Source organism: Cylas formicarius, unplaced genomic scaffold (genome assembly GCF_029955315.1).
Source record: "Cylas formicarius isolate icCylForm1 unplaced genomic scaffold, icCylForm1.1 PGA_scaffold_8__14_contigs__length_24414737, whole genome shotgun sequence".
Classification (NCBI taxonomy): Eukaryota; Metazoa; Arthropoda; class Insecta; order Coleoptera; family Brentidae; genus Cylas; species Cylas formicarius.
In genome coordinates, this window is record NW_026844361.1 from 3,977,695 (window position 1) to 4,237,285 (window position 259,591).

Consider the following 259,591-nt stretch of genomic DNA (forward strand, 5'->3'; position numbering starts at 1 on the left):
CTCCTGAATTGAATAATAATGAAGTCCACGAGATGCGGTTTCAACAAGACGGCGCAACATGTCACACAGCTTGTGCCACAATCGATTTATTGAAAGACACGTTTGGTGACCGCCTAATTTCACGTTTTGGATCTGTGAATTGGCCTCCAAGATCTTGTGATTTAACACTGCTAGACTACTTTCTGTGGGGCTAAGCCAGCGGATAAGCCACAAACGCTTGACCATTTGGAAGACAACATTCGAAGTGTTATATATATATACGGCCACAAATGTTGGAAAAAGTCATCGAAAATTGGACGTCCAGATTGGACTACATCCGCGCCAGCCGTGGCGGTCATGTGCCAGAAATCATATTTAAAATGTAATGCCACAAGATTATCTTTCGGATAAATAAAATTCATGTCAATCGAATAGTCCATCGTTGTTTTATTGCAACTTAAGGTTCTATACATCTAAAAAAAACACCCCTTATTATTAATTAATCAAAATGAAAAACGTCATTGACGCAACCAAGGACTTTTTTGGGCTTTGGTGATTACAAATTTCCCCAGAAGTTTTTTACTTTTTGAGCACACATGGAAAACAATAATATTTTTATTTTATGTATTCTGTCCGCTCTAAATTGGATTACAATCCTCACAGTTTAAAGAATATAATCTTAACCTAGAAAAGTAATCTGTTGGACCTTCAACTTTTATTCTAAATTGTTTTAAACGCTATATATGAATTCCTGCTCTTGAACAATTTAATTAGGTGTAACAAAATATTTTACAGAAATAAGGATTGGGTTTTTGTCTATTACTTTTTTTAAGTGCAATCAAGGTCAAGCGGCTTTTCACTAACAGATCTTGTTTGCCACCAGCCATGTTTAAACAAAAGAAAATGATTAGTATGTTTTGTTTAGACAACTTTTTACCCATACATCTGCGTTGACACATCCTCTAGCATAGATTCTAGTTTCTACAAAAATTGTTCAACATCAACTTAATTTACTGCAACAGCTTCACCAGATATACATTTAAAACTGATATTATGTTACGCCACTAGCGATCCTAATATCGGAATGTTCCGACTTCTAGCTTGCCCAAACCATTCGAAACATTTTTGGGTATATTAAAGCATAGCTTTTTCAAAAAATTGCCAGATTGCCATTTACTTCTTGATATCTTCCTTATTTTTAGCTCTTTCGGCTGCTTGCGTTTTCCCAATATTAAACATCTTTGCTAAACCACGAACTGAAACTCCGCCTTTACTAATAAATTAATTTTTTCATAGTCATCATCATCTTTCCCTTTAAAGTAAGCATTCTTTTTTTTTGTGCTATTTTACGTTTACATTCACACAAACTAACTCCGATAATGCTGTCTGAACTAAAGACAAAATATAAACACTAGAAAAGCTAATATAAAAGGGAAATTACCGAATTTAATGTACCTCAGTTATTTTCAAAGATAGAGTCGCGGTTTTCGCGACACTGCTACGTTTTTGTAAAATTAAAGATGCCATCAGCAAAATTATCATCGCGTTCTTAGTTTTTGAGATAGAGGGTGAAATCCAAAACTACCGATTTTGGGACTTGTATATTATTTTTTACATGAACTGAAAATCATTTAAGATTTTCAGAAATTGGTGTTAGTATCGAGTTGTTTTGAAAAATAAGCTCAAAATTCTTATTTTTTTTTTACTTTATTTTTAGCAGTAAGGGGGAGCCGGTCCTGGTCAGGAACGATAAAGTTGGTTTCATTGTGGCTCCGTGATTAACTCCAAATTTTGGGAGAATTACGAGCAAATAAATTGACTAAGTGATTACAGTACAAGCAAATGGTGTACGACAAAGCATAGTGAAGACAATCCATGTAAGATTAGCTTTTTAAGTATATAATTGAGCAAGCAATAAGGTTAAATCTGTAAAATCCGGATTCACCGATAAAGGTCACGGTTCGACGGGTAGACCGGCTGACGACTTTTTGCGCGGTGAATACTGATAAGGCAATTCCAAAAAACATTCCGATAGTACGTACGTACGAAGAACAGAGTGGGCTTACAAATAATTGCGTAAAACATAGAAAGATAATAATTACTAAGTAAATATAGACATATGGAAATACAACGGATGAGGGAAAAAGAAAAAGAGATGAACCTAATATCTTTGAGAGGAGTAAAAAAACCAATAGAACCCCGAGCAAGACGCCCGAAACCAACGCTTCTGCGAGAATTGAGAGGAATTAAAGGAGAAATGCAGCAGATAAGAGATATAAAACAGGAAGTGAAGCAGATAAGAAGAGAAGAACGCTTGGAAATCAAAAAAATGCTTGAAAGACTGGAAAAGGCAAAAAGAGAGAATAACATTGTTCTGAATGGATTACCAATCGATACCAGAGATGCAAATTTACTTAAACAAACTATGGGAAACTTTCTGAAACAGTATCTAAAACAAGAGGTTAACGTCAAAAAGGCACATAGGTTAGGAGAAAAAATATGTCTAATAGAACTAGCAAACGCACACGAAAAGGAAGTCATTATGATCAATAAATATAAGCTTAAACAGAATCAGGATAGCCGCCCCATATTTATTAACAATGATCTTACTAAGACAGAAATGGATGTACAACAAGGGTGAGAGCAGGGGAAGAAAGCAGAAGGGAAAAATCGTTAAAATGGGATATAATAAATTGACTGTGGGTGGTGAAGAATGGAGGTAGAACAAAAGAACTGAAAATTTCGAAAAATCAAAAAACTAGCAAATACAAAAAAAGTTGCTACACTTACTAGATATGACCCGGCAATTAACAAGCAATTGATGTTTAAAAACAAGCAAGAAACCAACAAAAAGAAAATAACTAGAATGGGAACATGGAACGTTAGAGGGATAAATGGAAAAGAGGTAGAGCTGGTAAATAAATTCGAGAATGCAAATTCGGAGTTGCTAGTGGTATCAGAAACAAAGAAAAAAGGAAAAGGAACGACAATATTGGAAAATGGACATTTATTACTGTGGAGTGGGGTAAACGAAAAAGAACGGGCGCAGGCTGGGATAGGATGCATTTTACACAATGATGTACAAACCACACTGAATAAATGGGAGGCAATATCAGAAAGAATTTTGAGTGTAGAACTAAAGAACAACACGCAATTAAAAACAATAATTGCTTGCTATGGGCCAGACGAAAACGATAGAGCAGAGACTAACGATAAATTTTGGGAGTATTTAAATATAGCTGTGGAAACTGCTAAAGGATGTATATTTTTGGCAAGAGATTTTAATGGAAGAGTTGGCAAAACGGACCACATATACAAAACGCAAATTGGAAAACACAGAAAAGACACAAGAAACAACAACGGAAAAAGATTATTGGATTTTTGCACATTGCATAATTTAATTATAGCAAACGGCTTTTATAAGCATAAAGATATCCATAAGTTTACAAGAGAACAGCCTAGCAGAAACGAGCGGTCAATTATAGATTACATACTAGTGGGAAGAGAAAACAGAGGTAAAATAAATGATGTTGTTGCAAAAATGGGAACTCAAACAGATGCAAGCCGTTATCAAGAAAGTAAAGCAAAAACGCCAAATATAGTAATTAAGTCTTACAGACTGAAGCACGAAATAATAGCACAAAAATATAGGGAAATAATAAACGATAAATTAGAAAATCTCAAAGAGACCCTAGTAAATAAGGACTTCGAGGAAATATGGCAACTTTACAAAAGTACGATACTTAATTCAGCCAGAGACGCTTGTGAAATAAACCAACAAAATAGTAATAAAAAACAGACAGTATGGTGGACAGAGGCAATAAAAACCCAAGTAAAAATAAAGAAGGAAAAATGGAAAGCATATTAGGGGAAAAAACGCAGCGAAGTTATGAACTTTACAAAGAACAAAGAACGAAAGTAAAAAATATGGGAATACAGTCTAAGAAAGGAAAATGGAAAAAATTTGGAGATAAATTAGAGTCAGACAGCAAAACCAATCAAAAGCTTTTCTACAGAGTACTGAAAGTTCTTCGAGCCAATAAAAAATTAGAGAGTGCGGCAGGTGAAATACTAACAACGGAAGCAGATATAATGGAGCGCTGGAGAGAATATTTTGCAAAACTGCTCAATTCCGAAAATAAAACAAATAGCAAAAAGACAGAATACGAAGGTAAACAAAGAAGGTAGACCAAGAAGAGACAGAACCAAATGAACAACTTATAACGAGAGAAGAATTAATTACCGTAATAAAACAGCTAAAAAACGGCAAGTCACCAGGTGAGGATAAGATTACAGCTGAGATGGTAAAAAACATGGGAGAAAAAGCGACCACATTATTGCTAAAAATTTTCAATATGGTACGGGTAGAAGAAAAAATACCTGAAGATTGGAAAATGGGTTTAATACTACCACTGCACAATCAAGGAGATAACAAGAACTGCAAAAATTATAAAGGAATATCACTGCTATGTACACCATTGAAACTGTTCGACTACGATCAAAAGTAGAACCAACCCTAACAGAAACGCAAAGTTGGTTCCAGAAAGGCAGAAGTACCCAAGATCACGTGTTCACTTTAAAACAAATAATTTCGAGCAAATTGGCAAGATCTAAAGCAGTATACGTGGGATTCTTAGATATGGAAAAAGCGTTTGATAAAGTACAGCGAATAAAAATCTGGAAAAGTCTACAAGCCAGAAACGTTGACAATAAAACTATTAAGAGTTATCAAATGTTTATACAACGAAACAAGAAATTTATACTCAAGAAGGAGTGAGACAGGGGGGGTAGTTTGAGCCCTTTATTATTCATAACTTATATGGACGATCTAAGTAGAATCGCAGAACAGCGACCAAAAAACCTTTACGTTGGATACCGACAACTAGAACGTATCAACATATCGGGATGTGTCTTCGCCGATGATATAACGATCATCGCAGGAACCTCGAAGGATCTGGAGGAAAATCTAAATAATTGGAATCAGATACTAACAAAAAGCGGATTGAAAATGAACATAAATAAAACCAAAGTTATGGCAGTGTCAAACGAAAAAGAGAAATTAGAGGTGAGAATACGTGGAACACTAATAGAACAAGTTAGTAGCTTCCAGTACTTGGGAATTATGTTCGACGAAACAGGAGGACAGGACACAGAATTAAATAATGGAATAGAAAAGGCAAATAAGGTATACTATGCATTGAGTAAGGGACTCAGATATAAAAAGGAAATTTCTAAGGAAACTAAAATGAAAGTTTACAAAACAATTTACAGACCAATTATTTCATATGGTTCCGAATCTTGGATATTGTCAGATAGGGAAAAGAGCAAAATTGGAGCAGCAGAGATGAAATACTTGATGAGAGTGACAGGAATAACCAGAAGGGACAAAATTAGAAATGCACTTATAAGAGAAGAGTTAAAGGTGGAATCCACAGAAGAATTCATGGAAAAGAAACAACTTGACTGGTGGGGCCGTTTACAGAGATTGGGCAGCACTCTACCGGTTAAAAGAGTTTGGCAGAATAAAATGCAGGGAAAACGGAATAGAGGAAGACCCAGTAAAACGTGGGACAGCACATTGGAAAGATTTTGCAAAAGAGAGGACAAACATGGATAGAAGCTAAAAACTTGGCACTAAATAGAAAAGACTGGAAACCTTTAATCGATAGATAAATTGCATGCAGAAATGTCACCCTTACACCCTACAGGTAGAAAGGGACTAGATTATATATATTTTTAGCAGTAGGCCCTAGTAAATCAACTATAGCAACTAAAAAGATGATACATCTAAGCGGTTATACAAGAGACTATTTATTTAATTTTGAACAAACAAGATGAAAATATATATTTTTATTAAATAATAATGTCTTATTAATATAATAAACATTATGCTATTATAATGTTAAGCAGGTAGTTGACCATGATTCATTTATTCAAAATAAAAAACAAATGTGTCAAAATTATGATAAATATTATATATTGATACGTTATTTTGCAAGTCAATGAAAATTCCCGAGAAGCTTCGGAATTATATTACCACAGGTAAGGTTTTTAAAGAAATATAGTCAGAGAGACGACAACCGTTTCCAGATTTGCTCGTGTGAAAATTAATCTATTTAGGCACGGACCGTTTGTTCAATCTACGTCCTAAAAATTACTTGAAGGAGAATAGGAAACAAAGAGACACATATATAGAACATACATTGAAGCAACGCTCTCATCATATTGAAAACACATAGGACAAGCAGTAGGGGCACCAAAATCGGCTACCCAAATAATTTTAAAAAAATACCATACATACACATTTAAAAGGGTCCAAGAGTTTTGCCACTGGTATCTCCAACAAATAGGAATCAACGATTCTTCGGGACACGGACGCTTTAGACTTGGGATATCGTGTTTAATTTTGAGACAACGAATAGCCGATCAAATTTATGGCGTAGGTCTTTCGACACATGGATTTTGGAGACATCCTTGGGGAAGTAATTCCAAGAATTACTAGAAGATATTCCATTAGTATGTAATAATGATATATACCTTCAGCAAGATGGTGCCCCAAGTCATAACTCTGGACTTTTAAGACCATTTTTAAATGACAACTTCTCTCAAAAATGGATAGGTAAGAACGGAGGTGTAAGATGGCCGGGTCTTTCAGTTTAACATTTAGATTTAGATTTCTTTTTGTGGGGATAAAGTATATAAAACGCAATACGAGTCTATAGTCTATCCAATTTGAACAACAGTTTTAGGTATAATATTATGTTAATATTCTTTAGATGGAATGTTATTTCGTATTAATTAATGTAATAGTGTTGAAAATCATTACAAATAATACTTATTTCATAACGTAAAAAATGAATTGAAATAATATTTATAAATTAAATAAAAAATAATATAACTGGTTTCTTGTATGTTAATAATTGTTTACTTGGATATTGTTTTTAACAGATTATTAATGCTACAATAAAATAAAATATAAAAAAATAAATTTTGAGCTTACTTTTCAAAACAACTTTATAATAATACATATTTCTGATAATATTAAATGATTTCAAATTAATGTTAGAAAAAATATACAGGTTGATGTATTTAAATATATAGCTATAAAATAATATAGTGGCCCTACTACGGTAAAAATTGATGCGACGCATGTGGGGATGATATTTTCATAAAGAAGTTATGGATCTTTTACGCATAGGTCACCCCCCAACTGACTGACAATTTTTATAAGAACGATTATCAAAGCCGAGCTAAGTAATTATTATTGTCGCGGAATAGTCTGTACCCTGTGACATTGTTGTTTTCATTTTTGGTGTCAATAACTCCGTACCGTACTCACAAACTTGTATAATAATGTGTGAATGTACTAAAACGGATTAACTACATTTTTAGGTACACTTAAATAACTACGAAGAATGTTTGGGTAATATGTTTTGGTGTACAAGAATTACAGAAAATATAAAAATCAATTAAGCTACAAGTTGAATGTTTACTAGAACTATCATAAGAAACATCCCTTGTTAATTACTGTCTATAAGAGGTGCTTCTTGAATATTTTTTCACTTAGATGTTTCAAAGTTGTTTTCAACGAAGGTTAAACCTAGGAGTTTATGAAAAAATAAATAGCTTAAATAAAAAAATACCTATAGAAATTGCATCGTATCTACTGGGCTTCAAGAACAAAAACGCCAAACTAATTACAGAATTATATTGCTTTCCCAGACCTAAACTCCTTTTTTCCTGAAAATTTAATAGCATATCGACATATTTTGAAAAAATACTGCCGTAAAAATGCAGCATGCAAACATCGACGATTTGTGGGTCGTACGTCAGAATTTGTCATTAGAGCTGCCATTGGTTAAAAAATTTCAAATCTCGCTCGAGCGTTGAATGGACCTTCTCAAAAAAAAATTACATAGTTGCTTCATGAGTTCCTGTACTGTCAGTATAGGCAGAGCTTCTATATGTCTAGTAGCTATATGTTTATAACTAATAAACCGTTAGAGAAAGTAAAAAACTACGTCACTGGATTCTACGGAAATAAATCCTATAAGAACGTTTTTTAAACACTTCAATAACTGATAAGACAACGGAGATACGAGGGTCGTCCCAAAATCGGTAGCTTTGGATTTCACTTCGTATCTCAAAAACCAAGAGGGCCATGATAATTTTGTGGACTGCATCTTTAATTTCACAAAAAAGTAGCAGTGTCGAGAAAACAGCAACATTTCATCTTAAGAAAAAAACGAGATACCCCATAAAAGTAAGTACATGTACATTCTAATAAGTGGACCAAGAATATCAACCATCTATTTGAGTTTCGCATCTACCCATGGCAGAGTTTGACTCTGATCGGGTTATCGAAAAGCGTTTTACATTGGAAATGATATGCCGAAATTATGTTCCAGGAATTTTGTCCGGTTACGGGAGATGTCAGTTTATTAGAGTTGCCGACAAGGGAAATTTGGTTCAATTTGGTCCACCCTGTGCAGCATTATTGCCACAACTACCACCGCTAACCGTTTCTTCTCCGTTGATTGGTGACGCTCGAAGGCGGCAATGCCGTTTTTTGTCGAAAATGCTCTCAGAAGGCTATGGATCGCGGCAAAGGTAATTTTTCCAGATTTTTTCCGATTGACGATTTACGTAGGCGGTCTTTTTGGTGTACCTATTTGCTGCGCGGGAAAATTCCGTTCCAAATGGATTTCCTATCGTGCAAAACAAGCTGCTAACAACGTAGTTTATCAACTAGTACGACTATGTATTTTAACGAGGTAAGTCAAGCGCCGGTAAATTTGCTAATTGGTTATTTATCCTATCGGTGGCGATACGCCCCCTAAACAAGTTCTAAAATGGCTAACTGCATCTCCATTTTTACATAGACGCAGCTCCAGTATCACGATAATACTTTGTCTTCTTTTAAATATATATCTTAGTGGGCTGCATTTTAAACAAGACGTGTCCGAAAAAATATCGCAAATAACGCAAATTGAGTATTGTGCAGTTATAAAGTTTTTGACAAAAGAAGGGTTAGCACATAAAATTATTAAAGAAAGGCTGGATGATGTGTACGGCCAAAGTTCTCTTTCGAATTCTGTAGTGAACGAATGGGCAAAATTTTTTCGAATGGGGCAGGAGTCCCTTGAAAATGAAGAACTGGTCGACCAGTGGAGGTGATAACGGAAGATATTGTTGCGATTGTGGAAGAGGTGGTATTGAGTGATGTTTAAAGGTCAAGGAAATCTCAGAAATTACTAAGCTTTCTCATACAAGTGTTCGTCGAATCCTGCTTGATCATTTAGGTGTGCATGAGGTTAGTGCAAAATGGGTTCCTAAAAACCTTTCGGCTATTCGAAAACAACGCCGTGTCGAGCTTGCGCGGTCTTTTTTGGAACTCTGTGGGTCGGAACCGATGCCTGTTATAGAAACTATTGTGACGGGAGATGAAACTATGGTTCTCTATTATGTGGCGTCCTAAGGGTGAAGCACCTCCAAGAAAATTCAGAGTCTGCCAGTCAACAAAAAAGGTGATGGCCACGATCTTTTGGGATGGTGAAGGAATTCTTTTGATAGATTTAAAAAAAACTAATAAGACTGTTAACGGTAAATATTACGCAACATTATGACATAAACTGCCAGACTGCATACGTGTAAAACGTGGAGGAAAACTGAATAGAGGCGTGCGTCTTTTGCACGATAATGCACCTGCCCATACTGATGGTATTGCACAAGCTGCCATTTTAAATAGATCATCCTCCCTATAGTCCAGATATGGCCCCCAGCGACTATTATTTGTTTGGATATTTGAAAAAGGAATTACGTGGACGACCGTTTAACGAAGAAGTTGAGTTAAGAGAGGACAAACATCAAACGGGAAATAAAAAGATTGAACTGAAAGAATAGGAAACGAATTTTTTTTATTACATGGAAGGGAAAATATATCCTTCAATTTGCAGAACAAAATGTAAGTAGGTCTACAGTGCGTAAAAGTGTAGTAATTTATAAGTAATTTAAATAGCTGTCAAATAATTTATTCTAATATTCGTGATAAGGATATAATTTTTAAAGTTCTAACTTTAATGTGATGAAACCAGGAATCTTACTACACCAGAACTTCAACGTTTAGTTCTTTTGGAACAGTTGTCTTCAGGTTTGCAAAAGAATAATAATAATAATAATAATAATAGCACGAAAAGGAAAACAATACCAGGATAAGCGGCTGTCCAACTCTAATATTCGAAAAGATGTGACACATGCAGCAGTAGATAACTTCTCGGAACAAATATTTCGCATTTTTATGAATTTTGATGAATTTGATCATATTATTTATAGTTCAACAAAAGATAGGGCCTCTAAAAAATCTGTTATTTAAAAACATAGAGGCAATAAGTATTTCATTGAAATAACGTTGGGAAAAAACATAGTTTCTACCAGAATATTTGTCAACACACCACTGAAACACTGGGCCGCCAAATGTTTTATCTGTTAATGATTTACTTTACCAAAATTTACATTTCTCATTTCACGTGTTTTGATGATTTTTTAAATAGAACTTAGTAGTGTCCTTTTGGAATGTTTGAAAAAAAGCCAAACATTGTTTTCTGGATCTACCTTTGGTGAAAATTGGCCACTTCCATTCAAAAGAGCGGTGAAAATTTCCCCCTTCCTACTGGACTATATTTCAATAAATTGTTGTGTAATTCTGGGGAAGAGGGATTACGGACTGAAACTGGTAAGATTACTCTGCACACTGAACTTTTTGTTACGTTGTAGAGACCATAATGTCATCCCCAATTTTCTTAAAATATACCATCATGTCAAAACCTCGTCCGCTTATAAAATTCTTCGAAAATCTAGTTTCGCTCTACTTCGAGAAAGAATTCATCATACCCGTAAGGAAACAGACCTAATCAATAAGACTCTTCTGTCTCTGCATCTTGAAATTGCTTCCATCTTGTCTCCATCCCAGTTCGATACCCTTTCAAACACGATTCATGACAAAGCTTTAAATCTCTGTTTATCTTCTACCCAGAATCACATTCAGAAATTTGAAAAACTAACGTCAACATTAGGGATACCATCAAACTCTTCTCAACTACCAAACACTGTAATAAATGTATCATCGCACCAACTTTCGGAAACGGAAAAATCAGTTCATTCAAAACGTTCCAACCTTGTCCTTGCCCCACGTATTTTCTCATTTCAAATGTCAAGTCTACCCTAAACAAACTTCCATCTCAAACAGCTAATGAAATTCGATTTGAAACAGCAAAAATCCTTAAAAAATCAAAACCTCCTAAATCCCATAATGCAAAGTCTGAACGCATCGTCCTAAAATCTCTAAAATCCAATCCATCGTAATCCTAAAAGCAGATAAAGGAAATCCTACGGTGGTCACGAACACAAATGAATATCAACTTAAATAAGATCCTACGTCATCTATGAACGCATCCTCCTTATATTCAAAACATCACTGACCACATATCAAAAGTTCTAAAGAAATATAACGTCATTTACCACTTGTCTAAAAACCTTTCAACATCTTCAATCCGTCAAAGACAAAATTTCATTTGAGATGTCAGGAGTGTACAGCATTCCATGCATATGCGGCAAATAATACATTGGAGAGACCGGACTAAAAATATCAAAACTAAAATTCTTGCATGTAATCAATTCTTCTACAAACGAAAAATACGAGAGTCTATAGAAATCGCGACTCAGGTCTCTACCTAACACCAACTCCTCAAACAATATAAAAGCAGGTACAGAAAAGAATATAAGCAGGTTTCAGTCAAGCTCTGAAGAAGCCAACAGGATGATTAGCGAAACGTTAGCTAGTTCGAGTCAACAAAAACCGACGCAGGAGGAATCCAGAAGTTTTATAATGAGCATTACATTTTGATTCACTTAATTAGTACTGCCTTAAACCAAAACACGTCTTTTCTTAGCTGTCCTCTCTGGCGCAAAATTGCCTCACTACAATATACAATCTGTAACGCCTCATCACCATTTTCCAAAATAAGGAAATCTTCGCCGTTGAGTTGTTGTGCAAAATCATGCATAATAAAGCAGCTCAATACAAAAGATGCCACTTTTTCTGTTTTTACTTCGATTTTGTGTTGAAGTACAGGAAAACTCTGCTTCAGTTGATCAAAATGCATTTCTATTATAACACGGAAACTTTATCTATACATTTGATTTTCTTATTATAGCGTCCCTTACTTTTGCAACTGTTGACGAAACTGTTGTTTGGTGCACTCCTATATCCCGATCCACACTACATTAGCGTGTCCGGAGTCACCAATATAACAGAGAAAAATTCTCATTCTTCAGTAGCACTTATAGCAACACCTCTACTTTCAAACTGGCCTCTTAAAAAATTTCTTTCTTCTTTCTTGTTAAATCTATACAAAACTCATACATAATCAACATCTCGGCAGTCTTTCCGAACTCTATAGTATTTTCGTGCAGGAGTAATAAATTCGGTCATTACTTATGAAATCCAATTTACAACTGATTTGAGCATCCTAAGGAGGTAAATTAAAATTATTATTAAAAGGTACTCCTAAAAATAGTAGGTGCTCTGTGTTAAGTATATCTTTCAGTTTTTTGTTTATACCAAATTAACCGGCAAAACTAGCTCTCAACCCGAGTCACTGAACCCAGGATTAAAACACCCTACGTCTGATCTCCTCTCTGATAATTTCTACATGAGTCCGTAAGCAATCCCACACTTGCTACTGCTTACATTCAAAACATGACTATCATGTCAAAAGAAATATAACGTTAAAACCAGTTTACCACTTGTTCAAACATCCTCAACATCTCCGATACGTCAAAAATAAAATTCTGAATACCATATTGAAAAACCGACTATCAGCTATCATCATTGCAGATTTCTAACCAAAGAATTCGGAATTAGTTTCGCTATTCGCCCACAGGTCGCGGCACAAAGGAAATTAAATATTCATAACAAAACCCCGAATTTTCAGCAATCGTGTACAGAAGGCGCCATTGATTCGCAACCAAAGAAGTTTCGCTGCCCACGGATGGAAAAATGTGATGACACTATATTCCGGGATATCATCCGTTCGCTCGTTGAACTCCGACTGGAATCCTGCATCCGACTGGAATCCTGCAAATCTTGCATCCGACTGGAATCCTGCAGACGTTTCGCCAAAATCTCACTTGGCATCTTCAATGCTCGCGCTCCCAGTGTTCGAAGTGTTTTCGGAGCGCGAGCATTGAAGATGCCAAGTGAGATTTTGGCGAAACGTCTGCAGGATTCCAGTCGGATGCAAGATTTGCAGGATTCCAGTCGGATGCAGGATTCCAGTCGGAGTTCAACGAGCGAACGGATGATATCCCGGAATATAGTGTCATCATATATATATATATATATATATATATATATATATATATATATATATATATATATATATATATATATATATATATATATATATATATATATATACATAAACATGGTGTTTTCTTCTTCTTCTTCTTCATGTACCGTGTCCGTCATCGAATGTTGGTTATCTTTTGGCTCTAAATAAGGCTATACTTGACGTAAATTTCGAAGCCATGATATTTTTCTGTGATCTGGTCTTCTTCTTCCTTCTATCTTGCCCTGCATAATTAAGTGGAGATCATTACAGCGGATTCTGTCAACTCAGGTTACACGTAGCAATCTGCGGTAGGACTTGTAGCTTTTCAGCAGTATTTCCATAGAGCAAAGTCGAGAATATGTAGCATCTTGTAAACCTCAACCTAAGTTCGATGTGGAGGTTTCTGCTGCATAGTACTTTCTTCATACGGAAAAAAGCAGCTCTAGCTTTTTCTATACGAATTTTAATTTCTTGGCTATTGGCTTGTTGTTGTTAGAACCTAGGTAATAGATATAAGAAAGTGACTAACTGATACGAATTAAGGAAAAACCCGGGCAAGCTCTAAGAATGAAATATGGCCGAACAGGTCCGTACTTTGCTTAGAATTTAATTATTTGGGGTTTTGTTAGGAATGATACTAAACAATATTTATTTATTTATGTATGTATTTATGTTTAAATCTAAAATAAAATTACAAATTATTTTTATTACCTTCTTAAATTACTTAAAATTATTCACTATCACTATCAGTATCACTATCGCTATCATCGCCTGTTCTAATTATTATTTGTTCATTTGCAATATGGATATACGTTTGTTCTGCTTTTTCTACATGTTTAACAGAATTGGACTAACTTTGTGGAGTGATGTTAAAAACTTCGGTTTCTATAAGTTTGGGGACATTGGAGTTAACACGGGGAAAAACATTGTTACGACAAATGGTAGAGTTCAGTTGGTGCCAAACATGTTCAATGGGATTGAAAATACATTTTTTGCATAATTATCGCAGACGTATTCCTTTTGTAGGTTCAAGCTTTGTAGAACCTCAATTAATTGGTTTTTAGTATAATCTTCATGAAAATAAATGTCGTTATTATACATGTAGTTTTGGATTTTTGCTTTGGTGTCACATGAGGAAGGGATTTTAATCAACTGTCTACTATGATAACAATTACGCTATTAGGAGGTATGTTTGGAACTAGTTTGTTTTTAAACCAACTTTCAAATAAATCAGCGGTGGCGTCTTCATGGTAATCCAGAGAAGAATCTTTAATATTTTTCCCAGACAGAGAAACTCCATTTGGAATCCAACCATCTTTAGAGTTAGCATGCAAAATAGTTATCCTTTAACCTCTTTTTGATGGCGCGTTTGTTTTACACTTATCAGTTGAGTCAACCCCACCCGGGGTATCATCAGTGTCGAAGCAAGTTTCATCCAAGTAAATAATTGGCCATTGTTGTTCTCTGTAAATTCTAATATTTTCTAGATATTCCAGTCGCCATTTCCGAATTCTAAAAGATTCCATTAAAACTTTTCTTTTGTCAATTTTTGAAATCTAAAACCCACGTGTTGAATACACTTGCATAAGGTAGTTCTGCGACATTTAACACCGGTTTCATCTTTTTCAAGCCTCCTCATTAAGTTATCTAATGTAGGAACGCTTTGTTTCTCGTATAACTGGTAAATTTTGCGCCGTATTATATATTGATCACTTTCATCTACACTCGAGAGAATGTCAGCATCGCTTCTTTTTTTCCTTACAGTTGATGTTGGAATTTTCGTCAATGTGGCCGTTTCTTCTAAAGATGCTTGCTTGCTGGCACCACGTTCAATGAGAGTCAAATAAACATTGTTTATAACTTCCGTAGTCCCAACAGAATAGTGTTTTCTACATTTGGGCAGGAGCGCCTCCTGAGGTACACTAGACTCGCACATATTTCGCATAATTTACACGCGCTGTATTACACACGAAATAAGAATGATTACTAATAAACTTAAACTAAGTAGAATACCAAACCAAATAATATTAAACACAGGTAGGTATAAAATTATTTTCAGTTACGGACCACAATTTTACCTGAATTTAAATTTCGAAACTTTAGGTAATAATCTCGTTGGATCTCTGAACTAGAACTTGGATACAAAACAGTGCTTCTCTAGTTCCAAGGTTATTACAGAACCCTTGGATAATCCCATTCAAAAGCAATTGGTTACTTTCTTATGTCTATGAACAGACCATACGTAATATTGTCTACCTGCTCAAGCGGGACCCCATACGCTGTAATCACATACACGTCTACCGGTTATGTACTTACAATCATACATTTCGTCTTTGAGGTGTTCAGTTTTAGTCCATATTCGTTACTTACATTGGTGAGTCTAGCGCAAAGCATTTGTAGTTCTTCCGGAATATTGGCTAACAGAACAGTCAGCATATCTTAAATTATTGATGCTAACAACATTTATTTTAATCCCTCCATCGAATTCATCGAAAGCTTCCCTGAAGATGTACTCAGAGTACAGGTTTAAAAGCAATGGCGACATAATGCATCCCTGTCTTACATACCGCCGAATTGCCACGGAGTCCGAGATGTTTTGGTCAATACTAATGTTTGCTCGTTGATGCTCGTTAATTATTCGCATGTTCCTGTCACCAACACCTGCTTGCTGGAGGATTTCCATCAGTTTGTCGTGTCTGACCTTGTCGAAAGTCAATAAAGCACATATAAATGGGGTGGTTGACATCTTTGCATCTCTGAACTAGAACTTGGATACAAAACAGTACTTCTCTGGTTCCAAGGTTATTACAGAACCCAAATTGCGTTCTGCTAATTTGTTCCTCAATTTTGGTGTAGATTCCGTGATTAATTATTCGAAGCAAAATTTTCAGGACGTGACTCATTAAGCTAATTGTTCGGTGGTCAGAGCATTTCCCCGAGTTACCTTTTTTGGGAAGTGTCACAAAAGTTGATTGTAACCAATCAGTTGGTATGAATCCGGTTTCATATATTTTATTGAAGACACATAAAAGGGACTGTTTTCCTTTATTATCAAGAAGTTTCAGTATTTCTGAAAGTATTCCATCCGGTCCCATTGCTTTTTTATTTTTTGGCGATTTTATAGCCTTATTTAATTCGTCTAATGATATCGTAGGACCCGTTATACAATGTTGCATTTCATTTTCTGACCGGTCGTCACCAAACAGTTCTTCTATGTATTCCTCCCATGTTCTTAGTTTGTCTGTTATATTTATATTAGGATTGCCATTGTTGTCAACTAGTCTATGCGGTCTCTTAGTGTTTGTGCCTTTTACTTCTTTAATTTTCTTATGCAGATTGAATGCATCATGTTTCAACTGCAATTCCTCAATCTCCCTGCATCAGTTTTCGTACCATATTTTGCAGCTCGAATATTTATTCTGATTTCTTTATTGATGAGGTTGTATTTTTGTTGGTCTTGATTTTTATTGTGTAGAATAACAATAATAATAACAATTACAATACAAGGATGAAATTTCAAAACAGGTCCAAAAATTTGTTCTTGTCATAGTCATCGACTTCAAAAAGTCCATATATTTTGAAACAATTTACATCTGAACTACCAACACTGGATAGTAAAAAGGTCTGAGAAGACTGTAGATAAACACTAAAAATATACAGGGTCCAATATGTCACTGGGCGATTTTTGAACTATTCTTCAAAATAAATAGGGATGTTATTTTTTTTTATTTGAGGTGGACATTTCCAACAATGTAAATATGTCGAGATGTATTGTATGAATACTATGATAAATAAAAACATTAGAAAACATTACTAAATGTTAAAATACGTCACCAATAATATTAATAGACATTTTTGTGAAGAAAATTAAATATATATATTATCTTAGAAGAAAAAAAAGAAAAATTAAGCAATGAACTAAAACTTTACTGGAAGTTTTTTCTAGTTTTTATTTGTAATCGCCGACAATAGAACGTTGCTTTTTCCTCTCTTAAAATAATGTTTTGATTGATTAATTAGGCAAAGGATTAAGATCTTCCCATCTAGGAATTGCTTCGTTTCTTCAGTTTGATTTATTGACACATGAAAGTCCTTCATTATTGGATGTGAGGAAACCGTAGCAATCTATAGCAGTAACTTGTAGCAGAGACTGGTCAGGTTAAAATTGTCGCTTTTCACTGTGCACGGAGTATGAAGAGTAAATCTATTTTTAGAAAGTGAAGTAAAGTAAAATCATAGGTCAGAGCAGAAAATGTCACTCTTATTTTGAAGTCCGAGTATTATGAATTTGATAAAAAATGTAATTAATAACATACCAATTGAATGCTGGAAAAATTTCATTACAGCACATTATAAACATCGAGGACTCTTACATTTCTAAACAAAACAACGTAAATCCTATTATAATTAATCTCAATGACGACTCTGAGGGTGAAACAGAATTAGATTTAGACATTTTTGAATAAAAATGTAATTATGTAAACATATTCCTAGCTATGAATTAATAATAATAATAATAATAATAATAATAATAATATTGCCAAAAATTCCTTTTACATAAAAAATAATTTTATAGTAAAGAACCTATAGGGTCAAAATACTGCCCGTACATAGGTTGGCCATAACATAACTTACAACTATAACTTACAACTACTTAATATTGGTTGTGAATTGCACCTCGCCAATTATACACAAATATATTTTAAAAAATTAACTAAGGTGGTTTTTACTTGATGAAAATCCATTTATCAAAATAAATAAGAACTAAAAGTTCAAATTTGACATTTCACATTTGAAAAAGACACGGTGTTGTCGAAACACACGAATTGTCATGTCAAAATGTATAATTTCGTGAAAATTTGAACTTTTAGTTCTCATTTATTTTTTTAAATACATTTTACTTTTTATCATTTTACAAATTGAGAAAAACTTTTAGATATTTTCAATTTTATTGTTACATTTTATTTATTAGATTGTAACACTTCTAACGTTTTCCTTAACTTTTTTTTAAGTACTTTTTTGTCAACATTGAGATTTTTCAGTTCATTAGGTAATTCATTAAAATATTTTACTGCATAATACACATAGCTTCTTTGTCCAATAGTCAGTTGGTGTCGGGGCAAAATAATACTTTTATTACGAGTGTTCATTTGATTTTGTATATATTCATTTTTTAATTCACTATATTGATACACCACTGAATTTACCACAAAAGCTTATTTGATACAAAAAAAATGTTATTACCAGAACCTTTCACCGTCCGTCTTCTGTCCCACTTACTCCCAAGTAATACACTCGTGATCGTTAGTGACGGCTGTCTTGCATTGATCAGATAGACATTTAGTGCGGAACGACATCTGCAAGATGAACAATCTGTTTTATTCTGTCTGGCATTTTCGTACCGAGTATAATAATAAATTTATAAAAAAAAAAAAAACAAACACATAATGAAATAGAGAAACGCATGTATTAATTCCCGCCAGTGCGCAAAAATGACGTCGATTTTGCGGATTAAATCCGGTACACAGCAACCTGTAGAACAACCTACAGATAACGAAAGATTTGGGACATCCATTTTACGACCGCGAGATTATTGCCACACAAAAGCGACATCAACTATTTCAAACCGCGTTATTCCGTCCGTGAAAACGTTTCAAACGAGCCGGTCTTGAATGAACCGCTGCCATGTAATTGAAAACAATTATCGTTAATGGCAAATTTTGTAAAGGTAAGTTCTCGATATCTTTTGTAAAAATTAATTCCTTATCTATAATGAGCCTAACCGAACCGGTCGTCAAATTATTTTAAACATCCACTCGAAAATCCGCGCTCGAGCGGCATCGCTGCGACGTACACGGCATCGTCAAAAAACTAGTAACGCGTCATTCGTCTCAACGTCTCAATCTCATTCATTCTTGATTGTTTGTTTTCGACGCAGAAAAATTACGTTTTCTATAAAATTCCGTGGTTGCCTTGTTCGCAAATGCATTTTAAAGTTCATTCCCACAACACCACATTCTACAACATCTCGACGGTTTGCCAAAATTTCTCAGCTCTAGCCTCTAGGCTCAATCATACCGAACTTTCCACTGTATGTAATCTCCAAGAAAATGAAACTATTCCATGTTTACATGTTTTCTTTATAATCAGGTTAGAACTGACTTGTTTCATGCTATGAAGGTTTACTCTTTTCGTCCTTGAAGTTAATGTTCAGCCCACAAAATGAGCTCTTAACTTCACTGGAATTTCATCGAAACCTACTAGAAAAAGTGTAATTATATTTATTTATCCAAGAATCCTCCTTGGAGCTACCGTTCAATCCAAAACGTGAAATTTTAGGTTGATCTCTGCAGGTTCGATGAAGTTTCCGTAACATTAAGTGGTGAAAACGCTGACAGTTCCTCGAAATCTACTGATGAAGTTTCACTCCTTTCGCCCTTGGATTTACTGTTCAGCCCACAAAATGAGCGGTTATCTTCGCTGAAATTTCATCCACTTGTTTAGAGATGTGGAGTTCAAATAAGTGGTCATCTTCACTGGAATGCACTGGTAAAGTTTCACTCTTTTCGTCCTTGGAGTTGGGCCCACAAAATGAGCGGTTAACTTCACCGCAATTTCATCGAAACCTACTAGAAAAAGCGGAATTTTAATCATTTAGGCGCAATCCAAAACGTGAAGCCTTAGGTTGATCTCTGCAGGCTCGATGAATTTTCTGTAACAATAAGGGATGAAAATGCAATTGCAAATGCAAAATGCAATTTTATCTATTTGTTTAAAGATGTGGAGTTCAAATTAATAGTCATCTTCAAGAGAACATTATCGAAATCTACTGGTGAAGATTCACTATTTTCGTCGAACGAAACCCTGTAGAAAAAGCAGAATTTTACTTATTTGCCCAAGATTTGTCCTTGGAGCTACCATTCAATCCAAAAATTGAGATCTTAGGTTGATCTCTGCAGGTTCGATGCAGTTTCCGTTACATTAAGTGGTGAAAAAGCTGAAAGTTCCTCGAAATCTACTCGTGAAGATTCACTCTTTTCGTCCTTGAATTTGCTGTTCAGCCCACAAAATGAACGGTTATCTTTACTGAAACTTCATCCACTTGTTTAGAGATATGGAGTTCAAATAAGGGACCATCTTCACTGGAATGTTAACAAAAACTACTGGCGAATTTTCACTCTTTTCGTCCTTGGCGTTACTATTGAACCCACAAAATGAGCGGTTAACTTCATTGCAATTTCATCGAAATATACTAGCAAAAGCGGAATTTTAATCATTTACCTAAGAAGCCTCCTTGGAACTAATGTGCAATCCAAAACGTGAAGTCTTAGGTTGATCTCTGCAGGTTAGATGAAGTTTCTATAACAATAAGTGATGGAAAAGCTTTAATTTTATCGCAATCTACTTGGAAGAGTGAAGGTTCACGTTTTTCGTCTTTGGAGCCCACAAAATGAGCGGTTATCTTCATTACAATGTCATCTTTTTGTTTAAAGATGTGGAGTTCAAGTAAATAGTCATCTTCACTGAAATGTTATCAAAATCTACTTGTCAAGTTTCACTTTTTCCATCTTTGGAGTTACTGTTGGATCCACAAAATGAACGGTTATCTGCCCTGCAACTCCAACGGAACATACTAGAAGGAGCAGAATTTTACCCATTTGCCCAAGATTCGTCCTTGGAGCTACCGTTCAATCCAAAAATTGAGATCTTGGGTTGATCTCTACAGGTTGGATGCAATTTCCGTAACATTAAGTGGTGAAAAAGTTGTAATTTCACTGGTGAAGCTTCACTCTTTCCGTGCTTGGAGTTACTGATCAGTCCACAAAAACCTACTAGAAAAAGCAAAACATTACTCATTTACCCAAGAAGCCTCCTTGAAGCTTCCGTTTAATCCAAAATGTCGGGTCATAGGTTGATCTCTGCAGATTCAATGAAGTTTCCATAATATTAAGTTGTAAAAAAGCTCGAAATCTACTGGTGAAGTTTCACTCTTTTCGTCCTTGGATTTACTGTTCAGACCACAAAATGCGCGGTTATCTCCGCTGAAATTTCATCCACTTGTTCAAATATATGGAGTTCAAATAATGGGTCATCTTCACTGGAATGTTATCAAAATCTACTGGCGAAGTTTTACTCTGTTCGTCCTTGGAGTTACTGTTGACCCCACAAAATGAGCGGTTAACTTCACTGCAATTTCATCGAAACCTATTAGAAAAAGCGGAATTTTGGTCATTTACCAAGAATCCTAATAGGAGCTTCTGTTTAATCCAAAATGTTAGGTCTTAGGTTGGTCTCTGCAGTTTCAATGAAGTTTCCGTAAAGAAAAAGTGGTGAAAAAACAAAAATTTCATCGAAATCTACTAGGAAGAGTCGATTTTCACGCTATCTTCTTTATTTTCTAAAACTTAGATCTTTTCTCATTAATGAATAATTTTGTTTTGCCTTCCCAACGGTTTTCGGGAAAATTAGCAGTGACTTTGATTTTCTTATAAACGATCAACAACAAATAAAAATAAAAATAAAACATTTTTAAATCAATACCTGATAAGTAGAAAATGTACGTAAAATCATTAATATTGTAATAAAGATAGTTTTGTTTCTTTTAAACGAACCTTATCAATTTAACCACTCGACACACTAACATAAATCGTCATTTGGGTTTAATACGAGGACACAGAAAGCATTTTATAATTTAAAGTAAACTTTAAGTACTTGAAAATGTTCAAAAATAATAATGATAAATATTTATTACACGTAAAACAATAAATAACGCAATTTATCATAATATTTGTTTGGAAAATGGATAATTGTTAAAAATCGGCGTCAAACTTGCGTCACAATTAGCAACAATGGTGCAAAAGAGATCCCAGGATATTTTCCGCAATATTCTCCGTCTCAACTAACGCTTGGAATTAAAATTCTTACAAATGATCGCTGTAGCAAAACAATGAATTCCCGTAATTATAGGCTATTTCAGAAAAGTGGAGAGTGATAAAATGTGGAAATTCCATCCGCTCAATGTCGGTATCGATCATAGGCGTAGGTTATGGGTTTTGGATGGGAAAAGCATAACCGTAAGGAACTTTTACGATGAAATTGTTTTCGGCGAAGATACTCGAACAGTATAAAGAAGCATTGAAGGCAGCAGGAGAAAATCTTTCGAATCTAAATTTCGAGAAATAAAAATAATTTTAGTCTCCTGTTGTACTCCCGTGGCATTGTTTAGATGTTGTTGAGGTCTATTTTGGTGCAATGGTAGAAATCTAGCATGGAAAAGAATTAACTTTTACATATAGCAAATTTACACAAACATCGTTTTGTGAAATACGTCTTGTAGCAAAACACAACACGAAATTCGAAAGACCCTACGTTGCTGTTTGATCAAGTCATTAAGGAAGTGAATCCATAATATAATCAAAGACCATAAAATGTGAGATGTTCACTACCGATGAGTGGTTAAATATTTTTTGCAAAAATTGAAAACTAATTATAGTAGCTTCAAAAACAAATGTCAAATGTTCGAAATTAATTAATTAAAAATTAAATATTACCAAAATTTGAGTTTTTTTATTTTAATCTCATCAATCACTGGACCATGCGATGCGCACTATTTGCACAGGGCTTTTGAGTTATTTACTTAGGCCGAACAAGTAATAACAGGTCTATAACATATTCAAAAACTCTTGTTAGAGAATTTAGGTTTAAAACAATATTGAATAAACATTATTTAATTATGAAGGAGTTATAATGAGTTACTGTTTTTATTGTGTCCGTGTTATGAAGTTCTTATCAAATGGGAAAGTTTTTAATTATTAGCTTTACGAAAAAAAGTGCCTCTTCCTAAAAAGTCCTGCTTGGAAAAAAGATCAATGCGGGTATAAAAAATATCTCCCATATTTTAGCTTAGGAAAGAGATACCGAGATATAGTTTTCAGTGGTGTATTAGGCCCTCACTTGGCCATCTTCTGTTATAAGGAAGAGTGATATCGTTACAAATTTGTGTTTAAAGGAAACAACACGTATTTGCAATTATGTAGAAAAACGACCTCTAGTGGCCGCATTTACAATCGCCACATTTACAAAATCATTGAATTTTTTTTTAACCACACCAATTATTGACAAAATTGTTCGTATAACCGCCAACCACTTCCCGTAAAGAGATAAAGCAAAAAGTTTTTTACAAAAGCGACTCTACTTTGCCTCTGTCTTAAAATGGAAACTTTGAAATATTTTCGTCTTTTAAACCCGATACTTTTTGAAGAAAACATTCAAACTTACTTGGGCAAATTTATTTTCTCACCAAGAGGCCCTTTGTTTCGTTAATAATTAAAAATAGCTGATAATCCTTCATAATGGTTTTTGAAATTGAATACTATTTCTGTAAATCCCTGTCAGCCTAAAAATTTTTTTTTGCAGAATTTCACCTTAGCCCAAATATGATATAAGAAATATTGCCCAACGCTCAACAAAATTATATTTTATGCTTTAGTTTCTGTAATAATTCTATTCGATAATAACTAATTCAACCTCTTTTCGTATCCTTCCGGGACGCCTTTTTCAATGTTGGCAAACAGCCAAAACAAATCAGTGCCAAACAATGAAAGTGGTTCAAGTAATCGCTAGGTCACTCTGTACTCCCTGTGCATACCCAATGAGGTTTTCCTCTACACTTTTCGGAAATATACTTTCTTTTTCAATTCCAACCATCCAAACCAAATAATAAAACAGTAATAACCATTTCTGTTGAGTAACAAAAATTTGATAACAATTACCATTTCCAATTTTAAACAACTTAATTTATTTTTTTAAATCCTCAAGCTACTGTAATACCATTTACAAATCCTCTGGATTTTTGATGAGGCGAACTTGCAGACGTTTCGCCAATCATCCTTTTGCCTTCTTCAGAACTTCATCAACAACCGACGTAATTATATTTTGGTAACTATCCCCAACCGTTGAAAAGAGAATAATAAAGCAAGTAAATATATAATGTTTAAAATAATATAAATTACACTTTTTATTTTTAACAAAGAAGCACACCGAATTCCAATATAAGGAAAGATATATAGGCAACGTAAACGAAACAAAACATGGAATGATTTTTATTTATCTAAATTACATTTTTAACATTTACAAAGATTCACATGTTATTATTTGAGATTACTTTAGGTATTATTAAGTCGCAATTAAGATTATTAGGTCTGATTTTCTGTTGGTAAGAATATCTAAGACTGAGATATTATTATCAGTTTCTAATTCAACTGTAAAACGTATGTTAGGGTAAATAGGGTTTAAGTGGCAGAAAATATCGGGATTCTTGACAATGAGGCCAAATAACAGATGTTTCATCAATATAGCGTTTCCGTAATTTTGGTTCTTCTTAAGGCTAGGACAAATAAACTCATCTGCAATTGCTGAACATAATTACGAAACCGGACAACGAAAAATTCCAGAATCTATAAAAATCTATAAGTAACGAAACAATCTTAACCCCAACTGAAGTCGTTACCTTTCACCAATATGGAAATCAGTAATCCGAGACAATATTCATGTCCCTCCTTTAGCTTCGCCTCCATCAAACCATATATAAGCACGTACAGACTAGAATGCGAGCCAAGTTCAGTTAATGTCTGAAAAAGACTACAGGATGATTGGCGAAACATCAGTTAAGTTTGTTTTATAAACAACCAAGACTGGAGGAATCCAAAAGATTTGGAAGACTTTCTATGAAAAATTAAGGCAAATATTTGTATTTAGCTTTAATCCTAAATTTAAAATGTGTTCAATGTATTAATTTTTTGAACTAAATATCTAATTCACTACTCATTGACATTTTTGTGCAGAATTTGTTGACAAAGCTTGCGGATTCCGTTTCTCGTAATTTCTTTTGTGAGGTGTTCAATAATGCTCTATTTGGTATTTTTTTGAATTTGAGACCTACAAATCAATTGTTTTGTGGGTATGGTAGTTACTAAGCCCTATATCAATTAAATAGTTATTTTATAAAAAAATAATAAAATATAATATTTTTAAAGGTTACAAAAAACTGTAAATTTTACATCTTATTTTTAAACTTTAAACGGTTGAAATGTTTATTTTTTGAGAAGTGGTTTTGAAGCGAATCCTTGGAGTACTTTGCCCATACATTACACGTGGTTAAATTTTGCCATTCATTATTCAAGGAAAGTTCCGGACAGGGTCGAATAAGCGTCGATATTCGGAACACATTTCGAACTCCAACATTCAAACTTTTTCAAAAATGTGAACGTCAAAGGGCTTTTTTCTACTTCCTTGTGTAAAATACCTAATTATACACGGATCTAGAGTACGGAAAACGCCACGTCTCACGGATCCGAGCTCTTTCGGACATTTCCGGGATATTACCGCACGGGTTTGGAAGCAATCGGATGTTTTCGGAGATTTTACCTCGCGGCTTGAATTTTGATTTTGTCAATTCTGATGGTCATGTCAGTGAATGTATTCGTGTTGTTTTGTAAAAATGTACCCAAAAACGGTAGTAGAAAAAGTATAGTTCGGTAAATTTTTTAAGTCATTCGTTTATTAAACACTCGCTCCGCTCTTGCCAAATCAACTCGTGACTCAAATGCCGTTTACCACACTTGCATACAGATTTAACGGTTCGGAAAAAAAACGGAAAATTTGGAAAAAAACGGAAAATTTGACTTTTTTTAAATTAAATGCCAGACAGCTAAACGAGTTAATATATTATGATATAAATGTATATTGGTTCGTATAAGTTGCTTCAATAAAAAAAAACAAAAATTAAGATGCCTACTTTATTTAAAAAAAATAAATAAATAAAATAAGAACTCTTTTTGGTTAACAAGACATAAACTCTTAAATACATAATAAACAAAATAAATGTATACAAAAAAAAGAATAACTGACAACGCAAGCAAAATGCAAGTAAAAAAACGTCATTTCTGCAAAGCCAGTACACTTAAAGGGGTTTCATTGTCAAGGTCCGAGTCTTCGGAGAAAGAATCTGATTCTGATTCCGCAGCATCGCCGTCCTGGATATTCCCAATTAATTCGATATCCATTTCAGCCCGCTGCAAAAGCGGAACTGGCCTAGAATCGTAGGCAAATTTGTCATTTTCTTCTAAATTTAAGGTAATGAATTAAACAAGTTGAAGCAACAAGTTTTTGTACCTTATCTTGTGTCAGTCTATTTCTTTTTTTAGTATGAATAACACCATGCCAAGACCAGTTTCTTTCTGACGAAGCGGACGATGGAGGTCCATTTAAAATTCTGGAAGCAATTGGCATAAGTGGCTGCTTAGATTATAAAATGCATGCGTTGCTGTGAAAAAGCAATATCGAATGGCTTGCCTGCAGGGGTGGGGTGCAAGTGCTGTTGCCGTTTATTTTTTACTTATGTTTCGCGGAAATGTGTAGGGGATTCACCGGTAAGCAAGTTGTCAGTGTTGTTACACTGCACTTATTTTTTAAAATATGTTTGAAAATAATTGTATTGAATAATATTTAACACGTAACCCTCCCTGGATATTAAAATGCTTTTGGATTCAAAAATTCAATTTTTCCCAAATTTTCCGTTGTTTTCCAATTTTTCCGGGAAAAAACCCGGTTTTTTTCCGACAACCAATTTTTCCGGAAATTTAGAATCACTACACTTGCATAATATACCATTGAAAACAGGAAGAGCTTCTTTCATTCCCTATCCCATCTTGAAAATGCTGCAGATAAACATACCAGGTCATATTCTGCTTATGAAACAAAAATTTTAAATTTCATATCTTTATGACATCAATTAAAAAAAAAAATAGTGAAAACAATTTTATGGAAACACAAATTTAATTTTAAACCAAAATAATATACCAAAACTATTCATAAAAAAAGATTTCTATTCGGCAAGAAATGTTCAAAATGACTTCTCTTCATTGTCATAGATTTATAGACACGTTTTTTGAAAGACTGCCTGATTTTAAATAATAATTCTTCGTTTCTAAATGACTCAGCGGCATTTTCAACCCTGTACCATAACTCATCGCTAGTGCTAACTACTTTTTCATACACCCCCAAACACAAAAATCAATAGGATTGAAATCTGGACTTCTAGGTAACCAATCCACGACCAACGATATGGAAATTTTTAGGTAGTGTCCAATAAAAAGTGCGCCGGAGCGCCATCTTGCATGAAGATCATTGTTCTTCTTAACTTTGATCATGCAGACAATCGGCCAAATGAGTTTGCAAAAAATTGAGGTACGGCTCGTCGTTTAAATTAGTTGCTAGTAAGGGCGAAGTTTGAAAGGTATATCTTTTTTGTGTAAAAAAGGTCGAAGACGTGATATCTCTATTAAAAATCTGCATACACTAACGCGCAAAAATTATTCACGAAAATCGATTTCTCATGTCAAAAAACCATAATATACCATTGAAAACAGGAAGAACTTCTTTTATTCCCTATCCCAACCTGAAAATGCTGCAGATAAACATACCAGGTCATATTCTGCTTATGAAAGGTATTAGGACCGGCAGATAATGGGACTAGTGAGTTTTAGGAAAACTTGAAGGTTTCAGCTTCTGATTGTTAAGTGATACCCTGAATCTGATGCAAATATAAAAAATATATCTACGTTAAGTTAGGGCTCGGTGCTGTAGGATAATTCCTCGTCCTTGTGTGTTATCTATAAATTGCAAAAACGAGCCAAAAGAACTGTTGCTAACGTAATTATTGACAGCCATGGTTTATAAGCCTACGCATTATGCCATTGCCATGTGTTTGGTTGGATCAACAGCTGCTTCATATTCATAAAAATTCCGATAATCATAATAATTATCATAGTAGATTTGGCCATAATTTATTAAAACGTTCTAATTTATTTATGGTGTCTATCGACAATAGTCTTCATTTTGACTTGTATAATCTTCTGAGTGTCAATATAAGATCCTTAGATGAGATATGTTTTTTTAAAAAAGATTAATATTACCTACTATTTCACTGTTTCTTTACGGTTGAATTTAAAGATAAACTAAATACTACCAGAGATCAATACTTAGTTAAGTTTAATACTTTAATGTTCACAGCCAAATTTGTTTTAATTATGATCGATTGTTTGTCGGCGCGATATTTTCGTTGTGAATTTTCGGCTTTCTAGAATTACTCTTTGCAAAACGTAGTCAATAAAAAATTGCTGAAAATACTAGAATAAAACACAATAAAATCGAAAATCTAAAAATGACTAAAATATGCAAGAATGTAAGAAACTACAAGGGTAATACGAAAACTAAATTCATTAGCTTATTTTTATTTATTAGACTAGATCGGATTCTGGCAAAAAATAAAACTGAAAATCTGAAAGCAATTCGGCGATCTCGTATAATTTTTTTTGACGAGACCCCGTATAAACGCGGACGACCTTACCGCCATGCAACGCGATAGCTTTTCATTTTTTTTCCGCCACCAAAAATGCAATTCTAATATAATGCAATGTCAGATCCGAATAGGGACCAGGAGGCTCGCAATAATGGCGTGTCTAACAGTCGGACTTTTGAGCTTCGCGGGGTTAATATTCGCCGTCACAGTGTCCACCCGCGCCAAGGAACTGAAGATGGTCCACATCGTGAGTACGAAATTTTGGTATTTTTAGCTATGTTCCGTGTGCTAAAACCCCACAAAACTATCCAGGATGTACCTTAACCAATGGTACATAGCAAAATAGGAGATTTTTTAAGTAAACTTATTAAACGAAACTTACTTTAGGTCAAAAATATATATTTGTCAAGATACAGGGTGTCTAAATTTTGATTTTTTTAGTAATTCCTGAAATAATCGAGCTTTTTGCACAAAATTTGTCAAATCGGAGATTTTTGACATTGAGAAATCTATTTTCGTGAATAATTTTGGGGAAAATTGTAAAATTGTAACTTTTTTGCGCCTTAACATATGCAGATTTTTCATAAAGATATCACTTCTTACTAATTTTTTACACAAAAAATTTTAAATTTCATATCTTCATGACATCAATTAAAAAAAATAAAATAGTGAAAACAATTTTATGGAAACACAAATTTAATTTTAAACCAAAATTATTCATAAAAAAAGATTTCTATTCGGCAAGAAATGTTCAAAATGACTTCTCTTCATTGTCATGGATTTATAGACACGTTTTTTGAAAGACTGCCTGATTTTAAATAATAATTCTTCGTTTCTAAATGACTCAGCGGCATTTTCAACCCTGTACCATAACTCATCGCTAGTGCTAACTTCTTTTTCATACACCCCCAAACACAAAAATCAATATGATTGAAATCTGGACTTCTAGGTAACTAATCCACGACCAATGATATGGAACTTTTTAGGTAGTGTCCAATAAAAAGTGCGCCGGAGCGCCATCTTGCATGAAGATCATTGTTCTTCTTAACTCTGATCATGCAGACAATCGGCCAAATGAGTTTGCAAAAAATTGAGGCACGGCTCGTCGTTTAAATTAGTTGGTAGTAGGGGCGAAATTTGAAAGGTATATCTTTTTTGTGTAAAAAAGGTGGAAGACGTGATATCTCTATTAAAAATCTGCATACACTAACGCGCAAAAATTATTCACGAAAATCGATTTCTCATGTCAAAAAACCCCGGTTTTCCAAATTTTGTGCAAAAAGCTCGATAATTTCACGAATTAATAAAAATCAAAAATTAAATTACAACTTTGACACCTTCCATTTCGATGAATATCAACTTCTAGACTAAGGTAAGTTTCGTTAAATGGTAATATTTTTACCTAAAGGATCTCGTATTTTGCCATCTACCATTACTTATGGGACAGCATATTTATGTTCGAACAAGCAGCATTCTAATGATATATGGAATTATTTTCAAGGTTTAATTATATATTTTATCATAATAATCGGAAAATGCTGTACTAAATATGTTTTGAAATGAAATATGAGTAGAATGCTGTCAACCAGAATTGTCACGCGTCATTTGAGTATTAATAATTAACTACCGTTAGCTTGATTACGAGTAACATACAATAAATGATACGTAGAAATTATTATTTTTAAATAGCATTGAGGTAAACTGATGCCTGAATCTTTCAGTGAATTGACTACAGCAACAACTACTGTGTTTAATATAATTAAGAAATATGGCAAAACTGCCAGTATTGATGGTCTCGGTAGAATCTCAGTATGTTCAAAACTGATTCTCATTTAGTTAGAATAGCCAAGTTGAGAATAAGAAATACACTATTTACTGATGAAAGACAATTCTATTTTTAATCGCAGTCTCAACAATGATGCAAACACACTAGTAATACTATTAAGACAATAGTTATCTACAACCAAACTTAAATATTAAATTTATTCTATTAATTTTTAATTCATGTGGAGAAACACCGCTAGGCCTCGTTGACTACCTCAGCTAACATGACTACAAGATTTTCTCTAAGACTAAATACGTTTTTTTTAATCCCAATAATAGATTTTATAATTTCTTGTTCATTGCAAGGATCCAAAAATATTGAATATTATAATAAATGTCATTAAATTGACAGTTATTACAGTCAGTTTGTAATAGATTATCTATTTGCCGAAACTGCTGTCATAGACCAACAAATAACTGTAAAAATCTGAACATGTTTTGTTCTAATTTAATTGTGTTACATGGATTTTCATCAAGTAAAAGCCAACTCAGTTAATTTGCTAATTAGATAATCAATTTTCCTATTGTTCACAATTATATTCTATATTCTATACTATCTAAGTTATTTTAATTTTTCATTTACATCATGGTTACATCATTTTTTTCTAAGGTATTGATTTTTGAAAGTGTCTTTTGTATTTTTATTGACTTTATCTTTTCTGCGATGTTAAATACTAGTTTGTTATGGGCAAACAAAATATTGTCTTCAATCACTATGGGGAACAACATTTGAAGCTTGCTTTTTCGACTATTACGTTGTCTATAATAGTTCAACAGTTGGGGGTTACTCGGGTTGTATGATCAGGTTCTATAATATTTTTCTTCGTATCACACAACTTTGACTATCTAATATATTTATATTGAAGTCACCTACTGTGAGGTGTTTTTTATAACCTGGTAAACATATTCTCTAAAATATCCATAAACTGGTTGTAGTTGTAAGATAGCGGCTTGTATACGGTGCTAATTGTTAAATTGCCCACATATCCAACTTACTATGTCCTCAGGTTTTTATTTACAAAGCGCTTTAAGTTGTATAACTTTTTTAATATTAAGTTCCTAATCCTTCTTGTTTTATCCTGCATAAATGTAAGGTACGATATCCTTCAATTTAATAATAGAGCCATGAAAATCATTATTTACTACTAAGCATTGACTTTTATTCGCCATTTTATTTTTTATGCTTCATAAAGGTAACCAAAACTATCCAATTTGGTTTCACATTGAGTTTTATTTATTAAGTATGGTTTTAGAGGTTTCATTTTTTCTGAGAAAAATGTCTCCACTTTTATACTACAGATATTTATATTCTTTTTCTTTGTTGATCATTCTTGTCGCAGTATACAGGTTCTGGTTTGCATTTGTTAAATCGTGTTCAACATAAATTTTATGTTTTATTTATTTATTTTCTTTCGTACTTTTTTGCAATTATTAGCCGTTTTATCTTGATCTCCTTGTCTTGCAAAACGCAAGATTTTTCGATTTGTTTTGACCGATTTTATACACTGTACACTTTCCAGCAAGTATTTCTAGGAACTTCTAAACGTTATCCATCACTTCCTCCGCATTTTCATTTTCTTTATATGGGATACCCTGAATCATCAAATGTTTATCCAAGTCATTTTGCTATTTTTTGGTTAGTTGTTTTTGTATTTATTTCGTAATCAGTGAGTTGTTTTTTTGTTCCATGGAATCTAACTTCGCCATAATATCATCATTTGCACTTTATTTGTTTTGGGATTTTTTCCATTAATGCTATTCACACAATATTGACAGATTGGCTGAATTTACTATGGTTAGTACTCACAAGGGATGCTATAATAGAACTGTTTCAACTGTTTCATGTAGTCTAGCTTCGGCATAATATCATCATTTGCACTTTTTTTTGGGATTTTTTCCATTAATGCTATTTACACAATCTTGACAGATTGGCTAGATTTACTAACCCTATGGTTAACCCATAAGGGATGTTTAATAGAACTGTTTCAACAGGATATGGGGTTGTATGTCGGCAAAAGGACTGGCAAATTTACACTTTATTCAAGGCAAAGTAAACGCACGGAAATATTAAGAAATTCTTGAACATTCGTTTTTACCAAATTCAGCAAATTTATGTCCGTATCCTTCAACACGACGGAGCCTCATGACATAAATTTACCAAAAAATGGATGGAAGGAAATGACATTTAACCCTTGTCACATCCCCCTAGCCGGCTGGATCTTAATCCAAAGACAAAATGTGAGATAGTTTTACCCCTGAATTTTATGAAGCCCTAATTTGTACAATGCTGTTAGTCGAGCCAATGGCGACATTGCGCCTTATTAATTTTTATTTTAATTCGTTAAAAACCACTTGTTCGAATATTTAGTTGTTGGCATTTTTCGATTATCAAACAATTAACTAAATTGTAAACAACATAAAATATATATAAATAAGCTGTAAAGTAATTTTAAAAAATATGTCTTTTTACATTAAAACCCTATTCATGGATAGGACTTTTAGCAAACTTTTATGTATGTAAATTATAAATTAAAATAATATCTATAAATAAGTACCAGCTTTTATCTCGGATAAGCATAATATCAAGTCCCCACATAAAATAACTTATTGGTTGGTTAATAAACTAAATTACATTTGTTATTAGGGCTAGGTGTATCGTTGTTACATTGAGTTGTAAAACTTATCGGGTAATAACATTCATAAAAGTTACTTCAGAAATAGGTACTTAAGTACCTATACTCACACAACATTGGTTTGATCTTATATTAATTATTATTATTTTTTAAAAACATTTCCCTTTCTCAGATAATGAGGCACGGAATAAGAACTCCGGCGGATACCTACCCCAACGATCCGCACATTAACGACACCTTGTACCCCATCGGTTGGGGTCAAATTACAAACGTGAGTGTTTTATTTCTATATAACATGTTTTAGTTTATTTTATTTGCAGGTGATATAAATAGTAGTAAAAAGAAAAACCCGAAATTTATACTTATCAATATATAAACCTATACTGGGAAGTCAATATAACTCATTACGTTATTTCTGTATCAAGTCCTACATTATCCAATTGAAAATTATCATAAAAGCTCAAGAAAACTCAAGAATGCTTCAATAAATTGTTAAAAGTTTAAGAAAGTTGAAGTGGTGGTCAATAGACGGACGTTTACAGCTCAAAAGCTTTAGATATTAATCATAAGCAATCAACAGCAATGTAGGTCCAACTGATTTAAAATATCAAATATTTTAAAAAGCTTTTACTAGTACTTAATATATGAAACCATAACTAAACTAAGTTTACATATTTTCGTCGTTCTTTATCCTGAAAATCTTTCATCAGACATAATGTAAAGAAAATTGTTAGAAAAAAACATTTCTCTTTCAAGAATTTATTACAAAGTTAACACGACACAACATTTCTTTATTTTTCTAAATAAATACAGTAATATAAAACAACAAATTTTCTAACCAGTGTTTAATAGTTCTTTCGTTAATAAGACATAATTATTTTTAGTCATATCAATTTTCATATTTTAATTTGTTAAAAAAAAAATAGATTTTCAATATTTTTTAAGATTTCTGGAACCTTATGGTATATCTTCATGGCTTGCAGAAAGAGGTTATTTTGCACAGGAATAAACTGATATAGATACAGCTTTTCTTAGATTTATTTTTCTTTAATATTTTGTTTTAATTCCAATCCAATATTAAGCCTACCAAGATTAAGTTCATCATACCATCTGTCCTTGTTTGTTAATCCAACATAAATAGTTTCAAATTTTCTGAAGCACATAACCAATGTTAAAATTCGTTTTACTACATGCTTCCCCCAAAGGCAATAAATATCTGAAATATGAGAGCAAAAAGAAACTACATCATTATATTACATTATATATATATATTGAATATACTCGGATCAGATTAATTTATTAACGAATTCGAGTTCCAGGTACTTTATATGCCCAATCTCTTAAAATTTTTAATAATAAATTTGAATATTTAAATTTTGGATTTGTTTATTTCATGTTTAAATGCCATAAATTTTGGGTTTATTACAGTATAGTCAAATTAAGTACGTAAGATATTGTTACTCGAAAGGCGAACCAAAATATATTTTGTTTTAGTCAAAATTATTTAATTTAATCCCGATTCTTAACTCTATAGTTAAGCTGATAATGTTCCAAAGCTCGTCAAAAATTCCACACGGGTTTATTTAAATTATGCAATTTTCTCTTCTGGCGGCTTTTTGATACAAAGGAATGCATTTCAACACGAGTCATGTGAAGTGACACGATACATAAACACTGTTGCAAGCGTAAATAATATTTTTCGCTAGATATCCGGACGACCTTGTCAGGGGCTTCAAGGCCGCCTTAAGGTCGTAATAGGGCGAGGCATCATGCCTATTCTATGAATACTCGAGATTCAAGACAAAGTCCTTCCTATCGCGAGGCTAAGTAATAAAGATGACCGACCAAACTCAACTTTAATAATTTTGGACGCTTTTACATTGTATCTCAATTATTTTTAAAGACTGTGCTACTTTTTTGTGAAATTAAGGATGACGTCAACAAAATTATCATGACCCTCTTGGTTTTTGAGATGCAGGGTGAAATCCAAAACTATTGAAGAGTTTAAAAAATGTTCATATAGGATTTTTCCGTAGAAGCCAGTGGCGTAGTTTGTTTTTTAATTACTCTAACCGTTTTATAGTTGTGAAGAAAACATTTTTTTTTTAAATAAAACACAATGTACATTATTTTTGACATTAATTGGAGAACATTTAAGCTTTTCAGAAATATATATTAGTATAAAGTAGCTTTGACAATTAAGATCAAAATGATTTTTTTTTAGTTTTTACTTTATTTGTAGCTGTAGACCATAGAAAATCAATTAAATCAACTAAAAATCTAAGCAGTTATACTATACAAGAGACACCTTACTTAATTTCGAAAAAACAAGATGGAAATATATTTTTTTAAATAATAATGTTTCATTATTATGATAAGTGTTATGTTTTTATAATGCAAAGTAGATAGTTAGCTATGACTCGTCTATTAAAAACAAAAAAGCAAATTTGTCAAAAACTCAGAAGTCTGTCAGTTTTTAATTATATTTTTATTACCTATCCATTTGTTATTTCTGTGTTTATTTCATTTTAATTAAATTTCTATAATAATGACAGTGTATGAAAAATCTGAAAAATATGATATGTTGGTATGTTTCATACAATGCATTGAAAATGCCCAAGAGGCTTCGGAATTATATTACCTCTGGTAAGGTGTCCAAAGGCAGATAGTCAGTATAATTTTTATATAATAAAAATGCGTTTTGTTTATATTAGATATCTAGGGAGACGACAATCCTTTCCAGATAGTTTTGCTTGTCTGAAAATAAATTTAGTTAGGCACGGATCTTTTATTCTACCTCGTCCTAAAGGAAGTCTTACAGCACATAGGTACCTAGACATTCTTGAGGAATTCATTCGAGAATTACTCCAAGATATTCCCAGCAAGATGGTGCCTGAAGTCATCACTCTGGACTTAAGACCATTTTAGATAAATGGATAGGTACCAACGAACCTGTAAGATGGCCTCCACGATCTCCGAATCCTTCAATTTTAGATTTCTTTTTATGGGGATATATGCAAAATAAAGTACATAAAACACTGCTGTAGCAGAAGTTCGAGGGGCAAATTCTACGAAGGAGAACAATAATTCTTTTAAATGCTTTTAAAAAAATGTGCGAGTTTTGCATTCGAGAAAATGTTCTCCAATTTGAACGACAGTTTTAGGTATAACATTATGATAATATTGTTTATATATAATGTTATTTCGTATTAATTAAAGTAAACATATTTAAATAATTGAGTTTTAAACTATTGAGTTTCTTGTATGTCAATAATTGTTTACTAGGATATAGTTTTTAATGGATTAATCATGGCCTACCGCTAGAAGTATAGGAAAATATTAAAAATAAATAAATTTTGAACTTAATTTTCAAAACAACTTTATATTAATATATGTTTTTCAAAAGCTTAAATGATTTTCAATTAATGTAAAAATAATATGCAGGCTGTTCCATTAAAAACATGGGCTCTATAGATAAAATGCTATAAGAATGTTTTTAAAATTCTTTATTCTCAATTTAGTTGAAGGCATCTTTAATTTCTATCTTAAAACATAACCGAAACACCCCATAAAAGCGCCAAAAATGGGATACCCAACACAAAACAAAATTTCTGAGAAAAAAAGCAAATAGTTTCAGCATCACAAGATGGGTCCTGCTAGTAAAGGTTCTAAATGAATTGGCCTGTGACGTCATCAAAGATTTAGTAACTTTAACTAAAAGAAGACTTTTGTCGGTGCTTCTTGGTTAAATAATTATTATGTTTATGTTTTTAGAACCTCACTTTGTTAAATATCAGTATTTATATGGGGTTTTTGTTTTTTTTTCATTTTTAAAGCTTACCACTTATGGTTAAAAAAAACGCACTAAACGAAGGTTCGAAATTGTATCTATTTATGGCCAAAATTCAGGAAGGAAAAGAGCAACTCTACGAGATCGGTCGGTACTACAGGAGGCGGTACGATGACTTTTTGGGCACTCATTATTATCCCGACGAATATTACACCCAGACGACCGATGTGGACCGCACCAAAACCAGTATGCAGATAGTTAACGCGGGTCTGTGGCCGCCCAAAGCTGACCAGCAGTGGGGCCCATTAGATTGGCAACCCATACCCACCCATTCGGAACCATTATCCTTGGACAGCGTAAGTTTCTTCCAAATTTTGTACCTTAGTTTTTGTGGGCAGTAAATAGTCAGCAACCGAAACAATACTATTCATTGCACACGATCGAACCATCGAAAAGTTTTGGCGATATTTAAATGAATTAGTCATCAGATCATTTTTTGAAAAAAGATCCTATAGCTTTAGATTCGGAAATCTTAAATTCATTCAAATATGCAAGGTGTCCCACAACATGACTGCCAGAGCTTGGGAGTGTCTTGCTGGAGGTAATTTCAAGTTAAAAATGTCTAATGAACATATACCCGGAACGCTATTCTAACTGCGCTACGAGCATTTCAAACTTTAAAGACCATTTATTTTTCATTTTATTGAATTAGTTGTTCAAAATGTCCACCCAGTTGCTGTATACATAGTCTAACTCTTCTCAGAATTGAAGTGGTAGTTCTGCTAACAGTCTCAGGATCAGCACGAAGAGTTTCTGCATCATCCATGTTTCTATCTACCTGTTGTCTCAGTTTTCAATACTTTCTTCATAAATTAAAGTTTTCAGTCTTCCCCATAAAAAGTAATCTAAAGAATTAAGGTGAAATGATCTTGCTGACCAAGGAACTGCTGAAAATTTTCCATTTCACCGGTTTGTATAATTTTGATTAAGAAATTGTGTTACTTGTCGACCAAAGTGGGAAGGTGCGCAATCGTGCTTCATCATCCAGTAATATAGGAAGATCGTTTTCAATGAAACGTCAATAACGAATGGCTGTGAGACGTTCTTCAATTATAAGCGGACTAATGAGCCGGTCATCAATAATGCCACACCAAATGTTCACCGAAAATCTATCTTGAAAATGGAATCCCTGAGTTTATTGTTGATTTTCAAGTGCCCAACAATAGGGCTTTCAATTCTCGGTTTTGTCATAATTGAATACAACATTCTTATTTTATATGGCAATCATAGTTGGGTATGGTCTTTTAGTCATATAGATTTGTTCGTGTCTGTGTTGAAAATGGAATGGAAATATAGGGCATTTTTTGTTTATGTATTAGTAGGCCATGCATATAGCTGTCAATGTCAGTTAAGGACATAACTTTTATTCTTTATTCAATTTTGTGTTCTGCCACACATAAGTTTAGTGGCCAAAGTTAAACTTTTAATAATAATAATAGTAATAATAGTAATAATAATAACAATAATAATAGTAATAATTGTTTATTGTCTAACAGACAGATTCCGTCTAATTACAAGACAATGTTTTCGACACACCAGTTTTGCATAAAACTAAACCAAAATTACTCTCAAACTCATTGCAATTCCCCGTCGCCTGAGAAAGTGAGCCCTCCTTCCAGCATTGGTAGAAGTAGTTGGTTGAAAGTAGCGAATATTATGTCGTGCATTGAAAGAAGGCACGCGAAAATTGAGTTGCTGCAGGGACTCTGGACAATCGATGACGCCAATGCGTAGTTTATATACAAATACTACCGAAACGCCCACCCTCCCAGACTCCAAGGACAAAAAGTTATATCGCTTGAGCAGTTCTTTACGGTCTCAGCCCTGGAGTGGAAACCGACCATCCAACTTGAATACTAGGTACTTTAGGAATTTTCGCTGGGGACCAAATTCTGGAAGCATAACCAAATTTAAACTTAATTAAGCAATCATATAACCTCTTGAGCCACTGAACTCTTGGGTGGTGAGGAAAATGAAACCGAGGTTCCTGATTGCTGACTCGGCTATGGTCTCAATGTGCATGCTAAAATTTAGATCCCTATCAACATGCACTCCGAGGTTCTCAACCATCCCACTGTCTAACAGAGAAGTACCACCATTACAGTACAAGCAGGAAATTGGATTTAGTTTTCTCGAAAAACTAATCTTATGACATTTTTGAATATTTAGCAGGTCATTTTCCACGCACCATGGTGACAGTGCAGTTACGTCATTCTGCAGAGCCTTGCAGTCCTCCAGTGTACTTATTACCGCTGGAGGCGAAATTTAAAAAACTTGAAGCCATTATGCTCAACGAATAGTGAACGCTATGCTAAGTATTACCTGAAAACCCCAATCAGGTAATCATCAAGATCAATTGAAGACATCTTACTGAACAAAATTCCGTGATCTATTCTGTCAAAGGCCTTGGAGAAATCCGCGTAGACTGTATGGATTTGGCAATAATTTAAAATCTGTGTTTCAGATGTCAGTTTCTTTTACATGGCGATATAGCCTTATAGACAGCTAAAACTTTTGTATATAAGTTTTTAACTACAATACAGGGCGTTCGCAATTTTCCATGCAATATTAATAAAATGTGCCCCAAATTGGCAGCTACCGACTTGGCAGAGAAGTAGAAGTCCGGACCTATATTTATACTATTTAAATTGGGAGCAATAAAATAACGCTAAGTATTTTTTAAATATTTTTTATTAATTATTTTGGTTTCCAGAAAAACATCTTTTCCTCCAAAACCATTCATCCCATCAGAAAAATTTTACAACAGTGATAAATGGGAGATCCGCCGCCATAACTTTTATTTCAAGTATTTATAAACCAGGTGTTTTTTTATTATGGACAAAAATCTAGAAGACCCTGAAAATTGTTCTTTTAGGGAGTAAATTATTAGCCGTAAATTAAAATTCATACAAAAAATAGCTAATCCGCTCAAACAATGTTATAGACCTCATCAAGGGCTACAATTTTTGTATTTACGATTTCCGTCTGTCACGTAGGCTGCTCGAGATATTTGAAAAAATCCAAATGAAAATCGCAATATCTCGCACTCAATCTAGACATGATGACGTCATTTATTATTACGGTGTACTGCATGGTTTCAGAAGAGACGTGGGAGATCTATGATCTATGATCTTGCATTATGTACAGGGCGTGTCGATTATTTGTAAAAAAAAAAAACAAAGTGACCCTGAAAATTGCCATTATCAAGGGTAAATTATTAGCTGTAAATGAAAAACTATAAAACATGAGATAATTTGGTTTAAACAGTGTCGAAAGAGAGTTTCAGGTTTCGTCTATCCTATAGGGTGCGCCAGATATTTGAAAAAGTATCATTTTAAATCGCTATTAGTGGTATAAATTTTAAAATTTACCAAGGTTTTGAAGTTCGGCATTACGTGGAAGACACTTTATGCATGCACAATCATCGATTTTGCGAAAATAGTTAGCAGGAACACGATAGAAAAAACAATGCGTCCCTCTAGGACAAGAAGCCCCGAAGCGACTTCTTTAAAATAAAACGCTGCTTCTCTCTACGCTCTACGAACTTGCCCCGCCCAGCTACGATTTTTTGAAAGCAAACTTGTTAATTCTATAGAGTCAGGCGAGTGTGCTGTTGGGATCTTCCGTGACCTTAATAGGCTAGTCCCTTTGCATACCTAATGTGGTTTTATCCATCTTTATGAAATAGACTATAACACCATAAATATTAACGTCGCAATTTGATTTTTAGTTACTTCTGGTCAGAAGACCGTGTCCCGTGTATCATCAGGAAAGGGACAAGGTGATCCGGACGCCAGAAATCCAACAGAAGTTCGATGAGTATCGACCTCTATTCGAAGATCTCACCAATTATACCGGAAAAGTTGTCGGAGATTTCGACGACGTACAGGACATCTTCAGCACGCTGCAAGCGGAGGTAAGACCACAAGTACTGATGGATATTGGGATGGGTTTACGAAAAATCAAAATCTTGCGTGGTCGATATTTCAGCAATTTTGCTGTATTTTTCAGGACTCTAATATAATTGATAGAATCTCGTAGATTAGTTATACAGTTGGACAAGTTCATTATTCTGACAACTGTCGAAGACATACGAATTGACTTCGAAATCACAAGCAAAGAGTATAAGATAGAGGGGAAGGCTCCTATGGCAATTTTAAAAAGCGTACACGAGTTTCAAGGCCACTAGTGATTGTGTCCAGTCATGAAAAGGGAAAACGCGCGGGACGTACGGTTCAATTCAATTTCAATTTTAAAAAGTAAAATCTGAAAAAAAATATTTATGTCAAAATAGTGGAAAATTGATAAACATCTGAAAATACATAGTAATAAAAAAAATATTAATGATAATCTTAACATAATGAAAATATTATTATAACAATAATTATATTGTAAAAATCAGCTAAAAGCACGCTTTTTTTGCAGAAAATCATTTGATATTCGATAAAATTTATTCTATTTTTAAACATAATATAAAACTTGATGTAAATCAAGTTCTCTCATAATAACAAAAGTTTTCTTAAAAGACACCTATTAGTTATAATAATAAATTTTTTGAAAAAACATATTCCTCGATTAATCACTACTGAAACAGCTAAAAATCTATCATTGCACTTATATGAAAAAAAATATTTTAATAAAAGAAATGTAGATACGAAAATATGCTTTCACGTATATAAGAGTTTAACAATTAAATAGTACATATAAAAAAAAATTTGCTTACGTGACTACAGCAGATATTTAACTAAAATATATTTCTTTATATATTACTCAATCTTTTCCTTCATTTCTTTTTTATTGGTCCTCATTTTGGCTTGATTATTTTAATGGTACTTCATCCTCTATTACTCCTCTTTGGTCGTCACTTTGCGAATTTAGAGAATTTCTTGTTGTTTTTTTTTATGTTACAGTATCAGTCTTTTTGAGATCACGTCTGATGAACCAACCAATCTCCAATCGTTTGCTTCATTGGTTTATTAATCCAAGTTATCATTACTACTAATGCACAATGGGCTATTTCATTGGTACGCTCTTCTCCATCATCAACATAACCGTGAAATATGTCTTTGGCCGCATTATACTGAACTTCAGTAGCTAAACTTTTTTCGTCGAATGAAATGCTAACAAGACGATCCTTAGGAGTGCTTTTTATAAACGTATCTTTCAGGTGATTTAATACAGTCCAATTTAATCCTGGAGTAGTAGGAAAATCTTTCTGGTATTCATTCAAAGTCCTTATAGCTGGTATATGTAGAAATTTCGCCAGCAATTTATAAGTTTTGGGGGAATGATATTTTATTGACAATGCAATATCTTTTACCTCATTATTGTAGCTTTTAGCATATTTGTTCTTCACAGATAAGTGTAATTGGGTTGCAAATAATATTAAAGCCTTTTTACCCAAATAATTTGACGATGATTGTATTATTGATTCAACGTTTTGCTTCATTTTTTATTTTACAACAAATTTCTTCTCCATCCTCTTAATTCAACTTCGCAATTGACCTATCGTTCTAACTCCTTTGTGCAGAAATAAATAAATAAATAAAGTGCTGTTATCCGTTAGAAATTACTGTAGTATTTTCAGTGTCAGGCATTGATATTAGATGGCATTCGTAACAGTAAACACGACCTTCCCCTCTATCTTATACTCTTGGATCACAAGCATGAATGATGTACAAATATTTACCCCTAGGTGGCACTTAGTAGATCGGATATCTTATCGTTTGCGGTTCATACTCTGCGTTGGTGGCGTGACTACAAATCTATTGCTGTCTTTCTTCAATATCCCTGTTCCAGTAGCAAGTTTAAGTACAAGCTTTGTAAAAGTAAATCTGCCGATAAATATTATTATTATTAACCATTTTTTACTTCCATTCAGTTAGAACTGTCAGAATGGGTGACATGTGATCTAATTAATTACTGTGGGCATCGTTTTTTGTTAGCTGTATTTAACACTTGTTAGTTTTAATTGTTGTTTGTCGCTTGTATTTTTTTTTCATTATTTCTCTAATGTTAACCCAGATCACAAACGAGCAGCAATTTTTTTTTAAGTAAACAGGGTGTACAAATAACCGGGTTAAAGTAATATATCTGATTTATTATTTGTTTTAGAAAAAATGTATAATACAAAAGTTATAGAGAAGACAAGAAAGAAACAACACAAGAAAGAAACAAAACTTATATATGTTCTAATGGAACACGCTGTGGCATTATTAGATACTCCCTCTTGTACTCAATCACCCAATGTAGGGTTGTTATGGTCTATACCGAGTGTTTTCGGAATCGTTTATACAAGGCGAGTCTAAATGAAAAACATATTTTTTAAATAAATGGAAAACCCTGTACATTATACTTCCATTAATTACTTCTTCTAATGCTCCTTGAATTTTATTGAGGATTCCCTATATCTAAACTTAGTATTTGTCAAATTATAACAAAATATCGCAATAAGCCAAGAAAAATGAAAAATAAAAATAAGTAAATTTTAAATTTTTAGAATAGAAAGGTCCAAAATATTATTGAACTATAAAATAATGTTTCCAGATCGCGTCTTTTAGGGCAAATTTAAATTGGTCATACAAGTCTAACTTTAAAACTTTTTAAAAACTATCAATTTTGTATTAGTTTTCTCAATTAATTTGTTGTTTTAGTATTGGAATCTAGCGAGAAAAAAATTTACAAGTAACAGTATTCCGATAGAAGGTTGTACTCTAAAAGAACTCCTAAGAAATTGATGAATTGTTTTACTCGAACTGGAAGTGTTGCTCACGAAAGGAACGAAAAAGCCAAGACTGCAGTGAACGAGGAAAATAAAAGCATTACTCAGTGTCACAGAAAACTGACAAATGTAACAAGACTTAATAAATTCTAAGGGTTTTGTGAATAATATTTTTCCAAAAAATAACTTCATTTTGTAAATACGCATAAGAGTTTTTGAGCAAAATATTTTTTTCGGATATGTGTTACTTACGGAAGAAACCGAAACCGAAACAAACTTCACGATTATGCTAACAATATACCCCGTTTTATGAAGACACACAGTCAGGAAAAATGTTCTCTTAGAGTTTGGGGTGGTATAATGGAAAATAACATTATGGCGCCTCATTTTTTGGAAAATACAGTGAATGGGCAAGTATACTTAGATCTTTTAGATCAGATGCCGCAAAATATGTTAAGAACTATTCCAAACGAAGTGATGCAGAGAATGTGGTTACGAACTACTTAAATACTTTATTTCCCCAACGGTGGATTAGATGCCCACATAGATCTCTTGATCTATCAAAAATGGAGTATTTCCTGAAATTTGTTATAAACCAGGTGTATAAAACTGTCCACAACAAAAGAGGACGTGAAACAGAGAATAAGGATAAAATTCCTTTTTTTTGGCAGGTTTGTTCTTAATTTTTAAGTGTCTTTTCTGGAACTATTGCCAATATTAATATTACATTTTCAATATTATCACTAGGGTAAAATTACTGTTTAAGGAATACCACTATCTGTAATAATTATACTTAATTCGTCTCCGTTCAGGTAATATGTATTTTGTTCTCAATATTTTGTAACATTTAAGTATAATATATAGGGTGGACCATTTTATTTTCGCGAAAGTTACTCTTTTGTACTTTGACTCACCCTGTATAAACGATTCTAACTAACTTCAATACAAGTATAGGCTAAATGACTGTAACGCCTTATAAAATTGTGTGCATAATAAAATTACAGCTGTTAAATACGACGTCAAAAATATTATTAATATTATATTATTATATTATTTTTTTATATATATTATATTATTTTTGACTAAAAATATGGCCCTAAGTTCGAATATACTTAGTATAGACCATAACAACCTTACAATGGGTGATAGAGTATAAAATGGAGTATCTATTAATGTCATGACATATAAAATATAACATATTTATGAATCATCCTGAATATTTGAAAAAAATCTTAAATTGGTTGTTTTAATCCCAGCTATAATTTACCTATTTAACCAGCAAGATAAATTCGTCGTAACGTCGACCACATAAAAATTTGATTTTTGAAAAACCCAGTACAAAACAAATCAATTAATTACTTCATACTAGGAAAACTATTTCCTCTCTAGGAAAGCTTTAACTTGACCTTACCGGACTGGACCGAGGAGTACTACCCGAAAAAGATGTTCGAGCCTACCATATTCAGTTACATCCTAAACGCGTACAACGACAAAATGAACAGACTCAAGGGAGGTCGGTTTAAATCGATTTAGGGATCCAAACTGCCATATACGACTATTTTTAGGAGTACTGCTGAAACGGATACTTCAGCATTGGGAGGCCAAAGCGGCGGGCAACGAAAAACTCAAAGCTGTTTTATACGGAGGTCACGATTCGACCATAGTCAACCTGATGAGGACGCTGAAAGTGTGGGATCCCCAGTTCCCGAACTATTCCATCACCATACTCTTAGAACTATCCGTCGACGAAACCGGGACATACCATGTAGAGGTTAGGTTGTAAACTAACTCTTGTTTAGCCTTGGTTTAGAGTCCTTTAAGTTATTTTTTGATAGTTCTCCAAAAATAAGAAAAAGACAGGGTGTTATGGAATTCATTCGAGACCATTTAGTGAGTGAATTTGAACTCATGCTGAACTCCCTTACGTATCTTATTTTTTGATAATTCTCGAAAAATACGGGGTGCTATGGACGATATCCATAGCACTTTTAGTAAGTGAATCTGGACCCCACGTTTGACTTTTTTATGTTAATAATTTCCTGATAATGTTATGGAATTTATCGGAGAGATTTTATTAAGTCAATCTAGACCTCATGCTTAACTCCCTCATGTGAATTATTTTCTGGTGAATCTCTAAAAACAAGAAAAATACAGGGTGTTGTGGAATTTATCGGAGAGATTTTAGTGAGTGAATCTGGACCTCACGCTTGATTTTAGTAGTAGTCAATCTAGACCTCACGCTTGACTCTCTTACATGAAGTATTTTCTAATTAATCTCCAAAAACAAAAAAAATACAGGGTGTCATGGAATTCACTCGAAACCATTTAGTGAGTCTGGACCTCATGCTTAACTCCCTTCTGTGACTTATTTTTAATAATACTCGAAAAATAAGAAAATACGGGGTGTTATGAAATGTATCCGAGAACGTTTAAAAAGTGAATCCGGACCTCACGTTTGACTTTTTTATGTGAATTACTTCCTGATTAATCTCTAGAAACAAGAAAAATACAGGGTGTTATGATGTTCACTCCCGACCATTTAGTAAGTGAGTCTAAATTTTATGCTTGACTCCCTTAGGTGACTTATTTTTTGAAAATTCTCGAAAAATAAGAAAAATACAGGGTGAGTCAATCTAGACCTCACGTTTGATTTTCATGGGAGTTTTTTTCGGGTGAATCTCTAAAAATGAGAAAAATACAGGGTGTGATGGAATTCACTCGAAACCAGTAAGTGAGTCTAAACCTTATGCTTGACTCCCTTACATGACTTACTTTTTGATAATTCTGGAAAAATAAGAAAAATACAGGGTGTTATGGAATTCACTGGAGACTATTTATTAAGTGAGTCCGGACCTCACGCTTGACTCCCTTACTTGATTTATGTTTTTATTAATCTAGAAATATAAGCAAAAAATACAGGGTGTTATTGAATTTACTCAAGATTATCTGGTAAGCGAGTCTAAACTGATTTTGTAGGTGTATAGAAATAGACGTCCGTTTTTAGACACTGACCAGTTAAAAAGAATATATCTGAATATCAACCCTCGTGACATAAACTTTAATAATAAAATTTTCTTTTCTAACCAGAGATAAAAAGTAGCTACTTAGTTTGGTTAGTTTTTCATACCGTACGAACAAAATTTTTAACGGCGGACGTGTTAGGTGTTCCTTCGCAACTCCACGGTCGCCGAGCCTTACAAACTGACCGTGCCAGGCTGTGACGTCTCCTGCCCCCTGACGGAGCTAAAAAAACTAACGGAGGCGGTCGTCCCCGAGAACTGGGACGAAGAATGCAAAGGAGACGACGAGAATTACACGGTACCGCCCCCGGGAGGACCTTGACCGTGATTTTAACCACGAAACGAAAGAAGAAACGAGAACATAACCTACATGGCCGAATGATCTTGGCAGTCCCGAGCGATTCCATTTAATAAAAAAAATTATACGTAGAAAGTATTAAAAAATGTTTGTTTAAGAATTGATTATTTATTAATTTACAGTAGAACAGCGGCAAAATACAAAACATTAAAACTGAAATTCCAATAAATTATCTTAAAGTAAAATATATTTACACTTAAAAATACAAAGTTATGCAGGTATAAAATTTCCGGTTCAGTGCACCAAAATTCCCGAAATATTCCCGGATTTCATCCTACTAGCGATTAAGGAAATGGAGCTGACGTGGGTCGGTGACGTGCGGTGGAATGGGGAAGCGCCTTCGTTACCCTCAAACCGGACTAAAGCAAAATTTGATTTAAATATAATAAATAATAAAAAGCGCAATTAGCAACTGTTTAACGCGGTTTTATCATACTACGAGATGAGTCTGTGATTCGCTTTAATATATCGCGTCTCACTGCCGAACAGCGATACGAACATCTCCGAAGATAGCCGAGTCGATATTGGCGGACGCGGAGCTCATTTAATTTAAAAAAAAAACACTTAGTCTCAGTTGAGCTCTGAACAACCCAACAGGATGATTGGCGAAACGTCAGTAAGTTCGAAATATCATAATTTAATTCAGTCTTTTTTATAAAACTTATATAAGTGGCTGAACTAGTCGTAATCTTATTATAATGAACCAATTTTTAAAAAAATAATCCGAATAAAAGTTGATTTTTTTTTTTGAGACGAAAGAACGATTGGCCATTTTTTGTGTGCAGCGTTTAGAAACCAAACAAGGTGAGCGCAAAAAAGCAATTTTGTTAATAATTAAGAATAATAAATAATAGTAATACTATTAAAATAATTGATTAATAACTTTAGCTAAAATACAATGATTCATTTCAACTTTCAATAAATTTTAAAATTTCATTATTTGGTTCAAAAACTTACTTAACTTACTACTGAAAGGTCTTCGAGACAATAAAAAAGTAGAGAGTGCGGCAATTAAAAAAGAAGCAGGTAAAATGCTAACAACGGAAGCAAGATATAATGGAGCGCTGGAGAGGATATTTTGAAAAACTGCTCAATTCCGAAAATAAAACAAATGGCAAAAAGACAGAATACGAAGGTAAGCAAATGGTAGAGCAAGAAGAGACAGAACCAAATGAACAACTTATAACGAGAGAATTATTCATTACCACAATAAAACAGCTAAAAAACGGCAAGCCACATGGTGAGGATAAGATTACATCTGCGATGGTAAAAAACATGGGAGAAAAAGCGACCACACTATTGTTAGAAATATGGCATGGGTAGAAGAAAAAATACCGGAAGATTGGAAAACAGGTTAAATATTACCACTGCACAAAAAAGGAGATAACAAGAACTGCAACAATTATAGAGGAATCTATGCTATCTACATCATTGAAACTGTCTGAGAAATTAGTTGAAAAGAAACTACGATCAAAAGTAGAACCAACCCTAACAGAAATGCAAAGTGGGCTCCGGAAAGGTAGAAGTACCCAAGATCACGTGTTCACTTTAAAAGAAGTAATTTCGAGAAAATTGGCAAGATCTAAAGCAGTATACGTAGCATTCTTAGATATGGAAAAAGCGTTTGATAAAATACCGCGAATAAAAATCTGGAAAAGCCTACAAGCCAGAAACGTTGACAACAAACTATTAAGAGAAGTAATTTCGAGAAAATTGGCAAGATATAAAGCCGTATACGTGGCATTCTTAGATATGGAAAAAGCGTTTGATAAAGTACTGCGAATAAAAATCTGGAAAAGCTTACAAGCCAGAAACGTTGATAATAAACTATTAAGAGTTATCAAATGTTTATACAACGAAACAAGAAAGTGCGTAATAAGTAAGAACATGAGATCAAATGCATTAATAACACAAGGAGCGAGACAGGGGGGTAGTTTGAGCCCTTTATTATTCATAACTTTTATGGAAGATCTAAGTAGAATAGCAGAACAGCGATCAAAAAACCTTTACGTTGGATACCGACAACTAGAGCGTATCAACACATCGAAATGTGCCTTCGCCGATGATATAACGATCATAGCAGAAACCTCGAAGGATCTAGACGAAAATCTAAATAATTGGGATCAGATACTAACAAAAAACGGAATGAAAATGAACATAAATAAAACCAAAATTATGGCAGTGTCAAACGAAAATGAGAAATTAGAGGTGAGAATACGTGGGACACTAATAGAACAAGTTAATAGTTTCCAGTACTTGGGAATTATGTTCGAACAAACAGGAGAACAGGACACAGAATTAAATAATGGAATAGAAAAGGAAAATAAGGTATACTATGCATTGAGTAAGGGACTCATAAATAAAAAGGAAATTTCTAAGGAAACTGAAATGAAAGTTTACAAAACAATTTACAGACCAATCCTTACATATGGTTCCGAATCTTGGATATTGTCAGATAGGGACAAGAGCAAAATTGGAGCAGCAGAGATGAAATATTTGAGGAGAGTGAAAGGAATAACCAGAAGGGACAAAATTAGAAATGCACTTATAAGAGAAGAGTTAAAGGTGGAATCCACAGAAGAATTCATGGAAAAGAAACAACTTGACTGGTGGGGCCGTTTACAGAGATTGGGCAGCACTCTACCGGTTAAAAGAGAGAAAACGGAAAAGAAGAAGACCAAGAGAAACGTGGGAAGATTTTGACAAAGAGGGGACGAACATGGGTTGAAGCTAAAAACTTGGCACTAAATAGAAAAGACTAGAAATTTTTGATCGATAGCTAAATTGCATACAGAAATGTCACCCTTACACCCTACGGGTAGAAAGGGACTAGGTTACATACATATCAAAAGTTATTTTATTCTAACTGAAGCAACTATTTTTGACCATAATATTTTTATAAGCTTCTGACGAAACCGGCATTTTTCAACACTATAGTGACCTAAAAATTGTTAAAACTTATTTAATTACTTGTTTTGGTAAAATTAACGCGTCTGTACGAAAAATAAAATTATTGGTCACAATGTTGAACGTTAAAGCGTAACAGTAAGATTGTTTAACCCAAACAATTACGGGATTTTGTCTATTTTTAGAAAAAAACAATAAAAAAATGTTTCAAAACAACATCCATACAGGGTAAAAATTCGTGCCTTAAAAAATAGAAACGAAAAACGACCACATTCTACTTGCGACGCTTTAATAGCACCGATGAAAAGTCAAAAAGGTTATAATTTTTTGACTGCACCTCGTATACAAAGTACAAGGATCTCGATAGCGACAGCCGGTTATTGAATATCTAATGTAATTTCTTAATAGAAAATCATCTGCACTTTATTTCACATTGCTTAACATAAAAAAAAATAACTTGTACCAAAACACACCAAAATTTCTGACTGACGTCCAAAATTCTTCCCAGTTTTGACTGGTTCATGAATACTATCCCTTTTGGTTCATTTAGTTATTGAAAACGTTTGGTAATAACAGGTTTTATTATTACTATTATTCAAATTATGTCCTCAACGATACCTTAATTTTGTCAATTTATTTTTGAAGGCCATCAAAATAGGATTTTAAAAATATTTCGCGGCAGTAGCGTCAGCGTTTCAGGTAACAAAAGTTCCGACATAGATGGATTTTGGAACTTGGTGTACGCTAGTGGAAATAAAGTGCAAAATATCGCTCCTATAACATTTCGAATCACAAGAATACTGATTCCTACGAAAAAATTATACGAATCATTCTTGTGGGTAATTCTATGATGATGATAAAAAAATAGACGAGTTTGAACTAATATAAAAACTCAAATATGGACAGTCGACGGTGTCTAATTATGACATATACCATAAAGTACAAACAGGCGAAATTTCTGCCAACAGGTTTTAAAGTCACTGGATTATGGCCTGACGTGGACTTTATTGATGCGCTATAAGAGATGGTTGTATAACCAATATCACTGCACTGGAATCCAGATCTGAAACTGGTCAAGTTCTGATAGAAATACCGGTACCAGAAAAAACTGCTGGTTAATCGCCACAGTTTGGTTCTCCGCATGCCATACGTTCAGCGCCAGAGAATCGAAGAGTATCTAACAGAGGAAGAAAAGCTGGTGTAGCAACAGTCATAACATCTTCACCATACAAAAATGATTTAGCGAATAAAAATATGAAGAGACAAGAAAAAGAATGTAAGAAACAAACTGCGAAGAGAAACAAAGAAACGAAGAAAAATAAGAAAGATTGTGAAGAAGAAGACTCTGAGGAACAGGAAGTTATGAAGACATGATGAGTTGATGAACCAAATATCTCCTGACTCTGCTGACGCCCATTGTACGTTCGGTTCAAGCCTTGTTTCAATGGATAAAAATGAGCACATTATGATTGTGCTGATCCAGAGTTTGATACTTGTATCTGTGACTTTTGCAAGTGAATTAAGCAACTTCTTTCATTTATCACAATAGGTTATTTTCATTTATTTAATGTCGTAGATATTCATGTCCATTTTTGTTATTGATGTTTCTATTTTGTTGTTTGGTTAGTTGTGTTAGATTTTAATTTGACAACTAATATATTGGAATAATTACTACACATAAATGTATGACATTAATAATAACATTAAACTGTTTTTATTTCCATGATTTTTTTATATTCCTTTTTTCGTTCCTATTCTCTACGTTACAAGACCATAATGTTATCACCTGCTTATAAAAATTTCCGTATACTTCGAGAATAGTAGCCTGCCAAATTTTCTTTGCAAAAAAAATTTGGAATTTTATTTCTATATGTCTAATTTCACCGAATCAGTTCAGCCTATTTAAACACGTTAATGTTAATTATGTTTTATGTATACAATTTTCATATTGCGACAAAAATACATGGTCGAATAGAAAAAACACGTTTGAATGATGAAATAAAAAAAAAAGAAGAGAAATTGGGCGGAACTGGAATCGCAGAACGGCCGCTTGGTAAGTTATACCGCTTACCGGGACATTTGAACTACCGTTAACAGTCGGCGGGCGCTTCCGCGGGCAGCGACGGAGCGAACAACACGCGCGACCTCGTCTTGACGAAGTACACGAGGACGAACGATAATATCAAGGTCATCGATCCGACCGCTATCGTCATGTTTTCGTGCGCGGAAGACGGTTTCAGGAACATGCGCACGCTCATCTCCTGCCACGTGGACTCCGACCACGAGCTGTATTTGTTCGACGACCAGTCGTAGTCTGAAAGGAGAGTGACGAGTCAATATTTTATGAGAGTTATGCTATAATGTGCATTTGTCCAAATCACCCGAGGCACCGGCGACGAACACCCGAAAGCGGCCGAAACATTTATCCAAATATAGAGAGGTTAAAATACAAGTGTAAACACGGCTCAGATAGCAAATTAACTTATAACATGCGGTTAAATTATTTTACTTTGGTTAATAATCTATACAGTGTTGTTACAAATAAAATAAAATTAACAGATTACAAAATAAAGTAGAGGTTATTGGACATGATACAAAGAACAACAATTTACGCTATTGTTTAAGCTAAAAAAATACAACTTCTATTAAATATACTACAATGAAGGTAATTTTTTTTTACAATTTGACCTTTTAAAATAGGTATTTTTAAATAATGGGCGCTGTTCTTTTCTAAAATTTTAATGCAATTGCAATTTTTTCATACTTGTTATCCTGATAACTACTTAGGTAACTTTTACTTTTTGATTCTGGGGTATGCTAGGTAGCTAGTTAATTTTTTTCATAATACAAAGTGTTTTAATTGACAACCATATCCTCAAAATAGACGCAGCTGAAGTATTGGATAAAGATATTGATAAATCATATTGCTTATTGAATAAACTTAAAATCATCAATAAATTCAGCTATGAGAACAATTGCTCACACGTTTTTATTAACCTTTCATGATTCGTGATAATAGCCGTATGCAATTTTCCGAGTAAAAGGTATCTAAATACAATTTTACTAAAATAATTGAGAACCTTTAAACAAACACATTTATTTAAGTTTGGCTCTTTGATTAATTAAAATGCATTGAACTGAGGAGGCTTTTACTTGATGAACATTCATTTATCACAATAAATAAGAACAAAAAGTTCAGATTTTTTATCAAATGTTTTGATAAAGATGAAGTTGTCGAAACAATTGTCATGTCAAAATATATAATTTCGTGAAAATCTGAACTTTTAGTTCTTATTTATTTTAATTAAAATGCAACTGAATCTTTTAAGTTCAGTCACTGTAAATATTATCAGATGTATTTTAAAAACATTGTAATGTAAACAAATCATAATTATTCTCTATCGAGGAAAATTCTTCTCCGCGGAAACGCTTTGCAGGCCTCCCTCCCGCGCTGCCCCGAGCGATGCCCGAACGCCCAGATACGATTTGGACAAATGAACACTTGGACAAATACGGCCATCTCGTTATCGCCGTTTACGGAAAGTCATATCGCTCGGTTGTTCTCGACTAACAAAAGGTCACAAAATAATACAAAATCACAAGTGATCGATTTTAACAGCGAGAAATGGCAATATAAACAAACAAAAACAGTAACACCTAACAAAAATGTATGGACGATGTAAATAAATAAACCAAAAATAATATATACAGGGTGGTTTGTAATGAATGTCAATCATTACGAGAGCGATACATTTTTTTTAATATCTTTAATACCACTTTAGATATGAGTAAGATCACGTCAAGTGGACCCCCTATTTACCACTTTATCATAAAAATTTAATCTATATATATTTTTTACAAATACTTATGATGGAAAATTGATCCCCCAAACGAATTTTTATAATTTTGATTTTAACGTTTTTTTCATAATGAAAATTTTAAGCACTTTTAATTAAAAAATGGATTAAAACACCCTATATGCAAAACTTTTAAAGATTTTCACAACTATCTCACCAGGTATAACAATAATCTCGTGATGGACCTCGGTCGAATTGAGAGATCCAGAAATGGAATTTTACAACCGCATTTCAGCTAATATTCAATTCAATTCAGTACAAAACATTAAATAATTCGAAATCTAACTCAAAATGAGAGATTAAGTTATCTTCAAAATTTTCTTTCTATTTGAAATGCAAAAATGCGCTATGTTTTTCTCTATATCTATTTGCTATGCTATTGCTATCTCTATATCTATTTCCTGCGCTAAACTGAAAGTACTTATACAGAGTGTCCCGAAATTAGACGTCAATATTTTAACCTCGTATTCTGCGACCCAAAATAAGGATAAAAGTTCATATAAACTAGGGTCCAAACATTTTTCCCACGCCTCCCCTGTGTTACCGACCCCTGAAGACAATCCAATACTAAGTTTTAGTTCGTTAAATAAAGCTTAAAAAATTTTGTAACTGTACCAAATTTTATTTAAAAATATTTACGTGTTTCGAAAATATTTACAAAGAATCGCCATCACTTCTTCAAATTTAACACCCTGTATTTTAAAAACTAAGACGAATTGCACCCTAGTTTATATGAACTTTTATAAAGACTGGGAATAGACTCAAATTGGTTGGATATGCGGACGTTGTATACTGGCCGGCTTTAAAATGGAAAGGGTAGTACAGCTTACAAAAATTGATTAATGTCTGCCTGAGGTACACTTACTTGCATAAAAAACTGATACGGCTTGAAAATACCACTTTATGACTTGAGCACTATACCAGGTGCTGTCATATCACATTTTGACAAAACAAAGTTGGTTTTAACTTCCAATGTAGAATCTAAAAGCATGATTATGAAAATCATTTTGAATAATAAAAATTAATACTCATATTTTTAAGAGTTGAATATTTTTGCCTTGTAGATATCGAATGGTTCATTTTAGCTCTTTCGTCAATAGCAGATGCAGCTATGGTTTGTGTAAATTTGATGTTATAACATCGGCACTCAAGGGTTCTCAGTGGTTAAATCTATCTGAAAGGTTATTTTGTACTTCTCTATGATAGCCTGTAGCCTTGTCAGGGGTAGTGATATACATAACGCCGTAGTCAGTTCTATGTTCTCAAGCACAACTGTGTTTCAGAGCTCTTTCACATATAACGCTATTAAAACTCACTTCCACTGGATGTTATTGCTTATTCATCAACTTCTACTATAAAAAATAAATTAAGAGTTCGCGGGATTAAGGAGAGGCTGGACCGCTAAATTTCTTTAAATTCTATTATTGTTTTTCTTTTAATTGTTTCTGAATATTATCCTTGCTTTTCCCAGTTTCTATTATTTTTACCTTTTTCTTCTTTTTTTAGGAATATAAGATTTTTATTCAATAAGAACTACAAAGTGAAGGTAAGCGAAATCATTTCAAGCAAGAACTCCTAATGACGATGTTTTTGTTAACACACTTTACAAACTATGGTACTATTCCCATAATGAACCTTCGTCTGGATTTAAAGTAGTAAAGGCATGATCAACACAATTCAATAATCGATTTTTATTTCCTACAGACCCAGAAAGAATACATCAGTTCTTACATACAACCGCGGAGCGGAAAATCCAACGGCTACAAGACAGTTCCTCAACTCTTTTCAAGTAAATAAATCCCAAGAACATGCCAAACTTTTGGGTATCATTGACTTATCCTAGAAAACACTAAAACGGATACCGTGAAAGCCATGATCAATTGAATTAGATCACACCATACTATAATACACGTGTTGTCGTAATTGAAAAAAAAAAAGTTTTACATCTTTGAAAATGACGTAATTGTTTAATAGATTTTGGACAAACGGCAAGCAACAAATCAATTTTTGCTTGTGTTCCTGTTTACCATACCATACCAATTAATCAATACGTCCAAGATACTATTGGGAGTAAGCACAGGGAAACCCGAAGCAAGTTGCGACATTTGCGACATTTTCTCAAAAATGCAAAATTAAAATAATGTACAGTGTACGATAGCAACCATTTTCATCGCGGCACATTGAAACAAACAACTTTTTTATTAATATTTTTGCGAAAAGATACTCCCTTAAACTCTTACTTAAACTCCGAGCTACTTTTTAAAAACAAGATTTATTTAAATTTTATTACATTGCTATGGCAAATGTTTATTACTAGATGTAGTAATTATTAGAAGTGTGCATAGTTTACTATAAATATCTAGATAAAGTTAAGAATGTAACCAACTCTTTGACGGTCGTTCCAAGAAAGTGGGAATCCTGGTTTCATAGAAGCTGTGGAATACTTATTAGGAGGTTTAAGATTTATAGTCGGTACGATTTGCGATTTCGTAATTGGCCACAAAACATAGTATTTTACCTGCTTGCACTAGTATACTAAAAATGGTAAAACCCATTTACCTGCATGTGGTCTACTTATAATTGCCTGCTTACCATTCTAACGCCATATAATTGGCTTGGGCTAAGTGCAAAATATTATTTAATAAAAATTATGTAAGCGAGGCACGGCACAATGATACTGCTGTAGTATTTCTTTGGACGGCAGCTCTTCAGACAGTTAGCAAAGAAAATTAGATCAGTTGTATAACACATACAGAAAATATATTAAAAGAATACTGGGAAAAAGAGAATACATTTGATATAACTGTACCACTACTTGGTATTAATGTAGACGAAGGATCATTTTTTGGTAGTAGTAGTTCCAATTTTGACTCTGATTATGGACAGAGTTTTCACACAATTTATTCAACAAATTATCATAATTTTTTCATGTAGATTCGTCTACTTAAATATTCGCATATCATTAAGGAACACCCTGATATAGTACTAATAAAAATTATAATCTAAAATACATGAATTCATGTCCCAAGTAATATAATCGTGATCGTTAGTGACGGCTGTCCTGCATTGATCAGATAGACATTTAGGGCGGAACAATATCTGTTTAAGTATAAGTGGAAGTAAAAATGAACAATCTATTTTATTGCCGACTATGGCATCACAAATCGTACCGGCTAAATAAGAGTTTTACAGAGTAAGTCATAAAACCCCACGAATAAGTGTTTTTTTTTTTTTTGAAACGCTATAAACTCTCTTTAAACAAATCCGAAGTAACCATCACCAAAGGTTTTATGCATAGAGTAAAACAGAAACATTTGTAACAAAAATGGTTTTCATATAAATCTAGAAAAACTAATAATAAAAAAACATAAATATCCGTTACCTGATACTAAAACCTTAAACTGCGAAAAATGCTAGTTCGACCTTCTATCAAAAACAATTCCAAGATTTCCATTCGGTCACCAAAACTAACCAACTCACCATCAATGATAAACGCCGGACTCACGGCTTCGGTTGTGTTGACTGAAGCCTTGTAGCACAACGGGGTGGCGTTGTTGATGCTTTCGGCCATACTGTAGTAGCGGAAAGCCTGAAATTAGCGACGATGCACAGAGTTAATTGGGAACAGATATACAGGGTGTCTCAAAACGCATGTTCATTGTTTCAAAATATTTCCATCTGTTAAATGAACCTATGTCCAACAGAAATCCAGAGTGCTAAAAGTAATTTTATTTTTTCGTTTTTTATTCGTGGAAATGAGAACACATTTCACCTCTGATAAGGATGGGCTATATTCTGGTATTGAAAAAGAAAGAGACGTTTAAGAACAAAAAAACCTATTGTGAGATAATTGTCCCAATCAAGCCAAATTTTAATTAATTAATTATTAATCAATTAATTTTATTAATTGATTTTATTTATTTATTTAATTTGATTTAATAAATTTATTTATTTAATTTAATTAATTAATAATTATTACAAAAGAAAAAAACTTACAATATATTGGCATGTATTGACTTTGAAATATAGGTTTAAACGACAAGTCGAAATATTTTCATACAAAAAATATGCTGTATTCTATAGCCCATTCGTTCTGAAACACCCTGTATAATAGAGACGACATTGTTTACAATTTAAAGTGATGGAAATATCTTTACGGGTAGTGTTACAGACGTACGAGGGTCACTTTCAAAGTTTCCGACCTCACCCTGAAGATGAAGGCACCAATTACTAAAAGCTAGTGATGGTAGTTGTGTACCTCTTGATAGTTACTTACGAAAGTTGTAGCTATTTTGGGCGAGTGGTTTTTAGTTGAGAGTCGTTTGAGTGAGCATATATTGAAAAACAATAGGCCTAGGCAAATTAAAGCTGAGTTGGAATTTAAACGTGGCAGTAAGGGCCGAAAAAAGCAAATATTGTTTTTCCAGCTGGGAAAGTGTTGGAGATTGTGCATGCAATCATCTCAATCGATTACCTTCAAAACGGAAAATCCTTTACAGGATCATACTACGCATCATTATTTGACAAGTTGAGGGTAGAAATTGAAGAAAAACGGCCATTTTTGCAAAAAAAAACTTGTTTCACTAAGACATAACTCAGAGATTGTTATGGTGAAAATCCGCGAATTACGGTTTCACCTGACCATCCGCCTTACTCGCCAGATCTAGCATCAAGCGGCTTCTTTTTGTTCCCTCATCTAAAAACTGCTCTCGGAGGACAAAGATTGTAGTCAAATGAGTTCACCTTTGTGAACGGGGTTAAAGCTATGAGAGAATCTCTAGAAGTGTATTGAGTTACAAAGAGACTAGGTAGAAAATTGTTAGGTCGGAAACTTTTCAAGTGACCCTCGTATAGAAATACCAATGCAACTTACACAGAATAATATTTTCATGTAACAAAATGATTCGTTAATATTTTGTTAAACATTACCCATAAAATAGCAAATAGTTCCTTGTCTAAGAATAGCAACATGGTTCGTAAGAAATGCCTTTTTTTATGTGACGATACTACAACGAGCTTACACCAATGTACTCGAGTTTTTGTGTGCTTTTGATTATTTTTTGTGAAAAAAGTGACTTTTTGAAATTGAAAATGTTGTGTTGGATATTGCTATCACAAACACTGATACCGGGGAGATTGGAATAAACTTGGAGGGGTTTGAATTCCTTAGCATCATTTCATGTGAATATAAACAAATCAAGGACAAGGACGAGAAATTCGAATCCGATATTATTTTTTTAAATGCCGAGAAACTATCGACATTTTATCGAGATAACCCGTTTTTTACATACATTCTTTTTTTTTGCCCCCCCCCCCCCCCCAAGGGACTTCGAAACTTGTAATTAAACAACCGACAAATTTTTTTTAATAAAAAAGTGACTTTTTAAAATTGAAAACGTTGTGTTGGATATTGGACAACTTGGAGGGGTCTGAATTCCTTAGTGTCATTTCATGTAAGTATAAACAAAACAACGACAAGGACGAGAAATTCGAATCCGATATTTTTTTTTGTAAATGGCGATAAACTATCGACATTTTATCGAGATAACCCGTTTTTTATCTACATTGTTTTGTATATAATTTTTTTACCCCCCCACCCCCCTCCGGACCATCATCATGCCAAAATTATCATGAGTTCATTTATGTTTTTATTGAGGATGGTCTATCTGCAGATGATAAAAAGTCCCCCAACCCCATCCATTTAATTGCAATTGGTTATTTTTTAATTATTTCTCAACCTCTCACAAAAACCGATAAGATTGTGTGATTTTTTTTTGTTTTGTATATTGTAGATGTCCAAAGAACGCTCAAATACATCGGATGTAGTTCGCGTTCCTTGTAAAAGTATGTCACTTTGTTTAATTTAACTATTTATAATATAATTTAGAAAATTTTAACTAACAAACGACTCAATATGCAAAAAAGAAAGAAATTTATTTTTAAAGTTACAAAAAAAATCTCTTAATATTTTTGTATAAAATTATTTTTTAAAATGTTTTTCACGATAGTTATATACCCCGAACGGCAGATTTCGCGTAGAAAGCATTATATATTCGCTTGTTGTGTTGTAAAAATGTTGATTATTTCAGCCTCTAAATAAAACTTTCTTTCGGTCTCTGGGTAAATAAATGTTTTTAAAAGCGCTCTCCGAAATTCGGAACATTTAAGTAGATTGAACTTGAAAAAAAAGAAATCTTTGTTTTTTTTTTAGTTTTTTTTTTTCACTCAACGGATCAAATTCGTATTCTACATCAACGAAAATTTCTATATCATCAATACAATGTTTAACTTGACCGATTGAATCGAAAAATTGGGTAAAAAAAACAAGAATTTCATATTTTTTTAAAAATAACTTTATAAAAAAGTATTAACAGAACTCTTTTGTACGGCGTGAGTAAACCTTAACTCACATTGTCAATTTGGTTTAATTCAACTATTACTAATATAATTTTCAAAATTTTAATATTGTTATAATTTAGCACCTGTCTATGGAATTACGTCGTTACCATAGCAACCGATCATATTCAGGCCCGCTACTCCACCCCAGTTGCGATCTGGACTTACGTAATGTTTAGTCCGGTTGGTGCAGTCCGGGCCTCCGGCTCCAACGACGTCGCCCGTGAACCACGCCAACGTCAACGCGACCAAGCTGGTGACCAAATTGGAGGAGACGTCTACACCCACGTAAAGGCTGTACACTTGTTTACCTTTTGGAACCTTCTGAATCAACAGGGGGTCAATCAACACTCAGCAAATGACATTAGACAGCAGAATACCCCGTAATTATCGAATTCCTCGAAAAATTCAAACGAAACACCACGGCAAATTGCTGGAAAAATTTTAAAACCCATTTTCTGGAAAATTTTCTTATATCAATGCTACTTACAGTGAGACACCTCTGAGAAAAATTCAAATCTTTTTTGTTAGATGCTTTTTATTTTCCGGAAATAATTGTCGATTATTAACTATAAACTAACCAAAATAGTTTGCTTAATCGATTTTAATAAGCTTGGAGTCATTAATGGCTATGAAACGTGCTATGAACCAGATGATTGTGATTGAGTACCCTGCCACCAGATGGCGTCTTCTGACTTAATGTCAACCAAAAATTCTGAACACAAATTAAATGCAACGATAAAAGTTTTTTTACGTCATTAGATAATCAAATATGAGCCCAAAAACCTAGTAAAAACCGCATCTCAATATCTTTATCCTAACCTCTCCGAATATTATGGAAACTAAACACTGATAACGATAAAACAAAATTGATTGAGAGGAAAATCAAAGGTCGTTATAAATGTTCTTTTTTTTTTCTCAAACATCTCACTCACAGCATGTTTGATAGCCTAGAAAACACTTCTTGAGGATCTGAAGCCATTTCAGATCCTCAAAAATAATTTCCAGAATTTTCTCTTGGTCGATTTAGTTCTTTCTGTTAACGTTCCCGTACTTCGGGAAAAAAAAACTTTTTTTTGCAGAAAAATACTGCACTTACTTAAAGCTTCATGTCTTTTTGCCTAACAGACCTAGCTACATAAAAATTTTACGGAGGTTAGCTCATAGATTTATTCGAATGACAATACGCGACTTTGATGGTAAGACAGGTAAAAACATTTCTCTCATAAATGACAAAACAGTTTTAAATAAAGCACAAACAACTAAAAAAAAAGAAGAATTCAAAGGAATCTTCAACCCTGGATATTTTAAACTGGTTTCATAATTTTTATTTCAAAAACGACATGCTTATTTATAAACGTCGTTTTTCACAATATTTTTGAAACTTCGCGTTATTACAAAAACAAGAAATTATAATTATTACATGTGATATACAGAGCGTTTCATAACAACATGCTTGTTCTCAAGGATGTGATCACTTGGATTATTTTTAAGAAACACAGGTTTATATCAATGATCAATTGATGTAAGGAGTGATGAAATTAAAAAAAGTTTTTCCTCGTTTTCATTGAAACTGTTTTAAATTTCTCAATTTATACTGTCCCTAACGAAAGATGACAGAAAAATCTGATTTCTTTTCCAGAAATTCGGACTTATTTTTTACAAGTTTTGATTTCTTCTTCAAAAATTTGCCTTCTTAAACTACAACCGGACTTACATGGATATAAACGTTTCTGTCTTATTACAAACGCCCTGTAGATTTAATAAATTTTCCTCGACGACTTAACCCCATGTAGCATTGAAAGGTTATAAATTAATAATTGTTGGACTGGCATTATTTTTTTGCCACGTGGTATTTACGTCGGATTATTGAAATTATAGACTTTGTTAGACATTATCAAAGTGTTTTTGTGTTCCTACTTTCCTTCAATTAAAAATTCTGATTTAATTTAAATTTAATTTAATTTAATTAATTTAAATTTAATACCACAGTAAATGTAACAAACATACCTTTTGCACGGCCTTGTGCACCTTGCAGCTAGCGTTTTCCAAATAGCAATAGAACAGTTCGTCCACCTAAAATCACAGTTATATTTAGATTAGCATTATACTGAACTAAATTAAAATTAAATTAAAAAAAAATATCCTGTTAATATGGAACACCTTGACATTTTCATAAGTCTCCAGTGTGCTTTATACATCGCTATCCCAACATCAAATGTTTTACACAGTTGAAGAATATTGCCTGCTTTGATTGAAATTTTAGCATTTTTAATCACAGGTTTTAGTAAAATAGGTTAGCTTTGTGAAAAAGTATATATTTAACCTTATAAAAATTAAACTTTTTAATTTTATTAGATGACACTTTTGGGTCTGCTTATGAACCATATTTGGACCACGCAATTTAAAATTTTTCCTATTCAGTTGAAATATCTGGAATAAAACCACAAAATTTAAGAAAGGCTCGGGATAGCATGATGTGCGTGATTGACGCAATAAGAAAAAAACAGTCACCTCTTCCAAGTACAAGAAGTAGAAGAAAACTGATGAATTAGAAGAGCAAGATGATGAGGACAATGATGTGGAAGAAATTGCTTGCCGTTCTGCGATGATTACTTCAAGAAGTTATTTTGATTAAGCTAGACAACAGGCTTCTACTCGGTGGTATTTTTCCACCTAAATTAAAAATTAATAAAATAAGTTCTATATTTAAGTCTGGTTGTTGAAAATGTATGGACAATTATCTCTCTATTAGTGTTACTAGTGTATTTACAAAAATTGTTGAGACTGCGATTAAGAAGAGAATGATGTATTTCATTAGTAAATACATAGATGTCGCTTAAGAGCGCGTATTTCTAATGCATTATCATTGCGTGAAGAAAGAATAAAAGAAAAAAAATCTACTTTTATTACTAAAAACTCTTGCGTTAATCCTGGTTGATCCTTATCAGCAGGAGCACAACATTTTAACATACACATGACAAGAAAAGAAACACTTGGAATGAATTTAATATCTTGTGCAATCTCCATCCGCATCAATCATAGCTTGAACACTTCGGCTCATGGTCATGAAACGAATTATGAAGTTTTCTTCAAGCAATAATTCTTCCCTTACTTCCTGAACACCTTACCATAGCTCCTCGCTGTTTTGAGGTCAGGACTGTTACTTGGCCATGGCAAGGTTTCTATGTTGGCATTTTAGAGCCACTGTGAAACGAATTTTGCAGTGTGGACAGGACAGTTGTCCTATTGGAAAATATAATTATTTTTGGGGTAAAGCTACTGCACGCTGGGCGCCATAACATTCTGCAATATTTCGCCATAAATTTGACGAACAAATCTTTCCTCAATCCATCATACCACTCCCATTACTCTAGATGAAATCTGTCCCCATATATTTACATTGAAGTTGTCTTTACCTGTTCAAAAATCGAGAATTGAAACGCCTGTTGTCTGGTCTGTACCCTTTGATTTTACACTTTTTTGAATAATGAAAGATTTTTCCACCAGAAAATATGACTCTATCCCATGCTCTGTTGAGATGCGATGCCTTAATTCTTAATTCCGACAGAATTCTTGCATTCTACGCTCTTTGAACTATCCAAAGGAGCGCCTGACCTTCTTGAACTGAACAAACATTTTGTCTGCCAGATCCACTTTGCCTTTCAAATGTTTCTTCTTGCCTCCAACTTTAATTAATGGAAAAAGCGGTTGTTCTGCTCACATTAAAATATCAATCTACCGCTGATAACGACCAACCATCTTCTAACTTGGTCACAATTCTTGCTTTTAACTCTCTGCTCGTACGTGGAGCCATTTTAGGCTTCCTTACATTTTGTGTTTTTTTTACTTGACAGTTACAGTATTAGGAATATTAGTATTAAAAATCTTACCAAAGTATAGTCGACCGCCGCGTCTCCCGTGTAGTTCCGATCGGTGACCTCCTCGTAGATGCTCTTCGCCACGGTCCAGGCCACATCCCCGACATACCTCTGAATGCTATCTTCGAGGATTTCGCTACCATTTTGATACTCGTACAAGATATTCGAAGCGTTGTCGTACAGAGAGTTGTAATAGTGATTTCGATATTCTTTTTGGTGGTTCGTGACCAAGAGTCCTGATTTGATAGCGTCGTTAGTAAGGAAAGTGTGGAGGGATGACGGAGGCAGGCTATCGGGCACCGAGACCACGGGAACGCTCGCCATATTATTAGAACCTAACGAGTTTATAAATTTGGTCACCTGAAAACGTAACTCTATTAGACTGGGCCCAAAAAATCGAGTATTTAAAAAATATCGTCAAAGTTTCCCTTATCATTAATAAATGATTTTTTTGATTCTTTCATCACGATATCATTATGGCCTCAACACAACCAAACGATCGAGTTAAAAATATTTATCTGAATATTTATTTTCAAGAAATCAAGCCTATATTTTTTGAAAAACATTTAATGCTCTACAAAAAAGGTATCGTAACATTTTTTCAAAAAGTTTTTTTTTTAATTATTCGCGATTTAAATTGAAAGAAAAATTAAATCTATGATTTTTTTAGTTTTTTTCCACTCAACGGATCAAATTCATATTCTACTTCATTGAAAATTATCAGCATCATCAATAGATTGTTTACAATGTCTATTGCATTGATGATATTTCAACAAAACAAGGATTTTATAATAACTATATAATAGACTATTAAGAAACTCACCTATTTGCTGCATCTCCGAAACCACAAATTGGTAGAGTTTTGCGGTAAAAATAATTATAACTAAAGTGACCAAAAGAAAATACTGAAAATAATTTTAAAGTTTATATTTATGCCGCTAGGGGACGTTATAGCTTTGGCCCGGGTAGAGAAAAATATTACCACTGACCATCTTTTTGACTCATTGTAAAGCATCAAATAAGGGCGGAAGGGAAGGCAAATGTTTGACTTTTTGAAATGTCTATAACATTAGTTCAATTCAACAAATTAGGTCTCGTTTAAAACGGGAAACCTTGCTCATTCAGAAAAAATCACACCTATAACAATAGATGTTGTATTATGACTTTAAGACAGATAAACAAAACAAGGATTAAACCAACTGTAATAATAGCACAATAAGAAATAAGTGCTTGCTTATGACTGCACCAACCATTTTAAGAAATTTGGTGCGAAAATTTGAGCAAAGCTTAAATTAAATTAACTGAATTAAAATATCAAAATTTGAAAGAAATTAAAATTTTGCCCATTTTCTGACGAACCAGTATGTTTTTGAAATGCTCTTTTCAAGTGATGATGCATGAAATTAGAATGTTTTATTCAAATTTGTTTCTTTAAATTATTTAATATTTTTTAGTAACAAAACTTGTATTACTTTAGTCCTGGCATGCTTGACTTAAAATTGGAGGTATTATTTGTTATTTCCAATGTTTAAAAAAACTATTCAAATTTAATCTACTTTCCGTTTCCGTACATAAAAAAACTGTAAATGTTGTAATTGACGCCCTCTAGCGGAACAGGCAAGGTTTCCTCTTTCAAACAAGACCTAATTTGCGCGAATTAGTTTATTTCAGACATTTCAATGTTTCAGGCATTTCAATCAGTTAGACATCTCAAACAAACATTATTTAGTCAAACGCATATTTCTACCATATAACGCCCCCTAGCGACGTAGGATATAAACTTATGAAATTACTTCCAGTATTCTCTTTTGGTTACTTTAGTTATAAACAATTATACGGAAATCTTTACAATTTGAGGTTTGAGAGATGTAACAAATAAGCTGGTCACTCTTTCAATTTTTGTTGTAAAGTTATTTTTTTAAAAATTATTATAAAATTCTGTTTTTTCTTTTTTAGTTTTTCACCCAATTTTTTTGACATTTATTGAATCAAATTCGTATGCTACACCACCGAAAATTATTATACCATTAATACCATCACTAATAATAATTTTAAAAGCAACAATTATATTGTTTTACTATTTACAATATTTTACACATTTCAAACAACTTATTTGTTATTTTTAAAATTATTCTTAGTAATTGGATGGACAATATAATAATTGTTGATGATACAGAATACAAATCTGGTTCGTTAAGTGGAAAAAATTGGGCGAAAAATGAAAAAATCAAGAACTCCATTTTTACTTCAAGTTCAATCTAGAGCAACTTAAAAAAAAAAAATTAAAAAACAATATTAAGAGACCTTTTTGTAGAGCACTAAAATATCTTCGAAAATCAAGGTCCTTGTTTTTGTATTTTGAATTGTTTGTTTGCTAGAAAATTCCATAATGAAAAAGTTAAATCAAAAAACTGAATGTTGTTGATTTCTAAGAAACGCTCGTTTAACGAAAATTTTCGATCAATGATTTTTTATAGAAAATTCCGTTTCTTACAACAATACATTTAGAAAAATATTTTTACCTCAATTGTTTGACTTGGGGTCGAAAAATTAGAAAATACAAATGATAGACTGCCTATTGTCACCACGACCTCACATTTCTATTTATCATTCAGAATGACTTTATCGATATATTTCCCAAAAAAAAAAAAAAAAAACAGTCTGAACTCTATAATACATTCAGGAAACAGGGAGGGAATCTTACTTTAGAGTTTGTGCGGCTTAAGTAGTGAACGTAAGTCTTCGAACCCATGCCCAACTGCGACAGTTCTATGAATAACGAGACATTTTCCGGACGAATTTTCGGTAGGACGTTATTGTCCGGCTCATCATTCGGGAACGACCCAGACTCCATGTCGTAGAGGAGTCTCTGGGACCCAATGTAATCGTAAGATTCCCCATTTAGAAACACAAACAAGACGTTTTTCTTCACTACAACATATTTCATATACAAAAAATGAAATTAGTGAACAAAATACGCACCATTTTCAAATCTGCTGGGTAACATCTGCTTGAGTAGTTTAGCAATGGTCAGCACCGACACGATGCCGGTGACTGGACTTTCCGCCCCCGCTGTCTTGTCAAAAAGGGATGTCGTATCAAGCCTTGCGGATACTATAATATACTCTTGATCGTTAAAAGGCTTTGTGTTATTGTCGGGGCCCTCCACTAGAGGAAACAGGGATCCCCAAATACTATCATCGCCCAGGGGGTCACATAACTTTACAGGATTTAAATTGGTGACCTTATTTGAACGCCTAAAATAAAAACGCACATAAATATTACACTCCCGAATAGTAAAAACCTGCACTGGGCATGCAATTTTGCAATGTACCTTTAGATCAAAAGTAATGCTGTCGGAGTGGACCAAATATCCAGAAAAACATTAAAACTTCATCTACCCTATTGCTAATATTAAAAATATCTTCATAATCAGCTGAAAAAATGCCTCATTGCCCTTTTGCCTCAAATTTGAATGAACTGGGACCAATTCTTAATGCTGCCTCAAAAATACGTGAAAAGGTGGTAAATGGACAAATCATAAAATTTCCCTCTTCCATTAATATAATACCGAAACTCCAGTCAGGGGTCATAATCAATCATAGCTTTGCTCAGGATTGCCAGTGATATTGCCTCTACTTTTAACGAAAATAAGCGATCCACCACCTGGTGGTCAAATGTGAAACCATTGGGTTTCACATTTATTGATTTATTATTATTGTAGTAGATGCTTTGCCACTCTTCAGCTTGTTTTGATAATGGCATACTGAGTTTAAAGTTCAAATCATTACTGTTGTACCTAAATGCCATTCATGGGTAAAAAAGGATTCAGATAGAGTTGAGACTTCTTTTCCCAGAAAGTCCATTGCCCAACCACATCCAACATTTAATAAGAGACCTACTTCATACTTTGACTCTAATAGAACCATATATAATCAAAAGTAAAAGAAAGGATAAGAACCTCTTTATTCTCACTAGGAGCTCATCATCAAATATTTCATGGGGGCTATTTGTAAAGCAATTGTTTAAAGGCAAAACGCACATATCTAGGGTTTTACCACGCACGATAATATGCTCTGTATTAAGAACTTCTATTATAACTCTAGAATGTTAATTGATTGTTACCGATATATAACTTATTTTTCTTTTCTCTTTTTTATGCATCACAAACAACAAATTAAAAAAAAATTGTAATTCAAAACTAGTCAGGTTATGTTACAATGTACTACACAAATTTTCACTGTTGTTGCGCTGCCCTATAATTTGACATTCCAATTATTACCCTTCTTTTTGCCTTTGATAGTTAAAATTTTGATCTCCCCATTTAATAGTTTTATTTTTTATATGATAAAGATTATTTTATTTTATTTTCATTACCTTTGACAGGTCCGAGTATCGGTAGTAGCAAACATAAAAGCATTCAACTCCAGCGAACACATAGACCGATCCCTTTGTGTCGAGTAAGAAAAGTTGTTAAACTTCCGGAAACAATCTCTAATTTTGATAATTTGCGAATAATCCTCGATGTAAAACATTGGGAAGGGTATGTCGGCGTAAAGCAACCCGGTACCCCAAGGGTTCCAGCCGTCTGCGTTGCAAGTACCCGGCAAACTGTACCTCTCGTTGGGACACTTTTTTTCATGGCTGAAATATTCGGCCGTCATGTTACTCGGATAAACGAGCGCCCCGGCCACTTTCTGGCTCGTTACCAGTTTATTCAGTAAGTCAGCATTGAATAACTCGTATGGCAGGACTGGTATGTAGGGCCAAGCTGAGCCGTTCTTTAAAATAAAATCTAAATCGCCTACCGTATCACAGATATGAACCACCCCCACAGAACCGCCTCTTTTAGCTAAAATATAGGTTACTAGGTGGGGAAATGAATATTTGGTAGGTTACTCACAGGAGCACCCTACTTGATGCGTGGCGTTCATCCGCCTGAAGCATCCCATCTTGCTTTCGATTGGCTCGTACATTTTATCTTTTGTCCTTTGTGCGTTTCCTGTAAATATATCGGTATTTGCCTAGTGAGAGGTTATAAAACCAAAACCTACCCAACAAAACATTATGCACCGAAACGAGCAGGACCAGAGCCAAATATGACATTTTTAACATGTCACCACCATGCACATCAGCGTTTATAAGTTCAATTGTGCAAAAATTTACAATATCTTCTTGTCACTGTCATGTGTCAAAACTGAAAACAATCCATGGACGGGAACCGAAATAAGTGTGGGCGAACTTGACTGGAATTTTTGCGAACGGTAACTTCGTGTGATTTCGAGTAAATATTTAAAATTTATATTTCCAAAATTTTTTGGTTAGTTTTGATGTGTCTGTTAAAGACTAGTGTCGGTGATTACCAATTAATTATTTCACTTTTGCAGTCAGGTTCGCCGACTGGCTAGACGTTAGTAGAGTTGAATTATCGACGTAATATCTCCGCCTTCCGCCGCCAGATGCCGGCACTCGCGCGACCCCACGAACCAAAACAGGAAAAGTAAAAAAAATCAATATGGCGAAAGTGGCAGTGTGGCGTTAAATTCGGTCCGCTGTGCAAGGCTCGGCGTTAGCTGGCAACACTGTGTGGTATCGGGACCGAGACGCTGATGTGTTGTGGCATTGTTTGGGACATTTTTGAAGTTTTTTAGAGGCTTTAGTGATCGTTGTCGTGTGAATTGTGCGTCGAGTCGGCCGCAAATTTACAATCGAATGAGGTACGTAAGCAGAGCTTTTCGTTCGCGTAATTTTAAGGCGACCCGCTCCCATAACCTACGGCCGCCGCTTCGGCCATAGCTACGACGGGAATCGCTGTGCGCTGCGAAACCGGGACGGAGGCGGCTTTGGGGGTCGGGTACCACGAATCGTCGTAACGAGGTTAAATTATATTTACGGTATTATATATATTTATTGAGACGGCTATTTCCGTCGACGTGAACGACTGTTAGAGTAAGGGAAATTCCTTTTGTTTACCCGCGTGTGTCCGGTATTTTTTTTTGTATCAGTACCCGAAAACCCGTATTTGAACAAAAGTGGGCATCTCAAGGTCGTCGTACCCAGTCGGATCGGTATTCCGTCGCGGTCTACCTGCCGAGAGGACCCACCTCTCTCATACCCGTCGCGGAGAAATGGTCGTCGAAATAACAGGGAAAAAAAAGGGGGAAAACAAAGGGACGCGCCGTCCTCCGCCCCGCCGCGTTTTCTTAATCTAGACAGCGGCGTCGTAAAAGCGATTGGTCGGTTGGTTTCGAGAAAATTTGCGTATCAAATCGACGTGTTTTCGTATATAACCGAACGCGGAAATATTTTTCGGGTTAAAATACGAAAATCCGCTTCTCCCTTTCGCGTAGTCTCCCCCTCGGGGTTTCCGAGCGAGGGTTCCGCGCACAAAAGGGCTTTTATTCAGGCCCCCCTTACTTCGAGGGGTGAGAGAGCCGCGTAGGTAGATTCCAATGGCCGTTTTCCGATTTCGTACGCGTTGCGGGGGGGGAGGTCCGTCTAATAATTAGTGCGACGTTGCCGGCTCGTCGGGCGGAACGCGTGGCCCGCTCAAGGTCGCCCGCGCGGCTCAAAATGGCCGGCCAGCGTTGCCGCGCCGTGCGAAGCAATAGAAACTATTAAATCGGTCCAGCGGTGCCGGATTGTGGCGGATTTCTAACCGAGTAGGCAGCGACGATTCGTCGGCGTCGTAAAAAAAATCGCCGACGATAATTTGGCGACGCGTACTTTATCGGGCGCGCTGATTGGACGAGGCGCGCGGTTGGCCGTGGACGCGCGCACGCGCGTGTCTCGTTCGCCGACCTTATCGTAAGCGCCTCGCGATCCGAATGAGAGAGCTTGCCGGTTACGTCGCTGCTGGTGGGAGTGAGCGGCGAGGACGAAATTCGGTCGCGATGTGCGGGGCACGCGCGTTGCGCCGACCAATGGGGTGCCGGCTCGAGATCGGACGGCTTCATGGCGCGCAGGTCCCGCCCACCGCTCACTTGATTGCTCCGCGTTTCGGTGAAAGCGACCGATTTCGGTGGGATTGCGAGAGCGGCGGGTTCGATGTCGACGATCGATGTCGGTTGAAGATTTATTAATTTGTTGGCCGATTAGCGAATTGCGTATCGTGACGAAAAATGGGGTTAGACAAAACCCAAAATGTCAATCGTCCACGGTAAACATATATAAAAATTGAGAATTACGTTGACGATTTAGTAATGCCAAGTTGCCCAAGCGCGATATAAGAAAATGCGATTTTCGAATAATTATTCGTCCAAAAATTTTTAAATTATCGTAATTACGAGACTCCTAACCTTAGTTTTGCGCTCGATTTGACGTAGCTCTTTTAAAAGTGAAATCGACCCACATTTTATAATCTCGTCTTAATTAGCGTTCACAATATAGGTGAAATTGAGTAAAATGGACAAAAAAATTGCAGATGAGATCGTTACTCTTTACAGAACAATGTTTGCATGTTCAAATCTAAATTCTAAGTTTAAATCCACAGGTTGCTTGAAATTATCGTTGTTTAATTTTGAGAAGATACGACAATTTACGATTTTCTAAAAAACTTTTTTTTTGAATCTTAACAATTATGTCAAGTATAACTGTAATTAGTTTATTCTCGTTTGGTCTTGACGTTTAGATGGATTCAATAAAAAACAAAGCAGCGTCTCTATTTTTTCTTATATTTAATGGTTTTTCACCTAAAAGTTGTAAGTACATGGGTATCAGTAATACTTTGGCCTTCTACTCCTCAATATCCATAGCATTGCATAAACTTCACTTTAAACAACGCTGGTTTTGTCCGTTTTCTTTTATCTCTTCTTCTTTAGTTTTATTTTTAACATGAAAACAGAATTTCAGCAAATGGCCAGTAAAGATAGTGTATGAAACCATAAACAACTTTACTGCACTCCCCACTTTTCCATGTTCATGTTAAAAAATGGAAAATTTTCACTGCTTCACATTCACACCCTGTCTAACGAAAAGAACACCGCCGGCACATCATAGTTCCAATTAGTTACATAGTTCATAGTTACAATTTGGACCACTGACTGATAACTCAGTTTAATCGATCACTAAGTCTCAATTAGACTTTTTTGATGTCCTATTTGACCGGTGTATTCCTTTTTTCGTAAAATTTAATTTAATTCGGTATCCTATTTAAAAATATAATAAATAATAATCCACTTTCTTCAGATTGACAAAAATATAAATATACAAACTTGATAAAATCACATCTTACCATACTAAAACCTACCATACTTCTAAAAATATTTTTTATTTCATACCTAATACTAATATTTTTCATTAAGTACATTCTTATTCTAATTTAATAAGGGTATTAACAAAAAATAACATTCCAAAAAAAGATACGAAAAAGTAAATAAAAAAAAACAAGAATATTCAATATTCAAAAATTTTAGTTAAAAATTATTAATAGCTGGTATTGCTTGCCCTATTTTGAATAGCTGCACGCCCTATCTCATTTTGATCCAAATTATTCCATATTTGGATAGTATCTCCAATAAACTCATTCCAAGTGATAGGAGTTAGCAAGTTCTTGAAAACGCCTGTAGATCATGTACTAAACATTCTCAATAAGGTTAAGATCAGGACTGATTGCCGGCTAATCCATAGTTTCAATTCAATCATTAAAATAATTTTGCAACATCATTCTGGGCATCATGAGGTCGAGCATTATCTTGCTGAAACAAAAAATTGTCACCAATGTAAGGGCCAAATGGTATCACATGTTCCTGCTGGATCTCCTTTATGTACCTATCTGCTGTTAAACTGGCATTATTAATAACCACCAAATCGGTACGAGCAGTTAAAGAGATTCGTCCCCAAAACATACCAAATAATCTGGGGTTCGGATATCTTTCATTTAATATTCGATAAATTCTTATATGTCCATCTGGTGTCATCTGGTCAATGAACTCGTTCTCGGTCTTCATCCGCCCAATGGATGTGTTTTATAGCAAATTTTAACCTTGCTCTCAGATCAGATTCAGCTAGACGTCGACAAACAATATCCGTTGAAATTCTGACTCCATTTGCTTCATGTAGCTGTGTCTGCAGCAATCTTCCCATCACAAACCCTTGTCTTAAAGGAGAGACTCTCAATAAGAGTGTTAAACTGGCGTAGTTATGCGATGTCTGCCTTTTGAAGTGCTTTCTGTAACGTAAAATCACACTCTGTCGACCAAATTTCTAGATTGGCCTTCCAAAATAAACACTTTACTACACCATACCTCACAAATGTAAATTTTTACTGCAAATGGAAAAACTTACAAAAACGTATGTTATTTATCTAAATTCCAACAAAATAAAAATAAGACAAACAAACTTCGATAAAAAAAAAACAACCGTTTAAATTTGGAACGTATGATAGCTTACAATAAAAATAAATATTTTCATTTTTATATAAATTTAAAAAAATATGCGTTAATTGTGTTGAATTATAGGTATATTTTTGCCGCCACGCTTTTATGAAACACCCTACACATGTACACTGTAATGCGCCACCCTGTATTCCTACCTATAATTCCCTACGTAATTGGCGACGCCCACCGTTAAATTACGTTCTTATTCCTCTTTAACCGATTAGCCATCGAATTGGCAACCACGCACCCCACCTGCCCTCGCCACCGATCCCCAGAAAACGATGGCGTCATTCTCTCTCGACGGCCATTCCTTTTTTTCCACCCAATTCGTATGCACCTCGTATATCCACGCTCCCGTATCCTTGCATTTGCATCTGTTTGATATGCGCGCGAGTGGAGCGACGCCTATCGCGTTTCCGAGGAAGCACCGTCCATTGTTATAATAAAGTAGTGTTACGGCCATTTTTCTTACGACACGTACCGAACAGGTCACGTAACGGTGATTCGACGTCACGTCCGCCGACGTCACAGTTTCTACGGTACTTCCGGTACGCGCGACGAAATATCTTCCTAAGGCCGTTAAATACGATATGCGCATGCGCTCTAATTGATTTCAACCAGTAAGAGCATGAAGCGTTCGACAACCGATATGACCGTTGACGTTTTTTGGATAGTGTTTTCTCGGAATCCGAGCAGAAAGTACGCAAGTGCTCCAAGGATGAAAAATGGGTTTTAATTTTTCCATCAGAAGTCAGAATTTCAGAAAATCTCGGAATATTTCGCCATTTTTGACTTTGCAAGAATTTAAGTGACGGTAATTCAGCTTACGATTCGAAGGGACAGTTTTTCTCGTAAAGGTATTTACCAATTTTCTTTTTACATTATTATTCTACTTAATTTTTCAGACTTTCTTGTTTACAACGCCGAAAAAGCATCTCAATTAGCCACTGGACCCTTGTCACTCTAATAATCCACATCAGAGATACACTTCCCCACAAGTTCTCAAAGAAAGTGAGTTCCATCCTTATATTCAAAACCTTATTTAGCAACCAATTTACCCGCAACATCTTCGATCTTTCAAAGATGAAACCGGCCATCAAATCTTATTCGATCAAAATGGAATTCTTGGATGTAATCATTTCTTCTACCAAAGAAAAAACCGTCAATCCACGGAAATCTCTAAACTGACCAAACCATAGCTCTGGTCTTTATCGGTCCCCCTCCTTTAACTCCCTCCGCCTCAAACAATATATAAGCAGGTACAGAGTAGAATACAGTTGCAGCTAAATTTTGAAGAAGCCAACAGGATGACTGGCGAAACGTCAGCAATATCGGCTTATCAACAACCCACATAGAAGGAATCCAGAAGATTTGGTAATAGTTACTCTTCTGTTCACTGTTGCTGACTTTCTAAACTTTCTAGAAATACTAACATATTTTCCTTATTTGCGACCTCTATATTATTTAGTACGTCAAACCCTGTAGGATGAAATAAAGAGTGATTTTTTTAGATACTCTTTGTTGCTGGTCTGGATAGGGATTTCTGTAAGTAGAATCCAGTGGCGTAGCTAATTTTTTTCTAGAACTCAACTTGTATTTTTTTTGTTGGCTGTCTGAAAACTTCCAAAAGTATCCATCTATGACAATCGCGTGACATTTTATGACAAAGCAGGCTTAATAAGGGAGATACACCGTAAAACCATAAAAAATGGGACACACTGTTCAAATGGAGGGATCTATCACAAAAATTGACAAAATTGTGAAAAAACAATCCCCGTTCATTCCTGCAATTGATCTTGATTGGTCTTGAAGCAGTTTTTTTTTAATCTCCCGATAAATTTCATTTTGTTTCGATCTGCTATGAACTGTTTGAAAAAAAATCGCTTTTAGTTTATCTTGTTTTTTGGCTTTTCGAACCTTCGGTGCTAAAATCTTATACCTCCGTTTGATTTCAAGTATCAATGTGTCGTAGAATTCCGCTTTCAGTGAATAAAGTGTTGGCTAACTTTCGCGCGCGAACGGGTTACCTGCTTATTCTCTCAGAGACTTGTGTTTGGTTGCCTAATCATGAATCGAATATGTTTGGAAACGTTTTGGTTAGTTGGTGGTGGTTGGTAATCTATAAAATCTTTTTCAAATGTTGTTTAAGTAAGTAAGTGTGCTACAATATATGTTTTGATTTAGATTTTTTAGAGTAAATTTGAATTTTGGATGCAAATTTATTCCGTTTGGTGATTTCGGCAACCCAGCAAACTCACTTGGAATTTTAAAGGTTATAAGAGTAAGGTTGCTATTAAAAAAAATAAAAATAATAATAAAATTACTTGAAAGTGAAAGAGAAGAAATTGAGACATAAAATTTATAAAATTTCTCTTTATCAATTTAACGCTGACTCTGACAATACCACCCATCCACTTTTTCAAAACTGTTATTAAGTTTTTTTTTTTACTTTAATACTTTTGGAATACGAAAATTTGTCCACGTGAACTAAAAATAATTTTCGAAAATCGGCAAAATCCTTAAAATCATTTGCAAATTTGTGGAATCTTATGGTTACAATAGTTCACGTTATGCGTTGAGAGACAATTATTAGGCGATTAGGCCACTTTTTGTTTGAAAGGCTTCTTTAAACAACCCAATTGTCGATATTGGTCAAACGAAAAAATATATTCAAAATTTAAATGTATTGGTTGAAATAATTGATGGATGGATAGGGCCTTTATTTATCAATGACATTCTCACCGGCGAAAAATGAAGACGAAAATTATCCCTAACAAGCATTGCTACATCCGAACGTCAGAAATGGCGAGATAGGGATGATTTCAACGTTATACACAAATTGTAAGAGAGTGCCTGAATCAAATGTTTCCAAATCGGTGGATCGGACAAAGAGCGACTATCGAGTGGCCGCCTCGTTCGCCACATTTAAATCCCCTAGACTTTTTTCTAACAAAAGTCTAACTGAGAGTCGAAATGCTCTTCAAAACACTGTCTGTTTGGGCATTTATTAAAATAGGATCTTTTTTCTTAGCTTTTAAATACTGTTACATGAAAAATAGTTAAAAAAAACATACCCTGTATATTGGCGCTACTTTTGACTAACCCTTTATATAAACAAGTGGTTTGCTGAAAAGGTTGTCGTTTTAAGTTTTGTTTTCTTTCTCCTGGAAACTTTTGGACTCAGTTGACTTTTCCCCCGTAACCTTCACAAAAATAAAAATAAAAAAATATACCAGAAAAATTGCAATTTGTTATTTATTTAATGCTATTTATTTAATTTGACATTATCATATTAATATATGATATTCATCGATATTATTATATTAGTTATTATTATATATTATATTAATAATGAAAAGATTCCTAGCAATTTTTTGAAAGTTTTACTAAAAGCCCCCCAAAGTTGGGGACCTCGGCCATATTTTTCGACATTTTCTTTAACAACTGCATATCTAAAACGCGTCAAAGACAAAGCGAAGTAAGAAAAAAAAAAGGACTCCTCGTACCGGAGGGGACGAATCCGACCCCACGTATTCGAGGTTGCACGCGGCCCCCGGCGGTAATAAGGGCGAAAGCGTCGGGGGAGAGGCACCCCATCGCGCGGTAAATCTTCCTCTCCACCTCTGAGTTTCGTGCATGCACTCCTCCCCCCCGCGGTACCCCTCGCGCGCCAAAATTGCGTTTAAAGGGGGAGAGATCGTTGCATTCTCTCTCCCTCTCGCTCTCTAGCGTCTCTTTGTTATTTGGGCCGTCGTTGCCCGACCGTTCTATCTGCTTCAATGGCACTTATACCGGCTGGCGGAAGACAACAAACCGAAGCAAATTTTACATAATATATTTTTTTAATAATTGTAAAAAATAAAATTAATAATAATCTTACATCTATTTCAGAGAGATAATCGTTTATTTGTTCAAATTATGACAAAAGAAAAACAAAAAAAAGTGTTTAAAAAATAAAAGCATTTCCATTCATTTATGTAACGGATGTCAATAAAATTACTATCCAAGCGATAACTCTGTTAAAAAAAAATTGATTAAATTTAGAGATGTTATTTCCCGTTGTTGAAATTTTTTTTCTAAAATCGTAGAACAAGTAATGAAAAAAAAAAGAATAGTTTGTTTTTTCACAAAATACGATTTGTTAAATCTCCATCTTACAGGCACAATAATAAGTTTTGCGGATAACACAGTTTTATTTATTTATGAATTGGTACCAACCTAACAAATTGACTTCAAACAAAATACATGCCTTTGTCAAGTTACGAAAATAACCTTTTAAAAATAGGAAGCTTAAAATTTGATGGTTCTGACATACCAGCAGCGACATCTTCGCTGGGATGTGCTTATAAATTATATAAATTATGAAGTAAACAAATTAAGAGAGCTTCTGACAAACTTTACGTATTTAAGTTTTAATTTGTTTTTGATTCAAAGTCATTCGACCTACGCAAACTTAACCTAATACAAAAATTATGTATGGTAAAGATAGCTGCCATCAAACAACCGCTTTATTTTCGGATAGCAATCTTCTGCATATAAGACAATTGTACCGTCACGAAATTTTAAAAAAAAATATGAAAAAGGATGAATTAATATAAGCCTTACTTCAAACCACTAGACAGTGATATAAATTTATGCTTTGTATTTTTTATGTCTTTGACAAAATAAACGTTTGTATTATATGTGGGAAATATTGTTTATCTTTTTTCAATAGCTGTAATAGTTTTGGAGTTTTGGGTTGTAAAAATTTCAATATGTCATTTTTTCTCAGTCAATTTAAATGGAAGAAAAACATATTTTTACCTAAAATTTTGACGGATTTTTATAGAAAACCATTTGATAATATGAAAAAAAAAATACTTTGGCGTTTACCGGAAATGCACTGAAGATGGGACTTTGTAGTACTATCCCGCAAAAACTTCCTAAACTTTCTATTTTCGATGATCAGTTTAGAATAATTACGAATAATTATTAATTTTGAAGTCAAACTAAATTCACCACCAAAACAATATTTAAAATGGCCGTGACAACGACTGTATGGCTGCTGAAACATAATTAGAAAATGTTGACAGTTAGTTTGTATTGCAATTTGTTGGTGCCTTATTTTACGAAAGAACATCAAATCGACAGGTTGCCTATTTACGGTGAACTAGAAAAAAAAACGAAAGGTAGCTAAACGCATTTATCTGCAGCTGTCCCTAGCAAGTAGTATTTTCCTTGGTTTGAGCGTCATTTGAAAAATGAAAATCATCAAGAACCTGAAAATATTGAAAACAATTTTATTGTGAGTGAAGCAACCGAAATAAAAGTGCTCAAAAAGTGCAAAACATGCTGCTTGAAAAAAATGTAGTTAGTTTTAGGGTTTTAAATCCTTTAAATATCAACTACACCACATGGTGGTTGAGGGCAACTTTCGTAGAAAAATGGACGTTCGTAACTGGTACGCTTAAAAACAGCATTCCTTATTTAACAGAAATAATTCAAGGTATTGGTTTAGGAACAGTTCATATTTAATGAGAGTTTGAGCCTTCCTAGACAGGGTAGGAGTCAATGTTTGACTTGAGGTTTTAAGAGATCGTTTTATTGCACCACTTTTTTTTTTTTCGAACTGTATCTGGGATTTATGTAATAACCAAGTTCCTTAATGAATTACCAAGTAAATTAAATAAATAACTTCATCAAAAACTAATAAACCACTTTTTCTATATCTTTTTCAAAAACAGTGGTCGCTAGTTAATTATAGATAAAAATAGGTATAAGTTCAAATAAACGATATTGTTAAACGATATATTTTAAAATTACATTGTGATGATACTTTTTCATAATTGTGCTTTTCTTAGCCCTTAAGTTTGCAGGTTAGGTGGAAGAACAGGTTAGTGATACTTCACTGAACTGAACCTCGCCTTGTTCTAAATTGATTTGTTTTTTTTTATTATTAACTTGTTGATTATTGAGCTTTATTATTATTATGTTAGCTAAATATCAAGCGAAAAAAATTGGCGAAAACTAGAGAACTAATGGCCCGGTAAGGTGGCCGAGCAGATCACCCGATCCTACATCATTGGACTTTTTTTTTACTGGAGCCACATTAAAGAAAAGTTGTATGATACGCCACCTCAAAATCAGACTGGTCTTATAAATAAAATTTTGAACCATAATATTTGCAAAACTATTAGAGCTATCAAAAAATGATATTTGGATTTACCCGTAGAATACAAAAATATGCAGGGTGTTTTGTTTAAAATAATAAACTTGATGAGTGCTATTCAATAGTTTTGTGTGTCATACTTTATATAACTTCAAGAGTTCAAAGTTTTTTTTTCTTACTTGCTTTGACAAGTTTCAATGATGAACGACATTTTTTCTCAAAACTTTTTTATTTTGCTACATGGTCTTCTTGTAATTACATACTATTCACTTCTCCCAGCGATGCTCCCATCTCTCTAACCCTTCCAATGGTATCCAGCGTTTTTCTCAGCAAAATAATTGTTCACGAAGCCGATTGCCTCCTCATTTGACGAAAATCTTTTTCCTCTGAGCGCAGTTTTCAGATGAGGGAACAAAAAGAAGTCGCTTGGGGCTAGATCTGCGGTTCAAACCGTAATTTTTTTTAATAAATGTGGCCGTTTTTTCGCAATTTCTGTCCTCAGCTTGTCAAGTAATGATACGTAGTATGCTCCTGAAATAGATTTTACTTTTTGAAAGTAATCCATTAAGATGACTCTGTGGCTATCCCAAAAAACAACCGCTATCTCTTTCCCAGCAGAAAAAATAGTTTTTTTTTCCCCTTCGCAGTCCACTGTTTTGAGTGTATTTTTGATTTGGGAGTATAATGCTTTATCCAAGTTTCATCTACAGTAATTAATCGTTGGAAATCTTAACTTTTCATTTGTGACGAACACGTACTTCGGATTTTCATAATCTCTGATCTCTCTCACTTTAATTCGACGGTCGTTTAACACCATTTGATGAACTTTGGCAATATTATCGTGCTTAGTTTTTGGACATTTCAAACTTCATCATCTCCTAAGGTCTTACGACCACGTTTAAACTAGTGCCGTCATCTTCGGGGTGAGGTAGGGAAACTTTTCCCGATTTCAGAACAAACTAGTTTGCGCTAGGCCAAATCAATTATTATATTATTATTAATATATTATAAGATATGAAACTAGAAAAGCAGCAAAAACTAATCAAAATTGATCCAAACGTAGTTGATCGTAAGCCAAATGCGAAAATTACATATATGATTATAGTTTTGGTTAATTTGGTTAGATTTTCCTCCGTACGTTCTAACGAATGAACCACTCGACTAGGCTCTTATAAACTGATTTGGTCTCGGACAAACTAGTTTAATCTGAAATCGGGTTTGGTCGATAACATACAAATTAAAAGCCGGGATACAAAATTACAATATAACTGCAAATATACTGCAAATATTAAATTTGATTTATTGTTATCGCTAAAGAATTCAGTCAATGCGAAACATAGTTTTGAATTATTCTTATCGTTTTTTTTCTCTCAGGTAAAAGGTTTGATTTATACCTAGTTACATAATCATGTTTGTGTAACTAGTCAATCAACAAATACCTGTTTTTAAACAGAAACATTAAGAATCCAGTGCGTACATGCCAGCAAGTGTCACAATACTATTTTCCACGCGATAGCTAATTCCAAATATTGAAGGCATGGTAAGCCATCGGTTCATATTACTAGGATTTATCTTCAGAGCTTAGCAGTATTTTGCTAAGCTACAGTTTGGCCTCCAATCAAGCCTTTCATAAGCCTAGAAAGGAAATATACTTTGTTGTATTCATTTCCACGCCATTATATGTAAATCTCAGTAACTGGTCTGTGGGGTTGCCAAAGCCATTGTGTTTTAGGCATATTTAAAAGAAGCAGATCGAAGGATTTTATTATTTTTGAACGGGTTAGCAATGAAGAATTCATAATTTAGAATCCAATTTGCGTGTTAGTTTATAAAACGTTTTCCAGAGAAAACTTGATTTTAAGGGCTGCTATTTTTGGGGTAATTTTGAAATAAAGTGAAATATCTTAATTATGTTTTTAATATATACAGCTATAACGTGTTACGGTTACATTTCAAAACTATATCATGTTTAAAAAGTTCCTATTTGTCTTTTTTTCATTTCATTTCATAATTAATATATTTCATAATTAATGTATTGTTTGACATTTCGCTAGATTTGCATTGTATTTTTAACGGTTAGTTATCGGCAGGCAAATTAAAACAAAGGGTTATTGGTGTAACCACGCTTTTACCAGCAGTTGACTAAGAGCTGGTGTTTAATCAAATGTTTAATATTCCGTGGTCTGATACCGACTTCAATTTTATCTTTAACCTGACGATAACAGGAGAAGTTCTGTCGAGAAGGCGCTGTCGGAAATCTTATATTTTCCTATGTGGAATTTGTCCATCGGAATATATCGAATTTATCTTGGGCAGTTTAAATCCGTAGCGACCTATTTAGCTGATTATTTTTGGCAATCGACGTCCTGGTCGGATTTCAGTTGACAGAACTTCGAAACCCCCAAACAACATCGTGCGAAGCTAGCACGTATCAAACGGACACCCTTTATAATCTATTTTGAAAATATCACATCGAGTACATATCGCATTGAGATAGAGGGCCATAGCTTTAAGTCTCCATTTATAGATTTTATTTTCAAATGTCAAACTTTATTATGACGGATATGTAACTGCAAATATTTGCAATAATAATAATAATAATAATAATATTAATAATATTAAAAATAATAATAAAATAACAATAATATTTTTAACTATCCAGTCTTTTACAAGTTTTTTCAAAAGCTGAAATTTTTGTATATCGTGTATACTGTGTATAGGTGAAGAGTTGTAGACTCTTGGTGCGACAGGACGTTGCGAAGCAGTTTTTGATACCAAGACAAATTCATAGTTAATCTTCATTATTGTTGAGTCATTTTTTATTCTGTTGCAACTTAATTTTTGCTTTACCTTTAAACAACTTCCAATATTTCCGTTTCTTGGAAAAATAGGTCTGTGGGGTTGTTTCTTCTTTTACTATATATTATTTTCAACAACCAAGAAGCTTCCGTTTCAAAAATTTTTAATAACTTGACCAGTACGATATCATGAGTGGGTGTTCTAAATACATCATCACCACGTAACTTAAATTTTATATTAAGTATATATATTAGCATATGGCTTTTAAACAGTGTAAATCGGACCGTGCATAGTTTAAACAGTTTCTGAGGGTGTCAAAACAGAGTTTTGGTGAAATAGTGAGAAATTCCGAAGTGTTTCCAAAGTGTTATCTATAAATCTATATAATATCTATATAAAAATTCTGATTTGTTGCAGAGTACGGTTCTGGCCGCACCAAACTGATTTCGTAATTTGGTTGGCAAATTGGACATTAAAACTGTTGCCCGAGAGCTCGAGGACCAGCTGATTGGGTGTGCGGCCATCAAAAAGGTTGAGACGAAATCCCAGGGTCAGTGGTTCGGTTACCTGCGTGTTCGGTGGTTCTCGATCGGTATACCGTTAACGGAGGAAGAGGACAGACCCGTGAACAGAGGTAAGAGCCGTGAATATCGAGCGTAATGGCGAAAAACACGAATTTTTGCTTTTTAATTCGTAATTTCTCGGGCATATGGCAATAAAAACCGATCTAACCGATATAGCGAATGAATGAATAATAACAAAATAATAAATTTTTCGCGACTATTTAGTAGAAAGGTGGGTGTATGTATGCTAATTAATTGGATTGTAGCTAACAAACAGCAACTAACCTCAAATAATTTAAGAATAATAAGTACTTTCAAGTGCTTGGGTTCAAGATTGCTTAATGTAGTGTAATATTAATAATGCAGACTTTCCTTTCGAATTTTTAATTCATTTTACTACTAGATATATACGCTTATATGATTTTCCTTCAACTTAAGAACTGAGTATAGTTTTTCATTTGATTTAACATTGTCCAACCCAATTTGTTTTGAAAGGTATAAAATTGTTAGCTTCAAATTTCGGACATAAACACGCCTATGTTTGCAGGGAACAGAAAAAAAAGTTTTGGTTCAATTTCTTAGAAAAATTACTACTAGTTTTTCACTGACAATAAATTCAAGAAGCAGTTGATGAATTTCTTTATGAAGCAAACAATTCAACCAAATCATAGAATTTGGAGGTTATGTTTCACTATCTTTATTGTTGTTTATTCATAACAATGTAAGCTAATTTGTTCTACAGTAAAAATAACAATTGTAGACGAAATAAAAAATGAAGACAGGTTAAAATTGTTTTTAAAAACGACTCTGGGCAGTTGAAACAATGAAGGTTTTTACCCGGAGGTGAAACTTATCAAAGTCTAATATAAGCTTCCCCTAGAGCTAAGAAAAAATGTTTTTATTGTATTATGACGCAAATTAGATCAAGATCAAGTATATCGATAAAAGAAATTCCTATAACATCGGTTACACCTGCGCGGGTCTATTTAAATATTTATATCTATATATTATACTATATATTAATAAATTATATTTTATTGCGCATTGGTAAATAAATTTGGAAACATTTTTTAAATATTTTGTTAGCCAATAACTTGAAAAGAATGATTAATAATCAATTAACTTTAGACTTTGATCCCAGTAAAAAATAATAGTAACAGTTACAGAAAAAAAAATCATCATCTACGTCGACCAGAATGACCATCTTTGTGCGAAAAATTATAAGCATTTATATGTTCTTCAATGTTGCAAATACCTTTCCATTTACAATAGAAACCATTGTTTGAGATGGAAATCTGATGAAGTGGTTTATTAATATTCCCTTCTGAAGTGATTGTAGAAAAATATTTATTAGAACACCTTGGAAATTTGCAAGAATATTAAAATGGACACTCATATGAAAAAAAAAATACAATTTGATAAGGGTGCCGATAATAATAGTGCGAAGTGGAAGGTTTACAGACATCAACTAACCTAAACTAATATCTAACACCACTTACTATACGCAGAAACTGTTGCGGACACCATGGGTATGATTTCCTATTTGAAACAGTTTGTTGAAAACAAACAAAATGGCAATAGCGGATTCTAACCCCTTTTTTAGACCTTGTGGTCAATTCCACACAAAGAGATTGTGTAATCTGTAAAAAAATGCTTAAATAAATAACTATTTAATGCAGCCCTAAAATCAGGAAAACTTTCAGTATATTGCTATTAGCCTTGACTTCCAAGTAGTAGCCAGCATTTTAACGAGGACAGGTTAGGTATGGTCTGTTCATAGATATAAGAAAGTGACTAATTGCTTTTGAATGGGATTATCCAAGGGTGGTCATTAACATACAATGCAACAAGATTATTACCTAAAGTTTCGGAATTTAAATTCAGGTAAAATTGTGGTCCGTCATAGAAAATAATTGTAAATCTACCTGTGTTTAATATTCTTTGGTTTGGTATACTACTTAGTTTAAGTTTATTAGTAATCATTCTTATTTCATCTGTAATACAGCGTGTGCGAATTATACAAAATATGTGTGAGTCTAGTGTATTTCAGGAGATGCTCCCGCCCAAATGTAGAAAACACTATTCTATTGAGACTAAGGAAGTTATAAACAATGTTTATTTGACTCTCATTGAACGTGGTGCCAGCAAGCAAGCATCTTTAGAAGAAACGGCCAGTTTAGTATCCTTCCTAACAAAACCCCAAATAATTACATTCTAAGTAAAGTACGGACCTGTTCGGCCATATTTCATTCTTACAGCTTGCCCGGGTCTTTCGTTAATTCATATCAGTTAGTCACTTTCTTATAACTATGAACAGACTTTACCTCGGAGTTTGGACCAAAGAGTGAGATAGTTAAACTTTCTTTTGTATGTTGACTTAATTAACGAATTGGTACTATCGGTTTATTAGATCCTCTTTAAGACAATTTGAAAGTCGGAGTTGTTACATATTTTGAATTACTTTAAACCTGATCTATCTTACTTATCTGTGATGACTACAATAATAAATAATATCATCTTCTAGAGTGTTTTCATTCACGACTTGATTAAAAGTATTGGATCTCACGAATTAACCAGTCTCATGTTCGAACAGCTCGTGTGCTAGCACGTAGTAGTGGAATAAGCGGAATAAGGGCAAAAATCAGTTTATATTTAATTAATCCCACTAAATAAAAAAATCTTTGTCTTAATATTAACATTTTAAATAACGGAAGTAAAATATTTTAATATTTTAAAACCATTTGTTTCACAGCAAATAAAATTCCGTAAAGTTTGTCTTATCGATAACTAAAGCTAAAACTCAACGACATCACCAGTGCTTCTGCATTTAGGACCTATTTTTCTTTTTAATAGACAGCTCTTACCCATATAGTGATCAAAACAATGTACCCGGTCTTCTAAATGGTCACTGCAAAAAATCAAGTCCACTAAGCACTAAAATATTTGCAATCCAACACTTCCAGGAATCATAAGAAACATCCCACCCAATTGAAAATCAACAAATGGCAATGGTAGCGCCAGCATTTGTACCGTACCGATCAGCCAACAATACTAACTCTGTATATGTGTCACTTCTTAAAAAAAAGTTACTTATAGCGCCATCTTTCAGCATGGCGGACATTAATATGAGACCTACATAGTGAGAACACCAGACATTACTGATCTCGAGATAACCAATGATCGAGGTGTATACTTTCGTAAAATTCGATTTCAAATTTTTGCTTTTCTTACTCATCTAATTGGTACCTTATGTGGGATTCGATTTTGTATTACTATTGTATTTCGTATTGTTTTTTTTAAATGCAACTTTTTCGTCTGTCAAAAGGTTTCTCTTTCTCTCCTTGTCGAATCACCTGTGATCGTTTCTTCGCGTCCGACCAAGTGGGAACCAAAGTCAACACAGATGGGTACCGGGCAGAACAGGCCATTTCATCGAATCAAGAAGTGAAAAATGTACTCGAATCAGGACACGTCGTCGTCACAGCAGGATAACGACAATAACGCGGACAACCAGCAGGGCTCCCGCTCGCTCCAGCGTCTGGAGACGTTAGCCCAGAAAGCGGGCATCCACGACATTTCGGCCGAGGACTGCAAGTACGATGTCGCGAACACTCTCCTAGACTTGGACCGTACCAACTTAGAAGGAATGTCAGCCACGATGTCGGACATCAACAAACAACAGCAACAACAGCAGCAGCAGCAGCAGATGGTGAATGCAAACGCACAAGCCGTCCAGCAGCAACAACAACAAAACCAACAAGACCAGCAGCAACAGATGCAGCAGCAACAGCAACAACAGCAGATACAGCAGCAACAGCAACAGCACATGGTATCGACGCAGGGCGCTCACATCCAGCAGGTGACGGTGAACGCGCAGGGTCAACAGTGCATCCAAGCGCAGCCACAGGAGCAGCACCAGTCGCCGATGCACCAGCAGGTGGCGCAGCAGGGTCAGCAGGTACAGATCCAAACACAAAGCGGACAAGTGCTGGCGGCGACCGCTCAGTCCGGCAGCACCACGATTACGACTATGTCGCCGCTCCAGCAAGGCCAGCAGCCCGCTCACCCTCAGCAGGTCGACTGGAGCCACGGCAGGGTGCAGGTGATACAGCAGTCGGCTCAAAACCCGATGTACCTGCAGCAGCTGTACAACGCGCAAGGCCAGATCTTAATGCCCGGCAACATAGCGTTGCATCAGAGCACTTTGAATCCCCAGCAGATCCAGGTCATCACGAAACCGTTTCAAGGGAACCAATTGGCGCCTCACATGCTGACCGCGACCCAGGGCAAGCAGATGTTGCAAGGGAGCCAGGCCGTAACCTTCCCGGGCTACACGACCATTCCGACGATACCGACCACGCAGAATCAGCAGACGATCGTGTTCAGTCAGTTGGGCGTGATCAATCCGCAGGCGAACATCCTGCCGAACCACTCGGCCCAAGGGAACGGTCAAGTCGCGCAGCAGAAGCCGCAGGAGATGCACAAAGTGTTGAGCGGACAAAAAGTGCAGATGCAAAAGGTTGCGGGAGGGACCGGAGCCGTGGCGCAGGCCCAGCAGCAGGGTCAGTGCGTGCAGGTGTCCCAAGCGATGATCGGGACGCAACCCACGGCCCAGATCATCAGCCCTATTCAGCCCGGCGGCCAACCGATGCAGTTCGCTTCGCCGTGGCAGTTCACCAACGGTATTCAGCAGGTATGGGCGAACAACGGACAAGCGTTGTTGGCGCCCAACCCGATATTCATCAGGAGTCCGCAATCGGACACGTCCAACATGTTCATACAACAGAACCCGCATACGGGTACGATCCAGGCGGCGCAACAGAACCCGACGATCGCCGCGCAAGGTACCGTCCAGCAAATTGCGAAGGCGAGGCCGGCCAACGAGAACATTCAGCCGAAGCAGACGACCAATCGTCCGTTGAACATTTTGCCGTCGAACGCGGCAACGATCCGCCCCGCTAGTTCCGTATCGACCCAGACGATAGGGGCGCAGACGCCGGCCTCCATGGGCGGGAAACCGGTCACCAAGATCAGGACCAAAACGCCGCAGATAAGGTCGCCGGCACCGAAAGCGGACGCGGCCAATCAGACGCAGCTCAAGTCGTACACGAACCTCCAGCAGCACCACATAGTTGGCAACAGGATGCTGGTGATGAACACGTCGACTGGGATGACGACCGCTATAAATCCGGGCTCGCCGATGACGCCTGAGAAGCAGCAACAGATGGTGAATCAGCAGAACAAGGCCCAGCAGCAGCAGCAACAACAGCAGCAGCAAGCGGCCGGTCAACAGAGACTGCAGCAGCAGCAGACGATGCAGCAGTATCAGATACAGCAGAACCAGCAAATCCAGAATAAGCCAATGATGACGGTACAGACGGTGCAAGGTATACCGCAGCAGCAGCTGCAGATCGGCGGCGACCGCTCCATCATGCCGGTGGTGTCGATGGCGGGGACCAACCAGCAGCAGCAGCAGCAGATCCAGCAACAGCTGCAGCACGGGATTCCGTTACAGCCGAACCTCGCTGTCACGCAGCAGGCGATGCAGATGAACATGCAGCAGATTCATCCGCAGATCAACCAGATGGCGCCGGCAGGCGCCATCCTCACGGGTTCCCTACAGGGAGGCGGCGGCGGTATGAACCCGGTGATGGCGAGCGCTGGTCAGCAGATGCAGCCGCTGCAGCAGATCGCGGTGCCGGTATCGCAGCTGCAGCAGGTGCCGTTGCCGCCGGCGGTGCCGCCTATAGTGAAAGAAGAGTCGGCGGGCGTGGCCGACGCCGTACCCGCGGTGATGCCGGCCACGGTGCCGATGACAGACGTAAAGGAAAACGGCGGAGGAGATTCTTCGTTCGGCGATAAGGAGGCGGCGCCCGCGGGCGGCGACGTCAAGGTCGCGGAGATCGACTCCTCGACCGCCTCCCAGGCTCCCGCGGCCGACACCAACGAGACGACGACGGTTCAGGTGGCGGCCATCGCCGAGGAGGTGAAGGAGAGGTGTCCGCCCAAGGCGATGGTCAAGCCGCAGGTATTGACGCACGTCATCGAGGACTTCGTCATACAAGAGTCGTCGGAGCCTTTTCCGATCACGCGGAGCAGCCTGATCGGCGACTTGAAGCCTAATCAGACGGCGGACGGCAAAGACTTCGACGAGCCGCCGCGCAAGAAGCAAAATCTGGACAAGGAGGAGACGGCCAAGTGCGAGGCCTGCGGCATCGTCGATCACAAGTCCAAGTTCAAGAAGAACAAGCGTTTCTGTTCGGCAGCGTGCGGCAAAAAGGACAAGAAGAAATGGGCGAAAGAGGAGGGTATGGAGGTGGACGGGGAGTCGGGCACGGAGAGTAGCGGGTCTGCGGTGCAGAACGACGACGACGGCCCCAAGGTGGACCCAATGAAGTGGACAGTCCAGGAAGTGTTCAAGTTCATCAAGAACCTGCCCGGGTGCTCGGAGTACGCGGAGGATTTCCTCATCCAGGAGATCGACGGACAAGCACTTATGCTGCTCAAGGAGGACCACCTGATGACGGCGATGGCGATGAAGCTGGGTCCAGCGTTGAAGATCGTCGCCAAAATCGACGACATGCGGATAGACAAGGAGCCGCCGAAGCAGAACTAAAAACTGTGTGACGTGTCGACAGTGAGTACTTAAAAACTGTCGGGAACCGGAGGTCGACGTACAAAATGACACTATTACGATTTAAGTATATATAATTACGCAACGTTCTCTTTATAACTACTATTATTATTTACACAGCATACTGCCACTAAGTACGTTTAATGTTTAAGTGTAACTTTATTCTGATTAGGTCGCTAGGTGTAGGTTGACGCGCGCGAGAGACTCCGACTCCGGCATCAAGTTCCTCGAGACTGTTTGAACCTGTGATATTAATGTAAGCGCGTAAAATCAATTCTCGTATCGCTAAGTCGACGCCAAATTATATTTATTGGTATTCGTATTTATTTGCAAAATTTCTACGATTTCGGGCGGCCACGGATAGTTCGTTCGTTTTTTTTTTCGCTCCTGCGAAATCGGACGTGCATCGCGAGCATTGTAAAGAAGAAAATGTATACCCATTAAGAATTCTCAAAGTAATTAAATATACATTGTGTATAAATCCAAACATTTGATAAATTTATTTTCCTCTAATTCCTAGGATATTATCATTTATTTATAATTCATTAGTGCAACTGCAACTGAAGGCACAAGGCAGGCTGACTAACTAAACTAAATTTAAAAAAAAAAAAAAAACTAAATAAATTGGTCCTTCGAGCCGGATCTCTTGTTTATGCTTCTTCAATTATATATTTTATAATTTTAGACTTAGGTGAAGAAAATCCATTTAACACAATTAAATTAAAACAAAAAATGTTCAGATTGTCACAGTTATTTATTGGTTTGGGCAGTTGTTTCGGGAACACCGTGCCTTTATCAAATACAAAATATGAAAATATTCTGACATCTAATAAGATCTACTAATAGATTCGAATATCTTATTATTATTTACACTTATTATGGACCTTTTATAACAGCACCATCAGACTTTGCAAATGAGATCCCAAAAAGATAGGTTATCAAAAATTAGCTCGAACTATTCAACAAAATTCCTCCTTTCCAGTTCTAGTTTCCTTTGACGTTCAAAATCTATTTCCTAGCATTCTACTGATTGACGTAATAAAGGTAATAGACAAGATTGACACTCATATCATAAAACAAGACTTGTTAGATACTTTAGTTTAATAGTTTGTTAAGACCAAAATTATTTTGAATTTAATGGTCAGTTTTATATTGCTAAAGAAGGATTAATTATCGGAAACCCACTCAGTCCGCTACTTGCAGAAATTTTCATGGACAATGTAGAAAATATACATATTATGTTATTGCTTGTTTCATTTTCATTGGAACGGAAAGATAACTATAGTCCTCTTTGAATCATAACCTTCATGCATAACCGTATAAAATTTACCATAAAGACGGAACTAAATAACTCTTTCTGAACTTAAATATAACTAAATTACAGAGCAAATTAGATTTTTCTACTCCCGTTTGTAATATATCTAATTACGCACCGATCTAGCGTGCGGGAAGCGCCACTTTACCACCTCAGTTTCGTTTTCTACGAATCCGAGCCACTTCGGACATTTCCGGGATTTTACCGCACAGGTTTGCGAGCAATCGGATGTTTTCGGAGATATTTCCCACGCTTTTAATTTTGACGTTTGTCAATTCTGACCGTCATGTCAGTGAACGTATTCGTGTTGTTTTGCAAAAATGTTCCTAAAAACTAACGGTCGTAGAAAAAGTATAGTGTGCAACACGTTCGGTAAACTTTTTAACTCACTCGTTTATTAAACACTCGTTCCGCTCGTATCAAATAAACTGGTGAGTCAAATGCTGTTTGCATAATACACTATTTTCCATTTACCATAAATCCCCACACGGACTTTTTCCTCTTCCCAAAAGATAAGAAACCCATCAAAGCAAGGGGTTTGTAATGATTGAGGAGATAAAGAAAAAATCGCTGGAAGAACTCTAGGCCTCTGGTAAGCACTTTCTGGTATAGAAAGTGCTTAACGACATTAAAGTATCAGTCTGGGTGCGTAGGTTTTCTATAAACAGAATGACCCAATATTAGGTCTGATTTTCTAATGATAATAACATCTAAGATAATTTTGATTTTAGATGGAAGGTCTCGAGGGCTTTCTTCCCAAAGGCGTCCATAAACATATTTTCGTGATTACTGGCGATAATGGAAAACTTATTCTTGACGTTTGTCCAGATATTTGATTGTTAGTTTAGTTCCAAATTCTCAGATTGTAACATATCTGAAATAATGTTGAGAGTTTGAGGAATAGAGACTCTAGTAAACAGGAATTCTACGTTCAAAATAACCAGAATATTCTGTTTATCTAATATTAAATAAAATGAAAGGAATTAAGTATGAAACTCGGTTTTCCCTGTACAGGGTTTCAAGATATTTCGCTAGAGAATATATTGGAGAATCAATGGTGCCAGCAATAGATCGAAGGGGTAATTCTGGTTTGTGTTTCGTAGAGACGAGCAATTTTAGAGTTATGAGGGGTGACTTTTTCACAGATTCTGATAGAGAAGAAGCCTTAATAATAGATTTAAGGTTGCGATCCATAGATGACGTAGGATCTTTTTTAAGTTGACGATATGATCCGTCTGTAAGAATATCTTGAATCTTTTCCTGATAATCATTTGTGTCCATGTCGGTTATCTGCTTTTAGGATTGCGACGTAGGGATTAGGTTTTGGAGCAATGCGCTCAGGCTTTGGAATATTAAATTTAGGAGGTTTTGATTCTTTAAAGCATTTTTGCCGTTTCTAACTGGAATTCGTTAGACTGTTTGAGATGCCAATTTGTGTAGGATAGCCTCGATATTTGAATTGAGTTCTTCTTTTGCCAAGTACGAAGTTGCAATTTTACAAGAACTGATTTTCACACGTCAGAAAGTTGGTGCGATGATACATTTACCACAATGTTTGGTAGTTGAGAAAAATTTGATCGTTTCACTAGACGTTCATTTTTTTTTTCTCTTATTTACATATCCGTCGAACCGTCTCAACCCGAGCCACTGAACCCAGAATTAAAACAAGTTCCATCTGGTCTTCCCTCTGATAATTTCCACATAAAATTATCAACTAAGCTCAGAGAACATGAAAGAGCCTTAAAACTAAGACAAATAAACTCATCAGCAGTGCCGAACAGAATCACGTAACCGGACATAAAATTTTATAGTATCATATTAACATTCTGGTATGTAATTCATTCTACCAACGAAAAATCCGAGAATCTATAGAAACCTACGAGCAACAGTCATCCGAGACAATGTTCATGTCCCTCTGTTGATTAACCGGCGAAATCTCGATGCTTCGTGACGGTTCCTTAGATAGGGTTTCCACAGGACTGGGTGATTTTCCTCGGGCACTATATTTCTCGCGAACAGTTAAAAAGGGAAGGGACAGAAGCGAAACGGACCACACCCTTCTTTAGCTCCGCTCCCTCAAACAATATATAATCAGGCACAGAGTAGAATGTGTCAGTTTCAGTCAAGCTCTGAAGAAGCCAACAGGATGACTTTTCGAAACGTCAGCAAATTTAATTTGTAAACATCCGGCACAGGAGGAATCCACAAGTTTTGTAACACTAACGCAAGAAATAAAGTTAGATCAGATTTAGAAATCTCGAATTTCCTTAACTGCGCCCGATAATTCGTACATAAGGTTCGTCGTGAATTGGAAGCATCACCTGGCGATGTAGAAACTATTGCGAAACCCAAGAGACATGAGGAACATTCGGACACTACTAGAAATACACAATTTGTCCAACAAGTACAAGAGATCGTTCACAAAATCAATTCAAAATCCATAAGGGCCATTGCGAGGGACCTTAATGTCTCTGAGGGTTTAATTCGTCGCGTTGTCCACGAAGATCTCCCCTACAAGTCCAACGTTTGTCGCTAATAATAAATAAATTTTAATGTAAACGCCAAATGGTAAAACTCAGGACCAAAATCCAATTGGGGTTCGCCTTAACTGGCACTGTTCTAGTATAAAGAAAGTAATGCATTAAAAGAGAATGAGGATACTAGCTATTCCTGTGTTTTCTAGACACGTGAAACGAATGGTTTTGTGTTATTTGTTTATTACAGCACAAACGAAAATGATCCCACGAGGACGTGGTGAAGAGTCGCCTGGCCCACTGTAAACGCCCCATTGTAAACAGGGTTACATGCTGTACAATACGTCCACCACCAGGAACTCAGAATCGTGATGTGTTGCTATAGAATACGCAATAAATAAAGTTCTGACTGTTAATGCCAAAATCTTATTTTCATTTAGGGCGGATATTTTGTACACTTGGACCAGAAATATAGTGCTTTTATAACCGACGTAATTAACTTTGCCTACTGTTTATTACTCCAAAACCGCAGCCCCTTATAGAACACCATGCTGAGCAGACCCATACCCGTACCAACTCCAGGACCGTCCTAGGAATTTATCTACCCACAATAACAAGCGGGATATAAGTATGTTTTCAATCTTTTTGTACATAAAAAAATTAGTACAAAGTAACAATTTATTACATTCTATTTCATCACATTTCCACATAGTATCATTATTAATATACAACATATTAAATATAATAATAAAGTGTCACTTAAAAAATCGTCACTATCGCTACTGTCGTCACCTAGTTCAATGATGAACTCAGCCACTAATCGTTCTCGATAAATATTTTCTTCTTTTATTACTCGTTTTTTACTACCTTAGCTACCTCTTGCCGACTTACGTTTATGGTACTATCACTAAATTTTGTTGCAGTGTTATTTCTTCTTATATGCGCTTCCAACTCAGATCAAATCATCTCCATCCGGTTAAATATACAATAAAACGGGGGTAATCTCAAGATTTCATGTCCGTTTTGTTTTTCTATCCAATCGATCTTGTAGTCTTTATTGAAATGTTTTATTTTTAATAATTCCAAAAGTTGTTTATTCGTCTTTCCTCTTTACTTGAAGAAGTATTTGGAATTTTTCTAATTTGGGCTGAATAACACGAGGCATTATCCAACACAATAACAGTATTTGGCAATAGTTTTAGCAACAATTTACTTTCAAACCAGTCCTCAAATATTTCCGCGGTCATGTTTTCATGGTAATCTGTACTTGGATCTTTGACGTTTTTGGCACACAAAAATAAGGCCCCTTCCATCCAACAATTTTTGAACCCAGCATGAAGAATTCGTTTTCTATGTTACTGTTATCACATCCTCTTTTTACTGTGTCGTGAGTGTTGAACCACATTTCGTCTATTTTGCTCTCTACATTTTTCAATTACAGGTAAAGTCTGATACGACTGATAAGACCCCGGCAAGCTGTAAGAATGAAATATGGCCGAACAGGTCCGTATTTTCATTAGAAGTTAATTATTTGGGGTTTTGTTAGGAAAGATACTAAACAATATGTATTTATTTTTAAATCTAAAATAAAATTACAAATTATTTTTATTACCTACTTAAATTACTTAAAATTTTTCACATAATATATCAGTATCACTATCGCTATCATCGCCTGTTCTAATTATTATTTGTTCTATATTATTTGCAATATGGATGTACAATTGTTCTGCTTTTTCTATATGTTTAACAGAATTTGCCCAACTTTGTGGAGGGATGTTAAAAACTTCGGTTTCTTTAAGTTTGAGGACATTGGAGTTGACACGGGGAAAAACATTGTTACGACGAATGGCAAATTTCAGTTGGTGCCAAACATGTTTGTTTAATGGGATTAAATATACATTGGTAAGGTGGAAGCCTTAATACTGTATGCCCTAGATTTTTTGTATAATTATCACAGACGTATTCCTTTTGTAGGTTCAAGCTTTGTAGAACCTCAATTAATTGCTTTTTGGTATAATTTCCGTGAAAATCAATATTTATTATACATGTAGTTTTGGATTGTTGTTTTTGTGTCACATGAGGAAGGGGTTTTAGTCAACTGTCTACTGTGATAACTTGCATTGTCCATTACAATTACGCTATTAGGAGGAATGTTTGGAACTAGTTTGTTTTTAAACCAACTTTGAAATAAATTAGCGGTGGTGTCTTCATGGTAATCCAGAGAAGAATATTTAATATTTTTCGCAGACAGAGAAAGTCCATTTGGAATCCAAACATCTTTAGAGCCAGCATGCAAAATAGTTATTCTTTTACCTCTTTTTGATGGTGCGTTTGTTTTACACTTATCAGTTGAGTCGACCCAACCCTTTTCCGGGGTATCATAAGTGTCGAACCAGGTTTTATCCAAGTAAATAATTGGCCTTTGTTGTTCTCTGTAAATCCCAATTTTTTCTAGATATTCCAGTCGCCATTGCCGAATTCTAAAAGATTCCATTAAAACTTGCCTTTTGTCATTTTTTTTTTTAACTAAAACCCATGTGTTGAATACTCTTCCATAAGGTAGTTCTTCCACATTTAACACGGGTTTCATCTTTTTCAAGCCTCCTAATTAAGATATCTAATGTAGGCACGTTTTGTTCCTCGTATAACTAGCAAATTTTACGCCGTATTATATCTTGATCACTCTCATCTACACTCGAGAAAATGTCAGCATCGTCAGCATGAGAGTCAAATAAACATTGTTTATAGCTTCCTTAGTCTCAATAGAATAATGTTTTCTACATTTGGGCGGGAGCATCTCCTGAGATACACTAGACTCGCACATATTTTGCATAATTCGCACACGATTCAACACAAGCTGTATTACACACGAAATAAGAATGATTACTAATAAACTTAAACTAAGTAGTATACCAAACCAAAGAATATTAAACACAGGTAGGTATACAATTATTTTCTATGAAGGACCACAATTTTATCTGAATTTAAATTCCGAAACTTTAGGTAATAATCTTGTTGCGTTGTATGTTAATGACCACCCTTGGATATTCCCATTCAAAAGCAATTGATCACTTTGTTATATCTATGAACAGACCATACTTACCATTATCTTGAACTATCAAGTGAAAACAGCCTCGCAGGGTCAAAGCTCGCGAATGAGGTACATAAATATATACTTCAAATGCCTCAAACTCTTAAGAACGATACATCACTTCATGTTAAAATAAACGCTTCTACTTATTCGAAAATACACCGCAGCATCAATGCTTAATCAAATTTAAAACGGTCAATTTACGTTTCAAATAAATATTTCAAGCTTCTAAAAATATTAGGTCTGTCTGGATGGGTTTGACCACGGCCCTGCGAAGGTCTGCGATTAAGGTACTGTAAAATAGTTAAAACGTCAAAGTAATAAACGCACTACATTTTTGGCCGTATTATACATTAATATCAATTTGTCCTCAAATATCGTACGCACCCTCTAATTACAACGGTATTCGTCGCTCTCTTCACTCCAGAACGAAACGCCCAGTAAAAACAACTTATATTGACACGAAACAAAGATTTAAGCACCTGTCCGTCACAAATACGAAAAAGCTACACGTAAAAGGGCTTCGGCAAAGTGCGTGGAGGGGGCGCGACCTCTTCAGTACACCTTCAGCTGGTGCTTCTCGTCGAAACCGGCCGAATGGCCCGCGTTCCTCACTATAAACGTAGAACCGTCGTAGTGCATCCTTCTCTCGCCGCGACGCACGAACAGGTGCTTCGTTTCGCCCAACGAGCCGGTGCAGTGCATGTACGGCGACGAGATCGACGCAGATCCGTTTGTGGGCGACGTACGCAGCGAGAACTTGTTGCTGTTGCGACCGACGCTGCAAAACGCGACCACCGATTTATTAACCTCGAAATCGGAAGCGCGACGTTGCCGCACCGAACAAGTCCGTCGACGGTCTGCGATATGCGGACGTTGTTTATGATCCAATTCTGGGTACCGTCGTCCGTGTACCAATAGTTGGTCGACTGTAACACGCGCACCGCCTCGTTTACCAGCCTGCTACTGGTCGTCGGCGACGGATTTTCTTTCAAGTACAGCGATTCCCTACGCATAAAGACCGTTGGTCTTCGGTCATTTTCAACCGACACGCCCCTAAAGTCGGAATAACCAGGGGCCAAAAAATTTTCGCTTTCCCTTGGCAAGATAGAGGAATAGGACGGCAACATCGCGAATCAAATGGTCTATTTCGTATACCACATCACTGTTCTCTCTTTACTTGGCGTTAAATGTTTTACCGTGATCCAATGTTCCAGCTGACTTTCTGCATTTGAATTGTATAGAAATAAACAAATATAGTCGGTACGTTTGCGATGCCACAGTCGGTTATGGAACCAACAGAGAAGGTGCCTCAGTGTTTACCTGATTCCACTCGTATAGAGTTCTCCAAACCACATACCGTTTTTACAACCTTTTAAAGATGTTAGCCGACAAGAACTGTGCCGTGCAGACTATTGTATTTTAAGAGCAGGGAAATTTCTGTGATTACACTGCTATATTAATCCATATTAGGGTGCTTTTTATAAATCTTCCTAAAACTACCTCAAATCCTCACTTGAGGTAGCTCGATTTCAAGTTAAATTTGCCCATTAGATATGTTGATCGCCTATATTAAAAGATATTACAAAGCTTAAACTTCAATCTCACCTGTGAAACAAATTCGTCAGCTTTCGCCATTTGTATGCACGAAGTACTGAAGTACCGTTCTGGAACGTCATTGTGGAATTGCGAATCTATTTATTGAGGGTTACCAAGAGAAACCCAAGTGAGGTATTTCTGCGTTTAGGTCTTCATAAAAACTTACCAAAGTGAAATACCGGATTATGTCGTAGAAACAGTATATCGTTCGGAGAACTCTACCAAGAATAGTACCAATTACCGGATTACAGTAGTTTCCACTACAAAAATTGTGGCATTTTTGAAAAACTGTTCCTCAAACTCTTTAATAATTAAAGATAATGCACAATATCATTCTAGACTTAGTGAAAGTGTACCAAATACGTCGATAAGAAAAGAACAATTATCAATTGGCGGCGCAGTAAGAGTACCCAGAAAATGGCATAAAATGTGAGTGGTTAAACTTGCCGTATGCGACAGACAAAATTATTGCTGAAATGGGTCATAGGGTTTTAAGATTAGTTCTTTACCATTGTATATTTAATGCCATAGAACTGGTGTGGGCTCAGTGCATAATATTTTTTAATAATACTATTGTAATGCAAGGCAGGATGATACTGCAGCAGTATCTGTTTGGAAGGGAGTTGCCAAAGAAAATTGGATCAGTTGTATAACATATCCAGAAAATATAATACTGGGAAAAAGAGAATATACTTGATATAATGGTATCACCACTTATTAATGTATAATGATGAAGATGTTTCATCGTAAGTACAAACTAAATATGATTTAATTGTATATTTACTCTTGCCCATTTCTTTTATACGCTATGGTATATTTTTTTAATTTTCCGGCAATTAACAAATTATCATAATTTTTTCATGTAGTTTCACCTACTTAAATATTCACATATTATTAAAGAACACCCTGATTTATTAATACATAGAAAATACATGAATCCACCTCTGTCAAGTACAAATAAATCTCTTACTCCCAAGTAATATACTCGTGATCGTTAGTGACGGTTGTCTTGCAATGCAAGACGATCAATTTATTTTGTTGTCTCGCATTTTATTGCCGACTATGCCATCACAAATCATACCGACTATATTTGGTTAAATTCTGTTATTCTATTGTTGAGTTGTTAAAATACGTACATGGAAGATTGGCGACAATGGACTCGAACTTTAACACCTTCTGAAAGAATTGGGGTGGAGTTCTTTTACTAGCAATGATTTCACAGATGAAGAAGTTCATTATTCACGAATCTGGGTAGGTGCCGAAACACCTTAGTCCCATAAAAATAAAAAGAAGAAGCAGTAACCTCACTTTTTGACTACCACCAGAAAAGTTTTTGAATTGACAATCAACAAGGTAAAAACACAACATATTTAACACGGGGTTAAATTTTATTTGAGATCTTGAAATTAAAATATTCATAGTAGATCGATACAAATCTGTATGGAAAAGAAGTGTTACAAAATAATTAAACCTGCTAAAAATCGGTTAAGGCGTTCAGTTTTCATCTTTTCATCTGTTCTTCAATACGTGCCCAACTTATATCCAAGACAAATCCTTAATATTTCCGATGACACAGCGATCATATTCTAATTCTAATGATTATTCTTGGAATTTTAGATACTTTGAATTTGGTTAGTTTTAATAGGTAAGCTACACCAATGGTGACCTCACACGGCATAAACTGAAAGCTTTGACATTTCCAAGCGTAGAACGTGATTGGCCGAACCAAATCAAGGAAACTGATAATATGATAATTAAGTGTCTGTTTTGAACATTTTCACTTGATTCTGGGTCACCCATCTTAACACGTAAAACAATTCCAAAAGAATGAAAGCTAGTCACAATCCAAATGAAAAATATATAAGAAAAAGTTGACATGCTACAAAGTTACAGGAAGAATGTTCCAGGGCTTTTTTATAGATTGCTCTTTATATCTAAATGTACATATATGGCTAGCACTTCGCAAAGCTTGTTATATTTATAAACCGTGCGTCACAAGATAGTGAGAAGCAAGTCCTCTTCCTATAGTATCAAGATAATCCTCAAAAACCCCAGATGAGTAATTTCTTTCTTGAGTGCTGGCAAAGAGAAAACTGCTTCCTCACGCGGATTCGACATAATTTTGAGGTTCGATTTAGATTTAATTGGGTGGGCTTTATGTAGTCAACCTTGGGCACCTAAATTTATGTATCCAATAGAGTAACTGAGTTAGGACTGACTTCAGTATTCTATCAAACCAAAAGTCTCTCCTGATATCCAAACTAATTTGTTACCCAGTAGTCCCTAAAAATGTTGGTAATAACGGCTGAATCAATATCAATAGACACCTAACTTTAGTTTTTATATGTAACCTACACCCACAGTGACGTCATTCGGTGTAAACTCAAAACTTTCACATTTCCAAGCGTAGATCGTGACTGGCTGAACCAAATCAAGGAAAATTCGTTATATCGCCACGAATATGGGACCAACGCATTCATAAATGTATACGGTATCGACTCATTTCATCAATGAAGTGTCCCGTGAATTTTGGTGGAAAACTTATCCTCGACTCTACATGCAAAAGAAGGAAAACCTAGTAAAATCCCAAATGAAAAATATAATTCTGACATCAGACGACGCATACCACAAAGCTACAAGAAGAATGTAAAATGTAATTGCATTATAATAATACAAGTAACTAAGACAGGGTGGATCGCAGGACAGAAAGAGGAGTGGTTCATTGTATAGTATCTAGTGCTGGAAAGGGAGACACAAATATTGACTACATTGACTTAGGGACAAGTTTAGTAGTCAAAGAAACTAAAAGCCTGTCCTTACCTAGACCCATTTGTCATCTAGCGTTAGCTATCTGCTAAAAATGTTGACAGAGTTGACAGTGAACTTTTGGCGATAGATATTTTATGATATGTAAGGGATAGAAGTGGTTCCAACTGATGCATTGGGTGTAATTTCACAATCTGATCGACCCAATCAGGATTTTCGTTCAAACATAATTAAAATATAAAACTAGATCTCCAGAACCACTTTAATGCGACCGCACTCACTCGTTGAACACGTTGAGGGTAAAATCGTGCTGGGAGAGGTCGTTAAACAGGTCGGTGGTGGTTCTGGTGCCGGCCGCGTCCACCAGGTACACCAGGGCGCACTGCATACTGCTGAAGCTCACCCCTTTGTACCACATCTTCGCGAACCTAGACGAAAAGATGCGACGTCACCTTTTCAACTGGTCTTAGTCATTCGGCTTACTTGTGGTTGCCGTGGTTGTCGTTGGCCATGATCTCGACCCGTGACCCGTACTGGTACACCCTGCCGTTGGGGTGAATGAGGCCCGACGACGACCCGCTCGCGCTCAAGGCCAACACGATGCCGTTCTTCGAGTTCGCCACCCGCACCGCCTTCTCCGGCGAGATGTCGACCCTGATGCGATCGCGCAGACGCAAAGTGATCACGCCGTGCGGCGAGATCACCGTACCGGTGCTTTGGTAATTCACGCCTTCCCCGTAGTAATCCTAAGCGTCGTTCGTCCCAATCGCATTAGAAAATATACCGGGTATTTTAAAATAAGTTGCCGATGCTTAAGCGGGGGAATCTTTATCTCATTTCAAGTTCAAATATGTTGCGAACATGGGGTTAACATTTTTTTACGTAGAAATGGGATTCCTAATAATTGTCACAAATAAGACCTCCACGTCGGTTTAGTACATATCGTAGTTAAATAACAAGTTGCTTTATCAGAGTATTACATCTCACATGATATCTCTGTGTTTCAATGCAGTTTTAGCCATTTCTATTGTACAATAATTAACAAAAGCTATATATCTTAACGAATCCGTTTAATTACACGTTTAAAAGTAAACTAAATTGCCACTCTCTTCCCTCAGGTTTATCACAACACCGTTTGACTAGAGAAAGTTTGTTGACAGAGAAAAAATTTTTGGTATCTCAATGTTAAGTCCTAATACTGAAAAGTTTCTATCTATTCTATCCATAGATTTTTTTTAGTTTAAATTACAGATTAAAAAATCATTTGAGAGAATACTACCAGCGTATTGAGAAAAAAAATCTTTATTTCTCAACAAAACCGTATTAAATTAACTTTATAGGTTGTCCGGTAGATGTCGCCAAGTACCATTTCAAAGGTATTTTATTTTGAATCATGTCGTTTTGATGAAATATTGTTTGAACTTTATTTACAAAATTTTTAACTGTGTCAGTTTAGAAGAAAAAGTAAGTACAAATTGTTTTTTTTTATTAAGTTATGTCACTTCAGATGACTATTTGTTGATTGATGACTGTTGTTGTTTTAAGTCAAAACTTTAGCTATTTTAATAAAATACATAAAATACATTTTAGTGCTTAAAGTACTAGTAATAGTATTATTAGATAATATATCAACATTAACAACGATCAAGTTAATATCGACCACGAGAATTTCCACCTTCTGACACTTTGCTAGTTTCTGATCAAATGTCTAAGACAGAAAACCCTATTAAATCATGCCCCAATGAAAGGCATTTAACTCTTGCTGTTTCTACCTTTGATAGAAAATAAAATGGCATGAGCTGCTAAAGGTGGAAAACGTCCTTTGAAGATAATATCTTTAAGTCTGTAGACATGCTAAAAATAAAAAATACTAAATCTCAGGGTAATTTTGAATCAACTTTGGTTAATCAGTTAGCTCGGGCATACACAATTTACTATTGTCGAAAAACAAAAAAAAAAGATTTACAAGAGTTAGCTGATAAAAATATATTCCCAAAATCTTATTATAATTGTTTTAATGGAAATATCTTAAAATAATTTTATTAATTATTTTTATGTTTTTTTTTAGTTATTTTATATTCCTTCAAATATTTATATTTTTTAAATTTAATAGTGTATTATGTAACAAGTGCGGTAAACGGCATTTGACTCATGAGTTTATTTAACACGAGCGGAGCGCAGCGGAGCGAGTGTTTAATAAACGAGTGACTTAAAAAGTTTACCGCACGTGTTGCATACTATACTTTTTCTACGACCTTTAGTTTTTGGGTACATTTGCACAAAACAACACGAATACATTCACTGGCATGACTGTCGAAATTAACAAACGTCAAAATTGGTCACTGGTAACTTTTTATGTTCCCCAGTGCAATGCTTCAAAAAAATATATAATAAATTTTGTACCAAAACAGAGAGAACATTTCTAACATAGCCACGTTAAATCCTAATACTAGTAGTGTGTTTTTGTTATCTATAGATGACAATAATTAACACAAAATCCTTTTATATACTAACATTTTGTAATTCTACAGGAATACCTTTGGAAAATATAAACATCTATTCTAAAAAAAACATTTTGAGTTGGCAACTGATTTTATAATTGGCAAACTGAAATATTAATTAGTTTAATCAAAATATACGACATTTCGCTTTGGATTTCAACATCCTACAACATCATTTACCATTTACAGAGACTGCATCATATTATATGTAATTTTTGCTTGGTCTCTTGATAAGTTTATGGATTCCCTTTAAATAAAGATAGAACGCAGAGTCTTAATAAAGAAGCATCTGCAATGACCTTTTTTGGCGAGTTATTTCACAATTGCAGAGCACTAAAAAAAATCACCACACACTACGTCGGTGAGTTTTGCCTTTATTTTTGAGTTATGCAATGTTTCGCGCGTAAACTGAGAGTTATCCCTTCTGGTTCTTGGTCTATTCTAATACCCTATTAGAATAAACGTTTTAAAATATTCCTTACTTGCTGTGTTGGAGAATTCTATCTATAGTAGTTCCAGAGATGTTGCAATGATAGTTCAGTAGACGCAGCAATAAGTTTTTTAGGTCAGTTTCTTATTAAGAGACTGTATAAACAAAATAAATGTATCGGTAGGGCTGGATCGGGTTCCATAGAAACCTATAGTTTATTATATTACTCTTGTGGACACATACCGGGCGATACATTGCCGAACAGAACATTGGAAATCCCATGTAAATTTTTAAGTGCCCAAATATTGGCTCCCCTCTATTATATTATTATGTTATGTATTATAACAAAGTTGTAATATAACTTTTTGAAGGGGCTGGTATGATTAACTCATGAATTTGAATAAATTTTAATAAGCCAATATTCAGTTATTGAATTAAATATGATGACAAAATTACAAAAGTTTAATACGACAAAGAGCAGCGACGCTGTTTCCAAAACTTGAAGGTTGGTTTATAACAAAGCCGGCCACATTTACTTTCACACGTTCAAAATAAGCTAAGTATGTAGGTATATCCTTGTTTTTCATAGGAGCAAACTTATACTCGATCCTTAAGACCTCCTTGTCCCTTAAAGGGTTCTTGGAATGTATTTTATTAAAATTAATTAATTACATTAATTAAAATTAAATGTTTAAACAACTCCCCATTAACACTAAAATGGATATTATCAGATCAAAAAATTCATTTCTAACTTTGCTTTGTTCATATTGTGAAATCCTGTCGCATTGTAAACAAAACGTGTTTTGTAAGTCGTTAAGATTTTCAAATTTTACATTTTTATAGATAACACTTATCAAGTGACCCCACAGAAAGAAGTCGTTCGGCGGGAGGTCAGGTGACCTTGGTGGTCAAAAGATTCCGTACCTTGGACCAAAAATATAAAAGCATTTCCCAAATACTCTCTAACCATACGGGAATTGTAGATGGGACAACCATCCATCTGGTACCAGATCTCCTGATCTTCGCGAACAACTGCTTCTAGTGCCGGTTCAATTTCATTTTGTAATAAGGTTTCTGCCGTGAGGTTATGGTCCATAAAAAATGGCCCATTTATTTTTTTCAGAATATTGGCTTGGAATATGAACAAAACGATATTCATTGTTTTGGCTCCAATACCGACAGTTTTGAACATTTGTCCAAGAATTCCCGTCTCCCCACATGTAAAATGTTCAAATCTCTATTATCCCTTTTTTTTGTTCTACTATCGACATTCTCAGCTAAACATTTGCAGTTAGTTATTACGGTGGCTCTAGCCTTGAATTGGGTAATAATACGTTTAGTTGTTCAAATCGAAGGTATAGTTTTAGCAAGAAAATATTCCAGATACTGCTCTAACATTGTTTCCTGCATAATATCACTGAATTATGGTTACTTTTTCTTCAATTCAATAACGGATATTTAGCTTTAATTAAAACACGTTTGATAACGTATGACAATCACAAATAAACATATTTTTAATTTATTCAAACTCGCCACGTGATTTAATCATACCGGCCCCTTCAAAAAATTTTTTGCAACTTTGGTATAAAATCTGCATGGGAGACAATTGGGATTTCCTAAAATTTTCCAATTTCCAGACCAATCCTTACATATGGCTCCGAGTCTTGGATATTGTCAGATAGGGACAAGAGCACAATTGGAGCAGCAGAGATGAAATATTTGAAGAGAGTGAAAGGAATAACTAGAATGGACAAAATTAGAAATGCACATATAAGAGAAGAGTTAAAGGTGGAATCCATAGAAGAATTCATTGAAAAGAAACAACTTGACTGATGGGTCCATTTACAGATATTGGGCAGCACTGTACCGGTTGAAAGAGTTTGGCAGAGTAAAATGCTAACTAAAAAAGGAGCCTTTTGCCATCACATAGAAATAAATAAATAAAGAAGCGATTAAGGACATGATTATTTATTCTATTGCTAATCCGACGACAATTTACCATTTTAAAAACAATTAAGGTCTAATCATGCGTTATTGAGTAATTAAGTTTATTTTATACCAAGTGACGTCACGGCGATTCTCGTTCGCAATTTTAACTTTTAACAATGTAAAATAACTACTACGAATTGAGCGGTACTTTTTAGTTAAAAGTACTTAGCTTAGAGACTAGACCAGACTTACGTTGAAGTCCTCTACCAAATAGTTCTTCACTATGATCGGTTTAGGCACGTACAGTTGCAAATTGGAAGCCCCCTCGCCCTTGCCGACATCACGTGGTTGTACATCGCCACCGGGGTGGGCGCTGGCCAGCACACTTCGGCTTCGCTGTCTAAAGACCGCGTTCACTTTACTATTCGTTACACTATCTGAAAAATCGCTTTGAATTTCGCGACCGCAGCGACCTCTCGACCTCTCCGTCTTACCCTTGCGACGACACACTTTATCGGATTGTTGGTTCATTTTAAACGATTTGCGTGCTGAAAAAATACTACGAGGACCGAAAATGACGTTTGCGCTCGAACGAAAACATTTGTCAAACAAGCGCCTGCTTTCTCGGAGGGGGAGAAAAAAAAACAGCGACGTGACGTGTCAAAAAACGTTTATTTCGAGCGTGGTCTGTGGCGCGTGACGTCAACCGCGTCATCTCAAATTCGCGGAAATGTATCGCTTCCTTTCCGACTGCGGGAGCGGCATGAATTCCCTCCATGTGACCTGCAACAGACGATCGGAGTTTAAAATTCCCTCCGGATCGCGGAACCGCGGGAATTACCGGCACCGGGTTGTACCCGATTTTTTGCAGCTGCTTCAGTTTTTTGGTGAAAGCAGCCAGAGGCATGCTCGTGTCTCTGACGACGTGATCCGGGCCTATTACTACTATCGCGTACCATTTTAGGTTATCGTCGTGATGCGGTATCATGACGTCACCAAAAATGTATCTTTGAAACCCCACAGGCTCCACGAAATTGTCGGTTAATTTATCTTTGCAAAGGATGATGTCTGCAAAATTGGCATCCCGTTACTACATACGCTTTAAACAAAAAGTGATGGAAAAAAGATAAGAAATTATACACGTTAGCGCGTTTGTAAAAAAAAAGTAAAAATACAAAATACAAATTAATTTTGGAATCATTTTAAGGGTTAGATCTGCAAGTAAAGTTCTTTAACGAAACACCAGTCCATAGAAACAAGAAGTATAGATTTGTCGACAAACAGGTTCACAAGATCCTCAAATTGTTCAAATCTTTCGCGCGATTGATTTCAAAAGCTAAAATCGATCGTCACCGCTCGAGAATTAAGCAGATTGCGGACCTGGTTGGTCAATCCACCATCGGACAGGAAAAAGAAGAAGACTCTGTCGACAACACAGACCTCTTTGTTTAATCATTCTCTCAGGTAGAACAGTAGTATACTAGTATTATACTAGAGGGAAAGGGTGAACAAAGAGGCAGATAAAACTCCGCTGAGAGTGAAGTTGGTAGACACGTAATACTTTCTCATGAAAAAATTGCGACTTATCTACGCCATCTACGGCAATAAATTCGACAGATAAAATTGGCGACTACTTTTATGTGAAAAATAATTTAGAATTTGTGCGTGAAAATCGTCACAAAGCGTTTGTTTTTATAAACTTTTAATGTAGGAAGTGTAGGAAGCCTTAGGCCTAGGCAAGCCCATTGTACCGATCAACACTAAAAACTGTCCAACCTTGAAAAACATGATTCCAATAAAATAATCAGGCAATTTTAAATAGGGCAAGTAAACAATGAGAGTTTTTAGTTTACACATAACCATATAACATTAAAGATATAGACGCCTGTGCAATACACAAACTTATGAAGCAAATAAGAACAAAAATTTGGGAAACTGTATTCAACATGCGCTTGCGCGAGATTTAAAATTTTGTTTTAAACCAATAAGCTTGGGACATTTAATAACCAAAATGGCCGCTAACAGATCGTCCATCAAGCTTGGATGCGGCATTTTTACTGCAATATTTTCTTAAAATACATCCAGATTGCATTCAATCTTCAGGCAAAAAGGACTTAAGTGTGTGGATATAGCCGTTTACAAAAAAAAGGCGCAAAGTGCAGTTTAGTCTAGAAAAATATAACCACCCCAGGCGCACCAATATTTACGATGGAAGGCCAACTATATTATCTGTCAACTATATGACATAACCATAACGATGGTAAAAGTAATAAAAAGCGATAAACATTGCACTTACCGGCCCGAGGGAAACTAGGAATCACATGTTCAATAAATAGAAGCTCATCGTTTTGCACTATTCCTTTCACGGTCTCAATTGTTTCTAGATGGAACTGGTCAATAAGGGAACGTGATTTCTTACCATGAGTGGGAGTATAGCATGTATTCCACTTTGCCGCTTTGTATGCTAGGTTCGGGGATAACCTTTTACCCTTATAATCGGGACAATCAATGCGTGCGGATACATCTAGACAGTAAAGGAGCCTTGGCACATTCTTCGCCCCTTTTCCTAAAAAACGCAACTTTCATACATTCCCCTCTAACAGGAGAACAATATTACCAAAGTTCTCTTTAATGTATTCTTCATCAAAAATTTTATTCATCCAGTGGTAAGAGTAGACATCCCTTATGCTCAAGTGGTACAACGAAGTGAGAAAGATTCTCGGGTATTTGACCACTTCCCATAACCTTTTATCGCTAAGAATTTCTTCATATGCTGCCTTGAAGATGTCAGGTTCAATATTTGGTTTGTAATCAAACATTGTTAAAACATATAACAACCTTTCGATGTCTTTGGAACGAATTTTATCGATATTACGACCTAATTTTGCAGCGCCTTTTTGGATCATCTTTTCATGAAACATTTGAAATGACGCTGCCAACAGCATCAGGTGAAGGCAGGCCATGTCTGACAGGCGGTCGATCTCATGGTAGAGAGTGTTCACCAGTTTGCATATCTGAGTAGCCATTTTGTATGAAGATGAATACCTCAATATCTTTAAAATGGCGGTGAGAGAAATTTCATGCACACTTTTGCTGTTCGTGAGAACTTCCTCTATCATAGTTTGCATTATAGAAAGACTCCTAAATTTGGACCTAGTTTTAAAGTAACCTATAGCGACTACCGCCATCTCGTCTATATTCATCTCTTTAATTTTGTTTTCAACCGCGCATTCGTAATTAAAGTCTACCGACTTCTTCCTACAAACGTTAAAAAAGAAAAACACCCTGACCAATTGGTCCTTGGTCAAATGATGAGCTTTGCTTGCCTTTCTATTGAGTAGCAAGTAAATAAAATCGCCTATTTTTGCCAGGTTAAATTTATACCAGAGGTCGGCGACTGTTAACAATTGATCCATAGACCAATTTTGCATTTTCCAACAGCACACGTCATCTAGACAGCTAAACACGTCGTGCATGTTACGCGATTTGTAACTTTCACATGGTGGATACTCGGACAGGCACTGCATTAAATCTATTATATCTTCATATTTCAATTTATCACAGTGGTCCATCAACCCATCCACTAACTTGTTAAACCGTTCATCCGAAATGGGAACGTTGTTGTTAAAGCAAAACTGCTTGGCCCGCTTAAAAGCACTGACGATGTCGGAGGCGTTGGAACTACGCCAGTCTCGATCCAAGAGTTTGGAAAACTCTTCTTCATTGTTAACCCTATCGTTCGAATCGGTTAGCACCTCAACCCAAGGCCGCCTAACGATACTGAACATAAAATCATTTTCACTTTCTACATTATGCTTCAAGACGAAATGAGGATGAAACCACCGTTTTGAAACGCGGTTTACGTTAGGGCTGAATTCATTTTGAGCTGGCAGCGGCGCCAACAACGAACGAAATTTTAACACCAACTGCGAACAGGTCGTTGCTTTATGTAACTTATGAGTGGTTAACATTGCATTTGCAAATTGTTTATTTTAAACTTGGTGCAACCTAACCTTCAATTCATCTTCTTTAATTTTATGTATCTTCCTAATGATTATGATTGCATTTCCGTAATAATAATAATAATCAATTTCTTAAATCCGGTAGACAGGATGCATTTTCTGCATGTACATATTGCAACTTGTCTACTACCAAATTTGCAAGAAATTTGGCATATAAAATGACCAGCTTTTTTCCTAAATTTTCGCGTGTAAATTGGCAAAAGACCATTTCTTTTTCTGTACTACTTTCATGGCTAATAATACCAGGATCATTAGGCCGGCAAGAGCATTTGTTTTGAGAAAAATATAGCACAGATATCTAGTTGTTGTATTCTGTGCTGGGCACATGACAGATTATACCTATTCAGCAGATTCTGTCGGTGGCATGGCGGTTTAACCTCCGTTCGGTTCCGACAGAATCCCATGTACTCGTCCCAAAAGTTTGAAATCGGTGTCCACTGTGTGGATTTTTTGAACTGAGGAAGCTTTTAGTTGATGAAAATCCATTTATCAAAATAAATAAGAACTAAAAGTTCAGATTTTCACGAAATTATATATTTTGACATGACAATTGTTTCGACAACACCGTGACTTTATCAAATTTGATAACCAAAAACCCCTCGCAGGGGCCCGCCACGTTGTGCTCCTCCCCCGTGCTAGAGTACCCCCTTGCTATCAGAGTGTGCTCCGTCCCTTAAAAATCCCCCTTGTGTAACGCCCTGGTTATCTCGGTGCATGTTCTTCTTGGCCCCGACTGCTATGATCATTCGGCCATTCTCGGTGCATGTTCGGGATGCGTCTGTTCCTCCGGTTCTGCCAGTTGCTGCTAGATGTCGCGCACGCGCGCTCTTGCCAGTATTTCAACCGGCGGCCGCATCACCACGAGGCCTCCCCAGCAGATGGTGGTGTCGCGGGAAACGCGGGGTGGCGGTGATGGGGGGATAGGGTCGACGATAAAGAAGTCGAGTGACTTATACAGAGTGTCTCAATAATCAGGTATAAACGTTGTGTCCATATTTAATTACAGAAAAATTGTATACAATAACAAATATTTATTAGTTCTAATGTAGACAACGTAAAGCGTCGCACAAGCGGATGCTGTGGTCCATGAAATTTTCTACTTCATCGCGTTCGAGGATAATTTCGTCGCCATGGTCCTTTTTCAGTATCAACTCACAGCTCTCTTCTTCATTCGAATATCTCACCTCGATATTGTCCCCTATGTAGACTATTATGTTGTTCCAGAACATGGTTTCCCCCACCTCATCCAAATAATCCCAAAAATCTTGGGCTTGAAAATCTATGTGTTTTCATCGACAGTGACCACTTTGTTGCACATCGCGATAAACCGACTGACTTCGGTATCAAATTCAAAAGTACTTATACAGCAACAACCCCCACTATTGGTGGAATTAGGCAAGATATTTACAGCAGGATTAAAATAGGTTTTCGATCTGTCGAGATGTATTCGTTACCGCAACTGTCGTTAACGTCGCCTCTGTTATTAGAATTCTTGATAGCGATCGTTTGCCATTCACCGTGGTCTTCGTTGCTACTGTTCGCGAAAACCAAAAGTACCTTGTAATTTAAATATAGCTTATCTGCGATAGTGTTATTCGACAACGTCAAGCTAAAAGTTTGTAGCTTGTGGATTGCGTTGACCTAAGCGAGTTGCATACGCGTCCACGTATTCGGCCAAATGCAACGATTTATATGATTTTTGAAACAAACGAACGCTTCAATCACATTTTTAAGTTTATGTATGTAGAAAACGTTCTGTACCACCGCCGGCAACAAAACAAACTGAACACTTAACAAAACCATGTTTCTAGCCTGTCCGTTTGACAATCCTCTTTTTTTACGTTGCGTCATAATTGAATTAAATTGAGTGTTTTTATAGTATATTATGCAACAAGTGCGGTAAACGGCATTTGACTCACGAGTTTATTTGACGCAAACGGAGCGAGTGTTTAATAAATGAGTGAGTTAAAAAGTTTACCAAACGTGTTGCATAATATACTTTTTCTACGACCGTTAGTTTTTGGGTACATTATCGCAAAACAACACGAATACATTCACTGACATGACTGTCAGAATTGACAAACGTCAAAATTCAAAGCGCGGGAAATATCTCCGATAACATCCGATTGCTTCCAAATCCGTGCGGTAAAATGCCGGAAATGTCCGAAGTGGCTCGGATTCGTGGGAAACGAAACTGACCTGGTAAAGTGACGCTTCCCGCACGCTAGATCGGTGGGTAATTAGGTATTTTACAGACGGGAGTAGAAAAATATCGTTTAAATGACAGTGAATAGAAATGTGAATTTTGGTATACATGTATAACTTTTAAAAAATAAACAATTTTTATAATTATTTGATGACCCCACTTACTGAAAGTTTTGTTTAAAAAAAGTTTTTTATAGGAAACGCGACATATACATACTTTGTTTCTTTTGTTTTGTTTTGGAAAAAATCGCGGTTTGTCCTTTTCACAAGTTACATATTATGTTGGCGCATCGCTTAGGACGCCACATATTTAAATCACGCAAAGAGTACCGGGAGTTAGAATTCCTGGTACGACAACCATCGGCAAAGGAGTATTAGTCGTGGGAGGGCGAGGTCCATCCCTCTTATACAATAGAACAGCAACAGGAACATTAGTAGCAGCAGCAGGAGCAACCCGGTGGATGTTCGACAGAAATAAGAGAATGGAACATCAGCAGCAGTGTAGGTGGTCGACAGAGTGGGACGCCAAGGGGTGTACTGCCTATTTAGCAACAGGAACACCGGGATGGCCGACAGAATCGACGCAAAAAGAAGATTATCCTGCCAATCCCCCCATCACCTTGACCCCGCGCCGCCCCGTCAACGCCATCTGCCGGTGGGGCCTCGCGGTGACTCGGCGGCCGGTTGGTATACTGGGCGTTACACAAGGGAGATTTTTAAGGGACGGAGCTCACTCTGGTAACAAAGGGTACACTAGGACGGGGGCGGAGTACTACACGAGTGGGGGCTCCCTGCGAGGGGTTTTTGTGATTGAGGTTATGTGCGGTTTTTTGCTCCTTAACGGGCGACAAATTCATGGAATGGTTTATTAGAAAATTGAAAACTATTAAGCAGATATTATGTGGAGGCGAAGGAAGTCGGCGGAAACTGGTTAGTTGAAGCCATCACCAATAGATGGCGACCAAACGGTGCCATCTTTCATTGGGCGCTCACTAATAATTTGTGAGTACCGAGTCAAGAATACACAACTGTTAGATTCGAGCTAATCATAATAAAAATTTCGAGATGATAGCGTCGCTAAAGCTAACTAAGTAGATGCACAGAATACTTCTAATTATTTAATGGACTGTGAAAATATTACGGAATGGATTATATTATCGAGTTTGATTTATAAATGGTGTCCATAGAACCTTTCTTAGGGTTATTAATTTTTGCAAATTTTGGGAACAGCCTCTATTTATTTTGTTTTATTCTTTACATTGGCACATTCAAAAACGATCACAACATTACAATCTGACCAGAACTTCGTTTATAATATAATATAATATATTTAAAAAAAAAGCAAGCTCAAATAAAATTCGATAACTAGAAATAAGCTAAAAGCACCGCAATTACAAATAGCTTTCTAAATCACATGAAGGGAGTCCTTTCTATAATAATGGAAATTTTATTAAATAAATACTTTTTTTTTCAACCATGGAATATTTTAAATTTCAACAAAGGCCTTATAATTCGGTAGTCATGTGACTCGTAAGGGCTTGCACCCTCTTGGCGTTGCAACTTTTACACAAAACGTGTCCGTCCAATGGATAGCAGCCCCTACCCTCCGCTTCCGAAGACAAAACCAAACCGCAGTCCTAAAAGGAGAATGTAATTAAGAAACCATAAAAAAAAGAGGCATGAAGAAGCAATGAATGGAGAAAAAATAGCAGACGAGGGAAAGGAAGCTCCACTAACATCATTGTTTAAAAAAAGCCGGATTTACAGTAGGGAGGTCATGCGTAGATCATATATATACAATTCCACAGTTAATGGAGAAGAAAAAAGCAAAGAACAGACAAGTATACTTAGTATTCATTAACTTGAAAATGACCAATTTCACCAACACCTTTCAAGACATTCCTCGAACATGCCCTGAAAACCTGGACAAGTAAATGTGTCCTGAATGACCAGGTAGTGATAGCCCAAGTTAAAAACCTCAGTTACATGGTCAGGAAGTTAAAGGAAGAATATGAGATTGGAAATAAACTTGAAGAAGACAATGCACATGAAAACGACGGAAAAGAATGCAGTAAAAATAATGCAATAAAAGGAACAAACAACTTCAGATTTGCACTGTCTAAAAATGCTACTACAGAGGAAGAACTAAAGAATAGGCTTGGGCAGACACAATCAAGTATACAACAACTCCATTCAGTTATATGGGCCAAGAACCTCAAGAAAAAAACGAAAACGTTAACATACGATTCAACTGTAAAGAGTAAAATGACATATGCAGCAGAGGTATGGGTAATAAATACAAACTACAAAAGGAAACGCCTAGCTACCGAAATGATGTATTGAAGAAGCTGCAGTGAACTCACTAGAAGAGACCAAGTTACAAATGAAGAAATCAGAAAAGAATGGGCGTGGAAAAAAATGCAGTTACCTTATATAGAAACCAAAAGACTCCTATGGTACAGATTCGTTAGAAGAGGGAGGAAGAGATGGATAAACAAAGTAATGGAATGGAGCCCGAATGGAGCCCAAGAAGATCATGGAGAAATAAGGTAGAAGAGTCAATGCAAGGAAGACAGTTAGCAAAACGAAGATGACTACGGCTGTAGATTCCCTAGATATACTAACCTCACATTTGTAGCATTGTATGTGAAAACTGTGATCGAGTGCCACTACCCTTACGGTTTCCTCCTCGCCAGGCTCGGGCATTATGGGCTGTTTACACACCCAGCATCTCGGGGCGAAGATCCTGGAATTACACCCGATGTTTACCAAATTCTGATCCCTCAATTTACCAAATAAGTACTTGTGAAAGTCCTCGATGCAGTGTACCCTGTTGGTAGCGTCTACGGTGAACGGTATGCCGTCCAGGCTCTTTCCGCATACCACGCAACAGAAACAACCCGGATGGTACGGTTTACCAGTAGCCCTCAGGATACGATCTAGGATCGGTTTCTGACAGACGCAGCACTTCTCCAAAGTGTTCTGGAAAATAGAATCACCCTAGATAACCCAAAACAATTAAGCGACGCCCATTAGACGTACCAAATAGTCTTCTTCGCAATAGGGGTGTCCGTCGAGCGCGTAAAACGGCTTGCCTTGCAGATTTATGGCGCAGTGGTGGCACGTGAAACATTTTATGTGGTAGAGTTGGTCCATCGCCGTACACCCGCTATTCTCTCCCACGATCTAACGGTAAAAATATTGAGATAGAGACCCTGGAGGGGTGTACGGAATATACCTTCTCCCCGCACTTGATGCATATCCCGTACACGTCCTCGGGGTCAAGTTCGCGAGCCCCGCCCATACCTTGGACGAGCATGTCGGTCAAACTGTCCACCTCTTGTTCTTTGTTGTGCCCTATCCGGCTCACCGATTGGCTAGGCCCTAAGAATTTTTGGCCGAACGGCCCAGATGGACATAAACACCTTTACTTACGCAGGGGGAAAATAAGTCCATACAGTATCATCTATTTTGCTTGGTTTAAATTTCTAAATAAAAAAATGATTTTTATAACAATTTTAAAATTACTTTAAATTTGACAGCTTATTTTTTATTAGAGTATATTACTGGAAAAAATTCATGGGACAATTTTAATTTAATACAAAACAATTATTGTAAAAGGTTATTAAAAACTTTTTTTTATCTCCTTGTGACCTTTTTAGTCTTCTTAGGATTTAGAGCACCCTGTATTTGGGAAACGAAGCAATTTAAAATGTACGTTTCAATGGACAGTTTTTTCTTTTAAAAAAATGGTTTTTTATGTGTTGCAATACTAATTTTACACTGACAATTCTTCATTAATTAACCCGCGACGTGGATTCACGAACAAATTTGATCAATTTAACTCACAGCTTTGATATCAAATACTCATCAAAAAAATAAAAATAAATTCGACAATTCAGTAGTAGCTACTGTTGAAATCAATCGAAAAGCAAGGTTGTTATACCAATATAACCAATTTGCTAGCATTAAAACAAAAAAAAAATCAGTTTACTCATTTGTAGAAATTGATTTATGTTTTTTTATATATAATTGCAGAAGAACTGTGGACCCTAGTCCTGGATGTGGATCAGTAAGTAAAAAAAATGGACTAAATATTTTGGGGAGGAAAAACGTTTTGAGTTTAAATCCCTAGAGGAAAACAAGAGACAATCACAAGAAAAGGCAGTTTCTAGTTGTATTACAATCCATCTAGGTTCAGAGTCAAGGCATAATGTAGACTTGGAAACTGAGCCCCAAACATTTACATCTAAAATTCTTAATTAACTTTTAACAAACCCGGCATACCCTTAAAAATCAAAAATAGGTTTACAGAATTACTTTAAATCATCACTATTATTTTAATACAGAATGGGTATAATTACTAAGTTTTTAAAACTTTTATGAATTTAAAAAACTTCTAAAACGGTTAGATAGGCACAAATGCAAAATATAATGTAAAATGGCTGGGAAGCGAGATTTGTATTCTAGTGCTAGTGCTAGTGTATCTAGTGTTGCAAGAAGAAATTGATCACTTACTTATTATCAGTGTAAAACCCGTATAAGGGATGTATATTTCATTACCTGTCATGGTGCTACTAGCGCCGCTTACGTAAGGCCCGTAAAGCGAATAATTCGACCTAGAAGACATCTGACTCGGAGGACGCGGGTTGATTGGCTCGTAGATCGATTCGTAGGTGGAAGAAGACTAATTTTAAAGAAAGGGCGGGTAAAAAAAACAACCTTTAATGAACGTGGGTTAAGCGCGAGTTACCTGCGACATCCCGACGCTGTACAGGGATTCTGTATCCCCATACTAAGCGGCGTTAAAACACAACTAACCAGTAACGTTTGTAAGTCAAAAGGGCGCGAATCCTTACCTGCGAGCCTAAACTATAATTATGGAATGTGGAATCGGGCTGGGTCGCCCTCCTCAGCTCGCTATAGCTCGAGCTGACTGGCGAGGGAGGTGGTAGCAGATCGTCGGGGGGCGGCGGTAAGTTCGTGTTTACCGTGCAGGGCTGGTAATCGGCCAGACCCGACGTCATGTCCAGTGGCGGCGGGGGCGGGGGCAAATCTTCTAATCACAAAAGTTGACGTGAATCTCCTTTTAAATTCCTTGTTCAAAATTAACGCACCCTTTATTTAATTTGTAGTTAGTGTAAGATAAATAAAGGTAATTAAACAATATTTTTAATTAAAGTTGGAAGAATTATACAAAATTTGGCGATTAGGTACAAAAACTTAAAAATTATAGGAATATCTTCAGATTTCCATACAAAATCTGAAATTTGTAAAATTGCAAGTGTGCTTTGGAAAACAAATTAGCAAAAATTCTAATGGCGGTGTTCAAGTGTCAATAATATTAAAGTGCAGTTATTTATTTCACTAGCTTCATTTGCAAAAAAAAAGTTTTTCCATTTTTAGAACTACTTGATATGTTTACTGTTTATTTTGAAAACAGTGAAGACTGAACTGTTTCTGTTTCTAGATTAAAATGCAAACATCTTAATGTCTTATATGTATTACTGTTTTTCTTTTGTAGTAAATTTTATTGCAACATTCAGTCACACGCGAATTATTATTGACATTTTAAAATGTCAATGTTGGTGTTTTAACAGTAAATTTATACTTATTTTGATAAAGTTACCTAAAAATATTATGTTTCTTTTACTGATATCACAGGTTAGTAAAGAGATATCTAGTGTGTTAGACCCTTATTTGGGTCCTCTTTTACAGCAATAAAACTGATATCTAAGATTTCTAACATTACATGCAAATATTCAAAGTAAATCTTTTAAATAGCACACATAAGTCAGAAAATGTAATGGTAAGTGAATTTTAAACAGGAGTATATTAACACGAGAGACTCCGCTTGGGAATTTTATTAAATGCTGTGGACATTTACCACCATTAGGATAAGCACCCGTATTAGGCTGCGGAAGGTTGCTGTATACGGCACCTTCTCTCGGCGGATGCGCTAAGTTACTGTAGATGAGTCCATCTTGATTCCGGTTAGGTGGAATTTGTATATTACTGTAGGTAACCTCCGACTTATTTCCATATGGTTTGGGTGTACTGGCGAGGGTAGACGCTAGACTGAAAATGCCAGAGCCTAGCTACACACTTTGGTTACACCCAATATGAAAGGAGAAACTGACCTGGAGCTTTTGGTAGCGTACGAACCATAACTTGGGGTGCTCCTAGGCAAAGAACTGTTAGTCATAACTGAAGGGCTCCTGGAAAACTGCTCCTGCCCGTCGGAGGCCGTCAAATTGGCGTAGTTGTTATCCTGGGCGGGCGCGGAGTTAGAATAGTGGGATGGGTTAATGAGGTTTGAGTAAAACTGCGCATTTTGTATACGGGACGAGTAGCTGGGCTCAACTGTCTGCTTAAGGGGGTATGATTGCGGCACCTAGACGGTAACAAGCTTAATAAAATCCGAAGCGAATAGCGAATAAAGCATGATTTACAAGAATAATGTAGTTAATGACTCACGTGAATTCGGTTAACGCAATCTAATTGCTTTATATATGGGCTGGTGGGAAAACTCACCTGCGGCTGCGTCTTCTTTGGTTTGGGCGGCACAGCGGGGCCTACTTTTTTGCCCGGCGTTCTCAGATTCGGATTGGGGGGCAATTCCGATTTATTTAGTAGGGCAAGCTCGGCCAGCTGTCTGTCTAGCTCGTTCATTTCGACCTGCCGGAGCACCAATTTCAAAATAATTCAAAGTTCCATTCAATGTTTTCTATTTACACAAACTTAATACCGTTCTAGACATTATTAAATTATTTCGTAAACATATAGTGTACGACCAAAGCGACCTTTGCCCCGAAACGAACCAATAAAATTCAATCTCCGTCAATTTATCATTTATAATCCTTTCCGCAAGGTTATGTTTTCATTTACCTTTTAATTTTATAGACGAAACTAATAAAAACTAAAGTCAAAACGCAAACGCATCAATTAGACGGCACATAAGCACGCGCATCGATCTCATGGCACTGACACTACACGTTTAAAGACTTGAAACGCGATTTTGTTAATGTTTTGTTCCCAGAAAAGTGTTGTCGCCCCGATTCTTGCGATTTCGACAACGAATCCAGTCGGTCAAGTTGTTTGTGACATTGACGATGGCGCACTGCCGTCGAAAGTTTAGTAGGTCCGCACCCAGGTGAGATTTCAAATGAGTAAGCATCCGATGTGCATTCGAAAATACCATTTTAGGATTATTTATTTACCAAATAGAGATAAGAATTGTTTCGTTAAAAGCATGTATACGTTGCTGATAAAAGGCATTTTCTTCGTGCCTGTAGCCTGAAGCACATGTAGATTATAAAGCTTAAACAATTAATATTTATGTAGATGTCTAGGTATTACTTTTCAGCACATAAATATATGAAAAAATAGGCGCGCCAATGCTTTGATATTTTTTATGTTTTAAATACACAAATTTTCTGTTCCATTATGTTACAGCAAGACCATTCTAGAGCAAAATTACTACGGAAGGAATGGAAATAAATAATTAAAATCATTTAATTCCAGATGGCGCGCAAAACGTTGGCTTATTGCACAATTATCCTTGACTAATCTGCCCGATTTGGTAATAAGAAGAAGAGGAGTTTCTGTTGTAACGTTTATGAGTCGAAAGATCCTTGCAAGTTTGGCTATAACAATGAGAAGAAGAAGGAAATCTTTTTTACTTTTTTTTCTATGCTGGAGAGGTGGGAGATATTGAACATATTTTGTTTAATTGTGCTCTGCATCGGAATAACTCCCAAATTTTGTATCAGTCCCTCATTGATGCCGCTCCTATTAGTGCCTTTTCTGCACTTTTTCACCCTGGATGTATGGATCTTGTTGCACGACTTGTGGTTAGATTCCTTGATGCATGTGGTATCTGCTAGCTCATGGTTCATGGGTTGGTTTTAATCATTATGTATATTAGCTAGAATTTCAAAGAACTCCTTCGCTGGAGAAGATCCGAAAACCCTCGACATTTAGAACTTCTGAGATTAGTCTCCTTCGCTGGAGAAGATCCGACAATCCTCGACATTTGGAACTTCAAAACTCAGTCTCCTTCGCTAGAGAAGATCCGAAAATCCTCGACATTTAGAACTTCAAAATTTAGTCTCCTTCCTGGTGAAGATCCGAAAATCCTCGACGGAAGTCCGAAATGGGCGAATGATCCTGGTAGTCGTGCCCAACAGTTTTTTGTGAAACGCTTCATTAAATTTGATTATTTCTATACTGCCGTTTTGGAGAATTTGACAGTGTTATTAAAAACAAAAATAGATTTTTGATATATCCCGTAATTTTGGGTTTAATTCGAAAGGATGTCAGAAGACAATGTCAGGGTAGGTTGAGACAACCGCCAGTGGTAATATTGTGATAATATCTACAATGTGTGTTTTAGCCAAAACTTCAGGCCAAGCACGACTGGTATCAAACTGAAACGGCGGTGGTGATTACTGTTTTGGTAAAAAACGTCAAGCAAGAGAAGTTGAGGGTCAATTTTTCAGACTCGAAAGTTACTGTGGACATACAGATGCCTGAATTCGAAGAATGTAATTTGTCATTTAATTTATCCCATAGAATTGTTCCAGATCAATGCTGTTTCAAACTAACCCCGTCCAAGGTAAGTTGAGGCAATTCTTCGGCACCGAACTCAAAATATTCACTCATTTTATAACTTGGTATACATATTTGTTTTTAGATTGAAATCAAACTAAAAAAAGCGGAGGGATTGCGTTGGGAAAAGCTAGAGGGCGCAATTAAGGAAACAACTGTTAAAGCAATACCTCAAAGTGAGTAGTTCTTGTCAAATATGTAAGTAATTAAGATGTCTCTACAATAGGTTCATCTGCCAATTTGAACGGCCCTCCTTCATATCCAACATCAAAAATAGGTAAAGACTGGTCAAAAGTTGAGAGGGATATAAAAAAGCAAGAAGAGGAAGAGAAACCTGAGGGCGAGGAGGCTCTTAACAAATTGTTCCAAGAAATTTATAGTAAAGGTAGCGAGGATATTAAACGAGCAATGAATAAGAGCTACGTAAGTAGAAATAAAATTAAATGGGTCCTTTAAGGTCTAGGTATTTTTTTATTTTAGATGGAGAGCGGAGGAACTGTACTAAGCACAAATTGGGAAGAGATCTCAAAGAAAAAGGTTGACATTAAACCACCTGATGGCATGGAATTTAAAAAATGGGACAGCTAAACTAAACCAATCCACAAAAGTGTTTTTACTATTTAAATAGCTTATTTTTACTTGTAACTAATAAAAAAATCTTACAAACTATTTTGCTTTTTGCTTCTTGATGCCCTATTGAAGCGAACTCTCATTTCCAATCCATTAATTGGCCCGCAAAGCAAAAAAGCTTAAGTGCTTTTGTTTCTTCAGCTCAAAAAGATGGTCAAATACAATAACTTGATTTTGAAATTACCTCATACCTTATGTTATTTTGTTCTACGCCCACATAACCAATATAAATTTGTGGTAGTTATGACGTTTACAAAAAGAATACGTCCAGCATGACACTTATGTCTAAGCAAAAGAACCGCGATTCACATTCACAATTAATCCGTGTTCTCTACCCGAGAAAAATCCGGTCTTTACATTCCACTATCTTTCTCTGTAAACAAACCACTCGTGTTCTCTGCTTTTGTCTGCGGGCCGACCGAAATTGTCGATCGAAACGTTTATCGACGTTATGGAAAACGCTGCAGTTTCATTTTTGAAACAATAATTATCGCGGGTAAATCATGAATCATGTTTTACTTCGCATCGATATGTCGCGACGTCCGCAATTTCCCTACCAGGTTAGTGGACGCATCTAGTCGGCGTCGGTTATCCCACGTTTTAATATTTGATTAATATTTAATTCGTCCTCTTTAATGTTTGATTACTATTAACCGCTCGCGCGCGTTCGCCTAGAAACACTTATAGGTTAAGAATTTTATCGAAACCGTATTGTGTCACCAGTGCCAACGCCGTAAATTAGACCGGGCACCCGCTCTTGAATTTCGTTCAATCAATTTGGACGCGATGCCCGCGTGTCTAGCATCGTGCTTAATAAACCGGTTGGCCATGCCGATGATTTAAGCGAGCCGGCAAGTCGCTACAAGCTCAGATTCGCTCGAACGTTACGACAGTTCAAGGCCTTTAATTTTTTTTTTTTAAAGTTCGCGGCGGAAGCTTCCGGCTCTCGATTTTGCGGCGACATGCAAATAGCCCCCCACGTATTCGTCAGGTGAAGATCCAGATTCGGAAATGGACCACAGAGTGTACACGAGTGATCTTTCGTACCCGAAAGAAGGGAAGAAGTGCCTGATTTATAGAATTTTCGGTGAGTTTTTGTCGCGTTTTTTGCACGTTGACGTCTTACGTCGTACAAATAACCGTGATTTCAAAATATCGCTCAATATGACAGGCGTATTTAAATATTTATAATTTTTAAAAATATTTATTCTTCCACGGCCCTCTTGTAAATTTTGATTCCCACGCGGGAATATCCTATTTAAGTGGATTTTTTTTGCCAATTTCATCGCTACTATGTGGAAAGATAGAAATACATTGTGTGACGTTTATGATAAATTATTTCTCGGAACCTTTCGAAAGGTGAACTCATTAACATACAAATACTGAAGGTAGAACGCTGAGTAAGCGTTTTTTAAAATCCGACCGACAAGGATAAGACACATGCAAAAGTAGAACATTACGATTGCACTTTGTCGATTTTTGTACAGGATGTCCACAATGCTAAAAACATTTTTTTCAGTAGTAAAAAATATATTGAAAAAATTATTGATCAAAGAATCGGTCAAGGTCCATGGGTCTTTTTCGGTGTTGTGATCCATTGTAAATGTTACCTCCCACCCCTTCTCATAACTTTTTTATTTGACATTTTAGAAAAAATGCCAAAGTTTGTAGGGCTCGATTTGTAGATAAATTAGATAAAATTGGTAGACTTCTATATTATTTTAACAAAATATAACGTTATAGTTATTTTTTACATTAAGGCTAGAATTAGTCAAAAATAAAATCATCACTTTATATTAAATATTTCGGTATCTACATCGACAAGCACATGACTTGGAAATATAATACTGATAAAGTTATTAAACAATTGAGATCCCTTCTCTCCATATTCAAGAATGCCACAGAAATTTGGGATGGAAGACACTTAAAAATGTTGTATAGTACATTTGCTGGACCATATCTCACATACGTTACCCTCTCTACAATGAATATAAAAAGAAAATAAAGGAGTTTGTTATGCAGTAGCCGAGACTTTTATATGCACCAAGAAGTAGATTTAAAAAATAGTTATTTTATTATTACAGCTCATTACGTTTTTAGTTAAGATCTGTGTAGTTTGTTCTGATTTTTGCGAGTCTGTTAAACACCACACTTAAAACCACTTAAAACTTAAATTTTTTATGTATTTATTTTTTGATTTATTCAGCTCACAAACAAATATTCATTTGTTAATATTTTGTGAGCTTATCCCCAGGTTATTTGCTATTTGTGTATCTCTACTTATTTAATGTTCTTCTTAATGTGCTATTTGTAAATAAATTATTATTATTATTATTGTTATTATTATTGAAATATTATTGAAAAAATTGAAATATTGTCATTGTATATAAAAAATGATAAAAATGCAACAATTGAACTGAGGTGGCTTTTACTTGATGAAAATCCATTTATCAAAATAAATAAGAACTAAAAGTTCAGATTTTCACGAAATTGACATGACAATTGTTTCGACAACACAGTGTCTTTATCAAATGTGATAAAGACACTGTGTAAAGGCCCTCTTGCTGCGATCGATGACGAATCGAAGTGTTTGGATCTTCGGCTACACTTTCGCGAACAATGGCAATATTTTGATCTGACCGACCTGCACGAGCACGTTGAGGGACTTTGAGGTTAGTTACAGATCCAGTTTGCTCAAATTCTTGAACCACATTCCAAATTGTCCTCTCGGAAGATCGATTTTGCGCGCCGAAAAGTTCACGTAGAGCCCGAAATGCATTTTTTCTTGATCGACCATTTTTATAATAGGCTTGCACAATTTTTACACGTTGTTCAGTCGTATATTGCTCCATGACTAATTTTGTTTATGTTTTGAGGTTAGAAATCTCATATGATAATACACAAATACAGTGGCGTTTCAAAAATATTTCAGATTGTAATGTGGAAACTCTTATTGAATACCCCGTTACATGTCCAATAGGCATTGTAGGATTCGGTACAATATTATGGCCAGCCAATAGCCCAGATTTTTCAGATACCTTTTTGTGGGGGTTTTTGAAAAACAAAATCTGTTTTGGGCACTATAGCAATATAGATAACGCGAAAGAACTAATTACTAGTGAAATACATAATAATAATAATGATTTGCCTCTTGATTCGATACTTAGCGATTTAGAAAAAGTCAACTGTGTATTCAAGAAAATTTATTTTGTATGTAATTTATTATCAATTGAAATCATTATTCTTTCTGGCCTTAATGTAAAAAGTAACTATAACATTTTCTTTTTCTTTTTGTGAAATAATATACAGGGATTCCAATTAGTTTAGATATACTATAATTTCTTGTCGTGTATATAAAAAAGTACTACAACTTTTGTATTTAACTATTTTTTTTTACAATGTGGAATAGTTACAGTATGCGTCAGTTATTAGCAAAAGACATAAACAAAACTTTTTCTAGGGTCAAAAATTATTTCGGAATTATTTATATGGAATGCTTATTGGAAAGACTCGGTTCAATTTTCTCGTGTTACATTTTGCAATGTAACAAAGCTTCTCCGGTTTTATCGCTAGTGGGAAAATCAACATGCCATCTGATAAGAAAGCTTGCCGATCGGGAATGGCAGGGAAATATCGGTAATATGACGTAATTTATCACGACTTCCGGCCAGCCAAAATGAGAATTTTAATCGTCAACTACAATGACGTCATCAGCACGAAGTTTTACAAACTTTAGCATGGAGTGTTAATATATAGCTATATAATGATGTTTTTGGGGTTGATTAGGAAAATAAACATATATTTAAATCTTCATTCAAAAGTTTTCGGTTCTTAGTTGATATTATTCAGTATTTGTATTTTACTGGTCTTCATGGACATAAAAACTTTTTTACTTTATAGACGGAGCTATTGAGCGAAACTGTTTGAAATTTAGGGGATGATAATTACAAGCTTTGAAAAAAAGTAACTGGTCATCGCATCAATAACACAAAAAAGATTAAAGTTTCAAGTTTTGCGCTGAACTGTTGTAGCAGTGCTTGATACAGCAGCAGATCACCCACAAATGCTACCAGGGGCCGAAAGTACTGCAGATTTTTTTTCTTTTTGTGAATTTGTGAAAGTGTTTGACCGTGTCACTGGTGTCCATAAAAAAGGTAAAAACTTAAGATCTGCTGTTACTAGTTAATCAGATTTTAATCAGTTCTGGATTGAGGCTATTAGACAAAGGTAAAAAAAATTGTACCTGCTTCATTAAAACATTGGATACACACTTTGAAGGGATTTTCTTGCCTATTTGACAAATTATCCAAAGAAAGTATTAAATTTTTAGGCCCAAGATTCTATGGAAAACTTTTTTGGTAAAATTCATCCGTCATATTTTATTAATTTTTTAAATCATTGCTCATTAACTTCCAGTTTATCAGTTTACTAAAAAACTTAGTTACAGGATTTGTTGCTAAAAAAACTTTTTAAGGAAAAAGTATGTGTAGCGTCGTAGGGATTTAGTTGGTAGTGATCGAACAAAAACAGAATATGTAGTTTTAAATATTTTATTTGTTGAAATCAAAATATATCTGAGGTATAAAAAGTTATTCCATATATATTATAAACATGACGTAAAAGAATTTAGCTTAAATTATGTCAGTAAAATTCATTTATTGGTTTGGATTAAGAATAATATTTTAATTTTCAAGAAAAAACAAGTGAAAAATACTTATGATCCAATTAAACTTTATGCCAGTGAGAAATTTGCAACTTATCAAAAATATTAGCAAAAAATTCAGAATGTGAAATCTTTAAAATTGTAACTTCAATGTGTGACTTTGTACAATTAATATATAATTAAGAGCAGTTTATTTTTCGCTTAGTTTCTAAATAAGTCAGCATTAATTTATGCATTTTTATCATTTGTTTTCTCAATAAACATTCAACGGTAATATTATTAATTATTTAGTTATTTAAATTCCCCCAGTTATCGGAGCTATTTGATTTCCACAAACACTAGAGGGCGCAGCGACTGCGGTTTTTAGATTTATACGGCAGTTGCCGATCAATCTCCCCCTTATCTATGGTATCGAAACGTGTCAGGTATGTGTTTGATAACTCAGAAAATTCCAATTCTAAAATGTAACGCCCTATAAGTAAATAACACCTTGCAGAGGGTTTGAGTCTCTCTTTAAATGTGTAGGCAATTGCAAGATGATATTAAGTTTCCTTCAACTGATCGTTTATCGTCTCTTTTTTTCCAAAATCAAAAATAGGGAAAAACGCGTTCGACCAGTATCCAAACTGCGTTCACTGTTTCACTGTTGTTTAATAGATTATCTAAACGGTGCCTAAGCACCTAATAGCCTACTCCAACTGATTTAAAATTCAAAATCAATTCCATTAAGATAGAATTGATAAGACCGCATTAAATGGTGCACTTGGTGTCAGAAAGATCAACAGCCTCTTCAAAAACTGACAAAAAATCGCGAATATAGAGTGATCAAACAACATATGGAAAACGAAACGATGAGTTTTAAGGTCCTTTAACTGCTTTGACGCAAATAAAACCAAAAACATGTCGAACATTGTCAAAATCTAGACTAGCCAGAGAGAAATTTTGGGTTTGACTTGATTGATACAAAAGATGAAATAACAAGAACACCGTTGAAAGTGGGTATAGGAAAAACCAATAAAGAGCGAAATTTTGGCATATTTGGAAAAGATGTAACTGGTTGAGCTGGTAAAATGAGGCTATTTTGGTATTGGGGTTTCATGAATTTAATTTGGACCAATTTAGAATATTCCAAAATAGCAGCACATGAAACATTGTTAAAAAAGTAACCAAACATTTATTAAATGGAGTAGATTATTTACAGAAGTCGCACACATATGTCCCCGCGTCATATTCAGCACACGTTCTGATGTTCTGGCTCTCATTCAAAGGTCTCTTTTGCATGGTAAACTAGAGACGTTTGTTGATTTTGTTTCTTTTCGGCCTCTATTAGAGCTTCGCTTAACCACTTACTAACTGCTGTATTGGTAGAACATTCTTTGAAGATGCATCCGATATTCCCTGTTCTGCTTCGTGGCATAATTTTAGGTCACTTTTGTTTAATTGTTGAACGTTTTGTTATTGTTCTTCTTGTTCCAATGCAAGTTAATCGGCTTCACTAAAGCCATATCTGTCAAATAGGTAAGATACTTCCTGGCGGGCTACGCCATTCCAAACAATTCGACAATGTTATATGCAGTCAACGGCTTATTATTTTGACGAAGAAATTTGTGTACTTCCTCACTTTAAAGGTCCCATAAATGATCTGTCCAAAAGGGGTAGCGTAGCGTAAAATTTATGGAGTAGCGAGCTTTTCCGTATATTCTTGTGGATGTTGTAGATGTAGATAATGTAGAGACCACAAATACAGTAAAATTATTAAACCTCTGACGCTTAGAAACTTTTTGTCCAGGATAGCACGTTCCTCTGCGCATGCACATAAATTACACTAACCTTGTGGCCATGCGCATTTCCACCATTCATCTTCAACATTCTTTGATGTTCGTAATTGCCTGTGTTCAATTTATATAGTTCTTGCGTTCTCCCGTCCTTTTACCCTTGACTTTAATAGTGCATCACCGCGTTCTCCTGAAGTAGATCACAGAGATCTCGGCCATTAAAATCGTAAGAGGTGACAATCATTTTCTAATCGGAAGCAGGTTTATCTTATCTGTGATATTTCGCGTCTTCTTCGCAGACATATAAGAACTCGACGACGATGACAGTACTTAGTTTCGCAGGTTTATCTCGGTCGTCATGATTTTCTCTGCGATATCAACATTGTAAATAGTTCGAGTGGTGTATACGTAATGTGTAATGTTTGTGCGCTGATCGGCCGTAAGTGCGCATTACATAATTTCCTACGTTAAATTATAGAGCATGCACATGCCGGACGCCATTTTGACTGCAACGTTCCAAAATTCCCAAGTGGAGGTGTAATCTTTTTTAAAAGCCCTTTTGATAAAGGAAAAAGGATTTATGGAGCAAGACAAGGGATAATTGATCATATTAGGTTTCATGTTTTGGGCTTAATTTTGAAATTTTTAGATCATATCCCCTTAATAATAAATACTGCTCCCAAATACATTCAAAAATGGCGATTTAAGTACCGCCACTGAGATGCCGTTGGCATGAAACGTCATATTTAATCACCTTTTCTGCGTCGAAAGGCACTAGCAACGATCAAAGAGTTTTTTACTTCGCAAATTCCTTTGACTACCCCGATTTAGGGATTTTTAGAGAATCCTTTTCGTTCGTTTCACAGCTTTTGAGTATTTCAGCGCCCCGTAATAACATAAAACCACTTCCTCTTCCTTTCCAAAGGATGATCTGTTAGTGTCGTGAATCGAGTGACCATGGCGTTTTGGTGGTCTGTGGTTCGTCCCTTCTGGCGTTTAGTTTTATGGCGAGTGACGCTGAAGTGCGGCCTACTTGATATGTCACTTTTCGATATTTGTTGCCAGATTTAATCTGCGCCATTGTTTTTCGAGTGGTCTGTCACTTTGATACCCCGATAGATTAATTTTCAGAGTGCCTTGACGTTTTAGGCCATTTATTTTTCGGCGATAATTTCGTTTTTGGGCGGGCAGATAACGTAATGTACCGATTGCATCAAAGTCGTTAATATTTAAACACGAACTATAATTATATGCATCTATCTGTATTTATCAACATCAAGTATTGAAGTATAAACGTCCTCTAGATTCCAGTCGAAATTTAACAACAAATGAACGGACTAACTAAGAACCGAGGGGAAACCACCTTCTAAAATTTGGATAAATATTTACCCTTATTTCTTGGTAATAACTAAATATTTTGTGTATGATGAAACCTATATTAACTAATATATATCTATTGTTTGTCTCAACAATATCTTAATGAAAAAAGTTAATTCAAACACAAATTAATCCTATATACCCTATTCACCTATAATACACGATATATATTTTATTTATTAACAAAATAAAGTACTGTCATAAAAATACAGAAAATAAATGGAGTTGGGATATTGCACATTTAAACCTCTAGATCTCGTATGTTTGTTATTCCTCAATTCGTAAATATTTCGACAATATTTTTTTGAAGAATGCTTCAAAGTTGTTTCTATCTTCGTTCATTATTTTTCACAAGCAAATTTTAGTTTAAATCGTAACAGCCAATTTCACATATGGTAAATAGAAGTTGGTCGTTTGGAGTCATGGGAAATTTATGAATTAGTAAGACGAAAATTGCTTGCTGCGAATTGGGTCAGTAAAAAAATCATCATTGGATCTAAAGTTATTAAAAAAAAGACGCAATCCAAGTAAATAGAACTTATTATTAATTATTATTTATTTATTATATTATTTTTGGGAATACAAATAGTATATAGGCTTTCAATTTACGCGTCTGTTGTATTAAGTTTTTTTACTTCTTTTTTAAGCCTTGAACACTTTTACTTTTTTTTATGCCCCATAAAAACAGTCCAGGGGTGTCATATCAGGGCTCCTCGCTGGCCAATCCAAGGTCCCGTACCGACCAATCCAAAATGGAAAACGTTGATTTAAACAATTTCTAACAGGTACTACGGTATGTTCTATCTTGTTGAAAAACAATTCCTTCTTTAATATCGTCCGGCAGATGTTTAAAAGAAAAACTTAGTTAGAATAGGATTTACATAGGTTTAGTTTTTTGTAATAAAAACAAACCCAATTAAAGTGCTAAATACAGGGTGTTCCATTAAAAGAACTGAGAAAATGGAAAAGTTCATTTTTGTTTAACAACGGTACGACGGAACACTATGTGTACATAAAAATACTATAATTAAAGTATATAATTAGGGTTACACACTTTTTATATTTAATTTTTTTTCCTCAGTGTCCTGCTTATTGATATCAAGGTAAAGGAGCATCTTGAATGGGCCACTCTGTACTTTCTTATTTCATTCATAGTGTTTCTAAGATTTTTTCTAAAGATCCATATTCTGATCGAAACGTTGGATAGAATTGAAAAAAATTAAAGCATTCTGCTATTGTTGAACAACCTCCACCCAAGATCAACTCTAGTGTTATATATGACTACTGTAAACTATTACCCTTTTCAACACAATTAATAATAATAATATAAATAATTTTTATTCACGTATTGATATACAACGAAAAGGACACGGTTCGGATGAACAAAATAAGATATTTTGTGCCTCCGTTTTTAAACCTATCCTAAGAAGAGAGGGTAGCAGCGCTAGGCACTTTGGATTGCAATTGCAATTGTGGGAAGAAGATCTATTGGAAAAAGAAGAATATCCTGGCTTAGAAACCTACGAAAATGGTTTAATTTACATCATTTGACCTATTTAAAGCCGCAGCTTCCAAAATCAAAATAGCAATGATGATAGCCAACCTCCGAAGTGGAGACGGTACATGAAGAAGAAGAAGACACTTTGGAAATAGTATACAGTAGACATTACTTAAATATTTAATTATAATAATACTTCACGCAGGTGTGTGGAAAAGGTATTGTAATTTTATTTTGGAAATAAATATTTGTAATAAGACCTCACTGACAGGGTTTTGGGCTGATTCTATCACCAATTTATTTGGTAATAATGTTAAGATCGTTTAAGCTTATGCCTCCAAGGACATCAAAATTTCCTCAGCTTAAGAAGGTACTTTTGGAGAAAATTAATTTAATTGAATGTTTATTTATTTGTCAAGCTATATAGTGTTATTAACAATTTACAATTACAATGTGTTGTTATATATAAAATCTCGCTTTTTAAATTGAGACCTCATTAGTGATCCACATACAAGACTACATAATTTATATTATATTTAACTAATTCTACTACTACCTACCCACAGTTTTAAATTATTATTATTATTATATTACTTATCCTAAACTGTGGGTCACAAATGAACCACACCATATTTAATTAAAAATATTTCCATTTCCGTCAAAATTTTTACTAAAAAAGTTAGGGATACTGCAGTCACCACATCGCTAATAAAAGGCACAATGGCACAGGTTCCACGTTGGGTCGGCTTGGGGGGGAGGGGTCCTTGCTCTGCTAGTGATTGAGTAATTCGTATCGAAACTCATTTTATTCGCTTTTAATAAATGTACTTAAATCAAAGAGGCGATTGCTTGATATAATGAACTAACTAAATCGTATTAGTTTTATCTGGTTTAAATAAATAAACAAATAAATAAAAATATTTAAATCCATACAAACAAATAATAAATATTTATTAGGCTATTTTTTTCGGAGTTTTATTAGTGCGGGAAATCCCCTCCTTTTATAGTTCATCGCATTCTCTTTCGTTTTCAGAAATCAGAAAAAAAAACTTAGCATTGTCGTTGTTCCAGTCCAGTGATTTTTGTATACATGTCCTGTGCTATGCGTTAGCAGTATCAACTTTCAAAGTTGGGCGGTTTTTCAATCCAACCTCCAGAGGAATTTCCTTTTTGAGGACACATTTCAGTTTTACCTTACTAAATCTACTCTTCCACTTCAAGAATGAGGTGTCCATGTACGTCCTGAACACATCTGAAATTCTCTTATACAGGTGTCATCAAAATGGATCGCATAATCTGATAAGTGAATGTGGTCCCCGCCCTGATGCTAAAGAGCTGTAAACCCCATTTGTTCCATTTATTTGGTACACGATGTATTGTTATGGTACAAAACTTACCAACAATTAAACTCTCAGCCACTTTGGGATCGGGAATCCGTATCTGTAGTGTTAGTAGACTAACTAATAAGTCCGCTGAATCAGTCTTTAGCAGATTTGAACTTACACTCAGAGGAAAAAACATTTCAATATTAAAAAAAAACACCAACGATTGGTATTATATGATTCTATATTGTCTTCTTGAAACTAACATGTGCTTGATCATTTTTATTACTCATTCTTATTAAAATTATTATTGTTTTGAAAAGGAAACCATTCAAATTCAAATAATAATTTAAACATGTTATATATTTAAAACAAAGAGGCCTTCATTATCACTTAAGGAGAGTCCTGTTTCTGTCCTCAGACAGAAAGTCTTATTTTTTAATTTCAGGCATATGCTATGTTAATGTAACAGGTTTTCTTATAAAATATGTTTTTATTGGAATTGAATTTGCTCCGAATTTGAATTAATAAGTCTTACTTAAAGTAAAACGAATCATAATTAATAATAATTGCCTTTACTTAGCTTTTTGTAATTGAAGATTGTTAAGAATGTTTAGGTGTGCTCTTTCACCCCTTCTTACGTTACAAAGACTGAAAATGTCAACGGCAGTCACTACCTAACAATGCAAGTGGATTACATAGAAGGAGCACGCAGACGCTAATTGTAACTTCATCCCTTCGTTCTATTGACTGGTAAGAGTCACATGACAGCAGAACCCCTTTTCTTTTTAAAATTTTAAAGAAACCTTCTAGAAGTAGCAACCGACGGCCCTTAAAACATAAACGTTCATGTTTGATTAATAAAGTCATTTTATTATTATAAGAGAACGGAAAAACGTCCCTTTGTAATGAGCAAGTAACATAATTCCGTTTAAAACAAATAAAATAATAAAAAAAGAAAATTCTTGATGTTTTAAAATATTTTCAAACGTACCTGAAATGTAATATTTTGAAGCATATTTTTGTGTATTAAACGCCTGGTTGCACGATCTGGCAACCCCGCACCCTGACCAACCCTTCCCGCTGTCGTTATTTCATCTCGTGGGCAATTTTTCCACAACCTGCAACCATGATTCGTTCATTCGCTAAGTTGCACGATGTCATTTGAATAATACCCTGTATATTTGTCCATTAAAATAGAAGCATATTTAATGGAATTTTATTAACGGCAGTCGGTCTCTTCATATCGCTGTCGCTGTTTCAAAACATTTGCAATTTTTGAGATTGCGTTCTTTTTAATTATTCATCGAATTAACAAACTGACGACCATTAATTGATACCGCGACGTTTAAAAATAGATCTTTTTAGTTTTTATCGCTCATCAAAGGTTCCATGTAATTGCAAATGTTTTCGCACAATTAAATTTAAATTTGCGATTGTTGCGAAGTATTTTCGTGTTTTGTTTTTTACTTACGACTGACTGACGACCATTAATTTACGTTAAAATAAGACAGCCTATACGCATCGTAGATACGTAAAGTCTAACGTAACCGACTTATGATCATATTTCATTTAAGTTAGTTTTGCCATTTGTACGAATTTAATGTGGGTTTAACCACTGCCCGTAATCATTCGAACGCACTGCGCAGTTCCGTCATCATTGTGTTGACCAATGGAAATGTAAAGATTATGCGCTTATGTAATGCTGCGCGGTGATAATGGTCCTTTTTTTAATTTTGGAAATGGAAACTAGAACACATTTTATATATAGATGTACAAAATTTCATTTTTTTTTGTGATACTTTCAAGGCCTCGTCAAATAGGTTTTGTGTGCTTCCTAATTACCCCTATACTTCGAAAAATGCTCCAGAAACAGAACACTGTTGTGAAGACTATTTTGATTTAAGTTAAGCTTTCCAGAGTGCTTTACTAATCATATTTATCTGCTTAATCTTAATTTAGAAAATATATATTATTTGGGGAGCTTTTTTTTCTACTATTTACAAATCTTCCGGATCCCTCCTGCATCGGTTGTCGATAAATCGAACTTGCTGACACATCATGACAATTATTCTGTTGACTTCTTCAGAGCTTAACTGAAACTGCTTTTGGTTAGAAAATTTATTTTTATTTTTTCTATTTTCATTTAATTCATAACGTAAAAATTATTACCTTAACATTAACCGATTTATTTATCAATGGGATATTTAATTTCGTATTTTATGAACTAAGTAATGGCATCATTTTAGGGAAAACAAAATATGGATAGCTACATATACCTAACTGCAATGAAAAAATGGATACTTGAAGTTAAAACCTGGAGCGCTACCTCGATTTTTTGTTTGTCTTAAACGAAAACTGCTAGATTGTTTTACAAAAACGCTCTTCCTTAACGGGCCTTGATAATCATGTGAAACTATGTACTTATAAGTAGGTATGGTCTGTTCATAGATATAAGAAAGTGACCAATTTCTTTTGAATGGGATTATCCAAGGGTGGTCATTAACATACAATGCAAGAAGATTTTTACCTAAAGTTTCGGAATTTAAATTCAGGTAAAATTGTGGTCCGTAATAGAAAATAATTTTATACCTACCTGTGTTTAATATTCTTTGGTTTGGTATACTACTTAGTTTAAGTTTGTTAGTACTCATTCTAATTTTGTGTGTAATACAGCGTGTGTTGAATCGTGTACGAATTATGCAAACTATGTGCGAGTCTAGTGTATTTCAGGAGGTGTTCCCGCCCAAATGTAGAAAAGACTGAGACTATGGAAGTTATAAACAATGTTTATTTGACTCTCATTGAACGTGGTGCTGGCAAGCAAGCATCTTTAGAAGAAATGGCCACATTAACGAAAATTCCAATATCAACTGTATGGAAAATTGTGAATAATCCCATTTCAGCGAGGAAAAAAAGAAGCGATGCTGACATTTTCTCGAGTGTAGGTGAAAGTGATCAAGATATAATACGGCTTAAAATTTACCAGTTATACGACGAACAAAGCGTGCCTACATTAGATATCTTAATTAGAACGCTTGAAGAAGATGAAACCGGTGTTAAATGTGGCAGAACTACCTTATGGAAGTGTATTCAACACATGGGTTTTAGATTTAAAAAAATTGACAAAAGGCAAGTTCCCCTTCCTCATGTGACACAAAAGCAACAATCCAAAACTACATATATAATAACGTCATTTATTTTTACGAAGATTATACCAAAAATCAATTAATTGGGGTTCTACAAAGCTTGAACCTACAAAAGAAATATGCAAATTATGCAAAAACTCTAGGGCGTACAGTCTTAAGGCTTCCACTTGACCACTGAACATGTTGCCACCAACTGAAATCTGCTCTGCCATTCGTCGTAACAATGTTTTTCCCCTTGTTAACTCCCAATGTCCTCAAACTTATAGAAAAGTTTTTAACATCCCTCCACAAAGTTGGGCAAATTCTGTTAGACATATAGAAAAAGAACAATCGTATATCCATATTGCAAATAATATAGAACAAATAATAATTTGAACAGGCGATGATAGCGATAGTGATACTAATATATTATGTGAATAATTTTAATTAATTTAAGTAGGTAATAAAAATAATTTGTAATTTTATTTTTGATTTAAACAAATACATACATAAATAAATAAATATTGTTTAGTATCTTTCCTAACCAAACCCCAGATTATTAAATTCCAAGCAATGTACGGACCTGTTCGGCCATATTTCATTCTTACAGCTTGACCGGGTCTTTCCTTAATTCGTACCTTACCTTCAATTTGTTATATACATTGAACGACTAAAATATGGAAGAAATTTGTTTGCAAATCGAATATTTGATTTTGAGAAAAATGCTCGCACACTTCCATTATATTTTTTGTATTCGAATTCTGTTTCAAATTTTATTAATTCATTAGTTTTCCTTATTTCGTATCTAATTATAAATTTTAAATCATCTAAATTTTGTGGTTTTTCATTATGCGTCGGTTTTTGTTGAGTCAAACCTGACGTTTCGCCAATCATCCTGTTGGCTTCTTCAGGGCGTAACTGAAACTGGCTCGCATGTTACTCTGTACCTGCTTATATATTGTTTGAACAAACTTCGGGAACAGCTATGGGTTCTCCACTATCACCAGTCATCGCGAATATAGTATATAAAGAAAGCTCTCGAGACCTTCCATCTAAAACCAAAACTATGGAAGAGTTACGTCGATGACACTTTTGTTAATTGGCTTCATGGCGAAGCATCCATAGTAGATTTTCTTAGACATTTGATCTCTATACAACCTAACATACGATTTACCATTGAAATAGAAACTAATAATAACCTCCCAATCAGACCTAACATTAGGTCATTGTGTTTACAGAAAGTCTACGCACACAGACCAATACCTTAATGCGTCATCCGGCCCAAAAATCACCGGTTATCAACTCTCTTGTTTACAAAGCCTTAAAACTATCTGAGTCCGAGTCACTGAACCTAGAATTAAAACACCTTACCTCTGCTGTTCTTTCTAATAATTTCCACATTAAAGATATTAAGCGTTCATCACAAAATACACTTCACCACAACCAACCAATAGCAATGAGGCCGATTGCTTTCGGCTTGCCACTGTTGTCCTTCCTTACATTCAAAACATCACTGACCATATATCAAAAGTTCTAAAGAAATATAACTTCCAACCGATTTACCACTTGTCCAAAAATCTTTCAACATCATCGATTCGTCATAGAGAAAATTCCATTTGAGATGCCAGGAGGTTACAGCATTCCATGCATATGAAGTCAAAAATACATTGTAAAGACCGGTCAAAAAATATCTACTAAGTTGAAAGAGCATGAAAGAGCCTTACGACTAAGACAAATGAACTCCGCAGTTGCCGAACATAATCACGAAACCGGACATAAAATTTTATTCAAGAAAACTAAAATTCTTGCATGTAATCAATTCTACTAACGAAAAATCCTAGAGTCTATAGAAATCTATAAGCAACCTAACAATCATAACCGCAACGAGACGGCGTTTATGCAGTATATAAGCAGGTACAGAATAGAATGCGAGTCAGTTTCAGTTAAGCTCTGAAAAAGCCAATAGGATGATCGGCGCAACGTCAGCAAGTTCGACTCAACAATAACCAATGCAGGAGGAATCCAGAAGTTTTGTGAAATATATTCACGCATTTGTCGAACAAAATGGGGCGGAGCATGTCAGGATTTTAGAACAGGGCAGCGGGACGAACACAGGCCTCAAAATTAATGCAGGACATGTCAATTTCTCCAAAACGGGCAAGTATATATAGAAAGGCGTTCATGAAGATGGAAGAAAGTAAATGTCGTCTAATATCAGGTGAAAATGCTCTAGCTTTATTGGTGGACGCCAAGTTGTCAAGACACCAGTATTGCTTAGTTAGAAGGTGTGACCCCAAAAAATTTCCTTCTTATAAAGTTGTGCAAGCAGAAAAGAAAAAATGCTATCTAAATCAGGAGCACATAAAAGTAACTGAGGTATCAGCAGAAGTTCAGTTACAAGCTTTGCTCAACCACACTGCAGAACGCCTATTGATGACTATACAAGGTAATATCAATTTACTCAATGACGAACAACTAAAAAAGCTTTGTTTAATTACGAATTGGGGTTTCGATGGAAGCTCAGGTCATAGTTCTTATAAGCAGGCGTTTCATGGATCTGCATCGAACGATTCAGCTGTTTTTATAACATCACTTGTTCCTCTTCGTCTTATATGCGCTCTAGATAGTAAGAACCTATTAGTGATCTGGCAGAATCCTTGTCCATCATCCACACGATACTGTAGACCTGTGACAATTGAATTCATTAAGGAATCAACGCAAGTGTCTTTAGCTGAAAAAAGTAGAGTGGATAAAGATATAGATACACTAAGCAGCACTGATTTATCTCTCGGGGGCAAATCAATTTCAGTCGCTCATAGGCTTACTTTAGCAATGATCGATGTCAAAGTAACGACAACAAGGATTCAAAAGCTGTTTAGAGAAAAAACCGATTTAATCATTGATAGACCTAAACCCGGTTTTGGCAACTCGAATGACGGGAATACCGCTAGACGCTTTTTCAAAAACCCTGAGCTCTCTGCCGAAATTACAAATATTGATATCAACTTGATCAGGCTCATACATACAATATTAACAGTAGTTTCTAGTGGTCAACAAATAAATGTCGACAAGTTCCGAGAATTCGCACATGATACTGCAAGACTTTTTGCGCAGAAGTACCCCTGGTATCACATGCCCCCCACAGTCCACAAATTCCTCATTCATGGGCCCGAAATATTAGCCCATGCTTTACTACCCATTGGCCAATTAACCGAAGAGGCTCAAGAAGCGCTAAACAAGGATTTTAAAAGATATAGAGAACACTATTCCCGAAAATGTAGCCCTAAAAAATCCAATGAGGATATTTTCAATTTACTTTTATTGAGCTCAGATCCTGTCATAACAAGCAAAAAGAAGATATTGACAAAAAAATATCAACGTTTGCCAAGGGAGGCTCTGGATTTACTAGTATCTACACCCCCACCTGATAATGAAGATCTTGACAACGAAGAACCATTGGACTCAGACTAATAGTGATGACATCTACCCGTCTTCCAGCAATGATAGTGATGATAGTGATGATTATGATGACTAGTAATTATTATATTCATGATTTTAATGATAATAGTGTTGATTATGGTGACTAATAATAATTATTATATTCATGATTTCAATATTAACAGTTTATTTTGAGCCACATTATTATGATACAAAGTTTACGAAAAAATATACCCATTTTTTTTTAAATATGTACACTATTATTATAGATTTTGGAATAACATTTCTTTTTATAGGCAACTCTTTTATATGAAATTAGTCATTTTTTAAATATTTACTACGTTTGAGAATTTATGCCAAGTTTTGAGCTCTCCTGTTCCAGTGTGCGTCGTGCCCCACTCTGCCCTATTTATAATGTTATATATAATAATTATAATTATTTATTAAAATTACTTAATAGTCCTAATAATAAATAATAAGTTCATCAAAAAAACGTTACTGATTAATAATTATTTTCTATCTATTAAAAAATTTGTCATTGGTATTTATAAGATTTTAGAATGCTCTATCTTTAGGCTAAATCCATAGAATTATCCAAAAAATAACACTTTCAATAAATTAATTATGACTCGGTTATAATAATATTGTTATTGGTATGTTTAAGCAGTCCATTTTACCCCCGGTATTACGCAAAGGGCTAATAACAAAATAACATAATAAATAAATATATTTATAGCTATTAGACGAAAAAACGAAAAAAAAGGAACGATTCAGAAGGAATAACAAAGTATGTACAAAAAGATAATGATTTACGAATGCAGAAAGTGCAAGACAGCATCAAACCGCAGAAAGAGCTACTCAACGCTATTCTGCAAACAGAAAATGAGCAGCTGCAGACAGCAATTGCAACACGCAAGAAAGACAATACCACATTGAATAAAATTCATATAATTTTATTTGTTTTATCTCGCTACACTGACATAACTATAAAAAATGATTTTGAATAAATCAATTTCTAAAACGCTAGTTGGTCAAATTGAATATTGTTTTGAAAGTTTTCATCATGTATTTCAATTGGTTAAAAAAAATAGTCTTTAGGTTTTAGACCTAAATTATACAGTTTTTCTGTACTACAGATTATTGCTTGGTTAGTTAGCAGGAAAATCTTCTCTTAGAAACACAAAATACACATGCACAATACTTCTTATTCTCCTTTAGGATCTGTTGTAGCGTTTTTCATGCACATTACCCGAAAAAACAAATAATTATTGATAAAAGTATATTACAACAATACATGCGTACTTGTCTGGACGCATTACTTGAGTTAAAAATATTGAAGAGTTTGTTATCGACCCACCCATTTTTCTCCTCTTTAACAGAACACTTGTAAAGAACTTGTGTCAAAGATGACATTATCGTGGCTGGATCCATGGTGTCTGACAACATTATCTGGTATTTCCATATGCGGGCCTACTGCGACCTACGTGTTGGTTTATAAAATAAATAATTATTATATTTGAGAAACTTACTTTTACATTTAAAGAAAAGTCACCCTTTCGATTCCTATGAACTTGTGGATGATCGCCTCCTAGAGTAATAATTTTAACATGATGATTCTCCAGGGAATCCCGCTATTGCCTGCAAGGACCTAACATTTTGATGTTTTGGCCTTCAGGCAGACATCTATAAATATTTTTTATTATAAGCAATACTGATTGCTGACTTATTCCACGTAAATCTCCACTTACAAACTAAAAATTTAATATATATTATAATAGTATATATTTTATAAAAAAAAACAATATAGCACCCGAACATTTTCTGTTATGTAATACCACAAACAAGTTAATAATTAGATTAAGGCCGGTATAGGTAAGCCTCTATTGTTTACACGATTAAAACGATCAACAATCAGAGGTAATAAAATTTTGAAAACCGATATCTGTGTCGAAATTCTTTTTCATTATAAACATCAACTGGATTTTCTGCATCACGTGTATATCTTTGGCGTATTGCAATGTTATTAAATTGGTTTAGATTATGTCTGCCACATTTCATTTCAAAAATCGCTAGAATTGTCAGCGACGCGCTTGCTCAAGCTTTGCAATTATAGATGATGGCGTATCTGCAGGATAGATGGCAGAAAGTTAAAATTAAAGTAGGTGGGTAAGTAGGAGCCGCTCTCTTCGGGTGAGATATGGTGTGCCGCAGGGCACGATTCTGAGGTCAATCTTGTTTACACTATGAGTGGAACATATTCGATTTTACCTAAGCAAGGTATTGATGCGGCATTGATTGTCGTTAAAAACACTTGGAAAAGAAGTTTTGGCAAATGCTGAAGAATTACTAAGTCTCGTAAGTGACGGTCTGTCACTTAATTTAAACAAAACCCAAGTCAATACTTATTCCGTGAGGAAAACTGGTGCTCCAGAATTGCAAAGAATAAAAATTCATAATTTTGAACGCTCAAGCTATAATATAAATTGTAAAAAAAAACGTTAACATATTTAGGGGTACTTTTTGATGAGAACCTTAAATGGGACGACCATGTTTATTATATCACTGTGAAAATTTCTTAGTTATTCTATAATCTTTATATACTGCGTCAAAGTTTGCCACAGAGTTCCCTTATTAGAATATATAAATCTTAGCCAGAAACGCGTTTTAAAAATTATATTATTCAAAAACAAAGTATATCGCTCTAAAGAATTGTTTATTGAAGCGAAAGTGGTAAGTATTGACAACATCTTAAAACAGTCATCAGATTATTAAGTCTTAGCAAAAATTCGTAAAGAAACAATCAATAATTATTTTTTAACCTCTCTTGCCCTAATAACATTTCTTACTCGATTAGTCATTGATCTAACCAAGTTTGTTATTGTTTCATGTGGAATGTTAAGCCACTCTTCCTCTACGGGAACAATAAGCTCTGGGGTCGAGGTTGTGGTTTAGCTCATTTCATAAATGTTCGATCGGAATGAGGTCGGGGCCGCATACTGGCTACTCCATAACTCGAAAACTGACTTCTGTAATGTAATCTTATACGGTGTACGGCCTAGCATTGTCATGCATAAAAATAAATGGTACTATGGTACAACGTGAGCTGATAAAATATCCTCGTTGTACCTAGCACTTGTTAAACCTCTTGCATTTGACGTCCATAGAAATTGTGCCCCATATCATGCAGAAACGACCTCCATAAGGGCTCCGCTCTTCATTGCAGCATTCTGCAAATCACTCTCCTGATCTTCGGTACACTTTTCGTCGGTCATCTGAGAACAGAACAGACCTCTACTGGTACAATGTCCAATTCAGATGATCTCGTGCAAAGCGTAGGTGTGCTTGTCGGTAAGCTGGAGTAAGTTTTGGTTCAATTACAGTTGTTTTTGGGGTCAGGTTATTTTCCTTCAGTCTTCTTTTCACTGTCCATTGACGACTAATAGCCACTCTTTGAACTTCATGGATCTGTTGTTGCACTTGAACTGTATTAAGGTGACGATTTCTTATTATTGTTGACACAATAAAGCGGTCATTACGAGCCGTTGAAGTTCGCCTTCTGCCGGTTCCAGGGCGCATAGCAAAGGAACCAGTCTCATCATACCGTTGGCATCCTGTGTCATATCCAGTTGTCGAGCAATAGCTGGCTGTCGAAGTCCACTTTCGATTAAAGCGATAACTTGAGCGGCTTTCTGCGGTGTAGTATGCGTCAAGCTAACACAATTAATCGCAATCTAAATGGTTAAAAACAAATAATGTGATAATTCCAGTTGCAAATGCGATTAATTTAAGTCTATCACAAGTTTGTTATTTTCACTATAACTACTGCATGAACACGTTTCATGAACTGTAGCTACGCGTATAAAATATCAGCACTCTTGACAAATTTAAACTCATACTAAAGCATATTAAATTGTCTTCCAAATACCATGTTTATTTTTTGGTTCAGATGAATAATTTCTATAAAAAAAAATACTAAAGTAAAAAATTAACAGTGGGCCGACAGCTATCACCAGTCATCGCGAATATATTTTTCTACTCCCTTCTGTAAAATACCTAATTATGCACCGATCTAGCGTCCGTAAAGTCTCACTTTACCACGTGGGTTTCTTGTCCCACGGATCCCAGCTCCTTCGTACATTTGCGGGGTTGGGGAGCAATAGGATGTTTTCGGAAATTTTACGGCACGGTTTGAATTTTTGAGGTTCATGTCAGTGAATATATCCGTGGTGCTTTGCAAAAATGTACCCAAAAACTAACGATCGTAGAAAAAGTATAGTATGCAACACGTTTGGTAAACTTGGTCACTCGCTTATTAAACACTCGCTCCGACCATGCCAATAAACTCGTGACTCAAATGACCTTACCGCACTTGTTGCATAATATATTATGACCAAAGCCTTTGACAAGATAGCCGTGGACACTTTTCATCTAAAACCAAAATTATGGAAACGCTCCATTGTTGATACTTCGGTTATTTAGCCTCATGGTCAAGATTCCCTACGAGATTTTCTTGACCATTTAAACTCTATAAAGCCTAACACACGTTTTACCATTGAATAAGAATCTAATAATAATCTTCCATTCTTGGCTATTCTTATCAATAGAAAATCAGACCTAACATTGGGTCATTCTGATTACAGAAAACCTATACAAAGATATGCGCAAGCATCTTTAGAAGAATCGGCCACATCGACGAAAATTCCAACATCAACTGTATGGAAAATTATGAATAATCCCATTTCAGTGAGGAAAAAAAGAAGCGATGCTGACATTTTCTCGAATGTAGATGAAAGTGATCAAGATATTATACGGCGTGAAATTTACTAGTTATACGAGGAACAAAGCATGCCTACATTAGATTTTTTAAACGAAAAAGATGAAACCGGTTTTAAAAGTGGCAGAACTACCTCAACACATGGGTTTTAGATTTAAAAAAATTGACAAAAGGCAAGTTTTAATAGAATCTTTTAAAATTCGGAAATGGCAACTAGAATATATAGAAAAAATTAGGACTTACAGAGAACAACAAAGGCCAATTATTTATTTATTAGGGTTGGGTCGATTCAACTGATAAGTGTAAAACAAACGCGCCATCAAAAAGAGGTAAAAGAATAACTATTTTGCATGCTGGCTCTAAAGAAGGTTGGATTCCAAATGGGCTTTCTCTGTCTGCGAAAAATATTAAAGATTCTTCTCTGGATTACCATGAAGACACCACCGCTCATTTATTTGAAAGTTGGTTTAAAAACAAACTAGTTCCAAACATTCCTCCTAATAGCGTAATTGTAATGGACAATGCAAGTTATCACAGTAGACAGTAGACTAAAACCCCTTCCTCATGTGACACAAAAGCAACAATCCAAAACTACATGTATAATAACGACATTTATTTTCACGAAGATTATACCAAAAAGCAATTAACTGAGGTTCTACAAAGCTTAAACCTACATAAGGAATACGTCTGTGATAATTACGCAAAAAATCTAGGGAATACAGTTTTAGGGCTTCCACCTTACCACTGTATATTTAATCCCATTGAACACTAACCAAGTGAAATCTGCCATTCGTCGTAACAATGTTTTTCCCAGTGTTAACTCCAATGTCCTCAAACTTAAGAAACCGAAGTTTTTAACATCCCTCCACAAAGTTGGGCAGATTCTGTTAAACATATAGGAAAAGCAGAACAATCGTATATCCATATTGCAAATAATATAGAACAAATAATAATTAGAACAGGCGATGATAGCGATAGTGATAATGATATATTATGTGAATAATTTCAAGTAATTTAAGTAGGCAATAAAAATAATTTGTAATTTTATTTTAGATTTAAACATAAATACATACATAAATCAATAAATATTGGTTAGTATCTTTCCTAACAAAACCCCAAATAATTAAATTCTAAGCAAAGTACGGACCTGTTCGGCCATATTTCATTCTTACAGCTTGCCCGGGTCTTTCCTTAATTCGTATCAGTTAGTCACTTTCATATATCTATGAACATACTTTACCTTAATGCATTGTGACATCACCATCAAATAGTATTCGTACAGAGTAGAATGCGAGGCAGTTTCAGTTAAGCTCTGAAAAAGCCAACAGAGGGATTGGCGAAACATCAAGTTTGATTTATAAAAAACCAACGTAGGAGATTGATGTAAATGGTATGACAGTTTCTTTGAAAAAAGGTGGTTAAACCTTCGGAATTTAAGCAATGTTTTAGGTTTGATTAGCAATTCGTTATATTCACACAAACCACCACAAACCACAAACATCCAACTAAAGAGCAAAGCAAGTTACAAGTGGGTTCAGAAGTGTTGCCTAAAAATGAGTTGCTATGGTAATCATATAAGATGGGGAATATAATTGTGTACGATTATAATGCACCGATATTAAACTATTTATAATTACTTTATAAATACTGAAATTAAACAAACTTGACACAGGTTTAGAGATAACGCAAACCACATCCGATGCCCTCGAGCGTCCTTTCGATGGATTATTAATATTAAGCACAAATGCAACAACAAAACATTAAAACACGTCTTGAATTTGTTTCCATACACCTGAAATATCCAAAAGCACCTTTTCACTTTCAAAAAACCACTTTTTTCACATAAACTTATGCAAATACGGACGTAGTACAAGAGGCATGTGAAATGAGTGTAAAAACTTTTGTTCATTGTGACGTCAACATTGTCTCGGCCAGTCATGATTAAAATGGAATCGATGCCATCTCTCTTCATTATATACCTATTATTTTGATGGTGCTAGTGCCTCCTTAAAATAGTGCAAAACCTACTTCCAACCTTAAATGACAACCTTCCAGGGCAAGTACCGGCTAGGCTGGTACTATACCTGCTGTCATGGTCCGGGTTCCTCGTGTCGTTCATGATGAGGAACGACATCAACATGGCCATCGTCGCAATGGTGGAGGAACCGCCCAAGGTCGACACCAACCTCACCCACGAGTACTGTTTCGTCATTGAAGAAGTCAGCAACAACACGGCTCCTGTGGTAAGTGGTTCCATGGGTTCTGTCGTAACGGATGTCCAAAGTTCAGGTCAAGGTCGAACTGGTCGTACTCAAGGAGGTTTCGAGAGAATAAAAAAAGGAAGCCGCGCTAGTTTTTTAAATTTGAAAAATGGTGTGATTAGATTGTCAATGGCGATTGTAGTTTCTGTAGTAAAATTGCCAATATAGTCCGGTCAAACCAGACATTTCAATTAGGAAAGATTTCGATCGAGGTGGCGGCGACCTTGAATGAACCAATAGAAACGAAGTGCCAAAAGTTCCCATCGATCCTACGCCTGCTAGAAAAGCTAAACTCCAGTCTGAGCAGTTGTGCAGTTACGTCACGCATAGTGACGTCATCAAAAATAATGTCTTGACGCAGTTTTTGACACGGATTTTAAAACTGACAAAACAAAAAAAACAAAACAAACAAAAAAATTCAGAGACAAAACTTATATTATTCTATTATATTAATCAAGTAATAATTTGTTTTGAACATAATTCCTTTTAAAATAAGTACTTAATAGATTAAATATAGGGAAAAAGAAAATCGTTGATGTTTTAAAGTGACTAAACTAATTATACAAATCAATGTCAAAATATTTTCAAACGTGCCTAAAATGTTATATTTCGATTAGTTAAATTGTAGAAAAATTTTATTACAAGACGATTTGTTTGCATTTTTCAGCGTCAGGAATTTTTATTTTTTGGCTAGTATTTTCGTGTCTAATTTGACCCGATTTCTTCAATCAAATGAATAATACGGAGTGGTTCATTTTTTAACGCACAAACTGAAAAGAGTTATTGATCTTATAATTTTAAGGAAAAAAGTGTATATAAACACGAGGCCGATCTTGCCAGCGGAAACTCTGGGGTCAAATTTTATTGATTTTTTTTTATTTATTGAAATATCTCTCTTAAATATATTAATTTACGCATAAAGGTTTTTTGTAATATCCTCTGACATTTTGCAGTTTTTTTTTCCTTTTCAATTTTTTCGAGAAACGCACCATGTCAGATGCGTACTACAAAACAGGATAAAGAGGCCTCTGCCTCCGAAAACGTATCACCCAGTCTTTATTAGACCATTTAAATTGATGATCTTAAATTTTAAATTGATATCTGTACGAGTAAGCAAGATATTTTTATTTATAGAAAAAAAGTAAACCTTGACCCATGCTTCTATTAACTTTTTTTGGTTAGATTGATGAGTCTTGTGCCGTAAAACCCGAATGACCCCGTAAACCGCAATTTGCTTCTGTATCGACCGGTCTAGTGTCCACGTGGCTCCCTATCGAGAACCCGACGAACCGGAACCATTATTCAAATAAAAAAAAAAGAAAATTCGCGAATAACAACAAAGACGAGGAAATTTTTCAAACGGATCGCCACAATAACGACTTGTGGAAAATAATCACCGGGTATTACAGTAAAGTTTTTTTTTCCTAATGATATTTTGCACGGAACGTCACTCAATTGTGAGCGTTGTTGTTATTATTGCAATTAAAAGGATATCATGTTGCGTCACCTTTCTTTGACATTCAGCAGGATTTCAGGGTCTCGCGGATTCGCGTATCGTCGGGTTCGTTCTGGAGGTATATTATTAGGTTCGTTCCAATCGCGTACGGAAACAGTTGTTGGGGAACGAATCTTCTAATTTACCACGAGACTCTGGTGGGTGTCTTTGATAATAATTTTCAAGCAGATTGCATAGATATGTTGCGGTTAAAGTGTTAATTTGCCTGGTTTATAAACATGTTGCATAATATACAAACTATCCAAATGGTTTTTTTGATGATAAATCGCATTTTAAAGGAATTTTTAACGAATCTAGTTTTCAAGCTAAGATTTACCACCCAAAAATAAACCGCAAGAAAAGTATGATGTTCTTGGCTAGTTTACAAACTATCCACAGTAACTGGATAAAATATGAACTTAGTTAATATTTCTAGTAATACATAATAACAATCTCGTGGGTTGGTATTTAAACTAACCTATTCCCTTCGGTTAGTTCACTAGAAAAGTGACGTTATATGTAGTGTTGGTTCAACAAAGACAATTTGAAAGCCCACTTTCGGAAGTTTACGAGCAAAAGTTGCAAAACGCGTGCATTGATTGCAGCGAACTTTTGCAATGTAAAAAGCGAATAAACGATACTGCAGTAGTCCTCTAACCGTAGAAACTATAGAGATTATTATGTGATAAATACGTATGGTTTACATAGATTTTTATGTAATGTAACATAAAAGATCTGAAAAAATTATATAGAATACGCGAAACTAGACCTTTGAGGGAAGTACATCTGATTTACAGAGAATCTTTGATGATATTAGAGAAAAGATCGAAAAAAAAATATAGAGAATGCGCGAAACGGATTTTACTGATTTTACATATTACATGACAGATTGGGCAAAAAATATATAGAATACGCGAAGTTGGACATACATATGTGATAAATATTTATGATTGACAGAAAATCTTACATAATATTACATAAAAGATTAGAAAAAATTATAGAGAATACGCGAACTGGACCATTGTGATAAATACTTACTATAGAATATTACATAAGAGACCTGGAAAAATTGTAGAGAATATGCGAAACTCTACCTGTGTGATAATTACTTATGATTCACAAAGAATCTTACGTAATATATCCTAAAAGTTAGTAAAAAATTGTAGAGAATATGCGAAATTGGATCTATATGATAAATAAGTATGATTTACGCAGAATTTTATGTAATATTACATAAAAGGTCAGGAAAAATTGTAGAGAATGCGCGAAACTGAACATATGTTATAGATAGATTTGGTTCATAAAAAATCTTACGTAATATTATCTAAAACTATTTGATGAATAGGTGTGATTTATAGAGAATCTTGCGTAATATTATCTAAAAGGTATGAAAAAATACTAGAGAATACGCGAAACTGGAACTATGTGTGATTTATAGAGAAATTTAAGTATTATTACATAATAGGTCGGAAAAAATTGTAGAGAATACGAGAAAATCTATGTGATAAATAGATATGATTCATAGAGAATCCTACGTAATATTATCTAGAAGGTAGTTAAAAATTGTAGAGAATACACTACACAGGATCTATGTGATAAATACGTATGATTTATGTAGAATTTTACGTAATATTAGCTAAAAGGTAGGAAAAAATTATTGAGAATACGCAAAACTATGTGATAAATACTTATGATTTTTAGTATTATTACATAAACGGTTGGGAAAAAATGTAGACAATACGCGAAACTGGGCCTATGTGATTAATAGGTATGACTTATAGAGAATCTTGCGTAATATTATCTAAAAGGTATGAAAAACTAGTAGAGAATACGCGAAATTGAAACTATGTGATAAATACCTATGATTGATATTATATAAAACTGGACCAATGTGATAAATACGTATGATTTTTAGTATTATTACATAAACGGTTGGGAAAAATTGTAGAGAATACGCGAAACTGGACATTTGATAAATACCCATGGTTTACAGAGAATCTTACGTAAAAGCTCTATAAAAGAACTACCAGGGAATCGGCATGGTTTAGGTTTATGTATTTCACATATAAGTATCATAAAAGTATAAAACACTTAGTAAGGACAAAATTTTGAGAAAATAGGCAAGTAGTAGATTTAAAATTTCAAAATTAGGTATTCATCAGTAGATGCTAGTCGTCATTTTTGTTTGTTTTTTTTTTACTTATATTGAAGTAGTAGCAGTAATGTGATATGGAACTATCAATAAACTTTATTTTTGACCAAGAATTATTTTACCATCCTGAACCGAATTGATTAAAGAGTAGCGTTAGTTTTGGTTAGTTAGTTTCAAAGCAAATTAAAAACTGTGGTTAATTTGTATACTCTTGTTGTTTGTATTTTGGCGGTAAACTAGCATACAAATTAACCACTACTCGAAGTTATTATAATTAAAAAAATAGATACCATCAAGAAAACTAGACATTTAAATAGTTTGTATACTGTACAACTAGTTTCCAAATATCCATATCTATACATATTATTTGGTAGAGTTAACCATAAGTTATAAATATCTAAATGATAAATTTACTTGGTTTGGGTTGAAAGTTTCTTCTAAATTGGCCGTCTAGTTCTTTCAGGTGTACCTCAGGGTTCATATTCCGACCCTGTTCCATTCGATTAATTTATTTTTGACATTGATTTATTTGTTAGATTTGCGACACTTTTGCAGTTTCAAAAAAAGCAATTTCAAGTGATTAAATCTGATATATGGTGAACAACGAAAATATCGAACAAATTCAATTAAAAATCAGGTATTGGATTTAAAAAAAAATGCTCGCACATGTTCATCATAATTATTTCTTGGGCCAAATCACATAAATTATTTTATTAGGTGTTGGAAATGCTCACAATTAACTTCTTGACAATATGCTAATCGGTTTAAAAACCCTTCATTAATTTTCCTTATTTCGTGTTTTATTCTGATTTTTAATTTAACTAAATTTTGTTAGTTTTTTCACTTCCAGTGGGGTAATGTGTATTAGATACAATTATGTTTATTTACAACACCATTTAAACAAAAGGTGGCTCTCTTACTAAACGGTATCTGAGCATAAAAAAAGAATTTAAGTTCACAAAACTGTAGTCTGCGGTCGGGATCCTCTTTGTTTAGCTCTTGTAGTAATGTGATTTTGTACCAATTGTCTTTTTCTTCCTTTATCACACGCTAAGGTTAACATTATTATTTGAAGCCACTTCAGAAAATGCACGATGGGGATTATCTTGAACTTCTAGTAAAATTAGTTTAATAGTTAATTTCACCTGCAGAGTTTTTGAATTACAAATTTTATTTACTGATAGAAAGAAACTTACGTGTTCATTTCAAAATTAATTTGTTTTTTATTTTTTGGCTCATAAAAATTAAGAGGTGAAATTTGATATAAAATTTGAAATACCTAATTTTTAAATGAATTTGTTACATAGTTTAGCCGTTCATTGTATATAAATACTCGTTGAAATGCAAAATACACGTAATGAATGCGCCAAAAACCAATCCTAGATTATACTCTGAAAATAATGATGTTGAGGCAATTACGGCTTTAACGCCCTCTATTTAAGCTAGGATTGCTTCTTTGGCAATTCATTACGGATCAACTTAAATATACAAGATAAGAAAAAGAAACGCAATAAAACTAGTAGTCATAGTACCAAGAATGAAGGATTGACACAAGTATTGTGTAGTTGAGGGTATTAACAATAATAATAATAGTTTCTAACAATACCAGCACGATTTTTTTTCACCATCGCATAGTATAATATCAGAGACATTAATTTTTTAAAAAATTTTCTTTATATTTTTAGAATTAAATTCACACAATTATTTAGAAAGAAGTCCCTTTATTATCATTTTATTGTAATTTTGGGTGATAGATATCTTAATGGCTTCAATTTTGGCTACAAATTTTACTACTATTTAAATAACATGCTAATTAAAAGCAAATATAAAAAAATCTAGTATAAAATGTTGACTTTACTAAATATTTTTGTTATATTATTGCCTAATACTGATAAATGGTTATTTGAAACTTTTACACAAATTAGTAGTCTTTTTATCTCAAAAAATATAATTTTTACAAAAAATTCGTAAGGAACATTTTTTGTGTGTATTTTTGACGTTGTTCAATTTGGTATTTTTTAGTTTTTTAATTTGACCAACTATGTGGCCCATGTCAATCGGGACACCCTGTATAATTAGGCTCAACTTGCGCTTAGCTGAGATCAGGTATATAAGAAATATTTATTTTTTTAATATTATTATTTTATAGCAGTACATATTTACAGGAAGTTTTTCTGTGGAAATGCTTTTTAATAATTTGCATTAGTTTGGTTAGGCTTCATTGGATTGGATGTCTTTTCGCAAATTTATTTTTTATACGGATATTTAGAATGTCAAATTAGTTACAACTGTACAACTGAAATGATTTTGAAATAAAAATGTAGTACATTTCCACAAAAAAAAAATCGTTTTTATGGTGGGGAAGATAATTGGTTTCAGCTAAAAAAAATTCCTTACAATTCTGAATAAAATATATATGATTAGCTGATGATTCCCTTACTCCAAGAAAAAAAATGTATTCTCTTAAGTAAGCGCCAAAAATGGAGAAATACGAAATATGTCCGAAATTTTCCAGAAGAACATATACGTTTTGCTGCAGGAAATCAATTTAAATCTAAAGATGCTCAGTTTGTCGTAGACTTTTTAGGAGAACATCCGGAACATGCTAAAAATATAAAAGGATTTTGTGAAAGCTTAGAGAAGCCCAAACAACAGTGTATTAGTAAGGAAGAAGCATTAAATATTCTTGTCACCGCAAAATTAACAAAATATCAATATAATTTTATTCGATATGTAACTGCAGAAATTGGCCGTGAATGCTTTTCAAGTTATTATCAGATTCAAAACAAAAAATAAATAAATAAATATTTTTTTTTAATAGCCTAATAGCTAAATTTGTCAGCCATCTTATTTGTTTATGAAATGTCGGCTTTTTCAAAAATGACTAAAGTTATAAATATTTGAGTAAAGAGCAATTGTCAAAGACTCAATTTTGTTGAACACCCTGTCTAGTTTTGTACTGTTTTATAAAAAAATATGTTTTTAAAATATATAACTGTGCATAAAACGCATTTCTAGCTTTTCCACATTAAAAGCTTTAGAGTTTTATACACAGTTATATTGTACATGTAAATTTAAAAAAAAAATAGTAACTTTACATGATTTAAACCTCTCCCTCTGTTCCCAAAAGGTCGTTCCACTGTGCGCCGGTTCTGAGTATACCATCTGTGCTGCTTTACAACTCTAACCTTTTCTGAGAACGGATTAGGTTTAGTTTCGCTTCCATAAAAAAAAAAACATTACAAACAGTCCCAAAATTTACCCCACGGTAACGGTGTCTCCAGGACTACGGAGGCACCCTTCAATGGTCGGGCAGCATCCAGAGCTACGTGCTCGCCTCCTTCTACTGGGCTTACATCGTATCCCAGGTGGTGGGCGGTCTGGCCACCCAGAAACTGGGCACCAAACGGGTATTCGGCTACGCTCAGCTGGCCACCGCTTCCTGCAGCCTCTGTATTCCCTGGGCCGCCGAGACCCATTACGGGCTCGTCATTGCCTTGAGGTTCGTCCAAGGATTCGCGTCGGTAAGTCCCTGAAAGTGTTCTTTTTTTTTTAAATTGGTGTAAAGTGCGTTTCATATGTTTCCGTTGATTTCTTGGGCGCGATAATATTTGTCGTTTGCCTTCTCTGTTGCTTATGAAGAATATTTTCGCTACCTCGCTGGAACTGCCATAAAAAATAATTATGGACAACAAATTTAAGGGTTATATATTATATAGAAAGACGAGTTTGGTGAATAGACGCAATGTGACTGCGGCGTTACTACAGGCAGTATTGGGAAAAAAATTATTAAGCAAACGGGCCAAGAGTATCTAGAATAGCCACCAGAGGACGCAATAGCCATCTTGAAGTTTAAAACCCGTTTTCTACCAAATTTTCTTATATTGACGATACTTACAGTGAACACTGTTTTAAAGCTAAGACAAATTCAAATCTTTTTTGTTAGATGCCTTTTACTCTAGTAATATAGTACAACGCTCTTAATATACGAGTTTCATCGTAAGGTTCTCTAGCAGTAAGCTCTCTAAGGGGTGAATACTACTTACTGATTCAGGATTCATAATAAAAATTCCTTTTATAAATCTCTCCAGAACGCTATTGGAAGGGAGTGGATTTACAAAAATGAGATTCAAAGCTTGACGTGTGGGCGTTAAGGTTGCGTAGCTGGATCCACCTTCAAATTCTATTTCTAAGATATCCAGGACACTGTCTATATCTGGGTGGAAAAGTTTACTTAAGTCACCCTTGCGAAATTTCCACCATTTTGAGTAGGTGCTATTGTATTGCTTGAGTGTGTTGTCGCTAATAGAGGCCCAGCGTTGTTTCGATTATCTTCTTTTTCAAGTTTCTGCTGACAAAATAAGTTGCTTTAATAAACTTGAAGTCGTCAAAAATGCCTTTCCTAGGCTATCAAACGTGTTATGAGTGAGAGGATCGCGATGACGTTTTCTGATATAATGTCAAAAAAAGTAATAACTCAGTGAAAACCGCGTCTCAATATCTTTATCCTATTCTAAACTATGAATGAAAGAATTGAAAACTGAAAAAAAGTTAAATTTTATTTATTTATTGAAATAAAAGTTCGTTGTTTATTTCAGTTTTTTTTTACAATACCATAGACATTCTTACTACGCTGTGATATGTGTCCACATTAATCTCCATTTAAGCTTTAGAAAAGAAAGAACAGTTTGGACTTGGATATTAGTAAAATATCCGTACCCCGAAATCTAAAAGACCATTACGTACACCGTTAACGTATTGAATTACATTGGACTCTTTTAGAAACTGATTTTAATAGAAGATTTGACTAATATAATTGGCTAAATTCTAAGGTGGGTGAGAATCTCAATTTTTCCGATCTCAAATGAACTAAAAATGTTTCGACAGCATAATTTTAAACACCAAATGTCGAACTGGTGTCCAGACTTTGAATCTTCGATGTAACATTGTTTGACAGATCGTTTTCCGTTTCCGTGTCAGCAAATGGTATTTTAGAAAAAATTATACATCTTTTCTTTATAATCAATCTATCATTCAAAAATAATTACCCCAAGTAGAGTTCTGTTAACACGATATTGTACAGTATTCTTTTTTTTGTGTTCATATCAATGTTTTGATATATTCTCTTCAATTGAGATATAAGTGGTTATGATCTTCTCTAAAATTGTTTTCCAGTTTCTTTTTGCGCTGTGCTCTTGGTTTACTGTAAATATAAATACGAAGTGTAAATTATTATTATTATTATTTTTATCTGATGGACCGATAAAACTCCTTTTTCGGCAAATGGAGAAATCAGTTTGCATAATAGGCATTATTGGTCGCCGTTGGTTCCTTATTCGATGCGTGATGTGAATCATGAAAATCGGTGGAGTGTGATATTTTGGATGATCGAATTATATGACTTAATGGAAAAGTATTTGGGCAAATTTATTTTGAATTTTAGGTTAAGATAAAGATGCGGTTTTCACTGGGTCGTTGGGCTCTTGTTTAACCATCTAATCATGTAAGAAAATTCATATCGTTGCATTTAATTTTTTTTCGGAAAATTCTTTTTTTTGGCATTATGTCAGAAAACGCCATCCGGTGGCAATCATCTCACTAATAGCATTTTGATAGCCTAGAAAAAGCTCTTTTTAACGATTCCAAGTTTATTAACATCTATTTGGTATAATTAATATAACAAAATTTTGCAAAAAACGGATTTTTAAATTGAGGATCGCAGTTACGCCCTCTGGTGGCCATTTCAGACCCTTTAAAATAATTTCCAGCATTTTCTGTGGGCCGATTTACTTTTTTTTTGAAATTTTTAGGAACATCCGATTCTCGAATGCCGTTGAACTTATTGGGACACCCGGTACTTATTCCAATAGATATGCAAACAATTGAAAGATTAAGTATTTTAAGATCAAGTAAAAAAAGCTTATAAAGAATAATATAAAAATAGATAAATTCGTAAATTTTCGTCATCATTCCTTTTTCTATTTCAATCCCATGTTCGACGCACTTACTCCATTTTTAGACGTCCCTCATTTCAAGAGTGGTGCTATGCCTTGCTACAAACCTCTCTATTCTCTCAATTCTATGGATTTTAATTTAAAGTCATATGGCGGAAGGCGACAACAAATTTTGTACAAAGAGGTTTATTCCAATTTACAATCTCCAGTAGGTCCTTTTTCAGCATAACTTTCTGAAATAACTTGTTATTTGAAGTAAGCCATTCTTTTCCGATGTGTTCCGATGGACCATCCTTCGATGAAAACGTGCTATCCCCGCTCTTTTCAAAATTTTTATATGTCCTTCATTTAGCCAAGTTTCGTCCAGATGACCGATATTCCTGTTTTTCCTTCGAAACTTCGTCTTTCTCCATTAAAATTGATTTGATTTGAAATTGATAGGCCGCTGTAGGTCAACTACTTTTCCGTCTACTTCTGTCGGGACCTTTGACAATCATCATAGGTACAATACTACGCCTATGCATTAAGATGCATTATATGGACAGTCGGCCGTGGTTAAATGTATCCAGATTTTCGATCCAACTTAAAATTATTAAACTTTTCATTAAATTCAAATATTTAATTATTTTTACGTAGGTAGCTTGTTAACGGAAAATTATACAAAATTCACTACATCAATGAAATTGAATTAAAAAAGTGCCCCAAAATAAATAAAGATTATCGACAATCGGCGTCGAAAATTGAGGTTGAATAAAGAGTGTTTGCTTATATTCCATCATATTTGACGCTTCTTCTTCATGTTTACTATTTGCAAGATTCCCATTCGAAACAACAACAACAACAGGGCGTCGCATGTAAACAAAGTAATAATAAAATGCAATTTTTGATTTTTACAAAGTTAGAGTGAATTGTATAAAGACTCAAAATACTTTCCTAAAGAGGTATTACAGTACCCCCTTTCCGCTTAAAAGTTTTGAGGTTGCGTCAAACTTTTGACGTTAGGTTAGTTTGACGTAACTGTCACTTAGTGCAAAAATCCTCAAACAATGTCCCATTAAAATGTTAAGAAAGTTAAAAATTATTGCTCAAATATAATGCATATACAATATAGTCTGTACGATTTGTGATTGCATGTCGGCAATAAAATGCCAGACAATAAAATAAATTGTTCATCTTGCTTCCACTTATACTTCAACAGATGTTCTGCCCACTTGCACTGAGCCCACACCAATTCTATTTCATTAAATATACAATGGTAAAGAGACAATCTTAAAACTTCATCACCCATTTCAGCAACTTTTTGTCTGTAGCACACGGCAAGTTTGACAATTTTTGACAATTTTTAACAACTTCTATTTTGGGGTAATTAATCTGCTTACAGCGCAGCCAACTGATAATTTCTTCTCTTTTTGTCTATGCATTTGATACACTTTCACTACTTCTAGAATGATATCTTGCATTATTCATAATAATTAAAGACGCCCTTTCGAGTTTCCGTAGCAGTTTTTCAAAGACGCGACTCTGTTTTGTAGAGCATACTACGTTAATTATACGTTGATTGGTGCTTTCTCAGTCGAGTGTATCACACCGGAGCATAATAGAGAAGGGTGGAACACTGGCAGGTAAATCGGTGGGCTCTACCATTCTTAGTACACGAGTGGAAACATTTTATGACCGACTCTGCCATCGCAAATCGTACCGGCCATATATAAAAATTTAATAATAAGAGTAAATTTTCGTGGGAACTTCATAGCATGTTCTTCGCTTAAAAATTTTTTGGCATACATAGAAATTGAAAGATATTAAAAATATAGTCGCTATATAAGGCCTCTACTCTCATATATCGTTGAACTGTTATGGGAACGCACTCTCCGAATAGATATCAATATATACGGACCACGCTGTACACTCAATTTTGATCGCACCAATGAAATCGCGGAACATTTTTGAAACGCACTTTAACTAGCCGCCGGTAGTGGTCGTTGCGGAAACGACGAATACTTGGATCGAATGTTTATAGATGTCGCCCGAGCCGCAGGAGCACGCACGTAAGGCAGCCTCAAAGTTGCTCTATCACGATTATTTTTTAGGGTCTTACTTGGCCTGCCATGTACGCTTTAGTGGGCCACTGGATACCAGTGCCGGAACGCAGCCGATTCATGTCTAGTTTCCAAGGTATTATTTGTTTGAAAGATGTAGGAAGAGTTTCTATTCGTTTGGATTTCCGTTGCCTTTATTTTAAGTTATATCTCGACGTTTCAGATGACATATCCAAATAACAAAATTCGTAAGACTACGAGATTAAATGTAGTCCTGACTGTGACTGCTGGATAACTAGTGGTATCCACAATCTGTTTACCTCAACTGATGGATTGCTGAAAGCTTCTTTTTTTCCCTGAATAAAAGCTGCTTCCTTGAATTTCATCTTGTACCAGGGTTGCTCTCTACGAGCTATTGTTGCGTATGGGCAGAAAGACATGAGAAACTGTAGGTCTACGGAGACTTGCATTAAAGAATAGAGGAATAATATTGCTAACTTTTCGCCAATCATGCTGTTATCTGTGCAGTTTTAGTTAAGCTCTGAAGAAGCCAACAGGATGATTGGTGAAATGTTAGCAAGTTCAACTCAACAACAAGCAACGCAGGAGGAATCCAGAAGTTTTGTCAATAGTATTACAGTAGCCTGTGGAAGTTTCTTTGAAAAATTAATATATCCGTTGGGAAGAAGAAGAGGAAATTCAAGGAAGCAGTTTTTTTATCTAAGGAAACGACGAGGCCTTCAGCAATCCATCAATGGAAGTGAACAGACTATGGATACCATTAGCTACAGGTTATAAGGACCACCAACGAAGACCTCACACACCAGTCACTCGTTTTTAAATGATTTAAAATAAAGGCAATTGCGGTCCCCACAAATAGTTTTTCCAATGTTCTACGCTGATCAGTTTCGAAATCCGTAAACACAATAAATAGATAACTTGAACCTCACTCCTCTTAAGGGGGTGACGTCACTCGGCGATCCATTTTCGAAAGCTGGTATCGACGCTCTCTTTCAACTTCTTTTAATGCGTTTAACACTGTTCTCTTCTTGTTTAGGTGGTAATAATTTTAAACAGATGGCCTTATATAATCGGTAATTGAGGTCCTATTTTTCGTTTGTCCCATAGCTTCTTCAGAAAATTAAATTTTATTGTATTAAATATTTGCAATGCAAGAAATACAAAAGGCTAGCGTTCGTTGAATTCTCTTTCTCTCTCACTTTGCTCCCAGATAGAAAATGGAGTAACAGTTATAAGCCCTGTTTAATTAAAACCTACCCTTTATATTCTTGGTTTTGCTTAGGACCAAGTTTTCCAATACGAAGATGATTCTTGGGATAATGTTAAAATCAAACTGGAAAATGACTTCATTAAACACTTTTTTGTATAACACTCTAGATATACCTACAATGAACAAGGAAAACCAATAACGTCGACAGAAAAAATCAAATACTTAGGAATAACAATAGATACACAATTAAAATTAAAGGCCACTCAGAAATTCCTCTTTTGTACAACCGTTTTTGGAGTCGAAATGTTACGGTCAGGCAATTATTTTTTGAAACAACGGTTTTAAATATTTTCAAAAACAAGACCCAACTACAAAATAGAGAGAAATACAAGAAATAGATAAAAGGGAAAACAAGTAAATGTTAACATATAGGCGAAAGATCTGACGCATTTCTTAAGGCCCATTTTTATCATTTTCTACATGTGGATTTGAGGCTATCTCAAAAAATTTATTCTATCTGTAAGCCTCGCAACAATAAACAATTTAATAAATATAAATGCATAAAGAACAAGAAGTAAATTTGAGAAAAAAGTATGTATACAAGAATAAATAATGTAAAAAGGATAGAATGTCGAATATGAAAAGAGTAATAATTACATGTAAGATTTGCTTGTCTTCAATATCAAATTTAAAGTGACACTTGTGTTTAAAATTTTTGTATTGTGCAAGTTAGACTTTGTATTTCATATAAATTGTTTATGTAAATATTTATTAACGCCACTTTCTGCAATATGTGGCAGGGGAAATTTAAGGGTTTTAGGGAGAATTTTCATTTGTTTATGTTGTGGATGTATAAAATGTAATATATTATTTTCATTTTAAATTTATCGTTGTCTACAGAATACGCATATTATTATATTATGTATTATTATTATTATATTAATATTTTATTTACAAAATAATATAAAAATACAAACAAAATAACAAACAATGAATGAAACAGCTGAAATACCTTGTGACTAATGCAAACAACCCTTTTCTTTCTATCAATAACAATCTTTGTTTGTTTGAATGATTTTTCTAATATTAGATTGTCCTTTATCATCTTGATGCTGCGCGCCCAAACGCTGAATCCAGTTTTTTATCTTTGGGGAATCGATGAAATGATATTTCTCCTAGATTTCAATGCCTATTTCTGCTCTTATTCTAAACAGTCACTGCACCTCGCATTACAGGCAAAAACTATGAGTATTTATTTCATATCGTGTTTATTTTATTACTTATCCCACTTGGTTTTTTAGAAAATTTAATTGTTACATAATTTAATCTTCTTCTATTGTCTATTCTCTATGGATGTTAGCTATCACATTCCAGTTCACTGTATTAGGTTCTTAATCCATGAAGTCTTCTACGTTCAGGATCGTCTGTCGTCTCCTTCTTACCATGTAAAGTTAGTTGTATTTATAACTTCCATATCATTTAATGTCGACTTAAAATTAAAAACGTCATTGACGCAAATAAAGATAGGACTCTTTTTTGCTTTGGTGATTTCTAATTTCTCCAGAAGATCACGTTTTTTACGTTTCTGGACACTCATGTAAAGCAATCACATTTTTATTCGAAGAAAAGTTATGTCCCGTGGACAAAAGATGAGTAGCGAAAGCAGATTTGGCGTCTTGTCACCTCAATGTCCTTGTCCTTTTTCACCAAACTATTGTTCGTGAACTCTGATGGAGATCTTCCTGCCAGACTCTTCGATATAAATTGTATTAAAATCCTCAAATTTCAAAGAATATACGCCTGATCTAGAAAAATAATTGGATCCCTAACTTTTATTATAAATAGTCTTAATGTATTGTTTGTTTTAAACGCTAAAGATAAATTCCTTGCTCTTGAACAATTTAGGTAGGTGTAACGAAATATTACCGAAATGGACAAGCATTGGATCTTACGTTCTGGTGGTTTTGATTTCCTTATATATTACGATAACTGGCAAATTTATAAAATAATTTGTTTATTGAAACCGTTATTGAATGCAATTTGACTAATCGTCGTCAATCTCTCTTAAATGCTTTCTTTGAAAGTGGAATGTTAAAAGAGAGTTGCAGAAAAATTGTATCACATTTTCAGTAGATGTGACCTTTCTATAAATCTCAAATTCAATTCTTTTATTTTTCCTAGCTAATAGAAGATCAAGAAACGGTAAGGTACGCCCGATTTCTTTTTTCAAAGAATTGGTTATTTGGAAAAGCGAACATGCCGAATTTTGGATTATTTCAAAATTTTGCTTTTAACGAAAATTTACAATGTAAACATCTCAGCTCACACGAGAACGAAACGAATCGGCATATCGCTATGATCGTGGCAAACACCTGATTCTATTTTCGCGCAAAATTATTATGTTCACCTTGAAATTTTTTCTTTGAAGCTTCATCTGGAAAACCATAATTTTCCCATAGCGCCAATTTATTTACATATTATAAAACTTTGTAAATTTAAAATTATAATAAATAATAACGTAAATGTCTAACATTTATTTACTTTCTTTAAACAGAGACATGTTTTTTATACGCTAGTGAGAAAAATGCCAATAAAAAACTTGTCCACATTTTACTGTATAAATATTTTGTTCAGCCAGTTACTATGGTCGGTACGATTTTTGATGGCATAGTCGGCAATAAAATGCCAGACAGAATAAAATAGATCGTTCATCTTGCTTCCACTTATACTTCAACAGATGTTGTTCTGCCGTAAATGTCTATGTGTGACCATATTTTACTGTGCGTTTTGAAAAAGTAGAGAATATAGCAATGCCGCGCCAATATCGTCGATAAGCGGTATTATTAATAGTGAAGAACTGAAGAAAACGAATAAACCGTATAGACAAGGAAAAAATATTGTCTTTATCAAAGCGAAGTTGTTTCTACCTTGGATAAGCTAAAAAAGAAACTGGAAGAAGATGAAACCAATATAAATATATGCTCTCTATAGAGTTGGTTATGACAAGGGATTTAATTACTGCAAAATATACAAAGGCAAGTAGTCATGGAATCACACACTTTTTTATTTAATTACCGTCAAGAAATTAAAAGATATAGATTAGACAACAGACCTTGATGGAACCTAGTTCGATACACATGACACTGTATCCAAAGGATGGATTTATGCCACCCATAGCTGTCAGACGAAAGCGCCTTCAAATAAAGGAAAACGTATCACCATAATACACGCTGAGTCAAATTACTTGCAGTTGTTTGCAAAGAATATTAAGGAATTTAGCTTGGATTGTCATGAGGATACAAGTGTCGAAATTTTTGAAATTTGGTTTCAAAACAATCTTTTAAAACCAACAACGCAAAGTATCGCGCAACTTTTGAAAGTCCTAAATTCATACGCAATTAAAAAACAGTATGTATACGATAATTTGGCTGAACAGGTTGGGCGTAGCGTTTTGCGTCTTTCTCCATATCATAGCATGTTTAACGCCATAGAGCATTTGTGAACGAAGTAGAATAAAAGGTCAGAGCAGAAATTGTTGCTCCTGCTTTAAATCTCAGTATCATATATGTGATGAAAAATGTTTTTAATAGCATACCAATTGATAGCTGCAAAAATTCAGTACAGCACATTATAAAAATTGAGGACCCTTATATTTCTATACAAAACAAGAGAAACAGAAACAGAATTAGATTTATAGATTTAGAATAAAAATGTAATTATGTATTCCTAACTATGAATTTATTGTATATATTTAATGTCATTGTTTTTTCTTAGTGGAATTTAATAAACAAAAAATATATTATTACCAAAGTCTTTGCGAGACCGGCGCAAATGTTCTGTCCTTTAACACCTACCCGACTCGAGTTTTATTGCCGTCGGCAGGTAACTTCCATAATTGCGGACAAAAGCCAGCACGATGAAGATTGGGACAGACTATACACCCATACTCAGAAATGGATTCATGTATGTTCTAGGTAATAATAGATTAGGATGTTGTTCCTGAAAAAATCATGTTAATTTGTTAAATAAACTATTGTCCATCCAATACAAATTAAAACAATAAAAGAATAGCAAAATTATTATACAATATAAAATAAAATTTGCCAAGAGTAAATATGCAAGTAAACCATATTTCTCTGTATCTTTTTATTGTATTTTGTGTATTCCAAACAAATACTAACTCCAGTATCATCGTGCCTTGCCTCACAATATTTTTGCTAAAAAATATTTTGCACTGAATCCATACCAATTCTATGGCATTAAATATACAGTGGTGAATTATTTCGTCTGTAGCATACGCCAAGTTTGTTTTGTAATTTTAGACCATTTTCTAAGTCTGGAATGATATCGTACATTATCCATAACAATTAATGGCGGCTTTTCGAATTTCAACAGCAGTTTTTCAAAAATGTGAGTCTGTTTTCTAGTGGTGCTATCTCTGTCGAGTGTACGGCATAGGGACGTAATAGACAAAGGTGGATCACTGAGAGGTAATTGGGTTGGTTATGCCATTCTTAGTATAGGAGTGGAACCAGGTAAAATACTGAGCGACCTTCTCTCTTGGTTTTATGATCGACTATGCCTTCGCAAATCGTACCGACTATAGGTAAAAAAATTTTCTCTCACCAGTAGCGACGGAATATGAAAAGTGTAATTTAAATTTGCCACAGAGTTGATCTTTTTTCAAATTAATTATTTTTCTGCTAGCTGTATCGGTTAAAAATTCACCCAGTTTGTATATAACCTTTAAAATTGAAATTTATGTAATTTTCTTCAAATCGTGCATGTTATCCTACCAAAAGAGTACAATCCAGTGATTATTTCTGCACGCAGAAAATTTTGATCTCGTAATATTGTCCAGTGTCAACTCGATTTCATTGATTTCGCGAAAGTAACAAATACAAAAAAACACAATAGCCACCGCACATAATTTTCAGCAGACAGCAGTGTTGCCAATACTTAATACATAAAAATAAAAATAAAAAATACATAAGGCTCTGCTCTATTATATTGTTGTAATGTATTTAATACTTTATTAAACGGGATCTTTCCTGTATCTCGTGACAGTACGAGTACATCACTATCTCTTTACTTCCTCTCTTTTCGTTTTCGCATTCGTAAGAGGTTTCTCTCTCTACCAGTCTTAATTCTATGGTCAAAGATAACACATAAACACCATTTGCAAACGGACAGGCTTTTTTACTGTAAGCAGCGCCACCATCAGAGAATCAATTCGCGAACTGTGTTTACGGATCTCGGATCGCGACCTCTTTCGGTCGTCTGCGCAGGCGCCGTTTTCAAAACCCGCCGCTTTCAGGTTTTAGTATAGGTATAGGCATCACGTATCCTCTGTGCGGCTTCCTGATCGCCCACCTCGGTTGGCAGTCGGTGTTCTACACCACCGGCTCCATAGGCGTCATCTGGTGCGTCATATGGTACCTGCTGGCGTTCGATAGCCCCGAGACCCACCCCAGGATCAGTTTGCGCGAGCAACAGTACATCAGGGAGAATACCGTCAACACGTACGAGAATTCGAGGTTTGCATACCAAATGGGCGCGCCTGGGTTTTATTATACGGTCACTTTTGGATCGTTTCAGGCAACAGGCGGTCCCGTGGAAGTCTATTTTGATGTCCATGCCCGCGTGGTCCATCGGTATCACCACGTTCGGCCGCATTTGGGTCCATTACACGTTTATCATCTCTGGACCGACGTATATGAAGAAAATCCTGGGCTTTAGCATCGAAAAGGTAGTTTTTTTTTTCAATAAATATCTAATATGATAGTTTATTATTCGTTTTAGAGAGAAATGCGAAATAGAAAAGTTATAGATGTCGGGTTGTTATGGTCTATACCGAGCGTTTTCATTTTTTCATCAGGTGTTTAATAATACCCTATATTTTTGACACCGCTTCTGACAGTTGTTATTTTATTATGCAAACAATTTTATAAAGGGGTACAGTCATTTATGCTATACTGGCTTTGAAGTTAGTTCGAATCATTTATACAAGGTGAGTCAAAGTGGGAAATATTAATTTTCGTGAAAAAATAAGTGGAACACCCTGTGTATTATTAATGCTATAACCTATAGAAAAACAATTATTACTATTGGAGCTTAGAGTTACATTTGCCATCGCCAAAAATGATTAGATATCAGTATGGGACCTTATACACAAAATATGTTTACACTTTCACACAGAATATCTAAATGTAATAATGTACGGGGGGGCAGAGCGTTGAAAATATTTTAAAAAAGTAATAAACTCTTAATTAACGGTTACCCAAGTCTAACCGTTTGCGACATATTTTATTATTATTATTATTATTTTGATTGACAAAAAAAAAACCGCATTAAACGAATACGAGAAAAAATTAAATATTTTAGGATCGTTTAGGTTATTTAATATGCCTTTGTAAAAAAGATCTCATTTTGTTTATTTTTTATGAATTTTACTATCAATAAAATCTTGACTTGCTTTTACTATTAGTATTTTACAAATTATTTATTTTTTTAAAATTTTGCATAGACAGGAAATAATTTTTTGTTCTATTTAAATAACAGGTGGATATTTCCAAACTCATAATTCTGTTTTTTTTTGCCATCTTCCGTCGTCATAACATTTTTATAATGAAAAAAGTTTGGTTAGAAATATACATCTTTTTGAAATATGGGGTCCCTGCTTTTTTTCCCGCTTTTTCACACGCAATCTGTATAATGAAGTATTTATTTACTCTGATATAGTGGATCGAACTGTCAGTAAAAATGAACCTATTTATTTTGTTTTATAGTTTATAGGTAGGCCTCTACTATAAGCGAAAGTTGTTCCTCTTTAACTTGGTCATCTAAAAATTCAATTGAAAGAACACGGAAAAGGTTTCACATAATGAAACACACACACGTAGATACGAAATAAAGTTGATCGTAGAAACGCAGGAAAACAAAGCCAAAATTGCATATTTAAAGTGCAGACTATAAAGTATTACCAGCAAATCATCCTTGTAGATAACAGAATGACAAATTTAACAATCATATGTACCACTTTTATTTTACGTTCGGGGTTCATGGTAATAATAAAGACCTATTTTTGTAAATCATACGGAAAAGCTTGAATTGTTTAAATTTCGTCCGGTTAGCAAGAAGAGAGAAAGAGAGCCTGTATAAAAGATGCATGGTGTTGTACATTTTCATGTTATAAATTATGCGGATGGGGAGTTATGGAGGATAATAGCCAGGAAAGCATGTTTTTGGACATATTTTCTATTCTTCCGCGCATTTCCTGGAGAAATCATAATATTTATAACAATAATTTACGAAAAGTACATGTTTCGATGTTATGCAACAGTCATTATTTTTTTTATGAAAGCAAAATGTTCATGAAATCACTTTTTTTTTCTGATATGTGTTTATACAGGTTGTCCCAAGCGGAATTTCGTCGATCGGTTATCGAAAATTTTGAATTAATCTAATGTTGGTCGGAACAATCCGGCTAATACATATATATTTTTTTCAATTCATTTTAACTGTTATAACACCCTGTTTTTCGCTTGCCTAGTAGTGATTGTTTCGCCTATTCATGATTACTTTTTTGCTAAATTTTGATTCGTCAGTACAGACAGTACAGGCTTTCGGTATTCAGTGATTTATACATACATATAGTCGAAAAATGTTATTTTATGTTTTCTTAATATTCTGTGGATTGACGCTCTTGCAATACCCAAGTACGTCTTTACTGTTGAAGTCGAACATGAAAATAAGCCAGAATACTGATCCCTTTTTCTTCGTTATCAACTATGGGCTTTGTTAAAGTACGGGTTATTCCAAATTCGTGGGGACTATTGGGATTTCGGAAACCGTAAGAGATGCACTTTCGCATTGCACCTTTGGTTTCCCTACTAGTTGACATTAAGTTTTTAATATGAGGTTCGGTTTTGTATGCCCATCATAAACATCAATTTTCATTCTGTCATTCTGAAAAAATACATGTATCACGCCCCAGAATTAACAATAAAGCCAAAGGTTATTATATCCAACCGTGTTGACGTATTGAGTTTTAATTACATTTTACTTTAGTAACTCATTATTACAGATTTTTTAAAATCAATATAAAAATATATTTTACTGCCGCAAATCAACAAGGAAACAACTGAGAACCTGAAAGGACTAGAAATTAATACTGAAAATAGTAAAATCTCTTTGATCTCCTAAAGAAGTTAATAATACAGCATAATAATAATAATAAGCATTCGCAATTTTAATAATGCACGTTGAATGAATCGAATATCTCTTATTTCTCGAAATAAATTAAATTTTTGAAGTACAGTCATAAGAAGTAATCCAGTGGATTCATATCTGGACTTCTGGAAGGTGGTCATTTCCATTTATCCTCTTATTTGTAAATAATGTATGTAAAGTTGTTGATATCTTTCGGACGTTAATATGTTATTGAATCCGATAATTTTATTATTCCACATTAGGTATTTTAGAAAAGAGAGTACAAAATGGTATACTATGCAACAAGAGCGGTAAACGGCATTTGACTCACGAGTTTATTTGACACGAGCGGAGCGCAGCAGAGCGAGTATTTAATAAACGAGTGACTTAAAAAGTTTACCGAATGTGTTGCATACTATATTTTTTTCTACGACCGTTAGTTTTTTGGTACATTTTCGCAAAAGAACAAGATTACATTCATTGATATGACCGTCAGAATTGACAAACGTCAAAATTCAAAGCGTGGGAAATATCTTCGAAAACATCCGATTGCTCCCAAACCCGTGCGGTAAAACCCCGGAAATGTCCGAAGTAGCTCGGATTCGTAGGAAACGAAATTGACGTGGTAAAGTGAATCTTCCCGCACGCTAGATCGGGGTTTAATTAGGTATTTTACAGACGGGAGTAGAAAAACATCTTTTTTACTACACAAACTATGACATAAATATTTCATAACCACCTTGTTTTTTGCGTAAATTTTGCTTTGTTTTCAATTTTCAGAATGACGAGCTCTTTTGAAAAAAAAAAATAAGGCAAACAAAATGGAAACGTCTTATTTAATAGTTATGGCAACTTGTAGAAAGTGTCATTTGTTGTCAATAATTTTTTCCATCAAAGCCAGGAAAAAATTTAAAAGAATTGCAAATTTTCGGGTTTTCCGGATATTTTCGCAATAGGAATTTTCTTCATTTTGAAACCGTTTCAAATTAAGCACCAAAATACGCAACTTTGCATCTATTTAACAGACTTCGTATTTGTTACGGTTTCCAAGATACCTCGAATTTGAGACATTCCGTATATCGGCTTTTAGGTGTAGGTAAAGTTATAGCAAATTGATGCAGAATTGGGATTCAGTGCGCATTTGAAAAAAATTTTTTTGGCTTTAATAATCTAACCGGTTGTCAAATTTTCAAAAATGTTGCTCTCCTGCTTTAATTTAATGCAGAAGCTTTTATCGCTAATCAAAAATGATAAAAGGTGCACAAAATTTTCAAAAAGTCAAGGTATATAAGAAACAATTGTAAATAACCAAACGAAACTCATCAGAAAATTTCTATTGAAATCTGAAAATAAAATAATATACAGGGCATTCCATCTAAAAGAAGGATGTTAATGGCGCCATCCGGTACAACCAGAAGCGGCGTTCTTGAATAACTTCAAGTAGCCTCAAAAACTTGGAACCGACGGGCTACGGCTGGAGGTGTTTGCTGCTCATAGTTTTCCCATAACAGATGGAAACACTCTGTATAATAAACTAGGGACACTCTGTATAATCTGTGCAGGGGTGCGGGGGGTGATTTTCGTTTTTTTTTTTCAGAATGGGTTGTTATCAGGCGCCCCGTTCGTCTGTAGCTACGTGGCGTCTGTGTTTTTCTGTTACATTGCCGATAAGCTGGTCACCAAAGAGTACTTATCGTTGACCAACGTCCGAAAGCTGATGACCGCCTTGTGTGAGTAGCGAGAGAGTCTGGTAAAAATAGGCTAGACGACTATTTAATCGGCCGTTTAGTTTTAATTGCTGCAAATTTATATCAACCGTTATTTTAATAGACCCTGAATTATTGTGTGAAAAAAAAAATTCCCCGTCTGTCTGCTTTTAATTGATTTTATTGATATGATTAATAGCTTCAATTTGTTGTTTACGGAAAGGAAGAAATCAATGCCGAAGTGTTTTGCTTTTTTTTTAATATTTATTTAAACCTGTTATTTATTTATTTCAGAAACGGTTCCAATAATTGTTTGTCGTCACCATTGTAAAATTTATATTAAAGTTCGTATTGTATTTTTTCGAAAACTCAAAAATATCAGAACTACAGGGCGTTAAAAAACTTGTTTTTCGAAAAAAAAATGACGAGAGTCTAAATTTTTGTTTAAATTTTTGGGTGCTGTCCAACCTCGAATCACAAACGGATTTGAAAAATAAAGACTTGCCTTAAGCGATTGGAGATGTCTGTAAGAATAAATTGTCAACGAATTCTTATTCAGGGCTACATAAAACCTAACTGTACTAATTTCCATAAAGTTCGAATGCAGGATACTCGAAATATCTCGGGCCTCTCACTTTATTACTCCTATAGAATCTTTGTTTATGGTTCAATTTTGATATTTTTTTTTGTTGGATAGATTTCACTGAAACATGTTAACGATTTTCTTAAAGTTGAATATAATAATTTTTTTAATTAAAAAGGATATTTACGGAGAAGTGAATATTCGACTGTCAAATTCACTCGCTAATTTATATTTTAATTTTGTTTACATTATACCTAGATGATACTAAAAAATAAATGTTCCTTCAAAAGTCTTTCATATAATTAGTTTTAAAGTTTGTACAATTTGAATAACCGTTATTTACAGGGTTAAGAATATATTTTTTTAACGTTACTTTTAGGTAGTCCTGATTACGAATCTGTTGTCATTTTCAGTTTTAAAAAAATCTCTAAAAGTACTTCTCGATTTTCCGCTTTCAAAAAACTGTGTCAGGTAGCCATAACTTTAGTCGATACTATACAAAAAAAATCGTTTGATTTCTCTTTAGTAAGATCTATCCAGCAAAAAGGAATTATTAAAATTGGCCCATAACCAAACATTCTAGAGGAGTAATGCTTAAGCGAACTTCATGGAAATTAGTATAGTTAGGTTTTATGTAGTCCTGGATAAGAATTCGTTGACAAGTTATTCTTAAAGAAATTCCTAATAGCCCTTCTCGATATTTGACATTAAAAATTAGTCCCAGTACAACGCACCCTATATTGAAACATTATAAAAATTCGTATAGTTTTTCTTTTTCTAAAAGATTCTATGAGACTGCGTACCTTATAATTAAAATGCATCGCTAAAATTAATCCGCTCGAAAATGTGCAATTATCTGCCCAGCGGAACCCAGGCAGAATTCAGCTTTTTACTCCTGCCCTTAATGCCCCTTTCTTCGCAGCCCAAGTGGTACCAGGAGTGTTGGTGCTGCTGATCAGTTACCTGGGTTGCGACGTCGAGCTGGTACTCGTCGTGTGGTTCACCGCAGTCACCCTAATCACGGCATCCTACGCTGGTAATTTCCATAACCCATCGGTACAATTCGGCCATAGCCTTTACGCGGGGTCATTTTCAGGCGCGATGGCCAACGTGGTCGACATAGCTCCCAATTTTGCCGGACCAGTATTAGCGTTTGCTCAAACCATTCATATGTCGGCGAGTTTTCTGAGCCCGCTCGCCAATTTCCAGATGCTCGACGAACAGGATCACCTCATGTCCTCGTGGCGGATGGTGTTCTACGTGTCCTGCTTTGTCGCCTGCATTACTTACGTATTTTTCCAGATATGGGGCACCGGAGAGGTAAGGCGTCCTAGACCGCTGCATCGCTGGAAAATCTTTGAAATTAGCACCCAAGTCAACTTAAAAGTCAATTTGTACAGAGAGTTTTAAGAAAAAACCCAAAGTTTGTTACATTCTGTAGGAGTACCCTCAAAGCTGTCAGGTGTAGTACAAAATTATTTAAAAGAAGGAAATATTGAGACTTTTGAGTTGAGTCATTTAAATTTTCGCATTGAAATGAAGTCTATCATAAAAAACAATAGTATATAATAATTTTCCAATATTTTATCAATATCTTTAGTACCGGGCGGTCAATTAAGAAGGGCACTCGGCCCTATCTCGAAAAGTAGATGCCAAGAGAAAATGGTGCTTTTAAGTTTCTAGAATTGTCGCCAGGGGACGTAATCATGAATTTGAAATCTCGTTTTTTGAGAAATAATCTTCTGTTACAGATAACTAAAATGGACACCGTTTTCAAGTGGGGATAAATTCGTGTCTTTTCCTGAAATAATTTTTGGAACGCATTTTTGAAACATTTTTTTTTGCGCCTAATCTATTCGTTGTATCGCAACCCAACCAATTTAACAACCGAATGGCATTTTAAGATATTTTTTTTTTAATGTGGACAGTTAAACCGTCAACCAAGACATAGTGAATTATCTTCTTGTTATAGTGGCATGACAGTTTAACGTTGGTTGGTCTGGATGTTTGTTTATTCATTTTTGGTCTGTAACATGTAACCATTTTCATTTGCATTTTCCGTGTTATAGTTATAGCTACAGAGAACTTTTTTCATTTTTACGAATGCTGTTCTTGCCTTTTCTATTTCTTTTTCTATTCGTTGTTGATATGTTTACTAATGTTCAGATATTTAATTTTATTAACATTTAGTTTAAGTATATACTGATCGCACCAATTAGTAATCTGATTCATCAACATCTGCATATCCTCGTTGGTATTCGGCGTATCTGATGAACAGTTTTTCTATGTATGATCGCTCCTGTCATGCTGTCGCTCATGGCCTCCTTTAAAATTTCTTCGGAATACGGATTGCACAACAAAGGTGAACCCTGACACATCCCCTCGTGATCTGTATGTATATCGTGGCTGAAATGCCGTCCAATTTTTATTACTGCCTTGTTGAAGCAGTTTGTCTTGTTACACTTGTTACACTCTATCAAAATCTTTATTAAAATCAATACTGGACAGATACACATCATATTTTACATCCCAAAACCTCTGCGTCAGCGCTAACGACTCGGACTTCTACTAAGTGGTTCGAATTTAGTTCAGGCTTCTCCGAAAATCAAGAACCCTTTATTTCGAATCATTTCAAATCTTAAAATACGATGTGTGCTCAAAAATTAAGGCGATTTTTAAGTTTTATCAAGAATTATTTATTTATTTATTTATCAAAATTAATGTTGTTCCCTTCAAAGTAATTCCCTAGATATAATACACTTATGGCAACTTATTTTCCAATCCTCAAATCACGTTCTCGTATAGCCTTAAGTTCTTTCAGCGATTTTTTCTTTATGTCTTCAATCGTTTCAAACCACCTTTCTTTCATGGTTTTAGAAACGAAAAGTCACAGGGGACCATATTCGGTGAATATGGTGGCTGAAGTATGATTGTGGTTTTGTTTTTGGCCAAATAGTTAGATACAAGCCACTATCAATGAACTTTTGCATTATAGTGATGCCAAATCGATGAATTGTCTCTTTATTGACCGTTCGATCCTGTGGTAAGAACTCTTTATGTGCTACGCCACAATAATCAAAGAAAAGAGAAAACAAAACCTTGACATTTTTTCGGTCTTACCTTGGCTTGTTTCAACGTCATAACCATATACCCATCATTCGTCACCAGTTATAACTTTTTTGAGCATATCAGGATTATCATGGACGTGGTGTAACAGTTCTTGAGTGATGCCTTCTAGGTCGTTCCGAACAGTTTCGAAACAAATTTTTCTGCTACACGTTTCATGCCCAAAACTTCGAAAAAAATCGGCTAACGCTTCTGTCTCACAAAAAGTGAAAGTGCAAACTGGCTGAAACTGTGAACATATATTAGGGACATGTGTACCAACAAAAAAAATATCGGAGAAGAAGTCATCATAATTTTAGTTTAAATCTTGCCAAATTGCCAGCTTCCACTACTGCTTTTAATTTTTCGCGTTCTACAACAATCTCCAAAATATTTTCCAACTCTTTGATATATTTATTGCAATTGCACCTTCCTCGTGACACTCTGCATCATAGTGATCATTTGTTTGTTATTCTTTCTCTTGAGTTCCTTTATAACTCTTTTTTGAAATTTTGGGTGCTAGGTTAAGAGATTTTCGTACAGCACGATCCAACTTCCCTCACGTGCCTCCAATTTTTCCAGATCCAACCTTGGAACTACGCGCCCGGCCAAGTAGTGGACCTCAAAGAGGAGGAGGAGCTGATCGCTGGCGAGAAGGACGCCGCCAAAAATGGCGGCAATCCCGGCGGCGGCGGCGACGCTAGCGCCAGTAGCGTGGCTTAACTTAAGGCCCTTTTACTTTAATGCCAGAGTAACTATATATATCTATATATTGTGTATACATTTCCAGATATGGTATTTTTATATAGTCGAAGACGCTGACCGTTTAATGGCCGTCTTGTGATATGAAAATCGCGGGGGTTCGAATCAAAATTTATTTTACCGCGTTAGGGCGTGTCAAAATATATACTTAAGCTAAGTTTTGTTGTTCATATGTCGGCTAGTTCCGCGATAAAGGTATTTTATTCGATTCCTAACTTATATGTAATACGTTGCCAAGTTGTTTACCGTTAGGAAACTTGTTCCCGAAAATTCCGCGCGTTCACTGCATTTCCGCGGGTTAGTTTTCGGTGGTTAAATGGACGTCGCACAGCCAAAATAGGTACTTCACAGCGACAGAAATATTTCATTATTTGACTTATAATTTATATGCAAAGCATATTACACTACAAGATTGACCCACCGATTCCTAACTTCAATATGATATTCATACATAAAATTATAAAAATAAAAACGCATTGTGAAAATGTCTTCTTCTACTTCTTTCAATATGGTTCCCCATATGGTAGGTTATGGTGTGTTTGTCAAAGTAAAACCTCTTTTGCTGAGGATGTTTAGCATTCTTTTTACATACTCGGCTGTCTTCCTCTGAAACTTATTCTTTTTCTTTTTGGTATTCTGTATCCTATTCAACGTTGCCATGCTGACTCCAATCCATTGCATAATGAGTTGGAGCATCTGATATTTGGTGTTTCGTAGAATATTCCCGTACAACTACAATTTCCTATATATATGATATTCGCTTGTTTGTCAGTTTAAAATTTCTATGTTTTGGACTCTGTCAATCTTTAAGATTCGCAGAGTACGTCTAGTGACCCGCATTTTGAAGTCTTCAAGTTTTCTCTGCACATGGTGGTTCCATACATGAGCACACTGAAGAAATCTAAGAATCTAAAAATAGAGGGATAGGTCTAAATCACGGTTACACAGGGCTCTTTTCATTTTGGCACCCCGATCTAGTTCTATTAATGACATTATTTCTTGTGTATTGTATTGAATACGCTCTATGAGTTTTCCACTATATTCTAGTCGCTTGCTTACTACCAGCCACCTTTCGTTCTTCATGTTTATCTTAAGTCTATCTCTCTACTCTTGTCTGCTATGCAGTTTTGAAAGATCTGCAAGTCTCCTAGCGTATGCGAGAGGAGTACAGTGTCATCTGCGCATCTAAAATTGTTGATTACTGTACCAACTGGTACTGTTCTTTGCCATTTATGGCAATCTGTCGTCGTTCGTTCTGTTTACTTATGTCTTCCACAATTTTCTTATTCTAACTTATTTCGTCGCAGATTCCACTTTGTTCTCTAACATCTTCTTTTCTCTCTCTAACACTGGTGCCAATGATTTCATTTCTACTGTACCCATCATTACCCTGAGCTTTGTGATATCTGATCTGGTCTCTGCTGCATTGATTCTTATAGGTCTACCTGCTCTTTTATATTGCTTTCCGTGTTTAGACATTGGTTAAGGTTGGCATCCGGAAAGACGAGAAGCTTTTGTCTATTTCTTCAAGTAACACTTTTGTAAATATTTTAAGTATGGTATTTAGTAGTGTGGTGAGTTTTTTTACTTTTTTTTAAATATGGGTATTGATGAGTGCCGCTTACCTTTCGTTTGTTATCCAATTGGGCCGTGAGCTTTTGCATTTTTTGATGGACGTTAAAATATTTCTTATTACTTCCTTGTTTACGTGTTATTTCCCGTCTAAAAGTGTTTGTTCCTTCTCTTCTTGTGCAATATCTGGATTTTCAAAATTTCTTTTCCGCTCTTCTTTCATAATTTTTTTTAAAATAATTTACGATTCGCATTTTGGTGTTTACTTTATTCCGTTCTGCTATGTAAAAGCCCTAGTTTACTTGATTGGCGTTCAGGCAGTATGTTGTGTGCTTTTTGTTTTTGTTGCAAGAGATCTTTAACGTCACGAGTGAACTTCCGAAAATTCGACTTTTAAAGAGTCTATACTTGCCAGCGAATTAGTGAAAATACTCTTAAAAGCCAGGCCGAGAGTTGAAACTTGATTTGAGAATAAAACTTGGAGGTGTGGAATTCTTCAAACATGCTCATAGCGTCTTAATTCTAAAGAAAAACAACCAAACACCCAAGCAAAAGATAAAACAATGAAAAAAATAGATTTATTTTACATTTTTGGGGTAGGGTAAAGGAAAAGATATATTGGTGGTATAGTAAGTAAGTACTAAGTAGTCTATCGAAAATTTCTCAACTTATCACAAAATTGACGAGAGTTATGTAGCCGTCTTTAGTGTAATTTCTACCAGAAGCTTGAGAGCTTCTTCTGGAATTGAGAGTTCCATGGCAAGTTTAGTCATCATGAACCTGCTTCATTTTTCCTGTTTTTTGGTTCTTTTTGCAGCCTTTTATTAAATTGGATTCAATAATTCAATTTGTTTCAGAACAAATTCAAAACAATAGGTTATCACAAAATCATTTTTTGGTCATCCCTGTTTCGATGTTGTTGGCGCACACACGTTGCGATATAAGTATGGAATGTGTACGTCTCCTTCAATCCAAAAAGTACAATTTTTCACGAACCTTTCTTCAATCTGATGGCTGTGTCCCCATCTTGTTATTTAGACACTTTTACCGCGTCACTAGAGAGTTTATCTACTATACTAAACATGTCCTTCTTACCAACCTAATGTTCTGTGTACGAGGAACATTATTTGGTCTTTAAAACTATAAACAGTTCAACAATAAGTGCATATATATTTTAAAAGGATAATGTTACATAATTTTTGTTCTGTTTATTATCCAAAGATTAAACTAACCAAAAAAAGTGGTACTAACTTTTTTGCAATTCTTACCTACAAACTTTTAACAAGTCATATATTCCAAATTCGGTTTGAAACCTAGCTTAGCAATCGCAAAGACAGTTGATTGCTCAAAATAAATTAGTGATAATTATATAAATTTCAAATCTTGCAAATACGAATTATAACTGTCAAATATTCGGACGTGACTTCTTTACTTTTTGGCTACGTCTGGTAACGTGACTAGGTTAGCAAGATATGTATGCAGTTTTACGATTACTGATAATAGTAATGCAAAATTCTTTTTGTGCGTGATTTCAATCCAAGGAATATAGTTTGGGCGCTCTAAGGTACCTATTTTGCGTCGTCGTGGAAAAGAAGATTATCTAAAAATGACAATCGAAAATGACACTTATTGAACGAATCTCGCAGCGGTATAGTAGGTACGTAATTAGGTACACATTTGTGGTGCAGCCTTACATAGATGTGTGCTCCGTTCATCTTTGAAAATACACATTCCGACACTTATCTAGCCTTAGGTGGGGGAGGGGCCCGTTGATAACAAAAAATTGGTAGCCCAAGGTAATCGTGACCTCTTATTGGCGTTCGTAGTTACGTGTACATTTGCGATTATTTTAGGGTACACTGTGATAGCGTTACTGTTAACGACTGTGTGATTGTTTAGCGCAGACCAAGGATACGGTTTTTTTTATATGTATATTTTATTTGCCGCGCCGCATTTTTTGGACGCGGCTTGTAGTTTTATTTTCGGTTATTTTTAGGATGTAAGTGAGTTAAAAACAATAATCGAACCCCGAAACTTATAGGAAAATCCTTTGGAACGAGAAATAATAATTATAACATTTTCATATCCATATGCTATAAATCATCTCCTTATGTTGCGTTATACTCCGAGAACCCGTCCCCAAAGGCCCATCACTGCTCAAGTCTCCAATTCCGAACAGCGATCATGATTTCGATGTTTGGTCAAACAAGTGTTTTCAGCAACTTTCTTTTGTTTGGGGCGAAAAGTTGAAAAGTTTGCTCACGAATAGGTTGCCTCGGTCAAGACAGCGTCTGGTGACGTCATTGATTCTCTTTTGAATTAATTGTAGGTAAAAAAGTCACTGATTTAAATTCGCCTTATTACTAGTTGAATTTTTTATGCTATAAATGAATTTATAAACATAGAACAAAGAAGGAACTGAAATTATCCGTTTCGAACCAAGGATTTCCTGCACTTGCGCCTAAAGTCCCCTGTTCAGAGCGGCACAGATGGCATTTTAAGAGGTGATTTAAGCGTCATTTTAGACTAACGCGCCAGGAGGGAATTTTGAATTATAACCGGGTTTACAGTTATTAATATTCCAATGTGGTTTTGCTATAAGGTGGGTTCGATATATTTTTTAAATGATTCCTTTTTATGCTCTGAATATTTTTCGATTGTTCCTTTTAAGTTTGTATTGGTGCACACGCTCACAAAGACCGCACAAGTTCACCTTCCGCCTTCAGTTTCTTGACAGGAGGCGTTTTTGTCTTGGCAAGTGCATTTCGCTTTACGTTCTAAGAATTAAAGTTTGTATCTGTAATACCACACACACACCTTACCTCATTATGTGTTAAAAATTAAATAATTATTGTTGAAGACAATATATACTTATATATTTACGATAGTCCTGTTACTTGCGTTACCAAACTGTTTTCCTAGACCATTCCTAGAATTTGTACATGCTGGGTGCCAAGACATTTGCATCTATCAAATCATTGTTTTCCGTCTTATCCAAAAATTTCAGGGGCTCCTGTAAGTTGGGAACACTCCGTTTAGACTATAACATCTATCAAGAACTTCTTAGTTTTCTTGTATCTATATGAAGAATTAAACACATTTTTGGTAATAACGGAATCACTTGATTTCATAGCAAGTACACTTCCAAAGAATCAAATTTTACCGGAAAAGAGAAGCAGTTTTTAACAAATATTAAGCAGATAATCCTGGATGCTCTGGTAGTTGCAAAAACATACATAGATGCATGTAATCGCATTAACAGTATTGCTACCTAATTTATCATATCTATTAATAAAATTAAAATTTATATTTGTAAAAGAGGAAAATATATGCTTTTTCCCAAGTGTTTTGCAATAGACTTGAGCTACGTTAAAAGATCAAGATTGCTTTCGAAAAATCGTCACTGGGCGGGGCAAGTTCGTAGCGCGTAGCGCGAAGCAGGTTTTTATTATAAAAGCAAAGAACTTCGCGGTTTCGTGTGGTAAAGAAACACATTGTTTTTCTATCGTGCTCCTGCGGACCACTATGGAACTTTCGCAAAATCGATTTAATTTAATTGTGCATGCATCCTGTATAAAATGTCCTTCACATCTCGTCGAACTTCAAAGCAGCAAACATCGGTAAATTTTAAAATTTAATTTAAAATATATTTTTTTAAATATACTGTTCCAATAAAATTATCCCATTTTTAACAGTTTTTCATTTATCGCCAATAATTTACCCACAAAATGGAAATTTTTAGGATATTTTAGATTTTTTGCCCATAAACGACACACCCTGTATATTATTCAAACGATATTCGAAGTAGAGGTTATAGCCTTGGATCTTCTACGTTTCCAGGACCAAGAATTGTTTGAAAATAGTAAATGGTTCGTAGCATCATGACAGTCCCGGAAATAACGATTTCAATATGTATTTTTTCAAATGTCCCGAACAGCGTACGTGAGCCGAAAACCGCAAATACAAAAATTGTAGCTCTTGATGCGGCCTGTGACACCCTTTGAACCCATTAACCATATTTTTTACGATTTTTGATTTGCGGCTAATAATTTACTCTTTAAAAGAACAATTTTCTAAGTCTTTTTGGTGATTGCCTATAATTTGAAAACCTTGTATATAATCGAAAAAATGCCCGAAATAAATGTTATTGCACTGGACCTTCTGCGTCTGCCGGTTAAATAATTTTGCCAATTGGATGAACGATTTTGAAGGAAAACATATATTTCTGGAAGCTAAAATTACCAAAAAAAAAAAATCCAAATATTTAAAAAAAGTAAATTTGATTGCACCCAATTCTACAGTTTAAATATGGACACGGACTTTTACTTCTCTGCTAAATATGAAGTTGATATCTGCAAATTTAGGACACTTAGCACATTTCTCATTTAGCATGGAATATCGGGAACGCCCTGTACAATATAAAAGAAAGTGAGATCTGAATCACAGTCTTTCAGTTATAACCAATTTTCAATAATCGGGGGACCAATTTTTCAGTTTTTTTGAGTTTGCGGGGCACCGTGTATATTTTTGAAAAACTGTCACGAATAAAAGTTTATAGGATATAAGAGTTTATAGAGTATCTTCTGCTTCTTCTGGTTTAAGAATTTTTTTCGTCTCGTCTCAGTTTTTGAAAAAGCATGTTTTTTATAGACCCTTACACGCGCGATTTTATATTTTTTTAGAATACGGGCCAAAGTCGATCGCTTCAAATTTATCTCTCTTCATAACAAGGAATAGGAGGGTTTTGACCTACATCTTTGCTATGACCTTCTTAAACTTTTGTCTGTCCTTAGGCTTATCTCGCCAGTTTTTGATACCCATCTCCCTTAAATTTTCAATGACATTTTCCAGTCACCTTTTTTGCGGACCGCCTCTTCTTCTTCTTCCTCCATCCACTCGCTCCAATATCCTTTTTGCCCATCTACATTCATCCGCACGACATGCCCTAACCAGCGTAGCCTTTGCTTCTTTAGTTCTCGTGTTATACTAATTGTTCAAAAAACAGTCGAAAATCGCGAAAAAAAGATGGATACCGTCGTCGGATCAGGGCCATTTCTTCTAAGCTTATGAGCTTCATGGAAGGTTAAAGAGGAGGCAAATTTCAATTTTGTAGCTCCAACGGTTCGAAAATTATTCAGGAAAACCCAAAAGACGAGAATGGAAAACGGAGAACAGACAAAACAATTTTTTTTTTCGACGGTGATCATTTCTGTACTAACAGCGATCCCGTAGGACCTACCGTTACCGAGACATAAAATTTTTATACGAGCGCAGATACTTTCCAAAATTCGATTTCATCGATTTTCGAAAGTAACGGGAAGTATTATATAAAGTATTTTTTTAAATATAATTACTTATTAAAGGTATTGACCAAGATATAGTATTCATTTAGTATAAACTTGGTATAATTTATTTGTAATATATTTTAAGAAATTTATAAACATAAATATTTAGACTGCCTTAAATGGACTCTACAGTCAAGTTATTTGAACATATTATATGGTGCCATCTCGCGGCGTGTAGCTGAATTCGAAAAATAGAGGCGCATTCAACGCTGTAACTGTAATAGTTTACCAAGGTAACCTCTAGATGGCGAAACCCGTGCCAAAATCAAAAAAAGGGCTTCGGTGCTGGCAAACCGGGTTTTCCGATATCATGAATTTTAGTTTTTCGAAAAAAGCGTTCTCGTTGAAATGAGAAAAAAAATAGGTGTGTACTGTTTTCGAAAGAACAGTGGAACGTTTTTATTATAGATAATTATAGAATATCTGTTATAGATTAGATAATAAAATATTAGAACTAAAAATATATTTGAATTTTTGTGGCAGCCATTACACACTATATAGTATTGTTACAAGAGAGAAATAAATTGATTTTGGCATACGCGGTAAAGGAGGAAGAAGATGGAAACAAAGCTCAAATAGCAACCATATAATACGGTAGCGTAGATCAAAAATAGGATAAGGAAAAGTGTTATAAGGTAGTGGAAAATTCTATCAGAGGCTGTAACCGAGTCAACTTGGCCAGCTGCGAGGTCCGTGGTGACTAACTTATTTTCAGCCCTTAAAGGGTGGTACACAAAAAATCAAAAACAACGGAGGAGTGATAAACAATTCAGCTAAATAGAATTTTAAAGCACGCGTTTCTATGAAGATATTTTCTAGCTACAAATACAAGCCGGGTAGAATGTAACGAGAATTTGTTAATATGACGGGTTAAAAGAGGAAGATGGAAAGGAAGGCGTGACAGAGTGGGTGAGAAAAATTATAAACGAGTGACCTTTGTTGCCTTAATTGAATAAGCGTTGACAGATAACACGACAAAGTAATGTAGGTTAAAAGTTGGAGAAGTTGAAGAAGGAGAAAATATCATAAGATGGTGGAAGATGCTGTGGCAGGTATTGAACATGGCTAGTTAACATCCGCATGCTTTAGACAGCATTCCCAAGTCATAGTTAATGGCATTGTTACGAAGAAGTGAATATTATATGTATTTTATCAAGAGAAGAAAAAAAATCCTTTTGCGTGTTAAATGGCTAACTGATCTTGGCAGTTGCGGCCCAGCGAAGTAACAGAAGAAGAAGATGGAAAGAAAGTTCAAACGAGCGAGACAGGATATAAACGTGTGACCTTTGTTTCCCTACTACATGGGCAACGAAACTTATTTCTCAGCAACGGTAGGTCTTCGGGGCCACCAGGGGTGCAGAAATGATTAGGGTCGAAAAAAAAATTTCTTTTCAATGTTTATCCTTTCTCCGATTTCTGACGACGCTTCATAAAAACGCGAATACTTTTTGAACGGTTTGGATGGTTCGAGATGAAATGTTGCTCCTTTTAAATAGCCCACAAGACATAATAGTCTATAAGAAAGCGAAGTGATCGGATAGTGGCCTCTTTTTTTTTGCTATTTTCGTCTGGTTTTTCGTACATCGCTATGAAACACGATAAATGTCCGAAGTTTAAAGCTATCGACTTGAAATTTAAGACACGTATAGGCGTTAGTCTACTAACGGAACCTGTTGAAACTGAGGGGTTGGGGGAAGTATTTTTAAAAAATTAAAAACCGCGTTTGCAGCGGTTTGAGATTTTTTTTTAAGCGATACATACCATCGAAAAAATTCTTGAACGAAAAGATGCGCGAGATCTGGGTTAAACATTTTAATTCCTGGTGTACAGGGTGCGTCGGTAAATTGCAAAAAAAAGGGTTAATCTTTTAATTAAATAACTGGAAGGCGATGTATAAGATGTCAGATTTTTTTTGCCGTAGTAGGTGTCTTAAAGTTGTAGGTATCGACTTCAGATTTGACGAGGAAATTCGAAGTCGATACTCACATTTAAACTTTAGTAGTTTACTCAAACGTCGCGAAGTATTTTTTTAAAAATGTATTATAATTTTTTTGGGTTATTTTGGCTTTCGGAAAAAAAAATATTTTCTCGAAAACTGCTTACCGGACCGGTAAATTTCTCGAACCTGGAAGAAATCCGATGCTATAACTTTTATTTTAAGCGTTTTTTCCATAAAATACAAGGTGTTGGAAGAGATCCGATCCTATAACTTTTATTTTAAGCATTTTTTCCATAAAATACAGGGTGTTTCAGTTATGGACAAAAATCAAATAAACCCTGAAAATTGTTCATTTCGGAATTAAATTATTAGCCGTATATCCAAACTCGTGAAAAATATATCTATTTGGTTTATGCAGTCCTATGGGTTGCCTTGAGAGCTACAATATTTGTATTGAATCACATACGCTGCTCAAGATATGTGAAGAGATTCATATGAAAATCGCTATTTCCCGCGCTCAATCTAGATGCGATGACGTCATTGACTATTACGGCGTACTACATACATAACATATATATTTTTCTTAAAAGCCATTTACTCCAGTTCTTTAAAATAAAAAGCTGCTGTGCGCTACGCGCTACTAACTCGTCCCGTCCAGCGATGAGATTTCGAAGCAATTTTATTGAATAAACGGCAACACACAACAACGGTAGGATCCTATGGGACGCATTGGACACACGCTTATCCCGAATCCCCAAGTGACAGTGTTACGAAGAACTCAATACTATATGTATTTCATCAAGAGAAGAAGAGAAGTATTTCATGTAGACAACGGCCAGAAGTGAAAGGAAGAAGACGAAAAGAAGGCTCAAACGAGCGAGTAATACCAGAGAGCGAGCGATAAAGAATGTAACCTTTCTCGCCTTGTTGAGTAAAAGTAGTATAAAATGGCAAAAGGTTCTGTGGAAGACATTATGCTGTATATGATTTTGTACGTTGTAGTCGAAGTAAAAAAGAAGAATTTCCTTATGTGAGTCAAATAGCCAAACGATCTTGGCTATCGCCACCGATAGAAGTTAAAAGTAGACGATGGAAAAGAAGCTGAAGTGAGCTGGTAGCGGAACAACCCCCCACTCTAGGCGCCATCGCTGGGCAGTGACCGCGTGGAGGGTGATTACCTGACTTCTTCGCGTACCCGTTCATTAAACACTGAAGGATATTCGAATACCTTCACGTCTTCCACGGCGTGGTCGGAGATGATGATGATGTCCATGCAATCCGCCGCGGTGAATAATGACACACCTCGGCTACCGTGACCAGAGGGCTCGGGGGAGCACCTAGTGCCCCGGGTACAGAGCGTGAGGTTGACGCCTAGTAGCCGCCGATTTGAGACGCACACCGACCGCGCGATGACGTGCCTCAGGGACAGCAAGACTTTTTGCCGCTGCTCGAGGCGGTTATACTTAAATGCACAAAATTAAAGCGCATGCGCGGGCAATTTTTTTGTCCGAGTCACCAACACACACGCAAGGACACCGAGGAAAAGAAGAAGGAGAATCCGAGACCTTAAAGCGATCACTTACGTTTTTCACTGTATGTTTTATAGGCCATAGGCGTAACTAAACTTTATGCACCAGAATTATTTTTCATTTTGAACTCTGTAACTTTTGACACACTATTTTTAAAACGTGTGGACAAACAGGCCTTTAAAATTTGGATAATGTCCATTTTTTGCAAGCTGAGAACAAATGTTGGTTATAGTTGTTTTTTACGTGTTGGTCTGTAATCAAATAAATAATCCTCGTCGGATGCCGGGCAACGGGCGCTTGAACACAGCAGTCGAGCACAGCTGAGCGCAAATTGTATTCTCTCATCAAGGATGTTTAGTTCAGAACAACAAAACTGGAAATAAACCAGCCTAGCCCTGAGGTAAAGTCTGTTCATAGATATAAGAAAGTGACTAATTGCTTTCGAATGAGATTATCCAAGGGTGGTCATTAACATACAATGCAACAAGATTATTACCTAAAGTTTCGGAATTTAAATTCAGATAAAATTGTGGACCGTAATAGAGAATAATTTTATACCTACCTGTGTTTAATAATCTTTGGTTTGGTATACTACTTAGTTTAATTTCATTAGTACTCATTCTTATTTCGTATGTAATACAGCGTGTGCGAATTGTGCAAAATATGTGCGAGTCTAGTGTATCTCAAGAGATGCTCCCGCCCAAATGTAGAAAACACTATTCTATTGATACTAAGGAAGTTATAAACAATGCTTATTTGACTCTCATTGAACGTGGTGCCAGCAAGCAAGCATATTTAGAAGAAACGGGCACGTTGACGAAAATTCCAACATCAATTCTATGGAAAATTGTGAATAATCCCATTTTAGCGAGAAAAAAAAGAAGCGAGGCTCGAGTGTAGATGAAAGTGATCAAGATATAATACAGGCGTAAAATTTACCAGTTATACGAGGAGCAAAGCGTGCCTACATTAGATATCTTAATTAGGAGGCTTAAAAAAGATGAAATCGATGTTAAATGTGGCAGAACTACCTTATGGAAGTGTATTCAATACATGGGTTTTAGATTAAAAAAAATTGACAAAAGGCAAGTTTTAATGGAACCTTTTAGAGTTCGGAAATGGCTACTGCAAAATCTAGAAAAAAATTAGGCTTTACAGAGAACAACAAAGGCCGATTATTTACTAGGATGAAACCTGATTCGACACTTTAGATACCGCAGAAAAGGGTTGGGTTGGCTCAACTGATAAGTGTAAAACAAACGCGCCATCAAAAAGAGATAAAAGAATAACTATTTTGCATGCTGGCTCTGAAGATGGTTGGATTCCAAATGGATTTTCTCGGTCTGCGAAAAATATTAAAGATTCTTCTCTGGATTATCATGACGACACCACCGCTGATTTATTTGAAAGTTGGTTTAAAAACAAACTAGTTTCAAACATTCCTCCTAATAGCGTCATTGTAATGGACAATGCAAGTTATCACAGTAGACAGTTGATTAAAACTCCTTCCTCATGTGACACAAAAGCAACAATCTAAAACTACATGTATAAAACGACATTTATTTTCACGAAGATTATACCAAAAAGCAATTAATTGAGGTTCTACAAAGCTTGAACCTACAATTCATGGAATAAGAAAAAATAAGCTGATGTACATAAAAGAACGTCTAAGACGCACTGATGCAGCTCCCGAGGATAAACGGTGAAAACATAGTGCAATTCATAGAAAACTAGATGACTTAACAAACCATTTGGTATGTGAAGACATCAAAGTTTTAAGTGCCAAAAAAGTAAAGAATGTTTAACCTCTTTGTGCTAAAGCATCCAAATATTAAAATCTCTTATGCAACATACGGAACCATTTTTAATACCGAGTTTAATATATATATATATATATATATATATATATATATATATATATATATATATATATATATATATATATATATATATATATATATATATATATATATATATATATATATATATATATATATATATATATATTCTCACGTATTGATTCACGGATGGAAAAATGTGATGACACTATATTCCGGGATATCATCCGTTCGCTCGTTGAACTCCGACTGGAATCCTGCAAATCCTGCATCCGACTGGAATCCTGCAGACGTTTCGCCAAAATCTCACTTGGCATCTTCAATGCTCGCGCTCCGAAAACACTTCGAAGTGTTCGAAGTGTTTTCGAACTGCAAAAAGTAATCTGCATTGATTTTGCAAAAAAATATTTTCAACTTTAGATTTATGGATCTCTTTAGTTAAATCTTAACCTGGAAGATAGACGGCAGTTTTTGTACGTCACTAAAAATGGTTCACAATGTTTTTCCCAAATAACAGAGACCAAACAGGGAGTACCTCAGAGCTGCACTTCATTACGCTGATGATATATTTTTGTGCTGCCCGATATGTCCCCGGTTGGTCTGTTTGACGGAATGGATGGAAGGATGATGCAAATAAAACTATCTGAATTGGAACACAGTTAAACCAGGCTTTCATTGTCTTTGAGAAGCCGTCCTTTAAAATTTATTGTCTATATGTTAACTTGAACGGAAAATCAATCCCAGTGATTGACTCCCCAATTAGTTTGGAAGTGTAAATAGTTTTTGCGTACTGATTCGCAGGCTCACAGAGTCGTTTTTTATAGAGAGCATCAGAACTCTCTATTATGTTTTGTTTTTGTTTTGGGCATCGTTACTTTTCCTTCTTTATTATACCTGTTTTTGTTTATATTTTTGAACTACAATTCTGACTTTGGTGTTACATCAATAAAGACTTGTTGTTATCAGGCACAGGTCACAACTCAATATTATCGGGCAGTAAAAGCATATAGTCCGACACACACAAGTTTTGATCTGCTCGTAGGGATTTTTGGGTCAATAAATCAAACCAGTCTAGGGTAGTAATAAGACAATTGAAACACGAAATATATTACTATATAATTGTGATTACATAAATAACAAATACGTATTAAATAAAATTACTCATCAGAATAGTTTGAGTCTGTGGCATCACTATCATCCAATGATATAAGTAATGGTTTTACATCATCTCAAGTTTTTTTATAATCATTTTCCACTTCAAGTAGACAGGGTTAAAATATTCTCTCCATCTTCTCTCTGGTATTAATTCAAACTGTGTATAGTATGAAATAAAGGTCATGCTGATCAGGGAACTATTTCAATAACTTTTTTTTTGCTACTTTCTGCTTTTTGCTACTTTTTTAGCTAACAGAAGAACATAATTTTTCGACCCAGTGTTCAAAAAGTTCATGTCATGTCCTGATTTTGGTTAAATAGCAGTAGTAAAGCATTTGGCACCTAATCTTCCGTTGAACCACAGTATTAAATCGATATTCTTTTTCCTTGCATTACATTGAAATTGCAGTTCGATGGAGAATTATTCCACCCTTCCTTTATAGTGTCCAATCAAGTCTCGTCTAAATATGAATTTCGTTAAATTATGAATTTTAGTTTAATGTTTCCACTTTGCACCACCATTCCTCAATCCACATCGTTGCTTCCTTTTTAGTGAATCATTATGAAGGAATCGACCTAAGGTTGACCTTGAAATGACATTTGACTCCACTCTCCTTCCAATGGAATCTTCCGCGAATTCATTGAAGAGCTGGAGACAAATTTTGTATTAAAAATATAAATTATTAGCCGATTTTCTTTATTTGCTATGTTAAAGTTTCCAGAACGCTGACCGATGTCTCTTCAAACAGTTTAACATTTAAATGCCTAGAAACATCCACAGGCTACTATAAAAGGGTAAATGTCGGTAAAAGGAATCACTTTAGCAAGAATAAAAAAAAAAGAAAATATATGAATCAATTATTTATTCCCTCTGTTCTTTTTATAAGTTTTACTTACTTAGTTATCCATTGAGAGCAACTTTAATCACTTTGGTTTATTAATTATGGTACAATAAAAGAAATGAAGAAAAAAATACATTTGATCACGATTGTCAACAAATATCGCACACATAATTGTTGGCAGAATCCCATCCGCTAGAGCCCACAAGAAGTGTAACGGTACGATGTTTCATTGTTTCGTCCAAATTCACCACATACAAGACACAAGTTGTTTGCATCTTCTGCGTCGTCATTTTCGCCATCCTGGTATAACTGATCCGTATTCGCGTCTGTGTCTGTGTCGATGTGTTATCATAGAGCCCTGCAGAATTTTCTTAACTTTCTCACGACTGACCTTGTATAGCTTGCTTTTCTTCCCTGTTCTTTTTTCTTTTGTATACTTTTTCACAACTTTGGGCATTTTTTTATTTTTCTTCTCAACTAGGTTGTCTTTAATCGGTATACATGTTAAAATCATTGCCTGCTGTTTTTTTCTTCCTTGTCTTATCTTGACCAGCAGTTACATTCTTAGACAAATGAATGAAGCTTTGGACACTTGGCAGATCCTTAGATGTTGATGGTATGTCAACTCTAAACAACGATGCAGTTACTGGTTCAGAAGTAGTGGGACGGAATGCATTTGGAATATTTTGTTCTAACTCAATAGGAGCTGTTAGGGATGATACCGAGAAAACAGCACCAGCAGACGTCGATTCTGCAATAGATTCAGCATAATCTTGAACAACAATTGGCTCGGATTGTAGGATTTTTGCTGCTATAAACTCTTCATCGGAAAAAATAGTGGGATTCATAGGAAATATGCCCGTTGCTTTGAATCCAGCTTCGGCTTTACTAATGGAGGCAACATTAGAGAATGATGTTTTCACCAGCGAAGCAATCTCATAGGGTGCTATTCTTTGTGAAAATTTTCTCTTCATGAATAAATCGCATTCTTTTCTATATGAAGCTTTGAATGGACCAAAAAATGACACATCTAGTGGCTAAATGTAATGGGATGTATGAAGTGGAAAAGATAGCATATGGACATTGTTTTCCTTACAATAATCAAAGATTGCCAAAATGTGGTTTGCATGATTATCCAAGACTGGTTCAGGATTGGTTCTTCTGGAGACCGTTTGGCATAGTCGGTGAAGTGCTTGAGCAATTGAAGGAAAAGTTCTTCATTATTGTCCGAACATTTACATATTGCTCCTTTTGGCCTAACCTTTTCGAGAGTCGGAAAATAAACATTTTCGGGACATATGAACATAGTTATGGACCCTACTCTCTTTTGCCCCGTTGCAGGATCTTGGACGCTGGAGATATATTTTTCGGTAAAAATTTGTATATTCCCAGCAGCTCGTAAAATCGTTGTACTTCAGTCTTGTTGAAGGCTATAGCCCTATTGATGCTGGTAGCTTCGGGCTTCCGCACAGAAATATTATTTCTGGTAATAAATCCCTCAAACCAAATTCGACCAGCCAATCGTGAACTCGCATTAAAATTTTGTTTCAGATTTAGGGCTTCAGCGTATTCAAGCGCTGTTCTTTTTATTTCTTTTGAGGCGCACCCATAGAATATGTTGGCCATTTCTTGATTGTGTCCACTAACTCCTTTTCCATCTCAGGAGTGAAGACAGTATTACGGCCCAGGCGAGGTGCTTCAAACGTATTTTTTTTGTATCTCTTGTGAAGAATGGCAAATGGCAATTCATGGTCTTCGCGGCTTTTCTTATAGAATAATTCTGTTCATTAATAAGTAGCCTTTTCCAAGTCCTCTGTGGTCCGGTTAGCTTTATTAGTCGTTCTAAGGCGAACTTTCGGCATATACAAATAAAAAATGATACTGTTTTACTAACATAAGGTAGTGTGGGCAATGGGGATCACTATGTAGGTAACCGAGATCACCCGACTCCGATAACCTACATCGTCAAAAAGGCGAAAAAAAATCCTGAAAAGACTTTATAGGTAATTATAATAATTTGACAGTTGATTTGTACGCTTAAATACTACGACTATTACACATGACAAGGACAGAAAGAAATGTTAGTTAGCAAGTACGACTCAACAACAACGGACGTAGGACGAAAACAGAAGTTTTGGTTAGTTTTGGTTGATACAGGGTGCGGCAAAAAGGTAGGCAGGACTTCAAATAGTGGTTCTTCGGTTTGTAAAACCGGCAACACTGTGTACGCACTCGCGTTAGGCAGGCAAAAGTATGCAATTTTCAGTTATCGACATGGCTTGGAGCGGATTGTATCGTGCTTTCGTGAGGAGTTTATTAGAAATGGGCAATCTGTAATAGCGACGCAGCGCGCCTTTCGTAATCAGTTTGATGTTGGTCGGCATGGCGCGGTTCCGGATGGAAGGACAAATTCGTGGGTGGGTTTTACACTTCAGGGAAACAGGTTCTGCGCTTAACCAAAAATGTACTGGCCTACCAAGGACAGTAAGAACACCGGAAAATGTGAATGCAGTAAGAGTTTCCGTACAACAGTCTCCAAGGCGTTCAGCTGTAAGCATGCAGCTGCTTTGGGAATTCCCAATAGAAGTGTTCGAAGAATTTTACACAACCCACTTCAAATGCATCCGTACAAAATGATGGTAGTGCAGGAATTAAGCGCAAGAGATTTTGAAACCCGTACAAATTTATGCCGGGATATTCTTCAAAACATTCCCAGAGGCGCTGTATTCATGTCTAGCGATGAAGCTCACATTCATCTATCGGGTACCGTAAATAAGCAAAATTTCCGTTATCAGTCAGCAAATAGTCCACAGAAACTTCATGAGCGACCTCTTCACAGTTCAAAAGTCACCGTCTGGTGTGCAATCTGGGAGTTCGGCGTGTGGGGTCCTTACTTTTTTGAAGAAGATGGAATAACGGTAACAGTCAACGAAGATAGATATTTTGATATGCTTAAAAATTTCCTGCGTCCAAAAGTGAACGAGTTAAACAACGATCAAGGAGAACATCTTTGGTTCCAGCAGGATGGTGCTACATTGCACACAACGCGTCGTTCACTAAATCTTCTTCAAGAAATGTTCCTAAACAAAGCGGCGTCTTTACGGGGTGATCTTGGCTGGCCACCACGTTCGCCTGATTTGTCGCCTTGCGACTTTTTTCTTTGGGGTTGCCTAAATGCGAGAGTTTTCACACATCGTCCGCGGACCTTGGAAGAACTAAAGGCAGCCATAAGACAAGAAATTGCCTCGATTGCCCAAGAAATTAACCATCGGGAAATGATGCGCTTCCGCGAGAACCTAAAAGAGTCCATCGACAATAATGGCCGTCATTTAAAAGACATAATTTAAAAAAAAAACGTTTCTAAATGGCATAAAATGTACATTTCATAAATAATTAAAAAAATGTTTGCTTTATGTAGTTTGGTTTTTATTAACATCCCAAATAGTACCTATCATTTTGCCGCACCCTCTACTTTCGAGAGGTGGTTCTACACTTACAGCAAAAATGCGTTTACTCTTTTAACTTTGGATTTTAATGATGTGCCTATTATTGTCATTTGTGCTGTTAGGTTATTTTTTTAATTGATTGTTATTCGATTTTGTTATTGGAACTTTATGTTAGTGATTTTCCCTTTGATCCATTAAGACCTTTCCTATTAGTCTCGATCTATACATAGGCGAGTGTTTCGCGTGCCCTAATTGCCACGATTCATTTGTTTCTCTTAACCCGACGACCGACAATAGTCGTACGATTGGCCAGCCGCGAGGTTCACACACATGTGTGTGTATACGGAAAGACCGCAAATTCATCCTTACGGGGCGATAGATCAAGCGCGACGGACGGTAGTGCGGCAAAAGTGATTCGAAGACAGAAATAACAAACGACTCGAGTAATAAATGTGGTCAGAGCACGTCAACTTTACGAATGAATGTGTGGGAATCGTGCGGGGTGCTGCCGCAAACACGTATAGACGAGTTTGCCGTTTCCCATCGTCGAACGAGACCGCCCTATACGTTTTCCCTTCGACCTCTAATTATCCGTGCCACGAAAATGCTCACGCGACCTGGATTCGGTCCTGGCCATACGATGACGAAAATCGAACGTTCTAGAATTGGAGTAGCTGGCGTATTCGGTAACCAGATAAATACAGCTGTTCCAAGGTGATATCGAAGTTAGGTTGCTTGCAATGGTTTAAGAAACCGAACACTGAAAATTACTTAAGTGATTCGAATTTGCGGTGGCGTAGTCGATCATAAAACCATGAGAGAAGTTGTCCCAGTATTTTGGCTGTTTCCACTCGTACACTACTAATGGCAAAACCCACCAATTTAGCTGTCAGTGTTTCACCTTCGTCTATTACGTCCCTGTGTCGTACACTCGACAAAGGTATCACCAATTACCGGATAATTAGAGTAGTTTTCAATACAAAACGAGGTCGCATTTTTAAAAAACTGCTGCCGAAACTCGAAAGGCCGTCTTTAATTGTCCTCATCATTTTAGACTTAGTGAACGTGTAAAGTCTGTTCATTGATATAAGAAAGTGACTAACTGATACGAATTAAGGAAAGACCCGGGCAAGCTGTAAGAATGAAATATGGCACAACAGGTCCGTACTTTGCTTAGAATTTAATTATTTGGGGTTTTGTTAGGAAAGAAACTAAACAATATTTACTGATTTATGTATGTATTTATGTTTAAATCGAAAATAAAATTACAAATTATTTTTATTACTTACTTAAATTATTTAAAATTATTCACACAATATATCAGTATCGCCCTCGCTATCATCGCCTGTTCTAATTATTCTTTATTATTCTATATTATTTGCAATATGGATATACGATTGTTCTGCTTTTTCTATATGTTTAACAGAATTTGCCCAACTTTGTGAAGGGATGTTAAAAACTTCGGTTTCTACAAGTTTGAGGACATTGGAGTTAACACGGGGAAAATATTGTTACGACGAATGGCAGATTTCAGTTGGTGCCAAACATGTTCAATGGGATTAAATATACAGTGGTAAGGTGGAAACCTTAAGACTGTATGCCCTAGATTTTTTGCATAATTATTACAGACGTAGGTTCAAACTTTGTAGAACCTCAATTAATTGCTTTTTGGTATAATCTTCGTGAAAATAAATGTAGTTTTATACATGTAGTTTTGAATTGTTGCTTTTGTGTCACATGAGGAAGGGGTTTTAGTCAACTGTCTACTGTGATAACTTGCATTGTCCATTGCAATTACGCTATTAGGAGGAATGTTCGGAACTAGTTTGTTTTTAAACCAACTTTCAAATAAATCAGCGGTGGTGTCTTCATGGTAATCCAGAGAAGAATCTTTATTATTTTTCGCATACAGAGAAAGTCCATTTAGAATCCAACCATTTTTAGAGCTAGCATGCAAAATAGTTATTCGTTTACTTTTTTTGATATCGCGTTTGTTTTACACTTATCGGTTGAGTCAACCCAACCCTTTTCCGGGGTATCATAAGTGTCGAACCAGGTTTCATCCAAGTAAATAATCAGCTTTTGTTGTTCTCTATAAATCCTAGGTTTTTCTAGATATTCCAGTCGCCATTCCCGAATTCTAAAAGATTCCATTAAAACTTGCCTTTTGTCAATTTTTTTAAACCTAAAACCCAGGTGTTGAATACACTTCCATAAAGTAGTTCTGCCACATTTAACACCGGTTTCATCTTTTTCAAGACTCCTAATTAAGATATTTAATGTAGACACGTTTTGTTCCTCGTATAACTGGTAAATTTTACGCCGTATTATATCTTTATCACTTTCATCTACACTCGAGCCTCGCTTCTTTTTTTTCTCGCTAAAATGGGATTATTCACAATTTTCCATAGAATTGATGTTGGAATTTTCGTCAATGTGGCCGTTTCTTCTAAATATGCTTACTTGCTGGCACCACGTTCAATGAGAGTCAAATAAACATTGTTTATAACTTCCTTAGTCTCAATAGAACAGTGTTTTCTATATTTGGGCGGGAGCATCTCCTGAGATACACTAGACTCGCACATATTTTGCATAATTCGCACTTGTTTCAACACACGCTGTATTACACACGAAATAAGAATGATTACTAATAAACTTAAACTAAGTAGTATACCAAACCAAAAAATATTAAACACAGCTGGGTATAAAATTATTTTCTATTACGGACCACAATTTTACGTGAATTTAAATTCCGAAACTTTAGGTAATAATCTTGTTGCATTGTATGTTAATGACCACTCTTGGATAATCTCATTCAAAAGCAATTGGTCGCTTTCTTATATCTATGAACAGACTATACCAAATGCATCGACAAGAAAAGAAGATATTCGACTGAGGTGGCTTTTACTGAATGAAAATCCATTTAACACATTTAAATTGAAAAATGTTCAGATTTTCACAGTTCATCACTTTTTAGACAAGGAATAATACCAAGTAATAATCATGAATTCTTCAAAGTTATATTCTTTAATTAAATTACACAAACAGGATATGCCAATAAGGCCTGTAGTTTCTTTTGTAAGAGCACCATTAGTTAAATTCTCAACAATATTAATAAAACTTTTAGAATATCTTATTGACTTTAAACGTAGATATGTTATCAAAAATTGATTCGAACTAATTAACAAGGTTAAAGACATTAAAATTCCTCCTAAGACAGTGCTAGTTTCATTTGACATCCGAAACCTATTTCCTAGCATTCCACCAATTGACGTAATAAACACATAACACATAAACAAATATTCTCACCCAGAGAGAAGCCATGCCTATCATAAAACAACACTTGCTAGATAGTTTAATAGTAGTTTTTTTAGACCAAAGTTATTTTGATTTTAATGGTCAATGGTCAATCCACTCAGTCCACTACTTTCAGAAATTTTCATGGAGTAAAGGATTTCTCTGGTGGTATAGATGAAGTTTTTGCTTGTTTCACTGGAACTGAAAGATAACTGCAGCTCTTTTTGAATCATATTAACTCCATACATAGCCCTATAAAATTTGCTTTAGAAACGGAACTAGATAACTCTCTAAACTTTATGGACTTAATTATAACTAAACTACAGAACAAATTCAATTCAACCGTCACACACGGACACAGTAATACATAATAACACAAATCACCCTCACACACAAAATGGCTTCCTTTTATGTTTTTATCCACATACCACTTAATATACCAGTTTCTACAGAAAATTTTGAAAAATAATTAAATATTATAAAACAAATATTAAAATCGAAAAGAAAAAACTACATTTTTTGGAAGCTGTGAAGATAAACAAAATGAGAAGATATTCGAATTTATTACTTAATGATCAATTGGATTTGAATGCGTCTCCGCACTAAATAGAACCAAGCATTAATATTGCTTCGGAGTTGATAACTGACTACCTGAAAATGCAAAAATATACAGGATGTTTAATTTAAAAAATTGAGAGAAGTTACATATTGCGAAACATTGCATCAACGCGTATTTGATAAAAAATATTTTGGATATTGTCTTATTATGTTAAGCAGAAAAATGTTTTAAAAGTTATTATGCAACTTGACAAAAACCTTTCCAACATAATCTGAATCCCGAAAATATATCGGCAATAAATAATTATTTGCTGTGTAAATTTAAGTATTAGTCTATTCCATATTAATGGGATAACATCTACTTATTTTACACATATTTTATAAAATAAATCACCAGAACCGCATAAGAAATTCAGCGTTGAAGAATGTTTTTGCTAAATAACCTAACTAACTAATATAACCGAATATATAACCTAATAACCTAAGCCTATAAAATAAAAGCTAACTTGACTGGCCCCTTTCTAAATAAAACTCGAAGAATTTTTATTTTCGTTACATTCTATAAAAGAAAGTTTTCACGTAAATGATTTGCAGCCATAATAAGACCAATCTCGAAGATTTAAATTGTAGAAATATAAAAAATAAAATATTATTTTATTCCACATCACAATATAGCATACCAAAAGTCAATAAAACAAAAATATCTCAATTTTAAATTTAAAAACTCGTTAATAATAGAACTTGCATTATTTTTTGTTCATTTTATAGTATTGCAAAAGAAAGTTCTTATTATTTCCAAAGAGTTCCTCAAGTAAAGTTTGACTAATTTTAAACACAGGAATTGTGAGAAATATGTGTTTTTATATACTTGGAATGATTGTAGTTAAAAATAAATCATGTTCTGAAGTAATATTGATTTTCTCTTTAACTGTATGTAAAAATCATTTCCCAAATAGCACACTTTAAGCCTTTGGATATATTAAATAAAGGACTTGTTATAAAAAGCTTCCAATACGACACTCCAGTCATGCAAAAATCCAAAAAGAAATATGTTTTTGTTAGGACGTTAAGGTTTAACCAAAAAATATGACTTTACTTTTTGGTTAGTTAAAGAAAAATAGAAATTTACCTCTGAAACCTCGCGCCTAAATTTGGTATCTTTTTTCGACACTGAATATTTAAACGATATCCACAAGATGTCCGCTACTGGATGTCCAGATGTCCAATGAATGTCCAGAGATTTTCCTGGATTGCATGCATATTCGATGGATGTTATTTGCTATATGATATGCAGATTTAGATTCCAGATTATGAGAGGCGGCAAACTGCCCTTCCGTCTTTGCGACCCCGATAATCTGATTCTCCGCATAGCTATAGTGCATTATTATATATATTCGTCTCTCTGACCAGACTCTATAGTGGCTTCTTGGTGGAGTTTATTGCCTCTGGTTTGGTTACGCTCAGCAAATGGAAAGGCAGTCTCCATAGGCCTTTACACTGACATAATTGTGTATGGCTGTTTCTTCCTCTTTTTGGTAAAATCTGCTTTCAGTGTTTTCTTCCACTCCCATTACGCTTTATTTTTACGGCCTTTCTTTTGAGGCTTAGTGGATGTTCTGTAAATTTGGCCGATGGGTTTCTGAATAATTCCTTGTCCTAGCATGTCTTGTCGCGATTTTCTTCCCATCCCATCCTAATAACAAATAGGTTGAAATAACCCTGATTCATTTTTCCTCCTTTAGTAATAATAATCAATTTTATATCTTAACTAGATATGAAATCGAATATATTTTTATAGGTTATTACTTCTTAATGTTAACCAATAATAATTTTTGGAATTATTTTGTTACTTTCTCTTACTGTACATGGTTTTTGTGTAAGTTTTGAATTTCTGATTTAACTGTTGAATTTTGCGCATTATCATCTGATATAATATAATTTAAAGAATGACATCCTAATGATAACGCTTTGTACGCCTGACTCCTAGCAGTGTCCGATTGGTGCTGTATAAATATTTTTTTGTAATTCAATTCTTCTTTAATTAGTTGAATAAGCATGCAACTAAGTCAATAAAATAATTCTAAATACAAAAAAATTCATATAGCATACTCTCAGAAGAAATACAAAAAAATGTCGTTATTTCATGTCGGAAATATATCAATGAATAAATTCCTAAAAAGTGGTCCCTTTGACATTGCCGGTTTCATGAATATTTCTGCTGAACTTTAAAATTAATTAAAAATTAGTGCCTCCTGCGCCTCTTTCTAATAGATTTTAAAAAATATTGAACTCAGTGAAATGACCGTTGTTGTCTCTAATCGAGTTGTTACTTGATATTTATGATGATTAGCTCTGATTTAGTTTAGGTGGGATCTAGGCATAAAGAGAAGCAACAAAAAGAAATAAACAGTATGTTGCGGAGCCCACACGTTGCCTCTGGCATATTCCGCGGCGTTACTGGCTCAAAACTCTCTATTTTTGAGCAGGCCATTTCCCAATTTTTTTCTTCTATAGAAAGGGGAGTTTCCCTTTAGAAGTGTGCAATTTGGACCACCCACGTTCTGCAACCTAATATATACAGCCGTTCGAAGTCAGATCAAATGGAAATGTCAAAATGAAACGTTTTCCTATACCGCCTCGCACACCCTTTTCCCTCCGAACCACCAACAATTCAACCGCGTTCGATCTAGGAAGCAATAATACGCGCCGGACAGGGAAAATGGGTCCCTGCGAACGCGACGACCTTGAAATTAATCGTAGTGTTCATCGAACTCGAGACGACACCATATTCCACCCGAAACGATTACCCGAAAAAGAAGAAGACGGTTGCGGGGTGGAACGACAAGAAGAAGAAGAAGAAGAAGAGGCAACGGGAGAAAATATAGTTGGCCGCGCTCCTCCCACATCGTCACGTCTTCGGGAGCACGTCTCGGTACACCGGACGGGCACTCTATAATTACACGACGAGCTTCTACCTTAATAACATCTTCGAGGGGCGGTACCCGAAGAATTACGTCGGCTATAATGGTTTGGCCAACTTCCACAAAGGCTAATAACGACTTGGCAAACCTTTCTTCGGTCCCCTCGCGCATGCTGGTGGTGCGGGACGAGGTACAGTTGCCCGAAAGATCTAGGTTGATTGCCTAAACCTTACGGCCAGGCCAAGAACGGTAAATCAGGAGCGAATATGTAGTTCCTTCTCGTAAGCGCTCGTGATCAATATGTGGTATTAGTTACGGTGCTCTACAAATCAAGCTATAATTTATCCGTTATTTCCCAGGCTTTCCAAAGCTCCTGTTAGTCGTGAGGGAAGCAGATCTTACCGATGGGGAAGTATTTCAATTTTGCTCTATACAGGGTGTTTTCGAATTGAACAATTGTTTCGACAACACCGTGTCTTTATCAAATGTAATATTTACAAACTACCTGCTACTATATATACCGCAAAATTACCATAAAACCTTAATTAGTGTTGTGAGAATTTAAGTTCAATAAAGGAGAGGTTTTTAAATCTAATTGATCGTTAAGCAATACATTTGAATGTTTCATTTTGTTAATCTCTATTGCTTCCAATAAATTTAATCTAATTTGTGTTGCGCTTGCGTAATAGTTAAGTCTAAAAACTAAAAAGTTATCCTGTTCAATCTCGATAGTGAATTTTATACGATTATGTAATGAGTTAATGTAATTTAAAAAAGAATTCAATCGCCTGTCCGTTCCAACGAAGCAAGCAAAGATATCATCCACGTATCTATACCACCATAAAAAACTTTTACTTAAAGGATGTTCTAGTATGATATTTTCCAAATTATCCATAAAAATTTCGGCTAACAAACGAACGGGTTTCACATAATCAAGCCTTCTTTAGAGATATAAATCTGTCCATTAAATTCCAAATAATTTTGGTCTAAAGATACTATTAAGCAATCTAATAAATCTTATTTCACCAATGGGTTAACCTGTTTCCGAGTTAGGGTGAAAATGGAATACTTGGAAATAAGTTTTCTACATCAAAAGACAATAGTGTTGCGTTGGAAGGGATTTTGATATCTTTAATTTTGTTTTATTTTTTTTTAATATATACCAGTGGCGGGCGTATGGAATTTCATTTGTCTATTTTGGTACGGCACTGATTTCTCTTAAGATAAAAATTACTCATCCAGAAATTGAAAAGGCAGTTTTAAATTCTATCGATGAAAATCCTGAACTTGTTACGATAAAAATTGAAAATAATCTGAATATCTCCCACGTCTTGATTTAGAAAATTTTGCACGGTTTTCTATTGTACCCATATCGTATTCAAAGAGTATAAGCGTTTCTTCCCAGAGGTTTTCTCTTGCGTTTTAATTTATATCAGTGGTTTTTGGGCCAAAATGGGCATTATCCCTTGCTTGACCAAGAAATACTTTTTACAGATGAAGCTAACTTTTCCAGAAATGCAGTAAGAAATGTCCGGTAAATGTTTGGGCTGGGATTATTGGAAATTATTTAATAGGACTAACCGAAATATTATTTGTTCATAGAAAGTGGCATGCCACTGATTTACTTAAAAAAAATAATGACATTTGCATTCATTTATGAGCAGATGTGATCTATTAATTTTTTTTTAGTCCGTCGCACGATTTACAATTAAACATAAAAAGTAGTTTCTCTGGATGCTGTCATATTAACGATATATAGATAAGAAATGTAAACCGTACATCGGACTGAAAAAATCAAGAAATTTAATTTTTTTTAGAAATGATTGGAGATTGTAAGAATAATTTTTATTTTAAGAGAAACCAGTGTATTTTAAAGTTAAGATGTTTAGAATACGAAAATTTCTTTTTAAAATAGACACAAAAATCGCCTCATTAATTATTGCCATTCAATTAGAAAATACCCTGTACATAACACCAATATGAAAAAATACAATGCTTGCAACTTTCTTTGAGAGACACTGAACTCCTAGTTTCAGGCATTACTTAAAATACAGATTTATTTGACATATCACAAAATCTTAGGCACTATAGCAACAACAGTAGCAGAAACCCTTAAAATCGCAAAATCAGTCCAGAAACCAAAACTGTTTAGTCGGACTTCTTTTCTGATATATTCGTTATTTAATAAATTGGATTTGATTTGATTTGAATTATATTACGACAAATCTGTTCAGTTTTTATAAAACATGCATTAGACCGTTTATGGAAGCAATATTAATAAATTGTTTAAATTTTTAAATAAATCAATCGAAACAATAACTTTTTATACAAAAGAAAATCACAACTGGTGAAAATTACTTAAATAAAATGCATTTTCATGTGCAGGGGCTATGTTTTCACGTCTATGAAAAACTATTTCTTCGATAATTATCGCAAATTCATAATTTTGGCGGTAAAATTTAATTCATACTTCAATTGCGTTGGCAACACAATCAATTTATACTTCAAAAATTGTTAATTTTGTCAATTATTGTAAATTGCAGGGTTATGCTCGACGACTAGCAACTTCAAACCATCTCAACAAATACAGCAAATGTAGGAATTCTGACCTAGAAAGGATTAAAAGGATTTCACTTCGTCATAATTTGAGCCTCAATCTAAATGCTCCGTTACAATTTTTGGCACAAAATAAAATCTGAACAAAATAAATAACTTTGATATGACAATTAACAATATACCAATAATCCTCAAAAATATTGTTAAACACTTTTGTAGTGCACTTGAACCTTACCTAACCAATAACATAAACATAATAGAGCCTTTTACGCATTGAATCTTCTTTATACAAGTCGACGTTTTGTTAATAAAAATATATTAAAAATGGTATTTGGCATAGTAAAATGGCTGAACTGCTAAACATAAATCCGCCCTATTCCAGAAATGTTTTTCCCACTGTGCTGTTACAGCTTACAATCTACTACCGCTCTATAAATTCTCTTAAAATTCACTTTTCCAGACCATCGATTTTCCTCAATAAATTAAATTATTCGATTTTTCATCACTGGAAAGTATATGTACAGGGTGTCTCACGACATGACTGCCATAATTTGGGAGCGTGTTGCTGTGGCGATTTCAAGTTAGAAATGTCAAATGAACATATACCCAAACCGCTATTCTGACTGAGCATTTGACATTTTAAAAGACTATTTAAAAAAAAACGCTTTATCGAATTAATTGCTCCGGTATTACGTTCGGTTGTTAATATTATTATTAAAAAGCCTAGGCGGCTATGAACAGTAAACGTCAATTAAATTAATTCTGCGTGTTTATTTTCGTGTGTTACATTAAGATATTCTTCAAGGTACAATATTTACTTTTTCGAATGAAGAATAAGCTGACATTCACTTTGTTTATGGATTGTGTAATGGAAACGAACGAGCGGCAGTTGATGAATATCTTCGACGATTCCCCATTCTTAGAGTGCCTTGTAGAACTCTTTTAGCAATGTCCATCCATGGTTAGCACACCGAAGAGTAGTCAATAGACTTAACGTAGGCCCGATGAGAGTGTGGAGAACTTTACATAATTTCGATTTGTACCCGTACCAAAAATGATATTCCAATATTATTGGATATTGATTCTCTTAATGTAAGACAACGAATATGGATTCAGCACGGTGGCGCACCTCCTCACTTTGGTCAACCAATAACAGAGTTTCTTAATCAAAATTAGACAAACCGGTGGTTTGGAAGAGGTTCTACAGTTCCTTGGTCAGCAGATCACCTGATCTTTATCCCTTAGATTACTTAGAAGAATGAAAAGTTTAGTTTATGCAGAGGGTATTCGAAACAGCGAATAACCGGTAGCTAGAACTATGGATACCGCAGAAACTATTCGTGCTGATCCTGAGACTGTTAGCAGAGCTACCACTTTTCAATAAAATAAAACATAAATAAACAAACAATAATAAAATAAAAAAGTAGGGGGTTTCTTTTAGATGATCCTTAAAATTTCAAATGCTTGGAGTTCAGTTACAATAGCGTTCCAGATATACGAGGTGTGTTGATAAAGTAAAGTGACTTTTGTAATTGGGCGGGCTACTTATATTCGATCTTCCATATATTTTTTTGTTATGTTGGTACACATGTCCCTAACATATGTTTACAGTTTCAGCCAGTTTGCAGTTTTACTTTTTTTTCTGAGACAGAAGTGTTAGACGTGGTGCGTGTGCCCGGCGATTTTCTGCTGTCAAAAAAAGTGGAACAAATCATTTGCATAAAATTTTGTGAAAAAAATGGAATACAGTGTTTCAAAACATTTGAAATGTTGGCAACGGCATGTGGTAAGTGAGCGAAAAGAAATGGTTAATTGTTCCAAGATGGCCGGGAAGACGCCGATGACGAACTTGAAAGCGAATCACTATTAGAGAAGCGGCTGAAGACATTGGCATCTCTAGTGAGTTGTGCCATGCATTTTTTTTCCAAAGTTTTTTATATGAAAAGTTATAACCGGTGACGAATCATTGGTATAGGGTTGTCGTCCAGATGGAAAAGCGCAGAATCGCCAAGACCGAAAAAAGCAAGTTGAAATTCTTACTGTTTGCATTGATTCTGCGTAGTACATCAAGAGTTCTTACCACACGGTCGTACGGTCAATAAAAAATATTACCTTGAAGTTATGCGTTGTTTGCGAGAGGCAATATGAAGAAAATTCATGGATTTTGCATCACCATAATGCACCTGTTCATTGATAGTGGCTTGTGTCTAATTTGTTGGCCAAAAACAAAATCACAATTATGCTGCAACCACTATATTCACCGGATATGGCCCCCTGCGACTTTTTACTGGTCCGAAAACTCAAGAAACCCACGAAAAGAAGGAGGTTTGGAAGAACTTAGGGATTTACCAGAAAATGCTTACAAGAAGTGCTTCGAGGATTGGACATAACGTTGACACAAGTGTTATATACCTGCGGGGGGTGGGGGGGGGGGGATTACTTTGAAGGGGATATTAATTTTGATAAATAAAAAAATACTTTTTGATAAAACTTGAGTTACTTTTTGAAAACACGTCGTATTTTCATTTGACGTTTTTAACTTGACATCTGCTCAGCAACACACTCCCAAATTATGGCAGTCATTTCGTGAGACACCCTGTACATGCATATAATTTTCCTTAAAATAACTGTAGCCTTTACAGTTCTTTTCTTCTTTTATTTCTTAATTACATTACTTAATAATTCACATCTTTTTTCTATGGCGTGGAAGCCAATACGGTACGTCAAAAGCTTTTCAAATCGTTGGATTTATTCACGGATTGAATTTGTAACCCAACACCAATCGACTGCGATCCGCGGGAAAATCGAAAGGAAAAGCCGAATGCCACGAAAGGCACTTGACGTAGTTGAAATACAAATTCCGATCGGGTTTCATAAAAGTATGTACTTATGCAAATATCGGTATCACGCTAAGTGCCACTTAATGTCTAATTGAACGATCGGCCGCCGCCGTTTCCTTAATAATATAAATTATTATATTAGTGCGCGCAGATTTTTAGGCCAAGCCCGGAAGCTGGCAAAATGACGGCGGCGTGTATTAACTTTGTTTTATAATTATGCAAATAGTAATGTGAAACGCTATACGATTATTCGACGAATATTTTATGTACCGGGTGACGCGAGATAAAATGGATCTTCGCATCTCTTATTTTGGCGTTGTATTGCTTTGTCCTTTACTTTTGGAGATACTACACATTGCTTGAATTTTCACGTTTGTCAATTCTGACGGAAATGTCACAGTGAATGTATTCTTGTTTATAACATACAGCTACTAGACATATAGGAACTCGTTAAGCAAATATATAACAAAAATTTGAGAAGGTCTGTTCAATATGCGCATGCGCGAGATTTGAAATTTCGTTTTTAACCCATAGCAGATCTACTTGCAAATTCTGGCGTTCGACCCATAAGGTTTCCAATGGCCATCATGCTTTTACGGCAGTATTTTCAGGCACAAACGGAATTAACGCTTGGAAAATGTTGTTGAAAAAAATTGCCACAAGTTCAGGGTTAACGTTATTCTGAATCACAGCAAACGGATCGGCGTCCTTAGTATAATTCTGTAAGTAATTTGGCGTTTTGGATTTTTAAACGCTATAGCCACGTCAGCTAATTTTTTCCGAATTGTTTCTCTTAAAAGTGTAATTGAGGTACTAGATATCGCGCACTAAGTGGAAAAAATGTTCAACAAACACTTCGTATCGACAGAACGCTCATTCTTTCATGGAGAGTCTAATCATTGTAGAAAGTTTAGCTCCTTAAATATATAATTATGAAAAGTGTCAATGGACAATTTCATTAAAAAACCGCAGACATTACTAGATGTTGTCTATAAAATATTTACAAAGATCCTAAGGGGTGTTCAATAAAAAGTAATAGAGGAGTACCAGGGAGGATTCAGAGAAGGAAGAAGTACGAATGATCAAATTTTTACCCTTAAAATGATTCAGGTTAACACGTTAGTGCGATACCTAAATGTGCATTTATTATTCATAGACTTTAAGCAAGCTTATGAGTCCACCAGCAGAGCATCCCTTTTTAAAGTGTTACCAGTCCCGAGGGAGATTGAAAGATTAATTAAAATGACTTTGAGTAATACGGAGAACAGGGTGAAGGCTAGTAGCCAACGTTTTAAAGTGGGTAGAGATCTGAGGCAGGGAGACCTGTTGTCGACTTCCCTGTTTAATCTGGTCTTGGAAATGATACTTAGAGATAGTGGAATCGATAGAAAAAGACCAATCTATGATAGCAAACATCAATGTTTAGCCTAGGCAGACGATAAAGTCATCATAGCAAGATTAATGAAAAAAAGACGAAATACCTGCAAATGAACTGCCACAAAAACTCCTTTAAAGCATATGTCACATTTAAAGCGGAATACAACTTCGAGAATGTTTATAAATTTGAGTATTTAGGAGGGAAATAAAACAGCTGGAACTTTAAATAAAAAGCTACAGTCCAAATAAGTATCAATAGCAGCCAAGAAAAGATTTATAAGACAATGATTAGACCAACAGTAATGTACGGAGTTGAAACTTAGCAATCTGGGAAACAAAAATCTTAAGGAAAATCTATGGAGGTGTTAAGGTAAATGAAATGGAATAGGGAGGAAGATCTAAAGAGGAAATAAAATAACTGTTCGAACAATTAGTATAACACGAGAAGTAAAGAAGCAAAGGCTACGCTGGTTAGGGCATGTCGTGCGGATGAATGTAGATGGGTAAAAAGGATATTGGAGAGAGTGGATGGAGGAAGAAGAAGAAGAAGAGGCGGTCCGCAAAAAAGGTGACTGGAAAATGTCATTGAAAATTTAAGGGAGATCGGTATCAAAAACTGGCGGGATAAGCCTAAGGACAGACAAAAGTTTAAGAAGGTCATAGCAAAGATGTAGGTCAAAGTCCTGCTATTCCTTGTTATGGAGAGAGATAAATTTGAAGCTAACGACAATTGCCAGACGAGGTTTCGAGCGAGTTCTATAGGTTCAGCAGAGAGAGGCACGCCAGCTACAACGGTTAGTGCAGTTTCAGCTATTCTAAATTTCGTACCTCATTTTTCATCTTTTAGCATCTTCAAGGCACATTTTTTGAATTCCGCTCCATGCGGTTCACAAGATTTAGCGAACCCTTCAAGCTGGATGCAAGAGTCTCACTTGTTGAAACATCTTAAATTATTTCACTATCATGCCAAAAATACTGTGGAAAGACCTTTTTCTATTAGATAACCATGGCTAGATTGGCCGGACTCAGGCGTATTCAACTTGGAAGAAAGCATCCCAAACCCTTGTACTCTAATCAAAGAAGAAATAGTCAGGCCAGACCCGGTGACCTTCAACGAAGGAGATACTACTACTTCAAGCCAGGAAAACCTCAATATGTAGAAAACTGACACCATCCGAAAAAGCAATCGAGCAATAATTACAAAACCTGATCGTTCATCGACCAGATCACAAAAATTTGCTCTGGAGGGTGCTGATAGTGTTGATATTCAAATTTCCAGCTGCCGTGAGGTAGCGAAAAGGTCTACTCAATTGGACCTTATCCAAAGGCAAGAGAAACGGATACAGTTAACAGATGTAAAAAGTGCAATACTCATTGACACCCGAGTAACAGAGCAATTAGAATATGAGGGAAATGAAACGGAACAATAGAAACACGAAAAAAGAAGCAGAAAAAAAAGTATTTTTGGCTCTGCAAAGAAAATGTAACGATATAAAGAAGGTGAATGTTCAGACCGCCGATTCTGATAGTAATGAGACAGAGATTGTTTCTATTTTTTTTATGGTGTTTGTTTACTGCAGTGATTATAGCTATTTGTTTTGAACCTTAGCCAGCCTAGCTTTTATTTAATATAAAATGAGCCAACCAGAAATCAAACTAGACAATTCTAAAACTCGGTTAAGTCGGTCGCTGCCCTGATTATTTTTAGCCGCGATAAAGTAGCAGCGACAGAGCGAAGACAATGACATGTTACATCAAAAAAGGACCTTTGGGACGGACGATTTTGCTCTGGCCGCGGGTTTTGCCCCGTCGAGGCGGTAATGTCCGTAATTCCGAGGGCCGATTATCATAATAACCTAATATCGAAACCGAACTAACCATAATCACAGACCGTACATGCCAGGCGGTACGTGCTCTGACTCGTACCTCGCCAATAATAAACAATCTGCGATGAGTATTCTGCGGGCGCATTTTTCTAACTGAATAAGAGTCGGCTCTCGATCGTTATCACCTTGCAATTCAGAGCACTAAGTGTTCGAAACACTAGTAAACTACACATTTGCAATGACTCGCACTTGACTCGTGTACGAGAGTCACTTGAAAAGTTTTCGACCTTACCCTCAAGATGGCAGCACTAGTTACTAAAAGTTAGTGATCGTAGTTGTGCACCTCTTGATAATTACTTACCAAAGTTTGAGTGTTTTTGTGAAAATGGGAAGAAGTGATTATAGAACTGTTATGAAATATCTGTTTTGAAAAGCAATACTCCCACGCAAATTAAAGTTGAGTTGGACTCTGTATATGGGGACTGTGCACCGTCATTTACTACAGTGAAATTTTGGGCGGCTGAATTTAAAGGTGGCCGTAAGAGCTTAGGGTCTTTCAAAAACTGTAACTTCCGACAATATTTTTTCAAAGAAATTCCCACACTCTACTGTAATACTTTTTACAAAACTTCTGGATTCCTCCTGCGTCGGTTTTTACTGAGTCTAACTTCCTGACGTTTCGTAAATCATCCTGTTGGGTTCTTCAGTTTCAGTCAAGCTCTGAAGAAGCCAACAGGACGATTGGCGAAACGTCAGCAAGTTCGACTCAGCAAAAACCGACGCAGGAGGAATCTAGAAGTTTTGTAAAAAGTATTCCGACGATAATATTGCTAAAATATGTTTGTGACCTTAAGATTTAGGCATGAGAAAGCAACTACTGTAGATAAAACTTAGATACACTATTATACGTCCAAAAATGCGGTCAAAACAGTGGACCGTGAAAAAAGCAAAACTGTTTTTCATCTTTATCGATTTCCTACAGGAGAATACTGCGCTTCATTACTTAACAAGATCAGGAAAGAAATTGCCGAAAAATGATCACACTTGTAAAAAAAGTCCTGTTTCACCAAGTCTCATATCTCAGCGGTTGTGATCGCGAAAATCCAAGAATTGCGGTTTGAACTGCTTGACCATCCGCCGTACTCACCAAAATTGCGCTCGGAGGGAAAAGATTTTTGTTAAATGAAGAGGCAATCACCTTGGTGAACAATTATTTTGCGGTGAAAAACGGGTTAGTGAGGAAATGGGGGCATCGCTGTGAGAAGTGTATAGAGTTACAAGGAGGCCATGTAGAAAAAATGTCTTGTATCATTGTTAGGTAGAAAAAATTTCAAGTGACCCTCGTACTTAGCAAATAATCGTTACTTGCGTATACTTGGCATATTATGTGAGTGGGTTACTGGTACAATTATTTGTCACTGGTTGGTTTTCCATTTGTGGTAGGGAAAAATGGCCATAGTCAAAGGGATCACGACTATTCTTACACTTGCCAAGTATATATTGTAGTTGTCTATACTTGTACAGGCGCACTGACAAGACCTAGCAGAAGCATACAGACGTTTTGTTTGTTTTTGTTTTAATAAAAATTGAAATGGAGTGGTGAAATGTCATCGTGTTGGAGCTTCATTAGTTGATTGAATCGCCTTTACGATATTGGTATCACGTGTCGCTATTAGAGGACCTAAATTTTCGAATTCTCCTGGAGATTCTTGTTTGAGATCATGCAGCATATGGGTGGCGTTGTATCTATAAAAATGATTTATATATTTTTTTTCACTTTCTGTATCTAGGATGTTCTTTTCGTTAAACTTAAATATCGGTACTTACCTATTTAGTTTATTATTTAATGGCACCATCCACCATCTTATTCCCTTTTTCCTTTTTTTTTTAATTTAATTAAATAAGCAGAGTTCATCACAACAAAAGACGACTGCTATCCATATTAACTGCCACAACACTGATTCATTTGTCAAGGTTTACGCCGTATTTGTAAATTGTACAAGCCGTGTGAGCGCGCTGTTTGCCTTCGCAATTCGTAAAGCTCGTATAGTTTCCAAGTACGCAAATGATTGTTTATTTGCAAGCACACGAGTCGTGCTTATCATAGTAGGTCACGGAATTGTTGGTCTATCCCGAGGGAAAAGAAATGCTGATAACTAAGAAAGGAAGTCACAACTATATGAAAAATTATGAACATTTTTTTTATTCTATCTAAAGTCACAACTATTTCTTTACAATTAAACCCGTTGTTCAGAAATCTTATATTTTTTACCTATGCCACAAACGCACAAAAAATGTTTGCTTTTTCTCCAATAATTTAGAACTGTTGGCTTTGTTAATTTCCCCCATTGACTTCCCATATATTTGAAAATATTTAATTTTTTTTTAGTCTTTTTTATTTTTATCCACATAATAAACGAGATATATTACCTCGACACGCTATTTGGACACCCTGTACAATTAACAATTAGCTGTTAGTCACAATTTAGTGTTCTAATCTCCTTAGTTGGCCAGCTCCCCACATAATCCTTGACTATCTGTACGATCAAGAACGTACTAAGGTAAGGTTCCAATTCTTCGACGTCGTACAAATTTTACAGTCCACTTTTCTCGCCAATTTGTCTATTTCGTCAAATTAATATTTGTATTTCTTATGGTTTCCAATATCCTAGACACACTACATATTGAGCTAATTAAAATGTAATTTTGGTAGAAAATTCTACTTATGACCATTAACTATAAATATTTATTTCTATATTTTTGTCATTTATCGGAACTAGCATTAATTAACTAATCTCATAAATTAGATTTAAACTCAGTTGTTGGAATTCAATTTTCATTTTTTTTTTCATTTGGTTACCCTGTTAAACGAAAATCGAGAGGAAAAAACTGCAAATTTGGGAATGTCCGACTTGTATTATTTAAATAAACATTTAAATTTTGCAAAACCTAGCGTTTTATTCTTATGAAATTTTTCGTTTTCCTTTTTTAGTAAAAAATAATTATAATTTGTCTTTATTATCTTACTAAATTTTTAGAAAAAATTGACTTGAAAGAAAATTGTATGAGTTATATTACTATACGCCCTGAGAACCTGCTGTTTGTGCAAGACTCGCAACATATAAGAATAGCCTTAGGCTAGACTTCACCAGAGTTAACCTATTGATCTTAAGGTGAGTGTAATTGATAATTTAATGACAAGTGTCGACGATATAATTTCCGAATTAGGCAATTTGCGTCTAAGTAGACCTGCAATTGACTCTGTTTCGAATTGATAAGTTTCCTCACAATGTTGCGGTTTCTCACTTTAAACCAAAATATTCAAATTGCGCGCCAAATTTTCAAGGTAATCTAAGCGAAATGAATCGTTATTTAGCAATATGTCAATCGTTAATAGATCATTTTTACGGTATCACTAACTCGTATAATTTTCAAAATCCTTATTTACTAAGCTCTCTGGTCGGTAAACTTACTGGCGAAGCCAAATTGATTGAAAATAATCAATATGTTGACACATAGGATAAGTTAAAAGAGACCCTCCGAAGTAATTTTGCCGATCAAAGAGACGAAGCTAGTTTGAACCATCGAACCATAGAAAAACCATCGCAGTTTTATGACCTAATATTGCACATTTTAAAATTGTTATGTTCTTATGTAAATTGTCATGAAGTGCTTGCTTTAAAAAAGTTTTTACCTTGGCACTGCAATTAGTTAAATAACCTAACGCAGGCTTTGCAATTTTTAACCCAAGAATTTAATATTCATTATCTTCAAAACCAATACAAATCAAGTACTCCAATTGATAGAAGTAATCTCACTTTTAAAGCGATTCAAACAAATTTCGCAATGCATTCATTTCAGCCAAATCATGATATGCTCAGACTACAAAATATCAATGCTCAAAACCTATATGGTATTCCTAGGCCACCAAATTTCAACATGCGCAGACCGTATCATATATCTGAACCTAAATTTCCTCCACAACCCATCAATAGAACTCCATCAAAATATTTTATTAATTCTCAACACTTTCCACCACCCACACCTGTGTCGGGAATAGAGTCCACAACATTTAAACCCTCTCTTAGTACTTGCAAACAAAATTACAATCCTTCAAAGTTTACGATATATTATTATATATAGATTATAATATTTTGGTATGTGTATTTTGATGTTTCCGAATGAAGATGACGGAAGAATAAAATCTGGTAATTGAACTACTGCTCTCCAGGTGTAGGTAACTCTAAGAGGGGAGGAGGTATGTTCCTATACACCCTACGAACCTTCTGAATGTACAAGGCTCACAACGATGGGTAAGATGCGCAGCAAGCAGTGAGTTGGAAATATTTTTTGTTGTAATCTTGTAAACTTGTAACTCGAAAATGAAGTTCTTGTTTACAAATCGGCAACCCCGGTCTAGTTAGTTAATTTGTTTGTGAAATTCAGACACTTGCGGAAAATTTCTTGACTTAACTTGACCCGACTTCGAACAGCTGTATATATATTTGGTTGCCGAACATTTGCGAAATTCGTTGACATCTGGATACTGTTCGCCATGGCTCATACTGTATATTACAGCACGGTGTGTGGGTAAAATTCCCTTTTTCTAATTTCCACGCGGGCAGCCATTCTGGCCATTCTACTCAATTCTTGAAACTAAGAAAACATGTTCTCCTAATAACAGATGTTCTGTTTTTGTCGCTTTTACCTCAACAATTCTCTTGCGAAAGTTCCCTGTTTTCTGATAATTGGCGAGATGTGTTTGGCGCAGTCGGTAGGATCGAATAATTTTCTACGCGAACTCGGACGGCACTGTCTTCGCCGGTCTACCGGAAATTAACTTTTACTATCAACCCCCGAGGGGCGGTCCCTATCGTTAGTTATTTTAACGGCCGAAGGGTTTAAATCGACCAGACCGTTTTTTACCTTCTAATCTCCGCGACGTATGTTTTTTTCAAAGAGGCGGGTTGTGCCGCCCGCCACGTATATCGTAGACCGCGAATCCAGGAGGCAGCGTTTTCTATTTTTTGTTTCCTTGTTTTTGAAAAGCTCCACTTTTTAAATTTGTCAAAATTTTTACGACGCAAATATTCGATTCTTTCCGTAGAATTTAGAGGCGGGGATGTGTTTTTAAAAACGTATTTACGTTATAAACCCTTTATATCGATAACATTTTTCTTTTTGACCCTGTTTACTTTTTTATAACTGTATTTGACATTATGAAGTTCCTACTGAAATAACGAAAAGTTGATTTCTGACACTCTGTAACATATCATATAACATATAAAGTAGTTTCCGCGATGGTAGTCGTGTGGGACAGCATGTACAGGATATTATAAAAAAAATAAGTTACAGTAGCAAAGGAAATTTGCAAAAAGGAAATTAAATATTAGTTATTTCAATTAGGTCACCATTTTTCTCTAGGCACTTTTCTTTGTGGTCGTGATTAAAATTCATGCTTTAATGTCTCCCACAAAAAAAAATTTTAAGACTTTCTAAAGTAAGAACTTCAATAATTTTATGATCCAATTTTCTTAAGTAAAATATGAAACGACAGCAACTATTCTGCGATGCGATATCGCTCCTACTGCCGAGGACATAGACCGTAGATAAAGCTTGCATAATTAAAATGGGAGAGTACCTTGCACACTGTAACTTTGAGTTTGGGACTTAGGAAATGAAGACTGGAGGAAAGTTGTAATGGAGATATACACCTTTTGGGTAATAACTTTTATATGTTCGGTAGAGAGTAAATTGGAGTCAAGAAGGACAAATGTTAAATTGTGGCCGTCAAATTTGACACTAAGAAATGTCTATTTGTCTTCTTGCCAAATAACAGTAATTTGGATCCTTTCGTAGATTTAAATCGGATCTAATGGCCTCTGTGTAAGCATTAAAATCAGTGCAAGGAAAGTGATAAGAAAGCAAAGCACTTTGCCTGAGTGAAGTGTAGATTATAAAAAATATACGACCAAGTATAGAGTCTTGGGACACCATATAAAGCACAAAAAAACAACATCCACCAGAACTTGCGACCTTTCACGAAAATTAGATCTGACAAGATTTAATGATCCATTCTCAAACCCATACTACCTAAGTTTGAATAATAAGAGACGGTGGTCAATGGTATCGAATGTCTTGGACTAATCAAACAATACAAGAGCGCTCTCTATACGGCGATCATGGGCCTCAATAATATTATCAGTAACAACCGCTAGAGCTGACGATGAGCTAAATTCTTCATGAAATTCGTTTTGTATAACCAGCATAATTTTGTAGTTATTAAAGTACCCAAAAGCATATTTGAGAGTATAATATTTTTTTCATAATTTTAGAAATTGCTGGAAGGACGGTTGTAATGCGCAGCTCGTGGGCATTTTGGTTTTAGGTAAAGGAATTCCAATTCCGGTCTTCCAGCTTTGAGGAAAGTGGTTTTGTTCAATACAGCTGTTTACGATATTAGTGATGTAGGGGTTAATATATGGGCTACAGTGTTTTAACATAAATGCCGTTTCTCCAACTATACCGCAGGTGTGGTGTGGAAACCCTAATTGACATCTTGAACCGAACTTAAGGTGCACTGAAATTATTTATCTACTCTTCACATATATCGCGAATTGGTCGTCACACTTAATTGAAATATTCTGTTCTGTTAATTTTGTTTTGATTTGTCAGATTAAGTGGTAAATCTCGATTAGAGGAGTTGCCAAAATGTCTTAGGTTTCGTTAATCTGACTTGCTTTAGTGGAGCATGACAATGGAAGACTGCTAGTTAGAATCAATTTCTTCAGATCCGACAAAAAATTAATCTTCAAAGTATTTCTCGATTTTCCGTTTCAAGAAAGTGTTCAGTTAGCTATGACTTAGTCGACTCTACAAAAAAAAACAGCTTCAGTTCCTTTTAGGAAGATTTATCCAACAAAAAAAGAATTATCAAAATTGAACCGCAAACATAGATTTTACAAGGGTGTGCCGTTCTTAAGTTGGACACACTGTATAATTAACTCTCACGAAAACCCGCAAAATTATTCAAATTAGCACAGGGGTTGCCTACTTTTTTGGTAAGAATAATAAGGTACCCTGGCAAAGAACATAGCACACATCTCGACAAAATGGTTAGAAATAAAACTATTGCATTCATATTTAAAAGTAATATATGATTAAAATCACGTCAAATGGACCCTCCATTTACCACTTGATCATAAAAAATTAATCTATATATATTTTTTATAAGTACTTATGATGGAAAATTGATCTCCCAAACGTTTTTTTCTCATTCAACGCAATTCGTGTTTATGTCACAGGAATTCAATAAATTAAATTTATATTCATTTAAAAAAAGGTACAAAGATCATTTGTTACAAATACAGTTTTCCTAATAATGTGTTATTAATTATGTTATTAGCAAGGAATTATGTTGAGTTATAATGCGCAATTTATGAATTATGTAAATAGTTCTTTAGCGGTTCAGTAGAGTAGCTATTTAAAGCTAGACTGCGCCGCTTTTGAGCTATCTGTTTACTTTGTTTTGGAAAATGTTAATACTGGATGTTGTTTTTTTTTGTTATAATAAAGGCTTCTATCTATCTATCTTCTATATATCTTGGATATTTTAAATACTATATAGCAATACAAAATAGCGTAGTACGGTTGGTAATCCTACTTGACACGCAGCGGGCGACTTCACCGTCAAAAAATTACTAAATCCGATTCCCGATTCGGATTCGCCTAAAGTTCCGAAGTGGGATAAAAGCGTTTTCCTCGCAGCACCCTCGGCCAAAACCGGAAACGGTAAGTTTGCGGCGTTTCACGGCAATTTGGCGACCGTGCAATTAGCGACGGGGCATGACGGTCCGCGACAGATGCTCGTTTTTTTTTTATCGCCCCCGGACCCGCCTCCTCGAATTGGCGAAAGAATGCGCGCAGCTAATAATTGCGGGTGGTTCGAATGATCGTTTCCTGAGGGCCGGTGCGTTCGCGCACCGTCATTACTGCCCCGAAGGGTTGGGAATTATCGCGGTTGAGGTGGTATCGATGGTGGAAATTTGGCCGCTCATCGGTGCGTGAACGCCGACTTTCGATCGTCTGTCGTCACTATCGATCGTGACCTCTCGACGATCGAATGTTACTTCCGAGTCTGCGGAATGAGATGAACTTTTACAGAGAATCGAGTATAGTATGACAATCGATCTCTCGATAAAAAATACAACCAATACCATCGACCACCGCTGTTGTATAGTCCGACACACAATAAATGGTCACGATTGTAATAACAGCATTAACGTTTCAGTTCGGGGCAGTAGTAAGCCAATTGAAACAGAAAATATATGAAAAGTAGTGTCGTGGAATTGACCGTTTTTTTTTGTGTCAATTAAGGGAAATAAATTTAAAAATACAATAAAATTTATATTTATTTATTTATATTATGCGTCACGTCGCCGTCGCGTCGTTCTGAGAATGAACTGTAGTGGATATGAAATGGAATCGCAAAATATCGTGTGGGGAATTCCTTAAAGAGGCTTATAGGTTAATTGGACATCACAAACTCATAACAATTTATTATGACATACCTATTATTATTAAATAATGATAGACAACACTCTTCAATTTCAATTTTGAATTTAACTAGTCAATAAAGAAGTGGTCAATTGACCAGCCTTAACAATAGTGCAGACACTGCCGATGCGGATACAAGTCCATCGGCATCGACGCAATATTTCCTTTTCAAAGTTTATTCAGAAGATAGCATGGGTTTATTAGTTCATTTTGTAACTTTCACCGACATTGGCATGTAATTATGGATGTATCAAAACTTATAATGAGTGTACAAGGGTATGAAGAAAGTTACAGTTTGCCAGATCTATTCTAACATTCTTCGCAGAGATAATATTTAAAAGAAAATCGAAAAAGAAAATGAATGAACCCAGTAAGTAAATATGTTTATTTAAAATGAAATAAATACATCGCCATTCCGGCCATAATGTTTGGATAACGGCATTGTTCTTTTTTTCTTTATTTTCTTACATTCTTATATAGAGCACTGCTCACTGTTACATCATCACGTGAATAAGGTCTCATTAAAAATTGCTTAATGGAAAGGTCTCACCCCTAGTCATTACAGAGTTACTTCAGTCTGTGGTAGCCTTTGTGAGGGAGGCATATTCAAATTCCCGTCCATCAGTTGTTGACCCAAAAAATTTCTAAATTTAGCAGCATTTGAATTCCGAACAAACTCGCAGTTGTCACCTTGTGGTGCTTCTAAAGAGAGCGATATTTAACAAGAATTGGCAAACCCAGAAATGATGTTGACTAGTCCCAGTCCGCACATCTTTTCCCCTTCCCCTTCACCTACCACTTCAAACGCTTCAGCAACATCAACTGTTCTTGGTACAAAAATAAATAAAGTTTTTTCGCAAAATTCAAGTGCCGCCTCAGTTTTGCAAAACTATTTATCAATAAATTAAAAGGTTAATCTGCCAGAGCCGACTTCTGTGTCAGTATGGCTAACACCACAACAACTGTCCCAAAAAGGAGATCAGTTTTTCGTAAAGAATAAGTTATTCGAAATAGTTAATGGCGTCGAACTAAGGTTATTGGTATTGCTACAGCTGAATCAAACCTTTCCTCAGGTATCTACGGCCAGCAGTGGCATCCCGTCCAATACGCAGACAACGGAACAAATCATTTCTCCAGATGTCTTCGACCAGCCGGGGTCTGTTTGGTCCCGAAACTCCAGGATGCAAAAAGATCCACAAGGGAATGAACTGTTGGGAAAAACCCTCCTAAATGTATCTTCAGGCAGATCCGGTAGATCAGTTTTTCAGATTTTAAGACTTTTTGTTGGTGCCTCTTTTGCTGACACCTTGCATACCTAGTGCCAAAACCGGCCCTGCATTTCCCTTTCTTTTAATTAATAAAGATAATTAGATTTTCTGAAGAATAACTTTTATTCTTTGAATTTATTGCACCCAATTAACACTACGTTGTAATAATTACTTAAGCAACAAATAAAAAAGTATTACTTAAAATATGATTTTTCAAAATCTCCCTCTGGTCCTATAGATGGTTCATCCGTTTTAAAATATTTAAAAGTGCTTCAAATCTGCGAAAATATTAAAAAAAGTATCTTTCATCTCCAATTAAATCTCAAAAAGTATGACATTTCCCGAATGTTGGTATTTTCATATTAATATTATGCACCCAACATTTCTTTTTTTTTCTTTAGTTCTCTTCTTCTCACAAATAATTTTAACATTTTTTCGTTCAATAACGACATAATGCTTTTGTTTCAACAACACTAAGCTAACACTCCAGTAATTCGTGGCCACAAAAAAAAACGAATTTTCAATCAATCAATATGTCGTCCTATCAACCACCACTGTTGTATAGTATTTTTGGGCATGTGTGCGCTAATCCAACCCGGTCCAGGATAGTGATAAGGAAATTGAAATAAAATATATAATTGTATAATTGGAATTATAGAAATAGAATAGCATAGTTTGAGTCTGTGCCACCACTATTATCTTCTTATTATTATTACTATATTCTTCTATATAGCCGATCAAATGTTTAACACTGCTGTTACGAGTTCTGGCTTCTCCCCACCGATCTTTTGCATTGGATTTTGTCTTTCAGTATCAGGCATAAAATTTCATATCTTTCGCCACGTAATACATGCCAAAGGTAGAGTGTGTTTCTGATCTTCCAAGTAGCTTGTTCATATGTTCATTGTTCATATGTTCATTACTTCTGCATTTAATACTTTCTCAGTCCAAGATATACGCAGGTTACGGCCGTAAGTATACATTTCAAAGGCCTCATTTCTCGTCTCCGTAGCGAGGTCAAGGGTCTAGCATTCACAACCATACGATAAAACCGACAATATGTAGCATCGAACTGAGTGGAAGAGTCAACTCGTTCCTGCAAAAGAAATTTTTCATTGCTACAAAAGTTCTTCTAGCTTTTTATATTCGAGAACGTATTTCTTTTCTGGGGTTCATTCGTCGTTCGAAAGTGTTCCGAGATATCTAAAGTTAGAAACTCCTTCTACGGTTTCTTTATTGATTCTTAAAATTTTCGGAAGCCTGTTTGACTTTGCACCACCATTAATTTGGTTTTACCAACATTCATTCTCATACCAAACTTTTCGTTGACATGGACAACTTGGTCAATAATACGTTGGAGGTCCTGGATATTACTTACTTATAGCAGCATCCTATTATTCGTCCCAAACTTTCATCGAGTGCCTCATTGAAAATAGCGTCGGAGTAAGGATTAAATAATGCTCTCTGATACTTCTCCCTCCAATCTGACTTCAGCTGTACCTGATTCCAATATAGCTGGGTTATAAAGTGCACGTCGCTCCAATCAATGCCAGTCTTTTGAAGAATGTTAATCATTTTCTTTAATCTGTTTCGCACACTTTTGGTACATTCTCGGGTATATGATTCTTAATAATATTTTGAAGTTATGTGGCATCAAACTAATCAGTCGGTGATCATCACAGTTAGTTGAATTTGTTTTTTGAGGAATCTTGCCTGAAGTATATATTTTGTTGGCAACGATACCAGTAGATCGACAGATCACCAGAAATGACTTTAAGAATTTCTCCGTGGATACTATCTGGACCTATTATCTATATCATCTATATAGGATTCAAATCACAGTGATAACGTGATAAGCTAAGGTATATTACCAGATTTTTTTTATTAACTCATCTACAATAGTATATTATGTAACAAATGTGGTAAACGGCATTTGACTCACTAGTTTATTTGACACGAGCAGAGCGAGTGTTTAATAAACGAGTGAGTTAAAAAGTTTACCGAACGTGTTGCATAGTATACTTTTTCTACGACCTTTAGTTTTTGGGTACATTTTCGCAAAACAACAGGAATACGTTTACTGACGACTATAAAGTGGCATTTCCCGCACGCACGGTGCGTAATTAGATATTTTACGGACGGGAGTGGAAAAAATTAATGTTCTGTAAAATACACAATTACTCACCGATCTAGCGTGCGGGAAGCGTTACTTTACCACGTCAGTTTCGTTTCCCATGAATCCGAGCCACTTCAGACATTTCTGGAATTTTAATACACGGATTTGGGAGCAATCAGATGTTTTCGGAGATATTTCCCACGCTTTGAATTTTGACGTTTGTCAGTTCTGACAGTCATGTCAGTGAATGTATTCGTGTTGTTTTACGAAAATGTAACCAAAAACTAACGGTCGTAGAAAAAGTATAGTATGCAACACGTTCGGTAAACGGCATTTGACTCACGAGTTTGTTTGACACGAGCGGAGCGAGTGTTTAATAAACGAGTAATTTAGCACTTGTTGCATAATATACTATAATGAGTTTTCATAAAACTCAATACTCCCACTTATTTTAAATCGGTTAAAATGATTAACTGGGCTCGTAAATTAACAAATTGCTTTTTTTTTGCTTAAGATTACGTACAATGTCTACATCTACTTAATTTTAAAATAACTTTCGAGAAACCTCAAAACCTGTTCGATTGCACACATATTCTCGAACATTATAAGCCCGTCATCAACATAGAGTGCTAAATACATTGTAAAATCATTTACTTGCTCTAAAAAACGCATTTGTCAAGTTCATAATGCTTGAAGCGAAATGCTGTTAAAAAGCTGCAAAATTTTTTATTCCAACACCGTGGGGACTGCCATAGAGGCTCCTTTTCAGTTTGCAGACAGCATACGGATTGCTAGTGCTAACGTATCCTTTAGGCTGTTGCAGGTAAATCTCCTCCTGAAGTTCGCCATATAGAAAAGCTGTATTTACGTCGAACTTCATTAATACATAGTCACCTTGAAACCAATTTGAAACTACACACAATAATGAAATAACCAAATTTAATATTCGTTTTATTTATTGCAGAATCTCAAAAAAGTCTGACGTTGCCCCAGATATTGAATTAGACCATTGAAGAGCTTAAAAATAGTATATTGCTCCACCCCCAATAATGAAATAACCAAATGTCCGTTTTATTTATTTCGGAATCTCAATCTGACGTCCCAGAGATTCAACCAGACCATTATGGAGTTACTTGGGAAAGCTTCAAAATAATGTACTACTCAACCACTTTGAAGCGGTCAGGAAGATATAAAACTACCCCCTAAAATTCGGCAAAACTACCCCCTAAAATTCGGCATTATCAAAATAGAGTTTTGGTCTTTAAATCGCAATTGATACACAAAGACATATCCGTCGATGACGGATGCATCGATGTGAGGAGACTTTCTTAATTTTATTGGTCGTTAATTAACAGTTTTCTGGGACGACATTTGCGCACAAATTTGAGCTTTTGGTATTAATAACAAATGCATATTATGTTTCATTATAAAATATTTCCAGTATATTGAACGGTAGTATTCGACAGGAGACTTAAATTCTGTACTTGATGACGTTTAGAAAAACAGGGTCTCCCATTTAAAGAAAAAACAATTTGAATCGTTTCCGGATTAGGAGCAATAGTTATCATGCTGGATGTACAATTTCTTTCAAGTAATTCAAACAAAAAGAGATAGGCATATACACCTTTTGAAAATTAACTAAAAATTAACCATAGCAATAAAACATGAAAAAATATACAGGATGTACAACTTAATATTTTAAATATGACAACCATTTAAAAACGGATTTTAGGGCATCTCATAATTGGGGATAGCTTTATATCTTCCCGACGGTTTCAAGGTGGTTGAGTAATACATCATTTTGAAGTTCTCCTAAGTGGCTCTTCAATGGTCTGGTTGAATCTCTGGGACAACGTCAGATTTTTTTGAGATTCTGAAATAAATAAAACGAACAGTAAATTATTATTTGCGGTGATACGAGGGGAAAAGGTGTTATTTTTCTTATAGCAACATTGAATATGGCTTTTGGAAGTTCCCTTACAATATTTGCTAGCGTAATTTTCCGGAATTTCCACAGGAATACGTTTTTTAAATTACGGTAAATAACGGACAGGTGCACTGGAATATTCGCAAATCCGAATCCAAATCCAAATCTAACTTCGGCCACATCCATAGATCACCTGCGTCTTTTGTTGATTCAATACTTAGCTGATATGTATCGATCTGTTCAGGAGAGTGATTTATTTTAACAACCATTTCGCTGCTAACATAAAGTTTATTGTTGTGCAGGTCATACACGTTAATATTTTTTTCTACTACGGTCTGTAAAATATCTAATTACCCACCGTTCTAGCACGTGGGAAGCGTCATTTTACCACGTCAGTTTCGTTTCCCACAGATCCAAGCCACTTCGGGCATTTCCGGGATTTTACAGTACGGGTTTTCGGAGATACTTCCCACGCTTTGAATTTTGACGTTTGTCAATTCTGACGATCATGTCAGTGAATGTATTAGTATTGTTTTGAGATATTGTATCCAAAAACTAACGGTCGTAGAAAACGTATAATATGCAAAACGTTCGGTAAACTTTTTAACTCACTCGTTTATTAAACACTCGCTCCGCTCGTGTCAAATAATAAACTCATGAGTCAAATGCCGTTTACCAAAGCTTTAACTTGTCCATGTGTTCATCATCTTTAACTTAAGCAAACGTTGCTTTCTTCTTTAACTATTACTATGAACAGCATACGATATAGGTTCTTATACCGAAATTCGACTGAAGACAGGATATTGTCACCGTCGCGAATTCCACATTTTTCTTTATAAGCATGAAAAAAAAAATTTTTGTTATTAATAGTTAAGATGGAAAAAAGATTTCTTTTTAAATCCGACACAAAAAACACATTTGAAGCGTTGCACTAGGCAATGATTCACTTTTTCCTGGATTGTGATAGTACCCTTGCCGGTTGCTTTTAGTACTTTGTTATCGGTTACTTTCACAAAATACGCTTCTGCTAATGGTTCCAGTGGTGTTAAGAATTTTTCATTAGAAGTCATGTTCATGCTAGCACCTGAATATGCAATCCAAACGTCGCTGTCATTATCAGAGGTTAACGCCTCTCCGATTCATGGGTATTATTTTGGACACTCGCGAACCCAATGTGCTTTTTCTTTACAAGCGCATTTGCTTTTCTTCTTAAGTTCACGAATCTCCTGCTTCTTTGCTCTTTCTTGGTGGGCCCCTTGCTAATAACGGTCTTTCAGAGATGAAAAGCAAGTGCATTCTTCTTTAATAAGCCTAGCTATTACGTTAACCTTCTTCCGTTCGGCTTCCCCAAGCTATTCTGAAAACTGAGAATTTGGTTGGCAAGCTGCTAAGTATTATTGATACAACCGCTGATTCAGATGGATTTTCACCAGAGTCCTCAAGCCTTTATCCTATAGTATCCAATTTGTCAATATGAAGAGCGACCGATTCTCCATTTATCATTTTAAATGCCTAAAATTGCTCCCACGCATTTTGCTTAGCATGGACGGATGTATCTCCGTACAGTACTTTCAATTTTGCCCAAATTTCTTGCCGCGAACTACAGTTGATTAAATTTCGGTGCAATTTTTTTTTGCCGAGCTAAGAAGAATTACCGCGACTTCTCCGTCCATATTTTCTACTTGTTCGCTTCTGTCTCCTTGTCAGTCTCATTATTGTTTAGAATCAAAAGATTCAACACAGTTAAAAAAAATCTTGCAGTTTATTAAAATTAAATTACGAAGCAACGCACTACCTAGAACTACCTAGAAACGGTTCAAAAAAAGTGTATCACAGGCCCATATATTATTTACAAGTACCAATAAATCAAAAGAGTATAAAAGTAACAGCAACTCTTCTTCTTCTTACGTTTGGACTGGGTTCCGTGTTTTCATCCAGGGTTTGCCAGATACAGACGTTAAATGACCATTCTCAAATATACTTCGACCAGAAATATAGCGCTTTTACAACCGATTCAGTGATTAACTTTGCCTACTGTTTATTACTCCAGCCCCTTATAGAACACCCGAGCAGATCCTTACCCGTAACCATTCCAGGACCGTCCTAGGAATTTTTCTAACTACACTAACAAGCATATTAATCGTTTCACTGAGTAATCTTTATCGCCGAGCAATTCATGAAACATGTACATAAAAAAATTCGTACCAAGTAACAATTTATTACATTCTATTTCAATCCATTTCGTAAATAAAGTATCAGTCACTTAAAAAATCGTCACTATCGCTCACTATCCGCCACTAATCGTTCTCGATAAATATTTTTTTATTACTTGTTTTTCACAGTTAGACCAGATTTATATTTATATTTCAACTACCTCTTGGTGAATATCGTTTATGGTACTATCACTAAATTTTGGTGCAGTGTTATTTCTTCTTATATGCGCTTTCAACTCTGACCAAATCATCTCAATCGGGTTAAATATACGGGGGTTATCTTAAAATTACATGTCCGTTTTGTTGTGCTAAAGAATCGATTTTGTAATCTTTATTAAAATGTTTTATTTTTAATGATTCCAGAAGCCGTTTTTTCGTGCAGCTCTCTTTAAAATATAAATAATTTCCGTACATAAATTCTTTAATTTCTTCTTTATTTCAAGAAGTATTTGGAATTGTTCTAATTTGGGCTCAATAATACGAGGCATCCAACACAATAACAGTATTTGGCCATAGTTTTGCCAACAGTTTATTAATTATATATTTCAGCGGTCATGTTATCATGGTAGTTCACACTTGAATCTTTGACGTTTTTGGCAGATAACAACACAGCATAGAGGATTATTTCCTTTTTTTACTGCGTCGTGAGTGTCGAACCACGTTTCTTCTAAATACACGATTGTCCTATTTTGCGGTAGAAATTTTTCAATTGCATTTAAATAATCCACCTTCAATTGCGATATTTTTCGAGATTCTATTAGCACTTGACGTTTATTAATTGTTTGAAACTGAAAATCCATTTTCTTGAAAAAAGTACGCAACGACTCTTTAGTACAACTAATGTTTAAATCTGTCCGTACTTTTTTATGCAGTTCGTCTAGAGTTAAAACACTGTTCACTTTATAAGCGTCGTACATTATACGCCTAATTAGATCTGCGTGTTGCTCTTTAAAAACTCGCGAAGTACCAGCATCGTCTCTCACTTTCCTTTTTATCATCCCATTTGTACAGTTGACTTCGGAACTTTGGTAATGTCGCTTGTTTTTATTGCTGCTTCTACTTCCCCTTCTGAAGTTCTTATAAAATTGCAAACATTCAAAACAATTTGTTTAGCATCAGACGACAAATGGATCCGTTTTTTTATTTGCTGAGGTAATTCGTCTTCTAAATTGTCATTAGGTTCCACTACCATCTTCACTTCGTCTTCAAATCACCAAAAGAAGAATGTTGTTAATCGACAGGCACCCAAGACAAAAATATTTATTTTCTTACCTGTAAGATAAATGGAGCACAGACCTTTACTCTTGGAACTCTTCAGTGAAAACAGCCTCGCAGTTTAGATTAAACTCTTTATAACGATTCATTTACGTTTAAAATAAAAATTTCAAGTTTCAACAAATTTTCGTTCGTTCGTCAAAGCAATGAATGCACTATATTTTTGGTCGTGTTATAATACAATTTATGAGTCTTCATAAATCTCAACAATTTGGTTTCGTGCGTAAGATGAACTGTTTGGCAAAATACATTTTTCAAAAAAAAATTGTAACCAAATAAATGATTTTGTTATATTGAGTATTGAAAATTTTATGCGTGGTCGCACCGACTGAGCGAGGTGTCGGTGACTATTAGAGTACCGCCATTAACATAATGCTCCACTTATCGTAATTTTTTAATGGCCAATCGCATCGCGATTTTCTCTACGAACCGCTCTAATCTAATTTCCGTTAATGGCCGAAAAACACGTCGTAATCGCGGCACCCTTTCGAGGTCGACGTCGAAAACGACCCTAATCGTACGCCGTTTAACGGTCCGGGTTATTATAAAAAAAACGGGGCCCCGTTTCCGTTAAACATATACATTACCGCCGATTATTATATTGTAAAAAAAATTGGAGTCGCCGGATCGATCGAACTGTTTAATAGACTTTTCGGGACAGGAACCGCCGAAAATCGAGGTAGCCGGCGTCAAATTGAAGGTCCGCGGGACGTCATAAATAACCCGAACTGTCAAACAGCCAAATTGAGAGGCGATTATGTTCGATACGGTCGCGGCATAAGCTCGACGCGACTGTGGGAAATTACGGTCTCCTCCTTTATGCCGTATCAGAGAAGAACAAACCACAAGCGACAATGCGCGGGCAGATTTTTTTATGCGCATGTGCGAATTTATTGTAGATATCTGTCAAATGGTTGCCGATATGTATTTTATTTTGCCACTGCCGGTAACTTTATTATGGGTTGAGATACAAAGCCGGTTAAATTAGCAAACTAGTATCATCTATCATCATCATCAAAATTTACTGTTTATTTCTTGCCCTAACGTTCGCAAATCACCAACAGAACAAAAAAGGTCATGTGCAATAATATAACCAAACAAATATCTAGCATCTTCGCTTGCTCCTAGAACTCTAGCCGAATCCTCTAGTTCTACGGGAATATTCAATGGCTTTCACCCCTGCATAGCCGTAACTACTGAGAAAAAGTGCACTACTAAAGCACCTTCTGCATTTCTAAAATTACATTCACATAATCGAAATTTATTAATACCTATATGATGTCCGTGGTACAGTGTAGCGTACTCATTCCTACAATTATTTTTAATACAAATATTTTCTTTACCTAGTCACAAGTCTATTGTATACGGTGTTTCGGTCTCCTTTCTCTCTTAAACATGCAACTCTTAGAATTGTATTTGGTCCTCCAAGTGGTCATGGTTGTGTTGTCCCTTCCTTAAAGCACCGTTTTTTCTGCTTTCATTGGAGATCTTACTTCCTCATTGCTTTTTCTTTCTAATCGTGATATTCCTGCGCATAGCTAAGACCTTTCTTCACACTTCTGATCCATAGCTCAAAACTGACTCCACCATTGTTTTCCCCACTCCTTTTTTCTTTTCATTTGAGATATTTTTATCACACCAGAATGAGTTAAGGCTTCCTACGATTTTCCTGCATTGTTGTATTCTGTGTTTTTTCTACCAATCTGTTTTTATCCACAAATGCTTCAAATATTAAAATTTATTCACTTGGTTAATACCTTCATCATCATTAACTAGTATTCCGTTTTCTCAAGACTCAGTTGTAACCCCCACTTCCTATATTCTCGTAAATCAGCGGTTTTGTTCATGTTCTGCATTTTAAACTACCGACCCTATGAATTTACAACGTAAAATTAACTGAATTCCTCTTTAAACAAGTAATAAAATCATTTAAAATAAATAATAAATTAGATATCCCTGGAAGAGGAAGTTCTGTTCATTTATCTATCACTCTATCACGCATAATTTTGTCAGCTGTTTCTTGGTTCGCATTCGATACTTTGCTACTATCTGCCTAGGAGTGGTTGCGAAAAAAAAAACATTTGTTTTATTTGAGTGTCAAAAACAATAATAATAACACCAATTTGCAGGTCTTCATTTATTATAAAAAATTTTGGTCTCACTTGAGCAAAAATGGTTTCTAAAGATTCGATAACAGCGCAGAAAAAATTGTTCAAAGAAGGCTGTGCAAAATAATGACACTCCTGAGTATTGATATCAATTATTTTAATTAATTTTACTCTATTACTTGTCCAAAAATGATCTTTATACATGGAAAAAAGTGCGACATGTTAGAATGCTATTTGGAATGCAGTAAATTGTCTGTAAGGGCAAGATAACGATACATAAACCTATATCCACACAACATGAACATTTTTTCTGCGCCTTTATCGAATCTATTCGATACATAGTAAAAGACTAACTTATCCATTAATACTACCCAAAGAATTTAAAAAGAAAAACACAAATTTTACCATTACAAATTTCGAGCAGTTCAAGCAGGAGATGCAGAGAGAAGACTTTGCTTTTTCCGCCAAAACAAATAATTTTCGATATGTTTTATTTACTAGTGAATCGAATTTTTCAACTTCTGGATTCTTAATTCAAAAAATCATCATTATTGGTCAAGACAAAATTTATTGCTAGTAAATCCCGGAGGTTCGCAAGTTCGTTCCAGCTTTAACGGAATTGGTTCTCGCATTGTTCCATATTTTTACGATGGTATACTGGCCGGTGAGTGGTCATTGCAATTATTACTAAAATTCTTTATGGTTTTCTAGATGAGCTTGACCACATAAGTAGAGGAAATCCCCATTTCCAATAATATATGACACCATAAATTCCGAGGCACATGTCAATTTTTGACCACCATTTTCAACAATAAATGGGTTGCTACAAATGGACCTCCTAGGTCGTCAGATATAACCCCCCTTGATAGCTACTTGTGGGATTATTTAAATGACGAAATTTATAAGCAATACTAAAAGCTCGATAGAAAAACGTGCTGAAAATGTATTAAAGTACAGGGTGCTATTTTTGAACACCTCGTAAAATAACTTTAATAGTTAATCATAAATTTATTAATATCTAAATTAGTTCTACATTATATAGGGCTGGTCAAAACTCATTATTTGGCTACCAGATACAAAAATTGTGAAAAGAGCTTTTTTTAATGGGATATGCTGATGACATTAATATGCAAGTCATGTCCCTATACCTAAATCGTTTGGCTTCTGAAATAAGAGCAATTTTATCTGAAAACTGTATTACTAGCGTATGTATATTCTGGGTTTGTTTTATTTGTTCATTTTTGAAAAACCACAATATTTTCCTTAGTGTAGGAGCTCTAATGTTCAAATTTTCAGGATATACCTAAAGGTGATCCGACTAAATTAAGCAGAAATCGTGGGTTAAAGACTACCGACATCGGATTTGAAGAGAAGACAAAAATCTTTCTCAACGATATTCTTTCCCCACAGAAAGCATGCGAAGTTTGTAAAAGATCGACCTTCAAGTACTGATGGGTTAAATAACGAAGATTTTTAAAAAAAGGAAGGCACTAGTATAGCTATTCATATCTCCAATGAATAAGTACTGTCTTTTCTTTAATAACGAGTTTGTGCCCTGTGAAGTATTTCTCCTGGATAATATTTTAGCATCCGATGATTCCCTTGGTAGAATTTTCAGTCTTCTTACAAAACACTATGCGTACTGTCGGGTATGACTGTGTTTCAATAGTCTTGGTTAAGACCTGATATTCGGTGTTCAGAATTGTCTCCTCCCGAGTATCGTGTTTTTTGATTGGATTGTAATGCTTCTCTTAACTGTGGTTGGTGGCGGTAAAACATTGAAAATTTGAAGTGTATGTGTCCCGCCTAATCCATCACTTAATGACCGTATGCACTTTTTCTCAAAAATAGAATCCATATTAAACAACAAAAGCAACACCAACTTCCTGTTAGTAGGATATTTTAATTTACATAATTTAACTTGGTAGAGAATCCTAAGTTTTAATGATTTATTCCCTAGGAATGTCGATGATCTACCGACTTTCATTTTCTTAATAACCGAAGACAATATAATCATGTTTTAAATACGAGAAACATAATTTTGGATCTTGTGCAATTGCATGTAATAGTCAGTTCCTAAAGATTGCCATTTTCTTGAATGCTGTTGGCCAGTGCTTTGTCTTAATAATCTCATGTAATATAATGTTTGAAATATTAGAAACAGAATTTTGGATCTTGTGATGTCTGGTTCTCTAAAGAAGAAAGTAATTAAATGCAACATTCAGTTCCTGAAGGTTGCCACTTTTCTGTATGATGTTGGCTAATGCTTTTTCTTTATAATCTAAGGCACTATAATCATGTTTCAAATAATAGAAACAGAATTTTGGATTTTGTGAAGTTTGGTTCTCTAAAAAAGAAGGTAGTTGTACTTAATAGTCAGTTCCTGGGGATTGCCACTTTCCGGTATGATGTTGGCCTGTGCTTTTTCTTAATAATCTTGGACAATATAATGTTTTAAATGCAAGAAATAGATCTTGTGATATCTGCTTCTCTAAAGAAGAAGGTAATTTGACGTAATAGTCAGTTCCTGAGGATTGCCAATTTCCTGTATGATAAATGCAAGAAATAGATCTTGTGATGTCTGGTTCTCTAAAGAAGAAGGTAATTTGACGTAATAGTTCCTGAGGATTGCCAATTTCCTGTATGATATTGGCCGATGCTTTTTTTTAATAATCTTGGACAATATAATGTTTTAAATTCCAAGAATAGATCTTGTGATGTCTAGTTCTCTAAGGAAGAAGCTAATTGTACGTAATAGTCAGTTCCTCCATGATGTTCGCCAGTGCTTTTAATAATCTAATATAATTAATTTATTTGTTTATTTCAACGGCTGTGCCAATTTACAAAGAAAAAGTAACAATATAAATATAATATAAATAGCAACATGACAAAACAACAACTTAGATAACAAGCTTTTTAAATAACCATATAAAACATATAAAAACACAAAAACAGTAAGAAACAGTAAACAAACAGTATCAAACTAGGTTACAACTACAATCAACCAAGTGTTTTAATTTTGTCTTAAATAGTCGAAGACCGCCAGCAAAGGGATCAAGAGAGCAACTGTTAAATAACCTCAAGGTTCGAATTAAAGAAGAAAAGTAGCCATAGTTGGCGTGATGAAATGGAATACAAAACATTAGGGAGCTTTGGCGTCTTTGATAGATGTTAAAATCAATGGACTAGAGGAGAGCCGAACAGTTATATACACCGTTCAAAATTTTATAAAACGTCAAGATATCGGGTTCTTCCAATTTCCAGACTATCTATCCCAAAAGGCTCACATACCAGAACATAATTAATGTGAATGTTATTGTAGATATTTATACCCGATCTATATGCTAGGGACTTTAGAAATACCCTCTGAACAGTCTCCAATCTATCAATGTGACATCTGTAATGTGGAGACCACACTACTGATGCATACTCCAGTGTAGATCTAACAAAGCAGCAACAAAGGTTTTTAAAACAGTCGGATGATAGCAATGTACTATTACGGGTAATAAAACCCAGACCTCTCATGCCCTTGTTAACAAAATCCTCCAGCTGATCCAAAAAGGTCAGTTTACTGTCAAGGGACAAGGTTTCTAACTTTGGGGACACATTGCATCGTTGTATTATTAATAATATATCTATTTTGAAGGATGTTAGTTAAGCGAGAAAAATTAATTCTAAAACACTTTCCAACATTTAGATCCAGACCATTTTCTCTGCACCACGAACTGACATTATTAAGGTCGCTCAGAAGAAGTTGAGCGTCCATAAATGATTCAATTGTTTTGTAAAATTTAAAACCATCTGCAAAGGCAAAATGTTCAGAATAAAGAACCACATCACTCAGATCTCTTATAAACAAATTAAAGAAAACTGGACCTATGTGTGAACCCTGTGGCACACTCGAGTGCACCACAATTTCGCTGGAAATATAATTGTTGATTCGGACTTGCTGTGTACGCCCTGTTATAAAGCTGTGACAAAATTCAAACAGAGTACCACCCAGTCCCATGGCCCGGACATTACGAACAAGTTGCTCGTGACTAACTCTGTCAAACGCCTTCGAAAAGTCCGTGTAAACACTTGCTTAGACTTCTCAAAAGCACCCAACAGATCCAGCTGATAAGTCAGCAGGTTAGTCACAGTGGACCTACACCGAGAAAACCCGTGCTGGTGGTCACACATAATTTTATTACAATACCAGGAAAAATGCTGACAGAATATTTTATCAAAAAGTTTGGGAATGACAGATTGTATGCACATATCTCTATAGTTACTAACATTGCTTCTGTCACCATTTTTGTGAATTGGCGTTAAATAACTTAATTTCCAGTAATCAGGAAAATCACCGGACGATCAGGACGCATTAAAAATGTGGTGGAGATTTTTTTATTAAAATAGATGGAACACCGTCCTGGCCATGCAAGTACTTAGTCCGAAAGCTATCTATCCCCGCAAATATTTCACTCAGAGTAAAGTTAATGACATTTAAGTCCAAACCATAGTCAAATTTATAGCCAGGAACATGCCCTTCATGTTTTTTTGTATGTAGATGAAAAGTGTTTCGCAAATAAGTTAACAATTTCTTGGCCATTGCCAGCAATTTCACTCTCCCAATGCATGTAATTGGGATACGCACCCGATCTACGCATCGCATTTATATGTCTCCAAAATTGACTAGGGTACTGTATGTATAGTGTTTTGCTCTATATAAATATGAGTTATAACAGTCTTGGCGCAAAATTTTACACCTCTCTATACTGCGAAAAAAGTGCGTAATCATCAATGTCAGACTGCTTATGTCTAGAGTAAGCAATTTTTTGTGCAAAATTGGTTGCTGCAGTTCTTTACTAAACCAAGATGGAAAGTTTGTAGATTTAAAACGTTTAACCGGAACAAAAAGTTCAAGAGCAGAGTACAGAATACTGCATAAGAAATCTACAGGTCTATTAACATTGCGAGAATCAAGAGCATCATCCCAAGACCCGCTGGCTAAATAATCGTTAATTGCAACAAAATCACAATTTTTGAAATCATAATAAAAGATATCATATTTAAGACCCTTATCACAGTCTATAAGAACATCAATTTCATGCGCCGGATGGCGTTCGGTAACATTTGACATGCTCGAAAAAACGAGATCCAAAAATATCCCATACCCGTTAGGTAAAGGATTCATCTGTTTTAGATTGAGAAAATTGCAACATAAACACACCAAATGGGCTGATGTAATTGATTCCGCACTCTGAACGCACAATCCGTCATCAGAATTAACCCAGATTGCACTGGGTAAATTAAAGTCACCACAGATTATGACATCACAATCGGTGCAGACACCAACGAGACCCAGGACTGCGGAATGAAATTCTTCATATATTGTGATTGGCGATGCGGGGGGAATATAAACAGCACCAAAAATAAATTGTTTATACCCAAATGAAAAATTTACAAAGACATGTTCTAAAACAGAATCGCTAATCTGTACCATCCTTGATTGTATATTCCTTTTAATGACAATTAGAGTACCCCCACCCCTTGTTTTACCTGTGTTAAACTGACTTATATCTTGTCTATACTGATTATAATAAAAAAATCACAATTCCAAATCTGAATAGTCTTCATTAAGCCAGGATTCAACCAAAATTATAATGTCATACACACTGCTATTGACAGCCTGATGCAGATCCGACAACTTAGTGCGTATCCCATCAACATTGTGATAGTATATATTCAGTTTAAGTTTTTTGATAGAGTTATTGTTTTATTTTTTTTGTATGCCCTTATAATATTGTACGCGTAAATTCTGTTCTGTTTCGGAACGCAAAGCGAGTTCTTCATATGCTTCCATTATCTGCCTACGTTGGAGTGATGTAAGGTCAGCTCTGATCTGTATACTGGCATCAGTAAGTAATTTACGGTTTTTAGGGCAAGGACTGCAAGTGACTCATCAAACAGAATAATTTTCAATGGCCTTGGATTAGTATTGTTGTTCTTCTTCCCTGGTCGAAGGCATTTAAAACTTTTAGAATTTACAGCAATTTTTGCAAAAACATCAGATACACACTTTTTATCATGTTCAATACGTTGTTTTGAACCTTCGGCCTTGCTCTCAGGGACATTGGAAAAAATAACATTTTTTTATCTATCTGCCCCATCCTGCATCTCCCCGAGGATCTCATGGGGCGGCTGTGCTTGTTTGGGATTATTTCAACTTATCCCCTGTGACTTCAGAAGGGATAACTCATTCCTTAGTGTACACACTTCTGATCGGAGCTCAGACACTTCACTGCTAAGTTCGTTGGAACGCAAAATTTTCATTTCCTCTAAGAGGCAAGTACTAGAAACAGAATTTTGGATCTTGTGATGCCTGATTCTCTAAAGAAGAAGGTAATTGCATATAATAGTCAATTTCTGAGGATTTCCAATTTCGTGTATGATGTTGGCCCCTGCTTGTTCTTAATAATCTTAAACAATATATATGTTTTAAATACCACAAATGGAATTTTGGATCTTTTAATGTCTGATTCTCTAAGGAAGAAGGCAATTGTACGTAATAGTCAGTTCCTGAGTATTGCCACTTTCCTCTTTGATGTTGGCCAGTGCATTTATTAATCTAGTATAATCATGTTTTAAATACTAGAAACAGAATTTTGGATCGTGTGATGTCTGGTTCTCTAACGAATGGTCAGTTCCTAAGGATTACCACTTTTCTGTATGCTGTTGGCCAGTGCTTTTTCTTAATAAACAATATAGTCATGTCTTAAATACTCGAAACAGAATTTTGGATCTTGTGATGTCTGGTTCACTAAAGAAGAAGGTAATTGTATGTAATAGTCAGTTCCTGAGGATTACCATTTTCCTGCATGACGTTGGCCAGATCTAAAAATTTCAAAATTCGTCCACACGCATAGATTAATTGTTAATTGTTAGCTGCAAATTGGGTGATCTCTATCTAGGTAACTACAAACTGAATTTTCGGACTCTGTAAAAGACCTGGGTGTTACATTGGATTCGGGGCTTCATCGAAAACATTCTTCAAATTGCTCTAAAGAATATTGGATTTTAGGATTAATAGGCTAAAATCTATAACAACACATTTTTTTTTGTTTTTTTATGAAGTTGTAAATGCTTTGATTGAATCTCCGTTCGTTATGGAAAAAACATCTGTAACTGACTTTAACCTTTACATTCAACGTTCGCTGTAGTAAGTATACGCGCTCCTCACTAAACTCGAAATCTCAGTAACGGTAGGTCCTAGGGAACCGGCATTGGGACAAAAATGATCAGCCCCGAAAAAAATTCTTTTTTTGTCTGTGCGTTCTCCTTGCTCTGTTCATGAACTTTTTCGGCGATAACTTCCGAAAAGAACTTATTGAAATTGAAAGGAATGCGTAATTGGGAAATACTTTTTAAAAACCATTTTTTTTTCAAAAACCAAAAAATATGTCGGAAAATTCTTAACCAGGAAGACGCAGATTATGAATGACCATAAACCTTTATTTCCGAAAATTTTTCGGTTAGTCCGGGTGTGCAGGTATTTGCAAAATACTGAAAATTGAAAAAAAAATTGTCTGTAAATTAGTCGTAAGTCGACGGTATATACTACTTGACAGTAGTAGGTCGTAGATAGAGCTAAAACTCTTGCATTTAAGGTTTTCGCATATTATATAGGATGTTCGAATTACATCGTGTTCTGTTGAAAAATGCCGCTAGTTCCCGAAATTTATTGACTTCAAATTTGGAAGGGTGGTGGAAGTTCACTACCGCATGTAAATATTTGTTATAAGTTATAAGTATATGTTTAAAAAACTTTCGAAACATTTTTTGCTGTCATTTTGGGCTGAATAAAAAAAATCATTCCTCGAAAGCTGTTAACCCGAGGGGCAAAATTCTGGAACCAGCAAACGTGAGTGATCCTGGACTATAACTTTTATTTTAGATATTTTTTCGTTTATATACAAGTTTGGTTATTATGGACAGAAATCTAAAACACCGTCAAAATTGTTGTTTGGGGAATAAATTGGTAGCTGTAAAAACAAAATTTATGAAAAATATGGGTATTTAATTTTAATATTACTGTAGATCGCGTCGAGAGCCACGATTATTGTATTTATGGTTTTCGTCTATCGTATACGCTTATATCCTAGCACATGAGCACAATATTTACGTGTTCTTGAAAATTGAAGTTTTCGGTTATAAAATACTAGCCATAAATGAAAAACTATAAAAGATGCGATAATTTTGTTAAAACAGTATCGTAAACAGTGACGAGAGCTACATTTTTCCCATTTACAGTTTTCAGCTATTATACAGGTTGGGCTAAATGTTTTAAAATTATCATTGGAAAGTTTCCATTATTCTGAATTTTGGCGAGACCTGAAAGATACTTCATATAGGGCGCGTGCACAATAAAATCACATTCATTTCGTGCAAGTTCAATAGTGCCCAGCAGGAGCACGATATATAAACAATGGGAATCTCGAAGATAACATTCTTCTTTGAAATACAAGGCCGCCTAGCGCGAAGCAGTGACGAGATTGCGAAACTTCAAACTGCTTTTTTAACTCTCCAATTAGCTCCAACCGCATCTACAAAGTTGAGAGGGACTATCCGGATCAAGACTTATTTGCTCTGAGCTTTGTGACATTTTGTGCTTCTACAAATAAATAAATAAATAAAAAACGATTTTTGACACAGCACATATCCAAATGGCGGCATTCTCTTTGATTCTTTACTCTCTTCCATTTCGTCATTGAAATGAAATAATTTAGAACTAAAACATTCGACTTCTTTCAATCTATTGGTACTGTCGAGTATGACTGTTTCAGGGTCTTGGTTAAGACCGGATAGCCTGGATTCAGAATTGTTTCCTATTGGCTACTGTGTTTTTAGACCGGATCGTAATGCTTCTTTTAGTGGAAACAGTGATGGTGGTAGGCTATTATTGATGGCGGTTCGTGATGTCCAAATATTATTGAAGATTTCTGGCTGAGTGTTAATTTAAATAAAAATTTTCAATTTTAACCGTATATATGGCTCGCCTTATGTATCACTTAACTTGGTGCAGAAACCTGAATTGTAATGATTTTTCCATAGTGATGACGCTGAGCTGCTGAGCAAATTCTCTTCGGACTTATTTTCTTAATAATCTAACAGTAATAGCCGGTCAGTTCCTGAGAATTGCCATTTGCCTGTATGATGTTGGCCAGTGCTTTTTGCATATGCTACCTTTTATATTTCGGGATTTGCAATAAGAAACCATAAGCTACCAACACATATGACTTTGTTGTTTCTCAAAATATTCACCCTGATGATCAATACACTTTTGCATTCGATAAAACCAACCATCAAAGCACTTTTCCTACATCGAGTCGGGCACCTCAAAAACATGCTTTTTAAACGCATCAATCGCTTGTTTTGGTGTCAAAAATAGTTGCCCACGTAATTTGTTCTTAATGTATGAGAATAAAAAAAAAGTCATTAGATGCTAAATCAGGTGGATGGCTCAAATCAACGTTTTTAATACTCAAAAAGTCCTTTATTTGCACTGATCCGTGAGAGCTAGCATTGTCGTCGTGGAGAGCGATTCGTCTTCGGCTGTTGTTTTTCTAATTTCTTCGAAAGCTTTCGGCAAACAAATGATTGTGGTACCATTCAGAATTGACTGTTTTACCTTTTACCAAAGAAACAGTTGCAAAGTGGTCAGAAAAACTTTTGTGGGTTACATCTCATTCTGAAAGACAAAACTAACCAAAGAAAAGGTGCAACGTGGCCAGTTTTTTCTAAAAAAACAGGCTACCATTTGTCTCGAAGTGCTTCGCACACGAACAACTTTCGGTGGGCTTTGTCTCATCCTGAAAGACCCACACAGCCGACTACTGCTTACTTTTAGGTTCGTATTCATATATCCATGATTCATCACCTGTCACGATATCATAGACGACCAATTAACACGAGCCTTTTTTTGATCCGATGTCAAATCGTGTGGAATCCAACGCGAGCAAATTTTTTTTGCGGATAAATGTTCATGCAAAATTGTATGTATGCTGGTCCCACTAATGCCCAAAGATACCTCAATCTCATGGTAAGTCCTGCAAAATCAGTTTCCGCACTGCATCAATGTTTTCTTGGACAACCACCCATTTTGGAGGACCTTCACGAAATTCATCTTTAAGAAAATTACGATCACGACTGAAGCCCGAAAACCAGCGATAAACAGTAGTCCTAGATGGTGCTTTAACTCCAAAAGTCGAATTAAGTTCATCGATGCATTGTTGTAGAGTTAGTCCACGTCTAAAGTTGTAAAAAATTATTGCACGAAAATGCTCCCGATTAAGTTCCATTTTTAACCGTCACATTTTTTTAAATTTATCACAAAAAACACAAACAACATTCTTTCACCAAAACCTAATTGAGTAAACCTATCCTCAAAATGTCGAAAGATGGCACTACTAGTTTAAGAAAAACCAGAAATATAAAAGGCAGCCCTGGTACTACTTATTGTCCTGTTGTAGAGAGACTTGTCAAATCTTGAAGAATATTATTGTCCACATAGATTAATTATTGTTAACCTCGAGAAATGTAACCATATTTTATTTACTAAAACACTGCTTCAAATGCAAATTAAGATCTCTATCTAGGTAACTACAAGCCGAGTTTTTCGGACTCTGTAAAGGATTACATTGGATTTGGGGTTTTTTTTTGAGATGTCGAAGAAATTGTTCTAAAGAATCTTGGATTTATTTCACCTAAAATCTTTAACAATACTATCTTTTTGTTTACTTATAAAGTTGTAAGCAATTCGTTTTGGAAAAAGTATCTTTTCACTATGTATGTATATGTTATTAATTTTCTAAAAATCGGAATTGAAAATCGGCTTTTTAATGTTTTATTGGTGGGTTTATTGAGGAATGTCCTGGACTATAAACGTACTATTTAGAGTGTCAGGGTAACTAACTCCCGTTAGTCTGGACATCCCGAATAAGAAATAGAATAGGCACCATTTACACCCATCCTCGTACCCTTTAGTCAGCCATTACGTCTAGAAACGACTATTTTTAGACGACGACAGTGCCGGAGGCGGGCGAGATCCCGATCTTCCCGCGAGGGCTATTATCTAAACCATCGTAATCACTATACTTCCAGTCCGGAGCAAAACCGAAAACCAAAAAAAGGAGCCCGACGTTGGTCGTCTGCGTTGGTAATTTCAGTATGGATTTCCGAGGGTTTTTAATATGCGATAATCACAGGTTGCTCGGCCAATATATCTCCGGGATGTCAAACGTAATTACACAGGTTGAAGATCGTCAACCGGCCTCGGCGGCTTCCGAATGTACCCGAGGCCAGACGCTCGGCCGATAGAGCTTTAATGTTTATTCATTTATTGGGCCGTTATTTATTGGGCGCCGTTTTCGTCGTTTGTTTTTCCACTTTTAGGCTTCCGTTTTTGTACGTCCGAGGAGGTGAGAAGAAGGAAAGGAGGAAACGTCAATGACGTGGAGCTTATAAGGAAGAATTTTACCTTAACTGTGCCGTTGGGCTGCTGAGTTAACTGCGGGAAGGGTGTGCTTCGGATTTTTCCGACTGGAGATTTTAATTTTGTTAGCCAGTCCTTTCATAACAAGAATGGAAGTTGGAAAAAGGACAAACTCGCCTTTCAGTTGTTTTTTACCGCGGTGATAAATGAAGTCAAACTGGGAATAAGAGAAAAAACAAGAAAATTAATATTACAAGATTTAATAACAAGTGAAACCACCAGCAACTGCTCAAACCTTCCAGACAAAGCGCTGTCTAGTTGTTCTCCCCGGGGCACAGTGGTCCCGTTTTATGGGACATGCGGTCATGAAATTCTCGCGCTAATGGGATATTTTAAATAGCCCGATAGATACATGGTTTATTGACTACTTCACAATATCATTGTTTGTAGCAAGTCATACAAAGGAACAAAAATTAAATTGAATATATGTAAGTATATGCTAACATAAAATTATATATAACATCATAATATACTAAATCTAGATATACAATGTGTATAACTTCACAATAAAACCTAACAGGACAACAAATAAAAAACTAAATTTATATGTATAAAGCACAGAACAATAATTAAAATACAATCAATGCATAACGCCCCGCAACACGGCATTAACGGTGTTTTCTTCAAAAATCCACTACAGGCTATAGTAGCCCTTACTTAGAAGAAAACATTTAATTTTATGTTTAAAATAGTTTTCGTTTAAAGGTTTAAAAGATTGTGGCAATGCGTTATAAAGTTTTATATAAGGAGAGTTTTGGTTTGATTTCTGCAACCTGTATCTCGGAAGCACGAGATTATTTGCACTCCGGGTGCCTATGAGAATCAGAACACCTCGGCAAACTATCGGTCTCGGAGTGTATCTCAAGAACACTTTGAAATATATATAAATATACATGGAACCGTCATTATTTTATGTTTAATAAACAATGGCTTACAGTGTTCGTTAAAATTTGAATTTGTCCGTAGTGCTTTTTTTTGCATCCTAAATATTTTAATGGCATAAAAGGAGTTACCCCACAGTATGGTGGCATAGCTTATACGCGAGCGGAATAACCCAAAGTAAGTTGACTTCAATACATCAAAACTCACCATTCTGCGAAGTTGATGCAAAAGAAAATGAATATTTGAAAGATTTTGACTTAGCTCGCCAATGTGTTCTGACCAATTAAAGGTAAAGCCCAGAATCTTGCATCCTTTGCCACATGTCAACCCACTGCTACTAGCAACTAATAAATTCTTCGTTTTAGCTTCATTAAGTTGTATGTTTCAATATTACTCAGGGTAGTGATGCTCCTGTTTGAATTAATTAACGTTGTCTCGTCAGCAAACAGACAATCTCAGTATCAGACATCATGTACTGGCAAATATCATTTATGTATATAATAAAAAGGAGAGGTCCCAGAACGCAGCCCTGGGGTATTCCAAACTCAACGCAAGTCAAATCAGACTTATTGTTCTTTAAGCTCACAAACTGTTGTCTATCTGTTAAATAGGACTTAAAAGTTTGAGTGGAACACCAAGCACTCCATAAAATTCAAGCTTGCTCAAGAGAATCTGATGAGAAACACAGTCAAAAGCCTTTGAGAGGTCGCATTGTGAAATCATTAAGTGTTCTCCCCTTTCCAGGCCCCGGACTATGTCCTCCAGCACCCATCAAAGCTCTAGTTGTGGAGAACTTGCTTCTGAAACCAAACCGGGCAGAGTCAAGTAATTGATTTACTGCAACAAATTTATATAGCCTTTCTTTTAACAGGATTTCAAAAACTTTAGAGAAAACAATAATGATAGAGATAGGACCATAATTATCGGCCATCTGAGGGTCTCCGTTTTTAAATATCGGCGTTACTTTAGAAATTTTAAAAATACTTGGGAATATTCCTTCAGTAAAACAACAATCTATCAAACTAGTCAAAGGTTCCACCAAAATATCCGCAGTCTTCTTAAGTATTCTGCTATTCAAGTCAAGTTCATCAGTGTTGAAAAAACTTCTTCAGGGGTCGTAGGAAACAAGTAAAAAGAACAATCTGGTGTCCTCAAACCCTTCAACAAACACCAGCTGCCCAATGTTAAATTTGGAAGATTTTTTGCAATTCCACTAAATACTTATTAAAGTGACCTGGTAATAAAGTTGCCCCAACACAGTGCCTGTCTCGATTATTTCTGTTTAATTCGAAATTAATCGCCAGCTATCCTTAACTCTGTTTTTTGAATTTAATAGAAAACTATCATATCATTTTTTATAATTGTTTTTCAACATTCTAAAAAGAGAGTGTTTTTCTGGTTCTTTTTTTGCGTCATATATTATTTTCATAGCATACAGTAGGTCTCTTTGTGTTCTTAGTTCTATATATGGGTATACTATATGGGTATATGGGTATAGTATATGGGATTTTTGTGCATATTTCAACTTTTCCAAGACAAATACATATTTTTAAACTTTAATATAAATAAAAAAACTATTTATTTTTAAAAAGTAAAATGTTATTAACAGCAGGGAACATACATTTAAAAAAAACACTTCACAATATTGTAATAAAACACATAAAAGTGAAAACTAAACTAATATGGTCTGCAGCTTCTTTCGAAAGTTTCCCTATCGATAGCAGTGCATTTTCAACTTTAGATTCATGCATGCAAACTTTGTGCACCAAGGCAGGTAGATAATACCACGGATAATTTTTTACAAGGTTTTTGCTGTTTCTAATGCGTAATTTTGATATTTTATAGCCAGAGCCCAAAGCCTGCAAAAGAATACAACATCGCTTGATAAGATCTTTATCCACACCAGTTATTTCAGCTGAAACTTCATAACTTATAAAAAATGTTCTCCCTGTATTACCATCATTTGATGTCCCACTTCCTCTACTTCTCGGTTTATTTATAATTAAGCTCAACTTTTCCCTAAAAATTTTTTTAATCCGCGATTTTCCCTATACAAGAAGTACCTTTTCATTTTGCAATCCAGCTTGCCACTTTTTAAAATCTAGGTTGTATAAAAGGTGTATAAAATATTCAAAAAACCTAATCTGTGAGTGAAGGGAGATAAACCAAAATGAAAATTGTGGGTAACGACAGTTTTGCTTAAACATACATTGCTTTAGGTGTAGCATTGCAAATGTAACACCTACTGAACGATGTTTCCGCTAAGGAGCAACATACTTTACCGTCAACCATTGTCAATTGTAAAGAATGTTTCTTTTCTTCACGATCGCCATACTTAAACATTGTTGGCTGCAAATTTTTAATTTTGTCTTCAAAATACGCTTCTTCTTGCAAGGAGAGTTCTTTAGTTTGCTTGGCAGACTGAAATCGCATAATTCTGCACAATAGAGTGGAGGAGGGGGGCGGATTCTTCCACAAAATAACATTATCTGAAGTTGCTGATTGACAAACTAGTTGGAGAGGAACATAGGATGCCACAAACAGGTTTTCATCGCTGGTATTTGCATCCGAAAACTTCTGCTTGTATTCACTATGCCCTGAACTACCATCAAACCCCCATTTTCCTATTAACATTAAGTCTTCTTGGAGTGGGAGAGTTGACAAAACTTCTTTTTGTGACTCAAGTGATTGCAGTTCAACTTCTGCAGATGTCTCCGACACTTTTTCACCCGAAGGATAGCATGTTTTCTTTGCCTTCAGAACTTTGTGATAGGAAGGAAAGACATTTGAGGTCATTTTTGAATTATCATAATCTTTAATTATTGTATTGTATATTATTAATGCCTGGTCAACTTAGCTTCAACAAAAAGCGAGAGTATCTCGTCTACATTGATCTGCGAACTGGAGGTTTTGGACTGAATATTTAATTGCAGAACTATCTACTTTAGAAACATTCTTCAAACTCTTTCAGAAATCTTTTTGGCTTGACTATTGAAGGCTCTTCAGAGTCGCGGACCCGCTTGACTTCGGCTACTTCATCCAGCAGAATAGGTTGGGCAAGCTTAAGTTCACAAATTTCTGTCATGTTAAACCATCCCTGGTGCTAGAACTAGTAGTTTGCCTCCAATACAAAGATAGGAGAGGAGATAGATAGAGTTTTCCAAGTTAGTAGTCTCGATCTCTCTATTGGGCAAAGTAGCTGTCAACTCGGCTAAGATTGCACGGATTTTTTCCGAATTTTTGTCTGCTTTCTTGGCTAACCAAGTATTAAAAAGGTACATCCTCGTGAAGGTGCATTTGACTATTTGATCTGCATCAAAGGAAAAAAAATACCCTAGGTTTTTTTGTGTACATTTTATTTTATGCATTTTTTTAGTGTAAAATTGACAAAAAGAAAAGATTGCTAAACAACTTTAATAAATCGAAGCCCAAAAGTGCAAAAAATAGCATATGTACCACGTGACTAAAGTTTGTTTTGTCTCTAAGCGAATTGTAGCCCGAGCCTAGCGTCTCGTGATACACAGTGACATTATAGTCCCTAGATATATAATTCACTATAAGAAAAACAAATATATAAATAAATTTTTAAACAAAATGATATTACTATTGGAAAATACTTGCATTTAAAGCTAACCATTAAGAGATAAGAATATAACTGTTTTTGACACATCCGGGCATCCGGCGACATATAGCGACATCGCATCTTACTCGGTTTTCAATTGTGCGGGGAGACTTTGGATTAACAATATAAAAGAAAACATGAATTGCTTACAAATTGCAATCTTAAAAGCTAACAAGACTTACAGTAATATTCGCAATTTTGAATTTGGCCAAATGCAGAAAATTATCAATAGAAAACTGATTTGATGAAATTCGATAAGTTATTAAAATAAAAAGAATTATGATTATCCCAATATTTGAATCTGATCCAGTTTATCCAAAGGCATTAATGAAAAAGTAAAAGGGAATAAAAGAAAATAATATTAATAAAAACAATAATAACAAAGGTAATAATAGTTAAAGTTCAAAGAAACACAAACAATTGGTGCTTTTACAGGGCATTAATTACATTGACAGATAATCCCCGTACCAGCAATGCAAAAAAAAGGACGGACAGTAAAAAGTGATTACAGCATATAATAGATTAAAAGCAGCTATTTTAAAAGCGGTCACTCAACAATTAATATCGAATAAAGATAAAAATAACCACTTACCTGCAGGTATCCCCGCTGAAGATCCTGACAGAAACGTCAACCTTGTCCGATTTTCGTTTAACCAAGGTCCACAATAATTCTAGCAATACGCCCGGAAATTAGCCTCGTGGTAAATCACAGAGACGGCAAGATATGGCTTTTTATTGTCTATACGCTAAAATAGGACCTGCTGTATGAGCGTTCGAATATAAATTTTAAAGGAAAGTGAAGCGAGAAAGTATTAACAGATTTCGGTACCAAAAGCGATACTGTGACCCAGTACGAAGGCAATACGACACAAAAGATATGTATCGAGATTGGCAACGAAAAAAAATCAAAGAAATATATTCCGTAGCAAGTAATATACCAAATCAATTACAGCAGATTTTACTGTCGATATCAATGTCGATATCAATAGTCGCTACCTCAGAATTGTAACGCAAAATGAGATTATTTATCAAATTCCGAAAACTATTAAACAATCTATAGTTTACAACAAAATCCAAAAATAGATATTTCTGAAGAAATTTACTAATTTTCATAAGAACGCGAAATCAGTCTATGAAATCCGAATATAATTGGCAACGCCGAGCTAGGAATTGCTGTTGTTTACATTTTTGGTGGTTATGAATCTCTCCGTACATTTTTCGTTTGTTTGTAAAAAACTTGTTGTGTTTTTGGTCAAAACTGTAAGGAAACGAATGTGCCTATATACGGTTAAGTGTTGCCTTATGTACAAATTAATTTAAAAGATTTAAAATAGTCCGGGAGCCCTGGACCTTGTTTCAAAATGATAAGCAACAAGCTAATTCTTTGGAAATGGTTTCATTTCATAAAATTAAATGAAACTTTATGACATTTTCTATCTAAATAAATTAATGTCCTACATAAAAATTGATAGATTTCGCTAGTCCGACAAAAAATAGGTTGCAAGTTCGACTCTTGAACATTATTCCTGCTTAACCTCTAAATTACGGTCTAACCTATAAATTTAGTTGAGCGATTAACTTTTTTTTGTTCTTAAAATATTCCCACAGCCATTATCTATGATGCTGTTTTATACAAATGCGTTTAATTAAGTTGTTTCATTATTATTTATAATTTAATAAATCAACATTTATTGCGGAGTATACTACAAAAAAAACACTCCATGATCACTTTCACAATTAAATTAAATTGATTAACACGTGTTGACAAGCCAAGTAAACTAAACTTTTTAATGCACAATGTATGTTGTATGCGCGTGCTGGATACTACGTCGGTATATATACCGCCGATTACGTTTAAGTTAGGGGCAATTTTTGAAATTTTCCAGTGTAGGACTGAAAAAACCTACCATTTCATTTGTAGGACAAATGTTGTTTTAGATTATTTATCTGATTATGTCAAAAGTTAGTTAAAAAATAAGCTGTTGCTGATCACTTTTACACAATAATCAATTTGACATGATTTGATACTTGTTCATTCTTTCAGCTATCTGTTTTGCAACTTTTCTCAAAATAATAGCTTTGGGTCTTATTAAAACCAATCCACTCACAAAAGTCTAGGTGGTTGGTTAGTTTGGTTGGTTAGATGGTTTTTAAAAATAGTTTTGTACAACAACTTTAAAGTGTAGGACTGAAAAATCCTACCAGTTTATTTGTAGGATAATGTGATCATTTGTTTATAAAAATTATTAGCAAGCTACAGTAAAAAATTTAGCATGTTGCTCATAACTTTTAATATATAAATAATAGATACAACTGTGAGGGGGTGGCCACCCTCTACCAAACCAATTTGTTTGTAGGCCAAATTTAATTTCAAATTATATATTCCAATATCTATAGATTTAGGTAAAAACTAAGATGCTGGTCATTTTGGTATGGTAACCAAATTTTATAGCTAACTAAATTTTATACCTGCGTGTATAGTTAGCTACCTGATACAACAATTTTCGTAGAGGAAAAGGTTGGGCGTCTTGATGAAATGAAACGCTTTCCAAAGAATTAACTTGTTGCTTATCATTTTGAAAAAAGGTCCAGGGCTGCCGGACTAATAGTGGTTTCTATAGGACTCCCACTCACAAACTTGTATAATTTGTGCGTTCAATATTTGCTCCCTCACGAAATTACAACAAGTGTGGCGAATATGAGGACTTAATAGCAAGATACACTTAAATAGCTACATTGGAAAGATGTTTTAGTATACAAGAAATACAGGCAATATAAGAAAAGAATTCAGCTGCTCAGTTTTACTAGATCCATCACAAGAAATCCTCCTTGATAATTACAAATCTTTGTAAACCTCACTGTGGGAAAGTTTTCGTTTGTCATCACGCTTAGTGAAAACGAAGTTGCCTTTCGGTTGACCAAAAATTACAAAAATTATTACCGGGGGAATTACCTGAATCAGCTCAGCTGCAATAGGAGGAATTTAATTGAAAATTTTTTGAGAAGCCAGGAAATTTTTGAGAATTACCAGGAATTCTAGGCAACTATTCAAAATTTTGGGGTATTTCATTTGTAGTTCACCTACCTACAGCTAGGTAAGTGAATACTGCAGTAAGTACACATATAATTTGACACTGATTAAATAGAAGCAGTTCTATCAATCAATACTGATTTTGTAAATCTGCTTGTTGGATTCGGGACAACTTGAGTAGGAGAAATAAATAAATAAATGCTATTATAATTAAAGTTAAGTCGTAGTTATGACATAAACCTTGTCTACAAAACCAGTATGGAGTGAGCATCTGAAAAAAAATTCTTAATAGGACATCTTCCTTTTAGAATGTTTCATGTCAGCATACATTTTTAAAAAAATCCCGAGCATTTCTGGGAAAGTAATTCTTGATTATTTACATTTGAATCCAAATTGCAATAAAATATAGCTAAATTATTGTGTGAATTGATACTAGTATCTAAAGCCCGATAGACACAATGCAATTTCTACGTATATCCAATTTTTGCTAGCAAAAGTTTTTAAATTTTGAGACAATAAACAACACTTTTTAGGGTATGGTAATGTTAATTCTGTTGCATTTAGGACTAATTGTTTATTGACTTGTTTGATACTAGTTTTTAATTTTCTTGGTTACTTTGTCTAATACCTACAGTTACCGAAATTGTCCACTGGTACTTTCCATAATTGTGTATTTGGGAGGCGAAACTTTCTGAACTTACGCCTTGCTATAAAAGAATCAGCGTTCTATCTATACGATGTACTTGTAGAACATTTTTTCCACTTAGATGTTTCCAGTGCGATATCTAGTACCTCAAAGTTATATTTATACATTTAGAGTCACATTTCGTGAATTCGACATTATTTACATTTTCAATAGAGGATAAACCAATAATTAGCTGGTTTCGTGTCTAAAGAACCAAAACGCTAAAATACTTGCAGAATTATACTAAGGACGCCGATCCGTGTGCTGTAATTCAGCATAATATGAACTCTGCACTTGTCGCTAATTTTTTTAACAACGCTTTTTACACCTTAATTCCTTTTTTGCCTGGAATTTTGACATATTTTGAGAAAATACTGCCGTAAAAATGCAGCAACCAAACTTTGACGATCTGCCAGCGGCCAAGTTGGTTGTTGGAAGCCGCAACGCCTTATGGGTCGAACGTCATATTGAACAAACCTCAAAATTTTGTTACATAGTTGCTTCACGAGTTCCTGTACTATCAGTACAGGTCTAGTAGCTAGATGATTAAATCAAATATTAATCTCGTCACCTTGCAGCTGTACCCTCCATAAAGCTACCAAATTGCAAGATGAACCTTCTTCGAAGAGAGCAGGAAAGGAAAGTGGACTAGCAAAAATCTTCGTCCGGTCTCATCGCAACGATCATTTATTCCGTCGATTAGGTTAATTCAGGGAGCGCGGAATAAAAACAATGCCTCGCACATAAAAGGTTCGACTACGTACCTGATTTGTGTTGAATATCGACGAACCGAAAATTAAATAAAATGACTAACCATGTGGCGAAATTTGTTTCGTTACAAGCTACCGAAAGGTGCTGGGAGTCAAGAGTGTTATGGCCGTCTTCTTCTTCTTCATCTAAATAGCCCTTCCGACAATCTCAAATGGTTCTATTGACTAAAATTAACAAGAAGAAAGAAAAATAAAAGAAAATTATGTGCTCCGTGAGTTAGTACTACCCGTCTCATACCTGCCTACCTGCTTGTTTTGAAAAGGGCTTTGAATTTTTCAACATTATGATCTATTACATCATCTGGCAAAGAATTGAAAAATTGAATGCCGTAGTTGAATGAAGTAAAACTTTTTTGTGTTCTGCTGTTCTGCGCTTCGATATTAATTTTTTTAATTTATTTCTGGTATCTGTGTTATGCATGTCATCGAATTGAATTGAATCTATTTTTACGATTTTCTAAAGTAAGAAAAGAGCTTTTTGTTAAAGCATGTACAAAACGACCCAAATGATAAATCCTTTGACAAAACATGTTCAACCATCGAAAATCATCAATTTTATTTTCTTAGGTTCATATCAAACAACAGCAACTATTCTATATCTTTTGAATGCGATATTGCTCGGACTGCCGAAGACAGGGAGCGTAGATAAAGCTTGTATAATTAAAATTAGAGCGTACTAATGCCTCGCACAATATAACACTCATTTTGATACTTAGAAAATGAAGACTGGAGTAAAGCTGTTTAATTGAGATATATGCGTTATGAGAAATATTTTTATATGTTTGGAAAAAAGTAAATTGAAGTCGATCAAGAGCAAAACTAACCAAAACTAACTTTGGTTACATTGACGTTTCAATACGCTCAAATTTGACATCTGTTTGTCTTCTTCCCAAATAGCAGTAATTTGAATTTGGAGGCATTCACTTTTAGCGCGTGTTGCTCAGAAAGATCATTTAGTAGATTTAAATCGAAACTAATCGCTTCCGTGTAAGGATCAAAATCAGTGCAAGCAAAGTGATAATAAAGTTGTGTGCCATTAGCAAAAGCTTAGACCTTGTCTGAGGTGGTACATTTAGGAAGCTCTGAAATTTAGATTATAAAAAATAAACGACAAAATATAGACCCTTAGGGCATCCAGAAAGCACATTACTGGTCTCTGAAGAAACACCATCCTTGTTGTGACCTTTTACAAACATAAGATCCGTCAAGGTTTGATGATCCATTCTCAATCCCATTATGCAGCTGTTTATGATATCAGTCATGTAGGGGTCAATAAATGGGCTATAGTATTTTAATATAGATGCCATTACTTCATCTGTACCTCATTGGTCTCGATACTGTGCAAAGTCTTATTGACATCTTGAACCCACATGAGGTGAAATGAAATTGTTTAGTGTCATCGTATGCTCTCTTCACATATATCTCAAAGTATTTATTCATTACACTTATCTGAAATATTTCCAAAATATTGAGCAAAATGTCTATTAGTTCTATTTGGATCTGCCAGACTAAGTGGTAAATTCCAAGCATGCTAAGTGCTGACCATGTCGTGTTAGAGTTTTGTTTTAGGGTTAATTAATATACAATTAATAAACAATTAATATTTTCAAAATGTATAGAATCTAAAAAAAAAATCAAACATGAAATAGATACAAAATTATATTGATTTTATAGCTAATTGGTATTTTATTCCTCTTGGAACGAGAAAATTGAATTTTTTATTTATCAATTTCTTTTTTAGAAAAGTCCTATTCCTCTTTTTTGTTTATAGTTCCCATTTTGTAACAATTTTTTAGATGGGACAGAAAGTTTTCTTTTGTCTTACGCTCATTTGAAATTTCATTCAATGAACCATTGTCGATCTCTGTTGTTTTAACTATTGTTTTTGTCTGGCCTTTCGCACTTATAGCAGTTTTTTTTTAGCTCAATCTAACCAAAACTAACTTGTTCGATGCAAATAAATTATAGAATGATCTTTTCTTTTCAAAGAAACTTCCACAGGTTACTGTAATACTATTAACAAATGTTCTGGATTCCTCCTGCACCGGTCGTCGATAAATCGAACTTGTTAACGCTTCGCCAATCATCATGTTGACTTCTTCAAAGCTTAACTGAACCTAACTGAAACATTAACATTAAGATTGTTTGATGGCTTATAAATTTCTGTAGATTCTCGGATCTTTCGTTGGTAGATTTGATGACATGCAAGCATTTTAGTTTCATCGAATAAAATTTGATGTTCGGGTTACTAAAGCCCCTATTCCTGAAACCCTTAATATTATTATATTAGATATATTAAAATTCACAAATCTGGAACCAAACCTTATGATCTTAATTGAAAAATGCATGGCTGAAACATATTTTTCTTATATCGATCAAATTTTTGAACAAACGTCGGGAACAGTTATGGGTTATCACCAGTCATCGCGAATATATTTGAAAAGAAAACCTCGAGACCTTCCATCTAAAATCGAAATAATGGAAACGCTAAGTTAATGATACTTTTTTTAAACCTTAACATACGTTTTACCATTGAATAAATCTAACATTTGGTCATTCTGTTTATAGAAAACCTAAGCACACAGACCGATATCTTAATGTATGGTCACATCACCATCCGGCACAAAACTCATAGGTTACAAACTCTCTTTTTTACAGAGCCTTTCTCAACTGAAGTCACTAAATCCAGAATTAAAATACCTTACATCTGCTCTCCTCTCTAATAATTGCCACATAACATACTTCACCACAACCTTCCCAATACGATGAGTACGGAAGCAACCCCTTGCCACTCTTGCCTTTACTTGCGTTCAAAACATTACTTACCATATATCAAAAGTTCTTAAAAAATACAATTTCAAAACCAGATTTACCAAAGATCTCTCAACATATTCGATCCGTTAAAGACAAAATTCCGTTTGAGATATCAGGATTTTACAGCATTCGATGCATATGCGGCAAAGAATACGTTGGAGAGATCTCTAGAAAATAGAAATTTATAAGCAATCACAGAATCTAAACAGCGACTCAGGTCTTTACCTTTCACCAATGTGGAAATCAGCCATGGGAGACTACTTTAGCCCCGCTATCTTCGAACAATAGATGCAGGTGCGGAGTTGAATCTAAGTCAGTTTAAATTAAGGTATGAAGAAGCCAACATGATGATTGGCGAAGCGTCAGGCAGTTCGATTCATCGACAATCGACGTAGGAGGAATCCAGAAGATTTATAAATGGTAATAAAATAATCTACTACGGATTTATAAAAGAATAGTTATGAGCTACCCTGTAGATAATTTACGAAAAAAAAATTAATATAACTTCTAAAGTTACGTAGTGGTTTTCAGTTCAATGACTTTCAAGCCGAAAGAGGCATTGTCAGCTTAGAGAACTTAATTATTCCTTAACATTTTTGGGCCAGCCGCAGTTATGAATGATTCTTAGTATCTAGTTTCTGATAAGTTTACATCCCGCATTTTTCGTTTCCTTTATAAATTATTCTCGCATTTTCAACTCGTATCCACGTGTATATACATCGGATGCGGTTAGTTCGATCCAACGACCACAAACACACGCAAATCTGGAGCGGCGCATGTCGAATCGCCGCCGTTAACTCGTCAAAACAAACGAACGCGCTGACAGGTGTCATCGTTACCCGTCCGGTAGGTCCCTGCGTGGTCGACGATCGACTCACGCAAAGGTCACTGCGATCACGCTACCCGAAAGCCCGTAACTACTGATTGAATTACTTATTAACTAAACCTCCGGCTCCCGCGCCCTTAAGAAAAACCTCCAGTTTTCTGATAAATAAAAAATACGTTAATTTAAATTTTGCATCTATTTTTTAATAGAATTAAAAATAATAACAACAGAGGGAAGCATAAGGCAAAGCCCTTGATAAAGTTAATCACCCCACGTAGGCTTTTAAACTTGGAAATATTGGTCTGCAGGAGAGGCTTCTATAGTTCAAGTCACAAGAATACAAATTTTATCTCAACATTTTTATTTTACTTAATTTTTATGCATATGTATGAAATTTTTTATTATCCAGGTCGGAAATGTCAATATCGCTCTCAGAACTGTCGCCGGAATTTACACTAATAATAAGTTTATCCGAGTTGTGTTGCACATTATCAGCGTACCACATTTCCTTTTTGATTTTTTCTAAGACAAATTGAACATAATTAATTCAATACTCAAATCTGCATGCGTGGGCAACTTCCAACTGCTTTGCCTTCAAGTCAAAGAAACTGTTTTTTGCCGCTGGGATTTCAACTTTAAATTTAAGTTTTTGCCGTGAGGTTACGGAATAGCTAAACTTACAAGAATGAAGCATTATCCTTAACATTAACATATTTTAGTTATATTGGGCATAAGCCATTTTGAGGGACTTGTTCATTTCAATTATTAAACTAATCCAATATACCTGCGCTTAAACACCAATACCATTCAACTCTTATCATCATTATCAGTGGGAACTCTACTTAGGTACGCAGTTCATAGAATTCCAATGCCGACCAAAATGGCATCATGGAGTCAGTTGATTTAATTGGATTACAACAACGAATTCGCAGTAACAGATATTGACTATGTACTGCGTTTGAAAGAAAAATAGATAATTCAAAGGACATCTTGCCATTGTGCCTTCAAAAAAATTTCAAGTAAAACTTTCTTCCAGGCTTTTCATGTTGTATATGTTCGTATTTTGGGGCAGTAGATCTTTAATAATAATAATGATATTAAGACAAATAAATGTATCTAATTTTGCTTATTTTTTTAAGTAGGGTAGAATGGTTGAAGTTAATTTAAAACGCTCACTTTCAAAACAAAGTCAGTTTATTTGAAAATACAAAATTAATAGTATTGATGGTGCGGTACTTGACTTGGCTAGATCTGAGTTAACGAATTCCTTCTTTGAAGCTTTTGAATATCCACTCCTCTTTTTGTGACCCTCTCTCTAAAAAATGTATCTATATCGAGAAAGTTATACGTAATGCTCGACATAGCGTAGTTATATATAAGATCAAAAAATCATGTCCACGGCACAGCGAAACCAAGTTATCGTATTTATGATTGGATCATATCGTATATGAACCATACGAAAATAAGTGTCAAAGTAGATGGAACGTACTCAGACCTTTATAGCGTCAGCCTGGGCACGCCTCAGGGGGGAACTTTGGGTCCATTATTGTTTCTTTTATATGTGAACGATTTGCCGGAATTTCTCAACAGTGACTGTCGCGTCTTTATGTACGCAGACGATACGTCCGTCTTTGTTTCTGGAAGAGATGCAGAAGTCTTGATGGATGATGTATCTCTTGTTGTCTCACAGTTTAATAACTTCTGTAGGCAAAATCATTTGATCGTGAATGTGGAAAAGACAGTCGTGGTTGAGTTTACTGGTCTGTACATTAAACCTTTAGCTGGCTTATCGATCAGTTTTGCTGGTTCGCCATTGGAAATAAATCAGACCACGAAGTTTCTTGGTTCTTATATTGATAGCTCCTTGAGATGGGACCGGGACATTGACAATGTCTGCAATAAACTAAAAAAAACCTTTTTCGCAATATTAACAATTAGAGATTCATTTCTTGAGAAGGCACTAATAGCTTTTTACTACGCGTCAGCTTACTCTTCCATTTCACACAATATTGTCAACTGGGGACAAGCGAATGATGCTGAGAGAATGTTTATACAGCAAAAAAGAATACTTAGGCTGATTTTTAAACTTCCTCCGAGGCAATAATGCAAAGAGACATTTCAACAGCTCAAAATATTAACAATGCCTTGTATATACCTATTTAAAATACTCTTGATCACACATAAAAATAAATATTCACACAGGAAGCATACTGATATCCACAGTTACAATACTCGCAATAGAGAACATCTGCTGAAGCCAGAACTCAACCATATGTTTTATAAAAAATCACTAAGTTACGCGGGACCATATTATTATAATTTGCTGTCTCCAAGCTAAAAAAATTTATCTATAAATCAATTTAAAAAACACATCAAGAGGCTCCTGTCTGCCAATGCTTTCTACAGCCTGAAAGAATTTGAAGCGTATCTGAGAGCATCGTAAATAACGTTAACAGTTTACCGAGATTTTTACTAATGCATACTCTCTTTTTTTTTAAATTACATTAACTTGTTTGTCATGTTTGTTATATAAATTTATACTCGTATTCGTTCTATACATTACTTACCTGGTTTTGTGAATAAATAATCTATCTATCCATCCATCCATCGATCTATCTATCTATCTATCTATCTATCTATCTATCTATCTATCTATCTATCTATCTATCTATCTATCTATCTATCTATCTATCTATCTATCTATCTATCTATCTATCTATCTATCTATCTATCTATCTATCTATCTATCTATCTATCTATCTATCTATCTATCTATCTATCTATCTATCTATCTATCTATCTATCTATCTATCTATCTATCTATCTATCTATCTATCTATCTATCTATCTATCTATCTATCTATCTATCTATCTATCTATCTATCTATCTATCTATCTATCTATCTATCTATCTATCTATCTATCTATCTATCTATCTATCTATCTATCTATCTATCTATCTATCTATCTATCTATCTATCTATCTATCTATCTATCTATCTATCTATCTATCTATCTATCTATCTATCTATCTATCTATCTATCTATCTATCTATCTATCTATCTATCTATCTATCTATCTATCTATCTATCTATCTATCTATCTATCTATCTATCTATCTATCTATCTATCTATCTATCTATCTATCTATCTATCTATCTATCTATCTATCTATCTATCTATCTATCTATCTATCTATCTATCTATCTATCTATCTATCTATCTATCTATCTATCTATCTATCTATCTATCTATCTATCTATCTATCTATCTATCTATCTATCTATCTATCTATCTATCTATCTATCTATCTATCTATCTATCTATCTATCTATCTATCTATCTATCTATCTATCTATCTATCTATCTATCTATCTATCTATCTATCTATCTATCTATCTATCTATCTATCTATCTATCTATCTATCTATCTATCTATCTATCTATCTATCTATCTATCTATCTATCTATCTATCTATCTATCTATCTATCTATCTATCTATCTATCTATCTATCTATCTATCTATCTATCTATCTATCTATCTATCTATCTATCTATCTATCTATCTATCTATCTATCTATCTATCTATCTATCTATCTATCTATCTATCTATCTATCTATCTATCTATCTATCTATCTATCTATCTATCTATCTATCTATCTATCTATCTATCTATCTATCTATCTATCTATCTATCTATCTATCTATCTATCTATCTATCTATCTATCTATCTATCTATCTATCTATCTATCTATCTATCTATCTATCTATCTATCTATCTATCTATCTATCTATCTATCTATCTATCTATCTATCTATCTATCTATCTATCTATCTATCTATCTATCTATCTATCTATCTATCTATCTATCTATCTATCTATCTATCTATCTATCTATCTATCTATCTATCTATCTATCTATCTATCTATCTATCTATCTATCTATCTATCTATCTATCTATCTATCTATCTATCTATCTATCTATCTATCTATCTATCTATCTATCTATCTATCTATCTATCTATCTATCTATCTATCTATCTATCTATCTATCTATCTATCTATCTATCTATCTATCTATCTATCTATCTATCTATCTATCTATCTATCTATCTATCTATCTATCTATCTATCTATCTATCTATCTATCTATCTATCTATCTATCTATCTATCTATCTATCTATCTATCTATCTATCTATCTATCTATCTATCTATCTATCTATCTATCTATCTATCTATCTATCTATCTATCTATCTATCTATCTATCTATCTATCTATCTATCTATCTATCTATCTATCTATCTATCTATCTATCTATCTATCTATCTATCTATCTATCTATCTATCTATCTATCTATCTATCTATCTATCTATCTATCTATCTATCTATCTATCTATCTATCTATCTATCTATCTATCTATCTATCTATCTATCTATCTATCTATCTATCTATCTATCTATCTATCTATCTATCTATCTATCTATCTATCTATCTATCTATCTATCTATCTATCTATCTATCTATCTATCTATCTATCTATCTATCTATCTATCTATCTATCTATCTATCTATCTATCTATCTATCTATCTATCTATCTATCTATCTATCTATCTATCTATCTATCTATCTATCTATCTATCTATCTATCTATCTATCTATCTATCTATCTATAAATGGTTTTAAGTACCTTCAAAGAGTGAGAGGTGCTAAATTAAAAACTAAAACATATTCGGTCATTTTACAAAAATATTTTTTAAATGCATTTTTGTTCGAAAATAAAAAGCGGAGATAAATATGTAATAGTCCTATCGTGTAATATGGAATAGACTTATCATAAACAAAAAATATTTAGATATTAAAATCATTTAAATTTAGAACATCAGGCAGACAAAAGGTATATATCTAGGAATCTCAAAAATCGGAAATAAAAACATCTTTTTCTACTCCCGTCTGTAAAGTACCTAATTACCCATCAATCTAGCGTGCGGGAAACGTCACTTTACCACGAGAGTTTCCTTTTCCATGATTCCGAGCCACTTCGTACATTTCCGGGATATTACCGGTCGGGTTTGGGAGCAATCGAATGTTTTCGGAGATATTTCCTAGGCTTTGAATTTTGACGTTTGTCAATTCTGATGGTCATGTCAGTGAATGTATTCGTGTTGTTTTGCGAAAATGTACCAAAAAACTAACGGTCATAGAAAAAATATAGTATGCAACACGTTCGGTAAACTTTTTAAGTCACTCGTTTATTAAACACTCGCTCCGCTGCGCTCCTCTCGTGTCAAACAAACTCGTAAGTCAAATGCCGTTTACCGCACTTTACATAATATACTATTTTCTGCAGCGGTAAGCTTCGTAAGCCCATTCCATGCAGACTACGCATATTACCCATATTTCTCTACTTTGACTCAAGGAAAACTTTTCTTGGCAACGGGATATGTTCGTCAGTAAGATTTTTATAGCAACTTAAGGCAGATCATCAGATTCAGATTGTGAATCTGGAGAACTAAAGGTTGTTTTTTTCGTGACTTTACGCTTCTTGGTTCAGGTTCATCCAGCATTTTTGCTGTACGAAGATTAGTGATTACTCTAATACTTCCTAATTCGAAGTAGACGTAATTATTTTTGAGCGTCCGCATATCCTTCCTCAATTTCTCGGCTAAGGCGAGTCATTTTGTCTTTATCAGGTAGGCAAATTTTGATTTTCTTTTTGCATTTCGGCTGCAAATTCTTCATCTTTGAAAATAATTGTTCTTAGTGGCACTAAACTATTCTCATGAAGATTCTCACTTCTTCGTTATAGAAATTTTTTAATGCATCCATAACGGTCTTGTCAAATGGCTTTAGGCGTTGAATGTGATGGTAATCATAAAATATGATTGCTTTTGGCTTTGATAATTATATCTACATTTGTAGTATGGCTGTGATGGCCGTGTATTATCAGAAGTATTAGATTAGTTGCTGAAGCTTGGGCTTTTCCTAGGAAGTGGTCAAACCATTTGGTAAATAAATCTGTTTGAATCCACCTGGATAGGTGAAAAGCATACAACGATCGTGGAGGTGCTCCCTTTTTCAGTTGGTCACATAACGATGGTTAGAGCTTCTTTCTGCTGACGAAATAGCACCAACTTGTCGTTTGTCTCTAAGAGATACCACCACGTGTGAAGATCTTGATTGCACAATAGAAAACCCGGACTCATCTACATTAATAATTTCGCTAGGTCATAGTATTGCCTTAGAAGGCGAAAAACTCAGTCACATGGCGTTTTCCATACATCTCTTGCACTTCATTGCTTTAGCTTTTTCTCTAAGGAACTAGAAACTATTTTGGGAAATAAAAAAGATCCATTAACAACGCAACAAAGCAAGTTCTCTATTTTTTATAATAGAAATTATCGAAGCAAATGGTTTAGATTTTTCCCTTTTTTGACTAAACAAACTTTCCATGCGTTTAAACAACTTTATTTAAACAAAGTGTGGTCACAAAACTATTTCAACTGACAGCGTGCACAAACTTTGAATACGCGGAAATCATAACCTCATTTTTTTGCCGTTGGTGACATATAGCAACAATTTCATTACATGCCAGTCAACAGTCTACAATTTTGACAACCTTTCTTAGACCGTGTTATGGCCAATTCGGCTGGACTGCCTGAAAATCGGGGAACCATAGTTATTTACTAGGCTCAAAAATAATTTCACCGCTTTTGACTTTTCTTTGGTTTTATGAAAACCATTTTCGTCAAATTGATGTCCTAAGTAGGTAATTTCTTTTCACATTATTTTACATTGTGCCTTCTTAAGGCGGATTCTATTTTGAAGACAAACTTTGAAAAATTTGCTCACGTGTTTTAGATGAGTCTCTTCATCAGAAGAAACAATGTTGACATCTTAAGAAAAAAGGTTACGGAAATTTGCTAATTATGTCGTCCATTCTATTCGGCCATTTAGCTGGACGCTAGTGAGAATTTTTGAAGATTCTTGATCAGCTTGCATGTGAAGATAAGCCTGACGAACGTTGAATGAAGAGAGTATTTCTTCAATGTTAGGAATATGATGATTGTCTACTCTAAGGTGTCGGTTACCTTACAGTCTCCACAAATCCTGATTTAAACATCTGCTTTGACAATAGGGACGGTTGGTGTGGACCATTCAGGATAAATAACTTTAGAAATTATTGTAAGTGATTCTAAGTGTTCCAGTTCTTTCTCATATACTGGTTAAAAAGCTAGTGGGATTTTCCTAGCTTTAAAATATTCTGGAACGGAATTGGGTTTCGTGGAGAAAATAAATCTTGGTATTAGCTGATTGATTAATTGAAACCCAGTCTAGTTAACTTTATAAAGCCAGTCACGTCCGAAAATTGTATGGCATGACCATATAATAAATAAAGTCAACCTTCCGCTGTTTGTCCATTGGAAGATGTTTTGTCATTGGCATATTTTATGCTTTTCAAACTAGAATTGTTATAGGTTTTCAACGTCAGGTCACAACCTAAAATCGTTGCAGGAACATGAAGCTGATTAAACAATTCCATAGACATTTCACAGGAACTGAAACCTGATTGAATTTTGTTCATACAGGCGATTTCATCCATCATTTCTTTTACAACCTAAGTGGGGATCAGAATTATTTTGAGAAATGGAGGCGACTTGCTTGCAATGTTTGTCGGCGGTTTGTAGCTTTTTGTTAAACTTTGAACCTAAACATTTGTTTTTGACCAAAATTTTGAAATATACCTCAAACTTTCGATAGATGTTCATCATGTTTTTGCACTGTGAATGAATGAATCGGCATTGTGCTGCAAGATTCAGGTCTTCGCGACCATAAGGAAAATATATAGATTTCTATTTGAAATTTAGTCGATCATTATTCCGATTGGAAAATTTGGAATGACGAATCTTTTTAACAAAATTCTCTGTTCTTGAGTTCGTTGCTATGCACACCTTTAATGATTTGGTCTGTCAGTTTTTCATTAATATGCTCTTGAGTTTTGTAGTTTCGATTAACGGAAATGCTTTTGAGGTCTCGAAGAAAGCAATTGGATGATTCTCTTTCTCTCTGGTTCCTGGCTCGAAATTTATGTCTTTCTAGGTTAGGATCCAAATGCAATATTAACATTTTTTTTTAGTTCATCAAATCTGTTCGTAGGACATTTTTTAGGATAGCAAAGTTATTTTACCGTACTCTACAGAGGAACAACTAAATTTATGAATAACAGAACTTGCTTACCCTCGGGTACATTATGAAGTGAATAGGAGGTAACTAGTATGCTTCGGATTGATCTACGTAGTCCTTGAACTATTCTCGATCGGAATGAAATTCGCGAAATGAATAGTAGGCAATAGGCAAACATTTTTTCGGAGGAATTGATTATTAATTTTTTTTTCTACTCCCGTCTGTAAAATACCTAATTACCCACCGATCTAGCGTGCGGGAAGCGTCACTTTACCACGTCAGTTTCGTTTTCGAGTTTCGGAGATATTTCCCACGCTTTGAATTTTGACGTTTGTCAATTCTGACGGTCATGTCAGTGAATGTATTCGTGTTTTGCGAAAATGTACCAAAAAACTAACCGTCGTAGAAAAAGTATAGTATGCAACAAGTGCGGTAAACGGCATTTGACTCACGAGTTTATTTGACACGAGCAAAGCGCAGCGGAGCGAGTTTTTAATAACCGAGTGAGTTAAAAAGTTAATTTTATAATTAATTAATAACGGCAAAATATTATGTCATAGAATCCAAGTTAGTTTCTTTACAGCTGATTTAATTTATCTCCTGTGCTGCTCTTCTTTTTAAAAGGGCTTACTCGCAGTGAGGCCGAATTGGTCACAATATGTCGCCACCATATTAGAGATGGAGCTACCTAAAAAAATCTTACTGGGCACGTTACGTCAATAAGTCGATTTTCTGAGATTCGCATGTGAGATTAGACTAGATATTAATCAATTATTTTGATTTTACTCATATTAATAATCATTTCTTTTGAGTACTAGTTAAACATAAAAATATTTAGTTACAAACATAACAAAATTAAAGTTTCTTGAACCTAGTTCTGTCATAGAGTGCATCGGCGGGAGGCGCGTGAACATAACCTATAAATAAAACAATGTCGTGTAGATAATAACGGATAGTCGAAGAAAAGAACCTCGTTCGCCGTAATTATTCTCGGCTTTGTTTTAATAATCTAATTTTTGTCTCGTGACACTTCTGTTCGTTCCTCGGTAGAGATATCATCTAGCTCGCGTGTTTGTTTAGGGTTTGGGGAACACCTGTTCGACGTTCGAAAGATAACCTTTTCGGCCGTTTATTATACACATTAACTTGATTGATAATTATATGGCAGAAGACACGACAGTGTCGGGGATGTTTTCGTTGGTGGTTCATTTCCGTTTCGTCTTCTTTGGCAGTCTCGAATTGAAATTAAATTTCATTTCGACATTGAACAGGATGATCTTTCGGGAATTTTTTATATATATTTTATATAATATTTTGTTTATTTTTTATTTATTTATTTTATTATTATATTATATTTTATATAATATTTATATAATTATTATATATATTATTTTTTTTTTCTGAAATAGCTTACAAAAACCTGCAAATTTTATTATCGTTTATTATTGACTTTTAATACTTTTAGTACTTTACTAAATAAATTCACAAAATTTATTGTAACTTCAGTAAATTAATCGATATGATTTATTTTCTGAGTGAGGTGGGATAAAATACTTTGTTGGCACCCTAATAGACGAATCCCAACTAGACCATCTCTTTAACGTTTAATGGAACGGTGGAATGCTAGTGGTAGTATTGAATAAGAAAAACAGAAAGTGGTAAACTTTTTTATATTTTTCCAATCCAGCCGTTTTTATTCCCAACTTTGGCTACACCACTGGATAAGTTATACAAGATCTCATTAATAACGTTTTACCTATTTTTGTAAATAAATGACAATTTGTATTAAGCATCAAAGTCTGTAATCTGGTACAAAATTTTAACTTCAAGGTATATACTTGTCAAAATTTTATATGTTACAAAATTTTAATTTCGAGGTACTTTTTTATATTTTTTTTGTAAAAGTATAAGCATTACCATTCCGTTTTTCGCTACACCAATGGATCAGCTACGAATAAAGATTTCAATAACAAACTTGTGCCTTT

General features: G+C 35.1%; 8 protein-coding genes and 1 long non-coding RNA gene across 18 annotated transcripts; 4 read left to right on the forward strand and 5 right to left on the reverse strand.

The window, feature by feature from the left end:
- The first annotated feature begins 18,945 nt into the window (after positions 1-18,945).
- On the forward strand, positions 18,946-47,237 carry LOC132706788 (testicular acid phosphatase homolog). Of its 2 annotated transcripts, none has more exons than XM_060678325.1 (8): positions 18,946-19,098; positions 28,853-28,978; positions 33,361-33,459; positions 37,098-37,334; positions 40,769-40,954; positions 45,149-45,272; positions 45,325-45,530; positions 46,922-47,237. In XM_060678325.1, exons 1-8 carry the CDS (start codon positions 19,081-19,083, stop codon positions 47,099-47,101), a joined length of 1,176 nt encoding a protein of 391 aa, XP_060534308.1. In that variant the 5' UTR covers positions 18,946-19,080; the 3' UTR covers positions 47,102-47,237. The 2 variants fall into 2 exon arrangements, with proteins under 2 accessions (XP_060534308.1, XP_060534307.1); XM_060678324.1 differs by lacking the exon at positions 18,946-19,098 and adding an exon at positions 27,564-27,617.
- Positions 47,238-47,354: 117 nt separating this feature from the next.
- LOC132706786 (nicastrin) lies at positions 47,355-69,539 on the reverse strand. 2 transcript variants are annotated; one of them, XM_060678323.1, is made up of 11 exons: positions 69,233-69,539; positions 69,082-69,180; positions 68,556-69,030; positions 67,161-67,435; positions 66,883-67,109; positions 64,191-64,538; positions 62,308-62,373; positions 60,466-60,618; positions 57,382-57,490; positions 52,116-52,358; positions 47,355-47,496 (listed from the first exon to the last, which is right to left on the reverse strand). In XM_060678323.1, exons 1-10 carry the CDS (start codon positions 69,291-69,293, stop codon positions 52,135-52,137), a joined length of 2,037 nt encoding a protein of 678 aa, XP_060534306.1. In that variant the 5' UTR covers positions 69,294-69,539; the 3' UTR covers positions 47,355-47,496; positions 52,116-52,134. The 2 variants fall into 2 exon arrangements, with proteins under 2 accessions (XP_060534306.1, XP_060534305.1); XM_060678322.1 differs by having other exon boundaries at positions 60,466-60,621; positions 69,233-69,536.
- Positions 69,540-69,700: 161 nt separating this feature from the next.
- Positions 69,701-90,888, forward strand: LOC132706785 (polyhomeotic-proximal chromatin protein-like). The gene is made up of 3 exons (XM_060678321.1): positions 69,701-69,895; positions 82,920-83,136; positions 86,391-90,888. The coding sequence occupies exon 3, from the start codon at positions 86,517-86,519 to the stop codon at positions 89,679-89,681; it is 3,165 nt and encodes a 1,054-aa protein (XP_060534304.1). The 5' UTR covers positions 69,701-69,895; positions 82,920-83,136; positions 86,391-86,516; the 3' UTR covers positions 89,682-90,888.
- Positions 90,889-97,021: 6,133 nt separating this feature from the next.
- On the reverse strand, positions 97,022-106,432 carry LOC132706392 (uncharacterized). The gene is made up of 6 exons (XM_060677711.1): positions 106,299-106,432; positions 106,057-106,241; positions 101,428-101,690; positions 101,226-101,372; positions 97,420-97,587; positions 97,022-97,360 (listed from the first exon to the last, which is right to left on the reverse strand). Exons 1-6 carry the CDS (start codon positions 106,333-106,335, stop codon positions 97,135-97,137), a joined length of 1,026 nt encoding a protein of 341 aa, XP_060533694.1. The 5' UTR covers positions 106,336-106,432; the 3' UTR covers positions 97,022-97,134.
- A 25-nt stretch (positions 106,433-106,457) lies between these two features.
- LOC132706391 (FAST kinase domain-containing protein 5, mitochondrial) lies at positions 106,458-110,035 on the reverse strand. Of its 2 annotated transcripts, none has more exons than XM_060677710.1 (4): positions 108,422-110,035; positions 108,224-108,370; positions 106,646-106,872; positions 106,458-106,587 (listed from the first exon to the last, which is right to left on the reverse strand). In XM_060677710.1, exons 1-4 carry the CDS (start codon positions 109,773-109,775, stop codon positions 106,516-106,518), a joined length of 1,800 nt encoding a protein of 599 aa, XP_060533693.1. In that variant the 5' UTR covers positions 109,776-110,035; the 3' UTR covers positions 106,458-106,515. The 2 variants fall into 2 exon arrangements, with proteins under 2 accessions (XP_060533693.1, XP_060533692.1); XM_060677709.1 differs by having other exon boundaries at positions 108,101-108,370; positions 108,422-110,031.
- A 3,153-nt stretch (positions 110,036-113,188) lies between these two features.
- On the reverse strand, positions 113,189-119,058 carry LOC132706304 (thyroid receptor-interacting protein 6). Of its 5 annotated transcripts, none has more exons than XM_060677567.1 (12): positions 118,920-119,058; positions 118,566-118,709; positions 118,172-118,425; positions 117,937-118,109; positions 116,891-117,087; positions 116,785-116,826; positions 116,595-116,718; positions 115,270-115,415; positions 115,074-115,217; positions 114,835-115,013; positions 114,657-114,777; positions 113,189-113,668 (listed from the first exon to the last, which is right to left on the reverse strand). In XM_060677567.1, the coding sequence occupies exons 2-12, from the start codon at positions 118,701-118,703 to the stop codon at positions 113,537-113,539; spliced, it is 1,650 nt and encodes a 549-aa protein (XP_060533550.1). In that variant the 5' UTR covers positions 118,704-118,709; positions 118,920-119,058; the 3' UTR covers positions 113,189-113,536. The 5 variants fall into 5 exon arrangements, with proteins under 5 accessions (XP_060533550.1, XP_060533548.1, XP_060533549.1 ...); XM_060677565.1 differs by having other exon boundaries at positions 113,190-113,668; positions 117,919-118,109; XM_060677566.1 differs by having other exon boundaries at positions 113,191-113,668; positions 116,891-117,090.
- Positions 119,059-119,710: 652 nt separating this feature from the next.
- LOC132706305 (protein SGT1 homolog) lies at positions 119,711-121,304 on the forward strand. Of its 2 annotated transcripts, none has more exons than XM_060677570.1 (5): positions 119,711-120,367; positions 120,427-120,648; positions 120,727-120,817; positions 120,919-121,064; positions 121,122-121,304. In XM_060677570.1, the coding sequence occupies exons 1-5, from the start codon at positions 120,347-120,349 to the stop codon at positions 121,227-121,229; spliced, it is 588 nt and encodes a 195-aa protein (XP_060533553.1). In that variant the 5' UTR covers positions 119,711-120,346; the 3' UTR covers positions 121,230-121,304. The 2 variants fall into 2 exon arrangements, with proteins under 2 accessions (XP_060533553.1, XP_060533552.1); XM_060677569.1 differs by having other exon boundaries at positions 120,229-120,367; positions 120,868-121,064.
- Positions 121,305-121,673: 369 nt separating this feature from the next.
- LOC132706749 (sialin) lies at positions 121,674-177,199 on the forward strand. 2 transcript variants are annotated; one of them, XM_060678254.1, is made up of 11 exons: positions 121,674-121,831; positions 122,195-122,358; positions 145,302-145,489; positions 152,439-152,678; positions 157,199-157,283; positions 163,696-163,915; positions 163,977-164,127; positions 168,187-168,319; positions 169,801-169,914; positions 169,975-170,198; positions 172,566-177,199. In XM_060678254.1, the coding sequence occupies exons 2-11, from the start codon at positions 122,283-122,285 to the stop codon at positions 172,704-172,706; spliced, it is 1,572 nt and encodes a 523-aa protein (XP_060534237.1). In that variant the 5' UTR covers positions 121,674-121,831; positions 122,195-122,282; the 3' UTR covers positions 172,707-177,199. The 2 variants fall into 2 exon arrangements, with proteins under 2 accessions (XP_060534237.1, XP_060534236.1); XM_060678253.1 differs by lacking the exon at positions 121,674-121,831 and having other exon boundaries at positions 121,880-122,358.
- Positions 130,580-138,401, reverse strand: LOC132706750 (uncharacterized). Its single transcript, XR_009619637.1, has 3 exons — positions 133,082-138,401; positions 132,901-133,027; positions 130,580-132,737 (listed from the first exon to the last, which is right to left on the reverse strand). It is a non-coding gene; the product is annotated as an uncharacterized LOC132706750 (long non-coding RNA).
- Positions 177,200-259,591: the final 82,392 nt, after the last annotated feature.

Excerpts from the sequence above, each read along its gene's own strand:
- LOC132706305 (XM_060677569.1), top strand. The coding sequence starts at position 120,347 with ATGTCAGAAGACAATGTCAGG. Across the intron at positions 120,649-120,726 it reads TCAAACTAACCCCGTCCAAG|ATTGAAATCAAACTAAAAAA; the intron begins GTAAGTTGAGGC and ends ATTTGTTTTTAG. Across the intron at positions 120,818-120,867 it reads TGTTAAAGCAATACCTCAAA|GTTCATCTGCCAATTTGAAC; the intron begins GTGAGTAGTTCT and ends TCTCTACAATAG.
- LOC132706392 (XM_060677711.1), bottom strand. The coding sequence starts at position 106,335 with ATGAACCAACAATCCGATAAAGTGTGTCGTCGCAAGG. Across the intron at positions 106,242-106,298 it reads TAAAGTGTGTCGTCGCAAGG|ATAGTGTAACGAATAGTAAA; the intron begins GTAAGACGGAGA and ends GCGATTTTTCAG. Across the intron at positions 101,373-101,427 it reads GACAACCACGGCAACCACAA|GTTCGCGAAGATGTGGTACA; the intron begins GTAAGCCGAATG and ends CTTTTCGTCTAG.
- LOC132706749 (XM_060678254.1), top strand. The coding sequence starts at position 122,283 with ATGGACCACAGAGTGTACACGAGTGATCTTTCGTACCCGAAAGAAGGG. Across the intron at positions 122,359-145,301 it reads CCTGATTTATAGAATTTTCG|GGCAAGTACCGGCTAGGCTG; the intron begins GTGAGTTTTTGT and ends ACAACCTTCCAG. Across the intron at positions 157,284-163,695 it reads ATTCATGTCTAGTTTCCAAG|GTTTTAGTATAGGTATAGGC; the intron begins GTATTATTTGTT and ends CGCCGCTTTCAG.
- LOC132706391 (XM_060677709.1), bottom strand. The coding sequence starts at position 109,775 with ATGTTAACCACTCATAAGTTACATAAAGCAACGACCTGTTCGCAGTTG. Across the intron at positions 108,371-108,421 it reads ATACATTAAAGAGAACTTTG|GAAAAGGGGCGAAGAATGTG; the intron begins GTAATATTGTTC and ends TGCGTTTTTTAG. Across the intron at positions 106,588-106,645 it reads TCGGGTACAACCCGGTGCCG|GTCACATGGAGGGAATTCAT; the intron begins GTAATTCCCGCG and ends CGTCTGTTGCAG.
- LOC132706788 (XM_060678324.1), top strand. The coding sequence starts at position 27,579 with ATGCAGACAATCGGCCAAATGAGTTTGCAAAAAATTGAG. Across the intron at positions 27,618-28,852 it reads TGAGTTTGCAAAAAATTGAG|ATCCGAATAGGGACCAGGAG; the intron begins GTACGGCTCGTC and ends ATGCAATGTCAG. Across the intron at positions 37,335-40,768 it reads AACCATTATCCTTGGACAGC|TTACTTCTGGTCAGAAGACC; the intron begins GTAAGTTTCTTC and ends TTTGATTTTTAG.
- LOC132706786 (XM_060678322.1), bottom strand. The coding sequence starts at position 69,293 with ATGTTAAAAATGTCATATTTGGCTCTGGTCCTGCTCGTTTCGGTGCAT. Across the intron at positions 67,436-68,555 it reads GATACTCGGACCTGTCAAAG|GCGTTCAAATAAGGTCACCA; the intron begins GTAATGAAAATA and ends TTTTTATTTTAG. Across the intron at positions 64,539-66,882 it reads TAAGCCGCACAAACTCTAAA|GTGACCAAATTTATAAACTC; the intron begins GTAAGATTCCCT and ends TTACGTTTTCAG.
- LOC132706304 (XM_060677564.1), bottom strand. The coding sequence starts at position 118,703 with ATGAACGAGCTAGACAGACAGCTGGCCGAGCTTGCCCTACTAAATAAA. Across the intron at positions 116,719-116,784 it reads ACAGCGTCGGGATGTCGCAG|TCTTCTTCCACCTACGAATC; the intron begins GTAACTCGCGCT and ends CTTTAAAATTAG. Across the intron at positions 115,014-115,073 it reads ATTGCGAAGAAGACTATTTG|AACACTTTGGAGAAGTGCTG; the intron begins GTACGTCTAATG and ends TCTATTTTCCAG.
- LOC132706785 (XM_060678321.1), top strand. The coding sequence starts at position 86,517 with ATGTACTCGAATCAGGACACGTCGTCGTCACAGCAGGATAACGACAAT.